At 44.8% G+C, this 239,694-nt stretch overlaps 2 protein-coding genes and 2 pseudogenes across 23 annotated transcripts; 3 read left to right on the plus strand and 1 right to left on the minus strand.

Annotated features, from left to right (window-relative positions):
* Positions 1-3,792: 3,792 nt before the first annotated feature.
* ZMYND11 (zinc finger MYND-type containing 11) lies at positions 3,793-125,768 on the minus strand. Of its 22 annotated transcripts, none has more exons than XM_044392049.3 (16): positions 125,645-125,738; positions 81,283-81,417; positions 53,373-53,532; positions 46,304-46,348; positions 43,572-43,733; positions 30,790-30,867; positions 28,680-28,772; positions 26,491-26,578; positions 25,966-26,021; positions 21,183-21,260; positions 20,227-20,345; positions 15,308-15,515; positions 14,911-14,979; positions 13,935-14,207; positions 13,490-13,675; positions 3,793-4,693 (listed from the first exon to the last, which is right to left on the minus strand). In XM_044392049.3, the coding sequence occupies exons 2-16, from the start codon at positions 81,396-81,398 to the stop codon at positions 4,571-4,573; spliced, it is 1,854 nt and encodes a 617-aa protein (XP_044247984.2). In that variant the 5' UTR covers positions 81,399-81,417; positions 125,645-125,738; the 3' UTR covers positions 3,793-4,570. The 22 variants fall into 22 exon arrangements, with proteins under 22 accessions (XP_044247984.2, XP_026334448.2, XP_026334450.2 ...); XM_026478663.4 differs by lacking the exon at positions 125,645-125,738 and adding an exon at positions 125,540-125,638; XM_026478665.4 differs by lacking the exon at positions 125,645-125,738 and adding an exon at positions 125,271-125,395 and having other exon boundaries at positions 25,966-26,018.
* LOC130542175 (basic proline-rich protein-like) lies at positions 123,306-125,860 on the plus strand. Its single transcript, XM_057304695.1, has 2 exons — positions 123,306-123,324; positions 124,074-125,860. Exons 1-2 carry the CDS (start codon positions 123,306-123,308, stop codon positions 125,858-125,860), a joined length of 1,806 nt encoding a protein of 601 aa, XP_057160678.1.
* A 51,080-nt stretch (positions 125,861-176,940) lies between these two features.
* Positions 176,941-178,787, plus strand: LOC113241099 (28S ribosomal protein S24, mitochondrial-like; annotated as a pseudogene).
* Positions 178,788-198,336: 19,549 nt separating this feature from the next.
* LOC113241077 (histo-blood group ABO system transferase-like) lies at positions 198,337-200,081 on the plus strand (annotated as a pseudogene).
* Positions 200,082-239,694: the final 39,613 nt, after the last annotated feature.

Raw genomic sequence — 239,694 nt, forward strand, 5'->3', positions numbered from 1 at the left:
TCCAGATGTTTTTGCAAATGTGGCAAGAAGGGATGGGTCAAGTTCTTTGCTCCACTGGTTCCACAGCCCACAGGGAGGTGTGTCTGTTACCAAGTGCACAGGTGGACAAGACTCTTCTGGGTCCTGGGCACAGGATGCTGGATCCCACAGCAACCATAAAGGCACTGTGGTTGGTGGGTAGATGCCTGATTCTATGTTGAACATCTTACCACGATGCTGACGTCAGTCTACTGTTCCTCTTCTTGTCCTGAACATAATCTCCCTCATATTTTTTTCTCATTAACAAACTTCTCAAGAGCAGTGTTCTCGGATCTTCTGTAGTCACTGTGCAGTTAACCCTTCGCTATTCTCTGGCACCTTGACAGCATCCCCTCTTCCTGTCCTTCGGCTTCCTTAACCAAATCAAATCTCTCTTATTACTCTCCATGACCCTTAACCCTGTAGACCTCTTTAGCAAAGCATTTTTTTCTAACTCTTCCTGATTTTAAAAGTAATATGCATGGTAAAAACAGAAAGGAGAAAAATGAGTCATCCCCAAATCGATACTGGGTCTTATGTAATGCCTTTCTTCTCTAACTCCTGCTCACCTTTCAAAATTCATCTTACAGATAAAATTTGTAAGACTTCCCTAATTCTTCTCCCTTCTAAATTTTGTGCTTTCTCTATATCCGATAGTCCTGTATTTTTCCCCCTCAATGCACCTAAGTCTGATTTATAAGTAGAATGTTATATGTATCTGATGCCCTCACTAGATCATAAACTATATGGGGACAGAAACGTCTATTCTGCTCATGATTATATACTCAGCATCTAATACAGATGCTGTAGAGCAAATAGTGGTTAAATGAACAAATTAATGATGTTTACACTGTCTTCTGAGTTCCCTTAGCGTCCTACACCTTCAGTTACATTCTGCCCTGTTCTTGGAAGATAGGGACTGTTACTATTGCACGACTTTACTAAGCCACCTACAGTCTTCACGGGGCTGACATTAGGAACATTATTCTCGACTTTGAGCAGCTCTGGGCCTCAGCTTTCTCTCCAGTGTGAGATTAAGAAGTGGGACTGGACAAAAGTTTTCAAACCACTCTGTAGAGCCATAGTGACCCCGAGGATCCCTTTCCAGGGCTGCCTGATTGAAATGTCATACTCTAAATCTCAGAAGCTGAAACAGACCAAGAGCCTACCCTCAGCTCAAACTCTGGCAAAAATGGATTCCTTCTCAGCTGCTGGGTGTCGAGTAGGCCCTTGAATATACACTTGCTTAATGAAGACTGCCTGTGGGTAAGGCAGGGAGGGGGGCATCACCTGCTAAGACAAAGGACTTTTTTGAGATTGCTCTGTCACCTGTGAATGAAATGTGCCTGGTCCAGATGAGGACGGCTAAAAGCCTAAAACACAACTGGATTTTGAAGACTTGGTACAAAGCAAGCATGTTAAATATCATTAATTGGTATATTAAATATTGAAATACTCGGACATATTAAGATGTATTACATTAAATGTCACCTGCTCCTTCTAACATGGCTACTAGAAAATTTAAGATTACCTATGTGCCCGACATTATAGGTTCGTCTGACAGTATTACTTCGTGGTTTTTATTTAGCGTGGTGGTTTTGTTAGTTTATGTGACCCTTCAAAACCCTCTCAGCTGTGATCCCTGACCAGCAGAGTCAACATCACTCAGAAGATTGTGAGAAATGGCAGAACACCAGCTCCACCAACCCCAGACTTACCAGGTCAGACTTTGCATTTTAGTTGGATTTCCAGGTGATCTGCGTGCACGAGTCTGCAAGGGTCTGATTTAGGTTACAGTCAACGGACCCCCACTGCCTCCCTGCCCATCACACTTCTGCCTGTCCAATCCCATGGATCAGGGATTCTTAACCTAAGGGACCAGGATCCTTCTAGGGTGTGGGGAGCCAGTAGATGGGCCCTGGGAATCTGTAAAATACTAACATTTTATGCAGCTTATTTTGTGAACATAGATGGCTTTTCATGAAAGGATGGCCACGTCACCAACAACACCTGGGAAGTGGTAAGCAGGGCAGATGTGCTGGGGATGGGTCCCAGCAATGTTCTAATAAGCTCTCCTGCGATCCTGACGTCCAAAGTCGAGAACCATAAGACAAGGTACTAATGAGGGCTATGCCGGGCACCGTGTGACAGTCTGGAGGGTGACACCAGCCTCCATAGATATGGGCATCATGGGATGGATTTGATGCAGGATGTGGTCAGTGTTCAGCCTAGCGTAAGGATTAAGAAAATTGGCTTTGGAGTCAGACCTAAATTTTTCAAGAAACCATGGAAAGGACTTTCAATCTTTTTGAGGACTGACGAAAGTCAACTCAAATGCTTAAGTGAATGATTAAGACCCTGCCTCCGCAGAAAGCTGAAATCACCAACGGGTAACCTACGGTAAGGTCACCATGTGAGAGCAAACCAATGTATTAAAGCCAGTTTTTTTTAAATACATTTATTAACCAATGTTAACACATTAAATGGATCTATATATTGCTAGTCAGAGCAGCTTACAAAATGCCAGAATGCATCATAGAACTGGACAGCCACAATGAGTAATTACAATGTGCATAGTGGCTAAGCTCAACACCTTGATATAGCTTTATGATTTGCAGAAAATTTTTAATAATGATTCCTAAAACAATCAGTTGTAATTTTACCTAAAACTTTTACAAAACCAGGCCACAATCTTTTTTAATTTTTTTTTTTTTTAACACACAGTTTTCACGCTGTAGTAACTTGGAAATGTGCAACCGGAGACAAAAAAGCCAAAGTAACACGAATCTTACGTTCATGCAGCTATCAGTTAAATAGTACATACTCTGGAATGATTTTACACCAAAAATATTTCCACAATAACTTGCTCTCATAGGGGTGGATCGAAGTTTTAAAACTTGAAAAACAATCAGAGAAGGTAAGTGTTCTGGGTTACAACGTCTCAGTCAGACCACGGCACTACGGCGACGCTGACGATCACACAGCAATGGCGGGGGGGGGGGGGGGGACGAGACGCCCAGTCGCTGCCTAATTCAGGCGCGGTGCTGAGTGGGCCGCCGGGCAGCAGCTTGTCGATTAACTCGTGTCACCACCTCAACAGCATCAAGACTGGATGGAGGATTATTTCACAGAAGACTTAGTTACATTTTCATCTTTAGAGTGACCCTGACAAACCTGGAGAAAACTTTTTAAAAGGTTTTCCTCCTGATTCGTTCACTTCCATGATGTGTGATTGCTTTAATAAATATCAAAGGTCTAAATAAATATTTACAAATTATTTCTCTAACCTTTAAAAGTAACTAAATGATAAATGGGAATTTGACTTGGTCTAAGATCAGTCTTCGAAAAAACAAATGGTAAGATTTAAAAAAAAAAGTAATTTAAGTTTTCCTGGCTGAATTTTATATATCTATGTATAAAAAAAATCATTCAACTATCGATCCATTCCTATTGGTAATGCTTCTTAATCCAGACATTCCGCAAAATACAGACTTTTTACAAATCACGGCATCTTTAATACAAGAAAATTAACATGCATTCTTCTTCATTCTGTGTACAGTGATGGAGTTCATGAGTAGGCAATTAGCCATTACTACAAACATAACGGCCTCTGTGAAGCTTAAGTGCTTTCTTTCCTTTTAGTATTAATTTACAATATATGAGGTGACACCAGATAATAGGCAATCAGATGATATTTGGGGAGGGAAGGGAAGCATTAAAGAAATTTGTACGCCTCATCTATAATTTCATGGATGGATAAAGGTAGTTTTTGGCTTTTTATTTTTTATCTTGTTACAAGCACTCATGTTAGGACAAAGATGAAATGTGCAAACTTTAAAATTTAAATATTCATTTTCTCTAAGATCCAGCTCAGTAAAAGATTACCCCAGTTCCCTGCAATTTTAAACTACAAGATCAAAGCTAATAATTTGTTATAAAAGTTATATATTGAAAAGAAATAATGAAAAACACAATTGGGAAATATTTAAGAAAAAATATGCAGGACTAGCACCTGCTGTGTCAACCCTGTTCCCTAAATTCAATCATATACCCACTGGCATAACCAATAGATAATGCCTTTAAACAGTAAAGGAAGCTGAACAAAACCAGCTCAACAAGGTTAAGAGATAAATTTCACATCAAGGTAGTATGTTTTATTTCTGAAACAGTTCTGTAGTTCTTACATTCAGATCTATTTTAAATGTGTCTTTGTTAAACCCACTTGTATTCACCTGTTGTTTTTTAAAGATCTGTTGTTTAAAGGTTAAAATCTCTGTAAAACCTAAAAATGTTTTAAAATTTGCTGAAAATGCAACAAATTCTCAATTAAAATTTATTTAAAATAATACCGTCCACTGATGTTACTTTTACCCCCTGAAAAACTCCGGAGGAGCATTAACAAAAGATTTAAACTACTGTGCAAAATTTCTTCACGAAAAGTGTTTAAAGGCTGGTGCAAAATGGGAAGCAAATTCTAAACAATTTTGGCTTCTTGGAAACAAAAACCGCTGTGTCTGAGAAGAGTGCGCGTGGTGGCCCGGGAGCCCTGCCTTCATCTTTTCCGGCGACAGGTGCGCTTGTGCTCAGCGTGCCAATGCTCCTGCTGGCACTTGATGGAGCAGTAGGACGTGTTCCAGCAGCAGTGGTACATGGCCTCCTCCTCACAGTTGTAGCACTGCGGGGAGAGACCAGCGTTAGACCTGCAGGCTCCCAAGCTCTGCTCGCAAACTTCAACTAGTGTGGCCAAGAACGCCAGAGTGTGTGCTCTGCACCGTGCCGAACGGCAGGGAGCAGTGGGGCCGTGGAAGCCGCAGCACTGACTCCATCAGCAGCAAGTGGGAACGTCCCGGGTGCATCAACATCTCACCTCTACTACTCATTCCCATCAGCATATAAATCTAAAGATGCAGAACGATGATGGCGGGAAGTACCACACATCTCTGCCCATGTGGACAACAACTGCATCGTAGAGCCTGTCTTAGTAACTACTTTACTTTGGAGTCCATTGAAGGTTTCCAACTTCTCGGGGAAGTTAGGGACAGTAAATTCTAATTTTGGTCAGTACCAGCTCTTAGCTGCGTCCCACCTCCAGCTTCATGGTGGGAGCTGTGTATATGCAAAACTAACCGCATCGAAGGGGAAGCTTAGAAAGTGGGCACACCCAAGGAGAGGCTCAGAAAACACTGCCTCAGACTGATTCTCAGCACAAAGCCTACAACAAAAGTCAGCAAACCTGAAAAGGAGGCTAGAGTTACCACATAGATTCAAATATCTAGCGTTCAGCCTCAATAACAAAAAAATTAAGGTATATAAAGAAATAGAAACATCCAAAGGGGGAACAAAAAACTGTCCCTGAAAAGGCCTAATAACAGATATCAAAGACTAAGAACTAAAGAGAGATGTGGAGAAATTTAATGGTGTGTGAACAAAATGGAAATACCACTAAAAAGAAACCAAAAAAAAAAAAAACAAAACAAAAAACATGGAGCTGAAAAGACCATTAACTGAAACACTGATACTCTAAAGACAAGAGCAGAAGACAGGACAAAAGACAAATGTGAGCAGAACCTGAGGGACTGGGGGACACTGTCCAATGTACCAAGATACATGTTCTGGGAATCTCACAGCAGGAGATAATGGCTGAAAATTCTCAATCTGATAGAAGCTGTGAACATGAATTCCAAGTCAAAGAGTCAGAGTCAATGAGACACACATCAAGACATGTTATCTCCAAACATTCGAAAGCCCAAGTTAAAAGAGAATCCCGGAAGCCTACAAGAGAAACCGCCACATGCAAAGGATCATCGATATGTTATCACCAGTTTTGTCATCAGAAACTCTGGAGGCCAGAAGGCAGTGGGCTATCTTCAAAGCGTCAATGCAGAATCCTATATTCAGCAAAACTGTCCTTCTAAACGTAAGGGATAAATTTTAAAATTCCCAGATACTCAAAAGCTGAGGGAACTTGTGACCTGCCCTGCAAGAAATGCTCAGGGGAGCCCGACAAGGTGAAGGGAAAGAACACTAGCCAATACCTTAAAGTTGTTCAGAGAAACAAATAGTATAAAGAAAATCTGTGAAATCTAGTGGGTTTTTTTGGTCAATTTTATTGATCCTTTCAATCTTTTTTTTTTTTAAGATTTATTTATTTATTTATTCGACAGAGATAGAGACAGCCAGCGAGAGAGGGAACACAAGCAGGGGGAGTGGGAGAGGAAGAAGCAGGCTCATAGCGGAGGAGCCTGATGTGGGGCTCGATCCCATAACGCCGGGATCACGCCCTGAGCCGAAGGCAGACGCTTAACCGCTGTGCCACCCAGGCGCCCCTATCCTTTCAATCTTTTAACTAGATGGACTCAGAAGAGAGAGGACTTGGGCACCAGGGTGGCTCAGGTCATGATCCCAGAGTCCTGGGATTAAGTCCCACATCAGGCTCCCTGCTCAGCAAGGAGTCTGCTTCTCCCTCTGCCTTTCACCCTGCTTGTGTGCTCTTTCTCTCAAGTAAATAAAATCTTTAACAAAATAAAGAGGACTTAAATTACTAAAATCAGAAATGAAAGTGGGGACCTTACTACCGATTCTACAGAAATATGAAGGATTTTAAGAAAGTACTATTAACTATTCCATATTAGAAAACTGAAGAAACTAAAATGTACAAATTCCCAGAAGAACAATACTTACCAAGGCTAACTCAAATTCTCTCAACACAAAAAGAGCCCTGGATTTGCTGGCTACTCTAGTAAATTCTAGCATATAGTTAAATAAGGACTAATAGCAATCCTTCCCAAACTTTCCCCAAACACTGTAGTACAGGAAATACTTCCTGCCTCATTCTGGGAGTCCAGCATAAGCCAACACCAAAGCCAGACAGAGACACTACAAGGAACAAAATCTATAGATCAGGTGCCTTAAGAACAGCGGGATAGGGGCGCCTGGGGGGCACAGCGGTTGAGCGTCTGCCTTCGGCTCAGGGCGTGATCCCGGCGTTGTGGGATCGAGCCCCACATCAGGCTCCTCCGCTATGAGCCTGCTTCTTCCTCTCCCGCTCCCCCTGCTTGTGTTCCCTCTCTCGCTGGCTGTCTCTATCTCTGTCAAATAAATAAATAAAATCTTAAAAAAGAAAAAAAATGAAATTAAAAAAAAAACAAAACAGCGGGATAGAACCCTCAACAAAATATTAGCAAACGGCACTTAGCAACATAGTAAGAGGATTCTACACCAGGACCATGTGGGACACTGTCCTATAATACGAGTGATTCAAAATATGAAAATCAGGGTAATATGCCACACCAACATGAGGGAGAAAAACCTACATGATCATCTCAACTGATGTAGAAAAAGCATCTGATAAAATGCAATACACCCTTTCATGATTAAAAAAAAAAACACTCAACAAACCAGGAATAGAAGGAAAGTGCCACAAACGAAAACCCACAACACACAGCACAGTGAGAGACTGAAAGTTTTCCTCTAAAATCAGGAATACGGCAAGAATGCACCCACTTTTACCACTTGTATTGAGCAAAGTACAGGAAGTTCTAGCCACCGCAACCAGGCAAACAAAAAAATAAAAATCCATACTTGAAGAAGTGAACTTATCTGTTTGTACATGATTTGATCTTTAGAGTTTTCTACATATAAGACTACAGAACAAAGCTATCAGGACAAGTGAATTCAGCAATGTAGCAGGACACACAAGTCATAAAATCAGCTGCATTTCTAACAGGAACAATGACCAATCTCAAAAGGAAAACTACAAAAACGATTCTGTTTAAAATCGCTCAAGGGCGCCTGGGTGGCTCAGTCGTTAAGCGTCTGCCTTCGGCTCAGGGCGTGATCCCGGCGTTCCGGGATCGAGTCCCACATCGGGCTCTTCTGATGGGAGCCTGCTTCTTCCTCTCCCAGGAGCCTGCTTCTTCCTCTCCCACTCCCCTGCTGTGTTCCCTCTCTCGCTGGCTCTCTGTCACATAAATAAATAAAATCTTAAAAAAAAAAATCGCTCAAAACATGGACGGCACTGGAGGAGATAATGCTAAGTGAAGTAAGTCAAGCAGAGAAAGACAACTATCATATGGTTTCTCTCATCTATGGAACATAAGAACTAGGAAGATCGGTAGCGGAAGAAAGGGATAACGAAAGGGGGGGGTAATCAGAAGGGGGAATGAAGCATGAGAGACTATGGACTCTGGGAAACAAACTGAGGGCTTCAGAGGGGAGGGCGGTGGGGGAATGGGACAGGCCGGTGATGGGTAGTGAGGAGGGCACGTATTGCATGGTGCACTGGGTGTTATACGCAACTAATGAATCATCAGAAACCAGGGATGTACTGTATGGTGACTAACATAATAAAACATAAAAAAAAAGTAAAATCGCTCAAAGAAGAATAAAATACATAGGAATTAACCATGGAGGGGAAAAGTCTGCACGACGAACACTACCAAACACTGAGAGGAATTCAAGACACGAACAAATGGAAACACACCTCGTTGGTGGGCTGGAGGATGTCATGCTGTGAAAATGTCAGTAGGACCCAACGCCATCTACGGATTCAGTGCAATCCCTACCGAAATCTCAATGAAACGTTCTTCAGATATAGGAAACCCATCCTAAAATTCGTGTGGAATCTCAATGGACCCCAAATAGCCAAAATAATCTTGAAGACAAGAAGAAACTGGAGGTCCCACACTTCCTCATTTCAAACCTACTACACGAAACTACAGTAACCAAACCACGGGGTACGGGGCATAAAGACAGACCGACGAGGGGAGGCAAACAGACAGCCCAGAAAGAAACCCTCACGTAGACAGTGAAAGGACTTTTGACGAGGATGCCAAGACCTCTCCATGGGGAACCGACAGTTTTTCAACAGACTGAGCTGGGAAAACCGCATCCCCACATGCAAAGGAGGAGGCTGACCCCCGATTAACTCAAAATGAATCAAAGACCTCAATGTAAGGCCTAAAACGACAAAACTCTTGGAAGAAAACGTGGGACGAAAGCTTCACGACACTGGATTTGGCAACGATTTCTTGCATGTGACCAAAGGCACAGGCAACAAAAGAAAATATAAAGTCGACCTCATAAAAATTCTAAAATGTTGAACATCAGGAGACACTGTCTACAGAGTAGACTGAGGAAAATATTTGTAAATCATACATCTGGAAAGCAACTGCTATCCAGAATATATACAAAACTTCTGACACTATCAAACAGCCTGACTCAGGAACGGGCAAAGAAGTTGAACAGACACGTCTCCAAACACGCAAGAATGGCCAACAAGCCCACGAGCAGATGCTCAAGGCCACTGAGCACCAGGGAAATGCAAATCAAAACCACAACGAGGTACCGCCTCACACCTGTCAGACGGCTAGACCCAGAAAGACGGGACACAACAGGTGTTGGCGGGGATGCGGAGAAAGGGGAATCTGCGCTGCCGGTGGGACGCAAGCCGGTGCAGCCACCGTGGAGACCAGTATGGAGGGTCCTCCACAAAACTAAAAATAGAACGGCCGTATGACCCCACACTCCACTTGTGGGTGCAAACCCCAAACCACTGAAAGCAGGGTCGGCAACAGCTCTGTCCGCCCAGGCTCGTACCAGCATCAGCCACGACAGCAAACGCACGGGGGCAACCCAAGTATCCATGGACGAGCACGTGGGTAACCACATGCAGGGTACAGCACATTCCGGGAGGCGGGCATCGTCCAGCCTTAAAGGACATCTTCCGTTTGCCACAACCTGGGTGAACCTCGTGGGCATCGTGCCGAGTGAGACGGTCAGGTGCAAAAAGACAGATACGTACGTTCGCACCAGACACACTGAGAACGGCCACGGCCATAAGGACCAAGCAGAGTGGCGGGCACCAGGTACGGCTTCAGATGTGCAAGGTTGTGACGGCTGCACAACGACATGAGTGTACTTAATCCCACTGAGGTGTTCACTTAAAATTCACCAGCTTCACCATTATTATGTGTATTTTAGCACAATTTTAAAAACGCAGCCTCACTCCTCCTTAGCCCCACCCCCACCCTGCTGCCCTTCACAGTCTCTGTGAGAAAACCGCCTAAACCCTATTCCAGTTATTCTCTCCTTTCAGCCAACACACGTGCATCACAGCTTCAGCTGCAGTCACTGATTCACCAGCGGCGTACGGCACCCCGCGCTCGTCACATCACCTGCCCCCTTCCCCCCAGCAGCCCTCAGTTTGTTTCCTACGATTGAGAGTCTCTTGGGGTTTGTCTCCGTCTCCACCTTATTTTCCCCTCCTTGCACTAACTATGTAAGAAACAGCCCTTTCTTTCTTAAACCCACGGCGATCAGTCACCCATACCTCTCCTGGGTCTCTCCGCTGGATGTGCTGTTACAAGGTCACTTACGACCCAAAACTAGTGCTCAGTTCTCAGCCTTCCTCTTACTTGGCAACAGCTGGAGATACGCTGGCTGTCACAACTGTGGCAGGGAGAAGCGGTGTTACCAGTGCCCGGGGACGGAGACATCTAGGGATACAGGGTGGCCCGCCCCGCCCCCAGGACCTTTGTGGTCCAAATGTTAGTAGTATTGAGGTTGAAAACGGGTCTACACACAGGTGAAGAATCCATGTATTGTGGACTGTCTGGACATGGACAAAGTACACACGACAGTCCCAAGCTGAGTTGGAAAATAAAGGTGGGATCCCAGACAGCCGTGGTGAGGGTGCAGGCACCAGCAAGGAGAGGACGCTGCGCCCGGCTATCCTTCAGCACTCGGGCACGGGCCAGGCAGGCAGGACAGCGCATGCGGACTTGGGAGTCCTGGGGTGGGACCAGAGAGAACAGCCTACAGATGGTACTAACATCCTACCTGCTAATTTTCTTCTTCTCTGGGTATGCTGTGCTTTCTTACCAAAATGAATCTTCTGAGATTTCTTGTAATCTTACTGCAGTTTCAGTAAAGTTGGAAACAGCTGAAATGCGTCCTGAGTTTGAATCTTGGGCGTGTGCTAATTAGTCATGAGTTGGGACCAAGGTTTTTAACTTAGCTTCCTCATTTTTAAACAGTATTTTAAGCAGCACCACCCTTTCTCTCAAGTATCCTGACATTTACTCACATGGATATATTTCAAGGGGTTACCATCCCTACTGTTCCTCAGTTGTAGCTCGTCGTAACATCTATTTTCCGGCACCTGCCACACCGCAGTACTTTCCTAAGACGTGATTGTAAGAACAGTTTAAAACCTTTTACCAGTGTACTAGAAATGACCTGACAAGCAGAGTGTTTTTAGACACTCTGTTTAATCTCATAAGCTTCAAATTTCTCATCTAAAAAAATGGGTAAATGGAAAGCAGTCCAGTACTGGTAAAAAAAAAAAAAAAAAAAAGAAAGAAAGAAAGAAAAAGAAAAACAGGTGCATAGATCAAGGGAATAGAACAGAACCCAGAAATGAACCCACATGTATATGGTCAATTAACTTACAACAAAGGAGGCAAGAATACAGAATGGGGAAAAAGGCAGTCTCCTCCATAAATGGCAGTGGGAAAACCGGGCAGCCACATTCAGCAGAATGAAATCAGACTACTTTCACTGTAGTTAACTCTGACCAGACTAAAGTTAACTCGAATGGAATGTAAGACCTGAAAACATAAACTTCTAGAAGAAAATAAGCAGTAGATTCCTTCACATCACTCTTGGCAATGATTTTCTGGATGTGACACCAAAAGCAAAAGCAACAACAGCAAAAATATACAAGTGGGACCATATCGAACTAACAGCTTCTGCACAGCAAAGGAAATAATAAAACGAAAAGGCAACCTAGGTAATGGGAGAAAATACTTGCAAATCCTGTATCTGATATAAGTGGTTCACGTCCCAAATAAACAATTCCTACAACTCAACAGAAAAAAACCACCTGATTCTAAAAATGTGCAAAGGGCCTGCATAGATCTTTCTCCAAAGACGACATCCAGAATCATGAAAAGAGGCTCAACCTCACTCGTCATCAGGGAAATGCAAATCAAACCACAATGAGATCACCTCACACCTGTCAGAGCAGCCAAAATCAACAACACAGGAAAAGACAGGAGCTGGCGAGGACGCGGAGAGAGGGGAACCCTGTGCACTGTTGGTGGGAACGCAAACTGGTGCAGCCACTGTGGAAACCAGTATGGAGCTTCCTCAGAAAGTGACCAAGAGAGTAATTCCACTGCTGGGTATGTGTTCAAAGGAAATGAAACGAGGACACGGAAAAGATAATGGGCACCCCACGTTCACCCCCGCATATTCACTAGAGCACACAACCGGAGCGTCCGTCGGCGGATGAGTGGACAAAGAGGGTGCGGTTTGTACACATACCCGGTGGAGAGGGAAACCCCGCGGTTGTGACGGGCCGAGACGCGCAGAGGGAGGGCAGCGCTGACAGGTGGCATCAGGTCTGCCAGCTCGGCTTCGGCGGCCGCACAGCTGGGAAACGCTAAAGCAGCAGTGTTCTCGTTCCCTGCGACAGCCGCCTCGTCCCACTTCTTCGATTCTTTAGTAAACTTACAGGGGTTTCTTCCCTTAAGTCTAGCGCCCGCTTTCTAGCTTTCTCTCGTCTTTGTGTGAAGACAGAACTACAGACACGGTGCTGGGGCTTGTGCTACTGATTATCTTGAGCAAACCTTCATTCCCATCGGGTGATATTTATTTCCTTACTCATCTGCTTTTCCTAACATGTTCTGAATTATATGCTAAGTTCCCTTTTCCTTTCTTTATCACAGTATTTATAAGGTTCACTTTCCTGAGGGAATATTTCCTGGACATGGAAAGACCCTCTTCAGAAAATGTAGTCTGGGTCCCATGAAGAACCACAAAACTTGTTGTAGTAATTCATTAACATTAAAAGACCAAGTTATGAGTTTTGGGAAGCAAAACGTTCTCCCCAACAGTTAGCTGAGATGGGAGGACAGGTGTGCTCAGAGCTCCCCATCCAGGGGAAGAGTCACAAACAAAATACCGCGAAAAAGGAACCGTGTGTCAGATTCTAAGATGAGGTTGGGGCCAGTGAGATGTCACCATCCAAAAGTAAACCGAGTGAAAAGAATCTAATATATAAATGTTATGCCGCAAAATCTGACAATCCAGTGTTGTCATGTGGACACTCAGCGTTTCAGGACTGAGCCATCATCGTCAGGAGTGAGCAGGCAAACGTCAGGGCACAGGACGCGCACGGCTGTCCCTCAGATGCACCAAGTATGTACTGAAGGTCCACACGCGTGAGACAATATCCTGACCAATCCTCAGAAACGCGGGACGCGGAGTTCACAGATGAGGACTGTTAGTAAAAATGTTAAAACTCTAAGCTGATCATTTCACATCTGATCTTACTTCACGTATCACCCGGCCATACTCCACAAGGTCTTTCTGAGCTGATTTTCATCTCACAGCGTTTCACTGTCTGCACGCTGCAGGGGCAGGGGGGGGACGTGCACGAATCAGACTGATACATACGGAGACTTACCCACTGCTTCTTCTTGGTCTGAGAAATCAGTTGTTTGTGCTGTGTTGCTAGCTTCTTGATTTCTTCTACAAATTCCTCTTTACACTTTTCCTTTACTTGCTTACATTTTCTGTCCATCTCGCCCTGCATATTGGCTACAGCTTTACTTACAGCTTGTCGCTTCTCTTCTTCCATTTCGGAGCGCAGCTGCAATGAAAACCGTACTCCATAACCCGTCCGCCCTCGATGCACACGGACCCGCCCCCGGAAGAACCTGCTTCACGCTTTCCACTTAGGGGTGAACCCCTTCCCTTTATCTCGAGCTGTACGTGTCTCACATGAAGGAAAACAAGTATTATTATTAACTAAGACGTATAAAAGGTGTTTTATGATGTTCCCGTGAGCACTGCTACCCGCTATCAGAGAACTCCTGTCCTGCTCGGGGTCCTTGGGAGGGCGGCTCTACCTTTTCCAGAGCTTCCCGCACAACTCTTTCTGTTTCTCGCTTGTGGTCAGACTTCATTCGGTCTTTGAAGTCGTTGAAAATCTTGGTGTACTTGTCGTGGCACATGCTCTGGCACACCCCGTCGCTGGTGGTCTGCGTGCTCCGATGCAGCATTCGCGGGGAAGAGGCACTTAACTTCTTGGTCTGAGTGGACACGGAAACCTTTTCGATTGGCTGAGGCATCGTGGGGATCTCCTGGCTGGAACTCACGGCTTCCGTTTCCGGCTCTGGTTCCTGCAGAGCAAGGACAGGGCGTAGATGGGACCCGAGGCTGCCAGGTCGTCCACGGGTTTGAGAACAAGGTCGGTCAGACGACACCTGTGCTGACGAACTACTACCCACTACAACCCATGTGACCAAGACGGTAAATTCTGTGTACTTTACCACAAATAAACCAATAAAAAAAACCCCAAACTTTCTAGGCAATTAATAGCCGTGATAATTTCAAATAGGAACTTCATTTATAATTTTGTTTCAAATGAACACTATGGTCTTTGCTTCTCAGATAAACAAAAGTATCATATAAAATATAAAACTGTTACCAATTTAGAGTCACTACTGTGGATTAGATGAACAGATACCCTAAAATTCTAACCCACGTCTCCCACAGTAAGCCTTTGCAATTGTGTCACGAGTGACCCGTGGTTTTAGAGCATGAATATATATTTTTCAAAGGCTGAGCTTATACTTCCCTCCAGTTTCTCAACGTTGATTTAACTGAAGGATTGGATAAATGCTTTGTTCTCAATAATGCTGAGTAAATATCAAAGCTCAGACGCAGACTGGGTGTGTGTGCTCTTCTAGCGACATGGGTGGGCACAAGACAGGGTCCCTGACGGCAGTTTTCACGAGCAGGACCGGAGCTAACCGTCGTGACTGGTGTGGGAAGCATGTCCTAGGGCAATGCCACCCGGACACGGCAACGCGGGCAACTTACTTCTTTTTTGGGTTCCACACTTTGATTACGTCGTCCTTTCTTTGCTCTTGGTTCTTGAGTGACCTTTAGCTACGGGATCATAAAAGGAACGGCACATTAGTGCAGACGGTACAAAACACTGGCCATGGGCCCTCAGGTGAGAAGTGAGTAACCCGCTCCCTTTCGCATCCTTTCCCTCAAATCCACGCGGTCCCCGCACACGGAGCTCCTGCACAGGGGCGGGCGGTGGGAGCTGGCGGGTTCCCGCACTGCCTGGGCCACCGGCGGCCTGTCAGTTTCAGCGACTCCCCTGGCAGAGCGCTCGACCGATGTCTGTACAGAGGGAAGGTGCACCGTGCGCGCTAACCGTGCTCCCATCCACACTGACTGACAGGCAGCCTCTTGCGGGGACACCCACCTGCTCGTTACTGGTGGACGAGATGCTGGACTCTGCCTCCTCCTCCCCTCGGTCCTCATTCTTGGACTTCCAGAACCTTCCTTCACGAAGGAAGCGCTGATGCAGCTCCAGCTCGTCGCAAGCCTTCTTCCAGCCCATGCTGCGCTTCACGTGCAGTCGGTGAACGTTCACCGTGATGTCCTGTATGTTTTCAGACGGGATCCAGGCCCTTCAAGTAACACCAGAGGCACAGTTAGAAACTTCCAGAACGCCAGTACACTTACCCAGTGCCAGGGAGGGCCTGGGGCGACTGCACGCCCTGAAGCCGTGGGTGATGGCGGCCATGCAGACTGTCACGGAGGAGGAGGCAGGTGAGAACATCCTCAGAGCGGGACGGCTCCCACTGCTTCTTGCAGCAGGCCGGCGTGTCACAGCTCCTGCCTGCCGGGGAAGCCCCCACCCTGGCTCTGGGCAGACGAGAACCGGGATCGTGAGTGTCCACACATGACACATACAACACTGCCCCCCACTATGTGGCGTTTCTAGCACATCCGTGTTCACTACACAAACGAGGACTCAGGAAGAAGCGTCTGTATCGTTCAGCAGCCCAGAACTCAGGAAAGTTAAGTGTCTCTGAGTTATGTGTAATACTGATCCAAAATTACTGGATGCAGAACTCTGTGCAGGTCTTCTGGGGAGAAGCCTAAAAACTCAAGAACATGTTCCTGGGCCTCAGAGCTTGACGGGACTCCCCGTGTGCCCACTGAGGGCACCACGACACACTCCACGATAAGCGGGGCCTGACCGCGTGACCCTCCCTCCCCAGCAGCGGGAGCTGCTGCCCGGACAGACTGAGCTGGTAACTCGGGGCGGGACGGGGCGGCGCTGTTCCACACGCAACCTCTGCCAGGAAAGGAGTGTGTCCGAACTGAGGAGTGAGGACAGCGCGACGTGGGGTGTAGCCAGGGGGACTCGGGGGTGGTCCAGGGAGGAACAGGGCTGCAGCGGGGCTGGATCTCGAAGGACGTGCGGCCTCAGGAGGGGAGAAATGCCCAGCAGAGGGAACGGCACAAACGGGACAGAACACGGCAAGGTGCACGACACTGTCCCTACAGCATCAAGGACAAGGGGGGAAACAGCACCTCAAACACAAAGGGTTACTCTTCTCAGTCTTCCGTGTACCTGCACGCGGTCAGCCTGGACCGCTGGCCTAGTACCGGGTCGGAGACCCCTGCCTGAGGACCGAACGGATCGAGGGAATCAACGAATACAGGCTTCCCCCTTGCGGCACAAGCTATCTGCTTCACACTACGAAGACAGGTCGTAACGTTACACCCTGACAGCTGGAACTGGGAAACTGGAACACGTACATGTTTTTAAATACTCCGTCCACGGTGTCTCCCCTGACGTACGTGCTTCATTAGAAACCCCCAAAGTAGAGGACAGTTTAAAAACTCCGAACTCGAATACAAAGCCCACAGATGAAGGTGGCTCGTGGAAGAGCCCCTTGCCATGTGATTTGAGTTAGCTCAGTCTTTCCTCTTGAAGTCAACACTGTCCACTGAGTGCCTACCGTCAGCCACGGCCAGTCAGTCAGTTGTTTCACTTTTTAAAAGCAGGTTTTCGAGACTGATTTCTGTCGTTAGCAGTCCCGACTGCCTGGGATGATCTGTGGCCTGTGAGAGTATTTTTTTCTCCTTAAATTATCTATTTATCCCTTGGATATAATAAAATTGATTCACATCTGTTCTTCACATGAGGCCTAACCGTCTCAGGGCAGTTCACACGGTTCCCGTTCTCCTGGAATCTCCTCCCTGACTGGAGGCAGTCATGGTCCACCTTGGAACAGCACCACAGGTTGGGCAATACGGTCTACAAAAACACCCTACAATGTGGGGTAAGCCTGGTAAGAAGAGGTATCTACACGCTGTCGGTCCTGAATGCTCCGAGTACACACATTCTCAGACGGCTCGGTGAGCCGTTGGCAAATGGACTCGCGGTGCCGTGCTTCCTCCTGCCTGTGCCTCCCTGCCGGCCCCCACCCCTGCAGCAGAGTCAGCCCTCTCCCGCTACTCCCTCCTCGAGAAGGCAAACCCTGTACACCCTACAAGAACCGCTCCCCATGCAGCTGCCTTTCCTCCCGGAGTGCGACCGTTTGCTCGGGGTCTGGGGGGCAGCGCGTTCTGTACGGGGCATACAGAAGGCTCGAGTCCAAGACCATTTTCTTGTATAAGATCGCTTTCTCCCACCTATGGATGAAGATAGGATGAACTGGCAAAAGTACTTATGAGCAGTGACGCTGAGTAACAGTGCGAATGTACCAGCACCACCAAGATGGTCACTTAAAAACTGTTACTGTCGTAAAATTACATGAATGAGAATTTGCAGCTCGGGCCCTTATTAGCCATCTCCTCTTGGTGTGTAACATGCTGCTTCATTAAAACTCGTGATTTTAATTGCATAAGGTTCGTTTTTTGATAAATCAAGTATTCTAATAAGATACAGTGTAACTTTTAAGATCCATCCTTGCCCTTTACTTTATGGTCGTGTTGGGCACATGGTAGTGAGGAGCAGAAAAGGAGAAGGATTCTGGGTTTATCGTGAGGCTGCTGACCTTCGACCGCTGAGTTGTGGGCAGCACGGGTCTGTCCCGTGCACGGCCCCTCACACACGAGAACAGCATGCAATATGCGTAACATACCAAGCATGTTGTCAGAAAGGCTGTTCTCAGTGAGTTTCTGGGGGAGTCAACAGTTAGCTGTGAATTTCTGACTGTGGGGGGCTTGGTGCCCCAACCTCACGCTTGTTCGAGGGTCAACTGTATTTTCTATGATAAAGCCCTCAGAGTCCCGTCTGTCCAGAACAGCCTCGATTAAATCTTCCAGGAAATAATAAATTTAAGGAGAAAAAAACCTCTGGAAATGTAATGTTATATTGTAATTCTCTCTTCAGAATCCAAGTAGATTAGCTCACATATTCTTTTAAAATATCTGAATATACTAAACGACATAAAAATACCATTTGTGGTTGAAGATACTGTGAGGCTGTCTGAACACGCACGAAAACCTGTGAAAGGCACTAAACAGGTCGAGAATTTTACAAAAGGCCTGAATTCTTGGGTCACGTGGATATCTGCCGAAACGTGGCCCTTTATGACACCCCTGCTGCGTACCACACACTCGGCTCAGGTCACTGTGTATAAAGATTTCATTAACCCTTACAAAAACTCTTTTGAGACGGGTCTTACTGAAGCCCTCACCGCGGGCGAGGGACGAGACAACGGGTAAGGGACAGGAGGACAGGAGTGGAGCCGCAGACACGGTCCTCAGCGTCCCTGCCTCCTGTGCGCCGCCTGCTGCCTGTTCTGACAGCTGACGGCCAGCGCCGGGCGTGACGTGCTGAGAACATTAAAACCATCACAGCTCAAACGTTCACTTTGCACCGAATGGCGGCATGACTTATGTCTCCTGCCCCGACAGTGTCCCCTAAGCACGCGTCTGTCTGTGAAGGAACTAAACTACTTTTTTGGAAATTAGTCACAGGTTTCTTGCCACTAACTTTTTTTCTTTCTTTTTTTTGCTTGTTCATTTTTTAATTTTTTAAATTCTTTAAGCTCCATTAAAAATTCTTGCCACATTGGGGCGCCTGGGTGGCACAGCGGTTAAGCGTCTGCCTTCGGCTCAGGGCGTGATCCCGGCGTTACGGGATCGAGCCCCACATCAGGCTCCTCTGCTGGGAGCCTGCTTCTTCCTCTCCCACTCCCCCTGCTTGTGTTCCCTCTCTCGCTGGCTGTCTCTATCTCTGTTGAATAAATAAATAAATAAAATCTTTAAAAAAAAAAAAAAATTCTTGCTACTAAACTTCTATTTAAATTAAATGAAGTCTATGGAGAGGAATGCAGGCCTTTGCTGTGTAGATTCTCACAGCGGGACAACTGCACAAACCCCGCGTCTCAGGCACACGGAGGGCACTGCACAGACTCGCAAAGGCCTTCAGACCATGTCGCGGACGCGGTGCCTTCCCTGTGGCTGCCGTGTCTGGGAACCCTCGTCAGCGTCCAGTCAGCCCTACTAGTGACAGTGACACTCAGAACGATACTTCACTGCTCAGTAAACGTTAAGGCCTTGACATCACAATGAAGGAGGCAGCTAGGATTTCATAGCATAGTTCACGTTCTTTGTATGAAATAATGTGCAAAAGTTTATAGTAACAAAAACAGTTTCTACTGCTGGGATACACGTATTCTTACATGATAAAAATGTAAACTTTTAGACTTCGCCATACACATCCCCCCAGCAACAGGAGCCTCCACATCTACGCTGGAGACAAGGTCTGGGAGCGACACGTGTGTGGGTCTGAGCACACGTTCTTAGAGCACAGCATCGACATGGCCTCATGCCTCCGAGTCAAGGACTCTCGTGTGTGGCTCAGAACCCAGCTTTCAGAAGACGACTGAGACCACATCCTGTCATCTCAAAGTGCAGAGCGGCCACACCCTGGGAGTCCTCCTAAACCCCTGCCCCACCCCCACCCCGCGTCCCACCGCGACAGCACTGAAGCCACCAGTACCATTTCTGGAAGTCACTGTCAAGTACGTGCTGACCCACCAGAACTCAATAAACACTTTACAAGCCAAAACAACCAAAACCAAAAAAAAACAGAAGGTAAAAACAACAAAGTATTAGTGATTTCCTATTCCGGGTAATAGGTTTTATTACCTTTTTCCCGCTGTACTTATGTATTCTATCAAATTCTCAAAAAAGGAAAAGATAATTAACATAAATAAATCGATGGATAATAAGTGGAAAAAAAAAAAAGGCGACGTGTGATTTGTTTCTCCAAATTAGAGCAAGTTCCAGGCTGTCCTCTGAACACCGAGGACCACCCAGTGGGCACCGGGGTCGCTGGGAGGTCAGCGCTCACGGCAGGGCCGTGCTCACCTCTGGTGATGGTGGCCGAAGAAGCGGACGTCCACCTGGTTGTCCTCCTTCTGCAGCACTTTGGCGGGCCAGAAGCCAAAGCCTTTCATTTTAGCCCAAACGAGTTCATGATTAGGTATCTGGAAATAAAATGTTTTACCATGTCACGTTATTTTTAAAGTATTAAATACAAGCACATCATTAATAATGAACAACCTAGTAAGCACGGTCCATTATGTCAAGAATATTTTTTTAACTCCTGAACCCATAGAACTTTTTCTCAGATTGATTCTGCCTTCGAGAAATATACCAAGAAATTACAATCTGCATAAAAGCAGCGATATGGACTCTCAGCTCTCAGAAGAGGGAGCCTGCAGCACTTAGGGACAAGGCAGTCCCCGCGGCCGGCCGAGGCCTGTGAGTACCAGTGGTGACACCGTGTCCTCACTGATTTGGGAGATGCAGACCAACAGCTGGGAGCCGGTTAGGAAGGGAAGTGTGAGGCCCTGCTCCAGGCTGACCGAATCACAGAGGCGCCCAAGTGCCTGGAAGCACAGTGACGTCCTGGAGAAGCAGCCTCTCACGCCCAGGGTCTGCGTGCTGCCCTCCAATCATGGGGACTGAGCACCCTCCTGCAAATCGTGCCATCCCGGGGGTAGCACACAGCTACCAGCACACACAAAGCCTTACACTTCTTGTGCAAGAATGAGGGGAAAGGCAGAAATTCACTCCGTAATATAGTAAGGAACCCAGAGTTTATTCTTAAGTTCCTCATTTTAAAGTCAGAAATGGATAAAGATGCCAAGTTGTTAACCCTGTGTTTCAGGTTTTATGCTCATTAAAATCATATATACTATGATACAAAGAAAAATATCTCGGAAGGATTGTAACCCTCGAGCAAACTGGAAATAAACTTCCTTAGAATAGCATATCACACACTTAAGAGGTAAAAAACAAAACCACAAAATTTCACATACACAAGGATAGCAGAACCAATTGTCAGGACGAGCATTTGACAAATAGAAGCAGTTCTTGCAAAGCTGTAGTTCATCCAGCTAGAAAAGAAAAGCAACTATTTTAGCCTCCATAAAACATGAGCATTCAACCATATAAAACACATTGTGTAAACTGACGAACATTTTCTCTCATGTGCATCATCAGTCTTGAATTTTCCTCCTAGCTTAACTATTTCATTTTTCAATAAATCCTGGGCAAGCAGCCACTCTCCCGTTCACACCATCTGCATGTCTGACCTCCACTCCCAGCCTGGCCCCTGCTGTCCCACCGGTCAGCACTCACACGAAATGCTGTGTCCTCAGACAGGTCCTGCTGACCTGCCTGTCATAAATACCCAGTACCACCACCAACAGCAGCCCTTACGCTGCCTCGTTCCTCATTCTCTGCTTCAGTCCTTGTTTGCCTTCCTAACACTCCTTCACGACTTGCAAAGAAATGTATTTTGTTTCTTTTTTGAGTGTTTTCTTCAGAGTACAGCCCCATGAGCAGAAAGCAGTACCTGAACCACCATTTTATCCCTAACACACTGCACAGCACAGAGCAGACACTCAATAAATATTTGCTGAATGAGAGAAAAAACAGAGGTCAAACTTGACATCAAGAAACGAGTTTTTACATAAATTAAAACAATTTTGCAAGATTAGTATGGTTTCACGTGAGTTTGTCAAATCAAAAGGATCTTCCCTACTACATATTTCATTTATTGTATAAATATGAACTTTGTGGTTTGGGTTTTTTTTGCTTGTGAAACCTATATAGGAACTCAAACATGAATCTTTTATTCGAAGAGGTAACATTTCTGCACAATGAAGGAAACAATCAACAAAACGAAAAGGCAACCTAATGAAGAAGGGGGAAGATATCTGCAAATGATAAATTCAATAAGGGGTTAATATCCAAAATATATAGAGAACTACCACACCGCAAAACAAACAAACAAACAAAAAATCCAATTAAAAATGAGCAGAGGCGGGGCGCCTGGGTGGCACAGCGGTTAAGCGTCTGCCTTCGGCTCAGGGCATGATCCCGGCGTTATGGGATCGAGCCCCACATCAGGCTCCTCCGTTATGAGCCTGCTTCTTCCTCTCCCACTCCCCCTGCTTGTGTTCCCTCTCTCGCTGGCTGTCTCTCTATCTCTGTCAAATAAATAAATAAAATCTTTTAAAAAAAAAAAAATGAGCAGAGGCACTAAACAGACATTTTTCCAAAGACGACATCCAGATGGCCAACAGACACATGAGGAGATGCTCAACATCACTTGTCATCAGGGAAATGCAAATTAAAACCCAATATCACCTCACACCAGTCAGAATGGCTAAAATCAACAACACAAGAAATAACAGGTGTTGGCGAGGATGTGGAGAAAGGGGAACCCTCTTACACTGTTGGTGGGAATGCAAACTGGTGCAGCCACTCTGGAAACCAGTATGGAGGTTCCTCAAAAAGTTAAAAATAGAGCTACCCTACGACCCAGCAATTGCACTGCTGAGTATCTGTCCAAAGGAAATGAAATCACTAACTCCAAGAGATACGTGCTCCCCCACGTTTATAGCAGCATATCTACAATAGCCAAGATATGGAAGCAGCCCGAGTGCCCATCAACTGATGAGTGGATAAAGAAGATGTGGTGTACTATTCTTCTCAAACTATTCCAAACAACAGAAAATGAAGGAAAACTTCCAAGCTCATTCTATGAGGCCATTACTACCCTGATACCAAAAGCAGATAAAGACTCCACTAAAAAAGAGAACTTCAGGCCAATATCCCTAATGAACACGGATACAGAGATTCTTAATAAAATGTTAGCAAACTGAATCCAACAATACATTAAAAAAAATCATTCACTACAATCAAGTGGGATTTGTTCCTGGGCTGCAAGCATGGTTCAATATTCACAAATCAATCAACATAATTTACGACACTAATAAAAGGATAAAAACCACATGATGATTTCAGTAGATGCAAACACAGCATCTGACAAAGTACAACATCATTCATGATGTACACAGTACATCAACCCTCAACAAAGTAGGTACAGAGGGAATATACCTCAATATACAATGAAAGCCATCTATGAAAATCCCACAGCATCTTCATGGGGAAAAACTTGAGAGCTTTTCCTGTATGGTCAGGAACACGACAGGGATGTCTGCTCTCACCACTGTTATAGAACACAGCACTGAAGTCTTGGCCTCAGCAATCAGACAACAGAAAGAAATAAAAGTCATCCAGCGGCGCTGGGTGGCTCAGTCAGTGAAGCACCTGCCTTCGGCTCAGGTCATGATCCCAGGGCCCTGGGATCGAGCCCCATATCGGGCTCCCTGCGCAGCGGGGAGTCTGCTTCTCCCTCTCCTCTCTGTTTGCGCTCTCTCTTGCTATCTCTGTCTCTCAAATAAATGAATAAAATCTTTTAAGAAAAAGAAGAAAAGAAAGAAAAGTCATCCAAATCGGCAAGGAAGAAGTCAAAATTTTCACTATTTGCAGATGACATGATAGCCTGTATAGAAAACTGGAAAGATTCCACCCAAAACTGCTACAACAGATACACGAATTCAGTAAAGTCACAGGTTACAACATCAATGTGCAGAAATCTGTCGCATATCTATACACCAATAATGAAGCAGAAGAAAGAGAAATTAAGGAATCGATCCCATTCACAATTACACCAAAAACAGTTAAGATATCCAGGAATAAGCCTGACCAAACAGGTGGAAGACCTATACGCTCTGAAAACTATACAACACTGATCAGAGAAATCAAAGATGACACAAAGAAATGGAAAGGCATTCCATGTTCATGCACTGGGAGAACAAATATTGTGAAAATGTCTATACGACCCAAAGCAATCTACACATTTAATGCAATCCCCATAGCATTTTTCACAGAGCTGGAACAAAGAATCCTAAAGTTTGTATGGAACCAGAAAAGACCCTGAATTGGCAAGCAATCTTGAAAAAGAACAAAAGCTCGAAGCATAACAATTCTGGACTTGGAGCTGTATTACGAAGCTGTAATCATCAAGACAGTATATGGCACTGGCAGAGAAACAGACACATGTATCAGTGGAACAGAGCAGAGAACCAGAAATGGACCCTCAACTCTGTGGTCAACCAATCTTCAACAAAGCAGGAAAGAATAGCCAATGGGAAAAAGACAGTCTCTTCAACAAACGGTGTTGGGAACATTGGACAGCCACATGCAGAAGAATGAAACTAGACCATTTTCTTACACCATACACAAAAATAAATTCAAAATGGATCAAAGACCTAACTGTGACACCTGAAACCGTAAAAATCCTAAAGAGAACACAGGCAGTAATTTCTCTGACAGTGGCAATAGCAATTTCTTTCCTGGTATGTCTCCAGAGGCAAGGGAAACAAAAGCAAAAATGAACTACTAGGACTTCAAGATAAAAAGCAGAAGAAACAACAAAACTAAAAGGCAACTTTCAGAATGGGAGAAGATACATGCAAATGACACTACAGATAAAGGGCTAGGATCCAAAATCTATAAAGAACTTCTCAAACTCAACACCCCAAAAATGAATAGTCCTATTAAAAAAAAGACAGAAAACACGAACAGACATTTCTCCAAAGACATGTGGATGGCGAAGAGACACATGAAAAGATGCCCCACGTCACCCGCCATCCAGGAAATGCAAATCAAAACCACAATCACAAATCAAAATGTCACGCTGGCCAGAACGGCTAAAATTAACAAGACAGGGAACAGCAAATGTTGTGAGGATGTGGAGAAAGGGGAACCCTCTTACACTGTTGGTGGGAACGCAAACTCGGGAAAACAGCATGGGGGTTCCTCAAAAAGTTAAAAATAGAACGGCCCTGTGATCCAGCAATTGCACTACTAAGTATTTACCCAAAGGATACAAAAAGTAATTCAAAGGGATACATGCACCCCGATGTTTACAGCAGTGTTATTTACAACAGCCAAACTATGGAAGCAGCCCAAGTGTCCATCAACTGATAAATGGATAAAGAAGAGGTGGTGTATATATGTAACAATGGAGTATTACTCAGCCATCAAAATGCACGAACTCTTGTCATCTGCAATGACATGGATGGAGCTAGGGAGTATTACGCTGAGTGAAATAAGTCAGTGAGGGAAAGACAAATACCATCTGATTCCACTCATACGTAGAATCTGAAAAACCAACCAACCAAACAGCACAAATAAAAGCAGCTCACAAACACAGAGAACAAACTGGTGGTTGCCAGAGGGGTGGGGGTGGGGGGTGAAGGGGACTGTCAGTTATAAAGGTAGTAAGTCCCAGGGACGAGCAGGGGATGCAGTCGGTCACAGCGTAATGACGCTGTTGGTGCAGAAGGGACTACACTTGTCCAGAGGAGCGGTGAGTGATGGGTGCACCTGGAACCCTGACGCTAATACAACACTGTATGTCAACTATGCTTCAATTTAAAAATGAGCATGAGGCTAAAGTTAATTGAGTGTCTGCCCAGTGCCACACACCCACCTGCCTCATGGAACCAACGCCCTTGAGAGCAGTTACAGCAGAGGAAACCAACTTCTTTTGTAGAAGTTACTTAACAACTAAACCTAGCTCCTAGGATTTCTGGGAGAAATTTTCCCCTCTATTTGCATTATTTTCCATGTATGTCAAACATGGAAATAAAACTATATTGAAAGGGAACAGCAAAGTCAAAGGCGTGTAAGAGCGGCACTCTGGAGTGTGGCAGGTGCTTCATGACAAGGAGGGGGTGGTACCTCGTGACAGGTGTCCTTATACAGCATCCGCGCTATGTCCGCCTGCTCGCTGTCTGCTGTAATTAAAGGCAGAGATGACCTATTACCAGTAATCTAGAAACACAGGACGCTCCAAAATGACACAAACATCTACATCTTCTTTCAGTGCAACAGCAGTGGACATGGACCATTTTAAACAAAAATGTCTATTTTAAATAAAGTTCAGGCAGCAAAAGCACATTTTAGGGGCAGCTTTCATGTTGCTTTCAACACAGCGCTGAACCCCTAGGTACAGACTGGCCTCCTGCTTTCCCTTGGGGTGACGGGACTTTCGTTAATCAAAGTGCTTATAAAAAGCCCCTCAACTAAGTTTACGTCTAAAACCATAAGGAATAATTTTCATCATTTAGTGTGCTGGAGTTTTCAGCCAAAACCCTGACATTATTACTTAGAAATCATTAAACTATTAATGTTTTAAACAATCTTTCATCAAAGGTATTTCCCGACATGGAACGTAAATGCACAGAAAAAAAAAAACCATTCAACCTCCATAGAAAATCACGGTGTTATGAAGAAGCAGCTGGGCGTCCGCTTTGAATTCTTCGTAACTCCGGTACTTTCCTTCGTTCACCTTCTGCACAGGGCGACAGAGTCCAGTATTACACAAACGGGGTTAGAGCACGGGGACACGGCACAACTTTCCGGATGGACGCCACAACCACTCCCGGGTCCCACAGCACAGACGCGACACGTGTGAGGACCCGGACGAGCCCACCAGCCCCTGGAATACTACAGTCGGGCCGCCACCCACCCCGCGAAGCTGCCGCTGAGCCCCGCCTGCCGTGTGACGAAGGTGGGCCTGGGTCAGTGTGGCTGGTGAGACCCGAGCTACACACCTGCCATCTGTCCCACACACTTGCACAAGGACTGAAAAAAAGACAACTGTTAGCCTCTGTGACGCTTTACCACGACCCCGAAGATACATTTGTAATTCTGAAGCGGGACTAGGAATTGAATTACAAGCAACTTTAAAATAAAGTCCTAGGTTCCTCTATGCACCAAGGCAATGCAAGGGTTCTTCCTAGGCTAGACGCTGTATGTGAAGGATTTCCATCACTGGGCTCTCTGCTGCTTTGCCTTAAGCTGCCAGAGAGAAGGATTATGGAGGGAATTTGAGGGGTTTTGCAGGGGAGGAAAAGCTTTTGGAGGAAGCATATGGCAAAGTTATTTAGAAGTAGCAGGGAGGCATTTTCTTATCCTGGTGACACTTTTAGGAAATCAGCTTGAAAATAATTTAGAATACAAAGGCCTCTAAAGAATCACTAAGATCCCACCTTTCTGTTGAAATGCTCCAAGACCCACTCCAGTTGTCCTTCCTTCGAGAAGGTGTGCAGGACACCCCCTGCTGGAGATGCCTGCCCCTGTCTGCCATCAACAGTCACGGGGCGTATTCACAAATACTGACATCTGAGCCCCACTCTGAATTTCTGATGGCACTGGGTTCGGTACGCCCAGGCACGGGCGTGGTCTACAGCTCCCCGGTGATCTGACACACACCCAGCATTCCCAAAGCAATTCTGTGATTTCTGACATCTGCACCACGTTGGCCTTGACTTTGGTCTGAACTCCAAGCTCCTGAAGATATAAATCACATCTTCCTCTCTCTTTTCCTTACAGTGCTGTTTGTTGATGGACGGCACTTGCTAAGCACAAAGCCAAGACGCCATCAGCCCAGCTGGTGTTCTCTACGATCAGACAGGATCTGACTAGGGGCAGTGTGGAAGGTGCCCTCAGGGAGAGGAAGAAGCGGAGCAAAGGCAGGGGTGGGAGGGGGGATCGGGAAGGGCAGCTGGGCTCTTCATCGTCCTCAGAGACATTAGGGTTTAGGAAAAGAGGCTTTGCTTGAGGACACGAAACCTGGGGACAGGAGGTCAAGTGAAGACTCCCTGTTTTGTTCCAGGCTCTGGTGGCCAAGTTCTAGGGCGCACCCTTCACGTACGCTCCCCTTCTACTGAAGTACTACAGCTTCAGTCCTTCCCAGCTGCCAGCGGGACCAAGAACCTCATAAAATGACCTCAAATCATTCTTATGGTCTCCCTATAAGCTACTATGGCCAACCGTGAGATCTTACATTCAAAATGACATGTCAAGTACAGAATTAGTAATTCAGCCACCCTAACTGGAAACGTGTGAAAATGCTCTACGGGGTTTTACTGTAACTTGTAATTACATAGTAACAAACCCATCCACAATCCTTGGCTAGGAAAGGTAAAACTAAGAACTCTAAGACTAGTTTTCTGGTTATCATCTTTGTGTTGTTCAAGTTCACTGTGTTTCTTCCCAGGACTCTAGTCCTATGCTCTAATGTTTCCTGGAGAGAGACTCTGAGTACAGGTGCTCAAGCTAGGAAACTGTCCAGGTGAGAATCCTCGAATCTCAAACATGAAGCTGGCCTGATAACACTGCCTCTCCTGTAATCAGCAAGTCTCAGGGATCTACAGGGGGCTTCACACCAGGCCTTTCACAGAGGACCCCTGATGTGCGCACAGAGCAGATGCTGGGCATCGAGCAGCAGTGATGGCCCGACAGGGGCCCTGCCGTTTATGTTTTAGGAAGAGGACGGGCAGGCACTCCCCTCAGGGAGGAACGGCACCAGAGTCGCACGCAGTTGGGAGCTGCTGAGTCACCTGGGAGCTCTGGGTGTATCGGAAACAGGACCGAGGGTCTGGCTTTACCTCCTGGATGGTGGGGACGTCGACTGCCGAGTGCACCAGCCTTCGATACATCGGGTGCTTGTTGTCCTTGCCCTTCTTATTAAGGTCTATGGCCTGAAAGGTCAAACACAGCCGGAGAGAGACAAGTGAAACAATTTCTAAACAACAGAACTTACCAGAAAAATGTACATGTACTATATGTTTAATGTGACAATTTTAGGGTTTTGACAGAAGGAACCATTATTTTGGAAAATTCCACTTCATTTTAGACAGTATCAATGAAAATGTTCATTTTGATAAATGAATTAAAAATGTAAAAATATGTTTCTACAACAAAAAAATGTTTCTACAACAAAAGGACCGTCTCCTCTTCCATAACGGGTGCTAGGAAAATTGGATACTGTCTTTTTGGTCTTTTTTTTTTTTTTTAAGATTTTATTTATTTCTTTGACAGAGAGAGAGAGAGAGAGAGCGCGCGCGCTCGCAAGCAGGGGGAAGGGGCAGAGGGAGAGGGAGCAGCAGACTTCCCACTAAGCAGGGAGCCCGATGTAGGGCTCGATCCTAGGAGGGGCTCATGACCTGAGGTGAAGGCTTAACTGACAGAGCCACCCAGGAGTCCCACAATTGGACACTTTCTTATACCATATATAAATATAAACTCAAAATGGAGTAAAGACCCAAATGTGAGACCAGAAACTATATAAATCCTGGAAGAAAACATAGGCAGTAAACTTTTGCACACCAACTTAGCAACATTTCTTTGGATATGTCCTCTGAGGCAAGGGAAACAAAACCAAAAGTGAACACTTGGGACTTCATCAAGATAAAAATCTCTGCACAGCAAAGGAAATAAGCAACAAAACTAAAAGGCAGCCTATGGAATGGGGGAAGAAATTTGCAAATGACATATCTGATGAAGAGTTAGTATCCAAAATCTACGAAGAACTGCTCAAACTCAACACCCAAAAAACAAATAATCCAGTTAAAAAATGGGAGGAAGACATGAACAGACACTTCTCCAAAGAAGACATACAAATGGGTAACAGACACATGAAAAAATGCTCCACATCACTCAGCATCAGGGAAATAAAAATCAAAACCACAATGAGATACCACCTCACACCAGTCAGAATGGCTAAAATTACCAACACAGGAAACGACAGATGTTGGTGAGAATGTGGAGAAAGGGGATCCCTCTTACACTGTTGGTGGGAATGTAAGCTGCTGCAGCCACTCTGGAAAACAGTATGGAGGTTCCTCAAAAAGTTAAAAACTGAGCTACCCTATGACCCAGCAATACACTACTGGGTATTTACCCCAAAGATACAGACGTAGTGAAGAGAAGGGCCATATGCACCCCAATGTTCATAGCAGCAATGTCCGCAATAGCTAAACTGTGGAAGGAGCCGAGATGCCCTTCAACAGACGAATGGATTAAGAAGATGTGGTCCATATATACAATGGAATATTACTCAGCCATCAGAAAGGATGAAATCTTGCCATTTGCATTGACATGGATGGAAGTAGAGGGTATTGTGCTAAGTGAAATAAGCCAGTCAGAAAAAGACAAGTATCACATAATTTCACTTGTACATGGGATCTAAAAAACCAACGAAGCAACCAAATAAACTCGTAACTACAGAGAACAAAGTGGTGGTTGCCAGAGGGGGAGGGTTAGGGATGGACCAGAACAGGTACAGACTTGCACTTACAAGACAGGTAAGTCACAGGGACGCACAGGACAGCATGGGGACACAGCTAATACTACTGGCATAACACTGTGACTATTCTTGGTGAGCTATGAGTCACGTACACAAACGTTGAATCATGGTGTCGTGCACCCGCCGCTACGTAACACGGTGTGCCGACTACACTTCAATTAAAGCTTTTGAAAAAAAAAAGATGAAACAACAGAAATGTACCCGCAGAGAGAACCAGTGACGATCTAATCTAATGCAGCTGAAGAAAGGGCCATCAAAACGAAACAAGCCTCTACGGACAGAGGAATCTGGCGGCAGTGCTCTGCACCCGTCATCCTGCCGTCAGTGGTTCGGTGTCACTTCCCCACAGGTTGGGAAGGGATGGGTCTGCGACGCGCTCTGGGAGGTCCTGAGCCCTCCGTAGGACTTACCCTCTCCTTCATGCGGGAGACGATGAACCGCAGGTATGTGCTCATCTCCTGTTTGTTTGTGTTTTTCTTCTTGATGCTCTGTTAAAAACAGAAAAGGCCAGATATAAAATGTGATTATTTACAGGTCTGTGTTCATGTAAAAGACTTTAATATATAAAAGATTACAGTATGCAAAGATTGTATCAAAAGATGCACTGTTTCCAACATATTTGATACAAAGAAGTCTCTGAACCATGCATAGCATTTAATGTGACAATAAAATGGAAAGTATTAGGTTGTATTTGACAAAATACTGCACAGAATTAGGCATTTTTTTCTTGATATTTAAGAACTTCAACCATTTTCAGATAAAACAAATGATGACATAATAATGACAAGATGTAGAATCATTTATTTTACCAAAAAAAAAAAAAAGTTGGCTGAAACCCTTTAGGGAAGATTTCAAATTACTAACATAAAGGGTGAATTTCGACATACATTATTCTTCATTTAAGAGGTTATTAAAGTCCGTGTCACCTATGAATTCGTACAGCGCAGCTGCACACCCACTTATGTTTTCAAGGGTTACGGGGTCTGTTCAGCAACGACTCCAATCTCTGTCAGCCTGACCTGAACAGCTAATCAGGTTCTTCAGTTTATGTCTCAGAAACTCTAAATTCACGTGAAGAGAAAAAGAAAGGGTTCTCCCTTTCATGTCATTCCTAGACAGCGAGGAAACAAAGACTAATGTTCCATTCCTCCGTCGAGGCTGAGGCCCCCCGGCAAACCCCCGCCCCACGGAGGACACACCGCGCACGACCGACTATGTGTGGCCAGGACGCCCCGGCTGCCTTCACCCCCCCAGGCCCCCAGAGAACGGGCCTCGGCCCAGGGAGTCAGCGCTCCCACAGAGCTGTACGTGCAGGAAGTCATCCCACTATGGTCGCGGACTGGAGGCAGGAGTGATCATTTCTCAGGTAACAGAATTCTTCACTGTTCAGTTCAGTGAGTGAACTGATTACCACACACGCAACACTAAGCCATCTGAATAGAAAAGGGACGCACACTTTCTTTCCTGGAGATGTGGTTTCACGCACTTCCTGTTTAAAGTGGTACCTTCCCGGGGTGCCCGGCTGGCTCAGTTGGAAGAGCACGCAACTCCTGATCTCGGGGTCGTGAGTTCGAGCCGCACGATGCGTGCAGAGATTACTTAAAATCATAAGAAGTAACCCTGGCCCATTCTTTCCACTTCTCACCTGGACTCTGGCACGATCACTTCTTCTGTCGTGCTCGACGGTTGTATGACCTGTGCACACGGCTTCTAATCGATGCCAACCACAGAGCAGTTTCTCAAGCCCGTCCATACCCAGAGACACTGGTGGGACTTCTGTGGATCGCAGCTGGGCTTCACCCGCGAGCACACGCACTGAGATTTCTGAGGGAAGGTCCCTGTGCTCTTTATCTGTTGCTCAAGCATTCGCTTGCTGCTCAGTAGCCGTGACGCGTGGCCGAGACCGAGCACCCGTGGTACAGGTGTGGAGTTTACCACACGAGCACATTTCCTGGACTCCAGGTTTGGAGTCTTGGGTTGGGGGGGGCACTCCGGGGTAGCCTGTGGATCCTCACTTTTCACAAGACCCACAGCGACACATGAGAACTACCAGTGCTCCCTCCCGAAAGCCAGCACCACTGAGAAGGACACTGGTGTGTGTCCGCAAGCACGAGTGTGCAGGCGCTCTTGGGGCAGGGAACGCATGGTCAGCTATTCCTGATTTTGGACAAACATTCTTGCAACACGGACATCCCCCCACGCACTGCCCTCTACACTAAATGAACAGCTTGACCGACGTCGGAATCAGGGAAGAGAAGGGGTTAAAGGCCAAGAAGGCTGCTGTTTTTCTCACCTTTTGGGAAACCGATATTCTCTTAAAAACAGAGAATAAAACAAAAGCTTCCAGCTGCACGCTCTATCGTGCTAACTCCAAACATTTTGGATGTGCTCCTAAAACTGCTGATCCCAAATAGCAGTCTGACATCAAGTCACAATCTGTAAACTCAAAACGCCAGCCTACGTCAGGTCACAAGTCTTGTCATACCATCTGCGGGGTTATGGCTGTTTTAACAGGTGACGTACAATTTACGGGAACTATACAACCAACACTTCATGTCATGAAGCCTAATTTCAGTGCTCACTATGGACTGCTCCAGACCTTCCCTCGAGGAGGCAGAGCAGGTCTTCCTTTAAATACCCCCGGGTCAACCCAGGGAGCCCTTGAAGACAGGGCGGTGGCGTGGGGACTCGGGGAACAGCTGCCCCCTCCAGGCAACGGGGGACTCCACATCTGTGCAGGAATACGGTTTTTCCTCTCTGTGCTCTCAACATCAACCTATGAAGTACTTCACTCTTCTGCAGAATCTAACCCCCGTTGTTTGTCTGTTTAGAGACTCAGAAAATAAATCGTTTCAAACATCTGGTGACAAACACGGGTTCTCCTGCAGATGTCCGGATGACACAGGGTTCTGTGCCTGGACCTCGGCTGCTCCGGGCGCTTCCAGGGGGTGGCAGGTGCCTGCTTCCCAGACCCGCAGCCCATGGGCCTCGCTGGGGGAGCTCACGCCGACACGAGACCCTGAACGCATGTGGCCTCTCCCTACAGTTCCTGAAGATGTTTGCCGTAAGATGCTCCCACACTCGCTAAACTTACGGGCTTTCTTTCTGACACTTCCCTGTTATAATTTAGAGTTTTAACATTTCACTGAAGGAATGAAGCATTGCAGCCTCTGGTCGGGTGGCACCATGACACTTGGGATTTCCTATGTGACGTACACAGCAGTGTCTCCACTGTGCCTGTCAGCCAAACCAAGACACCGAACGTGGCCTGAGAAAAAGCCACTTAAACAGAAGTTACAGAAGTTAAAGGAGTGGCTTCTGAAGTAAATGCTATTCTGTTTGTAACATAATTAAGCAGATAGCTCTTAACAGCAAGGTCAGAAAAACAAAAATAAAGCTTTTAAGTATCTGCAGGCTACTTCAGACCCAATTCTTTCTCAGGCTTTGAAGACCTTACGCATTCTCTACTTGCAGGCCGCACGACCCCTCAGGAAGGGCCTCTCTGCGACTGTCTGCGGCTCAGATAAAGCCCAGTGGGTTTGGTAACTGTTCACATCACCCCACAGCATATCGGAATAATTTCGGTCAACGTCTACAAATAATTGGGAGAGCCTCTGCATCACGTGGCCAAAGTTGTTGTAACCATTTTCAAAGGACAGTGATCACACGGCTGAAGGTGTGTTACGAATGTGTGAGACTAAAGTAAGATGCCCTCAAACACACGACAGAAGACCAAGGGGCTGCTTTCCTTATGGGGAAAAAATAACAGAAAATCTTAAACATCTTCCTGAGTAAGGGATCCTTACCACTGTCACCAACAATTGCTGGGTCTGAGCAAACAGGATGAGGCTCGGTAGAAGCCACAGAGAAAACACAAACCTAGTAATTCAGCCACACTCAGGACCTCACGGTGGTTTTAGCTCAAAGAAGAGGTATGAGTACCCTTTGACCGCAGCGGTTACTGACAAGAATGCCCAAGCAGCATGACAGGAAGGAGCACTCAGGACTGAAGAGCCTGGAATTTTCAGTGGTCCTCAGAGACCGAGATGTTCAGCAGCAGAAACTTATCTTAGCAAAAAACGAACCTGGGGAAACAGCATTGCAGCTCCTAGTACCCAAACGGAACAAGTGATGGTCACAGGTCCGGAGGTCTTTCCCTTAGATCCCAGATCTGTGCTGCTGGAGTTGACCAAATCCAAGTCCCCCAGTCTGTGATTACACAAGACAAGGGCGTCAGACTCTCTTGGGGATCCCCAACATCTGGGATATTTTTCCTGCCATAAGGTTAGACCAGCGGTCAACAGACCTCCTCGGTGAAGGGCCAGACAATAAGTACTTTAGGCTCTGCGGACATACAGTACGTGTCCGTCTGCACCGCGCAAAAAGCAGTCACAGTTAACACGTACATTGCACAAGCACAGCTGTGTTCTAGTAACACTCTGGGGTTCTGAAATCTGAATTTCTCATGATTTTTACCTGTCACAAAATACTATTCTTCTTTCTGATTTTTCTTCAACCATTTAAAAATGTAAAACCCATTGTAAACTCATGAACAGGACACAAACTGGCGGGCTTGACTTGGCCCATGGGCCACAGTTTGCTAACCCCTGGAACAGACTCCGCATTTTGTGAAAACAGGGTCCACGAGGGTCCAGCTCAGCCCGGTATCTGCCCAGGCCTTGCACAGTATGTGGCACACAGTAAGTGTTCAATAAATACTAGCGGATGGACTGCTGGTAGTCATTACTGATTCATTGCCTACTAGAAAAAATATTCCATATGGTTGAACCCAGCCACAGGAAACCCTTCCAAATGTGCAACACTCAGAAGCAAGCTGTGTTAGTACACTCTGGCCCTACGAGCCGTTCTGTTTACTTCTGGCGCATAAACCGCTTCTCACCAGCCGACACTTAAACACCGCCCTGGCCTCCAACCAGAAAGGCTCCCGTCAGTGTCTGTGAGCTCACAGACATGTAGGCCACGGTCTGGAAAGTCCTAGGCCCCAGGGCTGTGTTCTCAACAACATGCAGGTGAGTCTGGAGCCAGGGGCCTCTCGTGCCACTGCAGGAAGCAGCACATCTGCCTATAAGATACCTACAGTGCTGGAGGAGTCCAGCAGCCCCAGCTCTCAACCACTCACTCTCTGTAATCACAGAACACTCACGAAGGTTACCTGCACACAAACTGCCTGTGTTGTCATGGAAACCAGAGGCTCTCCAGTAAGGAGGACAGAGTCACCATGTACAGGAAGCCCTGGTATCTGAGACTCACACAGCAGAGCTGGCCTGGGGCACGGGGCCAAAGTCCAGCCACTTCTCCGTCCCCAACACGGGGGTCCCAGGAGCCCCTTAACAACAATCACTTACTAGGATAATTTTCTAAAAATATACCTGTGTTCAGTCTTTTTCACCCCCTCCCCACCACCAACACATTGACGTCGCGTCTCCTCTGCAAGGCTGGAAGGGCAGAGCGCCACACCTACTGGCAGCGAGAAAACCAGCCTACCCACGTCTGTGTGTGGAACGCTCCACGTTTAACCACATGGGGCCCTGTGGCTCCGTCCTTAATCCCAGAGCCACGTGCACTGACTTTCTGGCAATAGTTTTAGTTTTTGTTTTTAATACTTAAAGGAATTTCAACTTCAGTTTAAAAACCTCCCTTAAGCTGTCCCAGATATGCCTTCTTAGTCACAGGTAAACGCTGGAATTCAGAGGGTAATTCATGTGGATTCTTGGAAGCACGGTGGCAAACACAACTGCTCACCAGCTACTCCCTCGTTGGGAGGTGGGTCCACAGTCACCCGTGTGGTGTTCCCAGACTTCTCCATCCCGACTGACAGCATGGAACGCTACTGCAGCTGTATCTGTATTTATTAACGCGTACGAAGTCGGCTCCCTCCTATCTGACTGAGGTCCATGAGTTTTGCCTAAGTTCAGATGATACGATCAGCAGGTATCAAAGCCTCGGATTAATTGCACACGCCACAGAACTGACCGGTACGGTGAAGAGAGGCGGTATTCCTACCTCCACTACATCCACGTACTCACAAAGACACCAAAGTACCAGCCAGGGCGCCTGGGTGGCTCAGCCGTTGGGCATCTGCCTTTGGCTCCGGTCAAGATCCCAAGGTCCTGGGATTGAGCCCCATGTGGGCCTCCCTGCTCAGCAGGGCACCTGCTTCTCCCTCTGCCTCTGCCCCTCCCATCATGCTCTCTCTTTCTCTCTGTGTCAAATAAATACAATAAAAAAAAAATAAAGTACCAACTAGAGAGAGAGGGGTTTATCCTTCCACATTAAACGCCTGGTGGGCTCCTGTGCGTGTGTTACAAAGACCGGGGGACGGAGAGGACAGAGGCATTCGGAACACTTTGTGGAACACAGGTCTCGGGTCGACTTGCTCCTTCCACCGTCTTCACAACGCTGAAGCACACGATCGGAAGCACAGAGGCAGCGGTCTTCCTCAGTGGGGTGTGCCTCTGTGTTCTCTTCCGAAAATAAGTCACACGCCTCTGTTTTCGGGTCGTAACAAGTATCTCTATTCTCTGCTTTGTGAAGCTGTCAGCCACAGGAATACTACCTGCCTCCCTCCCCACCCTTCCCCTCCTACCTCGGACATTTGCAGAGGCGATAAAAGGAAACTGTACCCATTCTGTAAGTATTTCAAGTTCATCAATACTGGAAACACCAAATGAGCGTTTATGTATCTAGCTTAAGCTGGAATCTTCGTGATGTAAAACCAGCTCTACTATTATCTCTTAATCCCTCAGAGTAAAAAGTAAAAGGTTTGGTTTAATTAAAATTAACTTATTCAGCAAAAGATACATCAGGAAGAACAAATATACCACCACCCAAAACACTTCACATCCACATCCAAGCTTTCTGACCATAATGTTAAATTCACCATGGGAAGACAATGTGGAAAATGTGTGGTTTTCTTTCTTGTTTGGGTCCAGGTCAGACGCTATATCCAATCTTAAAAACCCTTTGGCTTTAGTACTGTTCCCGTTACCTTTTCCTACAGTCAGGCCTGTGATGAACAGCTCAACAGCCTCATAAAGGACTTGGTTCAGACAAAGATCTTTTTAAAAGTAATTTTCTAGTTTTTGTTAGTATAAAAATGATATGATCATGTTGGCTTTAAAAAACTGTAAAAATTATTTGGCTCATGTTTATTTTGTATTTTTTAATAACACTATGATTGTCTACCATAAAACAAATAAACAGACACAAAAAACTCCTACTTCTATTTGAAAATCAAATCTCCATTCCAGATTTATTGATATGGCTGAAAACCTGACTCACCTACGTTCAGGGTGAAAATATTCACAAATTTCCCACTTTAACAGAGACAAACGGACCAGAAAGCAAGGACAGTTACCGTTTCGTGGTAGACACACCACTGGTAATACGTGTTTTCAAAGTATTTTCACTTAGCATTTTGTTCTATTTCATTCCAAACAGTAAATGAGTGACCTCCCTACTTTAGGAATTAAAAAAAATTGTATTGCCTACACACCAAAAAGAATGAAAAATGGATTCAGAAGTAAATTTCTAACTCCAGTTTTAAGAAATAGCTTTCATCATGATTTTTCCTTTAGCCAGCTTGCAAGCAGAAGTCATAGTGCAAATGAGTCCAATTTAGCTCCCCCAGAACTCAGCGAACATCGGCACGTTTGGGCCCACCGATCACACTCCAGGTGGCCCACTACTGGCCGCTGAGTCCTGCTTTAGTTTCAGTTAAAGCAGAGAAAGGCCTTCCTTTTCATCATCTACCAAACAGAAATCCAGGCCGTGGGCCTCACAGGCCTGCTTAAGTGCCCAGTGCTCCCACGAGGCAGCGGAGAGAGAACGCCGCACCCCCACAGAAAGGTCTGCCAGGCAGCACACAGCGAACTCAGCAGCGGTCCCAGGGACCTTAGAACACATTACTTGGCCCACATATTACCAAGCATTCAAAAGTTATCAAACATTATCATGATGTTCACCAGCAGGAGCAGAGCCAGAAAGCAGCAGTGCATGCACACACATGGACATCTGCATGCGTGGGCAAGCACACACCTGCACACGCAAGCACACAGGCATGCACATGCGTGTTTGCACACATGCAACAGACACGTGCACACATGCGTTCATGTGTGCATGTAAGACAGATGCACAGAGAAACCCCTGGTCCCACAGCCACACACGCCCACGCAGGGACACAAGCACACATGCAGGCAGGCTTGTGCACACGCACAGGCCTGCCTTCCATGACTGAAGCACCAAAGGAAAAGCTGCCTCTGTGACTTGGAAACTCTATCAAAACGAAACAGCACTGACACACCACTATCGCAGTGGTGACAGAAAACTGAAGAACACTTCCATGTTGGTATAAACAGGTCTAACCTTCTGAAGGGCAACTGCGTGATTTGTATCACAAATTAAAATGTGCCCATCCTTTAAATTTATTAATTCCACTTCAAAAAAATTTATCCTGTGAAAGTGATCAGAGTTATATAAATACACGTCATTTATGTTTCCCTGTTTTTAAAAAACACACTTGTCTATACTGTGTTTTAAAGATATATCTTTCAGGCAAATAAAATCTTAAAAGGTACTTTCACTTAAAAGTTATGGTTTTCTCACTTTTATCCTGAAAAATTCACGGCTATTTCAAGAATATAAAATTCAAATATACTCGACTATAACAAAATACAAATTTCATTTGCGTACAGAAATCAATTATAGCGAGCAGACTGCTGGTGAGAGTGTGAATGTAACACAGTTCTGGGCACGGCATAAGTTTCAGGGTGATACTGCTGATCAGACAGGACAGTGGGGATGATGGAAATGTGCATCAGCTGGGAATAAACTATGGCCCACCCTACCGAAGGTACCTGGGACGGTGCTGAATACACACACACAGGCTACGTTCAGTCATGTATGTGGAGTTACACACAGAGGACAAATGGACAGGCACATGCACACATGCTTGTGCTCACACACACAGAAAGAGGTCTGTGAGGACATCCACCTGCTGTGTCCTAGTATTTCTGGAAATGTCATTTTTTCTTTATCCTCCTCTAAATTACTTGACTTTTTTACAGCAAACTATAAAAGAAATAATTTTAAAACACCCCCTTTTTTTAATGAATGAGAGTTCCCTGTAAGAGTGTAAAACAGTATGTTACTAGAATTTTTTTCAAAGCGAAATGCTACCATGACATGCAGAGGCTACTTCTCAAGAACAATCTACCCTGTGTGTACAGTATAATTATTTTTAGAAAGGCAGACATTCCAAAGAAATATCCTCAGGGTTGTGAGATTCTTGAGATTTATTATGAATGTTAATATAATTATTTTAAATACAGAAAACTTTCTATCATTGCCTTCTTAAAATATCTGGAAATAGATATAGGAGATAAAGCTGCTTGAACAGCTAACTGCTGGCTGAGACCAATTCTCAGTGACATTTTCAATGCTGTCAGGGACAGATGACATAGAACCAAAAGTCTTCTGATTGCTATAAATACTAGAATATTCAAGTTTAGGTAGTAATGGATGGCTTCCACCTGCCATTTCAACCTGCAGAAATTTGGCCATGGGCATTTTATCTTCAAAATTCCTCATGAGTGTTGTGATCTTTCTAAACACTAATGGAAAAGGAGACTGGGGAGTAATGTTCTGATCTGCAACCATGTTCTTCTCAGTCTCTAGACTCTCCATTCATTAAGTGCAAGAACATTTGAATCTGCTCGGTGACTTTCATATTAGATCACAAAAATGGTTTTACTTGAAGTTTTGACACTATTTAAAAAAACAAATCAACCACAAGACTTCCCTTAAAGATACTTAAAATCCTCTTAGAATTTCAAGGTTATTATGACCCCTTCTCCCAGGAAAGGCTGTTACCACGTATCTTTTTCTTGAATGTTAACAATTAAAACAACAGAATAGATCCTACAAAGAAATAATGATTTCTTAAGACATTTTAAAGCTCAAAATAAAACTCACTATCCCCAACCCAAACATAGGCTTTGTGAGCCTCCCCAGGGTGGCTCCCAGGCTATGAAACCAATGGGGTCACAAGTGTTTACTGACTCAGCATCCCTGCCACAAGCTTAACCCTCTCACAACATGGGCAAGTCCAGACTGACAAAGACAAAAGGAAAACCAAAGGATAGAAAGAAAGACAGATGGGGTGCACTGAGCTCCACTGTGGCTAACATGTTTCTGTGTGGTCCAGTGAAATTTAACAAAAACCAACTGGTCCATAAAAGTAGAGCAAACACACGTAGAAAATGGGACCTGACAACTTGACAGTGAATTCCTACAAAAGTAGGAATTTTATTAGATATTTTCTTCAGAAGTATAATTGTTCAATTTCACTCAGGAATATAAAATGTCCACAATAAAGTTTAACCCATCTTCAAAAATCCAGTGTTTTTGCTCAGTCTGTGCTATGAAAGCTGTGACCATAAAGACACTGGGGCATCGGGAATTGCACTTCTTGAGGGCCAGAGTCCCTCCTATCTGATCAGCAATCCACCTCTTGTATTTTTACTACCTTAGGCTCTTGTTCTTAAGATCTCATTAATACCTTACTTCAAGTGTTAACTGTTACCAAAAAACAGGTATTTGCTTTTAAAATGAACAATCCAAATCTGCAAAAATAAAATATGAATATTAAAACAGTTCCCACACCTCCAATTAAACTAATTTCATGGAGATACCGCAAATTCTTGCAGACACTAAAGAAGAGGTCTACAGCTTAAGGCTTGATACTGATACATGCAGATTTAGGAATTTATAAATGACCTAGCATTTAGGCATTTGATTATGAATCATCATTACACACTGTATTTGTAAGGCCACCCTAATGGTCTCGTCTGCCTACTAAATATGTGCAGTAGTGCGGCTGAGAGGAAGTATACTCCGGTAATACACTGCACGTGTACAGTGGTGCTGGTAAGATGAAGTATACTGAGGTAACACACTGAGCGTGTACAGTGGAGCTGGTGAGATGGAGTATACTGAGGTAACACACACTGAGCGTGTACAATGGTGCCAGTGAGATGGAGTACACTGAGGTAACGCACACTGAGCATGTACAGTGGTGCCAATAAGATGGAGTATACTGAGGTAATGCACATTGAGCATGTATGGTAGTGCTGGTGAGATGAAGTATACTGAGGTAACACACACTGTGTACACCAGTGCCAGTGAGATGAAGTATACTGAGGTAACATACTGAGCGTGTACACTAGTGCCAGTGAGATGAAGTATACTGAGGAAAAACACACTGAGCGTGTACACTAGTGCCAGTGAGATGGAGTATACTGAGGTAACACACACTGAGCGTGTACAGTGGTGCCAGTGAGATGGAGTATACTGAGGTAACACACACTGAGCGTGTACAGTGGTGCCAGTGAGATGGAGTATACTGAGGTAACACACACTGAGCGTGTACAGTGGTGCCAGTGAGATGGAGTATACTGAGGTAACACACTGAGCATGTACAGTGGTTCCAGTGAGATGGAGTATACTGAGGTAACACACTGAGCGTGTACAGTGGTGCCAGTGAGATGGAGTATACTGAGGTAACACACTGAGCGTGTACAGTGGTGCCAGTGAGATGAAGTATACTGAGGTAACATACTGAGTGTGTACACTAGTGTTGGTGAGATGGAGTATACTGAGGTAACACACACTGAGCGTGTACGCTAGTGCCAGTGAGATGAAGTATACTGAGGAAAAACACACCGAGCATGTACACTAGTGCCAGTGAGATGGAGTATACTGAGGTAACACACACTGAGTGTGTACAGTGGTGCCAGTGAGATGGAGTATACTGAGGTAACACACACTGAGCGTGTACAGTGGTGCCAGTGAGATGGAGTATACTGAGGTAACACACTGAGTGTGTACAGTGGTGCCAGTGAGATGGAGTATACTGAGGTAACACACTGAGCGTGTACAGTGGTGCCAGTGAGATGGAGTATACTGAGGTAACACACACTGAGCGTGTACAGTGGTGCCAGTGAGATGGAGTATACTGAGGTAACACACTGAGTGTGTACAGTGGTGCCAGTGAGATGGAGTATACTGAGGTAACACACTGAGTGTGTACAGTGGTGCCAGTGAGATGGAGTATACTGAGGTAACACACTGAGTGTGTACAGTGGTGCCAGTGAGATGAAGTATACTGAGGTAACACACACTGAGTGTGTACAGTGGTGCCAGTGAGATGGAGTATACAAAGTCAACATTACTAAGACAATACCAGAAGCTCATCATGCTGGCAGGATATTTAGGACCAGTACTGAAGAAGGGAAAAATTATGAACACACAACTTTTTTACATTATAAACGAATATTTAACTCAAGTATTACAAAGTATATTCAGAAACTGAGCCCATGAGTAATATGAGCAATTTGCATGGTTCCCAATACGGATCATAGCAATTAGTAATACAAAACAGTAGAGGTTGCAATAATATAACCCCTAATCACCGTCAATGCCATATGCGATGTACTATGCAGGCTTCACACATCACTTGTACGCACACACACCACGTTCTACAACCAACAAGCACAGCCAGGTGTACTTTTCACTAGGGAAATAACAGGAATGAAAATAATTGTGGAAAGTCCCTATTTTTCCTACCAGACTATTTCATTTTGCTTTAAGTAATTAGAATGCTTTATATACAACTGTCCCATCCCTCCACCCTCCAAATAAAATACAAGCAAGGAATAAACTAACCCATGATATGACAAAAAAGAAAGGCGACATTACATGAATATAAAATGGGAAGTTAGATACAAAATGTTTCCAACAATGTGCCTTTTGCTGGCTGTGTTTCCTGAATGGAGAGGATAGATTGAACCAAACCTAGTGTGGGAGACTATTCCTTGATTTCCAAAGGCTAGCCATGACAGGAGTCACACAATCCAGAGGCAAGTGTAATGTAAGGGAAGAAAGTGTATTTTTATGTGACTGGAACTTTCTACAGTCCATACCCTGAGTATGTCAGGTGTTCTGGGGTACGCACTGACCAGTGCTGTGTTCATTCACCATCATTTCAGTTGATAACCCCCACCCTCCAGTCTGTCATCCATTCACCTGGCACGCCCACCTGGGGTATCTTGCACAGCTATTATCAGTGAATTCCAACCCTCTGACCAGCACATGAAAGCTCATAGGTACTCACCCTGCATACTGGGCACTGCCAGTGACTACTGCTGTCTCTAAGCCTGTACTCATCAGACAAACACTTGGAATGATACACACGAAAACACAGGTCACATATCAACACCTCTCCAGGCAAATGGCATTCAAAACAATACCAGTCATGATTTTCTGTTTCCCAGTCCTACAAAAAATACAAAATAATTTCGTATGACATTTTGTCAATATCTGCAATGACTAAGAACAAAATTGAAACTAAAGTCCATCAGAAGTTAGGCATTAAAAACAATTTTAGACATTTTACTGTATTAAAACAAGAGGGAAAAAATACCTAGAAATTTGCTTCTTTAAATTTTGAATTTCTTTCCTGAACAGTATTAATACTCAAAATATTTTAAGGTGATCTGATAGTAAAACCAGCCCAAATGAAGTAAGTCCAGAGCCAATCCCAGTTCTAACATTATCTTTCATTTTTTTAATATAATCTATGGAATTATTTCTTCAGTAAACTGAATACCCCAAACCAGCATCTACAGCTCAGTATTTCAAATAAACCAACCTGTTTTGTTCTGCATTTTAAACAAAATACAGTAAGTACTTAGCACACTGTGGGAACAGAGAGAATAGTAGTAAATATGATGCTCACTATTCTTATCTTCTCATCCATGGTATTGGATGCTTTATTGAAAATAACATTAATCAGAATGTCCATGTTCTGACAGTTGTCAAATTTTCAGGGTCTGTTGAATTTGGAAAAATAAATTGAAAATGTGAAACTAAAGGTTTAATCACGTTCTCCAAAGGACATTACCATAAAGAAACAAAACAGGAAGCAGGCGTTTTTCTTATTGGGACTCTCCCCAGAAATGAAATAAGGACGGGTGCTCTTGTACATTTTCTGTTACACTCTGTGTGTGAACAGCCAACACCATTTAACTAGAAACAGGAAGATGTTACTGGTTGTCTTAATTTAGCACTAATTCATTAATACATTCCTTATAAATGTCACTCTTAGCTTCTATCGAAAATCCCTGTGTTAAGAGTGATGGCTTAACTCTCAGCCTTCCTCTGTTGATGTAGTTAATAAACGAACAAGGGTCGAGCCCTCACGTAGTGCAATCCAGGCCACTTTCAACGGGGACCCTGAAATTCCAGGCCTAAGCTCCACCATCATTTTTCTTTTCATAAACCACTGCCTACAGTCTGCTTCTGGGGCCGGGCGGCTCTCTTGTTTTCTCTCAGGTCAGTAACCCCTCCCCCCCGGTACACAGGCTTCCTCGTGGACTTGTCCAGAAAACACTGGAGCCTCTGGCACCGAAGGTCCACATTATCACTGCCTGACCTCACAAGGGGCTTACCACCCACTCCTTCAAAAGAGAACGTTCCCAAGTTCATGTCTTCCTACCCATAATCAGAGTCGTGGCTAGAGTACATTTACCAAATTCTACAAAAGTGTAAATTTTTGGTTTGCTTTTTATTAAAAAAGTGGTCTTTATCAACCAAAGTAATAAAAAAGCATGACCATTTCTGGTTATTTGCTGCAGATTTGCTGCAAACTTACTTTGGTGGAGGGATTTCAGTCAGACTACTTAAAAAAATCGTAAGATATTGATTTGACATAAAACCCTAATTTGCACATGGTAGAAGAAACGTAGCTCACCACGCTGGATACAACACGTGCGTGTGGGCGCCTGGCAGTGACAATGGTCATTGGGGGCGCCCATCGTACAGGGCTTAGGTGGGAAGCTGCACTTCAGCTATTTCAAGTTTTGTCTCATAATTTGTCGATAAATTAGGTTTCAGTAAGAATAACATACTTTGGTCTATTTTTAATCAACACAACTCCTTCCCAGTTTGAAACAAAGTCTTGCAGAATATTTTCTTCCTAGCTGTTCAGAAACATCTTAAAGGATTTCGATGGCTTATATTTGATTCATTATGAACAAAAGAAACCGCCATCTTTCATCATTTGAATTTTTTTTACATCAATTCATCTTCCTGTAATTCTTCGCAAAATGGGAACTCGGCTCACCAAGACGAGGCACGCAGCTCAGGTTCCCCTAGCGTCTCCTGACTTCTTCTTACCCCCGTTTCCCGTCCCACCATGACACAAAGAGGAAAGTGGATCTCTCTTCACCGGTGTGTGTAATCCTAGACCTAGTTTTTCACAAAAATTGTAGGAATGAAAGTATACCTCAAGTCAAGTTAAAGTAGAGGAACATGTGGACACCTGTTTATGTAACAGCATGTAGGTGCTGTTCATTCTTTTAAGGGCCGCAGTAGCTGCTCAGAATACGTAACATGCAAAAGTCACGTTCAAAAGTTATTAGGTTTTGAATCCAGGAAACGTTGTTAGGGCTATAAATGATATAAGAATGTTTGTTACAGGCAGATTTGCCTACAGTTTGTCTTTTAGTAAACACAATCCACTGATTTAGTACTTCTGAAACACTCAATGTGTGCCAAAAGCTAAGCGTGCATTTTCCCTGGATTTCACCAGATGTCAGCAACCACTCTAGACAAAGCCTGATCGACAGCATATTATGTGAAATGACACTCCAGTACTTCAAGAAAGTTTTAAAAATGCAAACCTACTAGCATAAAATCCAAGACTAGAAGCAATGTACAGACAGTTTGATTTTAATGAGTAATTCTAGCAAGAATAAACTAAGATAGCCTAAAAAAAGATGGAAATGTAATACAAAAAAAGGGCAGAATTAAAAAGTAAAATAACATAGTGCAAAATTAGTTCACCTTGTTTGGGGCTGCTGTCCTGGAGAAAGGCTGCATACTGTAGGCCTTTCAAAATAAAAACAAAATAATCTTGGTCTCTCTACTACAACTTTGCTCATTATCAGGCAATACACAGAGCTAAAGGGATTTTGTACACAAACTATTAATTGCTATACAACTTACGTTATTTTGTGGATGGTATCAACTGATAATCTCTGAATGTGCTAATCATCAATGAAAAACAGCAGCATGCAAACTCAAGAGTCATTACTAGTTTACGAGGAAACTCTGACACTAACACAGAAGCTACACATGGACAAAGAGAAAATTCAAAGAGAATTCATGTGCCACAAAACCTGTAGTGATGTTAGCAAAACAGCTGACTGACAAATTCGGTGCCATTAAAATCTGCACAAGACCATGAATGTAATGTCCTTTTGATCAGAAAGTGGTTCAAGACTGCATTTTTTTAAGTTGGGAGTGAGGAACGTGAACAAGGTAAACTCGGTACTTGGCCACGGTGTGAGGTCCACACAGGCGGTCTTCAGAGCCTAGGAGAAAACAGCCCGCCATCTACAAGCGGCCTGCTGACCTATGTCCGTCACCACGTCCAGCATTTGCTCAAAACTCGGGAGCCACACTGGCTCAAGTCCCGGTTCTGGCCTCCGTGGGCTCTGTGATCTGGGGCAGCACACCTCGCTTCTCTGTGTATCATTTTCTATCTGTCAAATGAACTAAACTGTGCCTCGTTTACAGGGTTTTTGTAAGGATGAAACGAGTTACTGTGCTCAGTGAGTGCTGGCTGGCTACTGAGACGGTCTGCTAGAGCGCACAAACGACTTGAGGGCAGGTCACATAAGACGTGGCGTTTGTAACACTACCGTGCGAGTTTCCGTCTCAGGACTCTACACTCCTGATGACGGCTGACGCAGCATTTCTGTAACGAGACAGCAAGACACGCTGCTGACCGAGGGCTCGCTGGGAGAGCTGCATCTGTAACTGGGCCTCCCAACTGTAATCCACCCTCCCCACACTCGAAAGAGATTCTCACCTTTCTGGTCATTCCCTACTTAATGCAATGAGCAGATAAATCTCACTTTATCAAATATGTGTTTGATGTGGTATTTAACATAGATACAATGCAAAATTAATCATTGAGAGCTAAGAATTTGATGATTAAATATCTCCAGTCATTTTAAAAATTATTTTTTAAAAATAAAACTACAATAACACTGCTTAGTGAACTAGAATTTAGAAAGAAGGAGGGGGGAAAAGGAACCACACACACACACACACACACACACAAATCCAGTCAATCAAAGCTGAACGGAATGTAACAGGATAGCATGACCCAAAATGCTCTACTGAAAAGAACGGAAATACTTTACCAAATAAAGAATAATTTCTAAGTACATTACAGTTTGAATACACATAGAACCATAGTACAATTGGTTTCTAGTTAATTCATAATCACAGACACTTAATACTTCACTTCGTAAATAAGTGACTTTACACATCTTTGCATCCGAGACAGGTAACAGCTCTGGAAGCAACGTGCAGTTCTGCACATGATTAGCATAAACGTAATAAGATATATTTCACTTAAAAAAAATCAATGCCATCCAAAGAGCTTCAAGTTTTGCACTTAAGTACTTAAACTGTATGACTGATTAATTTATGACAACTAAACCACAAAAATGCAAAGATCTACATTTAAACATTTCTCAGTTCAGTACTTGGATTTACGAAGTGGGCTGAGGCGGTCAAGCTGCTTGAATTCAGCGGCTTCTCTTCATCTTTTTTCAAGAGCAAATCAAGAGAACACTTCTTGCCATGGCTGTATAATGCTGTGACTTCTGAAGGAAAAGACACAGATGCAATCCTCTCTTATCTAAAAGATGTGAACGTAACAAGTTTCTAGGGGTATGGAAACTGCAGCTGCTCTTAGACTGGTCGTTCTGAATGTGGAGAAACAGAATGACAGGAAAGTGTCCATCTTGCCCCTCTGCAAATTAAGACCAAATCCACGTAACCCCAGGAGAACATGGGATCCCTTCAAAGAAACCATAAAATGTGTATTTTCATTAATTATGCTTCTTTAAGTGTTAAAACCTTAATTACATGAGAAAAAGCAAGAAATAAAGAATTCTACATTTTCACCTAGGCCTACTTTAAAAGCAGCATGAGGTCCTGCTTATTGGCAGGACGAGCTGGATTCCATGGATGGAAGCAGGGCTCGGCAGCTAAGACCTGAGCTCCTGTGTGTACGTGCGTCTCAGTCAGCAGCAGGAAGGCTGGCAGAGGGCTCGAAGTGACAGTGCAAGGGGTCCTGGGGAGGCTACTCTACAAACACTGATTCTGACATAGCAGTGATTGGGAAAGAAGAGACGAGACCCAAGTCCACATCTGGGAGGCGAGCAGAAAGCGTAATAGCGCGTGTCACTGTTGTGCACTTTTAAGTCAACCTCGACACTGGTAACCAAATCGCTTAGTGTCAGATCAAACGTATCTGTCAAACAGTAGGGCCGAGTCACAGCTCTGCACCAGGAACCATGAAGAAAGCGGGAAGTCATGAAAATAGATAGTATTACAGCTGTCTCAGTATCGAAACACATATTTGATGTTTTATCTGCACGTGATCCCTAGCTCAAGGCTACCTGCCCTACTAGACTGCACTGAATTCTTTTATAAGACCTTCCTAATCTCTAGCGAGCTCCTTCTGAGTTAAAAGTTTAAACCATGAGAAATTAATGTGTTTACTACAAAGGGAGCTACTAAATGCCAAATTCAGCCCAGCAAACGGTAAAATTCTGCCCAAGAAATAGGTTTCTCAAGATGTGAGAATCACACATGGACTGAAGCAGCCCGCCACGCATCTTTCTCCAGCACAAGCAGATGATGAAGCCTTCGGGAGAACATGCAGGATTGCTTTAAAAATCAAACGAAAAAAGCTTTGCTCTAACAAAATGCTGAATGGTCCGACACACAAGGTTTCACTCTGTGCCCTGGGTCTCTTGGCCTTGACTCAAATAATTTTGAAAGCTCTGAGAACCACCTCTAGAAGAATTGCTTGGATCCTATCAGTGACTATTAATGACATACAAATCTGGAAGAAAACTAAAAAATTTACGAGAGTGTTCCCCAGGGTCAGCAAGGTCGTTTTTTAAAATTGGTTGGAGCAGATACTTTTCCTGCTTTGTTGACTAATATTTAAGCAAACCATTTAAAATTGAGAGCGGCCTCATTTTTAATAATTGCGTATTTACTTCTGCCTTCTCAAATGGACATACTTAAAATGTCACCAGGAAGATGGTTATCTACTGCCTAATTTTGTCATAGTTTCTCCCAGTGAATCACCACTTGGACAGGGCTCTAGTGGTGGTTGGGATCAGAACCCAGATGTCCAGAAATCATTCCAGCCTGGCAGAAGGAGCCTCAGCATGATGGAGGCCAGTCCTTGCTTATACAGGCTTCCTCTTCAACAGATTATATATAATTATATCCTACATATTGTTATGTTAGGCATTTGTCACATGATTGCTGGTTTAATAAAAATAATGTTTAAGATATGCATATCTTTCAATTGTATCAGTTTTTAAAAATAAGCATCGGGAGAAAAGGCAGCCAAGGTGGAATACAAATGTGACCCCAACGGGCTCTCCGCTCAGCTACCGTGGAGCGGTATAAGGACCACCTTCTCCTTCCCGCCATAACGGCAGTAGAGACGAGCCCATCCTCTATGCTAACACAGAGCATCTCAGGAATACACCGTGGGGACTTACCAAGGGAAGTCAGCTTCTCCCCGCCTCGGAGCTACCGCTGCTACTTTTAGAGACTGAGAAGAGCTTTACTACCCATGTTTCAAATGACAGAACTTCCTGAGTAAAGAATAGTTTAACTTCAGGGTGCCTGGGTGGCTCAGTCCGTGAAGCGTCTGCCTTCGGCTCAGGTCACGATCTCAGGGTCCTGGGATCCAGTCCCACATCGGGCTCCCTGCTCAGTGGGGAGTCTCCTCCCTCTGCCTCTCCCCCTGCGTGTGCTCTCTCTCTCAAATAAATAAATAAACTTTTTTTTTTTTTAAAAAAAGAGAGACTATTTTAATTCCAATTAAAGGTTTAAAAAGGAATAAGCAAAAAATCTTATGTCTTTCCTTCCCAAGGCCGCATATACCTGCTTGACTTCTCTTGACAGGGAGTCATAAAGTCAACAGTCAACAAGATGAATGACATGCATCTTCCAGTTTAAGAACTCGATGTCCAGAGAATCGTGTGTACAAGGTGGAGAAACTATGAAGAAGGGCCCCAGACTCAAATGCCAGCACGCGGGGCTGGCCCACAGAACACCTCTGTGCGAGTTAGAACAGGGCGCCCTCCCCTAACGCTGTTTTCACTCGGGGAGACATATGGCTGCCACACACGTGGGGGTGGCTGGCAGCAGGGGCTGAGTGCACTTTCTGAGCGGTGCGGGTCAGAACGGGCCCCGTACACAGCAGCCCGCACGCCCCGGCCGCACCTCAGCTGTGTCCTTCTAGGGTACTCAGTGCATGAGCACGACAGCATGCCAGCACTGGAAGCAGGGGTTAACCCAGTCATGGGTTTGAGAAACACACACAGCCTCATCACTCCATACTTGCACCTTAAACCCAGTGTCTCGGGGAAACCTCTTTACACATCTCCTTGTGTTTGAAGATACAGGTTTAAAAGTAAAAAGACCCTGGGGCGCCTGGGTGGCACAGCGGTTGGGCGTCTGCCTTCGGCTCAGGGCGTGATCCCGGCGTTATGGGATCGAGCCCCACATCAGGCTCCTCTGCTGGGAGCCTGCTTCTTCCTCTCCCACTCCCCCTGCTTGTGTTCCCTCTCTCGCTGGCTGTCTCTCTCTCTGTCGAATAAATAAATAAAATCTTAAAAAAATAAAAAAAATAAAAAAAAATAAAAGTAAAAAGACCCTGATGAGAATTTCTGCTCGTGTGGTTGTAAGAAATGCATGTGTTTTTGCTACACTGTATACAGACATTTCTTAACCATATTTATTTGCTGGCCAAAACTTGCTCTGAACACATGGTTATAAGCTTTATACAGATAATCTCACTTAATCCTTAAAACAATCAAGTGAAATACATATTAATATGCTCATATTACAGGTGAGTAATGAGGATCAGCGGTTAAGAAATTTCCTCAAGATCACACGACTAAATAAACGCATGAGGTGGGATGGGAGCCCTCTCTGTTAACATGTAAGACCTGACCTCTCCGCTACACTACACTGCTGCGTATTTCACACACTGGGCACAATTTTCACACACCCGGCTGCACTTGCAACATGCGTACTCAGTATAAGAAACGTTAGTAAGAAATTACAGAACCTGTACACTGGTTGTTTGATTGAACATCTAAAATTTCACCTTGAAAAAAGAAAAAAGGTTGGCGCTACAAATATGTGCGGGAAGGACACGTCCACGTGCAGCACCGAACACAGCGTCCATGTTGCGGTGAACACGGGACAGCTCTTCAGCTGCTCGTGGGAGCCGACAGACAAGTCCCACCTGAAGAGGGAGAAAGCTCACGCGGAGGCACAACCCTAAAAAGGAAGGAAAATCTCTTGCATCAAAGATGCACACGTGGTAGACAAACCAAGATCCCGTGGACTCAGCTGCACTTACTACTGGCGGGTTGTACGCAGACCCCGGAAATGTCCACACTAAGTCTGCAAATGTCCAAGTGTTTGGGACTAGACATTTTCTACTACCTGGATTATTCTCAGTATATGATAAGCTATCAACTGCCAAAGTGTGGTGGAGACAGGTCTAGCTCACCTCACACTGTAACTATTGGGACTTGGCACCCAAAGTTGTTTTGCTGGCAACAAAGCTCTGCTTTTCTGGGAGGAAGTGAACAGAGCAGTTATTATGATAGACACATTCTCACTTCAGTTTTCAAGAGCACTTCAAGGGCACAGATCAAATGAGACCAGTGAAATTAAACATTTTTTTCCCACGTTTTCTATTTGTGGGAAGTGTGAATTTCCTTAACTCTGAAGGCACAGATTACACTGACAAACACAGTATTACAACTGAACAACTGCTCTAACATTTAGACTCACTGCTGCTCCTGGGGACCAGCTGCCCCAGAAAACGTGCTGTCGGTTTGCTGCTCTAGGGCCGGACAGCAAGCGGGAGCCAGAAAGGGAAATACGATTCACAATGCTTGGGGAAAGATCCCGCAAAGAACCAATTTTAAGATTTTGTGTCATTTTTATGATGTTGGAGAATTCATGATAAACATTCTCAAAACACCTACTTACTAAGTCAATTCCTTTTAGAAGCAAACAAACAAAAAAAGGATCTATTATATTTGAAACCTATCATCCTTAAATGATGTTCCTTAGCAAAAATTAAGACTTTTCTAATCAAGGTATTAACCATCAAATGCAAATTAAGGTAGGAATACAAAAACATTACACATGAAACCAAAGGTTACATAAGAAACAAATGCACTTCTGTACGTGCCGAGGTTCCAAATAAAAGATTATAATGTCCTTACTTAGAAGAGGAGTCAAAGTAAGAACTAGGCAAAATATAAAGAAAATTAGCTTTGTCTTTCCTGATTTCTGCTGGAGCGCCAGCAAACCGGTTACAGTCACAGTCAGTGAGGACACCATCCAAGGAACCTAGTTCCCCAGAAGCCACGGACAGGTGGCTGCGGGCACAGACGACATCAGCCCGGAGAAGACAGTCTCCTGCTCACTCTGTCTAGATGGCATCGACATTATCCTGCATTGAAACAGTCTGTACTAACATTTACTGAAGAAAACAGGGAGACCATTAGTTACGTGAACAATAAAAGGGACTTTGTTTTATTTTTCAGATTCAAGGTAACCTAGACAGAGAAAGGAAGCTCTTTGTAGAAGTGAGTTTTCTCCTAAAGAGGGAGGAAATTATCCATCCTGCCGACGTAGGCCTTTCATGTTAATAAGAAATACTGAAGTGAAATATTACTAAACTTCTAAAAATGAATTACTATGGGTTGTAGTTAAATAATGTTCAAAGACTTAAAGTCAGCATCCCCAAATTTATCAAATAAAATATACTTACAATCTCATCTCCTGGCAACCAGTATCCTTCCTGCTCAATACCAGCTTTTGAGCCTTTGCAACCCACTGTTAAGGTTTCGACAATGAGACCATCTTTCACAGCCAGGCTCAGCTGACGGGTGGTCTCTTTTGGATGCATACCGTGGACTCGAGACATATACCTGAGTACAGAGGAAAAACAAATTAAAAAATCCCTTAGGACTTGAAAATAAATAAATAGAGGTGATTTATTTCTCCTTTGTTACAACTGGTACTTATGAGGGCCCTGCTAAAGAAACAAGGTCCTGGATACTTAAGTCTTTTAATTATCATGCTATTTTATTATTTATTTTTTTATTTTTATTTTTTTTTAAAGATTTTATTTATTTATTCAACAGGATAGAGACAGCCAGCGAGAGAGGGAACACAAGCAGGGGGAGTGGGAGAGGAAGAAGCAGGCTCATAGCAGAGGAGCCTGATGTGGGGCTCGATCCCATAACGCCGGGATCATGCCCTGAGCCGAAGGCAGACGCTTAACCGCTGTGCCACCCAGGTGCCCCTATCACGCTATTTTAAACCTTAAATCTATTTGTATATTTAGAGGAGTATTTGTTCAAAATAGTCCTTAACTAGCAAACAGAAATCACTTAACAGATTTTACTCTAACATCCCATGTAGTTCTGGCCTCTGCAGCAACCCAACTAACTTTCACTCTGCAAATTCAAATTCATAAGTCTATCATCTCTAGACATAAGACTTCAGAATAGAAAACACTAGGACTCAAAACGTAGGAAATGACACTAACGAACGTACAAGAATTACATGACTGGTACCGACATATAAAGAAACAAGAAAGTATGTTGGGATCAGTTAGGCAAAAATATGATTTTCAATGAAATATACTTTGGATTGGATCACTAAACAGAATCCCGGACCTACAGTCGCAGCATTTTATTCAATTTTTAAAAATGTAACATTTCAAACATACTCTGGCCCACAGAGAATACCGCTGCAGGCTCCCTTGTATTCGCCAGCTCTGTGAACTCATGCTAACATGAGCGCACATTTGCTTCATAGCTTGTTTCTTAAGGAAGCACAATGTTACAGATATGTTTGAATTTGTGCTATTTTCCCGTTCCCTCCATTGAAACCTCAACACCCTCTACCAGGAGGCTCCTGGGCATCAGACACAAGACACAGGACGAGGCAAACCAGGCCGGCCGCCATCTCCCCAAAGAGGCGCTGCACGTACAAGACACGGGGGCAACGCCCACAAGATTCATCTGTCATTTCAATACCAAAGCCTTCACAACAAATCATTCCACAAATGCCAAGTACCCATCATGGAACCACCTTTCTAATTCAAAGAACACATTTCAACAAAGAAAAGTAGTGAACCCCAACTGAGGACTGATGAACTTGCAGAGTGTAGCAGACACCTGTTCTGTTCACAAGATCGTGAACTTTTCAAAGGTGTGCTCCGTCTGTCAATGCAGGTAGCTGGAGGGCTCAGGAGGGGCGGAGGGGATGACAGGGAGCATACCCCGGCCCTGACCAACTGACATGCAAGCACAACCAGCAGGGCCCCGGGAGAGACCCGGACGCTGACGGACTGCCCGAGGGGAGAAAGCGGGTCGCTGGTGGGGCTCGACTCTGATGCATCAAGTCAGGGCTAGCAGAAATCACCAGTCCAGCGGGGGGCGGGGGCCAGGGGGGAGGGAGATGGGCCAAAATGAACACGTCCTAACGTCCTCACTGTTCACGGGAGGGAACCAACAGAAAAGACCTCAAGGATGAAGTAGTCCATCTAAATTTATAAAGGTAACCCTCAGAACAAAAATACAAACGTTCTAAAGTATCTGAAGAACTCATAAAAAAACACATTAATTGGCAAAACAAAAACACCAAAAGAAACAACAGAAAGCGTATTACATTCGATGACAGGACCAAAACCAACTTTGTTTAATAAATACACACTGGCTAAACTCCACAGTACGAAAAAGACAGCCTGCATCACAACACCGAACTCACAGTCTACAGGACACACTTCTAAAGTGGCTCAGGACAACGAGGCAAGAACGGGCACAGGCACATCACAGAAATGTAGTCCGCACGAAGCCGGGACCAGCACGGCAACCAACAAGATCGGCAATCCAGGACAAGAACTGTTTTTTAAAAAAAGGCAAACAGGGCATAGGTTGTTATAAAGCAAAGACTGTAAGAAATAAAGGAAATACTGACAGGAATACAGAATTACGAGACTTCACTTCTCTCCGTCCACAAAAACATCCAGGAAACAGAACTAGGTATTCATACAGAAGACCTAATTATCAAGGCAGATCTAGTTTGGTTAAATTTATTCTGAAACCCAAAACGTACCTTCAACAGGTCCAAGGAAAATTCATTAAAGTTGAGCATAAAACTGGACACAAAAACAACCTTAAGATCGTATTCATTTATTTATTTGAGAGAGAGCGAGAGTGTGAAGGGGGAGGAGCAGAGAGAGAGGGAGGAGAAATAACGTCAGGCAGACTCTGTGCTGAGCGCAGAGCCCGATGCGGGGCTCGATCCCAGGACCCGGAGATCATGCCTGAGCCGAAACCAAGAGTCCGACGCTCAACTGACTGAGCCCAGGTGCCCACAGAACAACTTGGTCCTTACAGTGAAAGCAAACCAGGACAACTGGAAAACTCCCATGAACCAGTGACTCTAAAAGCTGCCCAAAAATATCCCAGCACAGTACCTAGAAAGCTAAAGCAGAACCAGTTAAAAAATAAAAACCTAAAAATAATATTAGTCCAAGAGCCCCTTAAGGGAAAAACAGAGACATCACTAACTAATTGAGCCAACAGTCAAGACACAAAGCACAAAAACAAAGAAACTAAGAAATGTCTACAGAGCCACAGCCATACATAACAAAGAAATTAATTATAAGCAACTACTTTGTTCATTCCTGTGCAAAAATTGAAGATAAACTCTATAATTTTCTAGGAAAATATAAACGACCAAAACCTGACCAAGAAAAAACCAGAATACTTGAACAATTCCAAAAGAATTTAACAGAGGAGGTTGGCAAAGAGCCTAAATTTCTTAGAAAAACACCAGGAAGGGACATATTCACAAGGCAATTCTATCAAAATCTTAATGGCCAGATAACTGCAATGTGATTTAAACTTCTCTGGTGCGTAATAAAGGGAAGCAAGGGATCTAGCAAGATAATGGTAACAAACCCCTACAAAAATAGCACAGAAAAACTAGGCCAACACTGTAAAAACCTTAAATATTTCAACTGACAAAATAATATTAAGTGTTAATATAAGACAGATATTAACATATTAATACACTCCAAAAAATACCTTAACCAAGTGTTTAATTCCAGGATTTCTCCAAAGATATTAAGAAATCAAGAAATACGATTTATCCCACTGATAGATCAAAACTGAGAAATCATGAAGATTTCTATATGTATTAAAAAGTAAAATTCGACAACCTGCCCCTAACAAAATGGAGTAAATACTTTCATAACCTGATCGGGAATAGTCAAAGATGTCTTTAACACTCTGCCAAAGGTAATCAGCAGCACAGCTGGAATAAAGAAATGGTGTAAAAGTTGGTAAAGATTTAAAATGATCATTATTTGCAGATTACATATTTAGAAAACCCAAGAAAATCAGCTGACATACTATTTTAAATAACCAAATAATATAATCAATTATTTGTGTGGATACAAACTAATATACTAAAATTAATAGCATTCATATATACAAACCAAAAACACAGGAGATTTAAAACAAGACCCCAATTATTTACAACAGCAGTAAGAAAGACAGTAACACACAGTGATAAATAGAATAAATGACAAGATCTGTATGAAAAAAATCCTGAAATGTGACAGATACAGGAGAAGATGAAGAGATGGAAAGACATGCCTGCTATTTGAATGGAAGACCCCAAAATCCGAATTGCCCCTAAGATTATTTAATTAAGTGCCACCACAAAGAGGGCAAGTTAATTCTAAAGTTCTATAGAGAATTAAAAAAGAACTTCCCAAGAAAATTCTTTCAGGGTAATATCAGATATTAAAACATTATAGAGCCAAAGTAATTGAACCTGGGCGGAACAGCAGGCCAACAGAACGAACACCAAGTCCGGAAAGAGACCCCAACACGCAGTTTGATTATGATCAAAGTGTCACGTCAAACAGGCGGGGGAAAGATCGATCAATCAACACATGACATTAGGACAAGGGCTCACTGACTTGAAAAAAGAAAAAATGTGGAGCGTGGAGCCCTACCTTAGTCTGTGCCCATCAGTAAATTCTGAATTGGTCAGATTTAAAGATTAAAAAGAAAACCACACAATCATTAGAAGAAGAACATGGGAGAGCAATCATGGTGTAAGAAAAATCTTCCTAATATGAAACAAAAGCCAGAGTGATTTAGGAAGACTGAAAATTATACGTAAAATCAGCAATTTCTACATAGCAAAAAACCAGGATAACCAAAGTTAAAATCACAAATGCTAACCTGGGAAATATATTTGTAATACACACACCCAGAAGATCTAAGTTATACATACTCCTAATATGTTTTTAAAAATCCTAAGTACTGGGATGCCTGGGTGGCTCAGCCTTTAAGCGTCTGCCTTCGGCTCAGGTCATGATCCCAGGGTCCTGGGATCGAGTCCCGCATCGGGCTCCCGGCTCAGCAGGAAGCCTGCTTCTCCCTCTCCCACTCCCCCTGCTGTGTTCCCTTTCTCGTTGTCTCTCTCTGTCAAATAAATAAATAAAATCTTTAAAAAAAAAGAAAATCCTAAGTACTAAGAAAAACCACAAGAGAACATCGTGTATCTGTCGTGTCCATGAAGACGCTGCACCGACAGACAAGGCTTGGTGGGCAGTGCCTCACTGGGGACGATGAACGATCACCACCACGCAGGGCAAACACCCACCGAGCACAGAAACGGGAACACCTGGGAGCCAGCAGTTCCACGTCTGGAAATTCATCCTACAGACAGGCAGGTGTGAAGTAATATATACACAAGACAGGAAATCCATGACAGCATTGTTGGCCACAAGATTAGAAAGGATCTCAACATAAACCTTAGGGGACTGGCTAAATTGTAATAAGCCATACAAAGAGCTATTACATAATCAGTAAAAAACGAAGCAGTGTTATAGATGTTAGGGTAATGTAAGCTCTAGGAGACATCACGTTTAAGATATCAGGGGATAGGGGTTAACACCCAGCACCTATAGAGAAATACAACTCAATAACAAAGAGACGAAAAATTCAATTAAAAAGTGGCAAAGGGCGCCTGGGTGCCTCAGTTGGTGAAACAGCTGAACTCAGGTCATAGTTCCAGGGATCCTGGGATCGAGTCCCGCATTGGGCTCCCTGCTCAGCGGGGAGCCTGCTTCTCCCTTTCCTCTCTGTGATCTCTCCCTTTCTCTCTCTCTCAAATAAATAAATAAAATCTTTTTTTAAAAAATGGCAAAACATCTGAACCGACACTTGCAAAGACGACATAAAGATGGCCAGCAGGTATGCAAACAGATGTTGAACACCGCTAACCATCAGGGTAATGCAACTCAAAACCAAACCACCCCCCCACACGCACCAGCACACATGCACGCACACACGTGCACACGCACACACACACACAGGAATCTTATTCAGCCACAGAAAGGGATGAAGTTTTGCCATTTGTGACACCGTGGATAAATCTCGAGGGCACAGCGCTGCATGCAGCAGTCTGACCTATGACCTCACTGGTATGGGAATCTGAAAACACACACACACACCCATGCTCACAGACACAGAGAACAGACTGGTGGTGGTCAGAGGTGGGAAGTGGGGGTGGAGGATGGAATGGGTCAATGTATCAACTCTCAGCCACAAAATAAAGGTCGTGAGGGTAAAACGCACAGCATGGTGCTTACAGTCATGTAAGGTACAGTTACTGTACCGCATATTCAAAAGTTGCCAAATCCTCACCACAAGAAAATGTTTTTCTAACTATGTCAGGTGATGAATGTACCAGATGAACGAGATGTATTGTGATCACGGTGAACAACATGAGGTTAAGGGCGCCGACCCCTGGCACAGTCAAAAATCCACATGTAACTTTCGACTTCCCAAAATTTAACTACTAATAGCCCATTGTTTGCCAGAAGCCTAACCGATAACATAAACTGTCAACACATATCCTGCATGTTCAATGGACTACATACTATCTTCTTACAATAAGCTAGGAAAAGGAAAGTGTTACTAAGACTCTTATGAGAAAATACATTTACAGAACTATCCCATCTTAAAAAAAAAACCACTCATTTGTAAATGGATCCATGTAGTTCAAACCCACGTTGTTTAAGGGTCGGCTGTATATACGGATACTCAACCGTGTTGAGCACCTGAAGCTAATATGTTATTTGTAAATTATACTTCAATTTAAAAAGAAAAAGGGAAAAGAAGTTGGTAATTAAAATCATGCTATAAAATGGTAGTTTCTCAAAAACATTCTAGGATTATGTCTGTACTTGCATAAAATCTAAAGTGGGTCCAGGAGGGTCGAGAGAAGTTCCTCCCGAGAACTGGGCAGCTCAGCGAGCAGGGGCAGGGTGCAGACCTCTGTCCCCTGTGCCCTCATCGAAACTGTGTCTGTCCCTCTATTAGCTGGAGTCTGCTGCTACTTTTCAAAAGCAGCTACCGTCAGCCACCCCTGCAGCAATCAGCAAGCTCCTCCCTTCGACACCAGTGTGCCCGTCACAGGTAGTGTCCCCTTTCTTCTCAAACTCATCTTGGCTCTTCTTGCTCATTTATTCACCCATTATAATTTTAAAACCACTTTGCCAAGATCCATGAAAAAGCTTGAAATTTTAGCAGGGAGATCAGTAGGAGAAGGAAGGGAAGAATGAACCGGGGGTAAACAGAAGGGGGAATGAACCATGAGACACTATGGACGCTGGGAAACAAACTGAGCGCTTTAGAGGGGAGGGGTGTGGGGGACTGGGACAGGCTGGTGATGGGTTATTAAGGAGGGCACATATTGCATGGTGCAATGGGCGTTATACAGAAGTAATGAATCATGGAACACGACATCAAAAACTAGTGATGTGTTGTATGGTGACTAACATAATAAAAAATTTTTTTAAAAAAGGTTGAAATTTTGATTAATTTGAGAATAAATATCACAACACTAAGTCTTTCCTCTGATAAACTTGGTACATCTGTTCATTTCTATATTCTATGTCTTTAACAAAGTTTTATAATTTTTCTTCCTAAATTTTTGCACACTTTTTGTGAATTTTTCCCTAGGTATTGCGTATTTCTTGTTTCTTTTGAAAAAGGGATTTTATTTTATCTATTATTTTCTGGCTGGTGGTTTCCAGTACCTATCGAGAAACCGTGCTAACCTCTCACCAGGACCCGCAGCACAGCACTGCCAGGTGGTAACGTGGGCACCCTTGTCTCAGACTTTGCAAAGGACTCTTGTAACCGTTCCCCATTAACCCTGACACCTGCTGAGGGTACTGGTAGATGTGTTTTATCAAACATAAATTAGCACAATTACAAACACGATGCTGCTACAGGGTACCGGTAGCTGCGTCTTCTTAAGGAAATTCCTTGCCAGTCCCAGTTTGCGGTTTTATTTTAACAAGAACCGCATCGCATCACATTGTTCTTGGAAGGACCGTGCCCTGGACGCGTACCACCCTGGAGCCGCACAGATAGCGGAACAACACGCAGTAAGACACAGGAGAGTCGTTTTCTCTTTACTGGCAGTGTGCAGACCGAAAGAGAAGTGGCGTCAGTGGAAGGCAGCTTGGGGACAGAAGGGTTACACGCCACACACACGCGGAAGGCCACAGGGCAGACCCAGGAGGCCCCTTCCACGGGGACAGGATGACCAGCCCTGCACAAGGATGAACGACCAGTTCTCCCTAGAACACGGGAACCACCACAGCCTGGGGAGAGAACAGCTGCATGGAAGGGTTTGCATTTTCTTTCTTTCTTTCTTTTTATTTAAATTCAATTAGCCAACATGTAATACTTCATCAGTTTTTGATGCAGTGTTCAGCGATTCATCGGTTGTGCATAACACCCAGTGCTCCAGGCAATACGTGCCCTCCTTAATGCCCACCACCTGGTCACCCCATCCTCTAGCCCTCCCCTCTGTAACCCTCAGTTTGTTTCCTGGAGACCAGAGTCTCTCATGGTTTGTCTCCCTCTCTGATTCTCCCCTTCAGTTTTCCCAACAGCATTTTCCACAATAGCCAAACTGTGGAAGGAGCCGAGATGCCCTTCAACAGACGAATGGATAAAGAAGATGTGGTCCATATAGACAATGGAATATTACTCAGCCATCAGAAAAGATGATTACCCAACATTTGCATCGACATGGATGGAACTGGAGGGGATTATGCTAAGGGTTTGTGTTTTCTGAATGAGAGGTTTGGGTTTAGGCAATTCAGAATAAAGAGTAAGTAATTAGTATGCATGTAAAAGCTTTGGTTAGGGGCGCCTGGGTGGCTCAGTCAGTTTAAATAAATAAATCTTTTAAAAGAGAGAAAGAGACAGAGAGCACGTGTGCAGGGTGGGGGAGGGAGAGAAGCAGACTCCTCACTGAGCACAGAGCCAGAAGTGGGGCTCAATCCCACAACCCTGAGATCATGACCTCAGCCAAAATCAAGTCAGACACTTAACTGACTGAGCCACCCAGGCGCCCCAACAAATTCTTTCAGATACTGCTTTGCATAAAATTGGCATTCAAGAAATGCTTCTTGGATATATAAATAAGTAACAGAATTTCAACATCATCTTTTAAATTTTTTATTTTAAATTAATTCTAGACTCGCAGAAGAGTCACAAAAACAGTCGAGTCCCCAGATGCCCTTTATCCAGCTATACCTAAAGTTAACTTAAGTAAAAAAAAGTATAACTATCAAAAGTTCTTAATTTTCCCTCTAAAATTTTATTTTTTTAACTGAGCTATAAATCACATAGAATATAGCTTCAGGTATATGAGATAAGGGTGCAGTGTTTGTATATATGCTACAAGACAGTCCCCAAGTACGTGCAGTGGCCACGTCAACCTCTCCCAGGCTCACTACTAATGCTGCACAGCGCAGCCCACGGGCACTGCCAACTGCAGACCCTATGCAGGCTTCACCCATGGCTTCACTAGGCTGTCTTCTGTCCCAGGGACCAAATTCAGGATGTCTCAACATAGGATTTTATGAGCTTAAAGAGCATCCAAAATTGAACCATGTTATCATAAATCATATTTTAAGAAGGAAGAAAAATGAGTAATGACTAGCTCTGCCCCACAGATTGTCAGGAAACACTCCACTGGAACAGGGACAACAATGCGGCTGGCACTCAATCTTATTACTGCCGACGGCACCGACAATTTAAAAACAACGAGGCTGGACAGAAACAGGCAAATAAAAGAACAGTACAAGAGATCAGAATATCTAGAAATAGGTCCAAGTACACAAAAATCTCAATACGAAAGGCAAGTATTACGAAAGAAGGGAAAATTTAACCATATTTACCAAGTGACAGTAGAATAACTAAAAAGCAACCTGGATAAAAATAATCTAGATGTGCATCATAAATTCTGAAAAAGTCACATATTTAAATATAATGTGAAAGAATTGGAACAAAGCGCTTATCATCTATTCAGGGCTAAGATGAACGAAAACGATGGTAGAACCAAGGGAAAAGAGAGCTTTAAACACATAAAATCAAGATGCAAAATCTAAGAGAAAACTCACAGAGGAAACAAAGAATTAGCGAAAGGGCACAGGAAGTACGACCGAAGGTTCAACACGTCCCTGCCAACAGGGCTGGAAGCCTCCTGTGAGGTGGTCCAGGCAGCACAGCCAGAACTTAGCAAGCAACACAAGACCTTTGCTCAACGTTTACTGTGACGGAAATCACCAGCAAGCTGGCAAAGTCCACAAACACAAGCTCATCAAGTGAGGCCTAAATGTGAACAACTCCTCGTTCTCACCTCGTTTTCTTACAAAGTAGAAAGGAGTCAGAGCGCCATCGATGCTGAGTAAGGAGCAATGCCGCGTCCCAGACATGACAGGCCAGCGTATGCTTGACCAGCCTCAGGCCTGCACTGTCCTGACTCAACTACACGGAGTCCACAGAGCTGACCTTCACGACCGCGAAGGGCCCCGCACACTGCTCCTTTCCTCAGACCATCAGGCAGCTTTGCTCTGGGTGCAAACACATTTGTCAGTAATGCAGGTTCAGGTCAGGCCAGGCCTCCCACTGTCTTACACGCTGTGGACCCATCACAGGGACGCACCTTCAACAAATCAGGAGGCAAACTTGCAAACTGGGTTTGAGATGCAGAGACAGCGGCCAAACCTAGCATGAACCATGAAACGGTACGTAAGTGTCTAATACTTAAATGTTACGTTCAGTTTCTCTGGACCTTCTCAGTAAAGTTTAATTTTCCCCCATCCTACCCATTCCCTTTCCTGTAGTCTGCCCCCAAAGTCTCCACTAGGGTACTACCCCCAACTGCAGCTCAGCACTCATGTGCGTCCAAGCAACAGGCTGCAAAGCCCAACGTGGCTCATCTCCCCGACATAATTCTGCAAGTCGCAAGACAAAAATACACACTCCGTTCAGTGGTAAACAGACACTGCTGATTTAACATTTTTATAAAAGAAACCTCACAGGTGATAATTTCCTAAAAGTGATTTTCTAGCTTTAATTCTTCTAATAATGATTCAATCTCAGGAACTAGTATCACACTATTAGAAATGACACACTCATGAAAACAGTATAATTCGTCCCAATCTGTGGAAGAAGGAACCACCACCAACGCACGGACATGTCCTCTGTCAACGACAAGACATAATGGACAGCTGCACACTATCACGGCGTCTAGAGGATTTATCTGGAATAAACACGAACACACCTGTCTGAGTGTCTTCTGGACGATCTGGATAACGTCAGCCGTGTCCCACAGCGGTGCTACCTAACCCCCGCCAATCGGACAGTGCTCACGCTCAGGGGCTGAGAGACTCAAGTGAGAACACCAGAATCACGGAAGGAGACGAACGCTGAAGTGAACACTGACCTAATCTCGATGCTCAAGGACTCTGCGTGTAAAAACCACGGAAGTAGCAGAGGAGAAGAGCCAAAGTCTCAGGCCACGTCAGCAGTGTGGAGTTCCTCCAGGACACAAATACCACAAGCCGTGTTCATCCAGCCCGTGGGGCGGTGACTATCACACCACCAGAGGAAACCGGCGTCACCCCGGGCCCGCATCTCTCCTTCGCACAGACCCTCCCGTGCAGCAGCGGGAGACGCACACTACGCAGGCATCCATTTGCTTGGCAGGCCCGAGGCCACAGCACGGTGGTCCTTCCACACCGCTGCCCCATGCGCTCAGCACCAGACAGAGCTATTTACCATCGCAGACCCCCAGGGGCTCTGGGGAAAACCCACCAAGGCACGGTGAAATGTGCTGGGTTTCTACATTCTTTTATGGTTCTTGTTTAACTATAACTGTTCAATCTTAATTTCCCTCATTTCTGAACAAGTTAAAATAATTTACAGTGTTCAATGATAGATACACTTTGAAGGTTTGGGGGATTAATTAACAACCAAAACAAACAAACAAACAAAAAAACCCTTTCAATTTTCCCCATTAATTGTAAAGGCATAAAAGACGTTTTGTTTCAAAAACTGCTCCATTTTAATCACCCCAAACAGCACACCGTCAATTATTACATTATTTATGCCATGACTTTAATTAAAAGCAGTAAAGTAAAATCTTGCGTTGTTTTACAGCTAGATGGAAACTTAGAAAATATCAGGCAGGTTTCACCTGGAGGAAAGAGACATTTTCCCTGTGACACACACACTACTTATTTTCTCGCTAACATTGGTTCCATTTTACAAACAGGCAAACAGCTGACGCTGAAGAGTCTCAATCTCAGTCACGGTGAACGAGCATCTCAGCGCGAGCTCCGACCGAGCACACTGACCGACATTTCCCCGCATTGCCGAGCAGCGGGCAGCCAGGACAGGCAGCTGCATCCCCGGGAAGATGCAAACTCAGGGCAGGGCCGGGGGCGGCGCGGGCGCATCATGTCTGCACGGGTCCCTCCGTAGCCGGAAGCAGTGCAAGCAGCAGCAGCCTCCCCTCCCACTCACTCTTCGACGCAACAACCACTTTCGGTTAAAGCTGCGGCCTCGGCCTCGGCCTCGGCCTCGCTGCACGACACAGGACTAGACTCTGCCACCCAGCATGGGCTTTGCAACAGACACAGGAAAACGCTGGTGTTAGTACTGTTAGAAACCTCAGCAATGGAAGCCCTTACGGACACTGTTCAAATGTTGAGGCTTCCCCTCGAGCTAGCTACAAGAAAACGGAAAGCCAGATCTATAACAGGTCCTTCCTAACAAGCCGTGGGGCTTCACGGACACGGCTTCTGCAGCAGCTTCACTCTCAGCTCCACTCTTTGTCCTGACCCTACCGTCCCTCTTCCTCCTCACCTCCGTCGACTACAGCTGATCTGACACACGATGCACTCTGCTTACACCGTTTTCTAATTGTCCCAAAACTACCTGCGGAACAAGTGACATTCTGGCAAAGCACACGATGAGCATCTGATACACGTATGTGAAAACAACATACACATACAAATTAGAACCCAACCGCCATCGCACTCCTCTGGCTCCTCTGCCCCACGTTGTAACCACGACAACTGCCAGCAGCGCCCCGCATGCCTGCCCCAGGGGCTAGTGCTCCACCCTCAGACGCCGATCCACACACAACCAGCCACAGCTGCACAAGAGCACCTGCACCCTCAGCGCCGATCCACACAAACACCAGCCACAGCTGCACGAGAGAACACCATGCACCCTCTGACGCCCATCCGCACACACACCAGCCACAGCTGCACGAGAGCACCTGCACCCTCAACGCCCACCCACATACACGCCAGCCACAGCTGCACGAGAGCACCTGCACCCTAGGACGCCCATCCGCACACACACCAGCCACAGCTGCACGAGAGCAACTGCACCCTCAGATGCCCATCCACATACACGCCAGCCACAGCTGCATGAGAGCACCTGCACCCTCAGATGCCGATCCACACACACGCCAGCCACAGCTGCACGAGAGCACCTGCACCCTCAGACGCCCATCCGCACACACACCAGCCACAGCTGCACGAGAGCACCTGCACCCTCAGAGCCGATCCACACACACCCCAGCCACAGCTGCATGAGAGCACCTGCACCCTCAGACGCCCATCCACATACACCCCAGCCACAGCTGCACGAGAGCACCTGCACCCTCAGCGCCCATCCGCACACACACCAGCCACAGCTGCACGAGAGCACCTGCACTCTCAGTTCCGATCCACACACATGCCAGCCACAGCTGCACGAGAGCACGTGCACCCTCAGACGCCCATCCGCACACACACCAGCCACAGCTGCACGAGAGCACCTGCACCCTCAGCGCCAATCCACATACATGCCAGCTACAGCTGCACGAGAGCACCTGCACCCTCAGACGCCCATCCACATACACACCAGCCACAGCTGCACGAGAGCACCTGCACCCTCAGATGCCCATCCACATACACACCAGCCACAGCTGCACGAGAGCACCTGCACCCTCAGACGCCCATCCACACACACCCCAGCCACAGCTGCACGAGAGCACCTGCACCCTCAGACGCCCATCCACATACACCCCAGCCACAGCTGCACGAGAGCACCTGCACCCTCAGACGCCTATCCGCACACACCCCAGCCACAGCTGCACGAGAGCACCTGCACCCTCAGATGCCCATTCACATACACACCAGCCACCGCTGCACGAGAGCACCTGCACCCTCAGACGCCCATCCACACACACCCCAGCCACAGCTGCACGAGAGCACCTGCACCCTCAGACGCCCATCCACATACACACCAGCCACAGCTGCACGAGAGCACCTGCACCCTCAGACGCCCATCCACATACACCCCAGCCACAGCTGCATGAGAGCACCTGCACCCTAGGACGCCCATCCGCACACACACCAGCCACAGCTGCACGAGAGCACCTGCACCCTCAGACGCCCATCCACACACACCCCAGCCACAGCTGCACGAGAGCACCTGCACCCTCAGACGCCCATCCGCACACACACCAGCCACAGCTGCACGAGAGCACCTGCACCCTCAGACGCCCATCCACACACACGCCAGCCACAACTGCACGAGAGCACCTGTACCCTCAGCGCCGATCCACACACACACCAGCCACAGCTGCACAAGACAGCACCATGCAGCTTCTACCATAGCAGCCCCCAAATGGACATATCCAAGTGCCCTCAGCAGGTGAACGGATTCTCCAACTCTGTTATGTCTGTTAACTGCCACAACCCACAGCAAATGAATCTCAGACCATGCTGACCAAGTAATGTCCATCATGGAGAAGAATATATTGCATGATTCCACTTATATAAAACTCTAGAACAAGCAAAGCTAACCACTGCCAAGAAAAGCCGATCAGTGCTTGTGGATGGGGGCAGGGGCATGACCAAGGAGTACAAGGAACTTCTGGGGGTGATGGCAACTTTCTGTATCTTCATTAAGATGGAGACTACACAGGGGAGCTGGACTCGCTCAGTCCATGAAACGTCTAGCTCTTGATGTCAGCTCAGGTTATGATCTCAGGGTTGTGAGATCAAGCCCCGCGTCCGGCTCCGCACTGGGTGTGGAGTCTGCTTGAGATTTTTCCCTGTCTGCCCCTCCCCCACAACACCACTCACATGCTCTGGGGCGGGGGGTGGGGGGGGACGAAGGCCCTCCATGGGGGCCTTTATTTGCAGAGGAAGGAAAAGGAATTCCTGGAGGAGACAGCTAGTTACCAGGAGAGCTGATCCTGCAATCAGTGCAGGTCCATTAAAGATTTCATGCTCTCTGTGGACCGGACAGCTGGTTGCAGGAGAAGGGCCCACAGTCACGCAACTCACTCAACGTTTAGCAAGCAGGTGAATGAGTGAATGCCAGGTGCCCCTTCCTGGTTTGGGGTTCTTGGCATTCACAGACACACAAAACAGAAAAAGATCCCTCCTTGCTTACAGAGTGGTGGGAAGAGCACACAGAAATCAAGGCACAGCTACCACGCAAACTACACGGCCCTCAATTATTTCCCACAAGAGTCTCTGACTCTAATGCGTAGATGCTGAAACAGAAGGCAGACTCACTAGAGAGAAAAACAAACTAAAACTGGACCCTTTCCCCCACTGCATAGAGAGAAACCACAGATGGATTAAAGAACCGTGAAAGGTAAAACTCTAAAGTTAATACAAGAAAATGTGCCAGAATATTCTTGTGGTCTTATTAAGAAGGATTCCTTACATAAAAAATTTCAAAAGCACAAAACATTAGACCAAAAACAATGAATTTGGTAAATACAAAACTAAAATTTTCTGTTTAACAAAAAACATTATGAGAAACACTGATAAGCAGACAACAGGACTTCTAGAAAAGATATTTACAAAGCCTGACGTACATAAAGGAACTCATGTCCAGAAGACCATGAGCTTCTGCCAATCAACAGGAAAGGATAAGAACCGCGATGGGAAAATAGGTAAAGGAGAACAGGCATCCACAGCAAAGAAAGGCCAAAACCTTATAAGAACGTCACGAGCCATTTAATGTCATTAATGACCAACAAATGTAAACTAGGTCATGTCTGTGACAACATGTGTGCAATGAACAGCATCATGTACCAGCAGACACATGGGGGTGGAACCCCTGTGTCCGGCTACTGAACAGGCATCCCCCACGAGAGCTTAGCCAAATTAGTACCTGCACATCCTGCCATCAGGGAGAAATTCCGTTCCTGGACACACACAGTAACGAATCCCTCGTGTTTACACTGGTGGCCGTTTGTGGCGGAGGGAGGCCTGGGACAACCTGAGTGTCCATCAGGAAGCAACCCTTCTAAGCAGGAGGACACAGTGCAAGGAGACTACTGAACACAGTGAAAACTGGAAACACCCAGTTAGCCAGGAACAAAACAGCAGTGCGATGAGAAGTGCGGGCGATCACGCATGCCGGGCGGGTTGGACAAAGGCTAACGGAGGTGACGAACATGAGGCACTCAGCCCGGGCTGAGCGCTATGTTCGAAAACGTGGCCCCCACACTGACTGCCGCGTATCCTCCAAGCTCACACCTCATTGTTGGCATCACCCCATATTTGTATGAGGGGAACACCAGACTTGCAGGAATCCCACAGATGACGTATGGAGGGGTGAGCACGTGCAGGGGGAAGGACAAGTTACTGGATGAGTTACTCCACCTCCCTGCATCTCCAAGTGCACGTCAATGAAATCGGTAGTGCCAACCTGTGGCTGTTCCGAAGGCAAATAAATGAACACGATGTGAACCTTACAATGCATGTCTACCTTGCTTACCCCTCCTCCCTCTCCAAGTGCACGACAGAAGTCTCAACCTCTCGGAACTCTGCCCGACCATCACCAATGATAACTGAGGGGGACCACATAACAACATGGTCAACGCTAAACAATGTTGAGGAAAAAATGACCAGAAAGAAATATATCCTATCTGGACAGAGAAATTATAGGTGATTATTCTTCGGCTTTCTCTTTTCCGAGTGTCCTGTAATACGACTATGTAACTTAGAGTAAAAACACATGTTAGTAACAATGATGTGCCACTAGGTGCTTGTAGACACAGGGACGGTTCAACACAAACACCTGACCGAGGGCGACACACCACACTGACAGAACGAAGAGATGCGTGTCAGCAGGTGCGTCTGACAGAATCAACACCCTCCCACCACAAAACACTCAACAGGCTGGGTACCGGAGGAAATCACCTCACCACACTGAGGGTCACCGCGGTCAGCTGTGCAAGCTGAGAGCTTTTCCTCTACGGTCCGGAACAACACAAGGATGCCCAGGGCGCCATCGCTAAGCGTCTGCCTTTGGCTCAGGGCGTGATCCCAGGGTCCTGGGATCAAGCCCCACATCAGGCTCCTCCGCTGGGAGCCTGCTTCTTCCTCTCCCACTCCCCCTGCCTGTGTTCCCTCTCTCGCTGGCTGTCTCTCTGTCACATAAATAAATAAAATCTTAAAAAAAAAAAAAAAAAAAAAGACAAGGATGCCCACTTCCACTACTTCTAGTAAGAACAGTACTGCACCTCCTAGCCTGACCATTTAGATAACAAAAGGATAAGAAGCAACCAAATGGAAGACAAGAAGTAAAATGACCTCTGCAGACATCATTATCTCGCATGTATTAAACTCTGAAGACTCCACAAAAAAGCTGCTATAACTCACAGATGAACTCAGCAACGTAGCAGGACACAAAAGTCATAAAATCAGCTGCAATGGAACAATGACCAATCTCAAAAGGAAAACTATGAAAACAATTCTGTTTAAAATCGCTCAAAGAAGAATAAAATATGTAGGAATTAACTTAACCACGGAGGGGAAAGTCTGCACGACGAACACTACCAAACACTGAGAGGAATTCAAGACACGAACAAATGGAAACACACCTCGTTGGTGGGCTGGAGGACGTCATGCTGTGAGAATGTCAGTAGGACCCAACGCCATCTACGGATTCAGTGCAATCCCTACCGAAATCTCAATGAAACGTTCTTCAGATATAGGAAACCCATCCTAAAATTCGTGTGGAATCTCAGTGGACCCCAAATAGCCAAAATAATCTTGAAGACAAGAAGAAACTGGAGGTCCCACACTTCCTCATTTCAAACCTACTACACGAAACTACAGTAACCAAACCACGGGGTACGGGGCATAAAGACAGACCGACGAGGGGAGGCAAACAGACAGCCCAGAAAGAAACCCTCACGTAGACAGTGAAAGGACTTTTGACGAGCATGCCAAGACCTCTCCATGGGGAACCGACAGTTTTTCAACAGACTGAGCTGGGAAAACCGCATCCCCACATGCAAAGGAGGAGGCTGACCCCCGATTAACTCAAAATGAATCAAAGACCTCAATGTAAGGCCTAAAACGATAAAACTCTTGGAAGAAAACGTGGGACGAAAGCTTCACGACACTGGATTTGGCAACGATTTCTTGCATGTGACCAAAGGCACAGGCAACAAAAGAAAATATAAAGTCGACTTCATAAAAATTCTAAAATGTTGAACATCAGGAGACACTGTCTACAGAGTAGACTGAGGAAAATATTTGTAAATCATACATCTGGAAAGCAACTGCTATCCAGAATATATACAAAACTTCTGACACTATCAAACAGCCTGACTCAGGAACGGGCAAAGAAGTTGAACAGACACGTCTCCAAACACGCAAGAATGGCCAACAAGCCCACGAGCAGATGCTCAAGGCCACTGAGCACCAGGGAAATGCAAATCAAAACCACAACGAGGTACCGCCTCACACCTGTCAGACGGCTAGACCCAGAAAGACGGGACACAACAGGTGTTGGCGGGGATGCGGAGAAAGGGGAATCTGCGCTGCCGGTGGGACGCAAGCCGGTGCAGCCACCGTGGAGACCAGTACGGAGGGTCCTCCACAAAACTAAAAATAGAACGGCCGTATGACCCCACACTCCACTTGTGGGTGCAAACCCCAAACCACTGAAAGCAGGGTCGGCAACAGCTCTGTCCGTACCAGCATCAGCCACGACAGCAAACGCACGGGGGCAACCCAAGTATCCATGGACGAGCACGTGGGTAACCACATGCGGGGTACAGCACATTCCGGGAGGCGGGCATCGTCCAGCCTTAAAGGACATCTTCCGTTTGCCACAACCTGGGTGAACCTCGTGGGCATCGTGCCGAGTGAGACGGTCAGGTGCAAAAAGACAGATATGATATGATTCTAGTTCTCTGAGGTACATACAGTCATCACCGCCACAGAGGAGAAGCGGGACAGCAGGGGCCAGGGGCAGGGGGGGCTGGGGTGCCGGGGGCAAAGAGGGTGGGGACCCAGTGATTACTGGGTGCACTCAGTGACACAGGATGAAGTGAGTTTCAGGGAGGGACGGTGGTGACAGCTGCACAGCGGTGTGGATGTATGTCATGCCACTGAACCACACTTAAGAATGGTTAAGCTATGTACTTTGCCACAATAAAAAAATAAAAAGTAATGACCATGATCTGCCGCTAGGTGTTTTATAGATGGGTACACAAAAATTCCTTAAGGTATTTCACTGAACAAAAATAAACTTCAGGGGTGCCTGGGTGGCACAGCGGTTAAGCGTCTGCCTTCGGCTCAGGGCGTGATCCTGGCGTCATGGGATCGAGCCCCACATCAGGCTCCTCTGCTGTGAGCCTGCTTCTTCCTCTCCCACTCCCCCTGCTTGTGTTCCCTCTCTCGCTGGCTGTCTCTATCTCTGTCGAATAAATAAATAAAATCTTTAAAAAAAAAATAAATAAATAAATAAATAAACTTCAAACCCTAAAGAACACCTTTGTAGACCCTTCGCCGAGTAATCTATTTAAACATTTGGGATATACTCTGAAGATGTCGGTCGCCCCACACTTAACCGGGGACAACTGACTGGCTAGTAAAGCCTCATCTTCTTGGCCCACAAAGCGAGGCTCGTCTGCACATCAGGGCTGCGGTTACTCGGTGATACGGAAGCACACGTACGGGACAGTGCCCTGAAGTCTTCCACACAAGCAAGGGTACACGTCCATCAAACACCAAAGGAAACAGTGGGCGATCAGAGAGATCTATACTCACATTTGCGTTCTGTGGCTTCAGGGAAGGTCTTCCCTGCCTGAGCTCCATCACCTTCAGCAACGTGAGGAGAATGACAACAGGCCTCTTGGAGTTGGGAGAATTCACGGATATAAACTCTACACAGCACAGGGCTTGTCACAGAATAACCACGACTCTCAGTTCTGAGCCTCCCTGAAACTATGTCTTCAATGAATGCAACTGAGTATTTCTTATTCTTAGGAAACCTGTCCTCACCTCCTTGTCCCAGCTATGCCTCACACTAAGACGCAAACAGAGGAAAGATGTATGCCCTACCCACAGGGGCTGACAATCAGCAAAGGAAGCAGGAATTTTTTAGTAAGAAGAGACTGTAATAATTAATAAAGTGAATTTCAGACACAACCCGAGCAAAAGCAAGGGTAATGGGACTGGGTATCCTGAGGAATGAATCAGTACCTCACAGGAGAGAATATTTGGGCTGAATCTGAAAAGGGTAGGTTTTGTCTATTAATGAAGGAAAAATACAAAATAAAGAATCAAAATAAGCGCGTGCTCAGCGCGAAGAGATCAGTGTCACCAGATGGAAATGTGAGCGGGGAGCCGCAGGGCATGAAAAGGAGGACGCTCAGGGTCTAATGTGAAGGGCTCACTCAAGTGCCCTGTTCCGGGATTCGCACTTTGTGCACAATGGGGAAATAAAAAATAGCATCTTGAGAACAATATAAAGAGACCTATACTCAGTGAAAATACTGATCAAGTGTGAGGCTTACAATCACTTGCAGGAGTCAGGAACGACTTCCTTGGGGACGTGACTTCAGGAGAAGTCTGCCTGGCAGACGGTCCAGGGGAGTCAGCAATACAGGCAGTGTGGGCCACCGCGGATCGGGGGCCTGCAGGGGGCCCGGGGCATCCAGAGCACAGCACACTGGGTGGGAAGTGGTAGGCTCAGATGGTAATACCTTGGCACGGGAATCTGGGCTTCGCGAGCAGTAGAGATAGCTTTCGGCCATGCCGCATTTGATAAGATGGTGTTTTGGAAAAACATCTCTGATATCAACGGTCGGAAGCAACAGAGACTACAAGCACGGGCGGCCAGAAGCCCAGAGAGGACCGTGCTGCCAGTGCAGACGAGGAACGAGGCGAGCTCAGACCCGGGCCAGAACAGGGCAGAGCAGGCCCACTCCAGACCCCGAAAGGAACGTTCCAGCCCTCTGGGGAGGGACAAGTAGTGTATTTTATTCTCACTACTTCCATATTCCAAACACATTTGGTCTCGCCCTCTGAGATAAAACTCTCAGTCCTGGCTCAGAGGTCCTCCCTGTCTGGCCCTCTCCGTCTTCACCTCCTTTCCCTGAAATCCCTCCAGTCCCTCTGCTTGGACTCTCCTGGGCCTGCATCCCACCCACCCTCCTAGGCCCAACCAATCCAGGCCTTCCACAACTTCCTGACATCCAGCAACCCCTCGACTACGGCCGGGTCAGTACAGAGCAGCGCGTGGGGCACAGGCCCAGGCCGTCCGCCACGCCTCTCCTATTACTCGATCGCACTCATTTATTCTCAAATGGTTGTTTAACACCTTTCTGTGCCTTGTCCATATGTTTCCTTCAGAGAACTGCAGAGAAATGTCAAACATGAAAACTGCTAGATGGTCATCCAAGCCAAGAGGAGTGCCCTAAGAATTTAGCACACTGGAGAAGCTCACTGTAGGGCTGTACGTTACGCTGCTCAGAATCCATGACTTCTTCTCCAAGGCCGTCATTATGTAAAATAAAGTAACAGTGTGGACAGTGGTAAAGTGTACCTGACAATCTGCTACCACAGAAGAAATGTAAGGAAGAAGAAATCATCATGGACTGAAAGGGGTATGCAGTTAGTAATTGTGTGAAGGATTCTTAGGATTGCATGTACAGAATATTAACTGCTAGTTTTTCAGAATAACTTATTTCCAAAGAAGGAGCGGGCAATGGCCACCCCCGTCCTCTTCAGCAAACCCGGTACAGCCGTGGGATCAACAGAGGGCTCACCCTAGCAGCACGCGCACCAAGACCAACGACAGATCAGCATGGCCCCTTGCAAGCAGGGGGTCTGGAAAGTCTGGGAAACGCTCCTGATTTTTATGCTGTCGGCCAAAAAAGAAAAGAAACTGACACAGAGACAAAGCAAAATGATAACTTCTTAGTTCCCAGAGGTTTCATGAAGTGAATTGTCAACAAGTCAGCACAGAGATGGAGTGTGCCTCGTGCACCTGAAAAGCCAGCCACACGTGGACCACAGTCCACAGCAACAGGCGGCGCTCCAGGAGGACACAGTCACTGCAAACATGTCACAAGAGCTCAGAGGGCACAGCTGTATCTGGGGTGTGACCCCAGAGGAAGCGATAGAGGTCATTAATTGATGCCCTGATCTGAAACATTAACTGGAACGGGAACAGTCTTCCAGCCCCGTGTCAGCCTCATCATGCAAGTCAAGCACATCACCTCTGGAAACACAGTCACAGGTACCGAGACAGCAACACAGACAGGGTCACTGGCTTTGTCCAGGAGGCACAAAAAGCCATCTGACCTCTCGTAACGGCATGAACTAGCCCGTAATACTGGCAGAGACGCACACGAAGTCCGTACTTGCTTCAGCGGGATGCATTTACATTAGAACCATTTACTCAGAATACTTTATGAAACGCTAATGCCACCTTCTAATTGTCCAAGTTAGATGTGAATAGGTGAGGGCTGAAGACGAAACAGAATGACAGATGGGACGTAGTTTACAGAATACTAAAGTACGGGTGACCGTAAAGGACGTGATAATGAATTATGAGTAATACTGGAAATTGTAGGGACTGAAAGTTTAAATTTCATTTGTTACTGATTTTGTTGTCATATGTTTTTTTAAAGATTGTATTCATTGACTTGACAGAGAGAGAGAGAGCACAAGCAGCGGGAGAGGGAGAAGCAGACTCCCCACTGAGCAGGGAGCCCGATGTGGGACTTGATCCCAGGACCCCGACATCATGACCTGAGCCGAAGACAGACGCTTCACCGACTGAGCCTCCCAGGTGCTCTTGTCTCTGATTATTAATCTTTGCTCCTTGACTTAAAAACTGTAAAACAAGAGCTAACATTATGATCTTAAGCATAAAACTGTTTTAAATATTTGTTTTACATAAATATTAAGCAATCAAGTATTCCAAAGCTTTAATTTCATGACACCTATTCAAATTTCATAAAATTTATGAACTCATATGTGCTACTTATAACTCAGCACTTACAGACTTTTAAACTAAGAGAAGCTACTCTTGCCCGTGCTCACCTTCATCTCAAATGACTACTGTAATGTTTTATGATAAAATGACTTGTTGGTTTCAATTTTATGATAATTAAGCATCACAGAAAACATACTTCAGTTTCTAAAAATGTAAAATGTTTTTACTGAGAGACCAAAATTTATCTGTTTATTTAGCTCTTAAATGAGAACTATGGAATTTTATATTATCCCCAAATCCAATTTATAAACATGCACCTTTAAATGAGAGGAATAGCTTAACCATCAATTAAAAAAATCAAACTTAATCCCATACGTGTACTTTGATTTCAGACTGATTCCTTTGACGAAAGTACTTTCCACCCCAAATAACAAAACCTGTTAAAGAAGTTTCTGTTAGACTTTTTTTTTAAGATTTTATTTATTTATTTGACAGAGAGAGAGATTTTATTTATTTATTTGACAGAGAGAGACAGAGAGAGACACCAGCAGGGCGGGTGGGAGACGAAGAAGCAGGCTCCCACCGGAGGAGCCTGATGTGGGGCTCGATCCCAGGGATCCAGGATCCTGACCCGAGCCGAAGGCAGACGCTTAACGACTGAGCCACCCAGGCGCCCCCGTTAGTTATACTTCTTGAACAGAACAAAGCTCTGTTTTTAAAAACAGAGGCAGACACTTAAAAGAAACTGATAAAAAACACGCAGGCCTCCTTCCTAGGCTGCATGGCGACCACAAGCAGCTCTTTAAGCCGGCACGGGGAACATATAAAAACCCCAAGGAAAGAAAATAAGTTAAGGGTTTTATATCCAGTCAAACTGATGTGCTGAAAAGGCTGCAACCAGCGGTGACGACCCAGTAAGAACTTGAAGATCAGCTCCCACGAAGTCCTGATTAAGAATGTCTTAGATGGTGCAGCCACTGTGGAAACCAGCACCGAGGTCACTCAAAAACTAGAACAGAAATACCACACGATCCAGCAATCCCACTGGACACTGGGTATTTATCCGAAAGAAATGAAATCACTACCTCAAAAAGCTGTCTACGCCCCACCACGTCCACAGCAGCACTATTCACCGTAGCCACGGCAAGGGAACAGCCCACATGCCCATCGACAGAGGAGTGCGTGAAGATGACGTGGGGTATATACAAGGGAATGATTCAGCCATAAGAAAGGAAATCCTATCGTTCTGTGACAATGTGGATGGATCCCGAGGGCACTGTGCTAAGGACAGTAAGTCAGACAGAAAACGACAAGCCGTTTCATCCCACATGTGGTATCGACAAAGACCAAGCACAGAAACAGAGAACAGACTGGTGGTGGTGGCCAGCAGTGAGCAAAAGGGAAAAACTTCCAGCTGTAAGAGACACCAGTCCCGGGCACGTCAGGGACGGCATGCTGACTACCGTTAGTAACAACAGACTGTGTATTTGAACGGTGCTAACAGAGGAGGTCTCAAAAGTTCTCACGAAAAGAAACAAAAGTGTGTGACCATGTAAGGGGACAGGTGCTGCCTGAACACACTGAGGTGACCGTTCTGCAACAGGTTCAAAGTCACGATGTTGTACACCTCAGAAACACAGTACTGGATGTCAATTATATCTTAGTAAAACTGGGGGGAAAGCATATAAAAAAGAAACCGACAGAGAATGAACTCTGGACACCGAGAGAGGGCTGGTGGTGACCGTGAGATACACACATACTGCCGAGGGAAACCAATGTTCAGTGTGAGCGAGAAAGTGCCCCAGGCAACTGCGGTCACCTCTGGCCAGTTACCATCAGTGCAACTGTTCAAGAACAGGGTAACAGTCTACACCGTTCCCAGGAAACACATTACTGGTCACAGTGTTGGTGGTGGGACTCTCCGATTGCTGGGTACATAACGTTGGATGCAACAAAGGAGTAACGACGATTCATGACCTCCTTACTGTGCAAGAAAGGAAATAAAGATTTTTGGTAGAACGGTTACAAAAAACCCAGTAGCCACAAATTCTATCAAAAATGTAAGTATTCATCACGTGTTTTTTCTCTTACAATTATATTTACTACCTCTGCCCACGAGAACGCCTGGAAAGACCAAGCAAGCTGCAGCGAGCACAGGGAGGGCCAGACATGCTTCTGAGACATAATTTCTACGGGACAGAAACCAGAGCCCCTTGGAGCAGTCAGAGGCTCCAGGTCTGGGGCGGGGCGCAGAAGAGGTGAGCCTGAGAACTCCTGTGGGGGGAGGGAGCAGAAAGCCACTTCAGGGTCCACACGGAGAGGCTCCAACCCATGACAGACAGAAAAATCTGAGCATAAATAAGGATTTTGCCAGAAATGGGTTGAAGTATATAAAAAGTACTGAGATGCATGAATTCCAAACGACACTTAAGAAAACTAATTAGTTACCACAAGCGGATGCGATTTTAAAAACTGGCAAAAAAGGAAAAGAGTCTGTTACTCTACCTTTGGGCACGAACACACCACAGGATGGCCCAACAGCACACGATGGCCAAGTGTGTGTCCTCACCGACGTTTTCCAGTTTAACACAGGGAGATGAAATTAGATTGCCACCATTTTGCAATCCTTAATGAATTACTGGCACTAGCCAAGACACATCAATGCTACCAATCTGACCACACGAGAAGCCCGCATCACGGCCTCCCAACCTGTGAAGGGTCTCGCCCCACCCAAGCCTCCAGAGCACCTATGCACTTCACGAAATGCAGAGAACAAAGACACAAGATGGGACCAGCCAGAGCCAGATTAGGGGAAACCACAGAGCAAATGAACCAGTTTCTTCAGTAAGTAAACTGCAAAGGAAAACCACAAGGATGAATGGCAACCTTTAGACTGAAGGTGACCTCAAAGACATTTTCTCGAAGAGAAGCAAACACAAGCAGAACGAGAACACTACACGGAAGTTAACTCCAGCGTTGAGGGTCTGCCGGCTTCCCAACACGACCGAGAGCCCAAACGTGTGCGGGTGTGCGGGAAGCTGCGTGGCTTTCATTCTGACCAGACACAGGAGAGAAGGAGTCTTCACAACCACACGTGCCTGCTCTACCACGACTCCACCACAGCCGTCAGACATGTCACACGTGTGCGACATGTGCTCGGCTGTAAATGAGCATAGCATCTTGATTTAAAGTTAATCGAAGACTTCAATAGTATTCGCCAATTGAGAATACAAACCAGACCCCTGACTCCCCGTCACGGGGCAGGGCTCCTCCCTACCTGCTCCGGCCGGGGTGTGACAAGGGCACCAGTGCGGCCCGGACACTCGAGCACAGGCCAGCTGGAAGGAGTGGGGCTCAGACGGGGGAAGACACACCGGCCGCCACTCCTGACAACACTTACCCTCGGATTTCTTAGTTTCTTTCCATCTTTAGACGGCACTGATAAGACATGGACTTTCTGGTAGGTGAATGCTTTTCTTCCTATACACCTTAAATCTACGGACCCTCGCGCACGGAGAAAAGCCAGCCTTGGCAGCCTGAGGCCGTGCTGACGAAGAGAGGACAGGATGCAAGATGGGCATGCGTGTGCACTCCTGCGGGGCATGCCCGCACCCAACACGGCCACGAACTAACGGCGACCCTCACAGCCAGGCTGTGAGCCCTGGGCGGGGAGAGCGCCTCCACAGCTCTCGGAGAAGGACGCTGAGGAGGGAGAGACACTTGCAAGAGCCCAGTCAGTGACCTAAGTTTAAACATTAAATCCAAAGAGCAGCATCTGATTTCCACAGTCTTCTGTAAATTATTTTAATACACATAAACCATGGTTTTTAAAGAAAACCCCAGCCATAGAAAAATACTTACGGCTTTTTATTCTTGAGGTTGCGAAGAAATGTTTTTATACATACCACCGCAATACCACCTCACCATAACTTGTGCTTTGTAACATACCATCAAATTACTTGCTTTTTATAAAAACATCCTAATTTGACTTATTATGTACTCTTTGTTTTATTCTTATTTTCCCTGTTACCTATTTTTTCTTCTCCTGACCTGCAGGCGCTAGGACGTGTACACGGTGACTTCAAGGGCTCGAAGGGTAAATACCGATGCAGAGCTACACACAGCAACACCCTTTCTCTCTCTCTGGTCCCTCCCCTCGTGAGCAACCTTTACAATCTTTAACAGAATGTGCTCAATTCTGTTACTTTTTAATAAGGAACATTATTATTACGAGCCCTCTAAAGGGGCTGATAAATCATTCATTCCCCATTTTTACATGCATCATATCTCAAATCTAAGGAATCTGTGCAAAGAATAAAGAAAGAAATTCTGTCCAAATTACCAGGAAATATCATTCAAACATTTAAAAAAAAGATGAATTCAGCTTTATTCCCTTAAGAATACTCAGAGAAACAAATAAAATCACGTTCTCTTTGAAGACTGCCTTATAATTAGCATTAAAACATGATAGACTGGTCTGATTGTTTCCTACCCTGAATCTGGGTCTACCAAAATAAACAGCATTGGAAACTAGGGGGAAAAAAACACTTTTTTTGAATTGATGATTTAATATAACTTCCAAAACACAGAACGAAATGGTCAGGATGTCCTGGTTAGTGGGTGCGGGCCGGAGAAGAGCGTGTTTCCTCTTGTCCTGTAGTCACAGTGAACAATGAACAACACTCCAGTTTTACACAGTGCACACAGAAGCAAAGCCTTTTTAATAAAAAGCCTTAAAGATTTGTTCCCAACAGTTAAAAAATGTCTGTTGTTAAAAAGCTGTTACAAATAGTACATCCTGGTATTTTACTTCTCTGGTATTTGTGGTAAGTTCCCTGTCTCTGTGTCTCTGCTGTTTTTCTAACAAGTGTATCCAAGGCTAAAGGTGACTGCTACTTTGTAGTGTGTTGATGAGCATAATACATAAGTTCTTTCTGGACCTTTTTTCCCCCAAATTTTATAGGAAACTTTACAAGGATATTTTTGCTTAAATTTACTTACTTTGTAATACGGTCAATGTTGGCAATTTGCTTCTGGTTCCGTATAATCTCAATGGCTGCCCAAAGATGCTGGATAGCTTTTGTATCCGCCTGTCGCCTTTTTGTTAGACGTGCCATGACCTGTTCACTTCTGTAACTGTAGGAAAACACAAGAACATAAGGGGGAAGAAAGCACGGATTACAAGACGAACTACCATCAATGTAAGTAACAGACTCAGCACCTCCTGACTACTGGTGGGTACACTGACGTAGGATATGGTACAACAAACTTCATTTTCTACCATCTACGTTACCAATTACTTTGTTAAAATTGTCATTCACTTTGTTACTTCATAAAGAATGACATTTGAAGGCCAATTAAAAAGGTCTTCCCAAGAAGGACAAGTGGTCACCCTATTTGTAACATATCAAAAAACACGTACATTTCAATGTCATTCCAAAGCAAAAACAGAACATAAAATTTCACTTTTTGATATTACATTGTGTGTAACTATAACTTGACAGATCAGTATACATGGAATTCAAATGTCCTAATTCTTTGGCTCTTAGTTATACTCATAGTTTTAAAATTTCAATTTTATGTAGACATACTGACAAATGGAAACAACATTCTTTTTCTTTTCAAATAAAACCATAATCAGAAACTATAAGATAGTTATTTCTGACCGAGGCATGAAAGGCTGGGAGCTGGTGTCCCAGAGGACGACGTGGGTCGACCCATACCATCAGAAACGTTCACATGCTTGGGTTGGGGCAGTTGTTCATTATATTACTCAGAACCAATATCGCTACTTCGTTCAAATTTCAATATTCTGAGCGAAGTGAGGGGAATGGCCACCGGCTGTGTCAAGTCTAGGGGGGATCTGGGCTGCCTTCTGGTATCGGACAGGCGGTGGTGCAGCAGGCGAGGCTCCTTGCACACTGGCACTCCCAGCTGGGCACAGAGGCACTGGGCCGCCAGGAACACGCTCGCACACTGGGGCGCGGATCCCTCAATCACACAGGGTAGTGTGGGCAGGCCCTCGGGCATTCGGTGAACACCAAACCTCCTGACCTGACCTGTCCTATCTTTCAAGGGAAGAGAATGAGTGAAGGAAAAGTCATTCTTGACACCTTCCCGGGTTCCATGAGCGTCTGGCGGAGCCTACAAGTCTGCTTTCTCTGCTTCTACATTTCTCTTCACAGACAAGTCAGTTCTCCCTCCTTCTCTGACAAACCCCAATGAAACCAGCTGCCGCCATCAAAGCTCATTTAGAGCCCTCCCACAAGTCTGGGGTCAGCCGGCCTCCTGGAGCAGGTACCTTTCAGAGATGCATTATGAACAGAAGAATTGTGAGCACATTCTAGGGTATTCCTGAATGACCTCTTTCTTCCCACCACTAACTTGTAATAGTTGCACTTTGCCCCAAGGAGAGAATAACCAAAACATAAAGCCAGCATCCAAATTCTAAAGAAAATTAAAGGAAAATCAGCTGGGTTCAGTACAGACTTAGACACAGAACTAAAAGATAGTAACAGTTACAATTACAATCTACGAATGTGTGTTCGGAAAGAAACCACTTTCAAACGTACAGAAACTTCTCAGCGTGAGCGCACCTGCTGAGAGCCGCCTTCCTGAACCTAGCTGCACTGAGGGAGGGAAGGTGGGGCAAGAATGTCAAGTACGTCACAGAGTGACATCTAATGGTAAACTGCGGTACTACAAGTAGTCAGGTTCTGCAGATACTCCCACAAAAAAAATCTTAACCATACTTACGTTCTGAAAGACAACAGGTGTCTATTGTGTGTAAGGCACAGATATAGATACAATAAAGTATTTTAAAATGTAAGAACTGTGTAGTCCCTGCCAGAAAATAGCGTAAGGCCGGCACAGGAAGTCTGACATAACCTGAACCGCTAACTGCAAGGGCAGACAGGACAATGCCATCCAAATGCCTGCTGGGGGAGTCCATGCACCTGGGTCACCACTTCCAGCCCAGGGAACGCTGCAGAATGTAAATATACGGGGAAACTTAAGAGAAATGTCCTTAATTTCTTTAAAAGATACGTGGCTATTTAAAGCCAAGATAAAAATCACTGCTCAGTTTCATCAGGCCTGACGCCCCTAACAAGAGAAGGATCTCAGGGCACGGACTACATCATGTAAACGTGCAATTCAACCTGTGTTTTTCCTAAGCACATATGTGTAAAGTTAATATTTACTCAGAACTACAGAAAATACATAAAACCAAAGCTAGCATTCTTTAATAATACCTAAACAGTAGATACAGCTATTTGTATAACACGACCACCAAAAGAACATGGGGGGACATTAAGAGCAGAAACTCTCGAGGTGATGTCACCGAATGGCTAGAAATGGTTAAAATCAAGACTAGAGAACTAAGCAATGCACACATCAGGAAAACAGATGTAAAGTTAAAACCAAAGATTTCTGAGATCTCCCTGAATGTGAACCCAGTCAACACAGGTACACACATCATAAGGGAGATGCTTGGGAGCCCAAAGAGGGCCTTGCAAAGAACGCAGACTGAGACAGGTTACAGAAGCAACAAAACCAGCCTGGCCTATCAGGACAAGATCTCTTTAAAGAACCACCATGGAGACTTTCCCTTCTTATGAAATCTAAAATCACGCATTCACTAACATAGCTCAGACATGCCTGTTGTAGGTTGGACACTCTTCTAGGCTCTGGGACTATATCAATAAGCCAGTCAGACAAAAGTCCTTCCACCATCTAGTAAATATGAATAATGTGGCTAGATATCAAAAGATAGCAACTTGGGTGTTCATCAATAAAAAGAAAATCTTGGAAAATTAGTTGCTCAGATCCTTCATACAGACAGCTTCTCATTCACGGTCTTCACTGACGTGGCCAACTCCAACTCCACAGCCCTCTTTCCTGAATGTATGCTCTTGCTAAACTTAACTACTCAACATTAAGTCTGCCCAGAAACGCGGTACCTCCATCCCCTTGGTTAAGCTGTGCTCTGCCCCCTTTGCTCTCCTTGGGACTTGTTCCTGACCAACTCCTCCCCTAGAACTTAACTCGACTCTCTTGTATATTCTAGTTATAATTTGCTTATAGGTCTCTCACAGATGTATTGCCTTGTGCAAATAATGACAAATTCCTCAGAAGACTCTAACCATTCAACTAAGAAGGGACAGGACTCATCCGTGTCTTTCAAGGTGGCCTCGCAGTTAGGAACATGATAAGCTTCTGATACGAAATTATGAAATTCAACTTTTCCAGCTATGTTATGTTAACAACAAAGTCCCAGGGTAAGCCTTGATTTAGGTTACAGCAAAGATTAAGATACCCAAAAAGAAAAAAGAAAAAAAAAAAAAGACCATAAGACTTGGAGAGATATTTAACGCCGTCCTCAATCTTTTTTTGGCTCCCTCTAGGAAGAGGAGCTCCTTCAGAAAGTGATTCTCAAGAGGTTTATGGTTTAAAAACAACAACAACACACAAAACCAAAAACTTCGCACTAATTTTTTTCCTCAATTTCTCTTATTATAGCAAAATACACATAAACTGGCATCACCATTTTTAAGCATACGGTTCAGTAGCATTACATACATCCACACCGCTGTGCAGCTGTCACCACCGTCCCTCCCCGAAACTCACTTCATCCTGTGACACTGAGTCTCTGCACCCAGTAATCACTGGGTCCCCATCCCCTCCGGCCCCAAACCTGCCATCCCACTTCGCCTCTGAGACGAATCTAAGTCCCTCACGGAGGTGGAATCATACAATACTTGTCCTTCTGTACCTGACGTATTTCCCCTAACACATCCTCAAGGTTCCCCCACATTCTCTTCCTCTTCAAGGCTGAGTAATATTCCATTATGTGCTATACGGCACTTTGTTTTCCACTCATCTGTGGATGGACACCCGGGTATACAAACGTGCCATCGCAACCCTGCCTTCAGATACACCATGATGCCATATGGTAAAACTGCCATATGACCCAGCAATTACAGGGTTCACCTTTTAAAGACCCGCCATACTGTTTTCCATAGCAAGTGCCCTATGTTACTTTCCTGCCACTAGTGTACAAGTTTCTAATTTCTCCACATTTTCATCAATATTTGTAATTTTGTAATAGCAGCCATCCTAATGGGTGTGAGTTGGTCCAAGTAACTCTGGCTAGCCCCTAGGTGATACAGATATTCTCTACCCCTACAAATCCAGATTTAATGCAACACCTTCCACCTACATATCTTCTTTTATATCCTGCAAAAGCTACAAACAGGGGAAAAAAAGGAATAAATCAAATCAGGAAATTAAAAAATAAGCAGAATTAAACAATGCAATACTTGGAGATAAACACATATATGGGAAAACTGTGTATTGCAGGAATTGGTAAACGTGATAGTAAGGAGATTAAAACAGTGGGAAGCAGAGAAAAGAATGCATCCAAAAGGACCCACCAGGAGGACACACAGCATGAAGTATGTTCCGATGTCTGCTTCTGGTGGTGAGTGGGTTCAAGTTTTTGTTTTATTATTATACTAACAAACATGTTTTATAAATATTTTAAAGTAATTTCATCAAATAATACATGAAATGTAAAATTTAATCTCATTGTATAATGTCATTCCTTTATTACTTAGGTTAGGTTGAAATTTTCCCGAAGTCTACTCGTAATTTTATTTTTTTAAAAAGATTTTTACTTATTTATTTGAAAGAGAGAGTGAGAGCATGAGCAGAAGGGAGGAGCAAGGGGAGAGGGAGAGGGAGAAGCAGACTCCCCACTTAGCAGGGAGCCTGATGCAGGACTTGATTCCAGGACTCTGGGATCATGACCTGAGTTGAAGGCAGACACTTAACCCACTGAGCCACCCAGGTACCTGAGTCTACTTGTAATTTTAAATTACTTTTTATTGATAGTCTATCCACACCATTTTCCCATTTATATATTAACACCTTTATATATTAAGGTTATTCCCCAAATACTTTTAGTAAACACTAACTGAACTTACACAGAAATATAGCTAATTACGTATTCTTTTATGATAATTTTTCTGATCAGAAATCCTTCCACATTCAGGTCAGAAAAATATTCAAGTGTATTCTCCTGGTTTTGAATTTTTAATATTGACTTCTTAATCCACCTGAGAATAACTTTTTTAAAAGTAGTAACACTAATAAACTTTGTTTTGTGGATCAGTTTAGGTTCGCAGCAAAATTCAGCAGGAAATACAAACAGTCCCATGTCCACACAGATCCACCACCTTCCCCGTTATCAACATCCAAACCAGAAATCCCATTTGTTACATCACACCACTCTTTGCCCCAAAGACCACAGTTTACCTTATGGTGCAGTCCTGGTGCTGTACACACTATGGGTTTTCACATGTGCGTAAAGACAAGTATACACCATCAAGGCATCGTACACAATAGTTTCCCAGTCCTATGTTCCACGTATTCGTCCCTCCATGCCCCCAAACACTGGCAACCATGGATTTTTTTTTTTTTTTTTTTTTTTTACTGGCTCCATCATTTTGTCTTTTCCAGAAAGTCCTATAGTTGGAATCACATAGGATGTATGCAGCCTCTTCAGATTGGCTTCTTTGACGTGGTAATATGCATTTAAGATTTCTTCCGTGTCTTTTCATGGTGTGATAGCTCATTTCCTTTTAGTGCTGAGTAATGTTCCCTTGTATGGACGTAACATAGTTTATTTACGCATTCACTGACTATAAGACACCTTGGTTGCTCCCATGGTTTGGCAAGTATGAATAAAGTTGCTGTAAAACAACCGTGTGCAGGTTTCCTGTAAGTTTTCAGGTCCTTTGATAAATCACGAGGAGTGAAATGGCTGGATCGCACAGTAACAGAACACCTAGTTCTGTGGGAAACTGGCCTTCCGGAACGGCTGCACCATTCAGCACTCCCCCCAGCAATGACTGACTTCCTATTGCTCTACATTCTCCTCAGCGACTGGTGTTCTCCGTGTTTTTTTGGATTTCAGCCATTCTCACAGACATGTGGTAGTAATCAATGCTGTTTTAATTTGCAATTCTCTAATGACATAGGATTTTGAACATCTTTTCACACACTTACCTTCCACCTGTATATCATCTTTGGTGAGGTGTCAGTTCAAATTTTTTGTTCATTTTTTTAAATCAGGTCCGTTTTCTGAATGCCAAGCTTTAAGAGTTGTCTATTTTGTGCATCAGTCCTTTATCAGATGTCTTTTACAATTTTTCTCCCAGTATGTGACTCCTCCTACCATTCTCTTCACACCATCTTTCATGGAGCAGACGGTTTTCATTTTACTCAGGTCCAGCATATCAACTATTACTTTCAAGGGTTGTGTCTTGGTGTCGTATCCAAAATGTCACTGCCGTACTCAAAGACAGCGAGGTTGTCTCCTGTGTCGTTTTCTAGAAGTTTTACAGTTTTGCATTTTACATTTAGGTCTACGATCCATTTTAACTGTGGCAAAGGGTATAGGTCTGTGTCTAGATTCATTTTTCTGCATGTGGATGCACAGTCGTCCAGCGCCATTTGATGGAGACATTTTATTTGCTCCATTATACTGCCTTTGTTCCTTTATCAAAGATCATTGGCCTTATTTATGTGGGTCTCCTTCCAGGCTGTCCATCTGTCTGTTACTTTACCAATACCACACTGTCTTAATTAACATAGCTTTATAGTAAGTCTTGAAATCTCTTAATTTGTTCTTCTCCTTCAATATTGTATTGGCTATTCTGGATCTCTTGCCCCTCCATATGAATTTTAGAATCACATCGTTGATATTCAAAATATGATTTCCTGGGATTTTTACTGGGATAGTATGGAATCTATAGATCAAATTGGAAAGAACTGATATGTTGACAGTATTGTCTTCCTATCCATGAACAAGGGTTCCCTCTCCATTTATTTCATCAGAATTTTGCTGTTTTCCTCATATGGACCTTAAACATATTTAGTCAGATTTATACTTAAGTATTCCATTTGGGGGTGATAATGTAAATGTAATGTGTTTTCACATTCAAATTGTTCATTGCTGGTACACAGGAAAGTGATAGGCTATAATTTTTTGTCATACAACCTTGCTATAATTATTTGTTTCCGGTCAATTCTTTCAGATTTGTGTAATCATGTTATCTGTAAATGAAGAGAGTTTTATTTCTCTCTTCCAAATCTGTATACTTTTATTTCCTTTTCTTGTCTTATTGCTTTCCCTAGGAGTTCCAGTCCAATGTTGAAAAGGGATGGTAAGAGGAGACATCCTTGCTTTGTTCCCAATCTCAACAGGAAACCCGTGAGTTTCTCATGATGAAGTATGATGATGTTAGTACAGAGTTTTTGTAGGTGGACTTTATCAAGTTGAGGAAATTCCTCTCTATTCCTGGTTTGCTGGTTTTTATTATGAATGGGTGCTGGGTTTTGTCAAATGATTTTTTGGGGCATCTGTTAATCACGTGATTTTTCTTTAGCCTGTTGATATGATGGATTACATTGATTCCCAGATATGGAAGCAACCATGCATACCTGAGATAAACCCCATTTAGTCACCGGGGATACTACTTTTTATACAATGTTATATTCAATTTGCTAATATTTTGTTGGAGAGTTTTACATTTATGTTCATGAGAGATACTGGCCTTTAGCCTCTTTCCTGGTAATGTGTTTGCCTGGTTTGGGTAATGGGTAAAGCTGGTCTCATTGAAGGAGTTAGGAAGTACTCCTGCTTCAACCTTCTAAAAGATTGTGGAGAAAATCCATAAATTCTCCCATAAATGTTTGGGAGGATTCTCCAGTGAACCCATCTGGGCCTGGTGCTGTTTTTGAAGTTTATTAATTACTGATTCAATTTATTTTACATAGCCCTACACAGACTATTTCTTCTTGCAGATGTTTTGCCAGATTATGCCTTTCAAGGAATTGATCCATTTCATCTCAGTTATCAAGTCTGTGGGCACAGAGTTGTTTATAGCATTCCTTTATTATCCATCAGTAGTGATAGCTCCTCTTCCCCCCCTCCTTTTGCTCCTATTTCACTTCTAATATTAGTTATTTCTGCTTTTAAGTTAGCTTGTCAAGGGGCGCCTGGGTGGCACAGCGGTTGGGTGTCTGCCTTCGGCTCAGGGCGTGATCCCGGCATTATGGGATCGAGCCCCACATCAGGCTCCTCTGCTGTGAGCCTGCTTCTTCCTCTCCCACTCCCCCTGCTTGTGTTCCCTCTCTCACTGGCTGTCTCTATCTCTGTCAAATAAATAAATAAAATCTTTTAAAAATAAAAAAAAAAATAAGTTAGCTTGTCAAGAGACTTACTGGTTTTATTAATCTTTTCAAATAACTAGCTTTTTACTTCATTTTACCACTGATTTCCTACTTATTTTTTTTTTATTTTAATAATGATTTTTTATTATATTATGTTAGTCACCATACAGTACATCCCCGGTTTTCGATGCAAGGCTCGATGATTCATTAGTTGTGTATAACACCCAGTGCACCATGCAATATGTGCCCTCCTTACTACCCATCACCGGTCTATCCCATTCCCCCACCCCCCTCCCCTCTGTAGCCCTCAGTTTGTTTCTCATAGTCCATAGTCTCTCATGAGAGACTATGATTTCCTACTTATAATTTCACTTCTCTGCTCTTTCTTTTCTTGTTTACTTTGGATTTAATTCTTTCTTGTGTCCTAAGGTGGAAGCTTAGAATACTGATTTTAGATCTTTCTTCTGTTCTAATATCTACATTTCCATGTAAGAACTGCTTTTGCTGTATTCTACAAATTTTTATATTTTCATTCTCATTTAATTCAAATTTTTAAAAATTTTTTTCAAGATTTCTTTTCTGCCTGTGTGTTGTTTAATGTCCAAGTATTTTGACATATCAAACTTTTTTATTTTGATTCCGTTGTGCTCTAACAGACATTGTATGATTTCTAATCTCTTCAAAATTTATTAAGTTGTATTTTATGGCTGAGAATATGAGTGTTGTATGTGAGCTTGAGAAGAACATATATTCTGTTGGTGTAGGATGAAGTAGTCTATAGATGTTGAGGATACCCAGTTAATATTGCTGCTGAGCTCAACTGTGTACTGACCGTCTGCCTACTGCAGCTGTCTATTTCTGAGACTGTAATAGTGCATTCATCTATTGCCCCTTGCAGTCTGTTTTTGCCTGAAATACATTGACATTCCTTTGTTAGGCACGTGCACATTAAGAATTGTTATATCCTGAGTATTGATCCCTTTGTCAATACTCCCCTTTATACCTAATAACATTCCTTGTTTTGAAGTCTGCTCCATCTGAAAATATAGCTACACCTACTTTCTTTTGGTTAGTGTCAGCATGGTATATCTTTCTCTATCCCACCTAACCTATTTGTGTCTTCATATTTAAAATGGGTTTCTTGGGCGCCTGGGTGGCACAGCGGTTAAGCGTCTGCCTTCAGCTCAGGGCGTGATCCCGGCGTTCTGGGATCGAGCCCCACATCAGGCTCCTCTGCTGTGAGCCTGCTTCTTCCTCTCCCACTCCCCCTGCTTGTGTTCCCTCTCTCACTGGCTGTCTGTCTCTGTCAAATAAATAAATAAAATCTTAAAATAAATAAATAAATAAAATAAAATAAAATAAAATGGGTTTCTTGTAGACAACATAAAGTTGGGTCTTCTTTTGTTAATTCTGACAATCTCATCTTTTAATTGTTGCGTTTAGACCATGTTAAGGTCATCACTTGATATAGTTGAATTAATGTCCATATTTGTTACTGTTTTCTATGCCTTTGTCCCTTGTACCTATTTTTGACTTCCACCCATATTCTTTTTTGTTATTTTAATTGAGTACATGTATCCATTTTATGTCAGCACACTTTTTTGGTGTTACATTTTTTCGTGGCTGCCCTAGAGACTGCAATATACATGTACAACTAACCCATGTTTATTTTTAAATAACAGTGTACAGATTCACAGGTAGAAGGACCTGAAAACAAAACACTCCTAATACCTCTCTTCTGTTCCTTTTATCGTTGGTGTCATTCCTTTCACTGATGCATGAGCATACATGAGTATTTCAACACATATAAGCACATAAAAGCAAATACATTGTTACTATTGTGAACAAACTTATCTTTTAGCTCAATTAAGAATAACAAGTTTATTTTACCTTCACTTAATATCCAATGATCTTCTTTTATGTATATCTAAGTTTCTGGCATGTACCATTTTCCTTCTAAAGAACTTTTCTGGCAACAAATTTGGTCAATGTTGGTCTCAGAAGTATTTCTCCTTTGCTATTGAAAAATAGTTTTGCAAAATACACAACTCTAATTTGGTGGGGATTCCCCCTCACTCCTTTAAATATTTCATTCCATTCTCTTCTTGCTTGCATGATTTCTGAAACGAAATCTGATGTATTTCTTATTTTTGCTCCTCTATAATGCTGTTTTCCTCTGGTTTCTTTAGGATTATTTTTTTAATCTTTGACTTTCTGAAATTTGGAATGATATACCTAAGCTGCAGTTTTGAGGGCACCTATCTACTCGATATTCTCTGACATTTTTTTTAACATTTTATTTATTTATATGACAGAGAGAGACAGTCAGCGAGAGTGGGAACACAAGCAGGGGGAGTGGGAGAGGAAGAAGCAGGCTTCCAGCAGAGTAGGGAGCCCGATGCAGGGCTCGATCCCAGGACTCTGGGATCATACCCTGAGCTGAAGGCAGACACCTAACGACTGAGCCACCCAGGCACCCCTATTCTCTGACGTTCTTGATCTCTTTTGGTGTTGGACATTACTTTCAGAAAATCTGCAGTCATTACTGCTTCAAATACTGCTTCTGTTCTCTCTTTCTTCGCCCGTGGATATTTCCATTAGGTGTATGTTACACCTTTTGTAGCTGTCCCACTGGCCTTGGATGGTTTGTTGTTGGTTTTTTTTCCGTCTTTCTTCTCTTTGCTTTTCAGTTTTGGGAAGTTTTATTGTCATATCCTCAAACTCAAGGATTCCTCCCTCAGCCATGACCAGTCTACTAATGATCCCAGGAAAAGCATTCTGTATTTCCATTACAATGTGTTTGCACTCTAACATTTTTTTGGTTTTTAAATTTTTCATCTCTGTTTACAGTATTCATCTAATCTTGCATGTTGTGTAGTTTTTCATTCAAGTTCTTGGCATTTTAATCTGTTTTTTAGGACACCTGGGTGATTCAGTCAGTGAAGCATTTGCCTTCGGCTCAGGGTGTGATCTCAGGGCCCTGGGATCAAGCACCATGTCGGGCTCCCTGCTCAGTGGGGACCCTGTTCTCCCTCTACCTTTGCCCCTCTCCCTGTTCATTCTTAAGCTCTAAAATTATAAAAACTTCCTGTTCTGATAATTCCAACATTCCTGCCATGCTGACCCAGGTTCAGACGCTTGTTCAGTCTCTTCTGTGTTTGTTTTGCCTTTGAATAGGTCTTTTCTTTTCCTTGGAAAGGTGGACATGAAGTAAGTAGCAGGAAGTGCATAAGATGGCATTTGGTAACACAGTGTGAGGTGTGGGGGAGGGAATGCTTTCCAGAGTCCCAGGGTTAGTCTCGGTGTTTTGGTGAGCCTGTGTGCCTGCACCGAACTTCCCAAGTACTTCTCGGCTCTATCTACCCCATGAGGTGGGACAGGATCCCTAGAGCGCGCTGGGGTTGGGGATTTCCCTTCGCTATGTCAGTTAGGCTCTGGTCAAAGTTTCCCTGGCAGGCAGGCCTTGGTAAGGAGAACAGAATGCTCTGGCGTATTTTTAAATGGTTCTTTTTTTCCCTCGCCCTCAACGGAATGGCAAGGGCACTTTTCTCCAATATTCCCTGGGAGGGCCAGATAGAGTTTCTGGGTAAAGCAGTAAGAGCTCCTTGCTCCTCTGGTAAATCTTACCAAAGTGTGGGGGACCCCTAGCACTGGGTCCCCCTAGATTTTCAACTTCGATTTGTCCACCCTGAGCCCGCAGCCATTCAGTTACACTCAGGTTTCCTCAGCCGGCACCGTTCCTGCACATGTTCCTGCGGGAGGGTGCCTGCTCCAGTAGTTCTGTTTTTCTGTCTCTCCAACTTTTGTCCTGTGGCCTCACTGCCTTCACAAATCCCAGTACATTTGTTGGTTTTTTAGTTCTGCTTTGTACTTGTTATTAGGACGGAGTGGCAAATTCCAAGCACCTTACATGCCCAAATGGAAACTGTGGGGTTACTTTCTGAACAGAAGATGAAAATATAGAAGGTTACCCCAGAGAGGTGCTCAATTGTACAAGCACGATTTACTGAAAGATTTCTTTCTTCTCTAGTGAAATGTGATACACTTCTAATCATCCATTAAGTTCTAATCTATATTAGCATTAGTTTCTTTGATGTGTTTGGTCTTTTGTTAATATCTCACAAAAGATATTTATTTCCTATAACTTGTGTTATTATTAGTTATAATCAGGTTAAAGTTACAATTAGGTTGTATTCAGTTTTTATTATAATAAGCTACATATATAAAGTCTACAATCACAGTTAATGCCACGTTGCTACTGATTGCTATATAATTATTTTATATGCATTACCCAGCATGTTTGTTAAAGGCAGGCCGTATTTCAAACTCTATGCCCTAACACTCGTACCACGAAGCGTACAATAAGCACTTACTGACTGAACACATTCCTGAATAAGGCCTGAGATTAAAAAATAAAAATAAAAGGAGGAATAAAGGTAGGCTGGTCTATGATACTAACTGGTTGGCTACTAAGTCTCGAGACTAAAGAGCAACGATATTCCCCTAAACCTTCAGAACAATCGGCTGCTGTCCAATTTCCACCTGTAGCAAGTACAGAAACACAGAGAACTCGCGAAACAGCACTTCTGCTAGGAAACCTACCTTGTTTATTTAAAGCAAATTACACTAGTTTAACAACAGAAAACAACAGCACGTAAATACTGATCAAGATTCCTGATAACAAGCGTGTTTCAATTTTTTTATTAGCTATATTAGTCAAGCAAGAGCTCTCCAGACTTCTGGATTTGACAAAATACTCGTTCAAAAAACAAAATGTGCATGGGGATATAAGGTTTAACCCTTTAACACTTTTATTGAGATATAATTCAGTTTCATCACTACAAATGTACAATTCAGTGGTTTCTGATGTAGAATATTAATTTTTTGAAGAATAGTGTAGTAACGTAAAACTTGCCATTGTAACCATTCTTAAGTGTAGAGTTCAGTGGCATTACCACCTGCTGATGGACACCTGGGTGGCTTCTTGTAGATGCTGTGACTAACTGCAATAAACACAAGACATCCACCCAGGTCTCGCCTTGCATCCTGTGGGCAGACAGCCAGAGTGGGGCTGCTGGCTTATACAGTAATTCCACATTCGACATTCCACATTCGACCTTCTCAGAAACCACCCAGCTGTATCCCACACTGGCTCTACCACCTCAGAGCACACGAGGAGCACGTGGAAGTTCCAGTTTCTCCATGTCCCAGCCAACACTTGCTACCTTCTGCTTGTCTGAGCTTTTCTGTAGCCATCTTACTAGATGTGATGTTGTATTTCACTGTGGTTCTGATCTGCATTTCCCTAATGACACTGAGCATCTTTTCACGTTTATTGGTTATTTATCTTCTTTGGGGAAATGTCTATTGGAGTCCTCTGCTCATTTTTAATGGTGTTTTTTTCTTGGTGAGTTGTAGTTCTTTACATATTCTAAATAACCCCTTAGTCTATATGTTTTACAAATCTTTTCTCCATTTTGTAAATTCTTTCCACTTTGATAATGTCCAGTGATTGTGATGCACAAAAGTTTTTAGTTTTGGCACCTGAGTGGCTCAGTCCACTGGGCATCTGGCCTTGGCTGGGGTCTTGGGATAGAGTCCCGAGTTGGGCTCCCTGCTCAGCAAGGACCCTGCTTCTCCCTCTCCCTCTGCCACTTCGCTCTGCTCGAGCTCTCCCTAAGTAAAGAAATCTCTTAAAGTTTTCAGTTTTGATAAAATATAATAGATACATTTTTTTTCTTTAATCGCTCCTGCTTTTGGTGTCATACCTAAGAATCCAAAGCAATACTGAAGGTCATAAAGATTAATCCTTTTTTTCCCCCCCTCAGAGTCTTATAGTTTTAATTCTTCTGTTTAGGTCATTGATCCATTTTGAAATTTTGTCTACGGTATGAGGAAGGAGTCCAAACTCATTTTTTTACATGTGTAAATCCAGTCATCCCAGCACCCTCTTTCGAAGAGACTATGCTTTCCCAATTGAATGGGCTTGGCATCATGGTCAAAAATCAACTGGCCAAACTGTGGAAAACAGCACACAGGTTCCTCAAAAAGTTAAAAACATATCTACCCTGCAATCCAGCAACTGCACTGCTAGGTATTTACCCAAAAATACAAAAACACTAATTCAAAGGGATACATGCACCCTGATGTTCATAGCAGTGTTATTTACAACAGCCAAACTATGGAAGCAGCCCAAGTGTCCACCAACTGACAAACGGATAAAGATGATGTGGTGTATGTACAATGGAGTATTACTCAGCCATAAAAAAGAGATGCTGCCATCTGCAATCACATGGATGGAACTTGAGTGTGTTATGCGAAGCAAAATAAGTCAGTCAGAGAAAGACAAATACCAAATACTATGATTTCACTCCTATGTGGAACTGAAGGAATGAAAGAGCAAACGAAAAAAAGAGAGAAACCAAGTAACAGACTCTTAACTACAGAGAACAAACTGATGGCTATCAGAGGCGAGGTGGGTGGGGGATGAGGGAAAACAGATAATGGGGATGAAGAATCACACCTGTGATGAGCACCAGGTGATGTGTGGAAGTGCTGAATCACTACATTGTACACCTGAAACTGATACAACAGTGTATGTTAACTATGCTAGAATTAAAATTAAAAAAGCAACAGGCCAAAGAGGCATGGACTTCAGAATTCTAAATTCCCTATGGCTATCCTTACATCAGTACCGCTGTTCTGATTACTGTAGCTTTGAAGCAAGTTTTGAAACAGGGAAGTGTGTGTCTTCCACTTTGCTCTTTTTCAAGACTATTTTGGCTCTCCAGCGCCCTCTCAAATTCCACATGCATTTCCAGATCAGCTTTTTCAGTTCCGGGAGGGGTGGGGGGGCACTGGAATTTTCATGGGGATTCTCCTGAACTCTATACTGCTCTGGTAAGTATCGTCTTTCCATTCATGAACCCAGGATGGCTTTCCATTTATTCTGGTCTTCTTTAATTTCCTTCTGCAATATTATATAATTTATGGCGCACAAGTCTTTTACACAAGTTTACTCCCAGGTATGTTGTTCTTTTACGTGCTAATGTGAATTGTTTCCTGAATTGCCTTTTCTGATTGTTCACTGCTGGTGGTATTGAAACACAACTGATTACAGCTTTGCCAAACTGGTTCATTAGTTCTGATGACTTTCTTGTGGATCCCTTTTGAATTTCTAAATACCTGATCATGTGATCTTCAAATATAGTTTTATTGCTCCTTTTCCAATTTGGATGCCTTTTCTTTTTGTTGTCTAATTGCTCCAGCCAGAACTTCCAGTACTATGTTAAGTAGCAGTAATGAAAGTGGACATCTCTGTCTTGCTCCTGATCTCAGGAGGAAGGCTTTCAGTCTTTCACCACTGTCTACAGTATCAGCTTGGGCTTTCATAAATGCCCTTTACCATATTGAGGAAGGTCCGAGCAGCGCTAGATTTTTGACAGTTTTTAACTTGAAAGGATTTTGTCAAATGCCTTTCTGCATCAGTTGATACAATCATGTTTTTCTCCTTCATTCTACTAATGGGATACATCACACTGATGGATTTTATGTTGAGCCTTGCTTTTCTACTATAATTTTCACCTGGCCATTGTGTCCATTTGTGTCCCCCCAAAATTCATGTGCTTAAACCTAATGCCCAAGGTGATGGTATTAGGAGGTGTGTCCTTTAGGGAATGATTAGCTCATGAGGGTGGAGCCTTCATGAGTGGGATGAGTGGTCTTACAAAAGTGGGCCCAGAGGTACCCCCCCACCCCTTCCCCATGTAAGACAGGAGGTCAAAAGTCCAACTTGTTGGAAGGCTCTTCCCCAACCATGCTGGCACCCAGAATGGATGTCCAGCCTCCAGAACGGTGAGAAATAATCACCTGTTCTTTATAAACCACCTAGTCTGTGGGATTTTGTCACACCAGCCCAAACAGACCAAGACGCTGGTTTTAACATTTCATAAAATAAAACATATTTTAATCACAATAAAATAGACATCAGAAATACACTGTGATGTAAGAAAAGTGAAAAATGATAGTTTTTTATGAATCTGTATTTATTCCCTTTAAAGGACTTATCTTTGACTTTTATCAGTCTCTGAATGCGTGTTTGCCATGAACCATCAGAGATAGTATTTACCCTAAAATTATAAAAATGATGAACTACAGCCATGTTTTTGTTAACAATATTTGAAAGTTAGGAAAAAGAAAGCTGTGAAAAATTGAGATACATGAATTTCTTACTAATTTACGCCTGTCCCTTACAAAAAAAAAAAATAAATGTAACTACACTTTGAATAAAATTGAGCTGTGTACAACTAGTCAGGTATACATATTCACTGTTAGAAATCTAGAATAAAAATTACTAAACAGAACATAATAGCAAAGCACCTGCCCATGAGAACCTGAAAACCTGAACTGAAAAAACCTGTCTGAAAGGCATCAAAGAACAAGCACACACTGAAATCTTACAGAATTTAAGATCAAGGAAAACAAAATACCAAGAGGTAAGTCACATTTCTTCTCTATAGGCTCCTGGCAATTCTATATGAACAGCTCAGAACACAAGCAAATCTTTCAACAGGTACAAGGCCTAGTTTGGGAGGAGGGGAATATTGTAATCCCACAAACTAAGTTTGGACACCAAAGGGCTGCATCCTAGGAGTAAGAAAACTACAAAGAATTCAACCTTCACATATAAAATAATTACCTAGCAAAAAATGAAAGTAGCTGATTAACTATAAAACTACCTACCATTTTTCTTAGACTTCAAATCATCTCAACTGCTGATAAGATTAATGTAATCTAGGACTACCGGGGTGGCGGGGGGGCTGGCTGTCTATCAGAAGCAAATATAAATCCTCTCTGGATAACATCATCGTGAATTTCACTTCATTCCTCTAATTTTTCATTACAGTATCTGGAACACCTGTAAAAATAACCAAATCCACAAAGAATAAGACAGTATCACCAAAAGGCAAGAAAAGCCAAACAAAAACAATAGAAACAAACTGCAGGAAGAGGTCTAGATGGTCCATTATGAGACACAGCCTTTAAAGTAACAATGCTTGATATGTTCAAGAAATTAAAAGATTCATAACTTCAGCAAAGAACATGAAATGAAAAGAAGCTAGATGGAAAGGATAGATTTGAAAAGATACTATAACTAAAGCACTCCATGAATAGTTTACCATCAGATTTGATACAGATGAAGAGAGACTTTCTGAACTGGAGGGTTACTTTCAAAAGGAAGTATCCACAGAACGCACGGATAAGCAAGAGCACGAGGCATACATGGACATGATAAGGTCTAACACATTTCACTGCAGTTCTAAGAAGAGAAAGAGGAAGACAGAAGAGGAACCAACGTTCAAAGAAATAGTGGCTAATTTTCAACAACTAACAAAGACATTTAGCCTCAGAATCAAGAGTCATTCCCAGAAAACAAAACCAAGTGAGCAAACAACTACACCTAGTCATTTCACAGTAAAATTGCTTGAAGCCAAAGATAAGGGAAGAGTTAAAGTCCCCAGGGGAAAAGCCATACTACCTTCAAATGAGCAGTACCACAACTTCAAGTGGACTTGTCAAAACAATGGACGTCACAAGATGATGAAATAATGTCTAAAAAGTTCTCAAGATAGCTGCCAATCAAAAATTCTATGCCTGCAAAAATGAAAGGTGACAACAGTTTATATAAAGCAAGACTTCATCACAGCAGTCCCATAATACAGATAATACAGACACTGGAGATATTCCTCGGGCATAAGAAGAATCCCAGATAAAAACGGATGCAGAGCAATGAGAAAGGAACAGATGTAGGGAAATCTAAGTAAATGTTGAGTGTACAAAACAACAATGTCTTCCAGATTTAGAATACATACAGAATTTAAATATTTAAGTTCCTTGAATTATCTGGGAAAAATAACTTATACTAGACCTTGATATATCAAAGACAGAAGTTACTGCCTCTACGGTAATTAATAAAAGGACAGTTAGTAAAAGAACACATAAATACCAAGTTATTAGGTGCGGAAAAAAGAATACAAAATGCTTTATTAACACCATCCCCAACAACAACAAACAAGAGAGAAAAAAGAGCAAGATGGATAAAAAACATATTATGATGCCAGATTAAAACCCAAACACATCAGTAATTACATTAGATCTAAACAGACTACTTCAATAAGAGACGGCAATTTTGAGCCTGGATTTTAGACAAAAACTCAGCTATGTGCTGCTCTCAAAAAAACAAATCTTAAATATAACGACATGAAAAGTTTGTAAAGAAAAGAGTAAAAAGAAAAAAAAAGTACTATGCAGAAATATTATCAAAAAGAAAGCTGGGGGGCACCTGGGTGGCTCAGTCTGTTAAGCATCTGCCTTGAGCTTAGGTCATGATCTCAGAGTCCTGGGATTGAGCCCCTGCATCAGGTCCCTGCTCAGCGACGAGCCTGCTTCTCCCTCTGCCTGACGCTCCCTCTGCTTGTGCTCTCAAATAAATAAATAAAATCTTCAAAAAAAAAAAAAAAAAAAGAGCAAGCTAGGAAGACTGTAATAACTAAGTATTACTAAGGAAAAACAGGGTCATTTCATTATAATAAAAAAATTCAACTTAATATTCTAAGGTTTATGTACTTAACATGTCAAAACATATAAAGCAAAACAATTGACAAAACAAAGAAAAACAGACAAATCCAATCACAACAGATTCTAACATCTCTCTCACAACTGATAAAAAACGACTAAATACGTAGATTTTCAACGTTTGACAAGCCTGACCTCATCTACATAAGCGTCTTCAGTCAACAAGTGCAGTGTTTACCAAACGGATCACTTACGACGGAGAGCAAGTCTCAACAAATTTCAAAGGACTGAAATTATATAGCTTGCTCTCTGCCCACAGCAGAACTGAAGAAGAAATCAGTAACAAAAGATAATACAGAAATTCCTGTTTTGGGAAGCTAAACAACATACTTCTAAATAACGTATAAGTCACTGAAAAAAGTCACAATAAAAATCAAGAACTGTAACAGGGGTGCCTGGGGGGCTCAGTTGGTGAAGTGTCTGCCCTCAGCTCAGGTCATGATCCCAGGGCCCTGGAATGGAGCCTCACGTCCAGCTCTCTGCTCAGCGGGAAGCCTGCGTCTCCCTCTGCCTGCCACTCCCCCTGCTTCTGTTTCTTCTCTGGTTGTATGTCTCTCTAATAAATAAATGAAGTCTTTAAAAAAAGAAAAAGAAAAAGAAAAAGAAATGTAACAAAGGGAATGAAATTATAATGAAAGGAATGAAATAGTAATCATCAAAAATTTTAAGATGTACTTGAAACTTATACCTTAACTGCATATATAAGGGGAGGCACTAAATAATGTAAACATCCATCTCGAGAAAAATCTAAAATAAAAAATTAAACCAAATAAATGGAAGGAAATTACACACATACACACACCACACACAGAACGGAAATCAATGAATTACACAACAAATACACAAAAGAGAGATTCAATAAAAGGAAAAGCTGATTCTCTGAAAAAACAAGATTGATAACCCCTGGTTAAACTACCAAATGACTACTAAAACAGACACGAGAAGAAACAGAAAACCTGAATAAGTCTTCACCTATTAAAAAAGGTTAGACTGATGATTGAAATTTTTCCCACAAACTCCAGAGCCACATAGCTTCACCTACAGTCTACCAAATCTTTCAAGAAGAGAAACACCAACCTTACAGAAACTTCCTGAGAACAGAAAAAGAGGAAATACGTCACAAGTTGTTACGTAACATCAACATAAGCCTAATATCAAAACCTGAAAGGGACATTGAGAGGAAGTTAGAGGCCTTTGTCGTTCATATTCATGAATGCAAAAATCCTAATATTAGCAAATCAAATCCAGAAATACATAAAATACAATACAGTGTGACCCAAGTTTGTTACAATCTTTGCAATTCACCCATTAACAGAGTAAAGGAAAATAATAAAATCAGCTCAATAATGCAGAAAAGCTCTGAATAAAATTCTTCATCCTTTCATAACAATCAAAGCAAAATAGAAATAGAACAGAAACTCCTTAATCTGAAAAAGGGTATCTACATAAAACCACAGCAGAAAAACCACTCAATGAAATGATGGAAGTTTTGGCTCTGCAAGTGAGAATGAGTGAAGACACCCATCCTTACCACTTGTACTCAACACTGTGCTGGAAGACCTAGTCAGAGCAGTAAGGCCAGAAATAAAAGATATGCAGACTGGAAAAGAATAATTACAACTGTCATTCAGACAGGACACACATCTACCTATGGAGAAATCCAAAAAATCTACAGATGAATTACTAAATTAATAAATGTCTTCAATATCAGGAGATCAGAGAGGAAATGGGGCTTACGCACATCTCCTGTCTCTAACCCTCAGAACTGTTGCTGAACTCAGCCCGAAACCCAGGCATCTGTCGCCTGCTGGAATGGACACAAACGAGGGGCACCTGGGTGGCACAGTTGAGGGCAGGACTCTGGTTTTGGCTCAGGTCACGATCTCGGGGTTCTGAGATCAAGGCCTACAATGGGCTCCACACTTGGTGGGGAGTCTGCCTGAGAGTCCGTCTCTCTCCCTCTGCTTCTCTCCCTGCGTGCATGCACCCTCTCACTCTAAGTAAATCTTTAAAAAAAAGAGAGAGAGAGAGAGAGAGACAGAGACAGAGAGAGAGAGAGATTGTACATAAACGCACTTCCTGCTCAGCAGTAGCCCTCGCAACCAATCAGGTACAGATGAGTGTAACTGCAGCCACACCAGCACCAACCACATTTCGTTCAAAACAACTTTTATAAATTCCCTCTTTCCCCTTTAAAACTCTAACCTCCTTTATCTCTCTGGAGCACACTACTGATTTTAGTCAACTCTGGGTCTCCCGGACGGCAATCCCTAAGAGTCCAAATAAATGTACACATTTTAATTTGCAGGTTGCAGTTTTGTCTTTTATTGGTCAACCTTAGTAACAATGAGTAAATGAAAAAAATTAAGATGTTACTTACAGGGACGCCTGGGTGGCACAGTCAGTTAAGTGTCCGACCATTGGTTTTGGCTCAGGTCGTGTGATCTCAGGGTCATGAGATCAAGCCCCACATCAGGCTCCATGTTCAGTAGAGTCTGCTTAAGACTCTCTCCCTCTGCCCCTCTCCCCCAAAATAAATAAATAAATGTTTTAAAAATATATTATTTACAGGGGCGCTTGGGTGGCTCAGTCGTTAAGCGTCTGCCTTCGGCTCAGGGCGTGATCCCGGCGTTATGGGATCAAGCCCCGCATCAGGTTCCTCCGCTGGGAGCCTGCTTCTTCCTCTCCCACTCCCCCTGCTTGTGTTCCCTCTCTCTTTGGCTGTCTCTCTGTCAAATAAATAAATAAAATCTTTAAAAAAATTAAAAAAATTAAAAATAATAAAAATATATTATTAACAATATCACCCAAAAAAGTCAGATCTAGGAACAAATTTAACAAAAGATACGCAAGATCTCTATCCAGAAAGCCACAAAACATTGAGAAAAAGTAAAACTGACTTAAGTAATGGAAAAATACCTCATATTCACAGATTAGAAGATAATTATAAAAATGTTCTTTCACAAACGGATCTAAAATTCACTGCAAATCCAATAAATATTCTAGTAGAATTTTGTGTGTAAATTAACAAAAAGGTTCTGAAATATATATGGAAATGTAAATGGTCAAGAATGGCCAGTAACATAAACAAATAAATAATAAGGCCATAATGAATAAAATAAAATTGGGAGATCTGATACCATATATCAAAATTTATAGTAAAGCTACAGCAATTAAGACTGTCAGATAAGGACACAAAGGGTCATAAATTCATGGAAAGTAAGAGAGAACCCAAGAACAGACTCGTGTCCATGGACACTAGACTTAGGTGAAAAAGAAGGCATCAAAGAGCAGTGGATTTAAGGTAAGGCTTTCCAGAACAGGAGACAATTAGATACCCATACGGGGAAAAGAAAACCAGATAACCAGCACAACACACACCAAACCTAATTCCCAATAGATTATGTGAACATACAAGCTTCCAGAAGACAGTGTAGCATACTATTTTCATGACCTCAAAATGGAGAAAGCTTTCTTATACAGGAAACCCACAAACAGTAAATTGCTAAACAGGACAACATTAAAGTTAAAAATTTCTTTATAAAGCGCTGTCATAGGACAGTAAAAATTAAAAGACAATCCCAAGCACAAGGAAGGTATGAGCTGAAAGCGCTGGCATACTCTGCTGCTTGAAGTGTAGACTGTGTACTGCTTTCGACAACAGCCTGGACTTACACATTAAAGCGGAACGTTCTACTCCTAGGTATACACACTCAACAGAAACGCATGCACGGGGTCACCAGAAGACAGGTACAAGAATTTCAAAGCAGTGGGGGCACCTGGGGGGCTCAGTCAGTTAAGCATCCAACTCCTGGCTTCAGCTCAGGTCGTGATCTCAGGGTCACGAGATCCAGCCCTGCACTGGCCCCGCACTTGGCACGGAGTCTGCTTACGACTCCCTCTCCCTCCACCCCTCCCCACACCACACTCTCTCACTCTAAAATCAGTCAATCAATCTTTTAAAAAACAAAACGGAACAAAGTCCTGCCATTTGCGACAACATGGATGGACCTTAAGGGCATTATGCTGCATGAAACAGGTCAGAGACAGGTACTGCGGTCACACGTACCGAGCGCACAGTAACCACGGTTAACAATACTCTATCGTGTGTCTGAAAACTAGCGAGAGTAAACCCTGAAAGTGGTCCTCACAAGGACAAAACCATGTACATGAGGTGACAGAGGTTAACTTATTGGGGTGATCGTTTCACATAAATGAATGCATCGAGTCATCATGCTGTACGCCAAAGACTAATAGAACGTTACATGTCAACTGTTTCTACGTCAACTGTCCTTGTGCATTTTATCTTGACCATGTCAGAAACACACGAGCACACACAAAATGACCAAACACACAGCTCTGCCGTCTACTGCAGATTTCATCATAAAATGAAAGTCTGCAAAGAATCAAATTCTGAAAGAGATTTGGGCTGTAAACTCTTATAAACAACTGATTAAACAAACAAAATGGGCACATCATCTCGACCTAAAACTTCTGGAACTGCAGCGTGAAACCCAAACTGTTAGTTCTCCTGCTTTGCCCTAAACAATTTCAGTTTTACATAAAGTGGGTAATCTATCTGACTTTAGTGAGTATTTATGTACAGAAATTCTTGTTAAAAACTCTAGTAATTTACACTTCTAACAGAAGCATAAATATAAAAAGCTTAAAATTTCTAAAATGTGAAAACTTTTTATTTAAAGAAGAAACTTTTCCTAAGAATGTCATCTGCAAACAAAAGGGAGTAAAGCTAGTAACTACTCACTTCTGTGGGGACAGAAAGAACTAGAAAGATGTAAAAGACTGAAAGATTAAAAAGATTAAAAGATTAGGGTTTTTTTTTAACATTTTGTAACATAAAACTAATTAAACAGAACACAAATGTCTCTCCTTATTGAGCAAAGATATTTTGTTATGCAAAAATATTATATAACAAAGAGATGAAAATATTTGCTTTTAGACAACACTCCTAATTTTGCATTTCCATATTGTTGAACCAAGGAAATTTTTTTTTTTTAAAGATTTTATTTATTTATTTGACAGAGATAGAGACAGCCAGCGAGAGAGGGAACACAAGCAGGGGGAGTGGGAGAGGAAGAAGCAGGCTCATAGCGGAGGAGCCTGATGTGGGGCTCGATCCCACAACGCCGGGATCACGCCCTGAGCCGAAGGCAGCGGCTTAACCGCTGTGCCACCCAGGCGCCCCAAGGAAATTCTTTTCAACCAGTAATCTTAATTGATGTAATCATTGGAAATTTATGAAATGACAAGCATATATATTGTATTTTTGTCATAATTTTGTCTTCTAGTGAAATTTTTAAGTTTTTAATTCCTGTTTACACAGGAGTTAATTCCTGTAATGTTAGTTTCAGGTGTACAATGTAGTGATTCAACATTTCCATCCATCACCTGATGCTCATCACAGGTGCGCTCCTTCACCCCATCACCTGTCTCCCCCACCCCCCACCACCTCCCCTCTGGTGACCAGCAGTGTGTTCTCTGTAGTTGAGTCTTTTTGTTTCTTTTTCTTTCTTCATTTGTTTTTTCTTCAATTCCACATGAGTGAAATCATATGGTATCTCCTTCTCTGACTTATCTTTGATGAGAACAATACCCTCTAGGGGTGCCTGGGTGGCTCAGTCGTTAAGCGTCTGCCTTTGGCTCAGGGCGTGATCCCAGGGTCCTGGGATCAAGCCCCACATCAGGCTCCTCTGCTGGGAGCCTGCTTCTTCCTCTCCCACTCCCCCTGCTTGTGTTCCCTCTCTCGCTGGCTGTCTCTCTGTCAAATAAATAAATAAAATCTTTAAAAAAAAAAAAAAAAAACAATACTAGCTCCATCCACCACGTTGCAAATGGTAGGTGACTTAACTACTTTTTCTAAAATATTCTGAATACCTAAACATTAACTCTTTAATATTAAAGGAAACTACCGTTAGCTGTCTACAGCAGTTCACACTAAAAGCACACCTAACTTTGTTTAATGGGTATACAAGAAAATAGAGATGCAGCTCTACAATCAAGTCTCTTCAGTAGAAAAAGCTTTCACGATGTGCTTCTTTTAAAAGCCCATCCTCTAGTCATCATGCATCCAAGGTCTATGAGCACCCGCTCCTTGCCAAGCACTGCTCTAGGTACTTGGGCCATCATGGACAAGCCAGAAAGGCGGGTGGGGGCAGACAAGAAACATAAAAATGACATGAATTCAGATAGGGCCAAGTCCTATGAAGGAAGGAGAGGGGAGGGCTCCGGCAATGGTTATGTCAGTGTCACAGGCCACAGGCACCTGGATGGCTGACTAGACCCGGTCTCTGGGTGAGATTACCATCTGAATCTGTGAACTCAGCAAAGCAGACTTCTCTCCCCACTGTGAGTCAGCCTCTCCCAATCCACAAGGGGCCTGGACAGAACAAAAGGCTGAGGAAGGAGGGAGGTGCCTTTTCTTTCTGCCTGTTAAGGTGGCCATCTCACCTCCTCTCCTGGCTTGGGACGGGCATTTACACCATCAGCTCCCCTGGCTTTCAAGCCTTTGGACTTGGACAGGAGCACACCACCAGCTTTCCTGGTCTCCAGCTTACAGATCTTGGGCCCCCCTACCCCCAGCCTCCATAAACACACAATAAATCTCCGTTTGTGGGCACGCACACGTCCTACTGGTTCTGTTTCTCTGGAGAAGCCTGCCTCATACAGCTCCTCTGCTTTGGTCAAGTTGCTACGGTAGTCCTTAGTGTCTGCTCACCAAATTCTTACAGTTCTTGTCCCCAGCACTGGTGGGACTGCACCAGCTTCCCGCTTTCCTAAAACTGGCTTGGCCACGTGACTAGATCTGGCAAATGGATTCTGAGTAAAAAGGATCTATGCCCATTCTATTTGGAAGATTTAGAATCCCTCTATGATCTACTATGCTTTTTCTCCTTTATGCCATGGGTCATGACAATGCTCCAGATGGTGGCTGCTGTGTCATCCTGGGTCCCAGAATGAGCACAGTGCACAGCAGACAGAGCTCCCAGCCAATCTGTGAGAGATGTGTCCAATGAGCAGGAGTCACTGTTCTTTTAAGCCACTGAGATGTGGAGGTCGCTTGTTATAGCAGCATAACCTAACTAATCCTGACTCTCCTAGAAAATTAAGGAGATTCTATTTGAGGTAAGACCTGAATGATGAAAAAGAACCAGTCATGCAAAGGGAAAACACGTGTTTTAGGCCACAACAGGAAAGCCTGGGACGGGGGACACAGAAGGGGCAGTGGCCAGACTGTGCAGAGGCAGGTCTATGAAGATCAAACCACACAGGGTCCAAAGGCCAGAGGAACCAAACCAGCATAGATTTCCACACTTCAACAGGCAGCAACAGAGAGGATTTCAAACTTGAGTAGGGCAGGAGTGGCAACATAATCTGATTTAAGAAGGTAATCCTTAGATGACAGAACAGAGTTTTCTCTTCTACCCCTAAAAGTAACAAACAAAACCAAACAAACATCTTTGATGAACATATACTCCACAAAAAATGGAAAAAGATAAATGCAGGAACTACAAATGTTCTGGCCAGAAAGCAGACTTACACAGGGCTGTACTGATGACAGCAGCTGCCTCCAACTCCAGAAAAGGTTGGGAACAGGGAGCAGCAGGTACTGGGATACTCAGGGATGCTGAGTAAATGGCTTCATGTGACAGACTGGAGGAGAAGCAGTTTGACTCCTGGATCTGCTGCGTCATCAGCTTCAGCCAGACGGCAGCCCACCCTCATCCCTGAGGAAGCAGGCGATGCCGGCTACGAATATGCAGAACCAGAAAGCACAGCCACGAACAAGAAGGGTGCAGGGGAGATGCAGACGACACATAGGGGGTTATATAAAAATTCTACATGATGAACTGTAAACACCTGGCATCTCCTTTCTTCCACCAAATTCCAGGTACCTGATCTCAGGCTCAGGCAAGAGGCCAAATGAGAACTTTCCAGATAAATTAAATTATCTCAGAGAAAGGACCTTTAGACACTGATGTTTGAGGGAACCTAAGAAACAGCCATCTGGCCCCCTGACACCCCCATAGTAAAGCCCATACACAATTTCAACTAGCTTTCTAGTGCCTCACACTTCAATATGGACAGACAGCCAAGGATCACCAGACACTGGAGAACAGCCTCTCAGTAAAAGAGAAAAAGGTCATTTCACACAAACAGAAAAGGGGGTAGGGGGACAAGGGACTTAAACAGAAAATGAGAGAATAGTAAAGATTTTCAAAATACACATAACTAATATCATCAAAGAGACAGGAAAAGAATTGCATCTATGAACCCATAAACAGAACACCATGAACAGGAATATTGAGAACATTTTTAAAGATGATAAATAACATATTCCCTTAAAGGAATAAAAGATAAAGTTGAGGCAATGTCTCATAAAGTTGAACAAAAAGAAAAGAAATGCACAGTCGGAGACTGGAGGAGAGAATCTGACAGGCGGTACACTATCTGAGTAACTAGAGTTTCACAAAGAGACTCTGGAGAGGAGAAAGTGATTCGAGAGAAGCAGGCGGAAAGGGCCGGTCAGGTGCCCGGTGCGGGGATGGCAGGAGGATGGGGAGCAGAAGCGCCTCCAGGCTGCACAGCCGCAGGGAGGCCACACACTGGGAGGTGTCTGGCAAGCCAGGAAATGACGGGTCAGTGCCTTCTAAATTCTGAGGAAAAATCATTTTCAACACAAATTTCCGTAACTACTCCAATGATCAACTAGGGAAGTTTGAATTGTTAGTGAAGAGCCTTTCCATGTGCAGACAACCAATATGAGTAAACACACCATCATCAAGGAAGACCCGGGAGTCCTGTGCTATCACAGAACAGGACTGAACACAGGAAGCAGAAGGAGGGAATTCCTGGACCAAGTGCTCTAGAGCAGACCCCAAGAGAACCCAGTCCACATCAGACAGAGCACGAGAAGGGTCAGGGTGAAATGGAGAATATCTTAGGTTTAATAAACACACAAATTTATACTATAAACAATAAGCAATAGATATAAGTTTATGGATATCCTTGCAGAAATCTTAAGTAAAACTTTTGCAAGCAGAACCAAACAGCACATTAAAATAAACACAGTTTCCCAAGAATGAAGTGATGGTTCGACATTAGGAAACACATGAACATAATTAACATGAGAAGAGCTTAGAAGAACAGGATTACTCTGTAAGTGCTAAAGAAGGGCTTGACAAAATTTAACATCCATTCATGTAAAAAACACAAACTGAGGAATACTATATGTACATATGCATGTATATAGCGACAAAGCCAGCATTACTGAAGAAATATTAGAGAATTCTCTGCTAAAATAAAGAGTTACGGGTCCTCGCTACGTCTGTTCTTCTTCAATACTGCACTGGAGGTATTTTCCAATGCAGGGACACAGCAGGAAGCAATCAGAACAGAAATTGGGGGGGGGGGGGTAGCACTATCTCTATTAGCACATGATGCAGACGGTATGATTATGCATCCAGAAACATAAAAAGAATGAAAACTACAACCAAAATACTTTAATAAAATGGGATAAAAAAGTAACATGTAGCAATCAACGCCTTTAGATATGAACAATAAAGTTAAAAGAAATAAAAAAAAATACATCCCATTTACAAAAACGAAGATAAAAGAAACTGAAATATCTGGTAGAATCCAATATGGTGAGGATTACAAAATGCTCCTGAAAAATATAAATGTATAATTGAGTGGATAGGAAAGATCTATCATGTTCTTGGGTAGAAAGGCTCAATATCATCAAAATACCAACTCTTCCTATGTTAATGTATAAGTTAACGCAATTGCATTTACAATACTCAAAATTTTTTTTTCTGGAGCAAGAAAACATTTTTTATAAAACTTCATTACAAATAGCAAACATTTCCAAAAAAAGAAGGACAATGAGAAAGAGCTAGCTCTAGCAGGAACACATAATTGTTAACAAATATAATTTATAGGGGTGGTACCAGAACATGAAAAGACAGATTAACAGAACAAGATAAAAAGTTCAGATTTAGCCCCAAATGCTTACAGAAATCTATTCAAAGAGTAATCTACTCCATTTAAAGAAAACCATTTCTCACCCATCAGACTAGTGGAAACAGAAGAGTCTGGCAATACCCTCTATGTACCTTGTTGGTGGGAGCGCAAACGGCACAGTCCTCATGGGAGGGAAGGTGGCAGTAACCACCAAAATCACCTACGCTTTTACAGTCACAAATGTTATGTGCACAAGGCCATGTATCACAGTGCTACCTGTAATACTGACTGCTTCGATACGGCATGGGGCACCCCCATAGAGGAGCACAGAGCAGGTATAAAGAAGAATGAGGGGTCATGTAAAAAGGCACCGAAGAAGGCTTCGTGAAAATTAGAAGCTCCTATGCTTCACAGGATAGCATCACAAAAGTGAAAAGACAATCCAGAAAAAGGACAAAATATCTGCCAATCATGTATCTGATAAAAGACTTCTATGCATAACCTAGAAAAAAAATTCTTAAATTTGTTAAAAAGACAACCCAGTTGAAAGATGGGCAATGACATGAACAGACATCAGGACATGGAGACATTTCCCCAAAGATAAATAAATGACCAGTAAGCACATGAAAAGATGCCTGACATCATCGGTCATCAGGAAAATGCAAATCAAAACCACAGTGAGACAGTACTTCACGCTGGTAAGACTAGACTCAGCCAAGGAGACAACAGCAAGCGCTAGCAAAGACAGAGAGGCTGGTTGCCTCAGATGTAAAACACGGCAGCTGGTTTTGAAAACCGTTCAGCAGTTTCTCAAAAGAGTAGGAAAGAAGTTGACAGATGACCCAGCAATTTTTCTTGGCAAATGACAAAGAGAACTGGAGAGGTGTTGGTCAAACGGTAAATATTCCCAGACAGAAGAGAAGAAAGTTCTGAGGGCATAATGCACAGCCCTGTAATTATAGTTAACAACACCATATGATGCACTTGAAAGCTGCTGAGAGGCCAGACCTTAAACGTTCTCACCACAAAACAGAAATCCTAATCATGGCAGGTGATGGAGCTGTTGGCTAACTCCATGGCGGTGACTGTATGGAAGCGCGTAAGTGCATCCGCTCAACACGTGGTACACCTTACATACAGCATGAAGGAACGAAGCTCTGACACACGCTACCACGTGGAGGAACCTTGACAACAGTATGCTCAGGGACAGAATGTGGACACAGAAGGTCACCGGCCACAGGCCTCTACCCACAGGAAAAATCCAGGATGGGCCAATCCTCAGGCACAGTGCAGAGGGGGGGGGGGGGCAGCACCATCTTCAGAATGTGCTAGAAACCACTGAATTGTGCACTGAAAACGCAAGTCACAGAAGCCAAAGAACACCCTCTCATTCAAGTGAGATGCCATACACAAAAGTAGGATTACGCGAACCTTCCACGCTTCAACAATTAACATTTTGCCATATATTTTAAATCTATATTATTTTCCTCAAGTTCCCAAGACGTAGTATCAAACATTCAATACTGTACATAGTAGCTTATCCTTTTTTTTTTTTTTTTTTTTTTTTTTAAGATTTGATTTATGTCAGAGAGTGAGAGAGCATGAGCAGGGACAGGGGCAGAGGCAGAGGGAGAAGCAGACTCCCCGCTGAGCAGGGAGCCCAACGTGGGGCTCGATCCCAGGACTCTGGGACCATGACCTGAGCTGAAGGCAGATGCTTCACTGACTGAGTCACGCAGAAACCCCCATAGTAGTTTATTTTTTATTTTTTAAGATTTTTATTTATTTATTTGACAGAGAGCACATGCAAGGGAGCTGGAGGGGGAGAGGAGAAGCAGACTCCCCACTGAGCAGGGAGCACAATGCAGGGCTGGATCCCAGGACCCTGAGATCATGACCCCAGCCGAAGGCAGACTCTTAACCAACTGAGCCACCCAGGCACCCCAGTAGCTTATGCTTCATAACAGAAAATAACAGTGATTAAGTATAAATTATAAAATTCAGTTTAAAATAACTTTTTATAACATCCTCCTGTCCTCTGCCAGCAAATATCAAAGATAGAGTATATACTGCCAAGTTTCAAATATCAATGAAAAGACTAAAATATTACTAAGAAGGTATTTTTTGTTTGTTTGTTTGTCTTTTAAGATTTTATTTATTTATTTGACAGAGATAAGACAGCCAGCGAGAGAGGGAACACAAGCAGGGGGAGTGGGAGAGGAAGAAGCAGGCTCCCAGCAGAGGAGCCTGACGTGGGGCTCGATCCCACAACGTCGGGATAACGCAATGAGCCGAAGGCAGACGCTTAACCGCTGTGCCACCCAGGTGCCCCTTTTGTTTGTATTCTTAATTTGACTCAAATTAATTTGTACTTTTACTAATAAGTACCCTGAGTCATGCCCTGGATATTCATGAAAATGCAGACCAAACTATGCTACCTCTCAGAAAAATATAATCTACTACCAAATTTACGGTTTTCACACTATCTAAAGGTGAGCATACTAGAGCTTTTTTAAATTTAAATAAGGGTCTTTAAGCTAAAGTATTCATATCCCTGATTACCATATTTAAGAAATTAATCACATGACAAGGAAAAAAGCTTTCCAACAAGTTACTGTTACAGGACTCACATAAGTAAAAAACACTAAAAAACAAATACTTAGTTTATCCTTATTTAAAAACAAGATGTGTAAAACTTGTTGAATCATTACATTGCACATCTGAAACTAATGTAACACTGCATGTTAACTATACTGGAATTTAAAAAACTTTAAAAAATTTAAAGTAATATGTATAAGTTTTTCCAAATAAGTGATTTTTTTAAGCATTAAAATTTCCTTAAAGCAGAGTGACTGGAAACCGAACATAAAGTAAACCGCGTGCAGAGAGAGCAAACATGCATTCTTCTGATAAGCCAGGGTCATCACCACGCACGCAGAGACTGGCCTGCCCTGCACCAGGGTTCCCAACCTCGGACTCTCTCGCGAAGCAGGTGTCTGTGCTGTGCGGGCTGTCAGCGGAGTCCCTGGCGTCTACCCACTAGACACCAATGGTATCTCCCAAGGCATGACAAGCATGTCTGCACGTCTCCACACTGCTGAAAATCCCAAGGGAAGCAAACACACGTACACACCCGTCATGTTTCTTACATTTGTGGACTTGACTTTTGTTAACTACCCCTTATTGCTCACCAGTCACTGACACACTAATAACCTCTTTCTAGTATGCATGTTTCTCAAGATTCCCTTTCCCTTTAATAATTGTCTTCAGTTGTCCACCAAATAGACCACCACCCTGATTGCAGGTGGTCCTCCCAGGGTTATGCTGTAGAAGGGTAAAAGCTCTTCTTCGAATAAAGGGTGGGGTTTTTAGAAACGTGCTGCCACGGATATAAATTAGCCTTTTTAGAGCCTTTGGTCTTCTTAAGTCAGCTCTACGACCAACATGGGACTCAAACTCAGTCCTGAGATCAAGAGTTGCACACTCCAGCCAGCCAGGTGCCCTTGGTCTTCTTCTAATGTTCAACCAAAATCAAAAGTGCAAACATTGTATCCTGTCTTCGTCTACTTTTCTTAAGACTGCTATTGAGCCCAAACATGTTTTCAAGTTTGTTTCTTTTAACATGTGTGAACTTTTCTACTCAAGTGCTGCTCTGTGTTCTCGATTTTTAGAGACAGAGAACTACAGGGGAAAAGCATCCAATTAAAAGAAGTCATAATAAGAGTAATTTTGTCATATTTCATTTGTAGCCATGAACTTTTGGATGAAATAAGATACAAACATGAAAATCAGCAGATCGCACATCTGTAAATTCACCTGCTTACTGGCCGTTCGTTGCTCAGGACAGGGCACCATCCCAGCTGTGGGGGGACCTCAGGCTGCCCCCTGTTCCAGCTCAGACTGTCAACATTGTCCTTTCTGCAGGCTACTTAATGCCCTGTTTTTCCCACTCCTGTGCTCTGTGTTGGTGATCTCCTAGTGGGAACGGCCCAAGACTAGTGCTGAAGGGCTGTGCTGAGCCCAGCAGGCTGTGGCTGCCTCACGGGTGTCAAGCAAGCTTCGTTCAGGCACTTGGTTATGGTTACGGGGCCCTTACCTGGAACCAGGGAGGAGAGAAGATGTGCCCACTTGGGGCTGAGGCCAGTCTGCGAAGTGCTAAAGGAGCATCTATCATGCACAGAAGATGGAAACGCAGCAGCACTGGTGGACCCAGGAGAGGACAAGAGATCAAAAAGTATAGTGGACAGCACCGTTCTGAGGCTGAAAGCCAAGGAAATTTACAGTCCCGTTACCTGGCGTCAGGAAAATGCTAACTCCTCCTGAGCTAGTGCTGGCTGACTGGCGTGTTTCAGAAAGGGACACCCCACGAGAAAAGGTTAAATTTGCAGGCAAATTTATGCAGTTAAAGGGTTATGGAGAACAAGTTCTCAGCACTGAGACTGGCTTTTTTTTACAAGGATTTTAGCAAATGACCCGGTAGAATGGAAATGGTATTTCTGTTCACAACAATGTGACCAGAGGGCTGGCAGGAACAGAAGCCTGAATTTCCCCCTGAGGCACAGGATCCTGGCTGGGAATTCAGTGTCTGTGCTGACCTGACAGCACGGGACTACGGTGAATACAAAGAAGCAACTGTAATTAGAATAAAACGTCATCTTTACTTTTTAAATGTTTTATATAGTCATTTTTATGACACTGTAGCACAAACACCCTGAAAGCCAGGATATGAAGAAAAACCGGAGCTTGTACCGTATTTCCAGTCAGACAGAGCCAGCGAGGAGCAGATGCCAGCATGGCAGAAGACGGACTGCTCGACCCCAGGATACGCTCATCACATCATTTCCTAACACGCCTGGTGAAATGACACAATCACTGTCTTTCAGAAACTTAAAAATCTATGAAAGAGGCCACATGATGTTTGTGTTGGAAATCCCTGTTGAGTGGCCGCTCGTTTATGACACAGCAATCATACTAGCTCATGCAAAGTTCACCAGAAGGCTCACTTTCTCCAAGATCTTTTCTCAAGAGGAATTTGTCATAACTTGCAGATGGTATGTTGGTAAACGTTAACCTTGAGTAAGGACAAATAACCTTTCTGTCCTCAGAACCAACGTAAGTACTGATGAGCAGCACGATGAAGGGATTGAGAGCAGAGGGAAACAGGGCAATTTCATGCATGGCGAAAAGCTTACACCAATGGTAACACATATCACCTAATAAATGTTGGCATGAACTTAATCTCTGTTTTTAACAACCTCTCTTTCTTCCTAATACACTTACCTTTAAAATACCATCTCTTTAATGCATAAAATTAGACCAAAGTTGGCAGTTGAACTTTTCCATTATGTAGATTCTGACTACATGAGAATCAACTACAAGTTTTTAAAAACCTCAATTATTTAGCAGTCCCTTTAAGGATATTTTAGGATCGTGAAGGAGCAAATCTCATTTTACTGTATGTATATTTATATTATAATGAATGAGCAAGAGAAGAACTAAGAAGTTACATGACCATTTTCCAGATCACGGACCGCAAATCACGCGAGGGGTGAGAATACGCGGCACGCACTCCTGCACCAATGCCAAACCTCCAGAAGAGCATGTGGTCAGGCTGACATTTGACCTCTGAGCAGGGAATACCCATTCTGGGCTTGTTTCTTATACTGTCTTTGTTGAACAGATGTAATATGTGTTTCAAAGTTTATACTACCTTTGAAAATGTATTAAATATTTGATTACGTATTTAAGACACTGAAAAATTCCCCATCTTCCACCGTGAAGTGTATGGCGACAGGAGACACTAACAGAGTCGCCAATAAATCTGGCACTGTCTAAATTCCCCAATACCTGTGATTTTAATACAATGTCTGTTTCTAAAGTACTTCAAGTTTTAATTTGGTTAAAATGTGTTTCCTGGGGCGCCTGGGTGGCTCAGTCGTTAAGCATCTGCCTTCGGCTCAGGGCGTGATCCCAGCGTTCTGGGATCGAGCCCCACATCAGGCTCCTCTGCTGGGAGCCTGCTTCTTCCTCTCCCACTCCCCCTGCTTGTGTTCCCTCTCTCTTTGGCTGTCTGTCAAATAAATTAATAAAATCTTAAAAAATAAAAATAAAAAAATGAAATGTGTTTCCTGTAATCTTGAAAAAAGGTATGAGACGGTCTGGTCTCGTTTCACATTTCCACTAGATGTGTGGTGAGTGGCAGGCTGCTGTGTTAAGAAGGGTTCTGAGGAGATGGGGAGCGCAGGTACGTCTGCAGACCCTGGGTGCGGCAGGGGACTTCCGGCACAGGCCCGCCGGGGGCAGTAAGTCATTGTGGAAAGTGGAAGACGAGCTGACGTGAGAGATCAAGTAGGATTTGGAGCCCAGATGACCGTGCGGCGCCTACACTGTGCAGGCAAAGACGACAGAAAGCAGCATCTTGTGACCACCTACGCGCACCACGCACAGCACTACACCAGCTCTTCCACGGGAATTTCAGTCAGGGTTCTCAGGTCAAGGAACTGGGAAGACGATCACGGGGTCAAGGTTCAATAATAACAGGTAACAGAAGAAGCAGCAGCGAAGGCTAAAGCAGTTAAACTGAGGGGACAGATCACTGAGGGTTGGCAATAAGGTGAAGACGAAACTCGGCAGAGAAAATGTCCACAAACCATAAAGTAAATTCTGAGCTGACTTCAGCATCAGAGGTAGATGAGGAGGGTGAAGGGGGGAACCCAAGCAAAAGTTGAAGTATTATTAATTCAACCAGTACTACTTGCACATTAAAATATAAATCACTATTGAAAGGACCAAGAGAATTATTGGCTGAAGTAAGTTTTACCTAAAGGACAACAGGAGAGGAGCACGGACTCCAAAACAGCCTGAATGACAGGGTGATTGGAATCCTGGGGGGGGGGGGGGGTTCCAGTTACCTCCACTCACTGCTCAACAGTGTCCAGGTCACGGTGCAGGGAAGAGGCCCCAAGCAGAGCCAGTGGCCGACCAGCCTCAGGAGGCAAGGGAGGGGACTGGAGCGGCCAGCATTTGGGTGAGCATTTCATTTGTCAGAATTCAAATTTCTCTCAATTATTCCCTATAAATCAAACTTCCCATGATCCTCTATTATTTACAGTATATAGAATCATTTTAGGAAATGGTATCTCGACTTAAGAACAAATACTGCCTCCTACTCGTGACACCCGTCTAATATTTCCCACGCTGCTCTTCAAGGTGAAAATCCTAAGAACACTCCATTTAGGGGCGCCTGGGTGGCTCAGTTGGTGAAGTGTCTGCCTTCGGCTGAGGTCATGATCCCAGGGTCCTGGGGTCAAGTCCTGTATCTGGCTCCCTGCTCAGCGGGGAGTCTGCTTCTTCCTCTCCCTCTGCCCCTCCCCCAACTCTTGCTCTAATAAATCTTTAAAAAAAAAAAAAGAAGATTCCATTTAAAATGCAATCCAAACACCAGCAAGTACAACTTTCGAATCTATCTGGTAATCTAGAACTGAGAAAATTGTGTACAGTTAAGAAAACATGAGGACGTACTCTAGAAGCTGTGTTTGTCACATGAGGTACAAGTAGAAAAAGTCAGAGGACTGACAGCAGCCGGAGATGAAGTGTGGACGGGGCTGCCCGGGGCACTTCCTCCCCTTTCCAGTCCGTCTGCTACACACCCTGGCTTCTGCAGAACTAACGCACCAGGAGAAATCCTAACTTGAAACTGGACTAGTGGTTCTTCCCCTTAAGTCACCTGAAAATAACGGAGACTACATGCTTTTAATAGTCCTCAGAAAATATAATTTAACTTTCCAATTACTCAAACTGAAGTTTCTTACCTGAAACGATCCAACATGGACACAGATCACACGTGAGGCTTCCTAAGACGATGTGTGTCTGGAGTACAGGTGTGCAGGGTAGCAAATGAAGGCATTTCAAAGTAAAAGGTAACAGGTGCTCTGACATTATATATTACACGGGGTGTTTTTAAACATAAGAAATGTAAACTACAGTACAAAAGAAATGGGCCCCTGGGTGGCTTAGCTGGTCAAGCGTCTGACTTGGATTTTGGCTCAGGGATCGAGCCCCTCATCGGGCTCCCTGCTCAGCGGGGAGTCTGCTTTAGATTCTCTCTCTCTGCCCCTCCTACTTGGGGCTGTCTCTCTCTCTTTAAAATAAAATCTTAAAAAAAAAAAGTACAACAGAAAAATAAATCACCTTGAACTTTATATCCTCTATAATCTAAAAAGACAACACCTCTAATGATAAATGAAATGCCTGAAAAATCTTTTAAATACGTTATCAATGGAAATCCCGAACAAGCTAATCTCAGTTGTTCCTACTAGAAGGACTGAATAGTTAAAGTAGACGTGCTAGGCGTCAAAACCAACTTCACATTAAGGACTTGATCTCCCAGATAACATTTCTCAGGTGCAGCTTAGAGATGGAAAAACCACCAACAGGCAGATAAATGAAGGATCTACAAAAAACCTGAGAACTTCATAATACCTTTTGAGACAGTTTCCCCATGTAAAGCCTTCCCCATGCTTATCCTTCATTAAAAGACTTCTTAAAATCTTTCAACCACTCTTAAATGAGGAAACCATACTTAATATCCCATCCCAACATCCCTTCTGAGGAGCACCAGGGTCGTCTGGGTCTGTGTGTGCTACAACAGTTTGTCTCATCTCTCTTTACCATATGCCGCTCATACTACTTTATTTTAGGGAACAGAAAACACCTACTGAACCCTGAAGCCTCAGCACGTAGAGCTACTTTCAAATTAGCTACTTCCATCCAAATTGAACTTATTCGGCAAAAGGAATGCTAAAAGCTTCAAGACAATGTGTTCCCCTAATACAGCACTCTAGTGCTGGACTTCATTCTGAAAATGTTCACCTTTCTCTTGTATACCAGAGGATTAAAATGAAGACTGTAGGTTCCCCCAACACCTGTGCCAAGTCATCTTCCTAGCGTGAGCTGCCAATAGTGACAGTAAGAAGACAAAGAGCGAATTATTGATGCTTGCCCCTTAGAGCATTACCTATTATTACCAGTGAAACTACAATTAACCACAACTCTGCATATGGAACATTCTGATTACCGGGAGGTATCTAATACTCCTTTCTCCCCACATCCTACTTTTTGTGAAGGGAGCAGGCATAGTGTTACATTCTTTTATTATCCTGTGCTTTCGCAGGATGGTAAATGTACATTTGGAGGATGAAGATACCTCAGTATAAAGATCCCAGTAGTTGGTGGATTTTAGGGGAACAGCAGCCAAACAGAATATAGGTGTGGTAGTCATACACTTGAACTCAAAACCTATCTGATCATGTATTCTGCGTGACCTCCTGCACTGCTAACTTAACCCTCTGAGTCCACTGTCTTCTTGCAAATTATAGGATACTTACAACTATGTTACAACAACATATCTCATCACATAATCTTACTGCAATAATATTCCTCCCATTGGGCTGCTAGGCAAGATCAAAGTGACAACACAACTGCCGGATACAGTAGGTGCTCACTAAGTGACCCCCCCTTTTTTTTTTTTAAGATTTTACTTATTTGAGAGATGGCGGGCCAGTGTGCGTACCAGCAGGGGGGGAGGGGCAGAGGGAGAAGCAGACTCCCCACCAAGCAGAAAGCAGGATGTGGGGCTCAATCCCAGGACCCTGGGATCATGACCTGAGTCAAAGGCAGACGCTTCACCGAATGAGCCATCCGGGCGCCCCACTAAGTGACCCTTTTTTAAAAAAATGGTGCTGCCACAAGTAAGATGTTTACAATGAAACCCAGCTTTCTAAAACTGCTTCCTAGGTAAGCTTCTCAAGGGACCTATGTGGATACAGTCAAGTTAAAATGTATTTATGACAGATTCTCTTGCTATAAATCACAATATCTGCCTGATTTTTAAAAGCTCAGCCTTTTTTAATCCCAATTCTGAGAATATTAGGTGACAAGCTCCCAACATATCCATTAAAAATTTTGTATATATATTTTTCTGTTTACACAATAAATGCCTAAGTAGGGAAGAAGATTCTTCCCTCTATATATTTTAAATTTAGTTAGCATATAAGTAGATCAAACTGGAGGAAATATTAAAAATCTTAAGTGGGTCTACCTGTCACTTAAACCCTTAGATAACATCTGGAGAACATAAAAAATTATTAATCCAAACAAAGTTGTTTTTAGTGGTGAACATAATAAAATCACAAAGTTACAAACCAGAATAAATTGGAAATCAGTGTTAAGGGGCGCCTGGGTGGCTCAGTGGGTTAAGGGGTCTGACTCTTGATTTCAACTCAAGACATGATCTCAGGGTAATGAGATCAAACCCCACTCCCCCCCTCCACGCTCAGTGGGGAGTCTGCCTGTCTCTTGATTTCTTGCTCCCTCTGCCCCTCTTCCTGCCTGTGTTCTTTCTCTAAAATAAACAGAAAAAAAAATCAGTGTTAAACCCTCAAAAGTAATCTTAACTCAAATGCATATACTGTAACTCACATACATTGTCCTGCAGCAGTTAGACACTTTCTTCTGCCACACTCCCCTTGCTGCAGTAACTGTTACCTGGCATGTGTCTAGTACACACCAGTTTCCATAAATAACAATGTTTAATGAATGAACTCAAGGTATTAAAACATATTGTACCTATTGTAAGAAAACAATACTTTAATGTAAACTTATGAATCATAATTATGGAGTAATGCATGACAAAAGCATTTAAAACAAAACTAGTTAATCTACTATAAATATTACTGTTTTAAAAAATAAATAAAACACAAGTTTTCATCAATACGCATCTTTCCAACGTAATGGGATCTGCCAAATATACTTTTCTCATCTCTGAATAGACGAGCCATATGATGCTTTAAAATGTGGATTTAACGGTATTCCATTACCTTGTAATTTCTTTAATTTCATGTAAAGCTAGGCAAACATTTAGCCTTTTAGCTATCAAACAGAAAATATAACCAAAAAATACAATGAAAGATTAAATGTCTAAATATTTACTAGTTCGATATTTACCTCAATTTTACAAATCTAAGTATATGCCTAACAATTTACTAAACATCCCTACCAATACATAATGAACTACACAAATATTCTTTGTCCAATATACAGACTATTTGCACTTGTAAATAACGTGTACATTATTATACAGCATTTTCACAATACAACTAAATAACTCAAGAATTTTCTGAGTGGAAAATTATTAACAGGCACACTATGTACAATGAGATCTTAAGGCAGTACAGTATGTTTAAAATACTACAGCTAAGACTTGATGGTTCAAAAAAACCAAACTCTTGGGCATTTAGACTTTTTTATCTCCCTCCCATTAAACTTCGTTTCTATCACTTTACTTCCTATCACAGGAATTCTCAAACTTTTTTTATGTTCTAGAGAGCACATTCTCTCACAAAGCTACTAGCCGGTCCACTTCGCATTAGAGTGTGTGTTGGGACAGGGGTGTGCTAGGAGGTGGTGGGGCCTTCCATAACTAAGAGACTGCTGTGCTCTTAAGGTGACCCACCCGCAGGATTTCTAACAGTGGAATACTGTGTGAAGAACTCTGCACAATGGCTAAGACTTGGCGAACATACACTATTTGGTACATAGTATCATGGTACTCATTTATGTTATAAACTTCTGAATACCAAAACATTTCAAAAATCAAGACCAAAGGACAGACCACTGATGAAACAGAACTTTCTGATCATTACCGATCTCCACAAAATCACTGCACCAAAGCAGATTTAAATTGTTTTGAAATTTTGACAATGCCACTGCAAAAAAAGTTAACTCAAAAGTTGTTGTACAAGAAATACAGGTAGAAATTAAACTCAAGTCCGTTATTTCCTCAAAATTCCTAGAAAAAATACTGGGGAGGGATTATGAATTCCACAATGATTAAATCAAGAGGTGACAAACTGTGATTCTTTATTCAGAAAGTCTTCCTGCTTCAAGTAAATACAAAACATATAACCTGAAGCAGTTACAGACAGGGTGACAGATGTGGGAAAAGAGAAAATGGTTCACTGATTACAAAACAGAACTCGTACACTCTGTGCTTCAGTTACCCAGACCCTTCATCAAAGACACAGAAGTCATGATAGGTGGGTACTGGGCAGGGAGTCGGTGCTTAACATGTCTAACAGTACGGAGTTCAAGTCTTACAAAATGAACAGAGCTCTGCGGATGGGTGGTGATGATCTCTGCTCAACAGTGTGAATTTATGTAATACCACTAGACTATACACTTTAAAATTAAGACGTAAATTTTGTTATGTGTATTTTACCAGCAAGGAGAATAAAAGCAACAGAAGTAATGACAAAAAGATCCTTAAAAACTGCGTCAAGTAAACAAGCCCCAAGGAATATAACAAATGCTTATTTTCCAACTCTGGGATAATAGAGTGAACATACGGAGGGATTCAGAGGTACGCTCCAACACACACAAATAGTAACCAAGGCACACGGAAGCATGCTATGCTGCAATTTCAGAGGTCCACTCCTTTCCACACACGTTTCAATTATCAACCCAAACTGAATCTGAGTCACCTGAATTGAATTAGTCTAGTAGTGATTCATGCATCCATAGGCCTATGAAGTTGATAGTTACTATCACTCTTGTTTTCCAGATGGGGAAACTAAGACCAGGCTGGCGAGTTTAAGTAATTTGCCTGCTGTGAGTTTGCTAGTAAATGATGGAGGAGAAATTCAGACCCAAGCCATCCGACTTCAGAGTCATTTTGCTATATGCTACCTCTCTAAATGCCAAAAAAAAAAAAAAAAAAAAAGTCAGTGTTAAGTCCAAGTTAAGGTTTTCAAACAGTAAAAAGTTTTTAACTATCATAAGGCAAAGTTTGGCCATTTATTCAATTCCCCACACACACACACATACACAACCCCTTTGCTTAAATGATGTCTTCCATGTAAAAGCCAATTGAAGGATAGTAAAGGTAGGTAAAGAAAATAGGACAACCAGAGGATTAGGTCTTGAAGCATTATTGGGACAGCAAGTGATACGTCTGATACAAATGCTAAAATTCTTAATTTCAACTAATGTCTCAAGTATGCCAAAGGGTAGGAGTGACTCTATTACACACTATCTGAACCACCCCTAAAGGAAAAGGGGTAGAATTACAGAAGGGTTAGAGTTTACATAAACACGTGTCAATTCAAGGAAACATGCAAGCGGACATTCAAAGTACTGACAAAACCATGTCCCAGGAATATTCAGCATGCGCTCAGGGGTGTCTGGTGATTATTCTTTGTAAAGCAATTACATGTGCGTGTATTTAAACACCTTACAACGGGTAACTGCAAATTGCCCACTTTACGGAACGTAATAGGGAGACTCAGTTTTCACATGAACAACATCTACGGGGGGGAAAGTACCACGTAAAAGACAGAAATCCTCTGTTAACCACAAGTAGAGTTAAGCAAGGGAAAAAAAAATTATTCTGTCATAACCCCATCCCACATCTTCTGATCTTTGCTTCTCCAGCCTAGCCGTCTTATAAAGAACACTACAATAATTCCTGTAACCAGCGCCAGTTACCCAAAGACATGGGAAATAACACACCTGAACAAAAATTCATATTCTATCTCCTTACTGTACAAATTAGAACTCAGAAAATTCACAAAGGTGACCTTGCTTACCAGAAAGCATTCAAACTTTTTAAGTACAACTATCTCCCTGATAACTTCCAAACCATTAATTAGAATCAATAACCCCAAAACCTGAAAACGTGATGCATCCCACAATTACTAAGCAACAACTACTCCGCTTCTCAGTTGAAAAGAAAACAAGTTAGCCTTTTACTTTCTGCCTTTCAACACACAGATGCTTCTTCAGCAGGCTTACAGTGGGATGCAGGGCACCGGACGAGCCAGGACCTAACCTCGGGGAGCCGGATGGGCCACTGCGGCCCGCGGGCGCCGCTTTCCGCACAGGCCACCTGGCACCTGCTGGGCGCCCCCGGACCCCCCAGAGCCCACCCGCGCCCGGGCCCCGCGCACCGCCACCAGCACGCAGCCGGCCCGCACCCCGGCGCGAGCGGCCGTCCACGTGGAGGCCGGGGGCCCGGGCCGCCCCGGGAGCCCTGCGGCCCCCGGCCCCGCCGCTCCGCTCCGCACGCGCTGCCGAGGCCCCGAGAGGACCTGTTGAGGAGGCGCAGGCCTCGCCGCCGCCGAGCGCGGCCCCAGGGGACGCGGAGCGGGCCCCGCCTGGGTGCTCGGGGACCGCCCTGCCCGGCCGCGGCCGCCGCCCTCGCACAACGAGCCACGCCGGCGCCCGCGCCCCCGCCCTCCCCCACTCACAGGGCCGCGTTCCGGCGGACCCCGGCCCGAGGGCCCCAGGCCTGGCCGCGCGGGAAGGGCCGGCCCGGCGGGCGGCGCTCACGCGACTCCCCGGCTTCCGGCCCGAGCAGGCCCCGCGCGGTCCTCCTCCTCCTCCACCTCCTCCTCCTCCGGCCCGCCCCTCCCGGGCCCGCCGAGGGCGAGGGGGCGCGGGCGGGACCCCCGCAGGCCCCGCCGCCCCCGCCCGCCTACACAAAGCCCGGCGGGCCGCTCGGGGCTGCTCGCGGGAGGGCGGGCGGCGAGCGCACCGCGCCGGCGGCCAGAGAGGCTGCAGCCGGGGCCGGGCTCCACAAAGCGACGGCGCCACCGCTCGGACGCCCCCGCCCGCGCCCCGCGCCCGCCGCGGCCGAGTCTCCCACCATTATGTTTCGGTCCTCGCCGCCGCCGCCGCCGCCGCGCCCGGCCCTCCCCCGCCGCGCCCGGCCCCGCCGCCGCGCCGCCTCCTTCCCGCCGCCGCCGCCTCCCGGGCCCAGGCCTGCGGGGCGCGGGGGGGCGGTGGGTGCTCCCCGCCTCCCGGCCTCCGCGCCGCCTCCCCGCCTCCCGGCCCCGCGTCGCTGCCCGCCGCCTTCGTCCCCGGGCCACTCCCCGGGCTCCCCGGCGGCTCCCCCGCGGGCCCGGCCTCCGCCCGGACGCCCCACTCCCCGCCGCCCGCCGCCCTCCCCGGCTCGGCGCTTCAGGGGCGCCATGTTTACAACCCTCGGCCGCGGAGAGCCGCGCGCGCCCGGCCGGGAAGGCGGCGGCGGCCCGGTGGGCCGGCGGGGGAGCGGGGGGCCCGGCGCCGCCCGCACTTACGGGGTCTCGGCGCCGCGCGGCAGGCCCGGGGGCGGGAAGTTGGGCCGCCGCCGGGGAAAGTTTGCGTCCTGCGAGGCCGCGGCGCCGCTCACATGGCGGTGTGTGCGCGGGGCGGCCGCTCGCCCGGCCCGGCCTCCTGCACCTCCGCCCGCCCGCCCGCCCCCGGACTTTATTGTGTAGCCGGGCCGGCCGCGCCGCGGGCTCGGGGTGCGGGCCGCGGGCTCCGGCTCCCTCCCGGCCGGGCCGGCGCCGCGCACGCCCACACCCACCTTCCCTCCGTCCTGTCCTCGGCGCCTGTCTCCAAATTTGCTTCAGCATATTCTTACATATCCACACATGCACTTGATAGCGGCACACACGTGAAGGCTACGTACGTGCGGGCACGCGGGAGCCGGGAGCCGAGCGCACAAAGCTCCCGGCGCTCGCAGCATCGCCAGGCTCGGACCTGCGGGGCTGGGGGCGATGCGGGCCCACGTCCGCTCCGGGTGGGCCGGGCCGCGCGCGGCGCTGCGCCGGCCGAGCTGCCGGGCCGGGCAGGCGTCCGCGCGCGGGTGAGCGGCACAGATAACCTGGGCTTGGTGTCTCGTTAACTCGATCATCAAAAACAAGTGCGGGCAGGTGTTAGGTGCCGCGGTTCATGCACGCACACACGGGACTGCCGGAAGAAGAGGACCACCCATTACCAGTTGGGCAAAAACAGTACAAATCTGTGTCAGGCAAGCAGCTCCTCCGTTTTCGTTCGAAGTTCTGCATCTCACAGAGGAGATCCCAATGTGTGGTCTACTAAGTCTCAGAGATAAGCAGACTTGTAGAGATAGATGCCACGTATTTTCCCCAGTGACCTTTGCCCACTGGGAGTTTGGAAGGAAGACCTGTCAACCAAAATTTCTTACTCTGGTTCTCCTTGGGCATGTGTACCTGAAAATCATTGGGAAGGGGCTGTCCAGGAAATTTTGGGATTATAATCCAGGTCATCAACCTTCTTTCATCGCTGGTCTCTAAGACGAAGAATTTAGAAATGGGTAGTACTGCATAGGTGTTCTGTGATGCATCCACTCAAGAAAACAGTCTTTCAGCCACTCGCAGCACTGCTTCTGATACATCTCAGAGGGGTTTTGGTTAGATTAAAATCCAGCTGATGGGTTAAAGGGTGTCGGAAAAAATCAAGCCAAACCTGGTTTGAATACTGGACCAGGAATTCCAGCTTTAATTAAATCACCTTTTCTTTCTTTCTTTCTTTCTTTCTTTCTTTCTTTTTTTTTTTTTTTTTTTTTTTTTTTTTTTTTTTTTTGTCATCTATAAAACAGGACTGCACGGCATGGTTCTGTGTATTTCACGGAGGCTGCTCAAGTAAGACAAATTCATGTAAGTATAAAAGGAAGCTTACTTTTTAGGAAAGAAGTGACTGCGCAACTCTGCATTTTTCTCCAATTAAATTGTATAGGCATCATTTCAATATTTGCACCCAGATACTATCTCTCATTCTATCTAATGTAAGTTAGTTTATTCCCAAATTTCCTATTTGTTTTGCCTAGAATTTAGCCCTTGTTTCCCCTTTGCCTTCAGAACAGTGTTATTTACCTCATTCCCTCAGCTACGTGAACATGGAGGAGAGGATGTGGTCTGAGCCAATGGTTTGGGGCCAATGATTTAGGGTGGGGAGTTGGGGGAGGCCCAGAAGACCAGAATACTTACTTTCATACAACTTAGGTTATACCATGAATTTACCTGTCAGACTGCAAAGAGAGGGCAAGTGTATCAGAGAAAAGAGAAAAGGAAGAGCAGTGGGCCATGAGGAGTGAATTATATCAACTAAGACGTGTTTCAGAGACTTAACACCACCCAACAAAGGACCCACAACAGTCCTAATTCTTCCCAAACTCCACCAGCATCTTCTACATTTAACTAATGCTTGACTTGATCAGCATATTACTTTTTCCAGCTTCTGCTTTAAGAAGTATTATTTAAATAGAAAAGACATGAATTATCCAACAAATTAATATGGCAAATATGTCTCTTTAAAAAATAAATTATATCCTACCTTGCACTAAAATAACCCAACGACTTACATGTCATTGTAAAAACTAAAAATCATTTTCCAATAGATAGAAGATAATATAGGTGGGTATTTGTAAGATTGAAGGTAGAAAAGAATATCCCAAGCCCTAAAGCAATGACTTTATCACAAAAGGTAAGAGTGATAAATTTGGCTGTATAAAAATATATGAATCCTGTAAGTCAAAACCAAATACAGACCTACTTTAAAATATGCCCACTGGGGTTACGACTTTGACCCTTCATAAAGAGAGTCTTCTAATACCCTCCCTCCCGCTTTGTTCACATATGAGGACCAATTCAGATTTCTTGGGAGTGGTAGAGAGGGATACTTCACAGCTATTGTGCTGGGGACTCCTGTTGAGTCCTTGCTTCAGTGTGTTCCTGGTTTGCTAGTATGTAGCAATAAAGACTTCACACACATGCTACTTAAATGCATTGCTTTTATTTATTTTTCCTTTACTATTATGTTTGATTTTATCGTTTTTTTTGCATTAAAGATTGACTTGAGAACGTAGTCTTAAGTATGTAATGCAGAATTATTATGAAAAAGCTTCAGGAATGCAAATGAACAGCACATTAGAGAGAAATTGGCAAATAGAAAGTGTTACATTGTATTACCTTAAGCAATGTAAACAAGTGAAGTAAACAGGTCCATTCCAATGTTTTTCATGAATGCGGACTCCAGAGCCAAGCATTTCTTCTGATTTAAAGTAATAGCAACTGCATTTTCGATTTACGAGAATGTTTTTTTCAATAGCAAATTACCCTTGTAAGTGGGAAGACTGTACAAGTAAAAGTAAAAAGCAAACTGGTAGAATGTATATATATAAATGCATCTGCAAGAAATGAGAGCTAAGGTAAACAGTCCTTAGATACAAAAAGCAGGGGGGCTGGTGGCCTAGTCATTTGATCCTCTGATTCTTGGTTTCGGCTCGGGTCGTGGGCTGGGGTTCGTAAGATCAAGTCCCATGTCAGGCTCTGCACTCAGTGCAGAGTCGGCTTGAGATTCTCTCTCCCTCTCCCTCTGCCCCTCGTGCTCATGTTCTCTCTCTCTCTCTCTCTCTCTCTCTCTCAAATAAATAATAAAATAAATCTTTAAAAAATAAAGAAGCTACTTCACATCAATAAGGTACATACCAACATTACCCTCCTCAGAAAAGGGACAAAAGTCATTGGTAATTTATAAAAGAGGAAATATAAACTATTAGCAAATATTGACCAATATTCAAGTTAACAATTTAATGACAACACAACAGAACACTGCTTTTCTTCAAATGACAGAATTCTTCAGTGATCCTATTATTGAGGGTGAGAGAAATGGACACTCATGCACTACTGAACTGACTCGGTATGAACTCTTGAAATAGCAAGAGCCTGGAAAAGATTCCTATCTTTGACCCCAAATGTCCACATTTAGAAACCTAGCGTAGAGATTCTATTTGAGAGACAGACAAAGATGCATGAACACATTGTTCATACTCGGCCCTCCTTAAAACCAATGATTTTTCTGCTGCATCTTGAGTAAAATCAGACCCTGTTCTTGGGCACACAAGGCCCAGCATCTTCTGGCACCTACTTAACTCCTAAATTTAAATTCATTATGCATTTCATTCCTGTCTCACTGACCATTGTCCCATCTCAGAATGGTGCAAAGTTTATCTCCTCATTCTAGAACATATTTCTCCCATCTTCCTAGGGATAATCCTACTCCTCAGGTTTCTATCTGTTTAACTGTCACTTTTTCTAAAAGGACCTTCCTGAGCCCCCAATCTAAATTGGCCTCTTTGTTGTTCCCCATAACACAAAATTATTTTTAATGATATATTTACCTCAGTGTACATATAGTGTTTATAGGTTTAGTGTTTCTGGACTGATGAAAGGATTCGTTTTCTATAGAATACGCAGACACTCAATAAATATGGTTAAGTGGAAGAATTCCACAGATAAAATGGGTGATCTCACTGCACTTGACAGAGCCCTGTCAGGATATTACTGTTTTGCTTTTAAATAACATACTAGTGGCTCTGTCAATCAAGTATTGCAGTCCTTCTTAACACATTAATTAAAACTACATGTTAATTAGATCATGTTGTACTTAGGTTAATAGCTCAAGGGTTGTGAAATAAAGAATCTTGTACATGCAAGTCTTCCAAACTTTGAGAGGAGCTGTGCAATGTTCTCTCTATCCATGGATGCGTGTGTGTGTGTGTGTGTGTGTGTGTGTGTGTGTGTAAAACAGAAAAGGTATGTATACCTGGGCTAACATTCTTGAGGCACGTTAATATGTTTTCTCCTTTGCATTTCCATGCGCAAGGTCCGTAGTTAGCCTGAGGCTCACTACCTCAAAAGGCATCAGGATTGTCAAAGCAAGAATGTATATAGAAGAAAAGTTAATACTAAGCCGCTGACACTCCAAATAGAAAATTTTAATATGCTGCAAGACAATAGGATTACAAGCATGACTTTGTTGACAGAGAACACAATTCTCCAACAAGTTACTTTTTCTCCACTTTTAACATATTTGGAAACAGGTCTGGCATAGCAGACCACTGAACCTCACCACCCAAGGAGGGGGTTGGGAAGAAACAGTTGTGGGTAGGGGAAGAGAAGGCAGGAAGCTGGTAGTGGGGTGTACAACTGCCCAGGGTTAGACACTTTTTCCAAATATTTGGAACTCAGAAATATTTGATGAATTAATGAATGGGGTTCATCACAATGTTTTTTGCAGTATCAGTACGGTCAAATGGAAAGATTTTAAAAATCTAGCATTAGAAACTTCTTTGAAAAAAATACATATAAAAGCACGTATACATATGATTTCCATTTTGTTAAATATTAATATGAAGGAAATACCATGGAAGAAAATGTCAATTCATATTTCTTTGGGTTACAGGTATCTTATTTTTAAAAAAATCTTTGCTTATGATCAGGAAAAAAACTGGTAATACTAGTCTGAGAGACTGTTCCCCATGTATGGAATGACACTGTGTAGGTCTCCCTCACTTGAAAGAATATCAACTTTTCAGAAAACTCCCTACAGAATGAAATTGTATAGAATCTTATTTTCCATTGATTTCTTTCGTGTATAGAGAGATTTGTGGCGGCAATCTAGACATAGCTCACATGCCAAAATTCATATGAAAAGCCAAAACATATAGCTGTTGGGCAACTGAAGCTAATGAAATTAAGAGCAAAACAGACCTGTCTGATGTAGTTTGTTGTGAGAAAGCCTTACAAATGTGTTACTTACCAATGAGACTAAACTACCCTAACTGACCCAAAGTGAGTTTAAGGCATTCCTGCTTCACACGTAGTACATTGTCACAGTTGCCAGGTAATGAGATCTTATCCAGATATTCTTTGTAGAAAATAGATAAAAAGCAGAGGAGGAAGGTCCTTCAGAGAGAGAGACAGCACCTGTGAGATCTCTGAGAAACCCCGGGGCTCTGTAGCACCCACTTCAGAATTCCCCAGTCCAGAAAGGGGAATTAAGAAGTAAAGACCTGTCTGTGTTCAGTACCACCAAACATATAGGTTTGCGACGTAAGATGTTTGCAGTGGCAATGAGTTACTGGCAGTAAAGTGTGGTGTGGGAGCAGGATTGCGGGCTAACCCTGTAACAGCATCCCTTTTTACTCATTTGCCTTCAGGGACGCTTTCCGATGTGGGAGAGAAAGGGATGATAGTCGAACTTGCATACATGGGACTGTGTGGTCTAGGTGAACAATGTCTCTCTCTTATTTTTTTAAAGATTTTATTTATTTGAGAGAGAGAGTGAGAGAGCATAAGCAGGGGGAGTGGCAGAGGCAGAGGGAGAAGCAGGTTCCCCACGGAGCAGGGAGCCTGATTTGGGACTCCATCCCAGAACCCTGGGATCATGACCTGAGCTGAAGGCAGACACTTGACCATCTGAGCCACCCAGGCGCCCCTGAACAACGTCTCTTAAGTGTAATATGACCCCACACACACCAAGAGGATAAGAACCATTTTTTAATAAAAGAGAGAGACTAAAGTGAATGTCCATGTGCTGGCCATCATAGACGGCAAAGTGATAATGTCTCTTAGGGGCCAATGAAATGTTCTCAAAGACTGTACCTTGATTTTACAAACTTCTTTTGATTTCATTCTGTATCTTTCTGGCTTCCGACTGGATTTTGCCAGTCTTTCATATTAGATATTGATGTTTTAGTTAGGAATATAGTTTCTCCCTATCTTCCCTATAAGCGAATTAGCATCCTGATATTAAATTACTATATAATGAGTTTAGTTAGTGTTGCTTAGTATCCAAGTGCCTAATAGCCTGTGGATGATTAAAAATCATGTTTTCCAAAGTGGAAAGTTGCGGACTGAACCTTGTAATGGCAATTACTATTCATTGAAGTTGCCATCCTTCGTGGCTCAGACTGAAGCAGGCATTGTGCATATTTTAATTTTAAAAACATTCCAGCATAAACTAAGAGATCTATTTCCCTGGAAAGCCAGATTCCCCCACACTGTGTGGCTTCTTGGGACAGCCCTCTACAGACCCACTCCTCCGGGGCCCTGGGCTTCAGCCTCGGGTCCAGGTGTTTCTTCGGGGTCCTATCTGCACTTCCTGAAACTCTCCTCCTGCTTCTGTCTGTGAATGGACAGGACTAACTTGATGTAAGTCCTCCCAGACCCTGGTTAATTTGCTTCAGGGCATTTAAAGGAAAGCAGAACCCCATGTCTTTTCACTGGAAGCTCGCCATACAAGATGAAAAGGCTCTTAGTGTAGGCATGTGTCTTTTCCCCTCCAAAATTCCCTCCAAATTCCCTCCCAGCCTTTTCCCTGTCTCTCACCTCTAGCATGATATAGCAAAAGTACACGGGCTTTGGCACTGGAGCACCTGAGTTCGAATTCCAACGAGCCATGAGACCTGTTGAGGAAGGGCCTCCATCATCAGTACCTGTCAGAAGCATGGAGTTCCGACTTCAGATTGCTTGGATGGGAATCCTAACTGCCACATTCTCTGCTGTCGACCTTGAACCAGGAATTCGCGTCTCATTTTCGTCATCTGTAAAATGGGAATGGTATCATTGCCCTATTTCATTGAGTCATTGAGAGGAGTAAATGAGAACACAAATGTCCTATCCCCATAACAATACCCAACCAGAATAACTTTGCACAATTAATACCTCTTCTTCCCATTATCACCTGTAAAATGGGGACAGTAACTCCCACTTTACAAGGTAAACAAAGATGTTAAATGAGTTAAGGATTGTGAAATGGGCTTCCCTGTCACCACGACCTCCGGCTGGGCACACAGGAGAAGAGAAGCCAAGAACACTGAGGGTAGAAGGATGTGCCCAGAGTGAGTCCCGGAAGCATCTCCCCAATGGCTCCAGCAGCCAAGCCCTTGGACACATCCTGGGGACTGCCGCTGTTCCTGATGTCCCACTTGCCACAACATGCAACAGAAGAATTTTAAATCTCAGGCTGCATTGGTCCCAGCAGCTACTTTCCCAAACATTGCTTCTGACTAGTTATGTAACTCTTGGCATGCAGCAACATCTCCAGGCATCAGTGTTTCCTTTGCAAGTGGAGAAGGCTTTAAACTTCACATGAGAGCTAAGATTCTACAGAGAACTGCAGTGCTGTCCCCGTGCCCACACCTGTTCCTGGAAGGCGCATGGTCCCTACCTGCTCCCAGCTGGCCCGTTCTAAGAGCCTTCGCGGCTGCTGTTTCATCAGCTACTCTTCCTGGTTCATGCACGCTTCTCTTTACCCTTGGTTTATCTTCTCCCCCCCCCCCCCAGCCTTCTGATGGTTGGTTTGTCTGGGTTTAAATGACTCCCGACTTCTTTAAGGCACCAGCAGGTCTGTCGGCTCCAGGTACAGGCCTTTCCCCTCTTCTGTTTGTTTGTTTGTTTGTTTTTCTTAAGATTTTATTTACTGATTTGACAGAGAGCACGAGCAGGGGAAGTCATAGCAGCAGAGGGAGAAGCCGACTCCCCGCTGAGCAGGGAGCCTGATGTGGGACTCGATCCGAGGACCCTGGGATCATGACCTGAGCCAGAGGCAGATGCTTCACCGACTGAGCCATCCAGGACCCCTCCCATCATCTTCACTAACATTTAACACACCAGGGAATGCACCTGTGTTTATGTCCCTCCTCCCCTCTCCTCAGGGATACCTCTTCAATATCCTGTCACTTTCTAGGGAGGACAAGTTAATTCCCTGTTGCACCACCATCCTATGAAGGATTTCGTGCAGGGGGTTGACATTAAGACAGGAAACACCGGCCCTTACCCAAGATGACTGAGGTTTAGGGTCTCAGGGATGGTGGACGAGCACAGCTAATCCCACACGGCTGTGAGCAGAGGCCCTTCCGGGCACTGCACGCCTCAGAAATGATTTTCTCGCATCGCTCCGGTTTGCGGGGACAGCGCGGCGTAGCTGCGCAGGAGCTGAGATCTCTGCTGCTCTTCCCTCAGTGTCGCCACAGCCATGGTCGCGTGGTGATGTGCCTTCCCACACAAACTCGTGTTGAAGGAAACATCTCAGCAGTTCCTGGGGGTTACTTTGGAATCCCTCGTTCTGAAGGAGCCTCCCTCTTCTGTAGAGAAGCTTCCCTTCAGATTTGGGTAATTGACCTAAAGTTAAAAGTGGTGTTATCTTGACGCAGGTTTCAGCTTTGTAACGTCGACAGACTCGAGAGGAGTTTTTAAAACCCTTAGGGAACAGGAACATAAGAGGTAATAATTCTCAATAAGCAGCCTGTGAGAAAATTGTCTCATAGAAATGGTGAAATATAGCATGTCCCTCTGTGTCCTTATCTTCTGGCGAGTGTGGGAAGGAAACTGTATCTTAGCTATTTGCCCAGGGGCAAATCCTTGAGAGAGCAGAGGAAAAAACGTGCCAAACACTTCAGCTCTCACAGGAGTATGTGTAGTGTCAAAATCTAGGGGAACAGTGAAAGGAAAAATAAATAACGGTAGTGGTAAAGTACTTTCTTTCGAGAGATTACAGCCCAAAAGCATTTCCTGAATGAGTCGGTCGCCGTCTGTGTACCTACAGTTGGACGGTCACTTAGGCTCATGTGCAGTGTTTGGATCAAGTCGGAGCCAAGCTGCAGGGAGCGAGCATGGGTTCCTTTTTTTCTTCTTACTGAACTGCACCAAGAATTTCAAACACAGGAAGTTCGCTCCCTCGACAGCTCATGCGAGAACCCATGCGTTTCTTCCTGTTTCTGTCTGCCTCGTCCCCAGCCACGTCTCTCGGGGTTTGCTCCTATGCCTGGTGTCACCCGAGCCCCACACACAGTCACTCAGGGCAGCTTGTCTTTTCCTTTTTGTATTCATTTCTCTTTTCTTAGTCCTGTTTTGAAAACTCCTCTAGAATACGGGCAAATGAGGTAAATGAAATAGTGAAACTCAGCGCGTTTGGGGGTTTCCTTTTAGTTACTGTATTTTTTTTTTAAAGGACAGTTGCTGAAAGAGAAAGTAATTGAGTCTGTAGATTGCAATGGATTTGGGGATAATTATAGAATTTCTTGTATCTTTACCCATGTACTGAATACTAATTGTAAAGCTGTTTCAGTGTGTACCTCCATGCTAGGTAAATCTGTGGCTGAAATCAAAGCTTGCTGTTTGTTGCAAATGCGTATGTGTTTATTTCTACTTACTGTTTAACCAAGAGTTTCTATTAGAGGTGCGTAGTTGTTACTTGTTAAACACATTTTGGAATCCTTTGTGTAGACAGACTGTTACATCAGCAAGACACACACACACACAATAACAACTTGACTAAATAGGGGTGTATTCGTAGATAGGATTTATGTAACCATTGAAGAAATTGTTGCTAAAGGGTTTTTTTTATGTTAAATAAAAAACTAGGTATACATTAGAGAAAATGATCACACCATATAAAGATAAATATACATATTAATAAAAAACACCAAATAAATTACTAAATATGTTAATTTCTGAAAAATAAAATTATATGTGATTTACTTTTCTTTTTTTATATTTTTACCTTCTTGATCCTGTATTCAATTAAAAAAAAAAAAGTTGTCCTGAAAATAAAATGTTGGTTGTTAGGGGCGCCTGGGCGGCTCTGTCGTTAAGCCTCTGCCTTCGGCTCAGGGCATGACCCTGGATCCCTGGGATGGACCCCCACGTCAGGCTCCTCCGCTGGGAGCCTGCTTCTTCCTCTCCCACTCCCCCTGCCTGTGTTCTCTCTCTCACTGGCTCTTTGTCAAATAAATAAATAAAATCTTTTAAAACAAAATATTGGTTGTTAGAAGATTTGCTGTATTGTTGTAAATGGTATTTAACAGTAATGAGACTACCCTCAAAAATAGCATCTAATGCAGTTAACAGAACATTTCTTTTCAATTAAAATTTCTATGGATACATTTATTCTGTCAAATAGGATCAACTCTACTATTCCTAGTAATACTAAATTGAAGCCATTTTTCTCAAAGAAATTGAGTATTAACACTTTCATATTGTTTAACCTGATAGCATTATCTTCAGATTCCCTGACTGGGATTCTTGAAAAATAGAGGTGAAAACGAAACCAGACATAAATGTGCCCTTTAGGAGAAGGAAGCTGGAGTCCAGTCAGAAGAAAGTACTCATAGCATTTCAGGTCAGTTTTCCCTCAAAGCCAACTTCTAGAAGTCAGTTCAATATTTCACATTGAAAATCATAGTGATGTTTAGCTCACACACTAATATATGTCACATATATAACCTGTTACATATAAACATATAATTGTAAGTATGTAAATAATATACTTACAGAGTGATATGTATTGTTTCTTCACAGGGACTGTATAGATAACATTTAGATATTAAAATCAAAATAAAACTTGTTTTTTTGTAGTCATAAGACTAGTTCCCTAAAGTGGAAACGTAGAGGATTGATTTTAGATCTTTCTTCTTTCCTAATATATGCATTTGATGCTAAAATTTTCTCTCTAAGCACTGCTTTTGCTGCATCCCACAGATTTTAAGTTGTATTTTCATTCTCATGTAGTTCGAAATATTTTAAAATATTTCCTGAGACTTGTTCTGTGCCCCATGTGTTATTTCAAAGTGTGTTGTTTAGTGCGTGCTATAGCCCAGATTGTGGCCTATTTGGGTGAAAGCTATGTATGAGCTAGAAAAGAATGTGTTTTCTGCTGCTGTGCGATGACAGACAACAGACCCTCGAACAGACATGGGCACTGACCCTCTGCGTGATTGAAAAATCTGCTTTTGATTCCCCATAAACTTCACCACCAACAGCCTCCTGTTGACCAGAAGCCTTACTGATAACATACACAGTCAACTAGCACATGCTTTGTGTGTTATATGTATTGAATACTATGTTCTTACCATACATTTAGAGAAGAGAAAATGGTAAGAAAATCCCAAGAGCAAATGCATGTACAGGGCTGCCCTGTACTTACTGAAACTGTGGACCGCACAGTACACACCTGTGCTGCCCCAGGGCCTCCTGCAGCTGGCAGGTGTCTGCAACATCCCGCTGACGGGTACCGTTCTGGAGTTCAGCTGCGCCCACTGGATCTGCCCATTTTCTTTCTTTGTTTTTTTTTTTTTTTTAAAGATTTTATTTATTTATTTGACACAGAGAGGGAGAGAGAGCACAAGCAGGCGGAGCAGCAGGCAGAGACAGAGGGAGAAGCAGGCTCCCCACCCAGCAGGGAGCCCAATGTGGGGCTCAACCCCAGGACCTTGGGATCATGACCTGTGCCAAAGGCAGACACTTCAACGACGGAGCCCCCCAGGCACCCCTGGATCTGCCCAGTTCTGAGAGCAGGGGCTTGAAGTCTCCGAGAAGAGGGTGCACTTTCCCAATCCTCCTGCGGTTCTATCAGTGTTTGCCTCACATAGTTGGATGCTCTCTTGTTAGATGCAGACACATATAAGGATTGCTATGTCTTCTTGGAGAATTGAGTCCTCTGTCATTATGTAATACCCTTCTTCACCCCTGATGACCTTTCTTGCTCTGAAGTCAGCTCCATCTACAGTTAATGCAGCTTCCCCTGCTTTCTTTGGATTACTGTCAGCATGGCATCTTTTCTTTGCATCCCTTTCCATCCCATTTATATGCGTCTTTATATTTAAAGTGGGTTTCTGCAGACAACATAGACTTGGGTCTTGTTTCTTTATCCACTCTGACATTCTGTGTCTTTGAATTGGTGTGTTTAGACCATTGACTTTTAAACTGATTATTAGTACGGTTGGGTGAATATCTACCATATTCTTTACTGCTTTCTGTTTGTGGCCCTTATTCTCCATTCCTATTTTTCTCTTCTACTCTTTTTCTGCCTTTTACAAAATGTTTTAACTGAACATTTTGTATGATCCTATTTTCTCTCCTTTATTAGCATATCAGTTGTACTTTTTTTTTTTTTTTAGTTTTTTGTAGTGGTTGCTGTATAGTTTACAATATGCATTTATAACTAATCCCATTCTACTTTCAAATAACACTAGACATGTAGTGTGAGTACCTTAAAATAACAAAATAATCCTAATTTCTCTCTCCCTCCCCTTTGCTGTCATTCATTTCACTTACGTATAAGCATACATAAACATATATATAGTATGCCTAAGCACATGTCAGCAAATACCTTGTTACTATTAATATTTTGAATAAACTGTTATCTACTAGATCAGTTAAAATAAGAAAAATAAAAGATTTTATCTTACCTTCCCTTACTCCTTCTCTGATCTGATCCTTTTCCTTTCTTTACGTAAATCTAAGTTTCTAACCTATATTATTTATTATATTATTTTATTATTTATATTATACAATTATAATATTAATATATTACATAGTATTTTTGTATTATTATATTATTTTATTATATTCTTTCTGTCTCACTAAAGAACTTCTTTTAACATTTCTTGAGAGGCAGATCTGCTGGCAACAAAAATGCTTAATTTTTGTTTGTGTGAGAAAGTCTTTATTTCTTCTTCACTTTTGAAGGATAATTTCACAGGGTAAAGAATTCCAGGTTGGTGGGTTTTTTCTCTCACACTAAATATTTCACCCCACTCTCTTCTTGCCTGCATGCCTTCCGAGGACAAGTCTGATGTGATTCCGATCTTCATTCCTCTATAGGTAAGGCATTCCTCCCTCCCCCGCCTCTGGCTTTTCTCATGGTTTTTCTTTATCTTTGATTTTCTATCGTTTGAAAATGATGGGCTTAGGCATAGTTGCATAGTTGTTTTTTCTTTCTTTCTTTCTTTCTTTCTTTCTTTCTTTCTTTCTTCCTTCCTTCTTTCTTCCTTCCTTCCTTCCTTCCTTCCTTCCTTCCTTTTTCTTTTCTTGGCATTTATGCTGCTTGATGTTCTTTGAGCTTTCCGCATTTGTAGTCTGGGGTCTGTCAATTAATTTGGGGAAATTCTTCGTCCTTGTTTCAAATATTCTGTTCCTTTCTCTTTCTTTTCTGGCATCCCCATGATGTGTATATTATACTCTTGTAGTTATTCCACATGCTTGGATCTTCTGGTTTGGTTGGCGGGTTTTTGTTTTTTGTTTTTCAGTCTTTGGTGTCTTCGCTTTTCAGATTTGAAGGTTTCTACTGATGGATCCTCAAGCTCAGAGATGCTTTCCTCACCGATGTCTAGTCTATTAATAAGCCGATCAAAGGCATTCTTCATTTCTGTTACAGTGTTTTTGGTCTCTAGTGTTTCCTTTTGGTTCTTTCTTAGGCCTTCTACCTCTCTGCCTACATTCCCCATCTGTTCTTGCATGCTGTCTTTTTTATCCATTAGCATAGTTGTTTTAAATTCCCAGACTGGTAATTCCAACATTCCTGCCATGCCTGGTTCTGATACTTGTTGTCTCTTCAAATTGTGTTTTTGTTTTTTTGCCTTTTAGTGTGGCTTTTCATGTGTTCCTGATAGCCAGACATGACATACTGGGTAAAAGGAGCTGTTAGTGATGTGTGGAGGTGTGGAAGGGAAGTGTCATATCCACGGCCAGGTGTCAGTCATGGCTGGGCCTGGACCTCCAGACTGTGCACTTCACAAGTGCTTTTTTTTTTTTAGTATATTTTCTCTACCCTTTTAGTTGGAAAAGGGTGGCTTGAGTGGGCTGGCATTGGGTATTTGCCCTGTGTCCTCCCCTCCTACAGATCTGAGAAGAGTTATTGATTTTTCACTCTGGTTAGCATTTCCTCGTTGCCAGGATGGAGTGGTAACTGCTCAACTCCTTACGTGGGGAACCAGAAACCACATTCATGAGCATATTCAAAATTGTTAGTGGCAAAGCTGGGCTTTATTCTTTAAAATCCTGAATATTAGCATGCACAGAGAGGATGAGGCCCTATCACAGACACAGTGAGAATGCCAGTTTGAGCTTAGACAGACTTTGAGAAAACAATATCCAGGTTTGATTTTACTCCCTAACTGGAGGATTGTAATTCTGATTACAGCTCAGGGCCTGCCATATAATGTTGCTGTTACATTACACCATTAATGGGTCTGGGACAAGGTACATACCCCTTGTAGGATACAAGGGTATGGGTGACTCGCACATTATAATTTGTTTATATGTGTACCCGACATACTAGGTACCTGATAAACATCAGCTTTTGGGATTATTGGGTAAATAGTCAGTGCTTACCAAAGATTTGTTCATTTAAAAGGTGATAAATAGACAAAATGGTATTTCCTTCTTAATCCCTGTAGATGTCATTTCTCACTGAAATAACTAAGCCCTTTTGCTGGAAGCACCTTTACAGGACACAGGAAAAAATGGGAGAAAAGGGGATTTCTTTGTGTTAAACTCCTTGTCACTATATAATTAATGCAAGGCAAAGCTCTTAAAGCTAAATCAAAGGTTAAACACTGGCATACCAGGCACAGCAAAACTAAATCTTTATTTTGCTTAAATTAACTTAAAACACAACAGAAATGATTTTCCCCCCATCCTTGTTTTTCTGCTCTGCAAAATAAGCCCCCAGCAGGATTTCTAGTGGTTTGGTTTGCTGAAAATGAGAGAGCATGAGGAAACATCACCCCCAGGTGCTCTGGCCCTCGTGTGAAAAGACCACAAAAGTGCTTCCTATGGCACAGGAGCCCCCTTTCTGCTACATTAAACAAAACACCTGGGGGTCTGGTTTCTATAAGCTAGCTGCTCTAACCCCGGTATTTGCCTTTCCTGATTTCTGATTAAAATTCTTAATATAGCTGATAAATTCTTCCTATGTCTCAATAAAACTAAACCATCTGTAAATGAATGTGAGTAGTAACACAAGTGCAGAGAAGTACTTATTTAGTACTTTAAGTGACTCTAAACTCACAATGAATTAATTCAAATTACATGATAGATTCTCACAAACCTTAGAGGTTCATTTCAGGGTGTTAAATTGACTTAAAAAGGAAGACAAAGGTTTTAGGAAATTTCAGTGCAGAGGGTAGAGGGCTGACTCTCCTGTCCTCATGTAAACAGCCGGAAATGTGCTCACATATATGCCACTGTTGTTATGATAGGTAGTGTGTTGGGAGTGACATTTGATGGAAGATTTTTTTTTTTTAGCATCCCATTACTTTTGATATCCTGTCTTAGAGACTTTATTCTGAATCTAATGTTATATTTAAGTAGAATTCAATACAACAGAAGATATTTCATAATGTTGCATTTCATGATTGGAATCAATTAAGTTAATTAGGGAATTCCTTTCCAACTTTTAGGGTTTACCTTCATATGGAAGTGTCGTTTTCCTTCTGTACAGTGACGTTCCAAATCAGCGACATGTCCTCTTTCAGTGCCTGACATCGCGGGATCTCTTTGTCTGAACACTGACACAGGTAGGGAAAAATGTGCTTTGAACTTACTTCTTTTAATTTACTATTTTACCCATGGTTGAAGTAGATTCTTAAATTACCAAACCCACTTGTATTTATATTTTTTCTATTTGCTGGAGTTATTTTTGAATGGTATGTATTCGCGGACTTTAGGATAGCAATGGCAACAACACGGGACATTTCAGTTATCGAAAACCCAAAGGAACAACTAGAAATCATTGTTTTTTGTTAATGGCTGGAGCTGGAGAAGTAATCTTGGGCAGACACTAAATGAGACTTTGGTTAATATAACTTTATGCTAAGCAGGTGTATTTCATGAATAAAAGTACTTGTGAAATATATTTAATTTATAGTTTTGTAAAAGTAAGACAAATTTAATAGACAATCTATTTTTATCTCATTCTCTGTGCTAGCTGTTCTCATTTAGTGCAGGGTCTGGGATGCCAGGGAGACGGGGTTTTATCTGACTGGGGTGGGCCAGGGTGTGCTGGGGGTTGTGTGATTGTCCAGGGAGATTTGTTGGGTCAGAGGAGATGTGCATGTGTCCATGCTAGGCCCAGGACACAATGACAACCAGAGTCCATCTGGACACCATTTCTAGGGAGGCTTGCTCAGAGCGTCCTGTTCACTCACCAAGTTACCTTGATCTCAAACTTAGGGAGTACACGAAATGCCTATTAAAACCCAAGTAAGAAAATTAGCAGAATTCCATATTGTGCCCTTCATGGGAAATGAGAGTGAGGAGAAAACATTTTTTTGTTTAAACTGTCACTTGTTTATGTTTTCCTCACTCTACTGAGATGGCTCACACATGCACTCCCACTTTTCTAAGACATCACACCTTTGCAGAGGCCTCCTAATCGTGTGATTCCACAGCCAAGCGTGCTTCCTCTGCATTCACCCACTGAAGGTCTGGCTTCTATGCACTGATTGCCCTGTTCTCAGACCTCATGTCCCAGGAAAGATGCAGGGAGATTCCGTGGGAACCAGGCTGCCACTCCCAGCCAGCCACAGGAGGGCTTTACTCACTGTTTTACCAAACCCGTCCTTGTCTGGATGTGAAGATATCCCTTAAAATAAAACCCATGTTCAGACATGAGGTTAACATCTGTTAATTTTTACTAATGCAATTTTTTCAGTAAATAAAAAAAAAAATTAGGACCAAGGTTTTAAATCTATATAATAGTTTCAGAGGAAGTGTTTAAAAAGTACTTTAAAAACAGTATAATCCCTATCTTACAAAATCACTAAAGTCAACACAATATTTTAGTGCTCGCTTCCTTCCCTGGAAAATGCAGAATTTCAATCATTTTCATTGGAAAAAGAATAGTAATTAGTTTTAGCAGTCATCTAAAAAATGGTATTATCAGACATCATTACAACAATTTTAAAGATTTTATTTTTTTAAGTAATCTCTACACCCAACATGGGGTTCAAACTCATAACCCCGAGATCAAGAGTCGCACGCGCTCCACCGACTGAGCCTTCCAGGTGCCCCTCATTACAAAAATTTTTATTTTTTTATTTTTTATTTTTTTAAAGATTTTATTTATTTAGTTGACAGAGATAGAGACAGCAAGCGAGAGAGGGAACACAAGCAGTGGGAGTGGGAGAGGAAGAAGCAGGCCCCCAGCAGAGGAGCCTGATGTGGGGCTCCATCCCATAACGCCGGGATCACGCCCTGAGCCGAAGGCAGACGCTTAACCTCTGCGCCACCCAGGCGCCCCTACAAAAATTTTTAAATTCAGTGTGTGAAGATACATAATTCTATGTATGTTAGAAAATAAAATCACATTTTCCCACAGAATAATAATTCTAATAACTGAATTTAGATTCCATAGCATGCCTGATGAAGTACCAAAGCTAGCATAAGGCTTCTGAATTTCGGAAAAGCCAAGCACTTTGGACCCAGCGCACACGAGGCATACTCCACTCAATGCCTTGTCTACAAAGGAAGGCGTGAGCATCAAACTCCACTGCTTATGAAATACATAAATATTCTTTGTTTCATTTCAGGGAATATTTTCTAAATGATTTTCAATGTAGCAACATGAAATAGAAATACATTCCCGTATTTGAACTGACTCTCTTCTGATCATGAAGGCTCTCTTATTCCTTTCTCAGAAGAGATCAAGAGAGTAGCTGGCTTTTCATAGCTCCTCCTGATTGCTGATCACCTGAGTTCACCCTCATCCTAATCAGAAGTTTTCTTCTGTTCCTTGTGTAAGATTTTGATGTTGCACAACCCTCTTATCAGGGTGCGAGGCTGAGATCCCATACGTGGTTAGTAAGGCCCCCTCCGCCCTCAACAAACCCGAGCACAGAGGTTACTGTCAACCCTTGCACTGGGCTGGCGTTGCCCGCAAGGATGCGGAACCAGAAAGCTTTGCTCTCCTAAACTATGTTCTTGTCAAATGATGTGCTTATCATGTATGTTGATGTACTTGGGTAAAGTTAAATTTCAAGTCCTTCATTTGAATGTCATCAGTATGAGAGGAGTGTTGAGCAGATCTGCTTAACCCTGGAAATGACTCCACAGTGGATGCACCAAAGACAAAGGAACACACTCTCTGCTTATATTGATAACACATCAGGAGGTTTTGCGCCCAGAAGGCACTATCTCTAAGTACTGTAAAGAATTCCCCCTTCTGATTCCTTGTGAGTCTTGGTTACGTGAGCTCCGATTGTAACCATTAAACAAACCTCCTTGTACACTCAGCCTGTATTTTTATGCCTGGCTGGAGGGAATAATGGCCCCGTAGTCCCTGCAGCGCGCTGTGTGGTTGCTGGGAGAGTGGATTAGCTATGCCTGTTTTGGTTTTGAATGAATATACCCCCTGGCAAGCCGTACGGCCGAAGTAGTTTCCTAGGTGGCACAGTTACAGAGCTGGTGGCTTCCCCCTCCAAACACCCTATCTTCCTCTGGGCTCAGTTCTCCTTATCCAAAATACAGAGGCACAGGGACAGCGCCCAGTGGTTTTGCCTGCCTGCCTTTCTTACTCCCTTTCCTCTTCCAAGCTGTGAAAGGAGAAAAGAATGTAAGGACAAGTCTGAAAGACTTTACCTTGTTCCCTTCCTGTCACATCTCTGGGAAAATAAGACCAACTGGTTTATACGAATGATGTACGTCAGGAGGTTAAGAACAGTGAGACCAGCTGGCCCTGAATTTTGTGCTCCACGTATTACTCACGAGAAAAGTATTTGCCTGAAGCCTGTTTGCCCAGCTGGTTGCCTCCCCTGATCTCTCTAGTAGACACGAGTGTATTGTGTGAGCAAATCTGGGGCCAGTGTGCATGCAGGGCTGTGAGCAGGGGAAGGCTGTGTGCTTTCTGCCTCGCCCCTGGAGCTGGGAATTCTAGTATCAAGGTCCTGAGAACGTGGGGGAGGAGTCCGTCCCCGTCCCCCTCAGGCTGCGGGGAATGAATCTCCAATCCCGTCCGTACTCCATACAGGGGTTATGAGGATGGCCTGCTCTTCAAATTGACATTTGTGTATTTAAAGATCTACAAACAAGAACATAATTTTCTTTTCTTTTCTTTTCTTTTCTTTTCTTTTCAAAGACGTTATATATTTGACAAGAGTGAGAGAGAGCGCACGCACAAGCAGGGGGAGGGGCGGAGGGAGAAGGAGAAGCAGACTCCCCGCAGAGCAGGGAACCCAACATGGGGACAAGGGCTCCATCCCAGGACGCTGGGATCATGACCTGAGCCGAGGGCAGATGCTTACTGACTGAGCCACCCAGGCGCCCCAGAACATAATTTTCAATTAACTCTCTCTCAACACCATACACTTCTACCAAATGAGAGACAAGGAGTAGTCAAAAACTACTGAGGAAAATTAATACCTGGCATAGTTAGAGTTCCGATAGCACCCATTCTAGTAAGGAAGTGTTCTAATCAGTTTCCCCTGCTTCCCGATGCTGGTTTCCATGAGGTGTTGTGGATTGGTGTGCATTTCTTTTATTTAGTTAAAGGGGGCATATATTCAATTCAATATGTACTATACTGATTATACCCATATAACCAAGAAAATTAATAATATATTTATGTGTAAGGGACTATGCCAATTTCTGGAGGGGATTAAAAGGATCAAATTTTTTTAATTTTTCTTTATTAAGGTGGAAAGGGATAGAAATCCAATTTTATCTTTATTGCCCTTTTTCTTTTTCACTCAGAAAATATAGTTTTTATTTCTTTCTTGCTACATGCACCTGCTTTTTTCTTGACTTCTTTCCAGGTTTGTGTAGCTGCTTTCTGGGTTTGTTTGGTTGTTTTTTTATTTGTTATTTTGTTCTCTGACTTCTTAAGCCGGTCAATACTGTGGCTCTGGGTTTCCTCTGCTTTATATTTTTTCTAGAGATGAAGTGACCCAGGGCAGAGCATTTATCAACAACTCCGCAGGCTCCCACCCAAGTTCGCTCTCTTCTCATGAACACTCCTGTTCACATGTGAAAATATCCATCCACATACAAAGACATGAGCACACGGGGATTTCCTATTTAAGTAAACTGATTTGAGTGCTTTTTTTTTTTTTTAGTTATTTTTTTAAAGATTTTTATTTATTTATTTGCTAGAGAGAGAGAGAGCACAAGCAGGGGGAGTGGCAGGCAGAGGGAGAAGCAGGCTCCCTGGTGGAGCAGGAAGCCCGATGGGGGACTTGATCCCAGGACCCTGAGATCAGGGCCCGAGCCAAAGGCAGCCGCTTAACGGACTGAGCCAGCCAGGCGCCTGTGGGTGCTTTTTTAATTCAAGGAGTCTCCTTAGAATACACCTTCAATATGGCAGCAAGGCTGCGCACGAGGCAAGCAACACCTCTTTTCTTTCAAAGCCATTCGCCTGTCTCTTCTCAAATGATGAGGTGAAACTCGCTTTAACATTTTTAAGAAGGCATAGCTGCACATTGAGGAAACAGTCCTTGAGCTCCTTGTCCGTCCCCATCCTCCTCATCTACCTATTCCTCTTTTTGGAGGCTTCTGAAGAGCTGCCTTGAGCAGGAGAGCTCCGTGCTGAAGGAGCGACAGTGCGCGGGAACGCACACAGTGCGCGGCTGGTTCCTGCGGCACATGGCGCGGCAGGTTGCTCGTCCTCCCAATGCACGTGCGGCCGGTGTCACCAAGGCAGCGTCTCCCTCAGCACCAGGCTCCGTAGAGACCCAGAGGAGGAGCTGCGGCGCAGAGCTCCGGGGACAGGAGGAGCTGCGCAGGCCGGCCCCCCTGCGGCCCTAGCGCTCCTCCCGGGAGGCGGCTGGGCTCCCGGAGCCCCGCGCGGAAGCCCAGAAGGCCCCCTGACAACAGGTGCATTCCGCTCAGCCTGCAGCCGCGCGGGGGCAGGGGAGCCCGGCTCACAAAGAAATCCACCTGCACAGTAATCCCAGTTGCATCCCACCTGGTAGGGATCTTTCCCTCACCGGAAAGGGTCTGAACAACCACCTCCCTCCTGGAGCTCACACATCTCAGCGCACTCTCCGCCTTCTGGGTGTTTTTTGTTGCGTTGCGTTGCGTTGCGTTGCGTTGTGTTGTGTGTTTTTCCTTTTTTCTCTCCTGGGCGTGGGTGAGTTCTATTGTCCCTTGCTTTGCCTTTTTATTTTTTAATTGAGAAAAGCCTGAGGATTAAAGAACTGAGAATTTTATCTTCAAGGCTCCCATGTCATTATGTTAAGTTACATGGTATTCTTTATTTCCCCATTAAGTATATTAATTGGCAGCTGGGGAAATTTCCCAGAATTGTGCCTTGCCTACATACTCCTTGCAGATGCAAGTTTCTTACACACACACACACACACACACACAAGAAGGCACATGACAGGCTTAATACAAAGTGAAATTAACTAATTTACTTTGTATTATTTATTAACTTATATAGCATTATTTATAGTTATTTTTGAAAACCAGGTAATAGTAAAGGGGAAATAAATTAATATTTTTATGTAAAATCCTATTTTTGCCCTGTCCTGTTGTGTTTAGAGTTAATAAATGTGCTTCCCATTTTAAGATGTGTAAAAACTTATTCTAAAACTTTATAGGTAAATATCTGAAGTTTTCCGAGATATTTTAAGCAAGCTTTGTCAAAATAGGGCATCTGAAAAAGATCTATTTCCTCATTTAGTGACAAAATATTTTATTTCAAGATTCTGATTATTTTTGGTAGACGCCAAGGTACTCGTTGGTGGTTTAATCTGTGCCCTTTGACTTTCGGTAGCACTGTGGCAGGGTTATGTAAGTAGGGGTAGTGAAGGAGCGGAGCTATAAAATGTAGGCCTGCACACACGTAGAAATGACTATTCCGTGCCACGCGAAGCAATACCTTCTAAGCATCTTGTTAAGAAGCAAGTAGGCTCTAAGTGGGGGCTCAGTTTTTGTTGACTTATTTTTGGCCGTAAGAATTAAATTATATTATCTTCATGAAAATGAGATTAATCCAAGAAAGATGGATTTTGAAAATGAAAACGATAAAGAATTTTCATTGCTGTAAATAAAGCCTGAAACTTCTAGCTCATGTGAGTGTTAGGAACCACAGGATGTATTTACAAACTCTGACTACCAGCGGCAGATCAGCGTGCCTCAGGACAAGGGCTGGACCAGCGTGCTGCTCCAACAGGGATTGACAAGGCTAAGGCCTCAGGTGGCAGCTCTGAAAACGAGCGCGGTAACGGCTCTTGTACACATGGAGCAGAGGCTGCATATGATTTGTCACCCCTACAATAATGCACGACAGCCTCACGTTTTCGTTTCTCACTGCATCCGTACACACCATGTAGAGCTGAGGTGTGTAGATCTCCAAGACAATGCCACCTCTTATTGCTAATCCAATTCAAATACCAGGGTTTCTCTGAATTAAATCCTCTCTCTTAATCGTAACAGCAGCCATGTATTGGTTGCTAGGACACTCTGTGGTGTAGATATCATCATCATTTACAATGAAGAAACTATCATTCAGAACGTCTACCTAGGTTTTCAACACCGCAAACCCAAGTCTTTCTGACTCCATGTGCTCTTTCCCTTCATAATACATAAATTCCCCTCTGGGATGGTGGCTGGGGTGGACATAAGTGGGGCTAAATCCAGGGACCCTTTTTCCATCCAGATTCACCCACATCTGCATAACATGTGTCTTGGCACCGTGAATAATAGAAGCAGCATCTTATCCATACTCTTTCCTTGTCCTTCTTTGGCTTCTGATATGGCTTTATAAAACTGGCATTGAGGAAGAGAAAACAATTGATAAGAAAGGCTAGCATACAAATAAATTTTAGTAGAGGATATGGGCTTTTTAAAAATTAAATATGATTAACACAGAGTGTTGTACTGGGTCCAGGTGTCGAATGTCATGAATGATTGAACACATCTATACTCAGCTGAGTGCTCATCAGGACAAGCGTGTTCTTGGTCTCCGTGTTTCACCGCCCCCACCTCCCCTCTGGCAGCCACCAGTTTCTTCTCTGTATTTGAGTCTGTTTGTTGTTGTTTCTCTCTTGTTTCGTGTGTTTGTTCTGCTTCTGAAATTCCACATATGTGTGAAATCATATGGTATTTGCTTTCTCTGACAGACTTTTTTTGATTGGCATAACACAATCTAGCTCCATCCATGCGTTGCCAATGGTAAGATTTCATTCATTTTTATGGCTGAGTGATATTCCATTGTACGTATACCACATCTTCTCTATCCATTCATCCATCAGCAGACACCTAGGTTGTCTCCATATCTTGGCTCTTGTAAATAATGCTGCTAAAAACACAGGGGTGCAGATATCTGTTCAAATTAGTATTTTCATATTCTTTGGGTAAGTAATTCCCAGTAGTAAAATTACTGGATCATATGATAGCTCCATTTTTAATTTTTAAGACACCTCCATACTGTTTTCCAGAGTGGCTGCACCAGCTTGCATTCCCACCAGCAGTGCACAGGGTTCCTTTTCCTCCACATCCTCATCAACAGTTGTTGTTTCCTGTGCTGTTGGTTTTAGCCATTCAGACAGGTGTAAGGTGAAATCTCATTTTGGTTTTGATTTGCATTTTCCTGATGTTGGACATCTTTTCTTCTGTCTGTTGGCCATCTGGATGTCTTTTGGAGAAATGTCTGTTCATGTCTTCTGCCCACTTTTAAATTCATTTCTTTCTCTCTCTCTCTCTTTTTTTTTTTTTTTTTTTTTTTTTTTTTTTTGGTGTTCAATCATACAAGGTCTTTATATATTTTGGATACTAACCCTTTATCAGATATGTCATTTCCAAATGCCTTCTCCCATTTTATGGGTTGTCTTAGAGATTTCTTGATTGTTTCCTTTTGCTGTGGAGAAGCTTTATGTTTTGATGTAGTCCCAATAGTTTATTTTTGCTTTTGTTTCCTTGCCTCAAGAAGCATAGATATAAATATGTTTCTAAGGCTGATGTCCAAGAGATTATTGCCTGTTTTCTTTTAGGAATTTTATGGTTTCATGTCTCACATTTAGGTCTTTAATCCATTTGACTTTATTTTTGTGTATGATGGAAGAAAGTGGTCCAGTTTCCTTCTTATGCATGTAGCTGCCCTGTTTTCCAAGCACTTTTAATTTACTCATTGTATTAGTCTACTTGGGCTGCCACAACAAAATACCATAGACTGAGATTTATTAACAGAATGACAGAAATTTATCTTCTCACACTTCTGGAGGCTGGGAAGTCCATATCAAAGTGCTAGTTGATTAGTTTTCTGGTAAGGACTCTTTTCCTGACTTGCAAATGGCTGTCTCCTTACTGTGTCTTCATATGGCAGGAAGACGGGGGGCGGGGGGGGGGGGGGGACCTGGGAGAGGAAGAGAGAGGAAGAGAGAGGGAGGGAGAGAGAGAGAGAGGAAGAGAGGGAGGGAGGGAGAGAGAGAGAGAGAGGAAACAAGGTCTCTGGTCTCTTCTTCTAAGGACACTAATTCTATCAGATCAGGGCCCTACACTTATGACCTCATTTAACATTAACTACTTCTTTCTCTTTTTCTTTTTTTTTTTAAGATTTTACTTATTTATTTGAGACAGAGAGAGCACGAGAAAGAGAGAGAGAGATCACGAGCAGCAGGGAGGGGTAGAGAGAGAGGAAGAAGCAAACTCCCCACTGAGCAGAGAGCCCAATGCTAGACTTGATCCCAGGACCCTGAGATCATGAACTGAGCTGAAGGCAGATGCTTTGTTTTTGTTTTTTTTAAAGATTTTATATATTTATTTGAGAAAGAGATTGTGTGTGTGTGTGGGAGAGAGAGATCACGAGCAAGGAGAATGGGTAAAGAGAGAAGCAGATTCTCCATTGAGCAGGAAGCCCAATGCTAGACTTGATCCCAGGACCCTAGGATCAGGACCTGAGCTGAAGGCAGATGCTTAACCGACTGAGCCACCCAGGCATCCAACATTACAACTTCTTTACCTCAATACAGCCAAACTGGGGGTTAGGGCTTTAACATATGAATTCTAGAGGGCATCATTTAGTCCATAGCAGTTTCCCCATTCACTATTCTGTGTTTGTGTGAGAGTAAATTAGGTATGTCATTATCATTAAAATCACACGAACAGCCATAGCCATAACTAAATGATTGTGAAGGGATTTGTAAATATGTTAAAAGAAAGTTTGAATCTGTGTGTAAACATAATCATCCCTAATAAAATTGCTTTTAATAAATACATAAACAATACAAAAATTAGGGGATGTCGGAAAAGCAGTTCTAAGAATGAAGTTTATAGACATAAACACCTACATTAAGAAAAAAAATATCTTGGGGTGCCTGGATGTCTTAGTCAGTGGAGTGTGTGACTCTTGATCTCAGGGTTGTGAGTTCAAGTCCCACACTGGGTGTGGAGAGTACTTAAAAATAAAAGTATTTAGAGAAAAAGAAAAATATATCTCAAACAACCTAACTGTACATCTCAAGGAACTAGAAAAAGAAGAACTAAGCCCTAGGTTAGTAGAAAAAAAGGAAATAACAAATATCGAGAATAAATCAATGAAATAGACACTAAAAAAACAAAAGATCAATGATAATTACGAGCCAGTTTTTAAAAAAGATAAAGATAGATAAACCTTTAGCTAGACTTACCCAGAAAAGAGAACTCAAATAAACAAAATTAGAAACAAAAAAGGAGACATTATAACTGATACCACACCAATACAAAGGATTCTAAGACACTACCATGAACAATTATACACCAAAAAATTGGACAACCTAGAATAGAGAAATTCCTATAAGAATATAATTTATCAAGACTCACTTATGAAGAAACAGATAATCTGAACAGACCAATTACTAGCAATCAAGAAGCTCCTAACAAAGAAAAGTCCAGGACCATATAGTTTTACTGGTGAATTCTGCCAAACATTTAGAGAAGAATTAATGCCAATTCTCAAACTCTACCAAAAAACAGAAGAGGTGAGAACGTTTCCACACTTATTTTACAAGGTTAACATTACCCAGACGAAGACACTACAAGAAAATGACAGCCATTATCACTGATGAACATCGATGCAAAAATCCTCAACAAAATATTGGCAAACCATATTCAACAGTGCATTAAAACGGCCATTCACCATGATCAAGTGGGATTTATTCCAGGGATGCAAGGATTGTTCAACATCCACAAATCAATCAATGTGATATAGCATATTAACAAAATGAAGAACCACAATTATGTGATCATCTCAATAGGACAGTCTCTTTAACAAATGGTGCTGGGAAAACTGGATTGCCACTTGCAAAGGAGTGAAACTGGACCACTATATTACACCATACACAAAAGTCAACTCGAAATGGATTAAAGACTTGATCATAGACCTAAAACTATACAACTGCTTGAAGAAATATAGGGGGTAAGCTCCTCAGCAATGGTCCTGACAATTATTTTCTGGATATGATACCAAAGCAAAGGCAACAAAAGCAAAAAATAAACAAGCAGGTTTATATCAAACTAAAAAGCTCATGCTCTGACTCTATGATAGAATAAGACATTCCACAAAAATAAAATTTTTGGGAAACTAAAATTTGCCTCGTCATACACCAAGACTTGTTTTATTAATCTGTTTGAAGGAAATATTTCTAAACTTTATAATATACTTTTTCTTTTTTGGTAAATAATAAATGCAATTTTTAAAAATGGGGCATAGGGGCGCCTGGGTGGCTCAGTCGTTGGGCGTCTGCCTTCAGCTCAGGGCGTGATCCCGCTGTTGTGGGATTGAGCCCCGCATCAGGCTCCTCCTCTGGGAGACTGCTTCTTCCTCTCCCACTTCTCCTGCTTGTGTTCCCTCTCTTGCTGACTGTCTCTCTCTGTCAAATAAATAAAATCTTTAAAAAAATGTTTATTCAGGTTCTTTGCTCATTTTGAACTTGGTTTTTTGTAGGGCTTTTTTGTTTGTTTTTCTATTGTGTAATATAAATTCCTTATATATTTTGGATATTAACCTCTTATTGGATATTGGGTTTGAAATATTTTCTCCCATTCCATAGGTTGCCTTGCATCTTGTTGATGGCTTAACGACTGAGCCACCCAGGAGCCTCATGAATAAACATTTTTGCAAAGACATCCAGATGGCCAACAGACACATGAAAAGATGTTCAACATCACTCATGATCAAAGAAATGCAAACCAAAACCAAAATGAGATATTACCTCACACCTGTTAGGATGGCTATTATTAAAAAGATAAGAAACAAACAAACAAAAAAGACAAGAAACAACAGGTGTCGGCGAGGATGTGGAGAAAGGGGAGCCTTCTTACACTGTTGGTGGGAACGCAAACTCATGCAGTCACTCTGGAAACCAGTATGGAGTTAAAAATAGAGCTCAAAAAGTTAAAAATGAGCTACCCTATTATACTTCTGAATATATATCCAAAGGAAATGAAACCATTATCTCAAAGAAATATCTACTTCCATGTTCATTGCAGCATTATTCATAATTACCAAAGTATGGAAACAACTTAAGTGTCAGTGGATGAATGGATGAAGAAAATAGTGTGTGTGTGTGTGTGTGTGAGAGAGAGAGAGAGAGAGAGAGAGAGAGAGGGAATATTATTCAGCTTTAAAAAAGAAGAAGCCCACGTTGGACTCCCTGCTCAGCAGGGAGTCTGCTTCTCCCTCTTCCTCTGCCCCTCCCCCCTGCTCATGCACTCTTTCTATCAAATAAATAAATAAATAAATAAAATCTTTTAAAAAATAAATAAATAAAATAAAAAAGAAGGAAACCCTGCGATTTGTAGCAACATAGATGAATCCGGAGGGCGTTATTACTAAGTGAACTAAATCAAAGACAGACTAATGCAGCATGGTAGCACTTATATGGGGTTGAATAAAAAGTCGAGCTCACAGAAATAGAGGGTGAAACCATGGTTGCTAGGGGCTGTGGGGTGGGTGACAAGGACAGATTGGGAAAAAGATATAAACTCAGTTATAAGATGAGCAAGGTCTGAGGCTATAACAAGGTAACTACGGGTTGATAACACTGTATCGTGTAACTGAAATTTGCTGACAGAAAGAACCAAAATGTTCTCATCAAAACAAAACCCAAAGTGAATAAGTGAGGTGATGGGATGTGTCAGCTCACTGGACGCCTCCACCATATGCACCCCTGTCAGATCATCATGTCCACTTTAAACACCTGACAATTTTATGTCTCAACTGTACCCCAGTAAAGCTGGAAAAAAAAATACTCAGGCATACTCCTAAGTTTTCCTTAGGCCTCTTTGTGAAAATCACAAATTATTAGTTGCTTCTTAAGTGTGCTTTTCTCCTTTCTAAATTAGGGGTCTTTAAAACATTTGTCAGACACATGGTTTACATAAACCTTTTGTTCTATGCAAAACTGGGTTTAAGGAGTTGACAGGGTTGATTGGGGGGGGGGGATTCAGATAGGAACTGGATGTTAGGGTAAAGACAAGGCCTGGGGGGACTAAGGGGAGAAGTGGGCAGAAACCAGGGCCATAGTAACTCAGACCAGGCAATAGGCAGTACGCTGGGGAATTTGTGCTTTTGTCATTCAGAAAAGGACGCATGAGAACGAAATACGCATGCTTGTGATTTTTATTGTTTTCCTAAGGCCAAAAACTCTTCATCATAATTTCTTTCTTTTTTAAATTTTTAAAAAGATTTTTGTTTGCTCATTTGAGAGAGAGAGAGAACGAGCTGGGAGAGGGGCAGAAGGAGACGAAAAGCGGAGAGATCCTGAGATCATGACCTGAGCTGAAGGCAGACACTTAACCCACTGAGCCACCCAAGCGCCCCTTCATCATCATTTCTGTAACAACTCACGCTTATTATTCAAGTTAGGGTCTTTCACTAAGGAGCTAGTCCCTAGTGCAGATTTAGTTTTCAAACAAAATTTCCTGAGGCACAGTACACATTTTATTTTAGACCAAAGAGTGGACACTACGTAATAGTTTTCCTCCACCCTCCGCCATACTGTGATTTTACTGACAGAAATAACTAAGTAGTGGGGCGTCTGGCTGGCTCAGTTGGTTAAGCTCCCAGCTCAGCGGGGAGCCTGTTTCTTCCTCTGCCTGCGCTCCCCCTGCTTGTGCACTCTCTCTGTCAAATAAATAAATAGAATCTTAAAAAAAAAATAAGTAGTAAGCCCGGTTTGTTCTTCAAAACTTCACTATTGTTTTCAAATTGATTCTATTTGCAAAAGATTGGATTCAAATATATCGTTTTCACAAAAACCTCCCTCTTTGAATTGGTACCATATTTGTTTTTTAGAAACATTGTTTCCTAGCACTCAGTGATTTAAGAAATAATGGACTTAACCTTCTCAAATCATTTATCTCAAACTACTCACTTGTATGGTACAGTCTCCTATGAATCTCTCTCATTTTGGGGAATGGACGGTGTGTGTGTGTTTGTGTGTGTGTTTACACCAACAGGCTAACTTTCCCAAGTGAGGTTTCTCATTTATCTGGTAAAAAGCTTAAAATGACGTGCAAGCATGGCTGAGCTGATCCGTTTTGTGAAACTCACAACCTGTTCTCGGTTAACCGGTGGCCTTTCCTTCACTGGCATTAATTCAGTCTTCTGTGTTGCGTTATTTTTCCCTAGGAAGCTTTACCACAAGTACATCTTGTCTTTATATGCATTTTAACCACTTTTATAAATTTTTATTTCATTGTTTAAAGAAGGTTTTTAAAAAGACACACACTGGATTTTTTTTTTCTGATTTTCTCTCTTTCTTCATTATGGAAAATTTAAAACATAAACAAAAGTCAAGAGAATGGAATGATTCATTGCTGTGTTTTATTACCCAACTTTAACAATTAATTACTAACACATGGTCAGTCTTGCTACATTTTGTGTATTTTTGCCCTATTCTGCTGGTTTTTTCTTGGATTTCCTGAAGACACTCACTTTATCTGCTATTGTAGTTAACGTTTTGCCCTATTTTCTTGAACAGACTTACTGTGCTAATTTTCACAGTGCCTTGTTCTGTCTGCACCAACGTCATCCACACTTGACCATAAGCATTCCATGCGTGCAAACACACATGTCAGCAAAGGACACCTTTTATTTGGGCCTTCCTGGATTACCAATAGTGAAAAACTGGTTCAACCAGCTTGACTGACACCGGAAATGTACTAAAAATAGTACGGTTTTCAAGTTCAGTGAATGTCGACACCGGTCATTTAAAATGTTTAAGCCACTCCGTTCCTCTGTGCTCTCCTGTGTATGAGGGGGCAGGGAAGCGAAGCCGGGGTCTCGCACACTGTGGGAGGGGCTGTCTGTCTTCATTTTTATCAGTTCTCACTTTCTTATTCTCTCAAGTGCCCAAAGTCGTCCGTGGAGGAATTTATCAAGGGTGTGCCACTTGTTAGCATTTTCTACGAGTTAGTGATGTCAGTGGTGCAGTGGTGATTACTTTAAACTAGGTAATAGAAGTCAGAACAAATTTAAAATAATATATTCAGATATGTTAAGTACTCTTCCTATAAACTTTAGTATCATTAAGCTGTGCGTTCTAATTTTTCTTTCACATTTAGCAATTTCCTAAGACTCTTTCTCTATTTGATTTTTTAGGTCATCTCTACACCCAATGTGGGGCTTGAACTCTTGACCCCGAGATCAAGGGTTACACGCTCCACTGACCAAGCCAGCCAGGCACCCCTTTTCTCTCTCTTTAGAGTCATTCTTTTTTTTTTTTTTTTAAAGATTTTATTTATTAATCTGACAGAGAGAGACAGCCAGTGAGAGAAGGAACACAAGCAGGGGGAGTGGGAGAGGAAGAAGCAGGCTCCCAGCAGAGGAGCCTGATGTGGGACTCGATCCCAGAACTCTGGGATCACGCCCTGAGCCGAAGGCAGACGCTTAAGGACTGCGCCACCCAGGCGCCCTCTTTAGAGTCACTCTTAAGATCAGTGTTAGGAACGCAGCAAAATGGAGGGGAATTTCCTGTATGGCCCGTCCCTCCAACCTCTGCGTGGTCCATGGGCATCAGGATTAGGCATCTATCACAACTGGTGAACCTACCCGGGCACACTGTAGTAAGTCCTTGTTTCCTTTGAGGCCACTCTTGGTGCTGTACATTCTGTGTGTTTGGACAAATGTATAATGACATGCCTCCATCATTACACTATCATGGAGAGGATTTTCACGATTCTAAAAATCCTCCGTGCTCTATTTATTCATCCCTCCTTCCCAACCAGTCCCTGGAAAACCCTGACCTTTCTTGTTGTCTGTATAGTTTTTCCTTTTCCAGAATGTCGTGCTATTGGAATCATACAAGATGTAGCCTTCCAGATGGGCTTCTTTCACTCAGTGACATGAATTTCAAGTTTGTCCTTGTCTTTTCATGGCTTGATAGCTCACAGTTAATCTATCTTTTTACCTTGAAGAGCATCTTGCTTGCTTCCAAGTTTTGGTAATTATGAATAAAACTCCTGGAAACATTTGTGTGCCGCTTTTTGTGTAGTCATATGTTTTCAACTTCTTTGCATAAATACCAAGGAACGCGATGGCTGGATTGTGTGGCAAGGGTGTGTCTAGTTTTGCAAGAACGTACCAAACTGTCTTCCCAAGAGGCTGTGCCGTTTTGCATTCCGCCCGCGAGCGAGAGCTCCTGTTGCTCCCGTCCCTGCCAACACATACTGTTACCAGAGTTCTTTACTTGGGTCCTTCTAGTTCATTTGTGGTGGTAACTCCTTGTCTTTGTTGTAGTTCCCTGATGACATGTGATGTGAAACATCTTCCATATGCATAGTTCCCATCTGTATAATTTCTTTGGCAAGATATCGGATCAGGTCTTTGGCCTATTTAAAAAATTGGGTTGTTTGCTTTCTTATTATTGTGTGTTTTTTTTAAAAGATTTTATTTATTTATTCGACAGAGATAGAGACAGCCAGCGAGAGAGGGAACACAAGCAGGGGGAGTGGGAGAGGAAGAAGCAGGCTCATAGCAGAGGAGCCTGATGTGGGGCTCGATCCCAGAACGCCGGGATCATGCCCTGAGTCGAAGGCAGACGCTTAACCGCTGTGCCACCCAGGCGCCCCTCTTATTATTGTGTTTTAAGAGGGTTTTTTTTTTTTTTATATTTTGGATAATAGTCCATTATCAGATATGTCTTTTGCAAATATTTTCTCCCAGTGTATGGCTTGTCTTCTCATTCTCTTGACATTGTCTTTTGCAGAAGAGAAGTTTTTAATGTTAACGACGTCTGGTGTATCACTTCTTTCAGTGCGCCCCTGGTATTGTATAGAAATAGTCATCACACACTGAAGATAACCTACATTTTGTTCTCTTCTAGGGGTTTTGCAGTTTTGAATTTTACGTTCAGGTCAATGACGCATCTTGAGTTCATTGTGGTGGGTACAACATTTGTCTAGATTCATCTTTTGTGTTTTTGCATGTGGATGTGGAGCTGTTTGTTTCCGCACCGTTTGTCGAAGCGCCTGTCTTTGCACCATCAGACTGCCTTTCCCCGTTTGTGAAAGACCGGTTGGTTGTACTTACGGGGGTCTGCAGCCTGCCTCTCCTGTTCTGCTGTTCTGCTTGTCTCTTCTCTCAGTCTCACTGTCTTCATTACTGTAGGTTTACAGAAAGCCTGAAAGTAGTCATGGAAGTCTTCGGATCGTCTTCTTCTCCCACACAGAATTGGCCGTTCTAGGTCTTTTGTCTGTCCATATAAACTTTACAATCAATTCTGCTGTAAGGACAAAATAACCTGCTGTGGTTTTCATTGGGATTGCATGGAATCTGCAAGCCAAGTGGGGAAAAACAAACATGTTGACATGGTTAGTCTTCTTATCCACGAACAAGGGCACTCCCTACATTTATTTAGTTCTCCGATTTTGTCAGAATTTTGTAGTTTTCCTCAGATGTTTAAATATTTTTTTTGGGGACACCTGGGTGGCTCAGTCAGTTAAGTGTCTGCCTTCAGCTCAGGTCCTGATCCCAGGCTCCAGGAATCAAGTCCTGCATTGGGCTCCTTGCTCAGTGGGGAGTCTGCTTCTCCCTCTGCCCCCTTCCCCTGCTTGTGCTTACGGTCTCTCTCTCTCAAATAAATAAATAAATAAATAAAGTCTTTCTAAAAAATAAATATATTTTTTAGATGTATGCCTAAGTATTTCATTTACTTATTTTTAATTGAAGTATAGTTGACATACAATGTTATATTAGTTTCAGGTGTACAACACAGTGATTTGACATTTATATACATTACAAAATGCTCATTACAATAAGTGTAGTTACCATCTGTGACCATACAGAGTTATTACAATGTTATTGACTATTTCTTATGCTGCGCTTTAGGTCACCAAGACTTACTTATTTTATAACTGCAAGTTTATACCTCCTAATGCTCTTCACCTATTTTGTTTATTCTCCTCCCATCCCCTTGGCAACCAGCAGTTTATTGTCTGTATTTTTTAGTCTGTTTCTGGTTTGTTTTGTTTTGTTTTTAGATTTCACATATAAGTGAAATCATATGGTACTTTTCTTTCTCTCTCTGCTTATTCCATTCAGCATTATACCCTCTAGGTCAATCCAAGTTGTCACAAATGGCAGAACTTCATTATTTTTATAGCTCAGTAATATTCCATTAGATAAATTACATCTCCTTTATCCATTTATCTACCGATGGACACTTAGGCTGCTTCTGTGTCTTGGCTGTTGGAAATAATGCTGCAATAAACAAAGGGGCCCATATATCTTTTCAAATTAGTGTTGTCTTTGTGTAAATACCTAGAATTGGAATTGCTGGATTATATGGTATGTCTATTTTTTTTTTTGAGTATGCTCCACACCCAGCATGGAGCCCAACGTGGGCCTTGAACTTACAACCCTGAGATCAAGGCCCGAGCCAAGACCAAGAGTTGGATGCTCAAGTGATTGAGTCACCCAGGCACCCCTGGTATTTCTATTTTTAATATTTTGAGGAACCTTCATATTGTTTTCCACAGTGGCTGCACCAGTTTGCATCCCCACCAGCAGTTCCTTTTTCTTCACATCCTCGCCAACACTTGTTATCTCTTGTCTTTTTGATTTTAGCCATTCTGACAGGTGTGAGGTGGTATTTCATTATGGTTTTGATTTGCATTTCCCTGATGATTAGTAATATCGGGCATCTTTTCACACATCTATCAGCCATTTGTATGTCTTCTCTGGAAAAATATCTATTTAGGTCCTTTGCCCACTGTAATCAGATTTTTTGTGAATGTGTGTGTTTGGTTGTATGAGTTCTTTGTATATTTTGGATATTAATCCATTATCAGATACACCATTTGCAAATATCTTCTCCCATTCAGTACGTTGCCTTTTCATTTCGTTGTTGGTTTCATTTGCTGGGCAAAGACTTTATAGTTTGACATAGTCCCAATTGTTTAATTTTTGCTTTTGTTGCCCTTGGCCTGAGGAGACAGATGCAAAAGAAATTGCTAGGACCAATGCCCAAGAGTTTACTTCCTAAGTTTGTTTGTTAGGGTTTGTATGGTTTCGGGCCTCCCATATAGATCTTTAACTCATTTTGAGATTTTTTTATGTGTGTTTAAAAAGTGGTTGACTTTCATTCTTTTATGGGTAGCTATCCAGTTTTTTCAAATACATTTATTGGAGAACGTATCGTTTCCCCATTGCATATCATCCCCATTGCATCACCATCACTGGAGGAGATTATGCTAAGTGAAATAAGTCAATTGAAATAAGTCAGTTGTAGAATAACTGATCATAGAGCATGGGTTTATTTCTGGGCTCTCTATCCTGTTCCATTGATCTATGTGCCTATTTTGGGGCCAATACCCTACTTTTTTTATTACTATAGCTTTTTGGTATAATTTGAAAGCTGGGATTGTCGTACTTTCAGCTTTGTCTTTCTCAAGATTGCTTTGGCTATTTGTTTGTGTATGTGCAGTTCCGTACAAATTTTAGGATTACTTTTCTGGTTCTGTGAAAAATGTATTGGTATTTTAGTAGAGATTGCATTGAGTATGAGGATTGCTTTGAGTACTATGGACATTTTAAGAATATTAATTCTTCCAATCTATATGCATGCTATATGTTTCCATTTATTTACATCATCTTCAATTTCTTTCCTCAGTGTCCTGTATACTTCAGAGTACAGTCTTTAATCTATTCAATGAAACTTATTCTTATGTATTCTATTCTTTTTGGTGTGATTATAAATAAGATTGCTTCCTTAATGTCTCTTTTTGCTAGTTTATGATTAGTGTGGAGAAATGCAACAGATTTCTGTATAATAATTTTGTGTTTTGCAACTTTACTGAATTTATTTATTGTTCTTTTTTTTTTTTTTTAAGATTTTATTTATTTAGTTGACAGAGAGAGAGACAGCCAGCGACAGAGGGAACACAAGCAGGGGGAGTGGGAGAGGAAGAAGCAGGCTCATAGCAGAGGAGCCTGATGTGGGGCTCGATCCCGTAACGCCGGGATCACGCCCTGAGCCGAAGGCAGACGTTTAACCGTTGTGCCACCCAGGCGCCCCTTATTGTTCTAATATATTTTTTGGTGAAGTCTTTAGGGTTTTCTGTATTTAGTATCATGTCATCTTCTGACCGTTTTAGTTCGTCCTTCTCAAGTTGGATGCTTTTTATTTCCTTTTCTTCTCTGATTGCCATGGCTAGGACTTCCAATACCATGTTGAATAAAAATGGTGAGCGTAGGCATCCTTATCTTGTTCCTGATCTTAGAGGAAGAGCCTTCAGCTTTTCACTATTGAGCGTGATGTTAGCTTTTGGTTTCTCATATATGGCTTTTATTATGTTTAGGTACATTCCCTCTATTCCCACTTTCCTGAGAGTTTTTATCTTCAATGGATGTTGAATTTTGTCAAATGCATGGATTTTTTTTTTTTTTGTAGTCTTTGTCTAGTTTTCTATCAGGGTAATGGTGTTCTCATCAAATGGATTTGGAAACACTCCTTCCTCTTCAAATTTTTTAAATAGTTTGAAAAGAATAGGTATTACCTCTTTTTAAAATATTTGGTAGCAGCATTGTCCACAATAGCTAAATTGTGGAAGGAGCTGGGATGCCCTTCAACAGATGACTGGATTAAGAAGATGTAGTCCATATAGACAATGGACTATTACTCAGCCATCAGAAAGAACGATTACCCAACATTTGCTGCAACATGGACGGGACTGGAGGAGATTATGCTAAGTGAAATAAATCAAGCAGAGAAAGACAATTATCATATGGTTTCACTCATTTATGGAACATAAGAAGTAGGAAGATCGGTAGGAGAAGGAAGGGAAGAATGAAGGGGGGGGAAACAGAAGGGGGAATGAACCACGAGAGACTATGGACTCTGGGAAACAAACTGAGGGCTTCAGAGGGGAGGCGGGTGGGGGATTGGGACAGGCCGGTGATGGGTATTAAGGAGGGCACGTATTGTATGGTGCACTGGGTGTTATACACAAATAATGAATCATGGAACTTTACATCAAAAACTAGGGATGTACTGTATGGTGACTAACATAACATAATAAAAATTATTATTAAAAAAAGGGAATGTAAATACAACTAAATGAAAGACCACCTGCTTGCATATTACATGCAGAGCCATCATTTTGAGGTGACTTAAAATGGAGCCGTTGTCACTCTTGATATCTTCATGTAAATTTTATTTTAAAGCTGTGGCTCTCTTGTAAACCTGTGTCCAAGATAAAATGTTTCTTCACATTAAATGTTTCAAGAAATAAGTGGCTGCCAATTTTGAAAGTAGCAATTAAAATGACATTTTTAATGAAACTTTTCAGAAAACGTTTATTTTTACATCATGTTGAACAAGAGTCCAATGTCTTGATGAGTAGGGTGAAGAGGTAAATAAAAGACTAAATTTTGAGACTAATCTTTTCTTTATGTATAAATCAGATCATGAAATATTTTTCTTTTGAAAGTGAAAAATACATCTCCTCTTGTAGCAACTTAATGCTTTAATATTATTTAATATTCTTAAAAACAGTTTCCATCGCAGTAACATTTTTTTGCCTGCTCTAAATGTGTAGATTTTTAAAGAACATTAAAGCATAATACTAATATGTCTTTACTTTGGCATGGATTATTCTCTTTGCCAGGTCAAAGACTAGATATTTTATTTGCTAAATGATATTTCCAAAATATGAGTAATTTACACAGTTTCTAATTCTCCATCATTGTTTAATTATTTAGGAAAAACCCTATCTCATACCCTTCAAAAAGATGTGTATGCGTATGTGTGTTTGTGTTTCCTAAAGTGCTACAGGTGATCATACCAAAATTAAAGATTTTGTATAATGTTATTCTTATTCACTTAGTAATACTGTATTTCAACCTGTCTTAATCTAAAAATGCATGATATATCATGACTATAAAAGAATTAAGTTGTCACTTTAGACATTATTTATATATTGAAGCTATTTCTTCTATGCTGAGAACATTAAACAGGATTCAAAGAATTGATCAATAATTATAACAACATGCATTTTGAGTCAAAAGTGTTTGCTTTAGGTTTTTAGTATCCCTGCTCCAAAGCGTATTTCATTTTCTTTAGACTTATGGAATAAATTTGTATTTGATCCACGTGATAGAACCTGAGAAAAGAAGTAATCAGAATTCCAGATTTCCTGACCAAAACCAGTAACAGTTTGAATCAGTGGTTATTAATGAAGGCATCCAAGCCTTAATCATGGGCTCCAAGTCATCCAAGACCCCTGAAGCAATAGGGGGGCAGATATTCTGGACAGAGTCTGGGCTGTGTCCCACCTGTCTTTGCACTGTAAGTGTTTGGAGTTGCCCATCAAGGGTGTCTTGTCCAATTCCCTTCATCACCGAAGAAGAAACTAACAGCTGAACCATACCACACTGCTGGCTCCTTATCTAACATTTTCCCATCTTATTTTTGAGAAATTATATCAAAATGAAATAATTTTCTTAAAATGATCAGCTATGACTGAGAAACTGACAAGCCTATTGAAAATACCTGACAATAATAATTTTAATGGAAAATTTTGTTTTGTGTTTAAATAGAAATCAATTCACTGGTCTAGAGTTAATTCACTGGTTTAGGGTCATATTTATTTTACAGCACAACATCCTCCAGTTCTTGCTTTTGCACGATGCTTTTCCCTGAGAACTACTCAACATCAATATTCCTTACTTAGAAAACCATTGACTAGGAATCCAAATCCAAGTCCTAATAACCTGCATCTTGAAGTCTTAAGATTTACTTTCAAGCATTTTCCGTATATCCGCACATTAAGAAAAAAAAAGCTGACTAAAGTAGCAGAGGATACAATGAAAAGGTGCTTTTGTAAAATTTTTGTGCAGAAGCACTTGTGAGACAGAGTTGAAGGTAAAGTTGCCAGAAGTGAAGACATCATTTCCATCAGAACCCACTGTCTTCATTTTGAGAAATTTACTGGGATGGATCTTACAGTTTGCAATCTGACTTTTGTTTTGTTTTGTTTTAATTAAGGTTATGCTCTAGGTGGGACTTGAACTCATGACCTGGATAGCAAGAGTTGCATGTTCTATTGACTGAGTCAGCCAGGCACCCCCATGATCCACCTTTCCTGGTGAGAACTTGGAGATCTCCTAAAATCATCGAGATTTTGCAGACTGAGATCATAAGCACTTCCTTTCTGTGCTCAGACATTGCTTCTGTGAGGTGGTCTTTTTTTTTTTTAAGATTTTATTTATTAATTTATTTGTCAGAGAGAGAGAGAGCGAGCACAAGCAGGGGGAGCTGAAGGCAGAAGGAGAAGCAGGCTCCCCATTGACCGAGGAACCTGATGTAGGACTCGATCCCAAGACCGTGAGATCATGACGTTAGCCAAAGGCAGGAACTTAACCGACTGAGCCACCCAGGCATCCCCGAGGTGTTCTTTCTGAGAGAGATCTGTTGGGGCCTCCCCTGCCAATGCCAGTGGGATTCAATGATATAATGCTGGTGTGATGTTTGGAAGAAAGTGCTATATACTAGCAAAATGCACGCTGTAACTTTTCTCCCGCCCTGTTTTTATTAGAGAAAACAGAGAAGCTGCTTCTGGTGGGAGTGGTCTCACAGCTGGCATGGTGAGTGTCAGTAAGTGGTCCCTGAATTTCTCCCTGAAGTGCTGTCAGCTAGCGGTCAGGCTTCTGTTAGGCTGAGAGGTCACCGAAACCAAGGGCGGGAAGTAAAAGTGTCCAGGCATGAGAGTGATTTTAGAAGCAATGTGGGGAGAGTGAAAATGGAAGGGGAGAAGGTAGAGAGGAGATGAAAGAGATAAAATTTCAGAAAAACAGCAGCAATGCCTAAAGGGGATTTTAATGAAGTTCAGTGTTGGGCGTACTATAGAAACCTTTCTTCTCCTCTTTCCATGAAAATTTTAAAACCCGCCTCACTGGCTAATGCATTGGAAATCTAATCTTTGGGTAGGATGAGGCATCTTCTTCTTTAATAAACAAATTCAGGTAGATTTTGGACAGGCAACTGAGGCTGACACTTTAGGGAACACTGCACAGTGATGGTGCGATCACCTGATGCAGAAATGGGATAACAGGCAGCCCCGCTGCCTGTTAGTGAATAATGAGCCGTCTGTCGTTTGAGGTGGTGGCTCAGACCGCGCAGGTACAGTGCCGCGAGAATTCAAAAATCAAAGGAAAAGTTTCCATTTAAGCTTGTAAATCAGAAGCATTTTTGTGTTTTTATACTGCTTAAATCTGTTGTGTCAATGGTCCTGATAAACCTACTGGGTAGAAATGACCAAGTTAAAAAAACATTTAAAAAAAGATGCCTACTTCGTTCCAGGCGGTATATTAGCCCTTTCACACAGGTATTGGTGCCCCAGGGAACTGAGGCACAGAAGCTTTAACTGATTTTTCCAAATTTACATAGTAAGAAGGTGCCAGAGCCACAAGGTAAATCAACTTTTCTGTTCAATCCAGTGCTTACTCCATAATATGCCGATTCTTCACGTGAAGCTCCAGAGTGTAGATTAACTTTTTTGTTTTGAGTTGGCTCTGCATGTTGCACAGGGAGATTGCCCACAGTGGGCTCTGCATGTTGCACAGGGAGATTGGCCACAGTGAGTATGCTTGGATTTTCTAGTTAGTTTTCTGCCACGTCGGTTCGCCGTCTTCATGGCAGGGAGAGGGCACTCCAAAAGCCACATTCATGACCCCACACTTTGAGACTTACTTTGGAAAACACCATCTGTGTGCCCGCCGCTGTCCTAGGTTGTTTGGGGGGGGTGGTGGTGAACAAAACGAACCAGATTTCTACATTCAGGCAGCCTGCACTCTAGTGCAGTAAGACAGAAAATAAACATGAAGAAAGATGGGAAGTATCATTGGAGATAATGGTAAACGATGTGAAGCAAACAAGATAGCATAGTAGAGGGGGCTAGGAAGTGACCGCGGAAGGTGATACCCAAACACTGTGGAAATTAGTATCATAAGTAGATGACCTATCTTCCCTTTAACACTCTCTAGACCTCCTTGCTTTGATTTCCCATTACGTTGACAATAGCTCTTTCTCTGATGTGTGAATTTGCCTTGATAAATTAAAATTTTCTTGGAAAATTGATCTGTAAGTATCTAAGTCATAAATGAGATGATATATGGGGGGAAATTTGTAAGTATTAAAATCCTATGCTTATGCTAAGTAAAAAAACAACGTGGCTTCCCTACCCTGGAGACTTTCACTGCCGTTTTTTAACAATTAAAATCAATGAAACTGGATAGAGATACCCAGCATAAAGGAAGAATGACTTTGACCCTGGGCAGCAGCAATATTTTCCAGTAGCACTTTATTCCATTAGTTTCAACTGAGTGTTGACTTTAGAAGGGGGATGATAAATGGTACTATAGTCATAGTCAGAGCAGGGACTAGAATTGGTTATTTTGTACTTCAATTAATACATATGTGTGTGATAAATATTGTATAGTGACCATTCACTTGGTAGTCATTCTTCAAAATCCTATTAATTTCATGTAGTCAGACAGTAGTGCAGAAGATTGCACTTTATCCTCAATGGAAGAACACCCCTCCACAGTCTTGCCCAGGCTAGCATTCAGGCAGTTATCTCTGTAGCCTGATGTTACATTCTGATGATACTGCTTGGCTTTCCCATGCATAGGAAATCCCAGTGTTTGCCAGCTTTGATTTGCTCTGGTAGGAAGTCATTCAAGTCAAACAACTCAGCAAACCTCATCCTGGGAGGCTGTAACACTGATGCGTCTACTGGAAAGCTGTGCTCTTGGAGGGACACTTTGCGTGTGCTATGGAGATGTTCATAAGAGTGAAAAACAATCAGGCTGTGTGGGCTTCTCTGCTGAGTATGTCATCTGTTTAAGTTTAGCCCTTTGTGAAGGACTGGACTGGATATCACAATATGTCAAACTTGTATGATGCTTCCACTTTCATCCCCATTTATTCTACCCCATTCTGTGAAGAAGGCATTCAATCATTTTTGAAATGCCTTTAACATAATGTGACTCTTTGACAGAGCTTTGTATTTTCCCTTCCTCCAGGAAGTTCTTTACGCAGTGGGATTAAATGATGATTTCACTTCTCAGTGAATGATAGAGTTAAAAATCTGTCTGTGGGAAAATGTACATAAGGACTTGAAAGCTAACATAAGAAGGTGGGTTGTGCTCTCTTCCTACTCAAAATCTTCCTAGTGATAGAGATAAATTATAATGAAAATGCAACACACCACAATTTATGGGATGGAGTGAAAGCAATACCTAGAGAAAAATTTATAGTTGTAAACATCTACCTTAAAATGATGAGGAAGATCTCAAATCAATAACCTAACTGTTCACCTCTAGGAGTTAGCTAGCAGGAGGAAGGAATCACTATAACAGAAATGAAGAATGCCTTTCAATTGGCTAACCAATCGGCTGAACTAAGCTAAGGAGAGAATCAGTGAGTTAGAAGAATGGTTAATAGAAATTTCAAAAACTGAGATGCAAAAGACAAAAGAATTAAAAAGACAGAAGAGAATATCCAAGAGCCATGGGACAATTTTGAAAGGTGTACTATGTGCCCAGTGGAAAGACCAGAAAGAGAAGAAAGAGAAAAAAAAGTCAAATAAATATTTTACGGTAATTGCTTCAAAGTGATTGAGAATTTTCTAGATTTAGTGATAATCTCTGTATTAGTTTGCTAGGTCTACCATAACAAAGTTTTGCAAATTGTATGGCTTAAACAACAGGAAAATATTGTGTAGTTTCAGAGTTTAGAAGTATGAGATCAAGGTGTGAGCAGCATGGATTCTTTTTGAAGTGTATGAGAAAAACAATCTGCTCCAAGCCTTTCCTGTAGCTTCTGGTGGTTTTCGGGCAAACTCTGTCACGCCTTCTTGCAGAGCATCATTGCCATGTCTGTGTCCGTCTCCACACGCATTCTCCCTCTTTGCCCCTCTGCCAAGATTGTCTCCTTTTATTTTATTGTTCTATTTTTTAAAAGATTTTATTTATTTATCTGAGACAGAGAGGGAGAGTGAGCAGGAGAGAGAGAAAGCCAGCATGAGAGAGGGAGAGTGAGCACCAGAGTGGGGGAGGCAGTGGGAGAGGGAGCAGCAGGCTCCCCACTGAGCAGGGAACCCAACCTGGGCTCGATCCCAGGACCCTGGGAACATGACCTGAGCTGAAGGCAGACGCTTCACCAATTGAGCCACCAGGCGTCCCCAAATTTTCTCCTTTTAAAAGGACACCCAGCAAGGGGCGCCTGGGTGGCTCAGTTGGTTAAGCCAGATTCTTGATTTCAGCGAAGGTCATGATTTCAGGGTTGTGAGGTCCAGCCCCATGCCAGTGTGGAGCCTGCTTAAGATTCTCTTTCTCCCTTTCCCTCTGCCCCTCCCCCGGGCTAAAAATATTTATATATGTATGTATATGTGTATATATATATATATATATATATATAAATTTATTTTACTTCAGTAAGTGTGTTCAGTCCCTTTCCATCCAGAAGGTGCTAGGTGACACCAGAATCAACAATCCCTGAGACCCCACGTGCACGGTGTCCTCACTGGGAGGAGCGTGGCTGGGGGAGACAAGACAGTGGGGGTGGGAGGGTCAGGTCTCGGGGGAGCTCCAGAACAGGTCTGTCCCTGCTTCTTCTCTGTCCTGGGAGAGGAAAACCCCAGAACAGCAAGGGGAGAACCAGCAGGAGGAAGAGTTCCCTGGATGGCTAAATGGTCTGCTTGTTTTTTCTTTATTTAAGGGTTCATTTTATTAATGTGTATTTTTACTACAAAATCACCCATTTCCTCTAGGCTTTCAGTTTGATGCAACAGGTTTCTCTTATTTGACCTTTAATTTCTGCTCTTTTTCTATTTTTCTTCAGAATTGTCACAATTAATGAACAAATACTGATAGGTTATTTTTAGCTAAAGTCCGTATTTTATTCAGGTTCTCTCTGTTCTACCTTTTTCTACTCCAGGATCCCATGCAGGGCACCACATGACATGTGGTAGTCATGTCTCTTTAGGCTCTGCTTGGCTATGATGGTCCCTTGGACTTGTCTTGTTTTAATGACCTTGACAGTGTTAAGGAGGACTGCTCACCTGTTTTGTAGAAAGTCCTGCGTTCATTCAGATTTACGGTGTTTTCCTCATGATTAGACCCCTCATGGGGTTATGGGTTTTGAAGAAGCAGATCACAGAAGTAAAGTGCTCTGTCATCACTTTATATCAAGGGAATGTGGTCTGGAGGCCACTTGTCACTGTTTGTGTTAACGCTGGTCACCAGATACTTGGCCAGGCTTCCCCACCATGAAGCTATTTTTTCTCATGTGTGTATGGTGTGTGTCCTTGGGCAGGAAGACACTAAGCAGAGCCCACACTGTGGGACAGGGAGCTAGCTCCTCCTCCTTGATGGGTGGCTGAGCGTCTGCATTTTTATTTTGGAATTCTGCATAGCACAGGTCAATTCAACCGCATTTGCACGCACACACACACACACACACACACACACACACACACCCAAACAACCAACCAAACAAAAACCCATGTAATTTGTTAATAAAAATGTAACTGAGTCATTTAAAAGATTACATTGCTTTACCGAATAATTCATGAATCGGCAGCATCCCATCTAGCAAACAGAAGGAGCTCCCTTGAGGTACAGGGAAGAAAAGGTTTTTAAAGGCAGAGAGGGAATTGAAAAAAGGAAATTATTAGCAAAGGATGCATTGTTTTAGGCAAGGTCACCCTCCTAAGGGGACCAGAAGAGGCCATTCAATGCATTTTCCAGGTTAACTGGTTAAAAGTTACATGGGGTGTGTGTGTGTGTGAAATTGCAGTTAGGTTAGGTAGTAAATGTTAGTTTGCTGGCTTGGGTCTCTTAACACAAGTGACTCCATTTTGGCCCTATGGTTTCTGATGAGGGAACAGAAGCCAAGCTGAGGACAAAGCAGAAGCTGACACCCCACAAACCCCTCCCCCCATGGGATGTCCTAGCTGAAGGGAAAGAAACACATAGTTAACCTTGCAGGACAGCAGTCTCCCTCAGTTTTACAAATGTCTTAACAATTTACAAGAACAAAGCATTTCTATCAATAACTTAGCTTCCAGAAGGAAATGTAGATACAGTTGAATGTCTTTGTAACCTGCGGCCTATAGACAGATACTTGAAGGGGGCAGAGTGTAATGTTCCTCCAGGAAGTTCCCAACTATCTTCATGTTAATGTCTTGCTAGAGGGAAAAACAACCTTAACTTGACAACAGCAAGGCCTCTGGTATCTTGTAGGTCCTCTTCAGCATATGAAAGTACTTTCTCAGAAACCTCCCTTTTTCCTTACCTCCCCCAGCCCCCTAGTATATAGTCAGCCACCCCTCACTATCCCCGGGGCAGCAGCTCTTTCTGCCCACGGGTCCTGTCCCCGTGCTTTAATAAATCACCATTTATTTTGCACCAAAGACGTCTCAAGAATTCTTTCTTGGTCGTGGGCTCTGCACTCCACCCCACGGAACCCCACCAATATTCCAAAACTACATCAGTTTCCTTTAACCAAGTCTTTTATTTTTTCCAGTGTGGATACCAGGGTAGTCATTTTAGGCCTTTGGTTTTCTCCAGCCCCTCAGTGTGTGGTCGCTGGTTTATTCCTGCTTTGGGATTGAGAGCGCTTTCCATTGGCTCCTGTTTTCCTTTGACATATTTTCATCTTTGTGGGTTTTTTCTTGGTACTCCTTACTTTCTGTTACTTCAAGATTATCCTGGTTCCTATGTTCACTGTCTTAGTCCTAGTGTCAGCAATTTCTTCAAAGAGTCCTGGTTCTTTTTATTAGAGAAAGGTATTAAGGTCTTACCTGTAGGAGCTGACTGTGCTCAGGGGATGATGCAAGGCTGTATATGCGTGTGTTCCAACCGATGTAAATGATGGGGTTGTGGGATACAGGTGAGGTTCCGTGGGGGGAGTCCAGAGCAACGGCCAAGAAAGAATTCTTGAGAGTCTTTGCTGTAAAATGGTGGTTTATTAAAGCACGGGGACAGGACCCGTGGCAGAAAGAGCTGCTGCCCTCGGTGGTGAGGGGTGGCTGATCATACACTGTGGGGTTGGGGGAGGTAAGGAAAAAGGGAGGTTGAGAACGTACTTTCATATGTTAAAGAAGACTCACAGGACACTGGAGTCTTTGTCATTGTCAAGTTAAGGTTGTTTACCCCTCTAGTGAGGCATTAACACGAAGATAGTTGGGAGCTTTCTGGAGCAACATTATGCTCTGCCCCCTTCAAGTATCTGTCTATGGGCTGCAGGTTACAAAGACATTCAATTGTGTTTACATTTCCTTCTGGAAGCTAGGTTATTGATAGAAATGTTTTGTTCTTGTAAACTGCTAAGACATTTGTAAACTGAGGGAGACTCAAGTCTTGCAAGATTGTGGTCTCTATAGGTTAACTGTTTCTTTTTCCTTTAGGGCAGCCAGGAGTGCCTGAGGAATGTCACGTACATCCCATGGGGGGGGGGTGCGGGGTGTCAGTTTCTGATTTGTCCTCAGCTTGCCTTCTGTTCCCTCATGATAAACACACCTAATTATAAAGATTTCAACGTGGAATTATCTGTATCCATATTAAGCTGAAGATGAGTTTATGCTGCTGTCTCCAACCTGGTCCATTATCACGTGGATATCGCGATCATCTCCCTTTGTAGATTCTCTGTAACTTCCCACTCCAACAGTGACAAACCGGCTCCCACGACGCCATGTATTTAATTCATTGATGCATTCCAGACTACAGATGCGGTGTTTTTAGAACTGTTAGCTACCACCCTGATGGGAAAGAACTTTATAAAATAATGTTCCCTCTACTCTTTTAGGCTCTTGGCTGAGACACCTTCTGGCAATATACGATTAACAGGAGAAAAACAAACAGAAGCTTAATTACGTGTATATGTCCTGTATACATAGGAGATACTAGGGGGGATGAATAACTTCCCCGAGTGGCTCAGCCATCACCCTACTGGCCATCTTGGGTTAAAGTCAAAAAGAACTTAGATGATGGGAAGGCCCATTAAGGGATGTCATCTGGCCAAGCACAGTAAATGACGGCATGGTTGTTAGGCAAATTTAAGTCTGTGCGGTCCCCTGTGATAAGAGTTCTAGAGACTTAGTCATTCTTCTGTTCCTGGGATGCCTTACAAATGGAACTTTCCTTTACAAATGTAAATTTTGCTCACCTAAGGGCAATTTCTACTCAGTTTTCAGAGATTCTCTTGTGTCTGCTGTTTCTTAATTATCCCCAAATAATCCTTGTGCCAGAGAAGCGTATTTTGGGGACGCAAATTCTGCTTCCTTCACACGGATGCACCCTTGTTTGCTTATGGATTCATCTACTGAAGAATATACTGATTTAAGTTTTTAACCATTATGAATAGAGCTGCTGTGCGTAATTGTGTGAGTTTTTGTTTGGAAATAGTTTTTCAAATACTAGAAGTCTGGCTTTTGGATCCTTACTTAGGGACTTTGGAAAAACTGCCAAACTGCCTTCAACAGTGGCCATATGTGTGATGTGGTTTTGGAATACAGGTGAGGTTCAGTGGGGTGAAGTCCAGAACCGATGACTAAGAAACAGTATTTTTTAAAGAGTTTATTTATTTATTTGACACAGAGAGAGAGACAGCCAGCGAGAGAGGGAACACAAGCAGGGGGAGTGGGAGAGGAAGAAGCAGGCTCCCAGCAGAGCAGGGAGCCCACTGCGCGGCTCGATCCCAGGACCCTGGGATCACGCCCTGAGCCGAAGGCTCAACGCCTGAGCCACCCAGGCGCCCAACTAAGAAACAATTCTTGAGACATCTTTGGTGCAAAATCGTGGTTTATTAAAGCACAGGGACAGGACCCGTGGGCAGAAAGTGGGGCTGTCCCAGGGTTGTGAGGGTGGCTGATTACATACTATGGGGTTAGAGGAGGAAAGGAGAATGGGAGGTTTCGAAAGAACTTTGATATGCTGAAGAGGACCTACAAGAAACCAGAAGCCTTGCCATTGTCAAGTTAAGGTTGTTCCCCCCACCCCAGCAAGGCATTAACATGAAGATAGTTGGGAGATTCCTGGAAGACTGTCACACTTGTCGCACACAGGAGTGGGGGTGGGGCTGTCAGCTCCTGCTTTGCCTTCAGCTTGCCTTCTGTTCCCTCACCATGTGCATTCCCCCATCATGAAGGAGGGTTCCTGTCATCCCTCACCCTCCAGCAACTGTTATCCTTGTTTTTTGGAGTTTACCTTTCTAAGAGGGGTGCAGTGCTACCTCACCGTTGTTTAAATTTGTAATTGCCTAGTGATAGAGGATGTTGAACAAAGTTTTGTATTCGTATTTACTATCTGTACATCTTTGTTCAGGTGTCTGTTGAGATCTTTACCCATTTTCACCTAGGTTGTCTTCTTATTGTTTAGTTCTGAGAGTTTATTGTATAATTTGAATACAAATGCTTTATCAGATGTGTGTTTTGCAAATATTTTCTCCCAGTTTGTGGCTTGTCTTTTGGGTCTCTGAGCAAGGTCTTTCACAGAGTGGAAGTTTTACCTTCATAAAGTACATGTTATCAGTTTTTTTCCTTTGTAAATTGGTTTTTAGTGTTGTGTGTTAAAACTCATCACCAAACCCAAGGTCATGTAGATTTTCTTTCATGTTTTTAACCTTCTAGATATTTTGATAGTTTTACATTCTAGATTTATCTACAGTTTTGAGTTGATTTTGGTTTAAGTTGGAAACTTAGTGCCTACATTTCATTTCATTCCATATGGTCTCCCATTCCAAAATTTAACGGATTCAGGTGGATCCTGGAAGGAGGCAGATGCATCCACCGAACTCAGTGCACCGCATCCTGCACTGCCTCCACCGCCCGCAGGGGGCGCCCGCGTCCCCACTCGCCCGCCGGGGCGGGGCCTGCGCGTCCAACCCGCCGTATCTCCGCGGCTCTCACCCGCGCGGCACCGCTTCCTCAGCCCCCGCGGTGAGGCTTCAGGAGTGTGTTTGTCCGCGCCCACGCTAACGGAACCCGCAGTGGCGGCTTCTAGAGGACATGGGGTGGTGTCCACACTGACAGGACCCGCTGTGGAGGCCGTGGGGCCGCGTCCACACCACAGGAGCTGCTGTGGAGGATGTGGGGCCGCGTCCATACCCATAGGACCCGGGTCTCCTCAGGACCCGCCGCGGGAGGAGAAGATGAGGAGAAGCCGTCTGAGCGGGGACTGCCGAGGGCTCCGTGCTCACAGGAGCCCGCGGAGGCAGGGCGCGCAGTGTAGACGGTGGGGTTTCCGTGGCTTCGTGTGCGGTGCCGTGGGGTCGCTGGCGGGGCTGTGCGCGGGGCTGTGGGGTCTCCCCTCCCTGGGCCCGGATCCGCTGGGCTGGTCCGCGGGTCCGTGTTTACGCGCACACGGATCCGGTTCCGGGGGCTCCGCAGGCGGTCTGCAGTCAGGGAGCCTCCGGCCGCCCGCCCGGTGCTTGTTCGGCCCCGCAGGGTGCTCCCCGCGTCCACACCCGGTCCGGGCTGTCGGTTCCGTGTCTGGAGGTTCGGTAGCGACGGCGCGCGCTCTGCAGACAGACGGCTGTGGGGAGAGCAGGTGTTCTCACGGCGTCGGTTCTTCCCGAGCGCAGAGTGTCTTCCGGTCTCTGCGTTTCTCCCTAGACGTCTGTCGTCGGTGTCTCCCGGGTGTCGGTCTGTCGTCGGTGTCTCCGGGTGTCCGAGGGCAGGGCCGTCCGTCTCCCTCGACGCCTGTCGTCGGTGTCTCACGGGTGTCCGTCTGTCGTCGGTGTCTCCCAGGTGTCCGTCTGTCATCGGTGTCTCCCAGGTGTCCGAGGACAGGGCCGTCCGTCTCCCTCAACGTCTGTCATCGGTGTCTCGGGGGTGTCCGAGGGCAGGGCCGGCCGTCTCCCTCGACGTCTGTCGTCGGTGTCTCCCGGGTGTCCGTCTGTCGTCGGTGTCTCCCGAGTGTCTGAGGAAGGGCTGTCCGTCTCCCTCGACGTCTGTCATGGGTGTCTCGGGGGTGTCCGAAAACAGGGCTGTCCTCTGTTCGGTATTTCATGGAGGAGGAGGAAGTTGGGAGGGTTGTTTGAAGGAAAGTCCCCTGGAGAGAAGCGCAGTTCAGGGTGATGGGGGGTTCTCACCTGCTGAGCTGCAGGGGTGGTGACTTCTTGGAGGAGATCAAACCTGCATCATTCCCTTTGGGGCCTGTGACTGATGAGTCTCTGCTGTGGGGCTTCTAATGTGGGGTCTGCAATCAACAGTTGTTCCTGTGACTGACACTGAGTGGTCGGCTCCCCCGCCGAGCCCCCCTTTCTGGTGACCCCAGTCCACTGTACTGAGGTTTCCCTTCATGCATTTTCACAGTTCTAACCAGTTTTTGGTGGAGAGTTGTGGAAAACTGGAATTCCAGATCCCGCTGCTTCTCCTGCACCCAAGACACAGGGGCCGCCGATGTCATCCTCCCACGAGTCTCTTGCTAATGTGTGGCCTCCTACGCTGGCGAGTGGTCTCTCTTCGGTGGGTGACCTGGGTCTGGGAGGACGTAGCCTCCATCACGAAGCTTGATGTGGTCTCTGCTCCAGTGACCTGGTGCTGACATGATTGTTCCTAAGAGTAACTGACTCTGTGGTGATTTCACAGTGCAGTGAACTTGTCACAGCAGCACAAATACCCTGTATCTCCACACTCAGACTCCCCAGCTGTCGTTTCTTTACCACATTTGCCACTTATACTTCAGTGCCTTTTACCCCAATGAGGGACACTGTTTTGTGGACAGCTACAACCTGAAAGGAGATCATTACAGTTTCCACATTATAACAATGACCACAGACCCACCACTTCAACTGTGTCCACCTGCCCGACTGTCCAAAATGTTTTTTACCATTCTCCAGTTTTCTTCTTCTGGTTAGGGTGAGGGTTAGGCATTAGGGGTTAGGAGTTAGGGTTACGGTTTAGGGTTTAGGATTAAGGTTAGCTTAGGGATAAGGTGAGCGTCAGGCTCAGGGTTGGGCCCAGGGGGCCCCTGAAAGTGGGGGTTTGCTAGGATTGGCTCAGGTTGGCATTCAGAATTCTCCTGCCCTGAATCCTTCCCGGAGTCCCAAATGGCATGGTTTCCTTCTGGGTGGCAGGCTGAGTCCCCTGGTATTGCTAAGGTTTCCCCAATCCCTCAGGCTTTGGAGCCAGGCCTCTGGGGGTGGTCCTTTCAGAACCCGATCTAAGGTTAGGGTCTAGGAGCATGTCAGGTCTGATCTGACTGCTGTGTGGCAACCTTCTTGGAGGGCTGAGTTGAGGGTGTGGGTTAGGGTGAGTGTTAGCCTCAGGGTTTGTGTCCAGGGGGGCCGCTGAAAGTGTGGGTTCGCTGGGATTGGCCCAGGTTGCATTCAGTTTTCTCCTTCTCTGAATCCTTTCTGGAGTTCCAAATGGTACCGTTTCCTTCTGTGTTGCAGGCTGAGTCCTCTGGTATTGCTGAAGTGTCCCCAATCCCTCAATCTTTGGAGCCAGGTTTTTGGGGCAGGTGGTGTCAGAACCCAGCCTAGGGTTAGGGTTAGGGTCTGGGAGTACGGAAGGTCCGAACTGCTGTCATTGTGGTGGCCCTCACGGAGGGCTGAGTAGAGGGCAAGGGCTAGGGTGAGGGTTAGGGTCAGGCTTGGGGTTTGTGTCTAGGGTGTGCCGAATGTGTGGGTTAGATTTGTGTTATTTTTTGGGGGCAGATGGCCAGGGCAGAGTGACAGGGGTCTGTGGACCTGGCATGTGGGGGGTGGTGGATCTTGGGGGTGGAGGGGCCAGGGGGGAAGGCAGGGGCGGCGGGGGGTGGTGAGGGACAGGGGTCAGGAACCCAGGGGCCGGGGTGGGAGTGGCCTGGACCGGGCTGGTGGTCAGGGGACCCTGGGGTAGAGAGTCCGGTCCAGTGGGGTGGGAGTGCGGAACTTGGGGGGCAGAGGGGCTGGTGATCTGAGGCCTGGGGATGGTGGGGCTGGGCTTGGGGGGCAAGGAACTGGGGTGGGTGGTGGTGGAGGATCCAGGGGTGGATGTGCTAGGACCCCTGGGATGGGTATAGAGGCCAGAGGCGCGGTGGGGGCGGGGGGGATGACCGCGGCTTGGGTTGGTGGGTGGGCAGGCATGGCCCCTCTGTGATTCTAGAACCCAGTGGCCAGAGTCCAAGTGGGCAAGAGGGACAAGCCGGTGACCTACGGGGAGGTGCACGCGCGGCACTACATTGCCCGCCGCAAGGGCTGGCTGTCTCTGCACACAGGTGAGGGGCTGCGGTGTGGGGGCCCCACAGATGAAGTTCTCAGTCGTGGCTATCACAGAAACACCAGATAAACACGTACAGGAGGCTTGATTCAACTCTTCCGTGTTCAGAGGTTTTCATTCACGGATTTTATATTTGGGAATCACTGTGGGATGGGGGTGAGCAGCCATCCCGCACACACCTTCCCTGTGGAGGGCACTGCCTTCTTGTTTTGCTCAGATTGTAAAGAAGTGTTCTTTTCGAGATCCACTAGTGCCCCATGTTTACAGTTTGTGCTGTTTGTCGGTGACTTCGCTGCCTTAAAATAGCCCTAATGCTGGAGTGTGAGGCACCAGAAGGGTGTGACGTACACTGGGGAGAAAGTGCATGTTAGGTGAGCTTCCTTCAGGCACCAGTTACAGTGCTGCTGGCAGAGCTCAGTGTTCAGCGGTTATGTGTATCAAACAAGGGGTCTTTAAGCAGAAGCACACATGAAACAAGGTTATATATTGATGTGTCTTAACCAAGGGCATGCGGAAACCTAACTCCTTATATCCCCTAGGAGCAAGGGTTTGGTGTTCCCTAACTTATTGCTCATGGTGACTTTATAGAATGTAACGACCGGGAACTAAAGAAAATCCGCTGTGTTTTGTTCTGTATGAGGCTTCTCAACCTGGGTGTTTTGAGAACCATCTGTCTAGAGGACTTAAAATACAGATTCCTGTCCCCCACCCTTCTCAGGTTCTGGTTCTAAGGCCTGGGGATGGGTGTGGAGACCCTTCATACATACTGTACGAGATATAGTAGTTTCAGGATCTGGGGATCTAGGGATGGTTGTGGAGACTCTTCACACATACTGTATAAGCTGTGGGAATTTCAGGATCTACACTGAGAATCCACTGCTTGAGGCCATGGCTCTGGTTAGTGAGAGAGCTCATGTCCCTAGTCTCAGAAGTAGCTGGTAGCCTCATCTCTCTGGGCCAAAGGATGGCCAGTGCTTATATAAATTGTCCAGAAAGAGTGGTAAAGGGCTAGACTGGAAAGGATCATCTGAGTTTTATGCCCTGCTAAGGTCTCAGTCTTCCCTATGGTAAAACCAGGATGACTGAGAATACCTACTTCACAGGATTTGTTTGCAAATGTAATGAAATAATGTACTTTGAACCTTAAAGTGTTATTCTTTTTATTCCACTTGTAGAAGAAGAGAGGAAAAGCCAGGGTGGGGGTGGAATTGAGTGCCCTGGATGTTACCTCTGGAGTTTCTGCTGAGTCTTCAAGGTGCCCTTCTCCTTTCAGGTAACCTGTACGGGGAGGACCATGCTGCAGAGCAAACAGTGGAGGATGTTTTCCTTTGAAAGTTCATGCTGGGCACCTTTCCAGGGTATCTGGCCGACCTGCTGATCCTAAAGCGCCGGGCTTACGAGTTGAAGGTCTGTGCCCTGGTCCTGAGGCAGCTGCCTGCACACAAGTTCCACTTGCTGGTGGGGTACAGTGAAGCTCTGTTGTCCCACTTTTACAAACGTCCTGTCTGTCTGCACCTCCAGACTGTGCCCTCCAAGGTCGTGTATAAGTACTTCTAAGACAGTCCTTTTTTTTTTTTTGCATCAGGCTCTAGCCTGGGAAGGACAGAAACGTGTGGGAAAGGAGTGAAGTAGAATGAGGAAATACATCCCCTCACTGTCTCACAAGGATTCCTTTTCAAAGCTGCTGTTGAATAAGTAGACCTTCCGTGTTGTCTTGCCCCTTGGTTTGTCTTTCCTCCTTAGAGAAGAGAACTAGAGTAGGGTTTCTTCGAGGATGCTCCAAGGCTCCCCAAAGGCTGCCAGTTGTTTGAGCCTTGGGTAATAGCTCCAGTGCAATGAGTGTCTTGTCACCTTATCAGGAACTTTACCTGGAGTTCTTTGTTTTCTCTCAGAGTGGAAAAATCCGTTTTTGGTCATTATAAAATAATCAACATTAATTTTTAAAATTTGAAACAATATGGACATGTGTCAAGTCAACCATGAAAGACTCTTGTAATTCTTCCACGGAGAGAACTACTGTGAACAGTTTATTTCCAGATGTACCTTTTCCCTCCAGAAATACCTTAGTGGATACTCATTGCTTATGAAACAAGCTTTCGATTGAGCACTACTCTGTGCCACAGATGTTCTGAGCGCTTGGAACCCAACAGTGTACAAAACATTCTGTTCCAAAAGCCCTGCCTTCGTGACACTTGTATCCCCGTGGAGGTGGGCAGGGAGGGCTAGGCAGCACTGAGGACTCCAAGCAGGTGAGGGAGGTAGACCTACAGCTCAGTGCGGGAGAGCATTTCAGGAGGTGGCATCTGCAAAAGCTGCAGGTGGTGATGGGCGGTGGGGCAGGGATTGCTGACTGACTTCACTGTGACACTGACCTTGACCCTCACCTTGACCATGACCCTTGAACCTCAGCCTCTCTCACACACACACACCCTAATTCCAACCCTGACCTTGACTTATTACCAGGACTCTGATTCTACCCTAAGCTTTACCCTCATTCTAACAGTAGTGGTCTCCCTAAGACTACCCACAACTTGACCTTCACTCAACCTCAACTTTTACCTGAGGGTTTCACTCGGACCCTGGCCTGATCATGTCAGACTCTGACACTGACATTGATTATGTCCCTCAGGTAACCCTGACTTTCAGTCAGAACTTCACTCTGAAAATATCCTAATGCTATCTGACCTTGTCACGACCCCGACTGTGACCTTATCCTAACCCTAACTCTGAGGCTTGCTTTGACTCTGACCATAATCTTCACCCAGACTCTTATCATGATCTTGACCATAAAACTGACAGTCATTTAAATTTGACCCTAGCCCTCATCTTCCATTATTGATAAACTGGACTCTGACCTTGACCTTGAAACACAGCCATCACCCAGACTCTGTCCCTCAACAGATCTGAGCCCACTCTTAACCTTTGTCTTGATGCTGATTCTAACACTCAACAACCCTGGATTGATGGGACTGATTGTCATTCAGGCCCTGAGACACCCTCACACCCTGCTGACAAAACTCAACCTTAACCTGACCCTGACCCTGACGCTTCCGACCTTCACTCTGTCACTGACCCTGACCCTGGACTAAATGTGAATTTGATCCTCACCCTCTTCCTGATTCCCACCCTAACACTGACCTTGACCCTTCCACTAACAGTGATCTGACAACCTCAGCTAGACTTGATCATGTTCCTGACCCTCATGACCCTGATCTACCCACATACTGATCATGAAACTTTACTTAACCCTGACCTTGACCCTGAACCTTATTCAAATCCTTATCCTGTCCCAGACTGTTACCCTGATGCACAGCCTTGCTTTGATATTCACCCTATAAACTCACCCACATCTTGACCCTGATCCATTTTTAATTGAAATATATTTGACATATAACATTGTGTACATTTAAAGTGTACATGTTGATACATTTATATATCTTAATACTTTATATATCATAATATGATTGCAACAGTTAGCACCTCTGTGTTACATAATTATTCTTTTTAGTCGTTAGAATAATTAAGTTCTAGGTTTCTAGCAAGTTTGTTGATTATAATACAATATCATTGTCTGTGCTTACTATTTATTATAAATTTGTACCCTTAGGCAACATCTGCCCTGTCCCCTCTACTCTCCAACCCCTGGTAACCACCATTTTGCTCTCTGTTTTTGCAAGTTTGGCTTTTTTAGATTACACATGTAAGTGATGTCCTACAGTATTTGTCTTTCTCTGTCTGACTTATTTCACTTAGCATAACTTCCACGAGGTCCATCATGCTGTTGCAAATGGCAGGATGTCCTCTTCTCATGGCTGTATAATATTCCATTATATTTATATACCACATCTTCTTGATCCATTCATTTGTTGATGGGCACTTATTGGCTATTGTGAACAATCTTGCAGTAAACATAGGAGTGCATTTCTGTCTTCAAAATCCTGTTTTTATTTCCTTTGTGTGTATACGCAGAAGTGGAATCACTGGATCATTGTTGGGTCTATTTTTAATTTTTTGAGAAGCCTTGATATTGTTTTCCATTATGGTTGAATCAGTGTACATGCACACCAACAGTGTGAAAGAGTTCCCTTTTCTCCAAACCCTTGCCAGCAATTTTTATCTCTTGTTTTCTTGATAATAGGCCTTCTGACAGGTGTGAGGTGATACCTCATTATGGTTTTGATTTGCATTTCTCTGATGGTCAGTGATGTGGAGCATCTTTTCATGTGTCTGTTGGCCGTTGGGATGTGTTTTTTGGAGAAAGGTCTAGTTCTACCCATTTTCAGTCAGATTGTTTTTGATTTTGTGTTGTATGAGTTCTTTATATATTTTCAGTATTAACTCCTTATCCAATGTTGGCTTGCAAAAATTTTCTTCCATTTTGTAGAGTGCTTTTTCATTTTGTTAATGGTTCCTTTTGCTGTGCAGAAGGTTTTAAGTTTCATGGAGACCTATTTGTTCATTTTCACTTTTGTCTTTGGTGCTGCTGGTGTCATATTCAAGGAATCATTGCCAAAACCAATGTGAAGGATCTTCTTCCCTATGTTTACTTCTAGGAGTTTTACAGTACCAGGTCCTTCTGTTTCAGTTTTTAATCTATTTGAGTGAATTTTTGTGACTGGTGTAAGATAGGGGTCTAATTTCATTGCATGTACTCATCCACTTTTCCCCACCTCACTTGTTGATGACACTGTCCTTTCTCCGTTGTGTGTTCTCAGCTTCCTTGTTGAATATTTTTTTGACCAAATAAGCAGGGGTTCACTTCCGTGCCTTCTATTCTGTTCTATTGGTCTATGTGTCTATTTTTATCTGTCGATGCAATAACATACTGTTTTTATACTGAAGCTTTGTAGTATAGTTTGAAGTCAGGAAGTGTGAAATCTGTGGCTTTGTTCTTTTTTCCTCAAGAAGGATATTTTTACAACATAAATTCTTATGATCCATGAACACAGGATGTCTTTCCATTTGTTTGTCTTTCCATTTCTTTGATTTCTTCAGCAAAGTCTTGTAGTTCATTGTACAGGACTTTCACATCCTTGGTTAAATTTATTCCTAGTATTTTATTGTTTTTGATGCTATTGTGAATGGGATAGTTTTATTTCTTTTTCAGATGTTTCTTTCTTAGTGTGTAGGAAAGTAAATGATTTCTGTAAGATGATTCTGTATCCTGCAATTTGACTGAAATCTAACAGCCTTTCAGATTTTCTATGTACTGAATCATATTATCTGCAAATAGTGACAGATTCACTTCTTTCTTCCTGATATGGATGCCTGTTATGTCTTTGTCCTGCCTAATTGCTTTAGCCAGGACTTCTAATACCAAACTGAGTAAGAGTGGTGTGTGTGGGCATCCACGTCTTGTTCCTGCTCCTTGAGGAAAAGCTTTCGATTTTTCACCAGGGAGTATACTGTTAGCCATGGGCTCGCAACATATGCCTCTAATATATTGAGGTACGTTCCTTCTATACCTGATCTGCTGAGGGTTTTTATGAAATGATGTATTTTGTCAAATGCTCTTTCTGCATCTATTAAGATGATCATGTGATTTTTTTCTTTCATTTTATTAATGTGATATATCACACTTATTTATTTTTATTTTTATTTTTATTTTTTTAAAGATTTTATTTATTTATGTGACAGAGAGACAGCCAGCGAGAGAGGGAACACAGCAGGGGAGTGGGAGAGGAAGAAGCAGGCTCCCAGCAGAGGAGCCCAATGTGGGACTCGTCCCAGAACGCCAGGATCACGCCCTGAGCCGAACGCAGACGCTTAACGACTGCGCTACCCAGGCGCCCCCACATTTATTGATTTGTGTATGTTTAGTAATCTTTGCATTCCGGGGATAAATCCTACTTGCTCATAATGTATAATCCTTTTTATGTGTTCTTGAATTCAGTTTGCTAATATGCTGTTGAGTTTTTGCATTTGAATTCATCAGAGATATTGGTCTGTAGGTTTCTTTTCTTGTGGTGTCCTTCTCTGGCTTTGGTATCAGGGCAATGCCAACCTCACAAGATGATTTTGGAAGTATTCCCTCCTCCTCAATTTTTTGGAAGAGTTTGAGAAGAATTGGTGTTAATTCTTCTTTGACTGTCTGCTAGAATCTCTGGTGAAGCTGTCTGGTCCTGGGGGAGGTTTCTTTGTTGGGAGGTTTGTAAATCCTGATTCAATCTCTTTAGTCTCTATTGGTCTGTTCGGGTTTTTTATTTTTTTCTGATTCAGTTTGGTAGGTTGCTTGTTTCTAGGAATGGATCTGTTTCTTCCGAGTTATCTGAGTTTTTGTCTTGTAACTGTTTAGTCACAATCCTGTTTTTCTGCAGTCAGTTGTAATGTCTCCTATTTCTTTTCTTTTTCTTTTTCTTTTTTTTTTTTTTTTAAGATTTAATTTATTTATTTGAGAGAGCACAAGCAGGGGGAGGAACAGAAGGGGAAGGAGAGAGATAAGCAGACTTGTTCTGAGCAGAGGACCCGATTTGGGACTCAGTCCCAAGGCCCTGAGATCATGACCTGAGCTGAAGGCAGACACTTCACCAACTGAGCCACCCAGGCACCCCTAATGTCTCCTTTTTCACCTTAATTTTATTTGAGTCTTTTGGTTTTTTTCTTAGTCTAACTAAAGGTTTGTTGATTTTATCTTATTCATAGAACCAGTTATCAGTTTCATCAATCCTTTCTGTTGTTTTTACCATTCCTATTTAATTTATTTCTGCTCTGAGCTTTATTGTTTCCTTCCTTATGCTAACTTTGGGCTTAATTTGTTGTTGTTGTTGTTGTTGTTTTCCTAGTTCCTTGAGGTGTGAAGATAGGTTGCTTATTTGAGGTCTTTCCAATTTCTTAATATATGCACTTCTCACTTTAAACTTTCAGAGCTGCTTTTGCTGCCTTCTGTAAGTTTTGATATGTTGTTTTTCCATTTTCATTTCTTTTGAGATAATTTTTAATTTTCCTTTTGATTTCTTCACTGACCCATTGATTGTTCAGAAGTGTGTTGTTTAGTTTCCACATACTAGTGGATTTTCCAGCTTTCTTTTTACTGATTTCTAGTTCCATACCATTGTGGTCAGAAAAGATAGTTGGTATGATTTCAGTCTTGTTAAATGAGCTATGATTTGTTGTGTCCCAGCATGTGGTCCTTTCTGGAGAAAGTCCCCCTTGCCCTTGAGGAGAATGCATGTTCTGCTGCTGTTGGTTGTGTTTTTAGTCTGTGCTGCCACTCTGCCTATTGATTGGCGAATTCCATTTATTAATATTTAGAGTGGTTATGGATCTGTAAGAACTCAATACTGCCACCTTATGTCTTGCCTTCTGATTGTTTTTTAGCTCCTTTGTTATTTTCCCCGTCTGTTTCTACCTTTGTGAAGTGCTGGTTTCCCACGTAGTGTTTGGTCTCCCCTTTTCTTGTTTTGTGACTCTAGAGTTTTGCTCTGTTGTTACCATGTGGATTACAAACAACATCTGTTAGATAAAATAATCCTTTTTATGCTGATAGCACCTTATTTTCATTCCCTGTAAAGTTTCCACACTTTTATGCTTCCCCTTTGTTTTGATGTTAAAATGCACCTCTTTTTATGATGCAAATTCACTGAGAAGTGATAGTGACTTCCGTTATTTCTCATGCTCTTTTTCTTTCGCCTCCAAACCATAGTTAAGTGGTTAGTTAACACACCCTTCTAATACAGAGTTGCTATTTATAATTGAGTTAATTTTTTTGCCTTTGCTAGTGTTTTATGTACTTATATTTGCATTTATGTCACTAATTAGTGCCTTTTCATTTCAGCTGAAGAACCAACCCCTTTGAGCATTTCCTCCAAGGCTGGTCTAGTGTTGGTGAGCTCTCTTAGCTTTGGTGTGTCTGGCAAAGCCTCTATCCCTCCTTTCTATCTGAAGGGTAGATTCTCGTGATGAAGTATTCTTGGCTGGCAGTTTTTATCATTTAACACTGAAGAGGTCCTTCCACTCACTCTTGGCCTATGGAGTTTCTTCTGAGAAATCTGTTGGTAGCCAAACAGGGGCTGCATTATAGGTGACTTTCTTTTGTTCCCTGGCTGCTGTTAAGATGCTTTCTTTATGATTGACTTTTGACAACTCCATTACAATGTCAAATATGATGAATGACCTTCCTTGGAGAAGGTCTTTCTGTTTTGGGGGTGCCCATGGCCCAGTAGGGGTATCCTGCAGTGGGTGGACTCCCAGACATCCACAGGCACATCTCTTGCTGAAATCTTGAAGCAGATAGCAGGGAACATGTTCCTCTAATGCCTTTGGTTATTCTTGTCTGCCTCTTTCCATTCCTCCAACTCCCCTGGTCAAGGACTCACTCACCACTTTTGCTTTCCACCTGCACTGAGGGGCAGGCTGTCGCCAGTGTTGCCCTGGGGAGGGAATTCTTCTTTCTCCTCTGACTCCAAGCCCTCTCTACCCTGCTTCAGTGGTGTGCCTGGTTTTCCCCTCAGCTGGCTGGGCTTCCACAAATTCTCTACCTTCAGTGAGTGTTGCCCTGTTCTGTACTTTCCAGTTGTGTTTCCCCCAATCATAGCAAGTCAGGGTGGGGCAGGCTCATCAAACTTCCTTGGATCTGCAACCCCCTTCACAGTCCTGTCCACTTCCTGTCTGATGCACAGGTGCGTAGAAATCTGGGTGTCCTATTGTGATGAGCAGAGGCACTTTTGTTTGATTATGAGTTGAAGTAGTTGTAAATAAAAGGGGAGAGGAAAAAAAGGAAGACTCTTGCAGCCACCATGCTGATGTCACACTTGGCCCTGATCCTGACCCTACACTCACCCTTTCCTTGGTCCTGAACATGACCTTCACTTTGAAAATGACCGGACTTTGACCTTCACCCTGTTGCGCACCTTGCAGTGTACCCTTAACCTGATTCTGAATCTAGCTTTCACCATGATACTGACTCAGAATTGACCTTTACCTTCACTCTGACTCTGATCTTGACTTTGACCTTGAACCTACTCTCACCCTGAACCTGAATTGGACCCAACTCTCACAGTAATCTGGACCCTGATGTTCAAACTGAGTCATAATTTGACATTCACACTAACCATTTACCTAAAACTGACCCTGACATTGATCCTGAAGCACTGATATGACCCTGACCCTGCTCACCCTGATGCTTACTTTCACACTAACCTTGACCTTCAGGGTGACCTTGACCCTCACCCCCAGCTGACCCTGTGCCTAACCTCAATGTGACTCTAACGCTAACCCCTCACCTCCACGCTGAATTCATCCCTGCATCTGACCCTTACCTTGACTCGTGCGTGGGTTTTCTACCGCCGGCGTGATGAACTACCATCAGTGTGATGGTTTCAAGTACCTCAGGTGTATTGGTCACAGTTTTGTAGGCCATAAGTAAAAACTAGGTCTTGCTGAGTTAAAATCAAGGTTTCGGGGCACCTGGGTGGCTCAGTCGTTAAGCGTCTGCCTTCGGCTCAGGGCGTGATCCCAGCGTTCTGGGATCGAGCCCCACATCAGGCTCCTCCGCTGGGAGCCTGCTTCTTCCTCTCCCATTCCCCCTGCTTGTGTTCCCTCTCTCGCTGGCTGTCTCTCTCTCTTAAATAAATAAATAAAATCTTTAAAAATAAAATCAAGGTTTCAGCAGAGCCACATTCCTTTCTAGAAGGTTTGAAGATGCAGAAAGGGATTGTGAGCCATGGAATGCAGGAGTCCTCCATAAGGTGGAAAAGGCCTGGAAAGTGATTCTCTCCTGGAGCCTCCAGACACAGCCCTGCCCACCCACACTAGACTTCTGAGCTGCACAGCTGTAAGAGAGTAAGTTTCTGTTGTTTTAAGCCGCTAAGTTCGTGGAAATTTATTCAAGCTTTAGTAGAAAACTAATACAATACTCAATCTCGAGGTTAGGGTTAGGGGTTAAGGGTTAGGGGTTAGCTTGGGTTAACTTATTTGCCTTTTAATAAAAGATGTCAACGCTTAGAGAAGACATTTTTTCTTAGACCATTTTATAGTGAGCAAAAGTAAGCATGTATCCCAAAAAGTTAGGGAGAAGAACCAAAGGTCCCAAAGCAACACCTAAGTCAGAACCTCTCGACATTTATGTTTTATCTTTAGAGTTAATAAAAAATGTACTTGCTCTGTTGCTCTTCTCACAGATGGATTTGTTCCCCCTTTCATTCGGGTCTTGGCTCAAATGCCGCCTTCTCAGAGGGGCTTCCGATGGGCCTTTCTGGATATGATGGCCCCTTAGCCCACACTGTTCTCTTTTTAGCCAGCATTCCTTTGGATCCGTTGATCCATTTATTATATCCCATGCCGTTTCCAAGCTCCCGGGTAGGACTAGAGCTATACATTTGCACAAAGTAGATACTCAATAAATATTTATTAATTGAACCAGTTTTACTCTGTGATATGTATGGCTTCCTTTCTAATTAAAAGTATGGATGTTTTATCAGTGAACTTTTTACCTTTTTCAGAATATGTTTGGAGAAATCCATTGCTCCATGAATATACGCCTGCCACTGCTGTGGCTTTGTTATGTCTCCTGTCATCCTACCCTGAGCTGCCAGGAGCGCTCATTACCCATGTATGAAGCCCAGCTTCAAACCCTAGGGGTGAGTTCTGTGGAGGTTTTTTGGGGGGATATGGGGGGTTTGTCCTGTTGGACACCACCGTGTCATCTGGGGCCAGAAGTGAAGTGAGCTCCCATCTCTTTTGCTCTGCTTTTTCCATCTTCCTCTACCCTCTGTCAGCATGTGGGTCTCCTACCAACCATATCTTTGCAGGCAAACTCTGAGATGAACGATGGCTTGGGACTCCTCTGACATCACAAAATCTCGTTATAACCAGTGTAAGAGTTTCTGTGACACTGACATGACCTTTGTTTCCAGAATATGCCACATGAAGAGTCATGTTAGAGCCTGGGAGTCCTGAAAAGTTAAATGGGTGATTGTGCCTCTAGCTACAGCCCCTCTGGGGGATCCTGCTGAAGGTCATCTCAGATCTCAGTCTGGCTCTGTCACCAATTTCCAATACAATTTAGGTGAGTCACTTAATCTAAGCTTTAGGCTCATCATTTCTAAAATTAGGAAATGTTTTTAGATTAATTTATTCATTCAAGACTATGTAATGAGCTCCTATTAAGTTCTAGGCAGTCCCCAGGATTGATTCTATCTCAGGAATTCTGACTCCCGTCCTCGCCACTCATATGACTTCCCCCATTTGACACAGTGGCTGTTCCATGGGAATTCCCTAGGGCAACATTGGACTAGCAGGTGTCTTCAGGGTGTGCCCACTCGCCATTTGATGTGGCTGAGGGGCCACGAGCAATTCTGAACCCAAACGCAAGGTTTTGGCTAATTTGCCTTGTGCTGTCTTACTTGCACAAAAATAGCAGTGCCTGGATCAGGCCTTTCCTGCAACAGCTGAGCTGGCTTAGTGAGGACCTTGCCCAGGACACCAGCCCCATGACAGTGAGGGTATTCCTAGTCCCCAGTTAAGTCATGCAGTGCAGCAAGTGATACATCAGGATGGATGGTGCAAAGTATAGTTTCACTGAGAACATGACAAAAACATTTAAGTGACAGAATAGTATGTAATTAAACATACATATATACTATGTAAGTGAAGGGAAAAGTAAACAACGGGGTCAAAAAGAGGAATGGGAGTTCCAACAAGCAGGCTGGAGTAGTCGGGGCTCAGGGGTGTCTCGTGGAGGAAGCGACCAGGAGACTTGTCACTGGTTACCACAGTGCAGCATCAGGGTATGTGCTCTGGCTGACCCTTGACCCCAGGGGCATTGGGGGCATTCTAGCTCCAGACAATCTACAGACTGCAAATCGGCCTGAGCTTAGCCTCTGTGGTCTGTGTTCTTTGCCCTTGGGTGTGGCTCTTTCTCTGCTGCTTGTTTTGTTTTCCTCTGAACTGCACTATTTTGTGTGGTACTGTTAATTGACACAAATTCTTTCTGAAAATAAGTGGAATATAAGTCATACTTGTTTCCTAAGTAGATCTGAACATACTCAGTAATAACGGCCTTTTCCCGGGCCCCTGTGTCTTCATCTGCTCACCAGCTCAAGATTTTTAAAAACATACTATATTTTCAACAGTTTCAAAGAATTAGTTTGGTTTTTTAAAAACTCAACAAAGTCACACTTTTAATAATCTATAAAATGATCTATAAACATTGAATAAGCAAGGCTTTACAGGATGAAGGAAGAATTGGCTTTGTGGTGGGGTTTGCGCTGTTTGCTCACTGTTGTCCCCATGTGGCCACTCTCCAGATAGCACGTGGCAGAATGTGTTACAACCTATCAAATTAAAGGGAGAATAAGAGAATAGGTTGGTCCCTGGATCCCCTAACTCCTAAAAACCATCATATAATTTATAAGCTGTATTCTAAATAAGTATATTTTAGCTAGACATTAGGGTTAGGGTCAGGGTCAAGTTGCATACATTAATTGTGTACGACTTTTTGTATGTCAATCATACCTCCACAAAGTGTTTTTAAAAAAATAAAATGGGAGAGAATACAGTCTCTCAAAACACTGAGCACCTTACCTGTCTCAGTAAATATGTAAATAAACATAATTATTGTTTAACCTTAGCAGAGGACCGGGAGCTGGTCCTATAGGCACTTGGCAGGTGGCCTCTGTGGCCAGCTGCCCATCTCCCCGCTGCACCCACATCCAGCTCAGCACGTCCTCTGCTGTGCTCAAGGGCAGCCCACACAGAGCGACCAGGTCCAGGTGTGGCTCCCTCCTGTCAGGCATGGCTTGCTTCTGACAGGTAGAGAATGTGGCCATTCATGGACATGTGACGTTTTCCTTTGGTTACGTGCTATCTGCCTCCCCTTTTTTTCACCCGGGTCCTTAACCTTCAGCTCCTGTGAGAACCTGGGTTTTCAGGGTTCTGATGACATGTCAAAGTGTGTGGATCTGTGTTGCCTTTGTTCCCTGTCCTTGGGTCTGGAGATAAAGGTGAGAAAAGTCATCATACTGTGAAAGCAACAAAAATAAATATCAAGTGTGCTGTGCCCTTGGTAGCTCAGACTTGAAGGAAATGGCAAACTGCATACCTCATGTCATATACAACCAGCTTTAGGGACTCATATAAGCATGTACAATGAAATAGTACTGAAGGAAATCTCGGTATTGAACTTTTGCCTTGCAGAAGACAGTTCAGCAACATCTCCCCCTCTGCACCCCCTCCCCCAGCCCTGTCATTTTCCAGTCTGGCCAATGCCCAGTCACACTGACATGTTAGCCACACAAGGACATAACTGTGATCATTCTCCTGGAGCGTTCCCGGTCCCCCTGCCCCCTGCTCGGCCAACCCTGCACACCCCCAGTCCTCCTGAGCATCCTCTGTAGTGACACAGCTGTGACCATCCTCCTGGAGCGTTCCCGGTCCCCCTGTCCCCTGCTCGGCCAACCCTGCACACCCCCAGTCCTCCTGAGCACCCCCTGTAGTGACACAGCTGTGACCATCCTCCTGGAACATTCCTGGTCCCCCTGCCCCTGCTTGGCCGACCCTGCATACCCTCAGTCCTCCTGAGCACCCCCTGTAGTGGCATTTTCACACCATGCTGTCATTCGTTGTCTCTCGGTCTGTCCTTTCTGCTAGGAGTAGATCTCTCTCGCTGCTGCCTGGCTGGATGACTGGTGGATGAATGGTTTTGGGATCTTTTGTCCTGGAACAGCAGGCATCCTTCAAAACCTTGGTGGGCAGGGTGAGTATCTGTCCCTCTGTGTGCCCCCAGCCTCAGTGGAGCATGGTGCTCAGGACAAGGGATTTGAGAGTCCTCCCACATGAAGTTTGTTCTGTGAAGGTGGATTCCTTCTGATATCATTATGTAACCACATAACGTGGCCGTTACTGTGAGACAGAAAGCCTGCTACTGTATTGTATTCTACTTGCATACCGTGGCTAGCAAACAGTGAACACGCACTCACACTCACACGCTCACACTCACACCTCCGTCTCTGAGCATCACTACCATGTAAACTACAGCGAATTCCCACTGTGCTGCAGACATGTAGATGTGCCGTTAAAGGTGTAAACAGAGGAGGATGGATATGGAGCTCTGGCTAAAATGATGGAAGTCCTTGCCTATGGGCTTAAAGAAATGAGATTTAACCCAGAAGGCTCTACGTTCTATTCAAAGGAGTGACGTGATAATATCATCTTTAGAACAGGGATCGGCACAGAGTTTTCTGTGACGTCTTCTGTAAAGATTTTCTGTTAGGTGTTGCAATCCATGTAGTCTCTCAGACAATGACTCTACTCTCGCACTGTGGCTCGAAAGCAGCCACAGACCGCACATAACTAATGTGTGTGGCTGTGTTCCAGCCACGCTTTGTTTACAGAATACAGGGGGAGGTCACCTTTGGTCCATGGGTAGTAGTTGCCCACATCCCAGATTTGCAACCTGATGGACGATGGGTGAGAGGGCTCTTATTTTCAAATGGCAGAGTGGGCATACACTGGGACCTATCCTGCTTGACCCCGGCCCCTAAATTTGAAAGGAAAAAGGATGATAGCGAGATTGGCCAACAAGTAACACTTCAGGAATTCCCCCGTATTTATCTGTATGCCTGGAGCTTCCCACGAGATGTTCGTCTGTGTTGAATTACGTGTAGGTATTGTTTTGCTGAATATGTCCCCATTGCCTGGCAGGTATATCTTGCGGGTTATATACCTCGCAGATGGTCACCTTGTTCAGGCCAAGACCGTGAGCACATTTATGGTTCTTGTGAGTCAGTGGAGGACCTAGCAAGTGTGGGCTTCAGGTCGAGTTTGATTCAGCCCTCAGCAATGTTATCGAGCACCTGGCTTCCTGGGCCCTCTGGGGCGCTGGCACTGGCCTGGCCTCGGCTGCTGCCGTGGTGATGGAAAAGCCCCTGGCCTGGGTGGTCCATCCCAAGCTTTGCTCTGCAGACCGAGGCCCGAGGTTCCTGCCACGTCATTGGCTGGGACCAGGTCACATGCCCATGGATGAGCCAATCGCAGAGCCAGGGAGTGGGACCGTGGAGACTGGCACAGGTTGTTAGGTCCTCTGTTGTAATGACTTTTCTAATTGCCGTGGTGACAATGACTTCTGAGATGCATTTGTCAAGAAAATGAGTATTGATTTCTGGTAGTGAGTGGGTCCAAGGTGCTGGCTTAGTACCTAGCACCTCAGTCCTGGCACCTTGGTACTACTGTACTAATCTGCAGAGACAGTGGCTGAGAATGAGCAAAGTTTATGGATACTGGTCTGGAATGCACAAGGTAATGGTGTGTATGTGTGTGTGTGGGGGTTATGGGGATTGGGGTTAATAGCTCTGGCCAACCCGTATCTCCAATTTACCTAGGTTCAAGGAGCTGTGAGGAATCCATGGTGGTTCACCGTCAATAATTTTGCAGATGAAGAATATGCCTTTTGCATGGAGTATGGCAAGACTTGTTCCAAGTATTTTCTAGTTGGTACAGAAGTCGGGGAGAGCGGCACCCTCCATCTGCTAGGATAGGCGTGAGAGTCTGAGTGCTCTCAAGAAGATATCTGGCTTTCGCAGGACTCACTGTGAGTCTGTACACAGGACTGACGAGGACACTTAAAGGTTTTGTTCTAAGGATGGAGTATTGGAAGAATGTGGTGCACCTCGTAATCCTGGGAAGAGGACAGATCTGGAGTCCACTGTGGAGTTGCTTCGTGAGAGTGGTGGTGATCTGCAGCATCCAGCTAACGAGATGTCTGTCCTTTATTAAGTCGTGGGTGTGGTTTCTGTGACTTTGTCCTAACGGCTGGGCTTTCCAAGTAGTGGGATTTTTTACATCACTGTAATAGTTGGTCCCCCGAGAGTGGGCAACTCCTGTTCTGTTGCTGAGAAGTGTGTCTCTAGCGGTTGGAGTGTGTATTACAAGCCTATAGGTAGTCTCTCATGCTTCATTCCCCCTTCTGATTACTCCCCCTTTCTTTGTCCCTTTCTTCCCCTACCGATCTTCCTACTTCTTATGTTCCATAAATGAGTGAAACCATGAGAGACTGTGGACTCTGGGAAACAAACTGAGGGCTTCAGAGGGGAGGGGGGTGGGAGAATGGGATAGGCTGGTGATGGGTAGTAAGGAGGGCACGTATTGCTTGGTACACTGGGTGTTACACGCAACTAATGAATCATGGAACTTTACTTCAAAAACCAGGGATGTACTGTATGATGACTAACATAATATAATAAAAAATATTATTAAAAAAAACCAAGCCTATAGGTAAATGGTGGGGTGGTTACAATGGTCAGCAGGCTATTGTTATTGATGACTTTTATGGGTGAATTCCATATGATGAGATGTTAGATCTTATTAGTAGGTATCCTCATAAGTGCCCATAAAGAGTGCTTTTTCTGAGTTTAATAACAGATATATTTTTATTACTTCTAATAGCCGTCCTTGTACTTGGTATTCCAATGAGCAGCGCATTACAATGTTGCCTGCATTTTATCCGTGTATCGATGAGCATTTGGGTATCGAAAATGTTGGGAATGCCTCCACAAATGTACACTGGCACATCCAAATAATTATTAATAAAATTTCATTTTTGACAACAAAATAGGAAGTAACCTCCTGTGATTCTTAGTTTAAACCAGGGGAGGGGGCCCTCTTTTGGTACTGGTAATGAGTCCATAGTCCTTCCTAGGGAACATTACCAGATTCTACTGGGAACTTGGTCTTTGTTATTGTGGAAGAATCAGGAGTGGACAAATTATTTGTCTCCTGGTTCATTTTCCATGAACATTTCCACAATATTTGGTTTCACACCTCTCCTATTGTGAAATCATCCCAGATTTGGCACAGGCTGGCCCTTCTCTGCAAAGGGTATGTTTGAGCCAAGAAAAAAGCAGCTTCTGGATGACTGGGAGACTCTAGGATCAGAATGCTGTCAGTAGGCAGTAACTGTAACCTTAGATTCTGAACCAGCTCCTGACACCCGGACTAAATAAGAGTTCAGATTTATAAACTTCAGATAGAAATTTTGTGTCCATGATGACAACTGAAGGAATTGTGTAATCCCTAAACCTAACCCTAACCCCTAAATTTAACCCTAAACTTAACATGACCCTAAACCCCAAACTGGAACCCTGAATACCAAACTTGAAATTGAACCCCACGCCCGAACTCTGAATCCAAGCTCCAAGTCCAAGCCCTGAACCATGAACCCAAACCCTGAACCAGAACTCCAAGTCATGAGCCCTGAACTCAAACCCTAGCCAGAACCTAAACTCCAAATTTGACCCTGAACTTTAACCCCTAAGCCCTAAGTCTTAAACCCTAAACCCAGAATCATAAGCCTAAAGCCCTAAACCCTAACTCTTACCATTACCCTCACCCTAAACCCTCACCCTGATCCTAAACCCAAACCCTGATCTAGAACTCTGACCCAAACCTGAACCTGAACCCAAACCCAAACCCTTAACCACACTTTGTTTATGCATTCACCATTGATGGACATTTGCATGATTTCTACCTTTTGATTATTGTGAACATCGTTAGGGTTGGGGGTTAGGGTCAGGGTCTTGGATTGGGGTCAGGGCCAGGCTTGAGATCAAGTTCAGGTCAGAGTGTGGGTCTGCATCAGGGTCAGGACCAGAGTCATGTTCAGTGCCACTGTTTGGGTCAGGGACTATTGTCATTCCATATTGTTTCCAATTAATTGTTTCTTAACTATTTTTGGAGAAGTTGGGGGATATTGGGCTCCATTCTGCTTGAATTTCCAAAATTAAATGGACTCAGCTGGACCCAGGGAGGGAGCAGGTGCTTCCACTGAACGGTGAGCTCACCTAGGCCTGCACTGCCTCCACCGCCTGCAGAGGGCGCAGGACCCCCGCTCCCACCCGCAGCCGGGCATGCGCAGACGCTGTGACGGAAGCCTGGCCTCCTCAGGACCAGCTGTGTAGGCTTCGGGAGGTATTGGGTCCGCGCCCACGCTGACAGGACCCGCTGTGGAGCACGTGGGGTTGTGTCCATGCTGACAGGAGTCCGGCCTCCTCAGGACCCGCCGTGGAGGATGTGGGTCCGTGTCCACGCTGACAGGACCCGCTGTGGAGGCCGTGGGGCCGCGTCCACACCACAGGAGCTGCTGTGGAGGATGTGGGGCCGCGTCCACACCCATAGGACCCGGGTCTCCTCAGGACCCGCCGCGGGAGGAGAAGATGAGGAGAAGCCGTCTGAGCGGGGACTGCCGAGGGCTCCGTGCTCACAGGAGCCCGCGGAGGCAGGGCGCGCAGTGTAGACGGTGGGGTTTCCGTGGCTTCGTGTGCGGTGCCGTGGGGTCGCTGGCGGGGCTGTGCGCGGGGCTGTGGGGTCTCCCCTCCCTGGGCTCGGATCCGCTGGGCTGGTCCGCGGGTCCGTGTTTACGCGCACACGGATCCGGTTCCGGGGGCTCCGCAGGCGGTCTGCAGTCAGGGAGCCTCCGGCCGCCCGCCCGGTGCTTGTTCGGCCCCGCAGGGTGCTCCCCGCGTCCACACCCGGTCCGGGCTGTCGGTTCCGTGTCTGGAGGTTCGGTAGCGACGGCGCGCGCTCTGCAGACAGACGGCTGTGGGGAGAGCAGGTGTTCTCACGGCGTCGGTTCTTCCCGAGCGCAGAGTGTCTTCCGGTCTCTGCGTTTCTCCCTCGACGTCTGTCGTCGGTGTCTCCCGGGTGTCCGTCTGTCGTCGGTGTCTCCGGGTGTCCGAGGGCAGGGCCGTCCGTCTCCCTCGACGCCTGTCGTCGGTGTCTCACGGGTGTCCGTCTGTCGTCGGTGTCTCCCAGGTGTCCGTCTGTCATCGGTGTCTCCCAGGTGTCCGAGGGCAGGGCTGTCCGTCTCCCTCAACGTCTGTCATCGGTGTCTCGGGGGTGTCCGAGGGCAGGGCTGTCCGTCTCCCTCGACGTCTGTTGTCGGTGTCTCGGGGGTGTCCGAAAACAGGGCTGTCCCCTGTTTGGTATTTCATGGAGGAAGAGGAAGTTGGGAGGGTTGTTCTTGAGGAAAGTGCCCTGGAGAGAAGTGGGGTCCGGGGTGATGGGGGGTTCTCACCTGCTGAGCTGCAGGGGTGGTGATTTCTGGAAGGAGATGAAACCAGCGCCTTCCCTTTTGGGGCCTGTGACTGATGAGTCTCTGCTGTGGGGCTTCTAATGTGGGCTCTGTAATCGACAGTTGTTCCTGTAACTGACACTGAGTGGTCGGCTCCCCCGCCGAGCCCCCCTTTCTGGTGACCCCAGTCCACTGTACTGAGGTTTCCCTTCATGCATTTTCACAGTTCTAACCAGTTTTTGGTGGAGAGTTGTGGAAAACTGGAATTCCAGATCCCGCTGCTTCTCCTGCACCCAAGACACAGGGGCCGCCGATGTCATCCTCCCACGAGTCTCTTGCTAATGTGTGGCCTCCTACGCTGGCGAGTGGTCTCTCTTCGGTGGGTGAACTGGGTCTGGGAGGACGTAGCCTCCATCACGAAGCTTGATGTGGTCTCTGCTCCAGTGACCTGGTGCTGACATGATTGTTCCTAAGAGTAACTGACTCTGCGGTGATTTCAAAGTGCAGTGAACTTGTCACAGCAGCACAAATACCCTGTATCTCCACACTCAGACTCCCCAGCTGTCGTTTCTTTACCACATTTGCCACTTATACTTCAGTGCCTTTTACCCCGAACAGGGACACTCTTCCACGGAACCACCACATAACCCTAAATGAGGAAATCATCCCCGTTTCCAGATAAGAGCCCAGACCACAGGCCCACTTCAGCTGTCACCAACTGCCCCACTGTCTGAAATGTCCTTCTCCATTTGGATCCAGTTTTCTTTTTCTGGAACTGCTCCCAAGACTTTCCCTTATTTGGGTAACTTTAATGGATGTAAAGAGCAAGTTGATCCCGATCTGGGTGGCCTTTTCTGGATGGCTTGTTACGGGGCTGTTTTCAGTGTCCATCCACGTGGTGACATGCATCAGTCCTTTATTTTTTCACTGTGACTAAACATAATAACATTTACCACTTAAAACATTTCAGGTACACAGTTCTCCGGCCTTAGCTGAGTTCCCACGGTGGTACATCATTGTCTAGAACTTTTTCATTCTCCCCACAGGAGACTGTATGCATGAAACACCAACTCCCCATTCCCCTTTCCCCTCGGCCCTGCAGCCACATTCAACTTTTGTCTCTAGATACCTCAAGAGGTGGAATCATACAGTATCTGTTCTGTGAAAGCCAGCATCCTGTCCTTGTTCCCAATTTCAGAGTAAAGCTGTCAATCTTCAGACTTGAGCGTGGTGTTTGCTATAGATTTATTGAAAAAGATTACCCCTTATTCCTGCTTTCAGGAGTGTTTATATCAGCAACAGACATTGGATTTTGGTTAGAACCTTTTCTGCATCAATTAATATGACCACATGTTTTTATTTAAAAATTTATTGCGGAGTATAACATTGCTTGGTTTCGCTATATTGAACAACCTTTGAGATGTTTGTGAAGAGACACTTACGATGCACAATATATTTAAGAGCTCTTAGTTTTGCAGTTTTTCTGATCAGGCTTCTTACATCTATTTTAAGACAGGTGTAGGAATGTATTTTGCTGATTTTGTGATGATTTCATTGGGGTTGGTATTAGTGGTTAGGACTGGCGTTAGGGGTTAGGGTAATGGTTGGGTTAGGGTTAGGGTTAGGGGTCTCCCTGTCTTCTTCTGCACAGAGCCCATTCTCCTCCAGTAACCAGAGTGATCTTTTTGGAACATAACCTTTGGGCCTCTCTGTGGTCTGCTCCCCTCCTGCCCATCCTCTCCAGCCTCACCTCTCCCACCACGGCCTGCCCCTCTGTGGGCCACCCAGGGGTGTGATTGTCCTACATGTGCCTCAGGCCCGAGTCCAAGCCTTTGCATTCACTGTGCCCTCTGCTAGGAGCACTTTTCTCTCCCCATGCTTCATGTCTGGCTTGTTTCCCCATTGGCTGGGCCCCAAATTGCCCCCTGAGGACCTGACTCATGTCTGCTGGTTGAGTGTGCCTGTCTGCTATTTAAATGTAGTGCCTGCCTTTCCGATGTGAGCAATTTGCTAACCTGCCAGTGATGGGGCAGGCATATGGAAGTAGCCTTAGTGTCTGCACAAAAAATCAGTCTCAGAGGGGCTCACCACACTTACCTGACGATGGGGGAGCTGCTGTCCCCATGGTAGGGAGCAGGTAGTCCCCTCAAAGGGGGACCAGCCATGTGAGGCGGTTGGACAAGACTCCCAACTTCTTGTCTGGGCAGATGTAGACCTGGACCTGGAAGCTTACACCCTTGGATTCAAGGCTGGGGCCTAAGCAAGCTCCTTCTTCTTCCAGAGGTCCTCTTTCCCCTTCCCTGACCATGGGCTGGACCTGATTCCTGACCTGGGGGAGTTCAAGGGTGACCCCTCCTAGGAATACCAGTGGTTTACTGAGGACCTTGTCAGCAGGATGCCCAGTAGCCTTCAAGGGAAGACCCTACAGGAGGTGGAGACAGCTCTGTGGGGGCCGGTGACATCCCACTCAAAACAAAATGGGGAAGGTGGCCGGCCCTGCTGGTTCTATCCAGACTGTAGGGCATAGAAACAAGGGCTGTGCCCCAAGGTGCTCCACTCCTGGCAGGTGGGGACAGGACCTGGGGGTTTGCCCAGGAGCTCAGCACAGGGGGAGTGTTCTGGCTCCAGCATGCTAGAGCCCACGTGGGGTTGCATGGGCTTCCAACCTCCTAAGCCTTAGGCTCCCCTTTATAAGATGCAGTGCTGACGGCCCTCATCTCCGGGAGCAGAAGGTAGGGAGGCCCCATGGGCAGACTCACTCAGGAGAGGCCAGGAGAATGGCTGTTGCTTAAAGTAGCCCAGGGCCTGCCCCCTCGAAGAAGGTGAACATGTGCACAGCCCCCAGCTTTGGGGTCCTGCTGCCAGCCTCTGACAGTGACCCTCCTCTCACCCTGTCCCCTGTCCCTGTAGCTATGTGGTCTTCCTGGAGCTGTTCCTGCAGACGGCAAAGAAGCACTTCATGGTGGGACACAGGGTCACCTACTACGTCTTCACCGACCAACCACCTGCCGGGCCCATGTGTCCCTCTGGAAGGGCTGCAGGGTGGTGGTCCTCATGGTGAAGTCCTCGAGGTCCACAGCACCCACCTCATTGCGGACACAAGGTCACCTACTATGTCTTCACCAACCAGCCGGCTGTTGGGCCCGTGTGCCCGTCTGGGAGGGCTGGAAGGTGGTGTTCTTCGTGGTGGACACAGGGTCACCTACTAGGTCTTCACTGATCAGCCAGCTGCTGTGCCTCATGTGCCCCTCTGGGAGTGCCAGTGGGTGATGCTCCTCATGGTGGACACAGGGTCACCTATTATGTCGTCACCAACCACCAGCTGCCGGGCCCATGTCCGTCTCTGGGAAGGCCAGAGGGTGGTGGTCCTTGAGGTCCGTGGCGCCCCGTGCTGGCAGGATGTGTCCATGCAGCACATGGCGATGATCAGCTTCTGCGAGCAGCACTTTCTCCGCGAAGTGGATGACCTGACATGTGCGGACGAAGACCTGAAGTTCATGACCACGTGGGTGTGGAGATCCTGTCCCCACTATTTGTCACTCTGTACTCCAGTTTCTACTGGGCGGCCCATGAGAACTTTAGCTACGAGCGCCGGCCACAGTCCCAGGCCCACATCCCTAGGGACCAGGGCGACTTTTACTATATGGGGGCCTTTTTTGAGGGGGGGGTCTGTGGTGGAGGTTCACTGACTGACCTCGGCCTGTCACCAGGCAATGGGGGTTGGCCTGGCCAATGGGATGGAGGCCATGTGGCCTGACGAGAGCCACCTGAACAGATACCTGCTGGACCACACGTCCACCAATGTGCTGGCCCCAGAGGACCTGTGGGATCCGAAGCTGCTGGGCTGAACCCCGGAGGCCATGTGGGACCTGCAGCTGCTGAGCTGTCCCCTGCAGGCCATGTGGGACCCGTGGCTGCTGGGCTGTCCCCTGCAGGCCATGTGGGCTGTTCCCCAGAGGCCATGTGGGACCTGCAGCTGCTGGGCTGTCCCCTGCAGGCCATGTGGGACCCGTGGCTGCTGGGCTGTCCCCTGCAGGCCATGTGGGCTGTTCCCCGGAGGCCATGTGGGACCCGTGGCTGCTGGGCTGTCCCCCAGAGGCCATGTGGGACCCGCAGCTGCTGGGCTGCCCTCTCCTCACCCGGGTCATGGAGAAGCTGAGATTCAGGCAGTGCCCAAGAATCACCAGGACATCCAGAACTCATGAGGGGCTCGCCCCACCTCCGTCAGGGTGGCCACTCTGAGCAGAGCCATAAGAGCAGGTTCCTTCTTCTGTCCCCTCGACTGTGGAGTCCAGCACTGCCGGCTCGGGCATGTCCAGGGCCCCCAGCCACCCCTGTGCCCAGGAGGCCTGCCTGCGGGCACAAGGTCCTCTTCCTGTGGTTGGTGCATTTTGATAATTTCTGGGTCATTTGCAGCTGCTAACGGCTCCAGTTTTACGTCGAATGTTTTTCTGTGTCAATGCTGAGCAACCATCTTTAAAAAGAACAATTGAGGGAAAAGGTTTTCTCCCTGGTTCTAAACAGACATGGCCTGGTGGGCTGGGAGCGGCCCTGCAGCAGCCTTGGATGCCATGCCGCAGCCATGGGGCTTCAGAGTAAGGGGTGCCCGAGCCATCTCTCCGACCCCCAGTCCCCTGACTGCCAGAGGCTGTGACTGCTAGCATGGCCTCGATGAGCGTGGAGCCCTCTGGGGTATTTCCGGTTCCTGCCTTGGTTTTAAAAGGCTATTTCTGTGCTGGTGGTGTGGGCATTGGCTCCGTCTGGGTGTGCGTCCTGTTGGGATCCCTCAGTGTCCACTGGAGGGTTTGCACTTGTGGACTCTCTCTGAAACATCTGCCTGCACTTCATCTTAGCAAGCATTCACTGAGTGCCTACTGTGAGCTCGGTCACCAACAAGGGGCAGAGCGTGAGAGCGAGAACCAAGATACAGGATCCCTGCTCCAGGGCCCTCCTGGGACTCGCGATGGCCCCGTCCTCCTGACTCACTACCTTCCTATTGTGGTGTAATGGACATACGACTGATACTGTTAAGCACGTTTCAGGGTACAATTCAGTGGCAATACGTACATTCACTGGTCTGCACCTGCCACCTCCATCCATCGCCACAACTTCTTCATCATCCCAAACTGAACCTCTACCCACGAGACCCATTCCACCTCCCCAGCCCCAGCACCCTGCAGATCCTTCTACCTCTATGAATCGGAGTGCTCCCCATCCCTCATGAGTGGAGTCCTCCAGTATCGGTCCTTTAAGGACTGGCTTATTTCACGTAAGATAGTAGCCTCAAGGTCAGTCCCCATGAGCCTGGACCTGAACCACTTTTCCCCCAAAGGAGTGGCTCAGCCCTCTCCTGTCTAAGGTGAGCCTCCTCAGTCCCCTCTGCTCCCCTCACCTTCCTTCTCAGCCTGAAGATGATCCCAGCCAATCTGCAGCTTTGAAGACGTGTTCAGTCCAGATGCTAGACACACACCTGGGGGGCCTCGGGCCTCACCTACCTCATCTGTCCATGTCAGGTGCCTGCACCCCCACCATCTGGCCACTTGCTCCTCCCACAGGTGTCCCCATCTCAGGAGAGGGAAACACCAAGTCCAGACCCTTGGAGACCTCAGTGAATTCTTGCTTGCCACCAACTCTCCCAGTAGTGAGGTGGCTACTGGAGGGCATTCAATGTCCTAAACATTTAAAGGCATATGTGAATCTCTGCTTCCCAGGGCAACGGGTAACAGTTGGGGCAAACAGAAACCAAGTAGACTCACTGGAAGAAAGGCTGAGTGATGAGGAGCGTTAGGGAAGAAGGGTCTGGAAGCTCCGACTGTCCCCACCTGATCTTCAGATGCTCCCCAGTTCCTCCTGTGCCTCTGGTGTCTTCCTGGAACCCTGACCTGGCTGTTTTCAGACAGCTCGCCCAGTGGTACCCTCACTTTCTGGGAGGGGGTTTGCTGAAATCCGCAGTGTATCCTGCTGCCCCACCTGGATCACATCGTCTGGGCCATCTGAGGACCCAAGACTGTGAGTCTGTGGCCTGGAGGGATTCTGAGCAGAGCTGGTGGGATGGGAGGGCTGCTAGGCACAGAGGCAGGTTTCCAGAAAGCTACAAAGCTACCTTCCTACAGTTTTTGAATCAAAGCCTTGAGATCTTTAAAATGCCAGCAATGTTACAGCATGGGCCAGAAAAACAAATGTCCCTGTGCACCCAACACCACCTAAACTATTGGCCACTTCTTGTCACTTGAGCTGAGTACAAAGGATTGGGAGTGGGGACTTGAGGGAGGGGTCCTGGGCCAGACTGTGTTTGGGGGACAAAGGCCATCCAGACAATCTTGTGCTGGGCCTAAGGAGGCGGCCTGTGTGGAGACCCCAGCTGGAGGCTCTGCTGTCTGCTGATGCCCCCTCAGCCTGCCCCAGTGCACCTGCTGCTGGGGGAGCGCCTGCCCCCTCCTCCCTGCGGAGGGCTCTCTCCTGCACCAGCGGTGCCTCCTCCCCTGCCAGCCGCTGCCAGCCTGCAGCCTGGAAGTGTGGATACCCTGAGTTCCTCTAGCTGTGGGGGAAGCGCCTGCCCCCTCCTCCCTGCGGAGGGCTGTTTCCTGCACTAGCGGTGCCTCCTCCCCTGCCAGCCACTGCCAGCCTGCAGCCTGGGAGCGTGGATACCCTGATGGCCTCCAGCCCTGGGGACAGAGCCAGTGCACGTGGGACGTGGTCTCCCAGCAGGCCTGAGCGCCAGGCCACCACGGTGCTCGCTCTCCTGCGGGCTCACTATGCCATGCCCTCCCTCAGGCTCCCTGGGCCCAAGTCCTCCTCTGCTTGGAGACCACCCTTGGCCCAGGCTCTACACGCTGGGACTGGGAGTGGGTCATCTGGACCTTCTAGACTCGTGCTACTATGCCTGTGACACAGGCACGGTCCGGCCTCACAGACTGCTCAGAGGAGACCCAGCGCAGGAAGAATCAAGCTGCTGCAAGGGAGATGCCAAGTGACCCAGAGTGAGCACACAGACCTTGCACAAAGCACGGGGCTTGTGGGGCCCAGCACAGGATGCGGGCACCTAGCCACGGGTCACGGGAAATCCCAATGAGGGCAGGCCTGGTGGGGAGGGCACAGAAGGGCTCCAGAAGAGGCAGGCGACAAGGAAGACAACAGGACAGAGCTTCCCAAGGAGGTCGATGGAAGAGTGAGAGAATCGCAGAGGCCTTGGGAAGACTTGGAGGCCCTGGAGATGTTGGTTAAGTGCTCTCATTTGGTCAGAAAAGGTGTGTTACAAACCCCCATCGACACTGGATGATTTACTCTTCGTTGGTTCTGGGAATCAGTGCATACCTGCTATGAGAACTCACATTGCGTTAAGTCTAGGATATACTTACTTTTCAGGACTAGATTTTTCTAGAGGAAGTGCTAAGCATGAGTCTCTCCATTCTTTTCTTTGGCAACTGGTCTCTGTTTTCAGGAGCAGATTCCTGGTGCTCATCACCCCTGCTCACCCTGAGGACTGGCCCCTGTCACCACCCACAGTGGATGTGACTGCATGGGTTGGGGGGTGCTCACTGATGAAGCCCCAGTGCTCAGTACACAGCAGGGACCCCAGATCCTCTGCTGAATGAGGGAGGGCCTGAGGGAGGATGGGAGTGAGGGAAAGAGTGAGGGAGGGAGGATGGAAGGGGTGGAGGGGAAGGAAAGAGGCGGGGGGAATGAATGACGGAGTGAATAAATGATGTAGGGAGGGAGGGAGTGAAACCACGGAAGTAGGGTCCTTACATCAGGAGCCATTATTTGGGGTGAGGTCCGATGGCATCATAGCCCGGGCCCTAGATGGTAGCTCAGGGCATGTCCAACTGTCCTCCCAGTGCTGACCATCCTTCTCCTCGGACTTGCTGTCATCCGGGATCCTCTCCACCTCCTCCTCAGACAATTCTGAATGTTCCCAGGAGCAGGGTGGCAGGAGGGGAGTCTCAGGAGGGGCTTCCCAGATCCTGTGCCCAGAGGAAGCTGTGACAGTAGCTACAGGGCATCCTATCATGAGGACTGGAACCGAGGATCCCATCCATCTCCTTGGGCATTAGCGTTGGTGCATAGCCTGCTCTCTCCACCACTGCTGTGATGAACACTCCTGAAAATACATCTGTGAAAAACCGAGTGAGAGTTTCCAGGGTGAGTCCGAGGATGAGCATGCTAGGTGATGGGTGCACCTGTGACCTGGGGTGGGTACTGCTCACTGCTCTCCCAGACAGGGGTGCCCATTGCCCTTCTCTCCAGGGGACCTGCGGGGGACATCTGTGTCCTCACATTCTCCCCAGGGCTGCTGGTCCCCAGACCAGACACTTGCTGGTCTGGGGGTGACCAGCGCTGCCTCCATAGGGTTTCCTTTGCTGGAGTTCTTCCCCAGAAGCTCCTGCATCTCTGACACATACTCCCCCCGTGCCTATCCTCCCCCTTGGACTTGCATGTGTTTGGTCTCTGTCCCTGTGGAACCCAGTGACTTGGAGCACGGTTTGGACCAGAGGCAGGGGAAACCTTTCTCTGGCCTTGGGTTGTGAGCAATGCTTTTGCCCTTTGTGGTGTGTCTACTAGCTTTCTGCATTTCCCTGGTTTCTGTGTGGGTCACAGGAAGAGCCAGCTGTTTACTGTCTGAAGTCAGGCCGTGGTGTCCCAGCAGGAACAGGGGTCTCGGCCCTGAGATTGTGCCCATAATTCCTAAAGTGGTCTCTATGATTATGTCTGATCTGTAATCCATAGGGGATTTCAGTATCGAATAAGGGAAATGCTATGTCAAATAAACACAGAAAAAAACAAATCCCCTTTGAAAATAGGTGGGCAGACACGTAGGCACCTATTGTGTGATTCCACTTATAGAAACATCCGGAACAGGTAAAGAAACAGAGAGAGCAGCTTAGGGGTTTTGAGGGGCTGGGTTGGGGGAGAAATGAGCAGGGAGGGCTTCTGGTTCAGGGACTCCTTTGGGGAAGGAGATATTCTGCAGCAATGTTCTCTGGTGGGGTGGCACAACATTGTGAATATACTTAATGTGCATGACGTGTTCAATTGAAAACAAGTAATTTTACTTAAAACAAATAATAAACAGTATACAGAACATGAAAAGATAAAGTAACAGTCAATATGTACCAGAGAGAAAGAACATAGGGGGAGGGGATGAAACATTCTGGCGGGACATTGGGTTCTGGTGAAGGAACTAAGGGTAATTGCACAAGGAGCTCTCCCTGCAGGGCTGTGGGCTCTGGATGTGGCTCTGGGAGCCCTGCAAGAGCAGGAGTAGGGGCAGGGGTTGGGATAGGGGCAGGCACAGGAGCAGGGACAGGTGCAAGAACAGGGACAGGGACAGGAGCAAGGGGAGGGACAGGGTCAGCAGCAGTGGCAGGTGCAGGATCCAGGGCAGAAGCTGGCTGAGGGGCAAGAACAGGAGCACAGGCAGGGGCAGGGGGAGGGGGGCAGCAGTTCTGGCAGGGGAGGGGGCAGGATCTGGGGCAGGATCTGGGTCCAGGGCAGGAACAGGAGCACAGGCAGGGACAGGGAAAGGGGCAGCAGTTCTGGCAGGGGAAGGGGCAGGAGCTGGGTCAGGAGCTGTGTCCGGGGCAGGAACCAGAGCACAGGCAGGGGCGGGAGCTGGGTCTGGGGCAGGAACCAGAGCACAGGCAGGGGCAGGGAAAGGGGCAGCAGTTCTGGCAGGGGAAGGGGCAGGAGTTGGGGCAGGAGCAGGGTCTGGGGCAGGAACAGGAGCACAGGCAGGGGCAGGGGAAGGGTCAGCGGCTCTGGCAGGGGAAGGGGCAGGAGGTGGGGCAGGAGCTGGGTCCAGGGCAGGAACAGCAGCAGAGGCAGGGGCAGGGGCAGGGGAAGGGTCAGGGTCTCTGGCAGGGGCAGGGGAAGTTGCAGCAGTTCTGGCAGGGGAGGGGGCAAGAGTTGGAGCATGAGCTGGTTCCAGGGCAGGAGCAGCAGCACAGGCAGGGGCAGGGGAAGGGGCAGCTGCTCTGGCAGGGGTAGAGGAAGGGGCAGGAGCAGGGGCAAGAGCTGGAGGGTAGGAACAGGAGCACAGGCAGGGGCAAGGGCAGTGGCTCTGGCAGGCGCAGGGGCAGGAGCTGGGTCTGGGGCAGGAACAGGAGCGCAGGCAAAGCAAGGGGCAGGGGCAGGAGTTTCATCCTTTGCAGGATCAGGAGCACAGGCAGGGGCAGGGGCAGGGGCAGGAGCAGGGGCAGGATTTGGGGCAGGGGCAAGAACAGGAACACAGAGAGGGGCAGGTGTGGGGGCAGGAGCAGTGCCGGGCTCAGGGGCAGGCTCTCCGTGGGCTGGTTCTCCAGCAGGCTCTTCCTGGACAGCTTCAGGCTCTCCGTGGGCAGGTGCCAGGTCACCTGCTGGCTCCTGGTCTCCTGCTGAAGTCGCTGCAGGCACCACCCCTCCCTCTGGAGCTGCCCATGAACTTGGAGCCGGCTCTAGTTCCTCAGATGGTGGAGCAGCTGTGAGAGGAGAAAAGCTCACCCACGTGCTTGCCTCTCCCTGTGCCTTTGCAGAAACAGAACCCAGCCCAGGAGCTCCCAGAGAAGCCACAGCCAGGAAGGAACCCTGACCAGGATGTGTCCCCGACTGCAGTCCACCCACTGGGTGCTCTGAGCCCGGTCCTTGCTCCTGGACCCACACCAGCCTCTGGGGGCTCCTCTCTGTGGGGCCAGCACTGACCCATCCCCACACACCACACACACCCAGCCCCAGCCTTCTCACCCTCGGGCTCGGCCTCCGTGGGCTCTGGCTCCTGGATCACACTCACTGAGTGAATGACTACTGGGGACAGTGGCCTGGGCGGAGTCAGAATCCTTCCCAGGTGATCCCCTGTCCCTGCTCCTGGAGAGGAGGGCGTGTCCACCAGCTTCCTCTCAGTGTCATCCGTGGCCATCTGCAAAGACAGGGACCGGTAGCCGGCCCAGAGGCATCACAGCCCTGCCCGGCTGTCTTCACTGTCCTCCTGCCCAGGCCCCCTGCTGCTCCCAGATCAGACACAGACCTGTGCGTGCACAGCCCTGCACCTGGGATGCAGTGACCCATCCCTTCAGGGCTCGGGATTAACCTTGGGCAGAAGGGCGCAGCCCCCGCACACCCTGTCCCACCCAGCCAGGTGTGAACATGACCTGCCCAGTGGACATTGACCCCTCATCAGCCTGCTCCTGCTCGGAGTGGCCCCACCCTACAAGACTCCTCTTTACACACACACACACACACACACACACACACACACACACACGGAGGGGACCTGGGGCTGCACAGTCAGATCAGAGCGTGGGGCTGGGCCAGCCAGCTCTGGGCCTCCTGGTGTCACCTTTCGGTCCTTCCTGCCAAATGGCCAGAGGCGTCGGGGAGCCCTGACAGAACATCCCCAGCGAGGGGAAGTGTTTGCAGGGCGCGCTTTCCTCAGCCTGCAGCCTCCGGACTTGGGGATGCAACACACAAACATGTTCTTCGTTCGAGGATCTCCAACGAAATGAGCTGGGCAGGGGGCTGGCTCTGGAATGTGGGTGCCTGGTTACCCGTGTTCCAAATTCTGTTGGGGTCTGTTGTCAGGGAAGTGAGGTCACCACCGCCTGGGGTCCCCTTGCCCGACTTCCTCCGCAAACAAGAGCCCCCTGGGGTCCCCCTCCCCCAGCTGCTCAATGCTCACCCTCCACCCCATGCCCCATCCATACAGTGATACCCACACCGCCCACCCACAGCCCCCAGGGGGCCTGGGAGCAGCCAGTGTCCCCGCTGTGAGGACGCAGAGCTGGGTTCAGACCGGGCTCCTGCTCGTGCCAAGGGCTGTGACCCTGGACAGACCCTGTGCCTCTCAGGGCCTCCCCAGGCTCCCCATCTGCACAGTGGGGTGTTCTGGCTTCTACTTCTAGGGACACCATCAGGGGTAGGACCTCTACATACATTCTGTACCTGCTATCACAGGAGGCTGGGGCACACACTTGGCAATGCAAGGATGAGTCAGGGGCTGGGCGGGGCATGGAACACAGCTCAGAGGGGCTGGGTCTGCTCTGGGGTCCAGGCAAAGCCACCCCTTTGTCCCAGGCCCCGTGGGAAAGTTGCAATGAACTGATTCCAACCTTATCCCCTGGCGACACAGACTTCCAGGGGCTCCCATTAAGGTGAGGCTCAGGTCCCCGGGCCTTGTCTGTGCCCATGTGCGGGGCAGTCTCCACAGTGGTTCCCGGGCATTCCTGAATCCTGGTCACACATCCCTGGGGAGTCCCCTCCCGTCCAGGGTGGACAGCCCGTGTGACTGCACTCTAAGGAAGAGAATGGAGCAAAAGGATGGGATGTCATTTCCAAGCTGATGGAGGAAAGTCTGTGACTTCTCCTGGTTCCCTCTCTCCTGTGTTCAGTCTCTGTCTCTGTCTCTGAGTGTCTCACAGGAGCAGGATCCGCGGGCTCCGGGGACGATGTGAGAAACCCTCAGAAGTCTCCCTTGTCCCTGTTTCCCTTTCCTGTCCTGGTGCTCAGTTCCTTCCTAAGGCCTCCTCACCATGCCCAGAGCACTGACTCTGGAACCTCTTCCAAATGGGAACCCTGAGGCTGCACCAAGGAGGGTCCTGACCTTGGTCCCCCGAGCAGTGGTCAGTGCTCTGCCACGTTCTGCATACCCAGGTCCTCAGCCCCCCAAGCCCCCAGGCTGCCCTCTGCTCAGAAGGACCTCGAGGGAGTACAAAGCATTTTCCCAGGACTGGGAGCACAGTGGGTCAGGGATGGAGATCCAAGGCCAGCAGGCTCTTCTACAAGCCTGTGGGATCCTGGGGACAGCCCGTCTCTACAGCCCAATTGATAGAAGAGTAAGCTGAGGCCTTTTGTGCTGTAGCCCCCTCCACACTAGCGGGGGGTTTCTATTCCTACTTCCAGGTGTCCAGGGAGGTGATGGACACCGGACCCCAGACCCTGTCCTCTCCCAGTGCCCTGGCAACCCTCCTGGGCCCCTTGAGGACCCCCTGACCATCAGCCTGGCGTGTCTCCCCTCCCCATGCTATGGATCTGGGGTATGGCCAGGAGTTCTGATGCCCCTGCCCCATGGCCCAGCTGTCTCCGACCTCTTTCTTCTTTCCCCCTTGTCACCCACCTCGCTCCCAGGGTGTCCTTCCCTTCTGACCCCCAGCTGGGCAGTCAGAGTGGGGTGTGTGTGTGTGTGTGTGTGCACAGGTGCACATGCCTCTACCTGCCTGGGGATGCCCAAGGTCATGTCCCCACATGGGACTGAGTGGGGAGCTATCCCCAAGGATCTGAGGGGCTCTCATCCCCAAAGCAAACCTCATGGGAGGGTTGATGCTGGCCTAGGACTGGAGAGCAGCCTTGCTCCTTGGACTCTGCACCCCTCATTTGTCCTGGGCCAGTCCCTGCCTCTTTGGACCCCAGGTTCCCAACTGTCCCTGAGGGTTGGACATGGAAATGCTTGAATGTGGCCGCTCTTCTGGAGTAGGTGGAGGACAGGTGCACCAGGCACACAGGCCTCCCCACTGAGAGGGTTAGGTGTTCACAGGGGACCTGCACACAGCACGTGTATCATGACCCAGTCCTGCTGTGGACATGCACAAGACCCATGGCTCCACACCTGACTGGTCCCTCATGTTCCCTCACCACCGCCAAGTGCTCTGTGGCCCCAAAGTCTGCTGAGCCCCAGAACCATGCCCACCCCAGCCAGCAACCCTCAGGGTGCAAGGCCAGGTGGGTTGGATATCTGGGGATGCAAAGGTCACTGAATACCCCCCGCCCCACCCAGCTGCCTGGAATGCAGACTCCCTCCCAGGGTCTATCTAAGTGCATGGCTGGGCCAGGGGACCTGGTGGCAGCAATGGAGGCCGACTAAGGGCAGGGATAAGATCTGTCCGCCCCTTCCCCTTCTCCTCTCCTCATTCTCCCTCATCTTCCTGGCAGGACCTGGGACAGAGGTCCAGCCTGCCCCTGGCTGCAGCCCTGGCTAGAGTCAGAGGGGTGGGAAGGAGGCCAGGGAGGAGGCGCCCACCACCAGGATGCCCGAGTGTGAGGGTGTTGTTACCGTAATGAGGGACCCCGTGGGCATTCAGGGATTTCAGCCATTTTCAGACATGAGCTGGGCCCCAGGACTTGGCCCCTGCCCCATCCTAGCCCCCCCCCCCCAACGAGGCCCTGCATCCTCCCCAGCCCAGTCCTTGACAGCAGCCAGTCCTCCCTCCAGCCCCAGGAAATCCAGCTGCTAGGGGGGCTGCAAAATCATTACAAGCTGGAGCCTGAGCAGCCCTATGGGGCCTGGTTCCGGGTCCTGGAGCCCCACAGTGAGGAGAGGTGAGGCCAGGCAGGAGTGGGGAGAGGGCAGAGTGGATTCTCCTTGAGGACCATGGCTCCCTGGTCAGCACAGACCGTGTTGCATGCTGGCCCCTAGGGCACCCAGATTCCAGCTCCCGGGCAGGCTCTGGGAGGGAGACCAGAGTGTGGCTCCTGCTAGCTCAGACGTGTTGCTCTCTCCTGTAGCTACCGCCTGTCCCGCCAGCTGGACTCCCCCTCCCAGTCGACCAGCAACACCTTCAGAGCCAAGAAGAACAGGCCATCATCAAACTCAGGGGCAAGTGAGTGGCTGGGCAGGCGGGGAGGGCTCACCCTGGGCTCAGGGAGTCTCTGGCTGGGCTAGCGGGGGCTTGGGAGGGCTGGCCTCCAGGTTCTCTGCTGAGCAGCCCTGTGACTGGAGCCATTTGCTTCCCCTCTCTGGGCCTCGCTCTCCTCCTGTGTGCAATGGGGTGATGCTGAATGATTGCTCCCATGGCAGGAACATGTGGGGTGCTGGTGATTGACCTACGCTGGGCACAGAGCCTGGATTGCAGAGCACTGTGGGGGATAGTGAGCGGGGGCACCAGTGAGCACCCCTCCCCCCAAAAGCAATTTAGCCCCTCCATGCAGCCGCCAGGCCCCTGACTGGGAGCCCAGGAGCAGTGGCAGACCACACTCCTGACACAAGGTCCATGGGTGGGTGGCTCTTCTTCAGGAGTGGGAATGCAGCGGGAGCCCTGGGAGCACGAGGCCAGCCCCTCCCTCTGAGGGAAGGAGAGCAAGGAAGACTTTCCCTGGGGTCCCCCAAGGCCACGTAAGAGGGGAGGAGGCTGTCCCCATGCCCAGACAGCCCTTCCCCAGCACCCACTTACCTAGTGGGGAGGGGCAGGCGTCTTTGCTGCACACAGTAAATCTGGACTTGAAGAGTACATGGAAATTCTGCTTCGGTTAGAACCTGAGCGTTGGGGTTTGGTTCTTTCACTTGCTGGGCTGACGAGACACATACACTCTCCAGGACTCCTCGAATGAAGAGCTCTTGCAGAGTCCTGGGCATCCTGGACCTGGGGAGGGGAGAGGGGCATGTCCTCCCAAAGACAGGATGGTTTCAGGTCGTGATCCTGGGCCAGGGCCAGAGACAGCCCCTCACGGCTCCTGACTCTAAGGCTGAGGGGGCCTTTCTCAGGCACAATGATGCCCACTGAACGCGGGGACTTCAGAAAGGACACACACCTGGACCAGGTCCTGCCCCAGGATAGTGGCTGCCTTCCCCAGCTCTGGAGGAAAAGGGACATCCTCTGCTTCTGTGGGCGGGGGTCCTCTGTCCCACTAGCAGGCACTGGACGGTTTCTAGTCTGCCTCTGAAAATGCACCAGCACTGAGTGGGCCAATCACTGTCCACACACGAACATGGACCACGTGCTAAGGAAATGCCAGAGGTGGTCCTGTGCAAATGGCCTGCGGGCTAGTGGGGCTGGAGGCTTCAATGCCCTCCAGGGGCCGCAGGTCCCCTTTCCCTGGATGGGAATCCTCCTGGAGTCTTGTCTCCGCCCTCGGGGCTCCCTTCCTGCTGGCTTCAGGACGGAGGGAGAGACTGTGGTGTGGCTGGGAAGGCTCCTCCCCTGCCTCCTTCCTTCTGCACACATCACTGCTCCCCAGGAAGCAGGGGCTGCTGCTCCCGCCTGCCCCGCACACGGCTGGTGTAAGGCACACATTCCCTCCAAGGCCCAGCCGCTCTGGCTCCATCACATACACGGTGCCCACGGCTGCCTGGCTGGGCCACGAGTCCCAGGAGAGCTCTCCTTTCCCAGGATCAGGGTTCCTATTCCTGGAGAGAAAGAAGTACCATCTGTCTTCTGCGGGAGAAGGTGAATTCCTGGGCCGGGTGGCCCTCAGGTGCCTGAGGACATGGTGGCCCCGACAGCTGCCCTGGAGAGAAGGGTGTCGGGCACCCCTGTCTGGGAGAACAGCGAGCAGCACGCATCCCAGGCCGCAGGTGCACCCATCACCTAGCATGCTCGTCCTCGGACTCCCCCCTGGGAACTCTGGTCCAGTGTTTCGGTTGTATTTTCAGGAGTGTTCAGCACAGCAGTGGTGGAGAGAGCAGGGAACGGAACAACACTAATGCCCAAGGAGATGGATGGTGGCTCAGTCGGTTAAGCCACTGACTCTTGATTTCAGCTCTGGATGCCATCTCATGGTCGTGGGATCGAGCCCCACATAGGGTCTGTGTTCAGTGCAGCATGGGCTCACGATTCTCCTTCCACCTCCTGCCTCTCTTGTCACTCTCGTGCCATGCCCTCTCTCTCTAAAATAAATAAAGAAAATCTTTATTAGAAAATGAAATCTTACAGAATGTACTTTTAAAAAATTGTAAAAAATCATAACATTAATTTTGCCATTAAATTTCTAATTTAAATTTTAGTTAACATACAGTGCAATATTGGTTTCTGGAGTACAATTCTGTGATTCATCACTTAATAGGGCACCCAGTGCTTACACAGTAAGTGCCCTCCTTAATCCCCATCACCCATCTAGCCCCTCCCCCACCCCCTCTCTCCAGGGACCCTCAATTTGTTCTCTATCATGAAAATTCTCTTATGGTTTGTTTCCTTCTCTCCTTTTTTTTCTTTTCCCTGTTCCCACATGTTCATCTATTTTCTTTCTTAAATTCCACATATGAGTGGGATCATATGGCATTTGTCTTTCTCTGACGGGCCTTTGAATGTCTGCACCCATTAAATCACAGCTTCCCCCTTTTCCCCCTTCCCTGAATCTCCTGGTTACTACCAGTCTAGCTTCTATTTCTGGAAATATGGGTACTTTGGAGAGCTCCCAGCTGTGGATTCCTACAGTATTTGTCTTTTTGTGAGGGCTTATTTCACGGAGCCTCGTGTCCTCAAGGTTCATGCATGTTGTAGCAGGTGTCAGGATTTCCTTCCTCGGTAAGACTCAATGATATTTCATTGATGGATAGACCACATTTGGTTTATCCATTTATCCATTGGTGGACATTTGAGTTGCTTCTACCATTTGGCCGTTTGTCTATTGTGAAGAGTGCTGCTGTGACATGGGTGTGCAAATATCTCTTCCAGAACTTGCTTTCTAATTCTTTTGAATATATACCCAGAGGTGGGATTGCTGGATCATACTGTACCTGCATTTTTAGTTTTTGAGATGCTTTGATACTGTTTTCCATAGTGGTACACCATTTTACAATCACACCAGCAGTGCACAAAAGTTCCAGTTTCTCCACATCTTTGCCAACATTTGGAGTTTTCTGTTTCTGGTTGTCTTTTTTTTTTTTTTTTTCCAGTACCCATCAGAATGAATGTGAGCTGATAGCTCTGTGGTTTTGGTTTAGTCTCCTCTGAATATTAGTCATATGAGTGTATTTTCATATGCTTGTTGGTCATTTGCATACATCTTTGGAGAAGTCAATTCAAGTCCTTTGCCCATTTTAAAATCAAGTCATTTGTTTTTTTATTGTGCTGTATGAGTTCTTTTTTTTTTTTTTTTAAAGATTTTATTTATTTATTTGACAGAGCAAGAGACAGCCAGCGAGAGAGGGAATACAAACAGGGGGAGTGGGAGAGGAAGAGCTGGCTCCCAGCGGAGGAGCTCGATGGGGGCTCAATCCCAGAATGCCAGGATCACGCCCTGAGCTGAAGGCAGATGCCTAATGACTGAGCCCTCCAGCACCCCATGAGTTCTTTATTTATTCTGGATATTAACTCATCATCAGATATATGATTTGCAAATACTTTCTCCCATTCTGTAGGTTGCCTTTTCACCTGTTGTGTCCTGTGATTCACAACAGTTTTTTACTTTAATGTAGTTCTCTTTGCCTTTTATTTTTGTTGTTGCTATGTTTTTGGTGTCCTATGTAAGAAATCATTGTCCTATCCAGTGTCATGAAGCTTTTCCCCTATGTTTTCTTATGGGAGATGGACAGTTTTAGGACTTTCATTGAGGTCTTTGATTCATTATTTAGTTCATTTCTGTAAAAGGTGAAATGGAAGAGTCCATCTTTGTTCTTTGACATGGGAATATCCAGCTTCCCAACACAATTTATTTTGTTAAATTGTATTTTATTTTATTTAAATTCAATTAACATATAGTATACTAGTAGTCTTAGAGGTAGAGTTTCAGTGATTCATCAGTCTTATATAACACCCAGTGCTCATTACACCCCATGCCATCCTTAATGCCCATCACCTAGCTACCCCATCCCCCCCACCCTTCCAGCAACCCTCAATTTATTTCCTATGGTTCACAGTCTCTTATGGTTTGTCTCCCTGTCTGATTTCATCTTGTTTTATTTTTCCCTCCCTTCCTCTATGATCCTCTGTTTCGTTTCTTTCTTTTTTTTTTTTAAAGATTTTATTTATTTATTTGACAGAGATAGAGACAGCCAGCGAGAGAGGGAACACAAGTAGGGGGAGTGGGAGAGGAAGAAGCAGGCTCACAGCAGAGGAGCCTGATGTGGGGCTCGATCCCATAACGCCGGGATCACGCCCTGAGCCGAAGGCAGACGCTTAACCGCTGTGCCACCCAGGCGCCCCTCTTTTTTTCTTTTAAGATTTTATTTATTTATTTGTCAGAGAGAAAGAGAGAGAGAGAGCACAGCAGGGGGAATGTCAGGCAGAGGGAGAAGCAGACTCCCCGCTGAGCAAGGAGCTTGATGCGGGACTTGATCTCAGGATCCTGGGATCATGACCTGAGGTGAAGGCAGACACTTAACTGTCTGAGCCACCCAGGCATCCCCTCTGTTTTGTTTCTTAAATTCCACATATGAGTGAAATCATATGATAATTATCTTCCTCTGATTGACTTATTTTGCTTAGTATAATACCCTCTAGTTCCATCCATGCATTGTAAATGGTAAGTATTCATCCTTTCTGATGACTGAGTAATATTCCAGTGTATGTATATACACCACATCTTCTTTATCCATTCAACTGTCAATGGACATCTGGGCTCTTTCCATAGTTTGGCTATTGTGGACATTGCTGCTATAAACATTGGGGTGCAGGTGCCCCTTCAGATCACCACGTTTGTATTTGGGTGGTAAATATCTAGTAGTGCAATTGCTGGATCATAGGGTAGCTCTAGTTTTAACTTTTTGAGGAACCTCCATACTGTTGTCCAGAGTGGCTTCACCAGCTTGCATTACCACCAACAGTGTAGGAGGGTTCCTACATCTGTCCCATTCCTGAGGATGTCCCACATCCTCGCCAACATCTGTCATTTCCTGACTTGTTCATTTTAGCCATTCTGACTGGTGTGAGGTGGTATCTTATGATTTGTATTTCCCTGATGGCAACCGATGTGGAAAAATTTTTCATGAGTCTGTTGACTATTTGTATGTCTTCTTTGGGGAAATGTGTATTCATGTCTTCTGCCCATTTCTTGACTGGATTATTTGTTCTTTGGGTGTTGATTTGGTAAGTTCTTTATAGATCTTGGATAGTAGCCCTTTACAAAGTTAAGAAATTTGTAAAAATCTCCCGTCCTATAGGTTGTCTGTCGGTTTTGTTGACTATGTCCTTCGCTGAACAAAAGCTTTTTATCTTGATTAAGTCCCAATAATTCATTTTTGCTTTCATTTCCTTTGCCTCTGGAGACATGTCTAGCTAGAAGTTGCTGCAGCTGAGGTCAAAAAAGTTGCTGCTTATGTTCTCCTCTAGGATTTCAATGGATTCCTGTCTCCCATTTAGGTCTTTCATCCATTTTGAGTTTATCTTTGTGGACAGTGTAAGAAAGTGCTCCAGTGCCATTCTTCTGCATGTGGCTGTCCAATTTTCCCAGCACCATTTGTTGGAGAGATCATCTTTTTTTCTGCTGGATATTTTTTCTGCTTTGTTGAAGATTCGTTGACCATAGACTTGAGGGTCCATTTCTGGGTTCTCTATTCTGTTCCATTGATCAATGTGTCGGTTTTTGTGACAGTACCATGCTGTCTTGATGATGACAGCTTTGTAATAGAGCTTGAAGTCTGGAATTGTGATGCCCCCAGCTTTCCTTTTTTTTTTTTTTCAACATTCCTTTGGCTGTTCGGGGTCTTTTCTGGTTCCATACAAATTTTAGGATTGTTTGTTCCAGTTCTGTGAAAAATACTGGTGTTATTTTGATAGGGATTGCATTGAATGTGTAGATTGTTTTGGGTAGCAAAGACATTTTAACATTTTTTTTCCTCCAGTCCATGAGCATGCACTGTTTTTCCATTTCTTTGTGTCTTCCTCAATTGCTTTCATAAGTGATCTATACTTTTCTGAGTATAGATGTTTTACCTCTTTGGTTAGGTTTATTCCTGGGTATCCTATGGCTTTGGGTGCAATTTTAAATGGGATTGATTCCTTGATTTCTCAAGCTACTCGACCTTTCAGTTGACCCAGTGGTATTTGGGTTGTAGAGTAAGTGGAAGTTCCACATTATCCCTTGTTCCTTAGCCTACTGTCGTATTTGCTTTCCTGTGAAGCGGGTGCCGTGATCTGATTTATAATGATTGGGATAACATAGCAATGAATCCAGATTTCTAATGCTTTGATAATAGTGTTTAAAGCATTTTTTCTGGCAAGAATAGGAGAACACTATTTTTGACCATGTGTCTACAATGGTACATGGGTATAGTTTATTCTTTGATACAGACAAGGGTTGGTTATACTCAATTTGTATATTTTGGAAGAGTCTGTCAGCTTTGACTTTATGTGGGTATTCATTAGAGATCTCTTGGTTTTAACTTTGGCAATCATGGCATTCTCTCTCTCTCAGTGAGTCGTTTGGTAACAGTATACATTTTGCTTCCTCTATGTTCTCTGTTATGCCAGCATGACCTCCTTGGTGATGTGCCCATGCAATGATTGTATTGATTGCCATATCTATGTGTTCCGGTTTCATATTCCATTATCCTTCGTATTCATGGATGGTTCCATTTTGAATTGTTTTCCTCTTCTGCCAAAAATCATTGGTTTTTTAAATGATGTTTTTAGGTATTTTGGCCTCACTCATTTTCCTAATGAGGTTCTCTGCCTGGTGTTTAATTTGGTTAATTTAGAGTTATTCTTCTGATGTACAGAAACATGCATGATGAAGATGGAAATGTCAGCCAGGGCTAATTTTTTAAAAAGATTTTATTTATTTGACAGAAAGAGAGACAGCCAGCGAGAGAGGGAACACAAGCAGGGGGAGTGGGAGAGGAAGAAGCAGGCTCACAGCAGAGGAGGGAGCCCAATGCGGGGCTCAATCCCAGAACTCTGGGATCATGTCCTGAGCCGAAGGCAGACGCTTAACGACCGAGCCACCCAGGGGCCCCAGCCAGCGCCAATTTCTGCCATATGTTCTTAACTCCTATGTTCTTATTTTCTACTGGGCAGTCATTTTTCTGACCTATTTCCAACCACAGTTTTGTGTCACTAGTTACTGCCATGAGTCTGAGAATAGATACACCTCATTCTGGTTTTCTTGAACAGATTCATCAATCTCCAGTTTTCTAGCTATTTGTTTTGCATATTGTGCTGACCCTCATTGGATGCGTAGGACTGACTCTCTGTCTCTCTGTCCTACTCAGAAAAGTATCATTTCTGTAGTAGGACTTAAGGTCAGGAGTGGTTCTGCTTTGTTCATCCGGAATCTGCTTTTCCCACTCCAGAATAGCCTTTTGGAGTTTTTGTATCATTGATGTCTTTTCTTTCCTTTTCTTTCTTTCTTTCTTTCTTTCTTTCTTTCTTTCTTTCTTTCTTCTCTTCCTTCCTTCCTTCCTTCCTTCCTTCCTTCCTTCCTTCCTCTCTCTCTCTCTCTCTCTTTCTTTCTTTCTTTCTTCTTTCTCCTATTGATTTTCAGTGAATGGTCCAGCCTTTTGTAGGGCCTCTGAGAGAGCCCAGGTGAGCCTCCAATTAGTTGGTATCTGTTCTCAGAACATGGGAATCTCTTAGTCCATCAGTCAATCTGGTAAACTTTGAGGTCTTGAGGAGTTTCAGTCCTCAGAGGCCATGTTGCAAACCCTTGTGAGTATACGCATTCTAGGGTATGCTCAGAGCCCTCATTAGCTGGTACCAGCATGTGTCAATGTCAGACAGCATTTCCCAAAGAAGTACCTCTTGGGTCTGCGTCCATGTCAGTTCCCTACACTTCCTTACACTAGTTATGTGACCGGTGTGTTTCAGGGTAATCCCCACATATGATTTTTGCTCTTTCCTACCAGTCCTATCTGTTTCTGATCTTCTTCCTTTATGGTAGGGGTTGGGAAACAACCTGTGTGGTGTAGGAAGGGGTGTGGTAGTTGTCTGCCTTTAGAGGACCGAATGATGCCTACAAATTGTACTGTAGTTTGAGGTCCTCAGCCCTAACTTAGGTCAATTGTCCATCCTCTGAGTGTCAGGAATTCCATCACTTGATTTGGATGCTCGTCTGTTCTCCAAGTTGTCCTCAGAAATAAGGATGTCATCCATCTAGGGAATACTGGTTTGTGTGTATGTTTTTGTTTTAGAAAGGTCCTGGATGTTCCTGAAAATAATACTGTTGAGCACCCTTTCCTGTCTTATTGGCCATCTTTTGAGAAACATCCATTTTAATTTAATTTAATTTAATTTAATTTAATTTAATTTAATTAATTTTTAGCCGAGGTATAGTACATCATTGGCTTCTGATATAATGTTCAGTGATTTATTACTTCAGTATAATACCCACCGTTAGTCATATCATGTGCCCTCTTCAATGCCCATCACCCAGTTACCCCTCCCCCCACCTCCCTTTCCTAACTCTCGGTTTGTTTCCCAGAGTCAAGAGTCTCTATGGTTTGTCTCCCTCTCTGATTTCTTCCCATTCAGTGCCCCCCATACCCCTATTGTCCTCTGCACTATTCCTTATATTCCACATATGAGTGAAATAATATGATAATTGTCTTTCTCTGATTGACTTATTTCACTTAGAATAATCCCTTCCAGTTCCATCCATGTTGATGCAAATGGTAGGTATTCATCCTTTCTGATGGCTGAGTATATTCCATTGTGTATATGGACCACATCTTCTTTATCCATTCATCTGTTGAAGGACATCTCAGCTCCTTCCACAGTTTGGCTATTGTGGACATTGGGGTGCAGGTGCCCCTTTGGATCAGTACATTTGTATCTTAGAGATGAATACTTAGTAGTGCAGTTGTTGGCTCATGGGATAGCTCTATTGTGAACGTCTTGAGGGGCATCCATACTGTTTTTAAGAGTGGGTGTACCAGCTTGCATTCCCACCGACAGTGTAAGAGGGTCCCTTTTCTCTACATCCTCTCCAACATTTGAAGTATTCATTTTTAAATAGACTGTCTTTTATGGTTGATGCATAGGAATTCTTTATTGACAAGTCTTTGTCAGTGTGTGTGTTGCAAATCTTTACTTCCCAGGCTATGGCTTGCCTTTTCATTTTCTTAATGGTCATGAGATAAGGAGAAACGTCACATTTTTATGAAGTCCCACTGAATCTTTTCAAAAGGTTAGTGCAGTCTGTGTCCCACCCCAAGATCAACATTTTCTACACATCTTCCAGAAACGGTCTAACAGTAAGCTATGGTCCATCTCAAATTTCTAAATTCCATTTTTAATTCTAATAGTGTATTTATAGACTATTTTGGATTTTCTGTGTACACCATCATATTATCTGTGTATAGTGACAATTATCCCCTCAATTCTTATACCTTTTGTTTCTCTTGCCTTATAACTCTGGGTAGATTCTCCAATGCAATGTTGAATAGAGCAGCATTGTTTGAGGATTTTGATATACCTTTCTCAGTATCTGATAGAAAAAGCAGACAAAACATTGGTAACAAATGTCACCTAATTGACATATATGGAACATTACCTAATAAGTGCAGAATACATTCTTTTCTAGTGGTCACAGAATATTACCCAAATAGATGGTATGCTGGGTCACAAATCAAGTCTACAAATTTTAAGAGCCTGAAATTAACTAGATTCTATTCTTAGACCACAGGGGAATTGAGCCACAGTCATAATGAAAAGAAAACCAGGAAGTCCCTCAATGTTTAAAAAATTAAATGTAACTTTGCTGCATATCCTAAGGGTCAGAGAGGGAATCGCAATGGAAATTCTCCACCTTTCCATGTCAGGGCTCACAGACAATGGCCCTCTATCTGTGAAGAGCCCTCACTATCCTAATCTAGACGGGAGTTCAGCTTCAGAGCTCTGCCTGCCCCAGCCACACTTAGCAGCCTTGGCCTGTGCCTCTGCCCCCAGCTGCCCTTTCTGGTGGCCCTGAGCTAAGGGGGACAACATGGGAATGTTGTGGAACAACATGGGAAACGCCCCACTCCTAGTGATGATGGTGCTATTGTATTGTCCTCACCACTGCAAAAACATGATTTCTCAGAGAAATATGACACAGAGTAGCTTCTTGACCTTCCTTAAGGTTTGAAAATCATCTGGTGAGTCATCTGTTAGAAATATGGATTCAACATGTGTTCTTTCTTCTGGAAAAGAAATAGACCCAATAGCAATTATGGCTTCCTGGGCACCTGTTCTTGAGAGACATCATACTGGCTCTTTGTAGTGTTCTCCCTCTTAAACTTCTCAACTAGGATGTAGATATTATTAGACCCATTTTCTAGATGGTTAGACAGGGGCTCAGAGACGATACGAGTCACAGAGGATTTTAGTGTCAGAAACCTAAGTGGGATCCCCAAATTGACTCCAGATTCCTTGTTATTCCATACAGCGTACTATTTCCATCTTATCTCTGGTCTTCTCGATTTGGAAACCTATTAAGTATCAAGATTTTCTTGTTGTGTGGACAACTGGAACGGATTCAGCTGGCCTTTTCACCTCTGCCCATCATGATCATTAAGATAATTATCTCAGTGGAGGACATCCGGTAAGGTTCTCAAAGATCCCTAGAAATAGAGACAGTATAACATTTTTCTGGTATTAAAGTTACTGAAATGAACTATCTTTTTTAGTTGATTCAGGCTCTGGTATGTTCAGAGTGTGCTGTAAGACAGGTCTGAAATAGCATTTAAAAACACTCAGCTCAGCCTCTTCTACAAAGTGAGACAATGCTTATAAACATGGCTAATATATTCCCTTACCTACAATTACTTCCCAGCCATCATAGTGTTTATATGGTATGACTATGACTTACATTAGTCAAAATTTGCAGAGAAAGAACTTACTGCTTCCAGGGGGCACTTCATGTTTCAGTTAATGTTGTGACAATGAGCTACTCTGTTTTATTCCGTAGTCCCAGGGAATGGTGCCAGACATCTCTAAGATGTCTAGCAGTTCTAAAATTCTGATTTTTTAAAAAAGAATTTATTTATTTGACACAGAGAGAGAGACAGCCAGTGAGAGAGGGAACACAAGCAGGGGGAGTGGGAGAGGAAGAAGCAGCCTCCCAGCATAGGAGCCTGATGTGGGGCTTGATCCCAGAGTGCCGGGATCACGCTCTGAGCCGAAGTCAGACGGTTAATGACTGAGCCACCCAGGTGCCCCTAAAATTCTGATTTTAAGTGGTCTGTGTGCTTCAGCGATTTGGGCAGGAGAAGGGCAGGAGTCCACAGACTGTGAACACTTCTGTTACCTGTGCTGACCATGGAGCAGGCAGCCTTCTGTGGGCATCATTTCGATTTCTTGGCACTCTTGTGAAAGGTGCTTTTGTCTCAAATTCCTCCATTTAGGAGTAATTATAATGATAAAAGTAATTTTTATCTTATATCATCTGTGGGCCCTGATCCTGGACTCCCAGGGAAGCTATCCTTTAACATTTTACCCGCCTCAAAATGACTGGGCAAAACCTCAAAGCATGGGCCCTATTTCTGCCCCAAGCACATGTTGTACATATGCTTCGAGAAGAAAACAATAACCAAAAATGCCAACATGAAGAAAAAATAAAGAACCTCTTTGGCTCCTGTAAGATTAAAGTCATACTGACATGCACATACTGAAAACGTAAGAAAAAGTGTCACTTTCTGGAATCTTCTTCCTCATCGTGCTGTGTAACTGTGTACGTAACAGAAAACAGAACAAATAAATAATTCTGCCCCAAACGTTCCTTCCCCGGAGCACTCCCTTCTTTGTGAAGATTGTGTCTCCCAGGCAGCTGTCCTGACTCGGGTTTGAATAAAACTCTCTTCCTTTCTCTCTAAACTGTTTTAAAAAGTTCATTCATGTAGTCGACAATAACAATGTTTTCTATTTAAGTGAAAAATAAATGTTCCTGGTTCACAACTCCAGCAGCACAGAAGGGCAGCTGTTCTCCATCCTGGACACTTTCCTGCAGAACCAAGCATGTGTATATAGATTTGAGCACAAATGGGCTCATCCTAGAAGGATGCTTTGAAGGTCTGAGAAGCACTATCCACTCCATGGGTGAGACCAGAAGGCGAAGCTCTGAGCACTAATTTTTGGGTCTTAAAGTTGCTTTGGAAATGCATGAAATCATTGCATTTCCTAAAGCCCAAGCCTTGGAGGGTCTGAGAGCAGCTGACCTTGCCAGGAACCAGGCACACCCCAGCAGGGAGGGCTGGTGCAGAAAGGGAAGGGGCAGGGCTCTGAGGGTGGTCTGCAGCTGGAGGGGTCCCCAGAAGGGGCCAGGTGTATGTGTGGGGCCCGGCCCATGACCCCACCCACGCCTGCGCCAGGTGTTGGGGCGAGGAGGTGCCTCCTGGACCCCCTGCACTCGCAGGGTTGCTGGGCGGGAGGGCGGGTTGCCCGGCATCCAAGGGTCTCGGGCACCACCTTCCCCAACCAATCACCGCGTGGGGGTGGAGCTACGTCTCTGTGGGCGGTCCTGGAGTTGCAGCGGGTTGCAGATCTGGGGCAGAAGAAGGGGCGCTGGGAGAGAGAGAGTTGCCCTGCGGAGTTCCTGGCTGGTGAGTGAGCGCTGTGCGCCGGGGTGAGGGTCCGGGGGTAGGGTGCGCCCCGGGTGGGAGGCGGGGTTCTGGAAGGGCGCGTGGAGAGGGTTCATCGTGGGGACTCAGGTGAGTTTTCTTTTTCCCTTAAAAGTCTCTTCTGCCCATTGTCCGTCTACTGGCCGTATTCCCCGGACCCATGAACTCCAGGGCGCCCGCTCACCCGAGCTTTTGTGGGATGGGTTGCAGAATTTCAGGGTTTCCCGTGTTCCCCGGGAAGAGTGTGGGCAAGGATCGCACACAGTCCCCATCTTCAGTGGGGTGTCCTCCGGTTCCCTGACACAGTGCAGGTGATGGACCTTGAGCAGTACCCCGAGTTCAGCAGGGTGTTCCCTATTCCCCCAGGCACAGGTGTGGCGGTAACAAGCCCCAGAGCAGTCCCCCAACTTCAGCATTATGCCCTGTGTGCCCCCCAGGTTGGTGGTAATTGGCTATTAGAATCCTGTTGGAAGGTCCTCCAGGTGGGGGCCCGGAGGCGGGCGTAAAGCAGACCCCACTCTGGTTGTATTTGGAACAGATGAGTTGAGGGTTTGGAAGAGTAATTCCGCTTTCCAGAAAAGGCAAGGTCATTGGTCTATTTAGAATGAAGGTAATTACTAGTAAAAAACAAGTATGTGTTACCCCTTCGCCCAGAACCCGAAGCAGGTGTGCAGGCTATAGGTCGGAGGTGACTTTTTCTCCCCAGCTGATAGCACTTCTCTGCTCTGGCTCCACGAGACCCGAGGCTTTGAACGTCAGCATCTGAGGCAGCTTGTCACAGGATGCCAGCGTTCGGAGAAAGCAGCAGGTACGTTTGGCATGATGTCATATCCATGTCAGGATTGGAGGTAAAACCTCTCTTTATCCCAAAACCTCCTGGGATTTTCTCCTTTCTCTAGCTGAGCCACGAATTAAAACGTAAGTAGCTGTCAGCATCCTGGATTTGGTGCAAGAGTTACTTAGTTTCCCTACATGTTGAACTTTGCAGGGGATCATATTTTCTCGTCCATTTATTGCTTAAGAATGTATTTTGAACATCTTTTTCTTAGGAAATCCTCTTTTATTAGAAAGGGAAGGTGAGATTCACTCTGTGTTTGTAATGTCTGATTTGTTCCTTCATCTAACAGTGTTATTTACTTGGGCCTAGGATATAGATGCGTGGCCAGCATCTAGAGTTAGGTGGCTTTTGTCGTCAGATACAGACTTGGATGATGTCATTGACAAAGGTGATGTTTCATCATTGGTTAGTGTTTTCATCAGAAGAGTTAAAATTGGGGTGGAGGGAAAATTCAAAATTATTCAAAGCGGCCTGTTCCTGTTTAAAAGTTGAGCTTGACTTTCTAGTTTTACTAAATGTATTATCTCGATATTTTGAGGTGCCATATTCACTCTGTAGTTTCTTTGGTGGTGGAGTCAGAAGGAGAGTCTGGGAATTCTTTGGATAGAGGCATGCTGGTGGCTTCAAGGGGCTTGGCGTCAGGAGCCCTGGGGTGAATTCTGCAACTGCTTGCCTGACCCTGGGTGTATCTCACAGAGTTTTTGTCTCCTCTTATGAAATTGCTGGCAGATAATGTTCTGCTTAAAGGGGAACCCTCCCATCCTGTTGGTGGGGAATGCAAAGTGGTGCAGCCAGTCTGGGAAGCAGTGTGGGGGTTCCTCAAAAAGTTAGACGTTGAACAACCATATGATCCAGCAATTGCTCTCCTAGGTATTTACCCAAAGGATACAAAAATGCAGATTCCAAGGGGGTACATGCACCACGATGTTTTTAGCTGCAATGTCCACAGTAGCCAAAGAAAATCCAAGAATCAGTGCACTGATGAATGGATAAAGCAGATGTGGGATACATACGTATAATGGAATATGACCCAGCTTCAGAAAGAATGAAATCTTACCATTTGCAAGGATGTGCATGAATCTAGAGTGTATTAAGCTAAGCAAAATCAGTGAGGAAAGACAAATATCCTATGATCTCACTCATGTGGAATTTCAGAACGAAAACAGATGAACAGAGTCGAGGGGTGATGAGAGAGGCAAACAAGGAAACAGACTCAACCTTAGAGAACAAACCGAGGGCTGCTGCAGGGCAGGGGCGTGGGGGGAAGGGTTAAATGTGTGAGGGGTATTAAGGAGGGTACTTGTGATGAGCACCGGGTATTGTATCAGGTGAGGAATCACTAAATCCTACCCCTGAAGCGAATATTCCATGGCATGTGAACTAACTGGAATTTAAGTAAAAGAAGAAAGCAGAAAGTGTTCTGCTTCCTGAAGAGTGAGGTAAAAATATAGTGATTTGGGCTGTACTATTCTATAGATGATAGTTGTAAAACACCCTGTTGTAGGATACGCTCGTTTCTTATCGCAGAAGGAGTCCTCGGAAAGCTGCAATGAAAGATCCAGATCTCAGAGCACGTTCATGTTCCACTGATATGTACCAGTTTGCACAGGTAGGAAGGAAGGTGCAGAGAAAGGCAACAGAAGGGGAAAGTAGGTGTGAACCTTTCATTAGTTAGCTTTGTAGCTTTCTCATGAAAGCCTTGCGCCAGTGTGATTTTGGAAGAAGAGGGGGAATCCGGAAGCTTTGCAGTGGACGGGGGAGTTCCAGGTCTGGGTAAAGCTGACAGGGGTCCCAGAGGAGAGCTGAGTGCATTCTGCAGCACAGTGTGGGCAGGGCGGGCTCCAGGGGTGGCTGTGGGTCTCCTGGGTGAGAGTTGTGACAGGTGAGGGCCGTGTGCAAGTTCCTGTCTGAGGACAAGTGAGGCACAGGTGGAGAGCTGGCAGAGAACCTTCTTCTGGGCCACCAGCCTCACCCAACACACACAGCCTCATCGTCTGTCCCTGTCACTCCAGTTCAGACTGTCAGAGTGGCCAGGCCGAGATGTTTGGTGGTGCTGCTTTCCTTGCATGTGTGAGAAGTTTCAAACCTGAGGTGATGGATGTGATGGGTCCTCAGAACATCTGTTACTCTTTTATTTCCTGCTCTACTTTCGATCACTGAAATGAATCGGACCTGCTAGTGGAAGGGGCTATCTGTGCCTTTTATTTCCTGTTTTAATTAAACAATGGAAAAACAGTCTTCTGAAATATTAAGAGAATCCTTTGTGGGTGTTCATGTTTTTCTCTTCTGCGAGCCACATTCCGATATGAGAAATTATTTGTAAAACAGCCTCAGAGCTGTCACAGGGTTTGGTGGCCTTTGTGAGAGGGAGAAAGGGAGAAGGAGTGTGGGTTCTTTAGGAGCTCGGGGAGTGGCACATTGTGCTCCCAAAGGAAATTGAGCCCCCCCTGTTAGCTTTCCGGGGGGGGTGCTGCTTACCTGGAGGCTCCTCCTGGGCTCTGGAAGCTTGACCTGGTGAGTCACTTGTGACTTGAGCTGGGGAATTGATGAAGAAAACAGAATGAATGCTGGGGGTTGCCTGTATCCTTTGGACACAGACAACTCCGTGTAGCAAAGGAACTCTTCACCCATGAGGTGTGTCGGGAACCCTGAGGGTGTGGGCTTTGCTTCATGGGCTGAGGTTGTGTCTTCATCCTTATCTGGACCAGAGTCATGTTGTCTGGCTATGGAGATCCTGACCCATAGGTGACCGTGTCATTATTATTATTGATGTTTTAAGAAAGCACTATAGACATTGACTTTGAGATACACATAGCAAAAGGAACAACACAAGGTCAAATATGTATGTGATGATTGAACTTGTGGTATCTCTCATTGGTGTGGGTCTTGTAGGGCTGCCCGAATGAGAAAGACCAAGGAATTCGATGTGGATAGAAGTGTGCTGTGCACAGGGAGTGTTTTATTCCATCATCTGACTTCTCTCTCTGAAGGGAAACTAGAGTGGTGTCTGGAGCTGGGTTTCTGATTGGAAGGACTGGGAGGCCAGTGAATCGAAGAGCAGTGTTCATGCTGGCATGGTGCTCAGTGCCCAGTGAGTGAAGGTTGGGGCTTGGACTCAGAAGCCTTGGTGCTCAGGGAGGATGTTGTCCGAGTTTGCAGCACATCAAGTCACTTGGCTGGTCTGCCTAATCGGGCCAGTTTCTGCCTTTCTAAGGGCAGCTTGAAAGTGGCTTGCAACCCTAGGGCATTTGCGGAGTGGTCTGCACGGGACCCCTGTGTGGGCCAGTGTAGACACAACCCAGGGAATTCCAGAGCTAATGATGAGCACTTTTCTGAGGCTGGAGATTGCTTCTCTGTGAGAATGATTGAGCTGGAGTGCAAAGAAGTCTCTGGGTCTTAGGATTCACTGAGCGGGTGTGAGCCTGGCAGGGTAGTCAGATCGGATAGCTGGGAGGTTGTGATGCCATGGTCTTGGACCGTCGCTCTTGATGGGCAGGCCAGCTTGCTACAAGGATCGGTACTGGTGTCTCTTCCCCCCACCCCCACCTCCTGCCCCGGCAGCATTCAGGCTGCATATGTGATAAGACAGTTGGTTCCTGATTGGTTCTCAAGCCCTCGGCTCAGCAGGGTGGTCAGTGGGAAGCAGCCCCCAGGCAGCATTATGGATTCTTGCCCAGTGTGCCGCCCGCTTCCTTGGAGGACACACAGCAGATGTCCTCTGCCTGGTGTCTGAGTTCAGCCAGCAGAAGCACTTCTTCCAGAGCCACACACCTGAGAAATGCTCCCTCCACATTGCTGTGCTGTGTGGAAGAGGTCAGTGTTCCTTTGGACCTGCAATCTCTGCTCCTGCCGTTAGGTTCTGAGGCCACACAGGCCACCAGTCTCTGTGAAGGTCCAGTTCTGCGTGGGGCTGATGTGCGGGACTGAGGCTGAGCTGGGCAGCCTGCTGACGCTGCTGCAGGCTCCTTCCTGAACACCGGTTTGTGAGGACGTCACAGGAAAGAGGGACAGAAGCACCACTCTGCCTGAGCACAGGAGGATTCTGGACACCAATCCCAGGTGGTTGGTGCAGGGAGGAGAAATGTCTGTTTCCCAGGACCTTGGCCAGAGGGAGATTTGGGCCCTGGGAAGTGTCTCTGCTCAGCTTCCTCGCATGAGCACCTCAGGCAAGGGGAGGAAGCATGTGTGCTCACCTGTCATCGAGGAAGGTGTCTGGTTTCAGGTTTCCTGTGCAGGTGGATTCCTCGTATGGCTCCCTTTCATGATGGTGTTCAGGGTGCAGGAGGTGGACCCCCGTGTCCCAAGCATCCTGGCTGTGCAAGAGCCTGGGGGCACATTTTCCCCTGGGGATTTGGAGCACGACATTGGGGGGAGTCGGTGGTTAAGTGAACAGTTTTTACCTCAGTTTCTTGCTTGCCGAGATGGACTGGAGACATTTAATAAGTGCTATGGAAATATGAAACAGGAGACAGACAAGGGGAGGTGGGGGTGGTGTTTGCTATTCACATAAGGGCCAGGTGGGACTTCACTAAGAAGGTGTTACCTGAGTCAAGATATAAAAAAGGTGAATGATATCACATCAAGAGCATTTTTTAATAATGATTTTTTATTATGTTAGTCACCGTACAGTACATCCCTATTTTTTGATGTAGTGTTCCATGATTCATTATTTGCATATAACATCCAGTGCTCCATGCAATATGTGCCCTCCTTAATACCCATCACCAGCCCATCCCAAATCCCCCACCCCCCTCCCCCTGAGGCCCTCAGTTTGTTTCCCAGAGTCCATAGTCTCTGGTGGTTCATTCCCTCTTCTGTTTACCCCCCCTTCATTCTTCCCTTCCTTCTCCTACCGATCTTATTTTTTATGTTCCATAAATGAGTGAAACCATATGATAATTGTCTTTTTCTGCTTGACCTATTTCACTTAGCATAATCTCTTCCAGTCCCGTCCATGTTGCAGCAAATGTTGGGTAATCATTCTCTCTGATGGCTGATTAATATTCTATTGTGTATATGGACCACATCTTCTTAATCCATTCGTCTGTTGAAGGGCATCTCGGCTCCTTCCACAATTTAGCTATTGTGGACAATGCTGCTATGAACATTGGGGTGCCTATGGCCCTTCTCTTCACTACATCTGTATCTTTGGGGTAAATACCCAATGGCTGGATCATAGGGTAGCTCTATTTTTGACTTTTTAAGGGACCTCCACACTGTTTTCCAGAGTGGCTGTACCAACTTGCATTCCCACCAACAATGTAGGAGGGATCCCCTTTCTCCACATCCTCTCCAACATTTGTCGTTTTTTGTTTTGTCCATTTTTGCCATTCTAACTGGCATAAGGTGGTATCTCAATGTGGTTTTGATTTGATTTTCCTTGTTGGCTGATGATTTTGAACATTTTTTCATGTGTCTGTTAGCCATTTGTATGTCTTCATTGGAAAAGTGTCTGTTCATATCTTCTGTCCATTTTTTGATTTGATTGTTTCTTGCGTATTGAGTTTGAGAAGTTCTTTGTAGATCTCGGATACCAGTCTTTTATCTGTAGTGTCATTTGCAAATATCTTCTCCCATTCTGTGGGCTGCCTCTTAGTTTTTTTGACTGTTTCCTTGGCTGTGCAGAAGCTTTTTATCTTGATGAAGTCCCACAAGTTCATTTTTTCTTTTGTTTCTCTTGCCTTTGGAGATGTGTCATGAAGAAAGTTGCTGTGGCTGATGTCAAAGAGGTTGCAGCCTATGTTCTCCTCTAGGATTTTGATGGATTCCTGTCTCACATCGAGGTCTTTCATTCAATTGGAGTTTATCTTTGTGTATGGTGTGAGATAGTGGTCAAGTTTTATTCTTTTGCATATTGCTGTCCAGTTTTCCCAGCACCATTTATTGAAGAGACTGTCTCTTTTTCCACTGGATGTTTTTTTCCTGTTTTGTCAAAGATTGGTTGCCCAAAGAGCTGAAGTTCCATTTCTGGGTTCTCTGTTCTGTTACATTGGTCTATGTGTCTGTTTTTGTGCCAGTACCATGCTGTCTTTGTGATCACAGCTTTGTAGTACAGCTCGAAATCTGGTAACATGATGCCCCCAGCTTTGTTTTTCCTTTTCAACAATTCCTTGGTGATTCAGGGCTTTTTCTGCTTGCACACAAATTTAAGGGCTGTTTGTTCCAGCTCTTTGAAAAATGTCATTGGTAATTCGATTGGGATGGCATTGAAAGTGTAGATTGCTCTGGGTAGCACAGACATTTTAACTGTGTATTCTTCCGATCCATGAGCATGGAACGTTTTTCCATCTTTTTGTGTTTTCTTCAGTGTCTTTCAAGAGTGATCTGTAGTTTCTAGAATATAGATCCTTTACCTCTCTGGTTAAGTTAATTCTGAGATATCGTATGATTTCTGGTGCTATTGTAAATGGAATCGATTCCCTAATTTCTCTTTCTTCAGTCTCATTGTTCATGTAAAGAAATGCAACTGATTCCTGAGCATTGATTTTGTATCCCTCCACATTACTGAATTGCTCTATAAGTCCTAGTAATTTGGGGGTGGAGTCTTTGGGTTTTCCATATAGAGTATCATGTCATCTGCGAAGAGAGACAGTTGACTTCTTCATTGTCGATTTGGATACCTTTTATCCCTTTTTGTCGTCTGATTGCTGTTGCAAGGATTTCTAGTACTATGTTGAATAATAGTGGTGAGAGTGGGCATCCTTGTCGTATTCCTCATCTGAAGGGAAAGGCTTCCAGCTTTTCCCCATTGAGAATGATATTCGCTGTAGGCTTTTCATAGTTGGTTTTATGAAATTGAGGAATGTACCCTCTATCCCTACACTCTGAAGGGTTTTAATCAGGAAAGGATGCTGTATTTTGTCAAATGCTTTTTCTGCATCCATTGAGAGGATCCTATGGTTCTTGACTCTTTTCTTGTTGATGTGATCTATCACACAGGTCGATTTGTGTATGTTGAACCACGCTTGCATCCCAGGGATGAACCCCACTTGGTCATGATGCATAATCCCTTTAATGTATTGTTGGATCCTATTAGCTAGGATCTTGCTGAGAATTTTGTCATCCATATTCATCAGGGATATCGGTCTGTAATTCTCCTTTTTAAGTCAAGAGCATTCTAAACAGAAGGGAAAGCATGTGCAAAGGCCCTGGGGCAGGAGCATAGCAGGTGCGTCCAGGAGCAGCAAGAAGGCCCTGTGGCCACAGGAGACAGCTTAGGACATGACCTCAGGGAGGTGACAGAGCGTGACAGAAAGCCATTGGAAGGCTGTGACCCCATGGGACCCTGTTTCACCAGGCCATCCTGGCTACAGTGTTGAAAACAGATGACAGAGGGTTGAGGATGGGAAAGGAAGGTCAATGATGACACTTTTCTAGGAACTCAGGCAAGAGATGGGCTCCAGTGTGGACCAGACAGGTGGCCTTGGAAGGAGTGGTTAGTCCTATTCTGGGTACGTCTTGAAGATGGAGCTCACAGGATTTGCCGACGGCTTAGATATTGGGAATGGGAGAAAGGAGGAACTGGGGTAACTCCCAGCTGTTGTGGGTTGTCCTGAGCGAGGGGAAGGAGGACGTTTCTGGGGGTAGGAGGTAGTCCGTGTTCTGCATGCTGAGGAAGGTGCCTTTCCCGGTGGATCTGCTGAGGTTTGTGTCCGGGAGAACCTTTCCCATCTCCTCCCTCAGCAACATTCAAGTACAGTTATCCCCCACTTTTTAAACACTCACAGTAAGACACTTGGCTTTCTAGAAAGATCTACGTTATTACCCGGCTTCAGTAACAAGAAGAGATCTGAAGAGGATTTCCCTCTTATGAAAAAAGTCGAACAGTGAGAATCACGTTCAGCATCCGTTTTGGGGAGAAGCACGACAGAGGCGGCGTGCACCCCAACCAGCTCCTTCTGCTGGGAACTGCTCTCTGCATCCAGCTACCAGCACTTTGAATTGTGTCTGTGAGCCTCTGCTGTGCTGTATCTTCATTTATGCTGGGCCTCCGTTAGAAACTTGTGTTCTGAGGCCTAAGAAAAGCCAAAGAGAAGGAATTTTTGGAGTCTGAGCACACTGTCTAATTTTTCTATATAAATTAATGGTCTTTCCTTCTTGACACCATTTCTGCCCTGGAAGGTTTCCTTGGAACTGTACTTTCAAAGAGCAGGGAAACCTATACCCCATCCTGCGGGGTTAGTTTTAGTCTCCCTGCTGGACAGAAATTTCCATGACTTACGGATTTTACCACTCAAACATTGCGCTTTTGACCCCCTTCACCCATTTCTACCACCCCATCGCTGAACCTGGCAACCACCCATTTGTTCTCAGTATCTATGCGTTCAGTATTTTTTTTCCATGTGGAATGTACATGAGAGCATCTGGTATTTGTCTTTCTGTGTCTGAGTTACTTGACATAAGGCCCCCAAGGTCTATGTTTGTATGTCTGGTTATTGTGAATAATGCTGCAGCGAACATGGGAGTGCATCTGTCTTTCTGAGGCAGTGTTTTTGTATTCTCCAAATCAATACTCAGTAGAGCCATTCCTGGGTCACATGGTAGTTGTATTTATTTTTCCAGGAACCTCCATACCGTTTGTCACAGTGGCTGCACCAATTTCCATTCCCACCAACAGTGCACAGGGTCCTGTTGTCTGCACACCCTTGACCCCACCTGGTGTCTGTCTCTGGGACAATTGCTGTTCCAACAGTTGTGAGGGGATAGCCGATTGTGGGTTTGACTGATGTTTCCCTGACGATGATGAGTGATGTCGAACAACTTTTTCTGTCTGTTGACACCTGTGTGCCATCTTTGGAAAGTATCTATTCACATATTCTCCCCATTTTTTATACAGATTTTTTTGTTTTGATTTGTATGAGTGTTGTGTGTATTTTGGATATTAGCCTCTTCTCACACATATGATTCGCAGATATTTTTTCTTATTTCTTTCTCTTATTTTCTTAAAGTCGGTCGCCTTTTAAGTTTTTGTTGGTTTCTTTTGCCGTGTGGAAGATTTCAGTTTGAAGTTGTTCCACTTGTTTATTTTTGCTTTTGTTGCCTTTGCATTTGGTGTCCGATCTGAAGACTCTTTGCCAAAACCAATGTCGAGAGACTTAGTACCTGTGTCTTCTTGGAGGTTTATGGATTCAGGTCTTATGTTCAAATCATTCATCCATTAAAAATTTTGTGTGCGGTGTAAGAAAGTGACCCAGTTATATTCTTCTGCATTTAGTGTCCAGTTTGCCTGTTACCGCTCACTGAAGAGACAGTCCTTCCCTCATGGCATATGTTCTGCTGCTGTGTCGTAAGTTAGGATCATCTACATGTGGGTAAGTTTCTGAGCTTTCTGTTCTGTTCCACTGACCTGGTGTCTGTGTTTCTGCCAGTACCACCCTGTTTTGATGACAACAGCTTTGTAATCTAGCTTGAAATCCAGGAGTGTGGTGCCTGCTGCTTTCTTTCTCCAGGTTTCATTGGGTATTTGGGGTCTTTTGTGATTCCATCCAAGTTTGAGGACTGTTTTCTATTTCCTCGAATAATGCCACTGGAATTCAGATGGGGATTTCATCACATCTGTCGATTGCTTTGGGTACGATGGACATGTTCACATAATTAACTCTTCCAGTTAAGGAGCATGGCGTATGTTTCCATTTGTTTGTGTTGCCTTCCAAATCTTTGACCCATACATTCTGCCCCCCCATGTTTTTCCTCTCTTTTCTGCCATGTGTTGAGTGTACCATGTCTTTCTCATTCTTAGTTACTTTTATTCCTCTATTTTTTTTCTTGATGCAATTGTAAATGGCATTGCTTTCTTAATTTCTTTTTGTGAAAGTATGTCATCAGTATATAGAGATGCAAGAAGTTGGGTCATCCGGGTGGCTCCATCGGTGAAGCGTCTGCCTTCAGCTCAGGTCATGAACTCAGAGTCCTGGGATCGAGCCCCGCATTGGGCTCCCCACTTAGCGAGGGTCTGCTTCTCCCTTTGCCTGCCACTCCCCCTGCTCGTGCTTTTTCTCTCCCTGTCAAATAAATAAATAAAATCTGAAAAAAAAATAAATGCAACAGGTCTCTGTATATTGAGTTTATGTCCTGCAGCTTTACTGAATTTGTTTATTCTAACAGTTTTTTTGTGTGTGGAATCTTTAGGGATTCCATGTCATTTGCAATTAGTGACAGTTTTCCTGTATGGATTTCATATCTTTCTCTTTTTTTGGTCTTTTTAGTCTCCATCGGATTTATTTACACATTCCTTTTTGTTATTTCCTTACGTCTACTAATTTGGGCTTTGGTGGTGGTTCTTTTTTTTTTCTCTACTTCTTTACTATGTAAAATTAGGTTGTTTATTGGAGAGCATTCTTATGGATTGACGAAGACTCGAATTTCTATGAACGTCCCCCTTAGAGCTACTTTTGCTGCATCTCATAAGTTTTTATAGGTTCTCTTTTTCATTAGTGTCAAGGTACTTCTAAAATTTCTTTTGATTTCTTCTTTGACTGTTGGTTTTTCAGTAGCATGTTGTTAAATGTCCACATATTTTTGAAAGATTTTTTATTTATGTATTTGACAGAGAGTGAGACAGTGAGAGAAGGAATGCAAGCAGGGGGGTGGGAGAGGGAGAAGCAGGCTTTCCGCTGAGTAAGGAGCCTGATTCGGGGATAGATCCCAGGATCCTGGGATCACGACCTGAGCTGAAGGCAGATCCTTAACGACTGAGCCACCCAGGCCCCCCAATCTCCACCTATTTTTGACTGTCCCATTTTCTTCTTGAGACTGATTTCTAGTTTCATATCCTTGTGGTTGGACAAGATTTGAACCAGAAGGTGAAGGGAGCATTCAGATTAAAGGTTTATTTCCTGGGGGTTTTCTGAGGGCAGACCATGAGTTTCGTGGGGACAGAGGAAGGTTTTGTGAGATGGGGGTGGGGGTCAGCCCTTGTTAGAATTACTGACTACTACCATGCAGGCTGTGTGCTACCGTTCACACCGTAGTGCTGATGGACTTGTACTTCATTAGAAATATTTTCTAGGAGGTGCAGGGGTAGCCTTCTGTAAAAGAAAGGTGCCATGGGGGTTCATGGCATGACCCCAGGTCAGCAACCAGGATGGATGGTATTGTGGGGGATCAGAACCAGGATTTCTGTGGGAAGTGACAGGACTAGGGCATGGTGAGCTTCATGACGATAGGCGAGGTCCCGAGCGACCCACTGGGTGTTGGGTTCTGTGGATCTGTCTCATCAGGTGCTGTGGAATTCAGTGACACCCTCCTGTCTGTTGAGTTGTGCGGACAGGTAGACATCAGTGTCTGGCCAGGCACGAGGGTCGCACTGGACCACCACCAGAGGGGCAGCATGCGGGGGAGCCACTGCTTGGTTTCCATGAAAACTGACCGGGGTCTGTGACCGTGATTCCTAGCAGCTGCAAGGGAGAGAAAGGCGGGGGTGGTGCGCACTTCCTAAGGTTGTGGTCAGGACTGGTCTGGAGCCCACTGAAGTCAGCCACACCTGGCACAGAAGGCACCCAGTCAGTGTAGCTGTGGGCACTGTTCCCATGGCACTTTCGTGCCGGCTCCATGCTGCCACCTCCTGCTTTTCATCATCATCTTCAAGGTCATGTGCCTCTGCTCTTGCCCCATGGCCTTCGGGGTATTTCCCGTCCTCCATCTGGCCCTCGTCCCCGGTGCCCTGTGCAGTCCGATGCCAGGGTAGCCTTCTTGAGACAAACATCTGGCCCTGTCAGTTCCCTGATGGAACACTTCCATGGATCCCCCATGAGGTGAGGACGATGCCCTGCCCTGGAAGGGGGCTGCAGGTCCCCAATCAGGAGAGCCATGTCTCCCTTTTCAGCATGGCCTGCCCTCCACTCAGTCTTCCTCAGGGAAGCTCTCCCCACTTCCTGAGATGACAGCTCTGAACTTAAAAATGAATGTTATTTTACATATCTCTATGCCTTAGTTGATCCATGGCATGTCTTTCAACCCCGTTAGTGGGTTTTTTAGCAGTTTTGAAGGGCTGTCTGCTCAAGGAGGGGATGACCTGGGTGGGGCAGCTTTCCCTCTCATCTTCCTCAGCATGTCTCTGAGCCCTGGGGCCAGCTGTCCCACTGAGGATTGAGGGACCCGAGCCAGCCGACCCTGAGCCCAGGCTGTGTCAGCTGTGTTGACTGATGTGTGCTGGAGCGGTGGGCAGCTGGCATGGTCCAGGGGAAGGCAGTGTCTCCTCATTCCTTCCCTCCCTTCCTCCCAGAGGTAGCTCAGAGCAGCCTCCAACCCCTGCATCTCCAGATCCCTTGACCTGTGCCTCCTGTGTTCAGCTGGTGACCTTGGAGTTTTACATGGATTCTACCTCCCATACCCTCTCCCGTAGCAGTTCCTGGATCACGGGAGGGGTCGTACCCTTGTCATTATTTGGTCCTCTTCCTGTCCCACACCAAGCCCACCCACCTTTGCATCTTCCATGTATGTGCTTGGAAGGAAGCCCATCCACAGGGAACCTATTAGCCAAATGGATCCAGGTAATGACCATTGAAGTAGAGATCCAGGATCCATAAAAAACCTGCTCTGAAACCTGTCCCACAGTCTGTGACTATCTCACACTAAAACAGAAAGAATAACAGCTTTATGGATTGTGATGTGGCATCTGTCTCTACTTCCAATCTTGAATGCATAGGTGCTGAGCCTGGATAGAAAAGGACCATGGCTCCCGTGGGCTGGGATCCACAGGTAAAGTGTAAGAACTCAGTGAAATTTGAATTCGAGGCATAGAGTGAATAATTATTGTAGAGTGAATCCTCCCAAGTAGGGCTTATGCACATTGCACAGCAGAAGCTTTTTCAAAGAGGTTCCTGAAAGAAAAATCTTTTTTAAAAATTTATTTTAATTCCAGTAGAGCTAACATACAGTGTTACATTCGTTTCAGGTGTACAAGAGAGTGATTCAGTAATTCTATATATTACTCAGTGGTCATCAAGAAAAGTGTCCTCTTAATCCGCTTCATCTATTTCACTCCTCCCTCCATCCACCTCCCCTCTGGTAACCATCCGTTTGTTCTCTATTGTTAAGAGTTTGTATTTTGGTGTGTCTCTTTTTTCTCTTTATTTATTTTTGTTTGTTTCTTAAATTCCACATAAGAGTGACATCCTATGGTATTTGTCTTTCTCGGACTGACTGATTTCAGTTAGGATAATACTCTCTAGCTCCATCCATGTGGCTTCAAATGGCAAGGTTTCATTCTTTTTCAAGCCGAGTAATACTGCATTGTGTGTGTGTGTGTGTGTGTGTGTGTGTGTGTGCATGCATGTGTGTGTGAATACACACATCTATCATCTCATTTGTCAATTTTTCTACAGACACTTGGGTTGCTTCCATATTGTGATATTGTAAATAATGGTGCAAGAAACATAGGGGTGCACGTATCCTTTTAAGTTACTGTTTTCCTAGTCTTTGGGTAAATACCAGTAGTGTGCTTGCTGGATCGTAGGGTAGTTCTATATTTAATTTTTTGAGGAATCTTCATACTGTTTTCCACGGTGGCCACCACAGCTTGCATTCCCACCCACAGTTCGCGAGGATTCCCCTTTATCCACATCCTGTTGTGCTGTTGATGTTAGCCATTCTGACAGGTGTGAGGTAATACCTCATTGTCCTTTGCATTTACATTTTCCTGATGATGGGTGATGGTGAACATCTTTTCACGGGACTGTTGGCCATTTTATTTCTTCTTTGGAGAAATGTCTGTTCATGTCTTCTGCCTATTTTTTACCTGGATTATTTGTTTTTTGGGGGTCGAGTAGTATCAGTTCTATATGTTTTGGACACTATCCCTTTATTGCATATGATATTTGCAAATATTTTCTCCCTTTGAATAGGTTGTCTTATTATTATTACATTTTCATTGTTCTTCTGCCATGTGGAAACTTTCTATTTGGCTGTATTCCCAATAGTTTGTTTTTGCTTTCGTTTCCTTTGCCTCAGGAGACAGTCTAGAAAAATGTTGGTATGCTCCATGTCAAGAAGTTACTGCCTGCCCTCTTGTAGGATTTTTATGGTTTCTGGTCTCACATTGTGGTCTCGAAACTGTTTTGTGTGTGTCTGTATTGTGTAAGAAAGCAGTCTAATTTCATTCTTTTGTGTGTAGCTGTCCAGTTTTCCCAACACCATTTGTTGTAGAGACTGTCCTTTTCCCTTTTGATATTCTTGCCTGTTTTGTGGAAGATTCATGGACCACATAATTGTGGGTTTCTGTCTGAACTTGTATCCTGTTCCTTTGGTCGCTGTGTCTATTTTTGTGCCGTACTCTCTTGTTAGGATGACTGCAGCTTTGTAGTATAACCTGAAATCTGAAATGGTGAGTCCTCCAGCTTTGTTTTTCTTTTCCACATCGCACTGACTGTTCAGTATCTTTAGTGGTTCCATATAAATGTTTAGGATTGTTTATTCGAGGTCTTTTATTTTTTAATTTAAATTTAATCAGCCAACTTACAGTACATCATTAGTTTCAGATGTAGTCATCAATAAATTATCAGTCGTGTGTAACACCCAGTGCTCATTGCATGGCGTGACCTCCTTAATGCCACTCACCCAGTTACCTCCCCCACCTCTCCTCCAGCAATCATCAGTTTGTTGCGATAGTTAAGAGTCTATCATGGTTTTTCTGCCTCTCTGATGACTTCCCATTCTATTTTCCCTCCCTTCCCCTATGGTCTTCTTCCCTGTTTCTGATATTCCACATAGGAGTGAAAGCATATGATCATTGTCTTTCTCTCATTGACTTATTTCCCTCAGCATAATACCCTCCAGCTCCAGGTTGGTGTGATGGTAAGTATTCATCCTTTCTAAAGGCTGAGTAATATTCCATTGTATATATGAACTGCATCTTCTTTATCCATTCATCTGTCCATGGTCATCTGCACTCTTTCCACAGTTTGTCTATTATGGATATTGCTGCTATGAACACTGGGGTGCATGTGTCCCGTCTTCACTACCTCTGTTTCTTTGGGGTAAATACCTGGTAGTGCAATTGCTGGGACATAGGGTAGCTTTATTTATAACTTCTTGAGGAAACTCCGTACCATTTTCCAGAGTGGCTGTACCGGACTGCATTCGCACAGGGGTGTAAGAGGGTTTCCCTTTCTCCACATCCTCTCCAACATGTATAGTTTCATGTCTTCTTATTTTTAGATACTCAGCCTGGTGTGATATGGCATCTATAGGGGTTTAGATTTGCATTTCCCTGAAGCCAAGTGATATGAAGCATTTATGCATGTATCTTTTGGTCACCAGTACGTCATCATCAGTGAAATGACTTCCTATTTTAATCCATCTCAAGACCTAAAGCTGGGTAAGGCACTGACTGGATGATGCCATCAGTTGGAATCGTGGAGAATTTCAAAAGATCTCCGTGGAGAGCGAGTTTAAAGGTCAGTGTGAAGCTACTAATTGGATCCGGGGAGATCTCTGAAATTGAGGGTTCCCTGGGATGGGCTGAGGGGGGCCC

Source organism: Ursus arctos, unplaced genomic scaffold (assembly GCF_023065955.2).
Source record: "Ursus arctos isolate Adak ecotype North America unplaced genomic scaffold, UrsArc2.0 scaffold_30, whole genome shotgun sequence".
Lineage (NCBI taxonomy): Eukaryota > Metazoa > Chordata > Mammalia > Carnivora > Ursidae > Ursus > Ursus arctos.

Bases quoted from the DNA above. Each gene is read 5' to 3' on its own strand.
- ZMYND11 (XM_044392049.3), bottom strand. From the start codon at position 81,398: ATGGCACGTCTAACAAAAAGGCGACAGGCGGATACAAAAGCTATCCAG. The intron at 53,533-81,282 runs GTAAGTAAATTT...CTCTGTACTCAG, and splicing joins AACATTGACCGTATTACAAA to GTATATGTCTCGAGTCCACG. The intron at 46,349-53,372 runs GTAAGTATATTT...TTATTTTGAAAG, and splicing joins GGTTGCCAGGAGATGAGATT to GCCTACAGTATGCAGCCTTT.